This window comes from Anolis sagrei, chromosome 4 (genome assembly GCF_037176765.1).
Source record: "Anolis sagrei isolate rAnoSag1 chromosome 4, rAnoSag1.mat, whole genome shotgun sequence".
Taxonomy (NCBI): Eukaryota; Metazoa; Chordata; class Lepidosauria; order Squamata; family Dactyloidae; genus Anolis; species Anolis sagrei.
Genome location: NC_090024.1, coordinates 16631051 through 16919408, shown reverse-complemented (window position 1 = coordinate 16919408; position 288358 = coordinate 16631051). Strand labels below are relative to the sequence as shown.

General features: G+C 41.2%; 1 protein-coding gene across 2 annotated transcripts; it reads right to left on the bottom strand.

Moving 5' to 3' along the window:
• Nucleotides 1-91054: 91054 nt before the first annotated feature.
• ADCY8 (adenylate cyclase 8) lies at nucleotides 91055-241225 on the bottom strand. Of its 2 annotated transcripts, XM_060775879.2 has the most exons (18): nucleotides 238166-241225; nucleotides 184849-184998; nucleotides 169069-169199; nucleotides 164660-164771; nucleotides 147033-147160; nucleotides 143319-143477; nucleotides 139610-139880; nucleotides 126992-127189; nucleotides 120080-120180; nucleotides 117439-117640; nucleotides 116449-116538; nucleotides 113593-113765; nucleotides 111112-111193; nucleotides 109382-109540; nucleotides 105943-106089; nucleotides 95832-95924; nucleotides 92587-92701; nucleotides 91055-91640 (listed from the first exon to the last, which is right to left on the bottom strand). In XM_060775879.2, the coding sequence occupies exons 1-18, from the start codon at nucleotides 239048-239050 to the stop codon at nucleotides 91153-91155; spliced, it is 3684 nt and encodes a 1227-aa protein (XP_060631862.1). In that variant the 5' UTR covers nucleotides 239051-241225; the 3' UTR covers nucleotides 91055-91152. The 2 variants fall into 2 exon arrangements, with proteins under 2 accessions (XP_060631862.1, XP_060631863.1); XM_060775880.2 differs by lacking the exon at nucleotides 126992-127189 and having other exon boundaries at nucleotides 238166-241224.
• Between the last annotated feature and the right edge of the window lie 47133 nt (nucleotides 241226-288358).

The window sequence follows — 288358 nt, the reverse complement described above, 5'->3', positions numbered from 1 at the left end:
ATACAGCGAGGCTCTTGTGTTTGTCCTTGGAAATTCACTATGTGTCACATGTAGGAATGTGTGTGTTTGTCAGAAAGAGAAAGAAATAGAGTCAACCAAAGACCCTGTGTTGGAATGTCTTGAGAAAATTACAGGGCAAATGCTTTGTCAAGGCTGAAGGCTGGACATTAAATAAATTACTGTTTCTTAGAAAGGCCCTCTCCCTCCATATTATTGTATGTTGTGGCTTCCCACTTCCTCCTCAAGTGGTAGGAAGTTCCTGCAGCAGTCTTTGGTGGGGTCATTTCCTTAAGCACTGGAGTCTTATGGGGCTTTTGTAATATCTGTTTATTTACAAATGTATAAATTGAGCCAGACAGAAGAATAGAGTTGCTTTTAAAGCTTTCTTGAAAATGAAGCCCTATGAAGGACCACTTACGGAGCTGGGAATGTTTAGCTTTGAGTTGAGAAGACTGAGCATAAAATACAATTTAAAAGCTTAAATCAGGAGTCCCCAAACTTTTTGAACTGAGGGCCAGGTCACAGTCCCTCAATCGGTTGGAGGGCCTGTGTTCTGTCGCGCACTGGGTCTGAACAAATTGCCTTTATTCTATAGGACGTATACTTTAAACCCAGTGGGAATCCGGGGTGCCTCAAAGAGAGATTCTTAGGGATTTCCTGAAGTGATGGTCTTTGCAGTCTTTAATGGTACAACAAAGTCTTTATTAAGGAACAAATAACAAATCTTCAAACAACACTTCAAGGCTTTCTTATTCTAGTCTTTAAGAGACTGGCACTAACTTGGATCAACTGTACTTTCTCAGCATGAGGAAGAACCCTTTATAATCTCTCCCAGGCTGTCTATCATCTGGGCCTCGCTGGTCTGGGTCTTACTACCGATCCCAAATGCATCTGGACATTGACTAAACCTACCAGCCAAGGCTTGAAGATATTTCATCTGGAATTCCATGGTTCTGTAATGCTGTCCTGTGGGAACTTCAGGGCTGTTTTCCCCTCTGGTGCTATGAAGCTGTGAGCTCTCAGCCAGAGCCTTTGGGATCTTTTCCTTCTGTTACTATTTCCCTAAATGATCCCCAGATGATCACCAGATGGCCCCTGGATGATCTTGAGGAATGAAGCTTTTTCTACGGGACGAGCTGGTCTACGCCCTATAGACTAACTTCCTTGTGTGTGACTGACTGAAAATGGCTCCTTTCCCTTCTCAAAACCCAAAAGGAGGCAGAACTAAGGAACCTAATGATGATGGACAGGTGGATAGGACTGCCCTATAACTGCAAAGTTTAACAGGAAGCCACCCTGCTGCAAAATCCCAAGCCTTGGACTGCAAGCAAACATTTAATACAAGGCAAATAAAGTGGGAGCTTCTGGTACAGCTGTACCAGCACAGCCTGATTATAATTTGAAAAAAAACAAAACAAAACCATGAATGAATTCCTATGCACACTGCACATATCTTATTTGTAGTGCAAAAAACACTTAAAAACAATAGAATAATTAAATGAAGAACAATTTTAACAAATATAAACTTATTAGTATTTCAGTGGAAAGTGTGGGTCTGCTTTTGACTGATGAGATGGGATTGTTGTTGTGTGCTTTCAAGTCATTTCAGACTTAGTTGAGCCTGAACGTGGGCCGGGTAAATGACCTTGGAGGGCCGTATCCAACCCTTGGGCCTTAGTTTGAGGACCCCTGGCTTAAATAGTAACCTTTAGAGCACATTTTATTATTTTAACTAGAGATTTGAAGTGTTTTAATATAGGTAGTCCTCAAGTTACTAACAGGATAGTAAGCTTGAGCCCAGGTAAATTTTAGCTGTTCCCTTTGGTCGATCCAGCTTCTTTGGTTTGTTCGGGACCTCGTAACGGCAAGGGCCCTGCCATCAGGGCTTCCCATCCAAAATGGGACCACGTGGCAGCTGATCACAGCTCCTTCTCCCCTATTTGGCATCACAGTTTTTTTTATTTTCCTTTATTTTCTTGATTTTTTAAAATTTAGTTGGACTAACTGGGCACTGGGGACATGTGCACACATTTGGAGCCTTAATGGAGAGTCACGCTTTTAGCATTTTTTCTCCTTCCCTTCCTGTCCTTCAGAAAATTCTTCTAAAAGGTAATAATGATTATTATTAATAATAATCCTGGCAAGCAAAAAGAGAAGCCCACCTCTCCTCTAGAGTACAAAATAGATACAGCTTTAAGAAAGCAAAACCCAAGCAGAAAGGAGATTGCAGGCAGTAGAGAAAAGAGAGGGGCTTTTAAAGGTAGTCCAGGGAGGATAGCTCCACGGAACTCCAGAATATCATGCTTCCTTCCCTGGGCCTCCTTAAAATGCCTTGGAAAGCTACGTGGCGCATGTACCTGTCTGCAAAAGAAAAGGGATTGCAGAAAGAGTGGTATCTTAAGTTATCCTTGATGCTTTTAAAGAGTCTATCCTGGTCAGTGATGTTAGACTCTTTTAATGGATGAAGCTGACAATGACTATTGTAATTTATTGAACAGCTATATTTTTACATCTCATACAGTTTTAACTGTCTGACTATATGTTCTTTGATGCTTAACTGTTTGACTCATTTTATTAGCCAATGTCTTTTATTTTGCTTTAATTATATGTATAATTGCATTAATGTTTTTGATGGCATTGAATGTTTGCCAATTTTATGTTTTATGTCTGCAAGCCACTCTGAGCCCATTCGGAGAGAGAGGGCAAGTGAAATATAAACTGTTATTTTTGCTGTTTATTCATTCAGTCATTTCTGACTCTTTGTGACCTCATGGACCAGCCCATGCCAGAGCTCCCTGTCAGCCATCACCACCCCCAGCTCCTTTAGAGTCAAGCCAGTCACTTCAAGGATGCCATCTATCCATCTTGCCCTTGGTCAGCCCCTCTTCCTTTTCCCTTCCATTTATTATTATTATTATTATTATTATTATTATTATTCTGACACAAAAACACAGTATGTCACAGCAAATGAGATCTATATGCTGGATTTCATATCACAAAATCACAAGTTGAACACTTCCCAAGCATCTAGGACTGTGTGATATATTTTCGAATGATGTGCGCAGATGCAAGCAAGGTGGCCTTTTGTAGTTGACAGACCGTGATTTTGTCAATGTTTATTGTTTCCAAATGCTGACTGAGATCTTTTGGCATGGCACCCAGTGTGCCGATGACCACTGGGACCATCTGTACTAGTTTATGCCAGAGCCTTTGCAGTTCGATTTTGAAGTTCTGATAACGGCTGAGTTATTATTATTATTATTATGAGTATTATTATTAACTCTGTTGCTGAAACCCAGTCTCCCTTGAAGGGAAAAGCAGAAACAGAAAGAGTAGCCTTGTAAGTTCCTCATTGCTGCCAATAGGCTGGATCAAGCTGCATTTATCTGCTATGGACCGACTGGCTACTCACCCTTTTTTGGGGTCTACCAGTATACGGGGGTCTACCAGTATCTGTAGAGCAGAAATGCATTAAGGTTCAGCCAAAATGCACAAGCTAACAGGATAGGTTCTGTAGCTGGAGATAAAGCTTCAGCGGAGACACCCTTTCCCCATGATAATAACTCTTTCAGGGTGGATTTCTCTCACCCCTGTTCCTAACTATGAGTCACTTGTAAGTCGGATATTTGTAACTCGGGGACTGTCTGTATTGCAATTCATATTATTAACTCTATTTTTAATGTAAACTTTTTAATGAGAAAGAACAAATAAGCTGCAGGGGTTTGCTTTTGCCTGAGTCTACTGGGAAGGGTAAAATTCTGCCTTCTCCTTTCTCTTCTGTGAAATTCATTGTGTGTGAACTGTTTGTGCACTTGAGTTCAGTTTGCAGACATGAAAAGGAAATCAGGAGGAAGGGAAAAAGGAAGAGGGAGAAACAGAGACATTTTAAAATTAGCTATTTATTTATCGTGTCATCAGCAACCATTGTATTACAATTCTAACAGAGCAAAACAAACACAGAGATTAAAAAGAAAAAAAAAACCACACAGATTTTGTAAATTTGGTATTTGGTTAAATGTCCTTTGACCAGTATCTGGCCACTTGGAGTGCCTCTGGGGTTGCCGCAAGAAGGTCCTCCATCGTGCATGTGGCAGGGCTCAGGGTGCATTGCAGCAGGTGGTCAGTGGTTTGTTCTTCTCCGCACTCGCATGCCGAGGATTCCACCCTGTAGCCCCATTTCTTAAGATTGGCTCTGCATCTCGTGGTGCCAGAGCGCAATCTGTTCAGCGCCTTCCAAGTCGCCCAGTCTTCTGAGTGCCCAGGGGGGAGTCTCTCATCTGGTATCACCCATGAATTGAGGTGCTGGGTTTGGGCCTGCCACTTTTGGACTCTCGCTTGCTGGGGTGTTCCAGCGAGTGTCTCTGTAGATCTAAGAAAACTATGTCTTGATTTAAGTCGTTGACGTGCTGGCTGATACCCAAACAGGGGATGAGCTGGAGATGTCTCTGCCTTGGTCCTTTCACTATTGGCTGCTACTTCCCGGCGGATGTCAGGTGGTGCAATACTGGCTAAGCAGTGTAATTTCTCCAGTGGTGTGGGGCGCAGACACCCCGTGATAATGCGGCATGTCTCATTAAGAGCCACATCCACTGTTTTAGTGTGATGAGATGTGTTCCACACTGGGCATGCATACTCAGCAGCAGAGTAGCATAGCGCAAGGGCAGATGTCTTCACTGTGTCTGGTTGTGATCCCCAGGTTGTGCCTGTCAGCTTTCGTATGATGTTGTTTCTAGCGCCCACTTTTTGTTTGATGTTCAGGCAGTGCTTCTTGTAGGTCAGAGCACGGTCCAAAGTGACTCCCAGGTATTTGGGTGTGCTGCAATGCTCCAGTGGGATTCCTTCCCAGGTAATCCTCAGAGCTCGGGATGCTTGTCTGTTCTTAAGGTGAAAGGCGCATGTCTGTGTTTTAGATGGATTAGGGATCAGCTGGTTTTCCCTGTAATAGGCAGTAAGAGCACATAGAGCTTCGGAGAGCTTCTGTTCTACCATCTCAAAGCTCCCTGCTTGAGCAGTAATGGCACGATCATCAGCATAGATGAAACTCTCTGTCCCTTCTGGCAGTGGCTGGTCATTTGTGTAGATGAAATTAGCTTACCAATTAAAAATTAGCTGAAAAAATGGGATGACAGAGGATTACAATCGTTCCTCTACATTGGCAATTTTGATTTTTGTGGATTTGTTTAAATATGCCATCCCTAGTAGTTTCTAGGTCCTCCACTGTGTCCCTATGGCCAGTCATTCTAGTGGATTTAGAGATTTCTAGAGAGGACACCTTCCTAGGAATCTCTAGGTTCTCTAATGCAATTCTATGGCCGGTTTTGGGGGAAGTTGACTATAGAGTCTTTCTGCAAGACTTAAGAAATTCCCAGAGAGGTGTTCTCTCAGATAAAAATATATCAAGTTCTTTATCTGTGGTTTTTCACTTTCACAAAAGTCTCAGCAACCCCAGTGAATGTGGAGGAATGACTGTAATGACTGGGACTGCCTGTGCCAAATTGTGACAGTTAAAGGCTACGAAGAATGAAATCTGGATCCACTACCACCTTCTGTACCTTTTCTGTGTTCTGGTGGAACTGGAAGCCCTTCTCTTAGTTCTTAGCCTTGTTTTAATGAGAGAGCTCAGTTGTACAGTCCAGGATGGAAGAATCTGTGGTTGAGAAGCTGCAGAAATGAGCTTCTGCGCTGCTAAACGTGAAATCAATTAGTCGCTGTTCCATCTGGCAAGCAGTGACCAGGACTGCTAGTTGACCAGCAGGCTTAACTATGTTGGCAGCTTGGCCACTGAAATTCTTCCCCAAGAGGAAGAAATAAATCCTTGGGCCAGTCTGGCTTGCTTTCAAACCACAAGTGGAGGGAAAGGGATTCTTGAATTTGCTGCTCTCTCCAAAAGCATCTTGTTAAAAATCTGGACCTCAGCGGGTTGGGGGGATATTTTGAGCTTAAGTTCAAAATGAGAAAAAGCCTGCACACTGGAACCATTGCAAAGCACAAGCTGGGACACATCAATGTTATCTCCATTCCTGTTTTCGGAAGCTGATCAAATCCAAAAGGATGAAAGAATACACCACGAGTTAAGGTGGAGTGAAATTTAGCTTTCTGACCTAGTTCTAGAATTGTATAATGTGCTTTTTGTCTCATTCTGCGCAATGAGCCTGCAAGTAGGACACACTTTTTCAGCTTAAGACAACAAACAGATAAAACTGGTGACTGGAGGCTGTCAAGGATTGAACCGGAGGCAGATGACAATGTGGAGTTTTGTAGCTTTTTGTGGGTTAGCAGCAAAAGTTAAGGTACAGTAGGTAATAGCGCAGGGGAAGGGAGACCAGTTTTCAACAGCAAGCCCTCCAACCCATGGGCTGTGCCAACAGATCCTGGTGCATGGCAAAAAAGTCATGTTATGTTTGGGTCACCATTTTCAGATAGTTTTCGGCTGGAAAAATAGGTTTGGAGTGAGGTTCTTGTGGAGAAAGCAAACCAACATATAGATGATAGGAAATCGTGACTTTTTTCAAAAGGTAGAGCTGAGAGATTTGGGGGGGGGGGGGGGTTGACAGAAGTTTTGGTGGTGTAAAAGTGTCGATTGTGACTCATTATTGACTATGTTGCCTAGGACTGCTGGACTTTACTGTCTAATAATACCTGGAAGGTCATGTGATTCCAACCACTCTTGTCTCAGTCAACCAGCAGAGCCCTTCCTTCTGTTTCTGTTAGATATCTAACTTCCTTAAGAAATGCTCCTCCTCTATTTGGGATGGGTTTTGACAGTTACTGGTCTGATTCTGACATTTAGAGGGATGGATTGAGGAGCACTCCAAAACTGGGGGATGTACTCTCCATGACACATCTCCAACCTTAACAGTAAATGCCTCCTTGAGAACCATAGAATTATAGAAGGAGGAGGAGATCCCAAGGGGCATCTACCCCAACCCTCTGCAATGCAGGAACACCCAATCAAAGCACTCCTGACAGATAGCCAACCCTACTCAGAGAAAGAGCTGGTTCCTTTTTGAGAAGTGTTAAAGCACAGTACTTAGAGTGATCCCATGGATACATCAACCCAGCTTTTGGAGTCAATGTATTGTTGAAGGCTTTCATGATGGCCGGAATCACTGGGTTGTTGTAGGTTTTTTCGGGCTATATGGCCATGTTCTAGAGGCGTTCTTTCCTGATGTTTTGCCTGCATCTATGGCAAGCATCCTCAGAGGTAGTGAGGATGCTTGCCAAAAATTGGAGTCAATTTTTTTCTAAAGGTACTAGACTTATACATAAGTATATAGGGTAGTTAAATATTCCTTATTATGTATTTTGACATAAGTGAGATGACATAATCTCCCATTTCACTTTGATCTTTAGCTAAGATTTCTGTCTTAATTTTCAAATAGGAAAATATGTGTGTGTTGGAATCCAACCACTGAGCAAAGGTAGTTGATACTTAATGCATACTGCTGCATGATATCATTAGAGAGCATATTGAAGTCTCGGATTTTGTCTTGGAAACCTCAGGGGCCTGGGACCAACCTGAACTGGCAACTCTATGAGTGCCAGAACTACGGCAAAGAGAGTAAGCATGGAACATGATAGAGGGTTAACAGCAGGGACCACCTACATGCTCTTGGCTCTCTCAGGGCTGTCTGGCTGCCACATGTCAGGTCGAGTGTTGCCTTCTACAGAACAACCTGGATAATCCAACAGCTCATATTTCATCGGAGGCTGCTGTTGTGTTTATAAGAAACACGTTTAAAAGCAACGACCTGATAGCAGCCTGTGATTTATAGATTTTCGCTGAAGGAGTATGGATGGAAATACTGCTTCCTGGCAGGCAGGCGCCCCCCACCCCATCCTTTCAGCATTTTCCACTGAGGTAGCAAACCATGAGAGCGCTGTCTGAGCTTTCCATTCAGGAAGGACTGGGTGCTGGCCAGACATTTAAAATACCTTCTGCGTGGATAACCTACAATGCAAGGAAAGCATTTCCTTAAAGCTTTTAAATGGCATATTGCTTTGTACAAAAGGTTCCTTGCAGTTAGATCCTAAGGTGAGCTTTAAGAAGAACGATCTTGAGTTTTTGGAAACAGCTTTGAGGAAAATGATGGAAAACCTTCTGTTGAAAAGCATTCAGTGAATGACGAAATGGAGAAAGGGTAGGTTCCAGTTTGTCTATGAAGACAGCTGTTCAAAGAATGAGGTTTCCAAACGGAAATGTATATATGCTCCTGAAGGTTAGGGTTTCAGATATCTGACTTTTTCTGGGTCATCTACAAAAGAGAGAGACAAGGAGGCATGCTCTTTGGCTTTGATGGTCTTTGCTCCAAGCGAGAAGAAAGAGTTGTTTGTAAATCAAGAGTTCCTCTAATAGAACAACAGCATGCTACAGTTTGCAAAGTTTAACTGATCAGTTGTTGGGATCTCCAAGGGTCAATGTATTTACCTAGTTAGCTTCATCCATACCTTTGAATAGTTGTCATATCAGATGCCATCCTCCACATTGCCCTGAAAGCATCTTCTGGCCAGAATCAGGTAGGCTAAGTTAAGTTAATCTACCTAATTATACAATAACCTCCTTATTTCAGCTTGGTCTGGGAGCAGCTCCTTGATTATGATTTATCTCTTAATTTAAAAATTGAAAAGTATGTTTTTTTTGTGTGCATTTGAATGTCAAGCTATGACTAACTGTGATTGGTCATTAGTGCATAGCTAATGAAGCTGAAATTCGGCTACCTGTTAAGGAATGGCCTGAGAGTCTTGTGCCCAGTGTGCCCCATTTCTTTGTCAGTCAGATAAAAACATGCAAACCAAGTTGAAGGCAACAGGAATGGAGGTTTATTACTTTCAGGCCTGAAAGGATGTCTAATCCAGAGTCTCTGCTCAAAAAGATCAGCAATAACCATATAATTCAGCACAAGACATTTTATCTCCTCTGACAGCCATTCAAACCCTCTCCTGATTGATCAGAAATTGGCTTGGTTTCAATCTGGATCCCTGTTGGCTGGGGAATCCTCATGATGTCAGGAGCTGATGGAGTCTCCTCAGTGGTGGGAAAAATACACAGCTGTCATTGGAGGACATGGAATGTGAGTCATCTAGAAAAGGGATATCCAGGCAAATTTGTATTGATTCAATATGTTAAACAATTCATGATGGGATTATTTACCAGGTACAGTTTGCACAAAGGTGAGCCTCACAAACACTATGGGATTATTTTGTAGATATAATTTGTTCAATGGAAAATATACAGATGTTATCTGTATGCTATTAGTTTCTGGCAGCATCCCATCTCTGGATTTCCTCAGGAGATTGAAGCTTTGGTTGACAGGATTTGATTTTTCTGGCTGGCATTGTCTTCCCTTGATGGACTCACCTCATGGTAGGTGGAAAACCTCTCAGGCACACACATAGACAAGCAGAATATTTTGTTTAAGACTCTCCCAAACGGGCTGGAGAGTATCTGTACAAATATGCTTCCCCGCTCCAGTGCAGCTTCGTTATTTTTAATACAGAACATATATGTGGGGTCTCAAAACCGTTATAACCATGTAAATATTATAAATGATGTATAGTTTTGAAGCACCGAGTGAAACTCTTTTTGTTGGGGGATTTTGAGATAGGCTGGTTTTGTGGGCACCATTTCCTCTTCACTTTCCTTTGGGGATGATTCTGGAATATGTAGTTTACCAACCAGACTGCTGGTAATGAAATATACTGAGAAACAGTGATGTTTCAATATTGCAAAGCTTCATATAATGATTCATTAAGTTTCAACTGTTGCTCAGAGCACAATATTCAAATCATCATAATCATCAATGCTCTGTTGCCGCTGAACCTGAAATGAAGTGCCTTTAAGAAAGGATGTATGGCTTGGATCCAGCGGGAAGCTAGGGGGCCTGAAAAGAAGCCTTTAGATAATTTTCCCTTATTAAACAGTCTTTATTAGGCTTGAGCTTAAATATAACAGTCTTTTATTGATAAACAAAACAGGAATTGTAAAGCTTTCTTAACAGTCTCTTGGCTCTTGCGATCTTGTTCACAGGGAACAGGCACTATCTTCAAAAACCTTGTTCAAAGGAAAATTCCCCTTTCTAGCTCCTCCCAGGCTGCTGTGAACCTAAACCTGACTGATTTGAATCCACTACCAGCTGAACTGCATCTCAGAACCGAGTAGACATACTAGCAGGCCTGTAGTCACTTAGCTGCTTTGATGGTTAGAGCTGTTATTCCCTCCAGAATTCCTCAAAGGTGTAAGGCTGTTTTCCCCGGAAACTTTGGGAATCTTTAGAGGCTCTCAAGACTGTTCTCCCCCGGAAAGTCTTAAGGGACGAAGCCTTTGCACAGGAGGACGTCTGTATACATCCTCTGCATTGACTTCCTTTGCTGAGACTAACTGAAAAATGGCCCCTTCCCTCCAAAAAGCCCAGAGAGGGGCGGGACCAGGGATCCTAACTATAATTGACAGGTGGCTTGCCCTATGAATGAAGTCAAAGGAAGCCACCTATCTGCAAAGTCCCTGCAACTTAGGACTATGAACAAACACTCAGTTCAAAACACAAAATTGGAGCTACTGGAACAGCCATTCCAGGACAATCAAACAAAACTGATATGTTGTTGATGCCTTATTATGAAAATGGTTGTGATTTTTAGGAGACAAAATAAATGCAGCATCCTAATCAGGGCTGTGCAAGTCCTCTAATACTGTTGTATTACATGGATTTAACAGTTGTGCAGGAGTTTGTACTGTCTAGATACTCTGCCCACATTTACAGAGAACCGCAGGCACTTGCTTCATTTTTGGACAGTCATATGATACACTGTAATTCCAGCTATATGGGAATGATTTGATATTCTACAATAATTATAAATAATAAACTTTATTTATACTGAAAGGGTCTTTGAGTGAAATTTCTAAATGCTAAGCAAGGGGCTTTGAATGAAATTAACAGCAAAAGAGAAATATTCCCTTTCTCTGTAGAAAAGGAGCAACACGGAAGAAAATGTTTTTAAGAAACAAGATGTGACATGTACAGGTTGGAAGTTGTGTTGTGGTTAAGTTCAAAGGTTGTGGTTAAGCACAGAGTCTGCAGGTACAAGAAGGTACTTTCCATCAAAAGGTCAAGGGAGAGGGGCTGGAAAGAGTACTTTCCATGACCTATTACTTGAGTATAAAAGTCAGCAGAAAAAGAGGAGGGGCGTGGCAGTCACTTGAAGGGTAACAGTTGTGTATGCTGCCAGGCTGTCTGTCTTCTTCATGAAGAAACTAAAATAAACCTTGTTTTTTTATCTTTTTGGGGGGACTGTCTCCTTCCTTACATGTTCCCGTGATGTGGACCTAAGAAGACGCAATTTAGGGTCTCTAACAATAACCCGCCACCATCTCTCCGATGGACTCGGAGCGGCTTACATGAGGCCAGGCCCAAACAACAATTACAATAAAGAAAACTAAGACACAACTGAAAACGCGAACAATAAACAGGGAGTTTGGAGGGAGCTTTTGGTGCAGTACTAACTATAAAAATGGGGGTTTTGATTTTAGGGACCTCATGTGGCCTGTAACCTGGAATCTCATAATTCGTGCTTAAAAAACAGATCAGATATGAAAATTAAGTTTTGTCCTCCTCCATTTATGCTTATTTGTTCACCAGGCTGGAGACCTGGAAGGACAGTGCAATTCACTATGTCTTTAATTCGTGTCCTGAGAGCCAGCAGCCCTAAGCAAAAACCATTCCATAACCACCTCCTGGTATTTCTGACTGTATTTTCAGACTTTGGCTTCATCTGAACACATTTCTCCAGACACTGTAAAAAAGAAAAAGAAAAAGCAGGGGGTTGGGGAGGAAAGAAAGCTTCTGGCTGAATGGTGGAGAACAAAACAAACTGCTCCAAGCTAGGAAAGAATGTCACTCTTCCCTGCCTCCTAGTTATTTCAAGATTTTTCTTTCTTCAGACATACTTTTTGTGGGGTAAGATTTCAGCACAGAGGCTGGGTAATGTGTTGCCGCAGAACACGAGCGGTTTGGAATATTGACTCTCTCATACAGCACATTAATTTGCAAAACAGAAATGTTGCATAAAGCAGACCTTTTTTAAAAGAGAGAGAGAGAGAAAGAGATTTGGCTTTCTGAGCAAAACGGCTGAGTCATTTTTGCCTGGAAAAAAAAAACCCAATTTGGCTGAGTGAGACTATTCCTTTGTCGATGCTTTTGCTTATTTATTTTTAGTGCTGATGCTTGTTTAAACAGGGTTTTAAAAAATAAAATGAAAAGAGGAAACACAGTTTTCTTAAGAAGTGCTGTGGCTTGCTGTGATGATTATAGCAGCTTGCTGGGATCCATGTTGGGAGGAGAGACAAAGTCAATCATTTGGGAGACTAAAAAAAACAGCACAGCAGTAACACTAGGCATCTTCGCCAGACCTTGAAAAATGTTCCAATTTTTGGACTACAGCTCCCAGAATCCCACAGGTGGCACAGCCACATGCCATGCTGGGGGTGGGTGTGTGTGTTATTCTGGCAATTTTAGCTCAGAAATAACATCCCACAAAAACACTGGATTTTGCTTTCGTGGTTAATGATACACTAGACAAAGCTCTACATTCCCCTGTAGCTTCAGTATATTCTCCATAGTTCAAAATCTCTTTCTGTAGCTGCAGTGTGTAACATGGCAGGTGTTATCAAAGTATAGTGTGTTATAAGGATCTTTAACTGTCCTGGCCTTTGATTACACTTTGTATCAACATTTCAAAAATGTTGTGTTCTTGGTTTGAAAGTATTATTTTCTGTTTAATTGTGTGGTACTTTGAAATTAGTTGTTATACTCCAGAAACTTCATTTTTGTGGATGCCACAAACTATGTTGCATTGGGTGAGACTCGATGAGCTCTTCATTGAAAAAGTATAGCAAAATGTGCTGCAGGATGTTGCGCAAAAACCAAGTTTTTTCAGTGTAATTTTTTTTCTATGTTTTTACGATAGAAGTAATTAGAAAATGACATTTCTAACCCAGTAGAGTTGTGCGCAGAATTCATTTCTCCCATTTCCCTCATTTCTTTCATGTCTTCCATTTCTTTAGGAGCACGGAACAGGAAAACCCCTCCTGGTATGAAAATCTGGTCAACAAGCAGCAGGAGTAGGTTTTCTCTCCTGGCCTGCTTTTCGGCATCACAGAGGCGCTCATTTGCAGACACTAGCAGCATGGCTGCAGACACTGGTGGTGCTGGCGCTTTGGGCCTGCACGCCACACAACACACTCTCTATTGTTGCTACTAAGAGGTTGCAAATGACTTTATCTAAGTTGTTATAAGAATCAAGGCTGTTTGTGCTACAGCTGGTTCAGTTAATTGAAGAGCTAATTGAGATCATTACTTTCATGTGTATAAAGATAGCTACTGTGTGTTTAGTTTCTTTGCCATTGTGCGTTTATGCCATTGTGCATCTATGCCTCTGCGCCACTTTGCCTTGTGTAAGCTGGGGACTATGTTGCAGATGTCCTGCGAAGAAGCCATGTGAAGAAGACAAGGATTCCAGCTTATCACAGCTGAGTAAAGATAACTCTCAGAAGATATTATTTTGTGTTACTTTTGTGGAAACAGCAATCCTGCTATTTTGTTTTGTATGCTGCCGATACTACAATATTTTCTACTTTAAGCCGAAGTCTCAGGTGTTTTTCTTTTATGAGCCAATTCATCACACACAAAGTTAACTGGGCTAGAGTCAATCTGCATACTACTCATGCTGTTGCATGACATGCATGTGTGTGGTGTGTAGGAGCACCCGTGCCCACCAGTGCCTGCAGCCAAGAGCCTCTTACTCTAGAGAAAGAGGCATTCGGCTGCAGACATGACGGTGTGGTTGCCACACATGCACTCTCTTTCCCAGGAGAGTGCATGTGTGTGGCATGCAGGAACACCCACGCCTGACAGTGCCTGCAGCCGAGCACCTCTTACTCTACACTCCTCGGTGCTCCTGCATATCACAAACACACATACATACTCCTTGGAAATAGAGTGCATGTGTGGTGTGCAGGCCCTGAGCACCTACACCACCAGTGCCTACAGCTGAGTGCCTCTTACTCTAGAGGAAGAGGCACTTGGCTGTAGGCACTGGTGGGCACAGGTGCTTCTACATGCCACACACACACACACACACTGTGGAAAGAGAGTGCCTGTGTGGCATGCAGGCCCAGAAGTGCCTGCCAGTGCCTGCAGCTGAGTTCCTCCTCTAGAGTAGAAACAGCAGCAGGGAAGAAGAAGCCTCCTTATAGCATGCGCTGGAAAGAGGCGCCTGGCTGGGAAGCATACCCCTCATATAGGGCTGATAGAAAGTGATTTTTTTGGCACCAAAGAGCAAAAACAGATATCTGCCCTCCCAAATTCAGGAGGCTCCCAAAAATGGATCAGGACCCCCACCAAAAGCTGGGACTTGTAACCGGTCAAGATTTACCCCAAATGCACAATCCTATAACCCAGGAACAAAAATCATGTTGCATAGTGTTATTTTTCTGTTAGTTCGGCTAATCCTTCAAAGGACTTTTTCCAGTGGAGAAGTGTCCTTAGAAAGCCCTTCAAGTAAAGATTGCCTTGTGTAAAGCATGGTAATTCGGCCTCTACTTTTCCACACTGGTGACTTCAATGCCTGCTGCTCATGTCCTCTGGCAACCGGGATTGAGACGCCTACTTTTCTTTTCTTACAATCATATGATCCTAAAGGTAGCATATAATTGCCTTGATGGGTAGCCTTTGTTATGATTTATCCTCTATGATTTATCTAATAGGAGCCAGCGTGCTGTAATGGGTTTGAGCACTGAGAAACTGTAGAGACCAGGGTTAGAATCCCTGTTCAGACATGAAAACCCACTGGGTGACTTTGGGCAAGCCCTACATGCTTAGCCTCAGAAAACCCTATGATAAGGTCACCATAAATCAGAAATGACTTTAAGGCACACAACAACAACAATTCGTCTAATCCCCCATTAAAGCTACTTAAGTTCTGCAGCCTTACCTCAGGCTGGGGCGAGGCATCCTGGTCTTTAACTGGGCACTGCATAGAAAGTGCATTTCTTCTTGTTTGTCCTGGTCATAAATCTTCCTATTCTCCTCCATTATATGTCCTGGCTGGAGACCTGCTTGCTCAGAGAGGGAGGAAAAGAGACCAAGCAAAGAGCTAGTAGGATGAACTGGATTTGCCTTTTTCTCCTCCAGCTCCAAGATATTTAAATGTATACCAATATTCTCTGACTTCGAGTCTAGCATCCATGGCAAAGAAAAAGAAAAAAAATGAGAGAGATATGACGTTCTCTGACATACACATCAGATGCTCCCCTTTCTCCTGCTGTTGTGCTTAAGCAAATGGATTGTTTGGGAAACAATATATTATTGCACAACTTAACAAAAGAAAATGTAAGAAGAGTATAGAAGACAACTCACACATTTTCTCTCATTCTGTGATGGCACGCCTGAGCCTTTGGGAAAACTATATTTTCTGGCCTTACTTGGGGGGTATCTGTTTACCTTCTGTTAAGATTAAGACCCTTAGCAGACAGAGACACTTTAGGCAAGGTGAAAACATAACCAAATGAGTTTACTGAAACAAGATGAATAAAGAGTTAACTCTACTGGGGACTATCATGATGTAACAATACATTACAAAAGGAGATTTTGCTGGTTGCAGTCATATTTATGGAATCTTTGAAAGTCTCTTGCCTCTGGTACAAAGCGATGGTTATAAACTGTCTCAATCTTTTTCCTTGTGAAGCTTAGGCTAGCCAAAAGCTTCTGTTGTCCTTTGGACTGCTGGTATAAAAATACTGCTAAATGCTTGTGCTAAGAATGCCTGTTTTTGGATTGCTTGGCCTAGGATACCAGAAAATGCCCCAAGCCTCTAGTGACTGTAGAAAAGGGAGGGGTTCAGCAAGAGAGCTCTATACAGGGAAATTGAAGAGATGAACTAAGCCTGACCTCTGAGAGGTGTTATGCTCCACCAGAAAATTAATACAAAGGAAGGTATTTCCATTATTGGGAATATCTATGAACAGGGGGAAATAACGCAGAGGAGAGGAGAAAGCAGAGCCAAGGCTTCACACATCCTGTAGTCCCTGAGTGCATCTACACTGCAGAATTAATGCAGTTTTGCACAATTGCTCAGTGCAATAGAGTTCTAGTCTTATGCAGTCTTTAACCTTCTCTGCCTCACCACACTACAACTTCCTCTATACATTTTAGTGCAACTATAAAACTCTGCACAACCTGTTCAGTGATGGCAAATTTTCAAATACTATACAAACTATCCAATCTCGATAAAATAGTAAAGAGTAGAGACATCACACTGGCAACAAAGATCCGCATAGTCAAAGCCAATGTATTCCCTGTAGTAACCTACGGATGTGAGAGCTGGGCCTTAGGGAAGACTGAGCAAAGGAAGATCGATGCTTTTGAACTGTGGTGTTGGAGGAAAGTTCTGAGAGTGCCTTGGACTGCGAGAAGATCCAACCAGTCCATCCTCCAGGAAATAAAGCCCGACTGCTCATTGGAGGGAAGGATACTAGAGACAAAGTTGAAGTCCTTTGGCCACATCATGAGGAGACAGGAAAGCCTAGAGAAGACAATTATGCTGAGGAAAGTGGAAGGTAAAAGGAAGAGGGGCCGACCAAGGGCAAGATGGATGGATGTCATCCTTGAAGTGACTGGACTGACCTTGAAGGAGCTGGGGGTGGTGACGGCCGACAGGGAGCTCTGGCGTGGGCTGGTCCATGAGGTCACAAAGAGTCGGAGACGACTGAACGAATGAACAACAAATACAAACTACTATATAAATGTTCCCCTTCCCACTGTAGTTATAAGAGGAATATCACCAGCAGCAGTCTTTCAGATTTAGAGAGCTAGTGCTGAGGTTTTCTTTCTTGCTCTCTTTCTTGTAATCACTCATTTTCTCTTAAACCACTTTCAATGCTCTGAAAAATAACTCAATTTTTAATGTATTCCTGCAACTGGCTTCCACTGAACTTCCTTCTTCCTTTGCTCCTATATTTCCCATCATCCCCATTCTGTTTAGCAGAGCTTGGAAAAGGTATCTTTTGGATTGCATCTCCCAGAATCTACATGCTGGTAGAGGGACTATCGTACAATCATAGAATCATATAGTTGGAAGAGACCTCGTGGGCCATCCAGTCCAATCCCCTGCTAAGGAGCAGGAAAATCACGTTCAAAGCACCCCCAACAGATGACCATCCAGCAAGAAGGAGCCTCCACCACACTCCAGGGCAGAGAATTCCACTGCTAAACAGCTCTCACAGTTAGGAAGTTCTTCCTAATGTTCAGGTGGAATTGTAATCCAATATTACCTTTTTAAAGCAATGTCACTAAGGTCCCTTCCACACAGCCATGTAACCCAGAATATCAAGGCAGAAAATCCCACAATATCTGCTTTGAACTGGTTTATCTGAATCCACACTGCCATATATTCCAGTTCAAAGCAGAAAATGTGGGATTTTATTCAGCTGTGTGGAAGGGGCCTTAGACTGCCCATTCTGGCAACAGTATCTGGTTGAAAATAATCAGAAATGAGCTCATGGTATACATGTATAAGTGTATTATAGAGTCAAAGAGCCAGATGCAACCACATGGGCCATCCAGTCCAACTCACTTTTCCCACGAAGAAAAACACAATCATAGCACTCCCGACAGATGACCACCCACCTGTTTCAAAACATCCAGAAGAGGAAACTTTGTGGCTGCGTATTCCACTGTTGAGTAGCTCTTACTGTCAGAAAGTTCTTGCTAATGTTTAGGTCAAAGTTCTTATCCTGTAGTTTCTATCCATTGCTCAATCTCTAGAGAAGCAAAGACAAGCTGACTCCACTTTCAATGTGGTATACTTTCAAATATTTTAACATGTCCAGAACTTGGAGTGCTTTTCTCTTGACATGTTTCAGCTTGTCAATATTCTTCCTGAATTGTGGAGTCCAGTACTGGACATCATATATACTTTATTCCTTGAACTATAGCAGAGCCCCCAGTGGCGCAGTGGGTTAAACCCCTGTGCTGGCAGGACTGAAGACCGTCAGGTTGCAGGTTTGAATCAGGGGAGAAGCGGATGAGCTCCCTCTGTCAGCTCCACCTCCTCATGTGGGGCCATGAGAGAAGCCTCCCACAAGGATGATAAAACATCAAATCATCCAGGCATCCCCTGGGCAACATCCTTGCAGACGGCCAATTCTCTCACACCAGAAGTGACTTGCAGTTTCTCAGGTCGCTCCTGACATGACAAAAAAAAAAAAAGAAGTAGTCATACCTGGAAGTTAGATGGATGCTGAGTTTGTAATGTCCTTGAACGTAATGATATAGATCCCTTTGTTGTTGGGACTCCACCTTCAGTCACAGCAGGAGCAATGCCATCTTGACAAATGCCAAGGTTAATTCTCAGAGGGAGAACTCCCTCAGTTGAGTTCATATTCTGGGCGCATGACATTATTATTGCGTTGGCTTCTAGCCATGCCTGTGTCATGGCATCCAGCCATACTTCTTTTCTTTCTTTCCCTTCTTTATCGGCCTATTTGAGAAGCAATAAAGTTTTTGTATCCGCTGTAAAGGTCAGGAGAAAAATCAATCAGCAATATGAGGGTTTCAGAAAAGCTGAACCCTAAAAAGTATCTATTGATGGACTGAGCCATCCTTGAAAGTCAGCTGCTATATCATCTTTATGCCGCTGTTAATACTGGATGTAGTGCAAGCAACAGAATTGGAACCTTCCCTCTTTCCAGCTTTGCATGAATAATATTGGGGAGATGGCTGATGTTAAATGTATTGTCGAATGCTTTCATGGCCGGAATCACTGGGTTGTTGTAGGTTTTTTTGGGCTGTATGGCCATGGTCTAGAGGCATTCTCTCCTGATGTTTCGCCTGTATCTATGGCAAGCATCCTCAGAGGTAGTGAGGTCTGTTGGAACTAGGAAAGTGTTGATGTTAATATTTTGTAATGACGTCTCAGGGAAGACATCAATGACAACACTTAAGGTCAATATAATGGCGGAGACACACGTGTTCTCAAACATAAACAACATGCCAAATGAGTATAAGAACAAAGTTAGAGGGGAGGGAAACAAAAGAGGAAGGATTGTTTTGTTCCTTTCAGTTCCAATTCCAGATGGAAAATAGGTTGGCCTAGATTAGAATTTGATTTTTTCCCCACTCCTCCAGTCACCATAGATCAGGCATGGACAAATTTGGCCCTCTAGGTGTTTTGGACTTCAACTCCCACAATCCCTAATGCCAAATTTTGTCCATGCCTATCCTGGACAGTGTGGCCCAACAATGGAACAATGGTCCAGACAACTTTCTAAAGCTCTGGCCTTGACTTAAAAGAGGCCATAAAGAATAACCACGTTCAGGCTGCTAATCATTAAACACTTCAACTAAACTAGCCTTGGAGCGAATCTTAGGAAGGGAAGTCCCTCCTGGAATGCTATGTACTCAAAGGGTCTCTAGACACCATATTCCTACTGATACTAAAGACAGAAACCCAATGGCTGAGATCCTGTATTAGGGTTGGAGGGCATAAACCTTTGAATGCATTAATTTTGCTACACAGCCCTTATGTTGTGCAACTGAACCAAATGTACAAGTGAATGCTCAACCAAATACTCATTGACAATTATGTGTGCTTGCACACTCATGTAATGGGAATACCCATTAATTTACAATGTGATCTATTAGCAATGATAGCATGTGCATAATCCCATTTCTACTACCTTGGACCAGCTGTGGCTATTCTACATTAAACAGAAATGTCCAACTGATCCCATAAGGCAGGGGTCAGGAACCTTCGGCTCTCCAGGTGTGGTGGACTTCAACTCCCACAATTCCTTGAGGCTCGGCATTCACCCCAAAGGCTTACTTTGGCCTCAAGGAATTGTGGGAGTTGAAGTCCACCACACCTGGAGAGCCGAAGGTTCCCCATGCCTGCCATAAGGAAACATACAGTAAATTTTAGTCAAAGAGGTGACCAGTTATTGTAAATTAACAGCAAGCAGCAACACTACATAGGAATGTATTTTCAAAGGCTTGCTCGACCGGAATCACTGGGTTGTTGTGGGTCTTCCAGGCTGTATGCCTACGTTCCAGAAGCATTCTCTCCTGACATTTTGCCTGCATCTATGGCAGGCATCCTCAGAGGTTGTGAGGTCCATTGGAAACTAGAAAAATTGGGTTTATATATCTGTGGAATGTCCAGGGTGGGAGAAAGAACTCTTATCTGTTCAAGGCAGATGTGAATGTTTCAATTGGCCACTTTGATTAGCATTTGATGGTCCAGCAGTTTCAACTAGGCTTGTTTGATTAAAAAAAATGGTTCAAAACTCGTTTCTGATGTAGGGAGCGCTGGTGATTCGGACCTAAAGTCAATTCCGATTTTCACAGAAAAAAAGTTCAAAACTTTTCAAAACTTCTGAGACTTCTGAATCCTTTGTTAATGGTTTCAAAGTGTTATTTCCTGTTCCATTGGATGGTCTTTACTTTGAAAGTAGTTGTTTTACTCCAGAAAGGGGGCGGGGGAAGCAAAGGAAAGAAATCCATCCACTCTGGTTAACCAACTCTAGTTTCAAGGTCTGTCTTCTTACTAACTGGGGGAAAACTTTGTTGGGAGGTGATTAGCTGGTCCTGATTGTTTCTTGTCTGGAATTCCCCTGTGTTTGAGTGTTGTTCTTTATTGTTATGATTTTAGAGGTTTTTTAATACTGGTAGCCAGATTTTGTTCATTTTCATGGTTTCTTCCTTTCTGTTAATATTGTCCACATACTTGTGGATTTCAATGGCTTCACAGAGAAAGAACAACACTCAAATAATGAAAAACAACACTAAAAAGGGGGGAAATCAGACAAGAAACAATCAGGGCTAGCTAATCACCTCCCAACGAAGGATTCTCCCAGGAAGTAAGAAGGTAGACCTTGAAATGCTGGCCCATTAAATGCTAATCAAGGTGGTGAATTGCAACATTCACACTTACCTAGACAGACAAGAGTTCTTTCTTCCACCATGGACATTCCATAGATATATAAACCTAATTTTCCTAGTTTCCAACAGACCTCACAAGCTCTGAGAGATGCCTGGCATAGATGCTGGTAAAACGTCAGAAGAGAATGCTTCTGGAACATGGCCATACAGCCTGGAAGACTCACAACAACTCACTACATAGGATTTTTTTCATTTTTTTCAATTAGTCCACACAAATATTCAGACAGATGGGCTGTCACTGACCCAGCCCATCTGTCAAATTTTACAATACAATGTGGCCCCTGTGTCCAAAAGTTTCTTGGGACTCCACAAGAAGCTTTTCCTTCAAAAATGGTTCCACAGCTTCAAAAGTTTGAGAACCCCTGCCTTAGAGTGTACCTAAGGGCTCCAAAGTTTGATTTCACAAGCTATCTGCCACATAATTATATAAAAGCTAGCCAGCAGTGAAATCACTGAGATAATTAACATGGGTATAATTAAGTTAATGCCTAAGATTTTCATGGGAATACTCCAAAATTATTTTTGGAGCTAAACTTTCTCTAACAGCTGTTGTTACTGTCTCAGAGATACAGAAACCTGGCATGGTTGTTTTTGGGTTGTAGCAGCTAACGCAATTGATAGAGACAAGTGATTACGAAGAAGCAAACCGAGTGATTACATCCTTATGCTGACATAGGTAGTTTTCAGTATTCCCCTTCCCCCCAATAGCAACAATTGGATCTCGATCCAGCCAAGAGCATATTCATTTGCAGGAAACTCTTCATATTTTAATGTTTCGAGAAGTTGTGTTTGAAGTTTACATTGCCTTCACAGCAAGGCTTGGCTGACTTTCAACGCTTAATTGACTTCACTGCTTGCAACATTCTTTCTGTATATTGTAATTCTTATGACAAGCAAATGGGAATTAGTTAAATTGAAGCATCCGGATTAACTTGCTCAATAAAGTTATGGGGTGGGAGTTTTAGTGAGGGAAAAAACACATTGTGATGTCCACTCCCTAGGTAGCAGGAGTACATGTGAAACGGACTTTGGAATCATTTTGATAAATTGAAGATGACCCAACAGTGTGATGCTGTAGCAAAGATAATATTTTAGCCTGCATTAATAGGATAACTTCTAGTCAAGGGATGTTCCATTATCTTCTGTGCTAGTCAGGCTCCTTTAGAGTTCAAAGTGATACCAGAATGTGTTTTACTAACAGGGGAGGACTCCAGTTTCCACTGGCTATATGAGCCATTAGTCTTGTTTCTGGCCTGGTCCCATCCCTTCTCCAAAAGTCTCTCATTTTTAGTCAACCATAGCCATTCAAACTATGACTCTATGACTCATTGATTATTTCATCATATGTTTTCTCACCTTATTCTTTCCAATGTCTTATCTTAACAAGGGCCCTTTCACACTATACCAGTGGTTCTCAACCTGTGGATCCCCAGATGTTTTGGTCTTCAACTCCCAAAAATCCTAAGAGCTGGTAAACTGGCTGGGATTTTTGGGAATTGTGGGCCAAAACCTGGGGACCCATATGTTGAGAACCACTGCACTACACTATCATAGTACTATACTTTAGGCATGTAATTACCAGGTCATTTTGTTGTTAATTCGTTCAGTCGCTTTTGACTCTTCGTAACCTCATGGACCAGACTACACTAGAGCTCCCTGTCGGCCGTCACCACCCCCAGCTCCTTCAAGGTCAAGCCAGTCACTTCAAGGATACCATACATCCATCTTGCCCTTAGTCAGCCCCTCTTTTTTTTCCTTCCATTTTCCCCAGCATCACTCTCTTCTCTAAGCTTTCCTATCTTCTCGTGATGTTGCCAAAATATTTCATCTTTGCCTCTAACATCCTTCCCTACAATGAGCAGTCTGGATTTATTTCCTGAAGTATGGACTTCTTGGATCTTCTCGCAGTCCAAGGCACTCTCAGAACTTTCCTCCAACATCACAGCTCAAAAGCATCTATCTTCATTCGCTCAGCCTTCCTTATGGTCCAGCTCTCACATCTGTAGGTGAGTATGGGGAATACCATTGCTTTAACTATGTGGATCTTCGTTGCCAATGTGATGTGTCTACTCTTCACTGTTTTATCAAGATTGGTCATTGCTCTCCTCCCAAGAAGGAAGCGTCTTCTGATTTCCTGGCTGCAGTCGACATCTGTAGTAATCTGCAGTAATTTCTCTCCAAATAAAATTTTCCACATAGTTCCAAAATTACTAGCATCATTCACATCTAAAACTTTTGTATTTGCTGTGTTCACATTCTCTTGCCTGCCTCTTTTGTTTGCGTGGCTCATCTGTCACCGAGATTCTACAACAGCTACATATTACTGCGGAGAAAGCATGAAACCCTTAGAAGTCAATAACAGCATACCTGAAATCCTTAGAGAAAGTGCTTTCACCTAAAGTAATGGTTCTCCACCTTTGATCCTCCAACTGTTTGGGATTTCAACTTTCAGAAGCCCCAGCCAACTTGGTGAACTGTAACCAAGATTAAGTCCAAAACACCTGGGAGATCAAAGGTTGGGAAGCTCTGACCTAGAAGACTCTGTCTTTACAAGAGGGCTCTAATCTTTATTAGAGAACAATATATCTGGTACTTAAGTGGACAGTCATATATGAGAGATTGAGAACTTTTAGAACTTTTAGATCAGTGCTTTGCAAGCTCACTAATGTGCTGGACTAACAACTTGTGTCCCCAAAGTGCCAAGGACTGGTACCATATTTGTAACCCTTTGGCTACAATTGTTCTTTTCATTTCTAAAAGTTCTCAAAGGACTAGGAGGAGATGGCTCTGAGACCAGCATCAGTCCATGGACCTCCACTTTGAGCAGCATTGCTTTAGATAACTTAGTTCTAGGTCCTTCAAACATCTGCAAGCCCTTTTCTTTCTATGCATTGACCCCATACAGATTTCTCTGGTTTTTCCTGGTTACAATCAACTATCTAGTAGAACAATGGTTTTCAACCGTCCTAATGCCACAACCCCTTAATACAGTTCTATTGTGGTGACCCCCAATCATAAAATTATTTTCGTTGCTACTTCAAAACTGTAATTTTGCTACTGTTTTGGATCGTTATGTAAATATCTTATATGCAGGATTATTTTCATTCATAGGTCCAAATTTGGCACAAATACACGATATGCCCAAATTTGAATACTGGTGGGGTTGGGGGGGGGGGATTGATTTTGTCATTTGGGAGTTGTAGTTGCTGGGATTTATAGTTCACCTGCAATCAAAGAGCATTCTGAACTCCACCAATGATGGATTAGAACTAAACTTCGCATACAGAACTCCTATGACCAACAGAAAATACTGGAAGGGTTTGGTAGACATTGACGTTGAATTTTGGAGTTCACCTACCTCCAGAGAGCACTGTGGCCTCAAACAATGATTGATCTAGACCAAACTTGGCAAGAATACTCAATGTGCCCAAATGTGAACACTGGTGGAGTTTGGGGAAAATAGACTTTGACATTTGGGAGTTGTAGTTGCTGGGATTTACAGTTCACCTACAATCAAAGAAAATTCTGAACCCAGCCCACAATGGATCTACACCAAACTTGGCACACTACCTACATGGCCAACATTGAATACTGGTGTGGTTGGGGGAAAATGTTTTTGAATTCTGGAAGCTATAGTTCACTAATACCAAAAAGTAAGAGAAGGACAGGCAGAGAGATCTTCAGCCTTCTCGGCCAAAAGCATTCCTAAGAACATTAGAAATATGCGTTTTCTAGTAGTCTTTGGTGACTCCTCTTAACTTCCCACTTGTGACCCCCCCAGGTGTCCCAATCCTCAGAAACACTGTAGTAGTAGAGTCTATCAAGATATTTTTTTGTTTTGCTCATCACATTTCCAGTTGTATTTCTGTGGTTACTGGTTTTATTTCAGTCTCCTTCTTCTGGTCCCAATTGTGAATTATTTTACACTCCTTGACCTGGAAGCATCAACTGATTTTCAGTGCCCATTTAGCAACTGCTTTTTAGCTATACTAAACCTTAGAGAGTAAAAAACTGACACAGGCAAGTTTTTCTTAAGCAATTTTCCACTGGTTACTGTGCCTCTTGTGACTATATACATTCCTTAAGTGAAAGCTTAAGGCTGTACAATATCCCAAACAATCCCCATCATTCAAATAGTAATCTGATATCTTGGTTTAGGATCCAGGTTCTGAACATTAAAAAAACCCCACTTGTATTCAGCTCCAAATTTGGAATTGGAAATGCTAGGCAGTTGATTCTGATTCTTTTGAAGGAGAAGAGAATAAGATATCCTTCCTAAACGGCATAAATGTTTAAAATACCCAACTCATCCCTTGCATCTGAAATAACACTTTCTATTTTTAATTCAGTATGAACTGCCCACATTCTGCAGGCTTGTCTAGAGGAGATATTCATCTTCCAGTCCAGAGATTGCCTCAAGAAAAATTCCCTTAACCTGAGACAACATCGGATAAATCTTCTTTATCTCCAGGTTCACTGGGAGGCAGTGCCAATTTACAGCTTTCAGGCTTGGTCTGTCTCCTTTCTAATAAATTTGCCTACTTGGAGGATATCTTGGGCACATATTGCTGTAGTATATGGGTTGAAGAGCCAGATAGAATATTCTAGTAGGTTCCCTGGCTTGTGATACTCTTCAGGAGCATCCAATGAACAATCTTTACTGCACCCTTGACTCATTCACATTGATACCTGCTTAGCTATTTATTTAAACAGGTTTTAACATCTAGCTCTGCAATCTTTCATAGCCTTTTCTGTACATAGAAACGGGGAAAGGAAAGGGAGGAAATTCAGCCTTCCTTGGTTTAAAACTGGCTTCTCTGGCTTGAGCCAAGGGCAGGGACCAGAATAATTTCCAGGTCGGAAGGGCAAAGGGACTTCCAATTTCCTAAAAAAGTTCAAACTTGCTTCAAAAAGGCAATTTTTCCAAATTTATTCCAAATTACGAAGATTCCGACTGGACCTAATCATGCCTATTATGGAATAATAATAACAACAACAATAACAGCAACACTTTATTTATATTCCGCTCTTCTCCCCAAGGGGACTCAGAGCATACAAACAGACACAGGCAAACATTTTGTTCTGGCACGGCTGTGCCAGGGGTTTGAATTCCCTTTTTTTTCTTTCTTTGCTTATTTGCATGAATTCCTGAAGGCTATGCACTTTGCAATTTGGTAGCTTCTTCCAGATTGCAGTTATAGGGCCAGCAACCTGTTCAAGGAGCTTCATTGGCTGCCGTTCATTTTCCGGCCCCAATTCAAGGTGCAGGTACTCACCTATAAAGCCCTAAACGGTTTGGGACCTGCCTACCTGCATGACCACATCTCCGTTTACGAACCCGCACGCTCCCTCCGATCATCTGGAGAGGCCCTGCTCATGATCCCACCTACGTTGCAGGCGTGTTTGGTGAGGACGAGGAAGAGGGCCTTCTCTGTAGTGGCCCCCAACTCTGGAACTCTCTCCCTAAGGACATCAGACAGGCCCCAGCATTGGCTGTCTTTAGGAAGAGCCTGAAGACCTGGCTGTTCCAGTGTGCCTTCCCAGAATAGGAAACTCCTGGCTTCAAGTCCCAAACACACTTTGTTAGAGATTCAGGATTATCTGCACATTGCACCTACCGCCAAATACCTCTATATATTACCTGTCAGGTTCAGCACTTTTAATTTTTGTCCATTACATTTGGCCCAGCCCCTAGGTTTTTAATTGCGTCATGGTGTCATTGTTTTACTGTTCTATTGTTTTGCTTGATGTTTTATTATTTGCTTATGAGTTTTACTCTGTATTGTATGTTGTTGTTGTTGGCGGCCTCGGCCTTTGTAAGCCGCATTGAGTCATTTGGGAGATTTTGCAGGGTATAAATAAAGTTAATAATAATAATAATAATAATAATAATAATAATAATAATAAATAAACATTGTTGCAGCCTTTAGATCCGCCCTTTCCCCGGGGTTTTGGAGGGAAAAGGGACCTTTAGCTCGGTTATCACAGAGAAGCCTTTCCAACAGGACGTGCCAGATTCTCCCACCTGTAGAAAGCTTTGTTTCTCACAAACTTCGGGGGAAAGCAGTTGCACAGCTTTACTAAGAAATATAGCCAGCTTTGCTGGAAGGTAAAGGACACCAGCTGGAAAATCTACAAAATCTTGGCCGGTAAGGCCTACTCGGCTTACCCATAAAGCAAATTGGAACCGGGAGTAGGGCCCCACGCCAGCCTAAGAACAGATTGTCCAGGGAAGGGTCAAGGATTTCCTTTATAGACAAAAGAAACAGTTCTTGAAGCAAGTTGCCTGTCCCTTGTGGGCAGATTAAGAAAGCTACCAGTTTTCCAGAGTTTTAAAGTATTTGATTGATTTGTTGAAGATTTAAGCATTAATAAAACACCTTATTAAACTTTCTAAGCTTCTAAAGACTTTGTATAGGGAAATCCATAGGGCCTCTCAGCTGAGGCACCCCAGGCTTCCCGCTGGGCATATAGAGACCATGTCCTGTTAATAGACAATTGCTACAGGCCCAGCGTGTGACAGCATACATTTAATGCCTTGTTACAATGAAATACAATGAAACACAAATACACAGACAAAGGCAAAGGCTTCTCCTTTCATTTCTGGCTCTGGAGGCGGTGCTCAACTCCGGCTTTGGGGGAGGTGAGCTTCTCCATTTCCAAGCTGAGGAGCCTGTGTTGTCTGTAGACACTTAGTGGTCACGTGGCTGGCATGACTGCATGGGGCAGTTTTTTTTGCCTTTTCCCACTGAAGTGGTACCAATGATCTGCTCACATTTGCATGTTTTCAAACTGCTAGGATGGTAGGACCTAGGGTTAGCAGCAGGAGCACATCCCATCTTGTGAATTCGAACTGTCAGTCTTTAGGTCAGCAGTTTAACAGCACATGGGTTTAAGCCATTGCACCACCTGTGGTCCCAATAGGGGTCTATGTGAGAGAGACAGAAAGAATTGGTAAGTGTTTGCTGGATTGTTTCCTTTTTGTCTCATCCAATCTATTCTCTTACTGGCAAAGTGATACTCCTAGGTATGTGAGCAGAATCCTTTTGATGTCTTGTGCAAGTGTAAGTTCTCTTACTGAAGTGGTTTAACTTGATATCCAATGCCAAGCATCTGCTTTCAGCTGAAGATCATAAAAGAAGAGTTTCATGTGTAGAAATGAATTTTTTCAAGGCACATTGCTGGAATTGATGGTAATGCATTCACTTGTGCACTGATTTGCATCTTTGGCTATACATTTTGTTGTACAACGCTATGATTCAATAACACAAAGATGACTTGGCACAATGAATGCATCGTTCTGTTTAAGCTGTGCAACCCCAAAATAGGATCTCAGCTTTTATCTCCATCATGTAACCTTTCCATACCTAGCAGGAATGCAATTTCCTTAAAGAACGTGTGTGTATTCATTCATTCATTCATTCATTCATTCATTCATTCAGTCTTTCATTCCTTCCTTCCTTCATTTCACTGAAGCATTTTAATACCGATTCAGAACAGTCAGCTTTCACACAAAACACACAGGAGTAAGCAGCGCTCTGTATTCATCGTGAATTAACAGTTTGATAGAAATACTAACATCAGAAAAGAACATAATGAGTTGAACTCTGAAGTGAATGAACAGCATCAGGATCTCTTCATGTCAGTCTTTCTTTCTAAAAAAAGTAAGCCAGAAAAGGAGTTGTGTGGGTATGTCACCTTTCTTATTCACCACCTTGAAACTCATGATGGGAAAAATTATTTATTTATTTACAATGGTTATATTCCACCCTTTTCACCTTGAGTGGGACTCAGGGTGAATCACAGAACACCTATACAGCAAACATTCAATGCTAATTATACAATGACAAGGCAGACAACAAATAGAGGTATATTTAGGCTTTTTCTCATCATTTGGCATCTTTTGGAGGCTGTGCTCAGTTCCGGCCACAGGGGGGTGGTATTGCTCCATCTCCTTACCAAAGAGCTTTCTTTGTTTATAAACTTTCCTCCGAAACACCCGCTTAATGTGGTTCCTATTCATCTACTCACTTCATTGTTTCTGCTCCACTAGGTGGGCAGGGGAGCTGGTCTGAAGGTCAGGAGCTCACCCTGACCTGGCTTCGAACTGTCAACCTTTCGGTTGGCAAGATTTATTGCAGCTGCAGCTGGTGATTAACCTGCTGTGCTAAAGTTGGCAGGATATACATTAAATAGATACATAAATATTTTCAGTTTTCAGCTGTTCAATGGTTAGTGGAGCGAGGGCAGATGAGAGACAGGTAGCTGGCTCTGTTCATGTAGCTGGCCATAGGAAGATAGAGACCCATTCTAGGATATCTGAGGGGTCCTCCAGAGGTCCAGGAGAATGAAGTTTTCTTCCAACAGATGACTACAGGAATGGGGTCAGCAGGTTGCTTCTTGGCTTCCTCCATGTCCTCCCCTGAGGACTGAAAGGGAAAGTGACCCTACCTATTCTCTAACACCTTGCCAATAGGTTGAACACACTGGGAGAAGGACAAGATGCACCTATGCCTGGTAGATCTTTGGATTCCTCAATCTGACATAGGGTCTTGGCTTAGGGTGTGGGTATTTTGTATATCCAGGGTCCATGCAATTTTGGGATCTTTTGCTCTAGCTTCTTTGGAACAACTACCAACATTTTACAGAAAACTGGGATACGTGTGGCCAAGTGACACCAACATGGCAAAAAAACTATAAAAGAGGAAGAACAGACAAGACTCTGCAACAATTTGCTTTTGATTTATTTGGCCTTCCTTTCCTGTTGCTTTTGAGTTAATTTAATGCGAACTATAATACAACAATCCTAGTCAAAGCCATGGTATTCCCTGTAGTAACCTATGGATGTGAGAGCTGGACCTTAGGGAAGGCTGAGCGAAGGAAGATTGATGCTTTTGAACTGTGGTGTTGGAGGAAAGTTCTGAGAGTGCCTTGGACTGCGAGAAGATCCAACCAGTCCATCCTCCAGGAAATAAAGCCTGACTGCTCATTGGAGGGAAGGATACTAGAGACAAAGCTGAAGTACTTTGGCCACATCATGAGGAGACAGCAAAGCCTAGAGAAGACAATGATGCTGGGGAAAGAGGAAGGCAAAAGGAAGAGGGGCCGACAAAGGGCAAGATGGATCGATGGCATCCTTGAAGTGACCGGACTGACCTTGAAGGAGCTGGGGGTGGTGACGGCCGACAGGGAGCTCTGGTGTGGGCTGGTCCATGAGGTCACGAGTAGTCGGAGACAACTGGACGAATGAACAACAACATATTACAACAATAATAAAGCCTTATTTATAACCTGCCACCATCACAAAAGCACTCAAAAGTGCAATACAGAAAAAATACAACAAATACATAAGCATATAAAACAATGACAACATAAGTTAAAAATTCAGCAAAATACAGCAATGGCTGTGGATATGGAATTGGTTGTGTTCAAGTATCAATCCCATGATGTGCCAAAGTGAAACGAATCACTAGGTCCTCGAGATGGACAATAAAATTTGAATCATGGTCAATGGCCTGTTTAAAGAGCCAAGTTTATGGGATAGATCGAAAGACTTGGAGAATGGAGGCAAACCTAATCTCTTTGGGGAGGGCATTCCAAAGTCAAACTACTTCCATACTATGAACCTCATTTGCAGCCATTGAGGAAAGCTGAGGACAAAGGGGGAAAGTGGGAAGATGAGAAAGAATCTGGGACATTTTAAAAGTAGATGGAAAATGGGATGAGAGAGGATTAATCAGGATGATTTCCACCAAAACAAAACATTTGGAGGGCATTCCTTGGAGGAGCCATCATAGTACTGGCCTGGCGAGAATACATGAATGTGGCCCTACCATATTGAAAACTGGGCAACGTCCTTGCAAATGGCCAATTCTCTCACATCAGAAGCGACTTGCAGTTTCTCAGGTCGCTCTTGACATGACAAAAAAATATATTGAAAACACACATGAAGACCTCCAATAAAGTAGATCCCAAAAAAGCCATTTTCTCCAGTGTAGCAGTTCAGTCAGCTTCTGATTTAATGCAAATAAGGCTAGATATGAATCTTTTTGACAACAGCCATACTCAGAAGGTCGAAAAGGTGGCTGGTTCAGTGAGAAAGACTTTTAAATGGAAGGAATAATTTCCGATCTTCTGGGGGAGAGCAGTTTCGCTCCTGCTAAAAGCATAAATATTAGATTTTGCTACTCTGATATGCTCCATATAACCGAGGTGTTAAAAGAACAAGAATTAATCTTTATGGTGTCACCAGCTGAATAAATGAAAGTCACCAATCAAATCTTATTAACTCCTGTCACTTAACAACAGCTGTATCAAAGAGAGAAATTACTGCTATCTGACATCAGTCCCACATGCAGCAAAAACCCACAAAGACAAAAGAAGTGTAAGCAATAATGATGAATATTAAAGACATCAGTCACAAAAAAAGGTTACATGTTTTCAGTGAATTATAAGATGCAGAGGAGAATTTTCTTTGTTTAACCAGAAAATGTGACTGGGAAGCACAAGGGAGATGATTCAAAGCATAGGAAAGTGTAGACAGCAATCTAAAATATTCTTTTCGATCGATGCTAGTAGGAGGGATTCAAGTAGTCGAGAAAAAAACCCTGTATGCAATAGAGTCAAGAACAAAGATCTTGTGTCTTTCTGTCAGATGAATGGGTGAAATCATGATTTGGACATGTGCACATCATACCCTTCAACATCTCATAGATGAAAACATGAGACACACAACATGAGAGCATGGTCAAGATGGCAGAAGTTATTAAGAAGAAGAACACACAAATAGAATCATAGAGTTGGAAGAGACCTCATTGGCCATTCGGTCCAACCCCCCTGCCAAGAAGCAGGAAAATCACATTCAAAGCACCCCCTACAGATGGCCATCCAGCCTCTGTTTGAAAGCCTCTGAAGAAGGAGCCTCCACCACACTCCAGGGCAGAGAGTTCCACTGCTGAACAGCTCTCAGAGTCAGGAAGTTCTTTCTAATGTTCAGATGGAATCTTCTTTTTTGTAGTTTGAAGTCATTGTTCCACGTCCTAGTCTCCAGGGCAGCGACTGCAGCAGTTTGCTTCTGCTGAGTCTACTGAAAAAAAGCTTTGTTCTTACATTCCATTCTTACTGGGGAAAGCTACATTCTTATTCTCTCCACACAGCCTTATATTTGTTACCAAGCACAATTCAAAGTGCTGGCTTTAGCCTATAAAGCCCTAAACGATTCCGGCCCTGTTTACCTGTCCAAACCTATCTCCTCCTATGAACCATCTAGTGAAATGGCAGGGAGAAGGTTTTAGGAAAGGAGACAAAGAGAGGTCTGGAGGTCTCAAAAGCACGGATTTTATTTCCAGCTGGGGCCCTGGAGTGGACTATGTCCAAAAGCATCCAGAGCAATGATATAGGTGCGGACTATGCATTTTATAGCCTCCAAACGCAAGCAAACAAAGAACATGCATTTACATACATTGACCTCATTCACTACGTCACCTTAGCATTATATGAATATCAAGTTCTACCTTCCAACATGCAAAAGGCATGTCTCCGTGTATTTCTTTCTAGCAGCATACATTCATCAGGGGCCTGCTTTTGTCCTGTCAGGAGGGGGAGGGGGGCTCCTTTAGAGCCTAGTTTACCAGTCTGTTGCCTCTAGGACAGGCTTATCTCTCTCCTGGAATGTATAGATAACTTGCCCCCCTCTTCAGCCCCTCTCTTGCTGTGCCTGGACAGCAGCTTGCTTGTCTGTTAGCATTCTTTCTATACATTTCAATGCTTGTAAAGTACATACAATTTATACATAAATAAATATCTATTTTTCCAATATCTATTTTTCCAATATCTCCTCATCACTAGGAGCTTAAGATTGTCTGAGGAGGCCCTGCTCTCGATCCTGCTTGCCTCGCAAGTGCGATTAGCAGTATGAAGGACAGGGTCTTCCCAGTGGTGGCCCCCTGGCTATGAAACTCCCTCCCCAGGGATATTAGATTGGCTCCCTCCCGCCTGACTTTCCAAAAAAAAAGTAAAGACCTGGCTCTTTGAACAAGCTTTTGAGAATGCAGCAGAATAGGTAACACGGAACTATGAATGATGAACATGGAATGGCCAGATGATGTTACTGGATAACATTTTTAACAGGATGACACCAATGATTATATGCTTTAACAGCTTTTATATATGTTTTATATTGCAATGTTGATTGTTTTTAATGGCACTTTTATGAATGCCTGACACTGAACTGTGCCAATCTGTAATCTGCCTTGAGTCACCGTATGGCTGAAAAGTCGGGCTGTAAATATTGCATATATATATATATATATATATATATATATATATATATATATATTCTAGAATATCAAGGCAGAAAATCTCACATGGTCTGCTTTGAACAGGATTATCTGAGTCCACACTCAGATTACGTGGGATTTTCTGCCTTGATATTATGGGATAGAGGGCTGTGTGGAAGAGCCCTCAATTTGCAGAATCTGAAATAAGCTGAAGACAAAGGGGGAAAATGAGAAGAGAAGAACGAAACTGGGACATTTTAACAGCAGATGAAGAAGTGAGGTAGCATAGGATTAATTGGGACTGTCCCTGCCAAATCAAGACTCTTGAAAGAGATGTTACCTCAGATACCCACAGCAGACTTCTCTTTTCCATCAATCTTGTTTTAGACCTTTCAAATGCTTCAGAGAGGGCCTGTTCAATGGGGTTGAGCTGGGAGTTATATTTGGGGGCACCTCCATTGGCAGGAGGCCTTCATTTGAATCGAGTTCTTCGTTAAAATCAGAGCAACCTCAGAATAGCAAGTCAAAATGTATGTAATTTCCTTACTTACTTAGGCAACCACTTGTTGTCCAAGTATGATGGCCTTCCAAGTGCAGTATCGGCAGTGGATACGTAAGTGACTGTGGAGCCCGATTCTTTTCCTGCATGGATATCGGTTTCCAGGTAGAAGGCAGTCCTGGTCAGGGTTGGCTTGACACGCCTTTCTCTTGGCACATCTCATGCCTCCATTTGTGCCTCTTCGAATTCTTCAGCACTGTTGGTCACAGCTGACCTCCAGTTAGAGCACTCAAGAGCTAGGGCTTCCCAGTTCTCAGTGTCTGTGCCACACATTCAATGGACCAACTCTTTGAGGACTATCAACAAATTGTGAGTGTCTCTGTCTACTTTAGGTTGTCCTGGATCCATCCTATGTCATTTTTCTACAATCAGTTATTTCAGTGTAAGGATATGTGAGCTTATAACTTTCTCCTTTCAGCTATACAGTACAGATGCAGGAAATGGGTCCGGTGTCTCCCATATCAGCAGAGCAATGAAACCACTCTATGTTTTAGTGTGAACTTTAAAGGGGCTAAGGCACTGTTGAAGGTAGATTTCAGACATTTTATTCATTCATTCATTCATTCATTCATTCATAGTATTTATATATTGCTTTTCTCACCCCTGGGGGGACCCAAAGCAATTTACAAAATAATAATAATAAAATTCAATGCCTAACATACATAAAGCAAATCATAAATCAAACAACATATAACTAAAGCATAAATTCAATAAGACAAATCACTCTAAGATAAGAGGACATTTAAAACATGAAACATAAACATTAAAGACACTTAACAAAAATTCTTAAATTGACATGATCCAAACTCATAGACCAGCCATTCCAAATGTCAATTGCACATATTCCATATTTATTTTTTTGCACTGCGTTATTTTACTAGTCAAAAGCTTGGTTCCATAACCATGTCTTTGTTCTCTTTCTAAAGGCCAGGAGAGAGGGTGCTGATCTAATCTCATTGGAGAGAGAGTTCCATAGCCAAGGAGCCACCACTGAGAAGGAGGCCCTGTCTCTCGTCCCCACCAACCGCACTTGTTAAACAGGTTGGACCTGATGCTCATTGGGGAGAGAGTTCCATAGCCAAGGAGCCACCACTGAGAAGGAGGCCCTGTCTCTCGTCCCCACCAACCGCACTTGTTAAACAGGTTGGACCTGATGCTCATTGGGGAGAGAGTTCCATAGCCAAGGAGCCACCACTGAGAAGGAGGCCCTGTCTCTCGTCCCCACCAACCGCACTTGTTAAACAGGTTGGACCTGATGCTCATTGGGGAGAGAGTTCCATAGCCAAGGAGCCACCACTGAGAAGGAGGCCCTGTCTCTCGTCCCCACCAACTGCACTTGTTAAACAGGTTGGACCTGATGCTCATTGGAGAGAGAGTTCCATAGCCAAGGAGCCACCACTGAGAAGGAGGCCCTGTCTCTCGTCCCCACCAACCGCACTTGTTAAACAGGTTGGACCTGATGCTCATTGGCGAGAGAGTTCCATAGCCAAGGAGCCACCACTGAGAAGGAGGCCCTGTCTCTCGTCCCCACCAACCGCACTTGTTAAACAGGTTGGACCTGATGCTCATTGGGGAGAGAGTTCCATAGCCAAGGAGCCACCACTGAGAAGGAGGCCCTGTCTCTCGTCCCCACCAACCGCACTTGTTAAACAGGTTGGACCTGATGCTCATTGGCGAGAGAGTTCCATAGCCAAGGAGCCACCACTGAGAAGGAGGTCCTGTCTCTCGTCCCCACCAACCGCACTTGTTAAACAGGTTGGACCTGATGCTCATTGGAGAGAGAGTTCCATAGCCAAGGAGCCACCACTGAGAAGGAGGCCCTGTCTCTCGTCCCCACCAACCGCACTTGTTAAACAGGTTGGACCTGATGCTCATTGGGGAGAGAGTTCCATAGCCAAGGAGCCACCACTGAGAAGGAGGCCCTGTCTCTCGTCCCCACCAACCGCACTTGTTAAACAGGTTGGACCTGATGCTCATTGGGGAGAGAGTTCCATAGCCAAGGAGCCACCACTGAGAAGGAGGCCCTGTCTCTTGTCCCCACCAACCGCACTTGTTAAACAGGTTGGACCTGATGCTCATTGGGGAGAGAGTTCCATAGCCAAGGAGCCACCACTGAGAAGGAGGCCCTGTCTCTCGTCCCCACCAACCGCACTTGTTAAACAGGTTGGACCTGATGCTCATTGGGGAGAGAGTTCCATAGCCAAGGAGCCACCACTGAGAAGGAGGCCCTGTCTCTCGTCCCCACCAACCGCACTTGTTAAACAGGTTGGACCTGATGCTCATTGGGGAGAGAGTTCCATAGCCAAGGAGCCACCACTGAGAAGGAGGCCCTGTCTCTCGTCCCCACCAACCGCACTTGTTAAACAGGTTGGACCTGATGCTCATTGGGGAGAGAGTTCCATAGCCAAGGAGCCACCACTGAGAAGGAGGCCCTGTCTCTCGTCCCCACCAACCGCACTTGTTAAACAGGTTGGACCTGATGCTCATTGGGGAGAGAGTTCCATAGCCAAGGAGCCACCATTGAGAAGGAGGCCCTGTCTCTCGTCCCCACCAACCGCACTTGTTAAACAGGTTGGACCTGATGCTCATTGGGGAGAGAGTTCCATAGCCAAGGAGCCACCACTGAGAAGGAGGCCCTGTCTCTCGTCCCCACCAACCGCACTTGTTAAACAGGTTGGACCTGATGCTCATTGGGGAGAGAGTTCCATAGCCAAGGAGCCACCACTGAGAAGGAGGCCCTGTCTCTCGTCCCCACCAACCGCACTTGTTAAACAGGTTGGACCTGATGCTCATTGGGGAGAGAGTTCCATAGCCAAGGAGCCACCACTGAGAAGGAGGCCCTGTCTCTCGTCCCCACCAACTGCATTTGTGAAGCAGGTTGGACCGAGACCAGGGCCTCCCCAGATGATCTTAACCACCGTGATGGTTCATAGAGGCAGATACATTCTTAAGATACATTCAAATCTGATCTTAAAGCAGACTTACTCATAATGTTGCTCCACAAGCCACTGACCGATGCTCCCTGATGAGCTTCTAGGAAAGAAGGAAACAATTGCACTCAATAAGCATAAATTATGGCACTGTTGTCTGGCATAATGGGAAAAATAACTGCTATTTCCATACATCAGATAACTTGGGAAGCATTAAAAGTTCTGACTCCTATCCCCAAAATATATTCACCATTTGGGATAGTGTTTTGAAAGTTCTGACTAAAATCCAAAGCAGTATCCCAACGTCTGTAGGAGCCAGCATGGTATAATAGTATGAGTGTTGGCCACGAGACCCATTGGGTAACTTTGGACAAGTTTCTCTCTCTCAGCCTTAGAGGAAGGGAATGGCAAATCTCTTCTGGACAAAGTTTTGCCAAGAAACCACTGCGAGAGGTTCACGTTAGGTCTCTGTGAGTTAGAAATGACTTGAAGGCATACAACAGCCAGACAGTATTGCAATAAGGAAGGCTTCACCATCTGTCTGGAGCGATTGTATTAGTTTCTCTGTGTTTGTTTCTGGACACTCATCTTCTTCCTTCCTTCACCAGCCAGCAGTTCATTTCTGTATATTTTCCAAAATAGCAGCCATAAGACGAATGGCAAGAAAATTGCAGCAATTGCGCACAGGTATATTTATCTCAGGAATGCCTGCTAGCCTTACAAGATAAATAGTGGACTCGGTGTATACAGAGAGGAAAATGTTGCCTCTTTATCACTGAAAGTCTGCAATTATGAATGAAAAAGCTCCTGCAGAGACTGAACTCGCTGCAGCCATAGCTGATAATGGCTGCAAAGGGCAGTTATGTAAACAGAGCTGGCATTTTGTGTGGTCATTAATACTATCAAGAAAAATGACCCCATAATATGACAAATATGGATGATATAATTTCTCGTTGGGGCCATTTTTTTCAAAGAAGGAAAACAGCAACAGTATATTTTAAAATGTCACCAGATTTTTCAATGGGAATTCCTTATTTATGGCTTCAATAGGCCACAAGGAGACATGGGCTACAGAATGTTCTACCTTACAACGTTGGTTTTGGGGAAAAATATCCAGAGATTCTATTATGACAGGTGCTATATGCCAGACACAGTTGGTACCGGGTGCAGGGGCTCCATGCCAACAGAGGCAAGTATGGACTGCCCAGATTAGAAGTTAAGGATTTCCCCATTAGTTAGTATACAGTTATGAAGATAGTGCCTGTTCCCAGTGAACAAGATTGCAAGAGCCAATAGACTGTTAAGAAAGCTTTAAAGTACCTGTTTGTTTTCATCAATAAAGAACTTTGTTGGACTTACTTTAAGCCTCTACAGAACTTTGTTTGTGGGGAGGTCCAAGGGCTTTTAATCTGAGGCAGCCCCGGCGTCCCGTTGGGCACACAGAATTTATGTCCTGTCTACAGTCATATGCACAGGCCCAGCTTGCGACAGCACAGTACTCCCAACTCAAGAATGGGAAACAGTATTGATGGATTTTATCTGTCAGTAGCTAAGGATAGGCGAATCATGGAGAGGAGGCAGTCTGGCAGAGGGGTGTGCATAGCATCAAGTTAACAGCCCAGTTTTTAGCTGCATAGCTAATGTCATGTAAAAACTATTCTGACTGGACATCAGGACACAATGTAGATACAGTGAGCCGCTGGGATGGATAAAGAAGGCACAGTGGCAGATCAATTGGGGCATATAAAATTATGCTGGAGAAAACAAACATAGTGCATCCCTAATAACTGTTAGTGCAGTGAGTAAAAAAGAGCGATTTCAGGGTGAGCTGGAAAGATTAGTTCTAGGAGGGTAGCCAAAAGCAACCACTGTGTAATTTTCAAGCCTTGGGGATCATTTTAATAATAGGACTAAACTCAAAGTTAGTAGATTATTTTAAATCTAAAAAAAAAAAGATAAGTAGCCTGAAGATATCTTGATTATCCTCTGGCTGGTTTGTTTCCCACAGTTCAGTGCTCATGTAAAACCTTGCTCTGACTGCAACTATGCAACAAAATTTGAAAAAGTATTCTATTCCTAGTTTGAAAGTATTATTTCCAGTTTAATTGTATGGTACTTATTCTGAAAGTAGTTGTTACACTCCAGAAACTTTGTTTTTGTGGCTCAAACTATGTTGAATTGGTTGAGATTCTCTGAGATACTCATTGAAAAACTGTAGCAAAATGTGCTGCTGAATGTCTCACAAAAACAAAGATTTTGCAGGGTCGCTGTGACTTTTGCAGGCTGTATGGCCATGTTCCAGAAGCATTCTCTCCTGACGTTTCACCCACATCTATGGCAGGCTTCCTCAGAGGTTGAGGGGTCTGTTGGGGTTTATATATTTGTGGACTGTCCAGGGTGGGAGAAAGAACTCTTATCTGCTTGAGGCAAGTGTGAATATTGCAATGGGCCACCTGGATTAGCACTGAATGGCCTTTCAGCTTCAAAGATTGGCTGATTGTTGCCTAGGGGAATCCTTTGTTGGGAGGTGTTAGCTGGCCCTGATGGATTCTTGTCTGCAATTCCCCTGCTTTTGGAGTGTTGCTCTTTATTTATTGTCTTGATTTTAGAGTTTTGAATACTGGTAGCCAGATTTTGTTCATTTTCATGGTTTCCTCCTTTCTTTTGAAATTGTCCACATGCAAGGAACATGAAAGACCCGGCAGACTAATTCAACCTGAGATATCAGCCATAGCAGACCATCTGATGAACCAACCTGGATATAGAATATTATTTGAGAACACAAAAATGCTGGGCCACTCTAACAACTACCATGTCAGACTACAAAGAGAAGTAACTGAAAGCCACAAACATGTGGAAACAGCCAAGCTTTGAAGCTGCAAGTCCATTAAATGCTAATCAAGTGTGGTCATTTACAACATTCACACTTGCCTCAAGCAGACAAGAGTTCTTTCTCCCACTCTGGACATTTCACAGATATATAAACCTCACTTGCCTAGTTTCCAACAGACCTCACAACCTCTGAGGATTCCTGCAACAGAAGTGGGTGAAATTTCAGGAGAGAATGCTTCTGGAACATGGCCATAAAGCCTGGAAAACTCACAGCAACCTAGTGATCCAGTCATGAAAGCCTTCGACCTTTAGGCTATATAAACCATAGGTGTATAGCCTGAAGGTAATTGCTAAGAATATTTTAATAATGGTGTGCATGTAACAAAGTTTTTGCACACACAATTTATGCCATTATCTTTACAAGGTAGCTTTCTCTGCCAAATAGGGATGGCATCTCACAAAACTACAAGTCCCAGGACTCCATAGTGCCAAACTGCTTCCTTACATACTTCATAAAACTACAAATTCCAGGACTCCATTGGGGGTTGCTGTGAGTTTTCTGGGCTGTATGGCTGTGTTCCAGAAGCATGTTTTGCCTCCATCTATGGCAGGCATCCTCAGAGATTGTGAGGTCTGTTGGAAACTAGGCAAGTGGGATTTATGTATCTGTGGAATGTCCAGGGTGGGAGAAAGGACGCTTGTCTGTTTGAGGCAAGTGTGGATGTTGCAGTTGGCCACCTTGATTAGCATTGAATGGCCTTGCAGCTTCAAGATCTGAGTGATTACTGCTTGGGGGAATCCTTTGTTGGGAGGTGATAGCTGGCCCTGGCTGTTTCTTATCTGGAATTCCCCTGTTTTTGAGTGTTGTTCTTTATTTACTGTTTTGATTTTAGAGTTTTTTTTAATACTGTTAGCCAGATTTTGCATACTGGTGCTATACTTGTATAATGTGAAATCCATTATAATTTCTACTCCTATATAAGGCAGGTGAAGGAACGGAGTAACACTGCTGGGTGAGCGCAAAACCTCCTCAGTGTAACCTCTGAGATCCCTCCTGCCAGCACTTTGTCAACCACTAATTGTCACAAAGCAGGGTTGCAAAAACAAAACCTTCAAGGCCACAGCTGAGAAAGGAATTTCCCCCGAGGCAGAAAGACTTCTGCTGGAGATTAAATGTGTTTTTGTGGAAGTACACTAAGGCCATCACAGGCAGGCTATATTTGAAAGAATGTTCTGTTGTTCCTGGAAAGAAAGTAGGTGGTGGTGGTTGGGAGTCTAGCTTTTCTATTGGAACTGGGAAATAATGGAACCGTTCAGTCGAGAGAGCCAATTTTGGATTCTCAGTTACATATTTGCAGCTTGCAAAAAAGGTTAATTGCGAGAAAAGTGCTAACTTGTTTAAGCAACAAACTGAGATGACCCTGAAATTTATTTTGAACTACTCCTCCCCCTCCAAATTTTGGAATTCATGTGGCATCTTAAAATCAACATGTCATTTGGCAAAAGCCTTTGCGGATTGCAGCCTCTTTTACTGCATCCATGAAAGCTTACGCCAGATAAAACTTGAGTTGTGGGTAATTAAAGTGTCACGGAATTCTTTCGTGTTTTCATTGCATGAGTTGAACTCAGTTGCCCTCCATCAATCTTATTATTTAAGGCGAACCAATGTATGCATACTTCCTTTTTTTTTTGAAAAAAAATATTATTCATGAAATGTATGTTAGGCATTGTACCATACACACAAACCCACCAGTAATTGCTGCAAAAAATCAAACATAGTGGAACTTGTACCTTATGTCATGATTAATTTTTGTTAAAAGGTGTGCATTGGGAAAAACACTACAAAATACAGATCCAAAGTGTTGTGACATAAGGCTGTATCAATTGAGCTTTTTCTGCACTGTTTTGTCAGTGCCAGAACTTGCAGTTTTGCTCTGAGGATGAACAAGCATAATAATATGCTGAAGCCAAACTTGATGGAGGACTGTGCACTGGGCTCTAGAGCAGCATTTCTCAACCTGGGGGGTTTGTTTTGCTCTGTTAGAATTGTAATACAATGGTTGCTGATGACACGATAAATAAATAACCTGGGGGGTCAGGACCCCGGGGGGAGGTCACGAGGGGGTGTCAAAGGGGTCACCAAAGACCATCAGAAAACACAGTCGTTTCTGTTGTTCATGGGGGTTCTGCGTGGGAAGTTGGGTTCAAAATGCCCTTTGATTGCAGGTGAACTATAAATCCCAGCAACTACAACTCCCAAATGTCAAGGCCTGTTTCCCCCCAAATCCACCAGTGTTCATATTTGGGCATATTTAGTATTCATGCCAAGTTTGGTCCAGATCCATCATTGGATGTAGGTGAACTATAACTCCAAAACTTAAGGTCAATGCCCACCAAACCCTTCCAGTATTTTTTTGCTGACCAGGGGAGTGTTTCTCAACCTGGTGGTCAGGAAGTTGGGTTCAAAATGCCCTTTGATTGCAAGTGAACTATAAATCCCAGCAACTACAACTCCCAAATGTCAAGGCCTGTTTTTCCCCAAATCCACCAGTGTTCATATTTGGGCATATTTAGTATTCATGCCAAGTTTGGTCCAGATCCATCATTGGATGTAGGTGAACTATAACTCCAAAACCTAAGGTTAAGGTGTTTCTCAACCTGGGGGTCGGGACCCCTGGGGGGCGGATTGTGAGGGGGTGTCAGAGGAGTCACCAAAGACCATCAGAAAAGACAGCATTTTCTGTTGTTCATGGGGGTTTTGTGTGGGAAGTTTGGCCCAATTCTATCATTGGTGGAGTTCAGAATTGTAGGTGAACTATAAATCCCAGCAACTATAAATCCCAAATGTCAAGGTCTATTGTTCCCAAAATCCACCACTGTTCACATTTGGTCATATTGAGTACTTGTGCCAAGTTTGATCCAGATCCATCATTGTTTGAGTCCATAATGCTCTCTGGATGTAGGTGAACTATAACTCCAAAACGAAGGTCAATGCCTACCAAACCCTTCTAGTATTTCCTATTGGTCATAGGAGTTCTGTGTGCCAAGTTTGGTTTACTTCCATCATTGGTGGAGTTCAGAATGGTGTTTGATTTTATTTTAACCATAAATGACAAAATCTCACCAGAATTCAAATTTGGGCATATTGGGTATTTGTGCCAAATTTGGCCCAGTGAATGAAAATATATCCTGCATATCAGATATTTACATTATGATTAATAACAGTAGCAAAATTATAGTTATGAAGTAGCAACGGAAATAATGTTATGGTTGGGGGTCACCACAACCTGAGGAACTGTATTAAGGGGTTGCGGCAAGAGGAAGGTTGAGAACCACTGATCTAGAGCATCATCCTGCCAATCTACATTTTAACATAAAATTATATATTTTAAGTAATATTCCAAAAATGCACAGATGGAGAAAAATATTAGGGAAAAACATAACAGGGAAGCATAAAATAAATCTTATAGACCTCATGATATGTTCCAGATGAACGTAAGATCACATGGCTGCTCTGTTCAACAAAAAAAGAGAAGTTCCATGAAACTATAAAGACTGGTCAATTTGTTTCAGCAGAACTATGTGTGGACTAGAGCCAGGTGCAAATACTCCAGATATTCAAAGTATGATTCTCAAAATAGACCTGAGAGAACAAAACCTTCATGCATACTTTGCAAACACTTTGCTGATTTAGAGGTGTCTCTAGTATGGATGCAGGGATCTCTATTATGGTTCAGTCCTGCTGAATTATAGTGGTTTGATCTTATAGCAATTTGATCCCCCTTTTGCTTTCTTGTCACCATCCTATGGAAGTTTGGGATTTATGGTTTCAAGAATTACCTGTCATTCTCTCTGCTAGAGAGTTTTGGGTCCATTTATCTGCAGTGTTTCCTCTGTGCTGGAATTCTTTGCAAACACAATTCTGAGATGTATCCATCCAACCTTAGTTAGAAAATAGAAATGCCTCCCATGAAGAAGAACTGTTGCATGAGATACCTATGTCTTACCAACATCTGTGAGTATAAATCTCTGTGGTGATGCAAAAAACATTTAGGATCTCAGCTGGCATTTATACCAGTTGGTATCCTGCATCAATAGGATGAGTAAACTTCTATTTGTGGAGTTGCACAATAATAGTATTTATTTATTTATTTATTTCAGGTACTTTTACCCTGCCCTTCTCAACCCCCGAGGGGGAACTCATGGCAGCTTACAAAAAGGCACAATTCGATGCCTATACAAATTACACATAATGTACAAAACCATTATCATAGTTAAAACAATCAAAACAATCAGTATATAACACAACATATAAAACTATTCTCATACTCAGTGTTTCGTCTTTCAGAGTTCCATAATTCCATTCCATTAGTCATTTCCTGACCATTGTCAAAGTCCTTTCTTTATCTGCCCGATTGTCCGAATGCCTGGTCCCAAATCCATGTTTTCAGCTTTTTTCCTAAAGGAATGGAGTGATGTTGCTGATCTAATTTCCCCAGGGAGTGAATTCCATAGGTGGGGGGCCACCACTGAGAAGGACTTGCTCCTTGTCCCCGCCAACCTCACTTGTGATAGAGGCGGGGTCGAGAGCAGGGCCTCCCCAGAAGATGTTTGACTCCGAGGTGGGACGTAGAGGGAGATCCGTTAGTATAGAGCAAGCATGGGCAAACTTTGGCCCTCCAGGTGTTTTGGACTTCAACTCCCACAATTCCTAATGGCCTCAGGCCCCTTCCTTTCCCCCCTCAGCCACTTAAGCAGCTGAGGCAGAAAAGGAAAGGGCCTGAGGCTGTTAGGAATTGTGGGAGTTGAAGTCCAAAACACCGGGAGGGTCGAAGTTTGCCCATACCTGCTATATAGTCTTCCAGTGTATAGCATGTAGCCATCCAAAGACATAGAATGGAAACTTTGCTTTAGTTTGGTATTTCAAGACTAGGAATGATTCAGAAGAGTGAACTTTCCTCTGTTACTAAGCTGCATCCATAGTTCTTCTCGCTTTGGGATGGATGGGAGATAGTTTTTGCAGTACATAAGCTTTGGGATTCCATTTTTTCACAGATTTCATGGATCGGCCAAGGTACCCTGTTTATCCATGCATGAGGGGTTGGATTAATGGCCGAGGGACAATCTGGTTAGACTTCACTGTTTAGGAGACCATTTCTACCATGCACCCTATCAGAGAAAGTCGTGGTGTGTTTCTCTGCTGTATACCATGTGCTGCATTATATGCTCCCAATAAAACGTACCTCATACAAATGGGCTGATATCCTTCTCAACAGTTGCAGTACTGTAAATTGGATTTATGACATCATAACCGCTAGTGATTCATGTTTATGGTTGGAATGTCACTTCAGAAACTTTCCTACTTTATCAGTCTGGCAGCACTTTGAACAAAGGATTTATGAAGCACTGGAGATTATGGTGGTAGGCAATGACTACTGTAGTGATCTTTTGGTCATGGGGTGCATTCAGATAATCTGCTATGATAAGGAACCCCAAGGGGTCTTTCCAGATGCCCGTATCCAACACAGAGTACAGGCAGTCCCCAAGTTACAAATTGTTCTTAAGTTGAAATTCCATGTAGGATGGAACAGGCATAATATATTCACACACACACACACACACACAAATACATACATACATACATACATACTAAGCTTGGGCGGTTTCGTTCGTTAATTTCGTAATTTGTTATTAATTCGTATTTAAATTAGCTTACGATCCAATATTGAGCCATACAGGACTACTGTGAAGAGTAATTAAAAATCGAAACATTTTTTTTCCAATTTATTTCGTATTGTTTCGTAATTGTTTCGTAATTGGTTCAAAATTGTTTCGAAATTGTTTTGTAATTGTTTCGTAATTATTTCTTTATGTCTGGTGCAAGTTTTATAGTTGTTGTTTGCTTTATCAGTGATAAAAAATAAATTATCACACCAACAGTCAACAACAGAAGGAGAGGGAAGCTTCAGAAGTTCCCCCTGTCCCATTTGGAGGGTTTTTTTAGCATATTGCGCAATCGCGTCCGCCATTAACGAATCGATTCGTAATTTTACGAAATTTCGTATATTTCGAACTTTTTTAAAGGAAAATTTCGGAATTCTTTAAAAAAACAAAACGCAAGGGCCCCCCTAAAAACGAAATGAGTTTAGAACCAAATTTTTCCGTGGGTACCCAAGCCTAATACATACATAGTTTTGGACAGAATAGGTAAGGGTCAACACCCTTGTGGTGCTCATTTTGCTGCCTATGCCTCTGTTCAGAAGATTTCACCTCATTTTCTGTTCCCTGTGAGAATAGGATTTTGAAAAAAAATGACTTGCTGAGGAGACAAGGACTGGTGAGAAATCTTCAGTGGAGACATCTTTTCCACATGATAACTCCTTCAGGAGTGAATTTCTCTCAATTCCTGTTGTCTCGCCCTCATTCATAACAATGAGTCATTTGTAAGTCAGATGTTTGTAACTCAAATACTGCCTGTACAGTAGTCATCCTGATCTCCAGCACCATAGGAACCCTTTGGTCAGGGTGTTGACAGGCTGGAAAGGTAGCTTTGGTGCGTGTCATACTTTACATGTAACTAATGATGGATGTTGGAGCATGCAAAAATCAGTTGGTGAGTGTATTAACTGAAAAATGCAAAGCATGAAGCTGATTGGTTGGGCCACGCCCGAGAGGCTAGCTGAGCCTGGGAGCTTTGGCAACAGTTACATGTTTAAGGTTTTCTGTGCAGGGAGCTTACCAAGACAGCTTGTATTTTCTGCTTCTGGGATGCTAAAAGGAGATCCTTCACATGGACACCTAAGGGCCATTTGAATCTCTCTCAAAGGACATTGTGTGAGTCAACTGTTCACATGACTGTACATATGTTGCTCTGCATAACAGAGGAAACACCTTATTCTTTACTGATCATCTGTGTGGCATATTTTTTCTATGGCAAGACAGTGTGTGGAACGGTAAAGATATGAACTATGTGTGGTTTTCATTCCACCACAATGGAGATCCATAATTTTTGATATGTTGATAGGCTGTTATTCAGCCATAACATATAGCTATGTTTGAACAAAATCTTAGGATGTCTTGACCTGCAGCCAGCCACACACGATCTATTGTGTGGATTTTTTGCTTGGGCAGACTTTGGCCTTCCAGGTGTTTTGAACTTCAACTCATAATTCCTAACAACTGGTAGTCTGGCAGGAATTGTGGAAGTTAGTCCAAAACACCTGGAGGGCTGAAGTTTGCCCAAGCCTGTTCTACATTATCTTTTTATAGAAGCATTGGTACAAAATACTCATTATATGATTTCCTGTTTGGCCAGGTTTCTGTGCTTGTCCTTTCAACCCAACTGCGGTATTTGAGAGACTTGACTGAGATAAGGAGGGAACTTATTGAGGGTGCATCTACATTGTAAAATTAACGCAGTTTGATAGAATTCTGGGATTTTTAGTTGGTGGGGCACCAGCACTCTCTTGCAAGAAAGGCAAAAGACTTGCATGATTCCATAGCATTGGCCATGACAATTAAAGTATAGTCAAATTGCATTAATTCTATGGTGTAGATGTGCACTGAGAGCAAAATACATTGATTGTTAAAGAGAGTAATACCATTAACTGTGATTCTGATGCAAACATGAAAGTGAGATGGAAGGCATTAGACAGTCAGAGCAATTGCATTAATTTGTTATATTAGTTACTCAGAAGTTAAACCACATTATCTAGGGAATACATTAATGGATAATTCAAAATCTAAAATAATTAAATCATAGAATCCATAAAATACAATAAGAACATACACTGAAATGAAGCAATAATGCAGAATAGATGGGGGGAAAGCATAGTCACAAAGAACTAGTATAATCTTAATGAGCAAATGCATCCCTGTTGTCATCAAAGCCTTTCATAATTCACATTATGAAGATTGCATGAAAAGCAATCTTTTAAAACTATTTTAAACCATACTGAATGTATTGCAATTGCATTAGAAAGCCTTGGAGTAAAACTCTTAATTGCAAAGGCATTTTAACCTTAGTTGCAAGCAAAGGTTCAGCTCATTTGGGGAGGCAACCCTGAAAATGAAGGGGCATGCACTCTGCATGTTCTCAGGAGTCCTCTTCTGACCCAGGAGGATGGTGGGGAAGATACACATCCACGAGTTGAATCTCTCTGAAGATTAGCTTTTATTTCCCGGGTGACAAATGGCAGCAGGTACCCTCAAGGCATGAAGAGACTGCTGCACCCCAAAATGGGGTTGTGGGATTTTATTGTTTTACAGAAATCCAAAAAGGCACATTTTGATTTGTATTTATATATTGTCTTCTTCATTGGTCTATGCTTTCCTAATATATTTTGATTGGGTCTCTATGACTAGGCAAACAAACAGTTACAAAACAAAGGAACTGGAATAAACTGGTCTGTTCATATATCTGGTGATCCTGACTTTAGCCGGCACTGGCTTATCTATTTGTTGCAAATGAAAGCGCAAGACTTCTGTCCTTTGTTGTCATCATCCAATCTTCATAAAGAAGAGTTCTATTGATGACCTGAGGATTCAGGCAGCCATATACAGTCCTGTCCCCCCCACAATGTGGTTTTGGTCAAAGCCTGGCCAAGCTGCTGGCTGTGGGATTCTGTGACTTGTAGTCTAAAAGGCAGCTTTGTCATGCTCTCATTTTCATGGGTTTCTTCTATGTGGTGCTCAACAAACTAGAGAGAAGCACAGAAGTAACCTGATAATTGTCTTCACAAATATGGTCATCTTATGCAATGGCAGAGTAAGCTCAGGAAATTGATCATTGTATTGCACTGCCAAACAGCTTTTGCTGTCACAGTGTGGTTTAGATGGAATCTCTTTTCCTGTAATTTCAAACCAATGGCACATCTTACCCATCTCTTCTCCTGACCAAACTTGCCCAGCTCCCTAAACTTCTCTTTACAGAGCATGTGTTCACTCCAAACTTTTGTCTGAACTGTAAAGGAGCTGTGCAAGAGCGGAACCCTCTCAACAAAATAGAATCAGAACCTTGGATAGCTCACTCTGAAACCTAGAACAGGGTTGCCATCCCAATGATATGAAGTTCACCAGCCATCAATCTATATAAATAAAAATGTAATGTTAGTTTGTGGGATTAACATAACTCAAAAACAACTGGATGAATTGACACCAAATTTGGACACAATACACCTATCAGGCCAAAAAGTGACCATCACTCATAAAAACACTGAAAAACACAGCAGAAGAGACTTAAAAAGCAAAAAAAAAAAAACACATTACAAAGCATGCACAAAACCACATATATACACTAGGGCTGGGCGGTTTCGTTTCGTTAATTCGTAATTCATTAAAAATTCGTTCTTTTTTTATTACGAAGCGATAACGAACCATTCTGGAGCAACTTAAAAACGAAACGAATTTTTAAATTCGTTTCGTAAATGCTTCGGATTCGTTATGTATTCGTTTTGTTATCGGTTTGAGGTCGTTTTGTTATTATTTCCGCATGTCTGGGGCAAGTTTTATAGTTGTTTTTTGTTTAATTAGTGAAAGAAAATTATAATATCACACCAACAGTCAACAACAGAGGGAGAGGGAAGCTTCAGAAGTTCCCCCTGTCCCATTTGGAGGTTTTTTAGCGTATTGCGCGGTCGCGTCCGCCATTAACGAATCGATTCGTTATTGTTTCGTATTTGTTTCGTTAATGTTTCGTAATTTTTTTAACATTTACGAAATTTCGTAAATATCGAACTTTTTAAAAGAAAAATTTCGGAATTCTTTTAAATATCGAAACGCAACCCCCCCCCAAAAAACGAATCGATTTTAGAAACAAATTTTTCCATTGTTACCCAGGCCTAATATACACATATACACAAATATATATGCACATATATACACACAAAACACATATACACAGACTGGCCACAGCAATGTGTGGTAGGGCATGGCTAGTGCCACATAAGTTGTTGGTTGAATCTAGGAAGATATATCTTCTCTTTCCCTGTTTTGACTGCAAATCTAATTTTTTTTGCTGAGGTGCTAAAGCTGAGTTGCATAGCATAGACCTCAATGTGCAGAAATATGCATTCACTGCTCTCCACAACTCTTGTGTTGAATGGCAATGTGACACAACTGAAGAGTGGTATGGCATGTGCAAGGAAATGCACACTGAAATACACATCTCCATGCATGTGCAATTCATGATGTACATTTCCTTGCAAAATTGAGACTGGTGCACATCTTTGTTTTCACTACCTTGAACTCAATGCAGCTGCTCTGGATTTCCTGAGATTTCGTCACCTGTGTAGATAAGTATGTTTTCCTCCCCTGAAATCTAATTGAAGGTGAAAAGGTGTCAGAATCGGAGAGCATCGGCTTCCTGTCTTTGTCAGTTCTGATGGATTAATTGCTCAAGCAATTCCATTCATATGTTTATGGGGAACGCAAAAGTAGACCTTTGAAAAAAGAAATTACCGTTAAGTCATTCCAGCAATGATGAACTCATTTCTATTCCAAACAACCCTGAGTAACCCTCACTAGCTGAAGTTAATTGGCTCGTCTCTATTCGTGCCTCACAGCAGTGAGCCAGAAGGCTTGTGTTTTTCCTTCTACCTTGTAATTCATGAGGTCTTAGGAAATGCAGCTGAGTTCAGTGACAGACGGAAAGACAAGGCTGAAGGAATTAAGGAAAAGTCTAGCTTTCAAGGATGTGGTGGACCTACCACATTGAAAAGAATTGCTGTGATCTTGCATCAGGAGGTCTAGTTATGAGATGTTGATATGATAGTCTCACATCAACCCCTCAAACCAGCTTTTCTCAGCTGTAGCCTACCACCTCTGCTATTCTCCAATTGTGTAGCAGTCAAACATCCAGATGTGTGTGTATAGTCAGTGTAATGTCAATATATATTGTACAAGGTTAAAATGTCCATGCTGCTAGCTGTGAAAGAGTTAATCTTTGGAACATGATTAAGCATGCGTACAACAGACATGGAAGATGTTGCAATAGACTAGGAGGCTGGACACTGAATTAATGACCTGATAACAGTGGGGTATAAATATAGCAGACACCAATTATTCTGTCTCTTTCTCTTCTCTCTTATATCATGGCCGTGCTAACAAGTAAGTGTTATGGCAATGAATGAAATGTAAATAAAGATAAGAACGCAGAAAGAATTGACGGAAGTCAGTTAATTGTATGATAAGGAGCAAGTTGGCCAGAAAATTGCATATATATATATATATATATATATATATATATATATATATGCTTTTGAACTGTCGTGTTGGAGCAAAGTTCTGAAAGTGCCTTGGACTGCGAGAAGATCTGACCAGTCCATACTTCAGGAAATAAAGCCTGACTGCTCATTGGAGGGAAGGATAGTAAAGGCAAAGATGAAGTACTTTGGCCACTTCATGAGAAGACATGAAAGCTTAGAGAAGACAATGATGCTGGAGAAAATGGAAGGACAAGGCAAGAGGGGTCAACCAAGGGCAAGATGGATGAATGGCATCCTTGAAGTAACTGGATTGACCTTGAAGGAGCTGGGGGTAGTGACGGCCGACAGGGAGCTCTGGCGTGGGCTGGTCCATGAGGTCACGAAGAGTCGGAAATGACTGAACAAAAACCACACACACACACAAACATATGGAAGCATAATGGCACACCTTCTTAGAGATCACTGAGGACACCCTTCCAGAACATGGAATCACAGCAGCACAGAATCTCAGATTCCAAAAGGCCATCTCTTCTAACTCCCTCTCACATTTCTCTTCTTCAAGGTAAACATATCCTCCTCCCTCAGTGGCGCTTCATAGGGTTTGACTTCCAGACTTTTGATCATTTGGGTTGCCTTTCTCTGGACACATTCCAGCTTGCCAATGTCCCTCTTGAATTGTGGTGCTTGGAACTCGACACAATATGCAAGGTGAGGTCTGACCAAAGCAATCCTGAAAGATGTTCATGTAACCTTTATTTAAAGTTCACCAAAGAGGGAAAGTCCACCACCCTTCAAGGCTGTTTCTACTATCTAAATGTAGCTAAAGGATATGTTTACCACCTAATGTTTAGGTGGACTTTTTCCTTATAATTTAAGTCAATTGTTCTAAAGTCTAAAGTTGAGGAAAACAAACTTGTCCCATCCTCTACATGACTTTTGTTTGGTATATTTTAAAATGGGTATAATTTCACCGCTTCTGTTTTCCATTGCTCATCATTTCACTGTAGGGAGCCCCCGGTGTCACAGTGGGCTAAACTAGGCTTGGGCGGTTTCGTTCGTTAATTTCGCAATTCGTTATTAATTTGTATTTAAATTAGCTTATGATCCAATATTGAGCCATGCAGGAATAGTGTGAGGAGTAATTAAGAATCGAAACAATTTTTCCAATTTATTTCGTAATTATTTCGTAATTATTTCGTAATTATTTTTGCATGTCTGGTGCAAGTTTTATAGTTGTTGTTTGTTTTATCACACCAACAGTCAACAACAGAGGGAGAGGGAAGCTTCAGAAGTTCCCCCTGTCCCATTTGGAGTTTTTTTTTTTAGCATATTGCGCAATCGCATCCGCCATTAACGAATCGATTCGTAATTTTACGAAATTTCGTATATTTCGAAATTTTTAAAAGGAGAATTTCGGAATTCTTTAAAAAAACGAAACACAAGGACCCCCTAAAAACAAAACAAGTTTAGAACCAAATTTTTCCGTGGTTACCCAAGCCTAGGCTAAACCCCTGTGCTGGCTGGACTAAAGACTGACAGGTCGCAGGTTCGAATCCGGGGAGAGCGTGGATGAGCTCCCTCTATTAGCTCCAGCTCCTCATGCGGGGACATGACAGAAGCCTCCCACAAGGATGGTAAAAATATCAAAACATCCAGGTGTCCCCTGGGCGGCCTTGCAGACGGCCAATTCTCTCACACCAGAAGCGACTTGCACTTTCTCAAATAACTCCTGACATGACAAATAAAAATCACTGTTGGAAAATGCTTGTCTACTGTTTGCCCTGTTTGGGTTTCAGCTGAGAAAAGACTACTTCAGAGAAAGATTTTGGTCATTCTATGATCAGTACTGAATTCCAGTATCTGCAACAATCTCAAGATTAAGTTGGTAGGTGTCTTATAATTCATTCACAGGATGCACATTATCAGTCAAAGGAATTAAAAGAAAATTTCCCCTCACTTACACTGGTCACTTTGAGATAGGGCAACAGGTTGTATCTACCTGCAGTTTATGGTCAGAGTCTTTCAGGAAACAAGAGACGGTAGCATTAATGCAGTGTAATCATGGTTGAGAAGTCAGGGATTTAAGACCAGATGATTTAAGAGTTAAGTAGTCAAAACCTCAAGGTTGGAATCTGACAGTTGTGATTCCTCCCACATTCAAACTATTTTAATCTCAGGTTCTTTTCTTCCTGAGGATGGATATATTTATGGATCTTGATAAACCCATATCTAAAATGAACTCATTTCTCACCTCTCTCTCTTAGGAAGTGTGGCTGCGCAGGTGGATGTTCACAAGCATTAATATTAACCTTTCTAAATTCTTATGGAGTGTATGATTTATTTTGCTTTTATTGCACAGCTTTTCTTTTTGCAAGCCATTTATGATAAAAGACTAAAAATGGTTTAGTAAACAACAAATAAATCTGAATGCAACTTGCCAACCCAAACCTGATACCCAGTTAGCAAAACTCTGTTAAATTGGTGTGACCTCAGTTGTAAATGGTAAACCATAATCATGCTCTGTGGATTTGATCCATATTTTGAGGACTTTGAGAGAACAATCAGGGAATAAATAAATATAGTACTACTATTACAACTACAACTAATAATAATAATACATCTATATTATGAAATTAGTCAATTTGACACCACTTTAATTGTCATGGCCTTAGTGCTATGGAACTCTAGGATCTGTAGTTTGGTTTGGCACCAGCGTTCTTTAGAAAAGAAGTCTAAAAACCTTGGAAAATGACAACTCCCATGAGCCTGTAGCATTAAGCCATGACAGTTTAAAGTAGTGTCAAACTACATTTGTTCTATAGTGTAAATGCACCCCTAGAATGGAATTCCGTTCATCCTTTAGTCATGTGCCATTCTCCTACAGAAGTGGGAGTCCAATACATTCAAGAACTGCTTTCAGTTCAAGGATATGAGAGTGAATTCATGCATGCAGGGCCATATTCATGGATGTGCATTACACTTTACACACTAACACACATGCACATTTGGTTCACAGTTGGTGCTATTCTGACATGCAATACAAGAGCTGTGTTGCACAACTGATGTATAATTCTGCCTTGCAGTAATCCGTGCTAGAAATCCTGATGCAGTTGTTGAAATGTGTGAGACTTAAGTTATTTCACACAGTTAATTCCCTACCATTGAAGTTATGACAGGTTACATAGTACAAGATCCTGGTAGATGCCAATCATGGGAATCTCTTCTCCATCCTCACTCACCAGATTATGAGCCCTTCATGTGAAAAATAAAAGACATTTATGTGAGCCATGGAAGCAGATAATATAGGAACTTTATTCGTGTCAAGAGTGAGAGAATAGGCTGTCTGCAAGGATGTTGCTCAGGGGATGCCCGGATGTTTGATATTTTACCATTCTTGTGGGAGGCTTCTCTCAAGTCCCTGTATGGAGAGCTGGAGCTGACAGAGGGAGCTCAACCTGCTCTCTTCGTATTTGAACCTATCACTCAGCAGTCCTGCCAGAACAAAGATTTAACAAATTGCACCATGGGGACTCCAGATATAGGAACTATAGGAGCAGAGTTAGGAAATGAAGCACAAAAGGGTTATAGAGGTATCAATAGGGTGAAGGTTTGGTTGGCTCACCTTTGAACCTGTGCCGTCGCGCCTGGGGGCTATAACTCTTAATGAAGGAGGCATGGACGTGGCAACTTTCCCCAGGGGATTGCTTCTTGCCCTCCTATAGGAAACTGGAACTCTCAAAAACCCAAAACACTGTAAATAACTCAAAATAAGTTTTATTGATCACAAAGAGTTATTTCTTTAAAACAATGAGCTGGAAACTTCAGAGGGGTGAAGAAAAATATATGTTATAGTCTCAGTTAGTCCTGGGTCCAAGGAGTTTGAAGCTGAGAAGCCTTTCCAAGTTTCCTCTTTCCTCAATGGCTGTGAATGCCGGAGCAAACCACAACCCCAGTTCAAATGGCCTATGTTTGAAGACTCAGGATCTTCCTCTGGTGCCAAAAGAACTGGTTTGAAGGCACTTGAGACTTCCAACGTGAACATGAAGCATAAGTCTCAAGGGTAAAAAAAACCTCAGAACTGGTGCTGAGAGGTAATTAAATCAGGGTCTTTTCGAGTCAAGTCTCTTATTCACGTCCATCTGGTAGAAACTCTGATGGCAGAATGAAAGAAAGGAAGCACTCCCCCCCCTGCAGGAAGAGGTGGAGCCAAACAGTACTGATTGACAGCTATAAATAACCAATCCAACTATACATAAACAGGGTAAAAATGCAGGCTTAAGCATGATACAACAGTTTAAATCTTGCAACTAACAGTTCTACACATAGGTGGCGCCACTCGCGCCATCACAGAACCATTGCTTTTTTTGGCAACAGTCAGTAGAAGATAGTGCCTTCCAAGTCAATAGGACAGTAAATCCATTCCATGTTTTAGTTTGGGGTGTAAAAGAGCCATCCAAGGTGCTAAACTACATCTCTCAAATATTTACAGTAACATAGACTGCTCCTTTAAAAGACAGATTGAAACTGAAAATGGCTCCAATCCCCCCCACTGACACGTAAGCCACCCCTCCCCTAAATACTTTTCATGTGGGGAGTTTATTATAAATGCAAGCGTAGTTAACACCACCTACGAGCCTCCCATGGATTCACTCTAGGAATATATTCTGCCAACAGCTTTGCTTCTGCTCTGCTTTGATGGTATATCTATCAACACCTCTGCAGTTCCTTCTGAAAGAAAATCCTGAAGGAGTGACACCTTGTGGTTGCAGGCAGGCCTGGCATTCCAGCCCAAGTACTACCTTGGAATTGAGCATTAGTAATTCCTGAGCAGTTGCTCTGCAGCTATTCTGGAAAAAAAAGTGGTGGAAACTGGTTCATTGCACTGATTTATTTAGACCTTTGAAAGGAGAAGCATCAGGCAGCCATGCAAAAAATTACTGAAAAGATAAAAAAGGGGCTGTTCCAGAGAAGGAGTGGAGAACGAATGGCTCTCCAACAGTTACTGAATTTAAATTCCAGGAGCCACACACCAGAAGATTACTGGGCAGGGATGATGGGAGCTGGCATCTAGAAACATCAGGGGATGTAACCATAAAGAGAAAGGCAGAGAGATGGTCTTTTATCTGGCACTGTCTGCAAAATAGGAAGAGCATCTACATTGTAGAATCAGTGCATTTGCCAACACGTTATCTGCCATGGTGCAATGGACTCATAGGAGTATTATCCTTCTCTTCTCCAAAGATGCTGTTGCCAAACTACAACTCCCATAATTCCACACCACTTAGACATGGCAGTTAAAGTGATGTCAAAATGAATTAATTCTAGCATAGCTGTACCCTAGGATATGCAGTAAACACAATGGGGAAGATGTAATAGTACCCATTTCCTTGGCACACAATAAACAACACACATAAACATACATGAACACAAGCCAAACATAGACACATGAACATGTCTGCATACATGGAAGGGACTTAATTTCACCCTTCATTCAAAGAACTCAGATTGGCATGCAATAATCCCCGGTGGCGCAGTGGGTTAAACTGCTGAGCTGCTAAACTTGTTGACCGAAAGGTCACAGGTTCGAATCTAGGGAGCGGCGTGAGCTTCCGCTGTCAGCCCCAGCTTCTGCCAACCTAGCAGTTCGGAAACATGCAAATGTGAGTAGATCAATAGGTACTGCTCCATGCAGTCATGCTGGCCACATGACCTTGGAGGTGTCTATGGATAAAACCGGCTCTTCAGCTTAGAAATGGAGATGAGCACCACCCCCCAGAGTCGGACACGACTGGACTTAATGTCAGGGGAAAATTTTTACCTTTATCTACCTAGCTATCTCTTCTTTCAGCATCTCTTGTTCTCATGCAAACTGTGTAAGATGGGGGGGGGGGGCAGGAGAGAAGGAGAGAAGGGGATCTGTCTGTCTGTCTGTCTATCTATCTATCTATCTATCTATCTATCTATCTATCTATCCAGCCATGGACATCTAGAGACCTCTGTGGTGGTTGCTGGTGATTTGAACCTTGATGTCAAGCCACAACTCTTAACCTCAGCTTAATACCAACACTCAGATCACTACTTCATGAAGCAGAGGAAGGAAAACACACTTATACCAGAAAGCACCCACATACATCCTTCACATACACCCCCTGCACATTTGTTCACTTGCACACATGTCTAACTTTCCCTTTTTGTCAGGGAGTGAATTAAGGCATGCTTCAAACTAAGTATAAGAAAGTGCCTGGTTCAAAATAAGCTGAAGTTGGATTCTGTCACGTTGAAATATGACATTGAAGATCAAGGCAACTTGTTTTCTGCTGCTCCAGAAATGTCCTGATGGCAATTGTTATTTGACACTGAAATACACTGTTTTGGTTTGTGGTGGACTCTTCTTCTCTAGAGGTATGTAAACAAAGGCTGGATGACCACCTGTCAGGAGTGCTTTGATTGTGTATTCCTGCATGGCAGGATAGGGTTGGATGTCCCTTGTGATCTCTTTCAACTTTATGATTCTACAATCTACATGCACCAGTTAGGGAATGGGATGTTCTGCCCATCTAGCTCTGTGTATATTCCAACACCGAACATCAGTTTTCCATGGTCTCTAATTAGGTCTTTGCATCACTCCCAACATGATTGTTCTACCTAGAGCAGAGGATGCTTTGCGTACATTCTGTACGCAAAGCATGTGCTCCACCATTGACCTCTAACTGGTCTCTCTCCCATTAGAAGTGGGCTTAAGAATTTCATTGAGCTACCTGGCCATGACAGCTCTGTGAAACATGCCATTATTATGAGATGGTGCATTTGTTTTTCCTCTCTCAGATACACTTGGATGGGTCACAGTCCTAATTCCAGCCACAGGCAGCGCGACTAGACTCTGCATTAATTGAGTCTAGTAAGGGAGACTTATATAACCCCAGCAGCTTTGATGTGCGTACAGTTTATTTATAACCGTTGGTTCTTAGTGAATAATAATTGCTGCTCTGAAGCATTTTGCAGCTACCGGAACTTGCTTTTTCCTGCTCCGGCGTGCCCTTTGGAAGAAAAAAGAATGCTATTGTTTGTTTGGACTGAACTTTTTTCAGTGTCTCGGGGACAAAGATCCTGACCTATTTTTCCCCATAGTCATTACGATTGTTGACTTGTTGTACATTGGCCAGCTTGCCGAACAATATAGCCGATCACAAGAGAAAAGCATAGCAAGCCGGTCTCTTCCAAATATGAATGAATGACGTCCAGAGTGACCTCTTCTGTTCTCTCTTGTATATTTTTAGTGGTTTTTGCCAATGGCACTTGAGATGTGTTTACAGATGATTTGATGACTTACTGCTAGGCAAAATAATTGAAGGTGACAATAGAAATGAAGGGAGAAAACAGGATGGAAGAGCTGAAAAGTGATTTCGCATGCCATTGCGGAATGATAAATTTACATTTAAGGGGCTTTCATATAATTATGGAGACCATTGCCATTTCCACTGCCTGCATGTTAAGTGTAACAAATTGACATACTTACTAGGAATAGAAAGATGTTGCAGTGAGGAGATAGACCGTACTTTTATGCTCACAGAGTTACATGGCAATAACACCTCATTAGGGTTATTTTAACCCACTTTTTCCTGGGTTTTGGGGCAGTGTAGAAGGGCCCTTAGTCATTGATCTAAATCCCATCCAGAGCAGACGTATAGAATCAGTGGGATTTACATATTTGTTTATTTGTTTACAGTATTTATATTCCGCCCTTCTCACCCTGCAGGGGACCCAGGGTGGATTACAATGCATATATACATGGCAAACATTCAATGGCATTAGACATACAACATATATAGAGAGACTCAGTGGCAATTTAACATTCCAGCTTTCTGGCTTCATGAGGGTATGCTTGATTCCAGCCACTGGGGGAGCTGCTGATTCACTGTCCACTTGTGACATCAAGTCCTTGATGGAGCACTTCCTCATTCTTACACTCGCTGCTGGAAGGTTTTATGATGTTGCAAATTAGTTAAATTAACCTCCCTGCATAATACGGTACTTAAATTTCCTACTTGGCAGATGCAACTGTCTTTCGGGCTGCATAGGTCAACAGCAAGCTAGACTATTAATGGCTGGGAGCTCACTCTGACCTGGACTGGCTTCAAGCACATGACCTCTCGGTCAGTAGTGATTTGATGCAGCCTGCTACTAACTAGTTGCGCCACAGCCTAGTCCACATTGTATCAGGATTCAACCACTGATTCTATGAGTCTACTATGAATGAGCCTATTTAGTAAGCTTGGACTACTGTAACAAAAAAAGGAGCAAATTGTTGAAAAGGATAACTTTACAAGAGCCAAGATCCCTCCTTGTGCAATGCTTTCTCCCCAAGAGACTGAAAAAAGTTCAGTCCAAACAAGTGTTTTTGACGAATGTCCCCCAAAGTATTATGCGGGCATGAACTCAAGCCTATATCACAAAGAGGAACGTGACTAGAGAGAACATGGAGATGTTCTTATTGAAGCAGGCACCACATAAATGACTGTCAAAAATAACAGTGCAGAAGTCAGAGCCAATTATAAACTGCTGGTTTGATGCATCCCTTGAATGACTCTTTCATTTTGTGCTAATATAAAAACACTGATAGACAAAAACATAACATGGATCATTGGTGGACCTTCCATCACTTGATGGTTGAGTTTTAAATCTTCTCTTTTCTTGAGAGCTTTGACCATATGAATATTATCTATGGTATTGGCAGTGAAATCTTGTTGATTTTTTTACTTAAGGGTTTTGATTTATTTTCAATTATTTTTTCACAACACTCCTTGCTTTTGGTTCCATCTGTAGTTTGCTGAACGTTACCATCATTTGGTAATAACAAAGTCACTTTCCACCCTTGCTTCTTATTTAGATGTGAAAGATAGGCTAGAATTAGTTAGAAATGGAAACACCTCCCACACTCCTTCAAACGTCAAGCAAACGTGAGTTTTTCATGTTGCTGAGAAAACTGCTAATAAATGAAAGCTAGCATTGGTAGCTCTCACCAAAGGCATATCTCCTTGTGAAAGACCATTCGGTGCCAGCATGACAGATTGGTACCAAAGTTGAGTAATAGCCCCACTTTATTCTGCTTTGGTCAGATTTACCTGGAATACTGGGCATCACAATTCAATGAGGATATTGACAATTTGGAAGGTAACCAAAGTCATCAAAAGTCTCAAAGCCAAACCTATGAGGAGTGGCTTAGTGAGCTGGGTAGGTTTATGCCATGGATGTAGCATATCTGGATTTCAGTAAGGCCTTTGACAAGGTCCCCCATGACCTTCTGGCAAGCAAACTCGTCAAATGTGGGCTAGGCAAAACTATGGTTAGGAGGATCTGTATTTGGTTAAGCAAACAAAGCCAGAGGGTGCTCACCAATGCTTCCTTCTCATCCTGGAAAGAAGTTATGAGTGGAATGTCATAAGCAGGGTTCCGTCCTGGGCCCGGTCCTGTTCAACATCTTTATTAATGACTTAGATGAAGGATTAGAAGGCATGATCATCAAATTTGCAGACAACTCCAAATTGGGAGGGATAGCCAATACTCCAGAAGACAGGAGCAGAATTCAAAACAATCTTAACAGATTAGAGAGATGGGCCAAAACTAACAAAATGAAGTTCAACAGTGAAAAATGCAAGATACTCCACTTAGGCAGAAAAAAAGAAATGCAAAGATACAGAATGGGAGACACATAGCTCAAGAGCAGTACGTGTGAAAAAGATCTTGGAGTCCTTGTGGACAACAAGTTATACATGAGTCAACAATGTGATGTGACAGCAAAAAAAGGCCAATGGGATTTTGACTTGTATCAATAGGAGTATAGTGTCTAGATCCAGGCAAATCATGTTACCCCTCTATTCTGCCTTGGTTAGACCACACCTGGAATATTGTGTCCAATTCTGGGCACCACAATTGAAGGGAGATGTTGACAAGCTGGAATGCGTCCAGAGGAGGGTGACTAAAATAATCAGGGGTCTGGAGAAGAAAGCCCTATGAGGAGTGGCTTAAAGAGCTGGGGATGTTTAGCCCGAAGAAGAGAAGCCTGAGAGGAGACATGATAGCCATATGTAAATATGTGAGAGGAAGCCACAGGGAGGAGGGAGCAAGCTTGCTTTCTGCTTCCCTGGAGACTAGGACGCAGAACAATGGCTTCAAACTAGAAGAAAGGAAATTCCATCTGAACATGAGGAAGAACTTCCTGACTGTGAGAGCCGTTCAGCAGTGGAACTCGCTGCCCCGGAGTGTGGTGGATGTTCCTTCTTTAGAGGCTTTTAAACAGAGGCTGGATGGCCATCTGTCGGGGCCAATTCTATGATTCTATCCTGGGGAAGCAAAGGCTAAGAGGAGACATGAGAGCCATGTTTCCGTGTTTGAAAATGGATCAGGACATGAATCGATGGATAGTAAGAGTGGTTTGACAGTGGAATATGTTCCCCCTCCTTCTCTGGAGGTTTTTAAACAGAGCCTGGATGACTTACGTTGAGTGTGTTTTGATTGTGTATTCCTGCATGGCGGAATGGACTGGGTGGCCTTTGGAGTCTCTTCCTTCTCTGTGATTTTTATGAAAGTGTCCTAAAGAGAAAACAGTGATAGGAATATCAAGGTTGTAGAGTATATATCTCCTCACACAAAATTATAAATGAATTATGTTTATATCTCCTCACACAAAATTATAAATGAGTTCTGAGGTACAAACCTTTTTCTTGAATGGCAATAGTGTGTGCAGTTAAAATGAGACACTAGTTATGCAATTGAATGGGCATATGCATGCCCATGAACAATGCTTTAGCATACAAAATGGTACCACATGTGTACCTCTTGAACTGGATACAACCATTCCCCAAACTGTCCAACTATTTCCACACAGTAGTTAGGTGGCTTACATATGGCACAATGTGCTGAGACAAAGCATAAAATAAACACACAGTACACTACAATAATGTAAAAATAATAGCATGCAAAAACAACAGTTTAAAACTCAGAACAATGCCCAATAGCCTATTGTGACAACTACCTCAAGACATGGCCAAACTGTAAAAAAGACAAGGGAATGGGATAGTAGCTAATTGTAGCTAAGGAACAAGGCATGGGATGACAGTACAATGCTGTGTCATTGATTGTGGACCACTGCTGAAACATCAAGTCTTCAGATCCCTATGGAAGGAGGACAGTGTGAGGGCCTGCCTAATCTCCCTGGGGAAAACATTCCAAAGTCAGGGGGCCACCACTGAGAAGGCCCCCTCCCTCATCCCCACCAACCATGTTTGCGATGATGTTGGGACCAAGAGGAGGACATCCTTGGCAAATCTTAACGCTTGAGCAGGTACATGGGGGGATGTGGTCATGAAGGTAGAAAGGGCACAAAACATTTAGGGTTTTATAGGTAATAACCTGCACTTTGAATTGAGACCGGAAACTTATTGGCAGCCAATGAAGCTGCGTTAATGTGGGCATTATGTGCTCCCTATAGCCAGCTCCAGTTAGTAGTTGTGTAACCTCTACGTGTGAATATAGGATTGAAGCCATCAAAAAAAGCCTGCCAAAAAAAGAGTTCTAATTTTTACACCAGCTTAAATATGTCAAATAGAGGAATGAATCAAAGAAAGAGCAGTCCCCTTTCTAGAAGTGGGATGTCCTCAGCAAAGTAGGACACTGTAGAAAGCTAGAATACAAATGTGAGAAGCAATGTCATTTTCCTGTTGTTTAAAAATCAGAGGAAAAGTGGATTTAGTCCTGACAAAGGTGAGACACGAATGAACCTCTCTTGGGCTATATGGCCTTGATACATAACATTATTAACAAAAACAATGCCTCCATAAATGTGCTTTTATACAACACAGTTACATAAATATGTACTTATGATTCATCACATTTTAGCCTAACAATAGTGACAAAAGGGACCTTCCTGCACCACAGTCTGGTTGTAAAATGTTATGAATTGCTGCAGTCTTTTCTTACTTTTTTTTTTACCTAACTCAGCAGCACTGCTTGCATAATCCTACAAATTAACCTTTTCTGTCCGCTAGAGATAGAAAACATAAAGCAATGACCAGAAGTAGAATTTTTTGACAGGGAAAACTACTAGAAGCTGTAAGTCAGCCATCTTGCATTGCAACTCCAAGAATCCCCAGGCCAATCTACAGTTATACTAAATAAGTTTCATTTCAAGCAGGATCACATTACAGTTCAAGAAGGATGTCTGGGGCAGTGTACCTATTTTTGTTTCTGATTTCTTTCAAAACTGTTTGTGAAAAGAGTTATGTGATGCTACAGCAAAGAGGGTAAATGCGATTTAACCTGCATTAGTAGAAGCCTAGTTCCCACGTCAAGGGAAGTAACAGTCCACTATATTATATTCTGGTCGAATCTCATCTAGAGGACTGTGTTCAGTTCTTGGTGCGTTATTTTAACAATGATGTAAGCATGTTGAAGAGGTTTAGAGCAGGGCTTCTTAAACTTTTCAATTAGGAAATGTTTATATGACCCCGGGTATATAAGTATGTAAGATAGATATAAAATCAAACATTTACTAAATAAAGTCAGCATTTGCAAGGTTTGCTAAACAGATGGATCTTCCTTTTAATCAGGCCCGTAGCCAGGATTTTGTTTTGGGGGAGCTGAGTTTGATTCGGGGGGGGGGGGGGGGCTGAGTCTGAGTGAAAGAGGGTCTACCCTAACAAACCTTTTGTATCATTACCCCAATACCCCATGCATACGGGATATATTAAGCATGGTGATCAGATCATGATATGAATAAACATTACAGTTTAAATAATGTACCAGTAAGGCCTTCTCGTGGACCACCATAATAATTTGGGGGGGGGGGGGCTGAAGCTCCCCAAGCGCCCCCCCCCCCGGCTACATGCCTGCTTTTAATGAAGCACAGCTGAAGCATTTTCTGCAGAGTCCACTGTAAACTCTGCACAACAGATTCTTGTAAATGTCTAAAACAGCCATTAGTTGATGTTCAGAAAACTTTTAGTGTTGTCAAATTTTGGGATCCCAACATTGAGCTCAGGGAACCCCATTTGGGGTTGGGACCTACACTTTAAGATGCACTGGTTTAGAAAAAGGCAACAAGGACAATCAGAGACATGGAGAACAAAACATATGAGGAGAGGTAGACTGAACAGGATATGCTCAACTTGGTGAAGAGAAGATTTGAGGGGTGCCATGACTGCACTCTTTAAACATCTCAAGGGCAAAAAGTACTAGTCAAGACTGTTCTCTGCTACCTCAAAGTAAAGGTTCAAGTCTAATGGTTATATATTACAGGAAGGTTGATTACAACTAAACATTAGAAGGAATTTCTTGACAGTAAGAGTGGGTCAGTAATGGAACCAACTACCTAAAGAGGTGATGGGATTTCTTCTCTATACAGCTTCAAAAAAAGTCTAGGAAGCTCCCTATTGGATATGCTTAAATTAGTGATGCTACATTGAAGATGGGGTTGGACTGTAAGCCTTATGAGACCCCTTCCAGCTCTATGATTCTATAATCCATAGGGGTCCAGCAATGGAATTAGCAATGGTTTGTTGTTGAGTTATGACAGCCTCTCCCCATAATTTTATGAACAATAAAGAGACCACAAGGAAGATATATGATTTTTCTTTTCTTTTTATTTAAAAAAAACATTTTAAGTGGCTCCAGAGTTGTGCTATGTCAAGGCTACTAGAGGCTCTGGGAAAATCTAGCAGCAGCTGTACCCTAAAAAACTCAAATCTAACTCTTTAGTAAATGTATCTATTTGATGTTATATGTGTAACTTGTATAGTTTATGTACTGTATAAATTTGTAAAACGTATAAAGTGTATCAAATATATCTTGAAGGCAGCTGCCTCCCTGTGCCCTCAGTTTACATAATCCCTTGGGAACAGAGACCATGGTCATGATCCCTCCAGCTATTTTTCAAGTCAGATAATATCAAGACCTTTGTGTATGTATGCAGGATAGATGATCCCCATTATCACCATGATGAGCTTAGGATGTTTGTCCATTCAGTTGAGGAAGAAGAGGCTCAGCAAATATGAATTCACTAAGTTCCTGAATGGACAGCCAAGGCCATGATTGCTTGGAACAGTCACCCTTTGTCTTTTGAGGCTTGCAACTTTGCCTTGCACAAAAATGGACACTTGAGTTAAACAAGGATTCATCCACATGCTGGCTGTGACTTCAGGGGAACCCGGCCAATCCTTGCATGGATCCTAGCTGGCTTTGCTTTTCAGCCAATCTGGGAAAGAAGTAGCAAGTCTGAATAGTTGTTGGAACTGCATAAAATGTCTTGTATTTTTCTGTGAATTTGTGCTTGTACCTTTTGAACCATATTGCTTATACTTGCATCCAATTTGGTCAAATCATAATAAATGTCTGTAGATTTTATTTCAACTGGGAGTGCTTGTCCTCAATCTGGGCCGATCTGCTTTAGCAGAAGCTTGCCAGACACAGACCACCTTATCCACAATCCTAGCTGAAATCTCTGTAGGTTGAGTCACCTATTTGGGAAGGAGGGTGTTGAGCATTATCTCCCATGGCAGAGCTCCCTCTTCTGCATACTCTCCAATATTTCACAGATTAAAACTGGGGCACTTCTGACCATACAACATCAGAATGTGCTCAAGATGGCTAATGTTGTTAATGAGGAAAAAACAGATAAGCTAGGACAAGCTGCAGCAATTTGCTTTTGCCTGAACCCAATGGAAAGGGTAAGATTCTGCCCCCTCCTCTCTTTACTACTGAGTTAATTGAACATAGACTACTTTTGCACACTGAACTTGGTTTTCAGCAGTTGATGTAAGCTGAGGGTAAAAGAGAAAGTGAGAGGATGAGAGACAAACCAAGATATACTAAAAGCTACTGAAACAGTGAGATGACAACTTGGTTAACATGGAAGTCCCTGAACAGACTCAGAAGTGGAGTGGGCAGATCAAAAAACAAACCTGGCAAAATGGAACTACATAAAAGAACTCTCCATCTTGTGCGACTGTGGAGCAGAACAAACAACTCCGCACCTGTATGCTTGTCCACAATACCCTGCCTCATGTATAGATGAAGAATTGTTTTAAAGCTACAGACAATGTGGTCGATGTTGCCTGGTTTTGGTCAAAACTTATTTCGCTGCTTGTACTCCTTCTATTTTTATCAGTTTTTATATTTATGTTTGCAATGCTTTTGACACGAAATAAATAAAGTGAGATGACAGAGGATTAATTGGGATATTCCCTGCCAAACTGAACAGTGAGAGGATATGTTGGTGCTTCTTAAGTACACAAAGAATGAAGGACTCTGACTGTTATAGTTCCTACCCCTTTTCCTTTTGGGTTCTCAGCTTCCTTTAGTTGCAACAAGGCACAAAGTGCAAAAATAATCTCAATACAATCAATTCAGCATGAGAGAGAGAGAAATGTTGGAATGTATTCTTACTCTCTCTTGTAGGTTTAGGCCAAGGGTTCTCAACCTGTGGGTCACCAGATATTTTGGTCTTCAACTCTCAGAAATCCTAATAGCTGGTCAATTGGCTGGAATTTCTGGGAGTTTTAGGCCAAAACACCTGGGACCCATAGGTTGAGAACCACTGGCTTAGGCAAATGCAAACTGCTGTGACCTGTAGTTTGCTTTTGCCTTATTAATGACCTTTGCCATCTTGACCACACACTGATCTTGCTTGACCACACCTGCCCCATCTTTCAATTTGTGAAATATTGGAGGGTATGAAATACATAATTTAATACCAAGCTAGACATTTATTTGACATATTTGGAGAAGACAAAAAGAAGCAAAGGTCTTGTCCACTATCTGACCTTGTTGTTGGATTAGCTGCCAGGCACAACAGTATTTTGTACTGTGTCTCCAAATACGTGCCTCTGAATGTCCTTGGAAAAATAACATTACATAAACTAAGCGGAGACCTGAGAAGGGAACAGCCCCGTGGTTCTCTGTGTCCTTGATTCCAAAAAATAGTGAGGTAATAGTCTTTCAGCGCAGTGACTCAGGTAGCCTAAACCAGCTGGGGATTTGCTTAATGATGACAACAGGAGTATGTTTGTCTCTTTGAAGTCTTCGGTAGAGTGGTTGGGATGTCAGAAGCAATATTCTAAAAATACCAGAACAGTATTGTTGTTCCCCCCTCCCCCTTCAGATAGGAAAAGGTTTCTGTTGTTGGAGTAAAACAAACCACATTCGATATTGTCAGAAGAAGTTGGCCAAATGGGGCTGTGTGCTCCAGCTCCCCACATTGTCTTTGGCTGAACATTGCCTGATTTTCGACATGGATATAAATCAAAAGGCGGAATGAACTAATTCGTCCTTCCTGAAGGTGGGTGTAGATGAAAGGAACTAAAAAGCGTACAGACTCTGCTGCCTCCTCATTTATGCTAACTTTGATCTCACATCTGCTTTCCTTCAGATGCCCAAAGGCACAGTCAACCGAACACTATTACTCCTACTGCTTGACTTGTGTTTTCTTCAACACCGTTTGCAAGTTCTTTAGCCTAAGACTGATTCCCAGAGTTTTCATCTCCAATCAGAAAGACTGACAAGTAAATTGAAGCCAGTTTCATGCATGCATGTGTACAGACACAATAAGGGGAAGTATTGATGTTTGTTTACCAGCTGGAACATGACAGAGTAGAGGTGGCTCTCCTAATGCCCTCCAGAAGTTTGGGAATGGCCATTGACCTAATGAAAGCTCAGCAAATTGGTTTTTGCTGCCAGATTCGATCTCTATAAACTGCCTAGGCTCTTGAGCAGGTGATGTCCACAGAGAGTTGGATCATCAATGGCTACTAGACAGGATGCTATGCTTTATTCCCAGTGTCAGAGGCAATATGCACACACACACACACACACACACACACACACACACACACATATATATATATATTGTTGAGGGGGCTGTATAATGGAAGATACAGTTGTATTCATATCCCTGAGGGTTGGATTCACATTAGATAGCTGTTCACTCTGTGATCAAAATACTGGATTTTGCTGTACACTGGGAAAGAGGGACCAGAGCCTGATATCTGGCAAACCTCATATCCTAGTCATGGCCATGTAACATTTGGCACTTGGAGAGGGTTTCCAGCTATATCACAATTACAAATATACCAGCTGGAATTACACACTTGTGGCTGTTACATATTCATGGCCCATCTATTGTGGCAGTATAGTGGTGAGGAATACTTTATTCATATACTTCGGCTTCTTACGAATGTGTTAATTATATGGGATACCTTCACGGTTAGGTTGGGGAAGGGAGACATTAGACCTAATCCAGACTTGGTGGACTTGATGCGGCTTACAAAGGCTGAGGCCGCCGACAACAACAACATACAATACACAGTAAAACTCATAAGCAAATAATAAAACATCAAGCAAAACAATAAAACAGTAAAACAATGACACCATGACACAATTAAAAACCTAGGGCCGGGCCAAATGTAATGGACAAAAATTTAAAAGTGCTGATAAGGTAATATATAGAGGTATTTGGTGGTAGGTGCAATGTGCAGATAATCCTGAATCTCTAACAAAGTGTGTTAGGGACTTGAAGCCAGGAGTTTCCTATTCTGGGAAGGCACACTGGAACAGCCAAGTCTTCAGGCTCTTCCTAAAGACAGCCAACGTTGGGGCCTGCCTGATGTCCTTAGGGAGAGAGTTCCAGAGTCAGTGGGCCACTACAGAGAAGGCCCTGTCCCTTGTCCCCACCAAATGCGCCTGAGACGCAGGTGGGATCGTGAGCAGGGCCTCTCCAGATGATCGGAGGGAGCGTGCGGGTTCGTAAACGGAGATGTGGTCACACAGGTAGGCAGGTCCCAAACCTTTTAGGGCTTTGTAGGTGAGTACCTGCACCTTGAATTGGGACCGGAAAATGAACGATAGCCAATGAAGCTCCTTGAACAGGAGGGTTGACCTCTCTCTGTAAGGAGCACCAGTTAACATCCTGGCCGCCGCCCTCTGGACTAGCTGAAATTTCCGAGCCGTTTTCAAGGGCAGCCCCATTACAGTAGTCCTAGAGAGAGAGGTGTTCTCCTAGGTCAGTGGTTCTCAATGTGTGGGTCCCCATGTGTTTTGGCCTGCAACTCCTAGAAAGCCCAACCAGTTTACCAACTGTAGGATTTCTGGGAGTTGAAGGCCAAAACATCTGGGGACCCAAAGGTTGAGAACCACTGTACATAGCAATTTCTTTATTTGAGGTTTTTCACTTTGACAGGGGCCTTTTGTCCCTAACCCCAACAAATGTAAAGGGCTGACTGAAAGGCATTTGTTGCTCATTAGTCATTAATTTTAAACTTATCGCCCAATTCACAATTAAGAGACCAGCTGTAAATACATACTTTCATGCCTCAAAATTTCAGCATGAGGTTTTGAACCTTTAATAACTCCTTTAAATTTCAGACTGAAATCCAGAAAGAATGTATCTTACTGACATGCAACCCACTGATCCCTTTCTGGTATTTTAGCAGTGATTTAGCAGGAGCCCCCAGTGGCACAGTGGGTTAAATCCTTGTGCCAGCAGGACTGCTGACTGATAGGTGAGCAGTTTGAATCTGGAAAGAACGGGGCAAGCTCCCTATGTCAGCTCCAGCTCCCCATGCGGGGACATGAGAGAAGCCTCCCACAAGGATGGTAAAAACATCAAACATCTGCATGTCCTCTGAGCAATGTCCTTGCAGAGGGACAATTCTCTCACACCAAAAGCGATTTGCAGTTTCTTGAATTGCTCCTGATATGAAAAAGCAGTGATTTTTTCAATGTTGCAGCTGCTTTCAATGTGTTTTTGAGTGTTAAATTTGAGGGGGAACGACAATAAAAAGGTTTTACAACACATTTCTTGCACAAATTCCATTTCTAATTTTAACACTAATTTCATTCAGACACATAATACAACACGGAGTTCATCTTTGGATCTAGAATGCCAAATTCATATAAAACAAGCATACATTTAAAAAAGGGGTTTTTTTTATGAACCTCACCTTTGCAAGCTTAATATAACCATACTACTTTAGTAACCAGCAGCAGTACCATAGGAGAGTAGTCATATAGGATTGTATTCATTTGTAGAAGCCAGCATAGCATAGTGGTTTGAGTATTGGAGTAGCACTATGGAGACCAGAGTTCAAATGCGCATTTGCCCATGAAAACTCACTGGGTGACAATGGGCAAGGCACATGCTCCTAGCTTCATAAAACTCCATGATAGGTTTGTCTTACGGTCATCATAAATTGGAAAGGACTTGAAGGCACACAACAACAGCAACCTCCAATTGGGAACTAAATGTTGTATCTACAAATGGAATGCCCCTGATCCCCAGAGGCTTCCTTGTGTGAAATGGCAAAGAATGACTGTTTGCATAATGTATTCCCTCTTCCCATTGCAGTCTTCACACCTCCTAAATCTGTTCTAGCTTGTTGAAGTCCCATTGGAATGATGTGGGAGGTGGTATGAATGCTGAAGGGAAAGAAAGCCACAAGTGACAAACACCACTCTCCCTATTCTCTTGATGAAAACATCTACTGAATCACAGAATATTTTGCTAGCAAGGTGGTCTCAGTGGGATAGAAACCATCAGTAAGTGTTATATCACTAGTCCCCCAAAACTCCATGTAAAAGGACAAATTTGACCAGTGTTTCAAAGATAATGGAGACAGAATAACAGAATCTTGAAGCTGGAAGTAACCCTGGCTCTATCTAATGCAGACCCCAGCCATGCTAGATCCCATAGTTTTTTTTTTAAAAAAAAACCCAAGAGAAGACCATTTAACATTTGTTTAAAAACTTGCAAAGAGGAATGGTCCACCAGTCTTTATTATTATTATTTTATTAACTTTATTTGTAACCCGCTAACATCTCCCAAAGGACTCGATGCGGCTTACAAAGGCCAAGACCTCAATAAAACAATAGCATAACAAATACACAACTTAAAGCAAATCAAAACATTAAAGCAATAACAGAAACAACAAAAACAATACACCATAACACAATAAAACTAGGGCCGGGCCAAATGTAATGGGTACAGATTAAAAAGTGCTGGGTGTGACAGGTGGTATGTCAAATTTTAGGGTAGTGCAGTGTGCAGGCAATCTTAAAACTCTGATAAAGTGCCTCTGGGACATGTTGCTGGAGTTTTCTATTCTGGAAAGGCACATCGGAACAGCCAGCTCTTCCTAAAGACTGCCAACATAGGGGCTTGTCTGATGTCTTTGGGGAGGGTGTTCCAAAGTTGGGGGGCTACCACAGAAAAGGCCCTGTCCCGTGTCCCCACCAAATACGCCTGCGACGCAGGTGGAATTGTGAGCAGGGCCTCTCCGGATGTGCGAAGAGAACGCGTGGGTTCATAAATGGAGATGCGGTCATGCAGGTAGGCTGGTCCCAAACCATTTAGGTTTGAAGCAGTCTATTCAGACAGGTCTTCACAGTCTAATGTTCAGAATTATTGTAATCAGTATCCATCAGATCATGTCATGGAGCAGCACAATGCAATTGTGCTTCTACATGATGTTCTTTCAGTAATTAAACAGGGTCTTCCTGTCATCTCCCAGTTGTTTCCTCCTTGTTGGTCCATGGGCACTCTTCTGAAATCCTAAGCTGTGATCACAATGGCCAGGCACCTTGACAGATCGCCACGACTGGTCAGAAGCGACAGTGGCAACACAGCTCAGTGGGGCTGACACAGTCTTGGGCTATCTGGGCAATGGCACCAGATTCAGCAATGACAGGTCAGATTTAAACCACGCCAAATTGCCCAGAGTAGATGAGCCCTCTGTCAACATCTATACACATAAGCCATACATACACATGTACAGCTTTCAGACAAAAGTCACTGCCTCCCTTTTCTTGCTATGTACATAGCCAGTAATTTAGCTAGGCATAAAAAGATGCAGAAAACCAAACGTTGATGTTTTCATTTGATAGCACAACATATCATTTGCTTAGGTCTTTCCAGACTTAAGAGTGGGTCTTGGGTGGACCTTCAAGATGTTGTTCTGCAGCTCTCAGCATTCTTTGTCATTGTTTGTGCTGCCTTGTGCAACTGGGTCCTGATCCAACAGAACTTGAACAGTGGAATGATTTCCACCACTAGAATAATAGAATCATAGAGTTGTTTTGAATCTGGGAAGAACAGGGTGATGGAGTTGTTTCCATCACTGGTCTTGGCACGATGGGTCCCTTCCAGTTCTGTGCCAGTGTTCTGGCAATAGTGATGTTAGGGGATGGGATTTTCCTCATAGAATCATGGAATCATAGAGTCGGAAGAGTCCTCATGGGCCATCCAGTCCAACCCCCTGCAAGGAAGCAGGAAAATCGCATTCAAAGCACCCCAACAGATGGCCAACCAGCCTCTGCTTAAAAGCCTCCAAAGAAGGAGCCTCCACCACACTGAACAGCTCTCACAGTCAGGAAGTTCTTCCTCATGTTCATTTCCATTCCTGTAGTTTGATGCCATTGTTCCACATCCTAGTCTCCAGGGCAGCAGAAAACAAGCCTCCTCCCTCCTCCCTATGACTTCCCCTCACATATGTATGCATGGCTATCATGTCTCCTCTCAGCCTTCTCTTCTGCAGGTAAACTTGCCCAGTTCTTTAAGCCACTCCTCATAGGGCTTGTTCTCTAGACCCTTGATCATTTTAATTGCCCTCCTCTGGACACATTCCAGCATGTCAACATCTCCCTGAAATTGTGGTGCCCAGAATTGGAAAGAGTGTGATTCTAGGTGTGGTCTGACCAAGTCAGAATAGAGGGGTAGTGTGACTTCCCTGCATCTAGGCACTATACTCTTATTTATGCAGGCCAAAATCCCATTGGCTTTTTAGCTTCTGCATGACATTGTTGATTCATGTTTAACTTGTAACCCTGTTTTAGTTGAATGGGTTTTCAAAGATCCAGTTACCTTTAGATAAATGTAACATGATGATTCCATTTTCACTGCCATGGTTTCACCCCAAGGAATCATGGGATCTTTACCTTTGTGGTGTGCTACTGTTCTCCACCTGAGAATTAAAAATATCTCAATCTAAATTTATTGTCGAAAGCTTTCATGGCCGGAATCACTGGGTTGTTGTAGGTTTTTCCGGGCTATATGGCCATGTTCTAGAGGCATTTTCTCCTGACGTTTCGCCTGCATCTATGGAAAGCATCCTCAGAGGTAGTGAGGAAGCTTGCCATAGATGCAGGCAAAACGTCTGGAGAAAATGCCTCTAGAACATGGCCATATAGCCCGGAAAAACCTACAACAACTCAATCTAAATTGCAAATTCCAAGATTTCATAGGCTGGAACCTTGTTATTTCAATTGATATTATAATACTGCAAATTTGTAGATGAATGGCCCTCTAGAAAGACTCCTGTGAGTAAATAAAAATGGTGCATTCTGTAAAATGACAGATTGAGTTGACAACACCACAACGAATCCATGGGACACAACCCAGGAACAGAGCTTGTGCACTGTGATGGTGTAGTCCAACCTTTCCCAATCTGATTATCTCTTCTATCTGTGCTCTTTGGCCACTATACCTATTAGCAAACACTTATGAAATGGTCTATCTTGAGAAAGGGAGATGTTCCTCAAAAACAGCACACCTGGTTGTCTGGAATAAGCACTGAACAGCTATCTTAAGCATTTTTTTCAGACACCACAAGATGGCAGTCAAGGAAAACCAAAAACACACAGGTTAAGGGCATTCAAGGATATGTTGCTCTCCAACTGTGATTAAGATGCTGCAAATAGTGATGTGTTAGAACCAGGCACACTTCTGAAAAGCCACCTGGTGAGAAAGGAATCTATTTTAAAAAGGTATTCTCGGACTATCATCAGTTTATTGAAAGTTTAAAATTAGTGAGTGCATAAAGATTTTGATTTCAGATTTAAATGTCTGAGGCTGAACTATTACTCCTCACTCATTACTTTAATAATTATGGTCGGAGGTGCTGGCTATACTTGAGGCATTTAAAATCTGAAACTGGACAACAGATTAAGACACATCCAAGTCCTTTTTGACCCTCATGCACAAGGATCATACATTTCATTGCCCAGAGAAATGATTTCTTATAGAGATCTACACAGCAGACAGCAAGTGTGGTGTAATGGTTTGATTGCTGGACTAGGATTACGGGAGATCAGTATTCAAGGCCATGGAAAGTCACTGCGTGACCTTGGGCAAGCCACAGTCTCTTGACCTGAGCGGAAGGCAATGGCAAATCTCTCTGAAAAAATCTGATCAAGAAAGCAATGTGAAAGGGTTGCCATATTTATTTATCATGTCATCAACAACCAGACATTTGTATTACATTTTTAACAAGAACAGATAAACAAACAGACAGAACACAGAATTTGCAAGCTTGGTAGTTGATTAAATGTCCTTTGACCAGTATCTGGCCACTTGGAGTGCCTCTGGTGTTGCCGCAAGAAGGTCCTCCATTGTGCAAGTAGCAGGGCTCAGGTTGCATTGCAGCAGGTGGTCTGTGGTTTGCTCTTCTCCACACTCGCATGTCGTGGATTCCACTTTGTAGCACCATTTCTTAAGGTTGGCTCTGCATCTCGTGGTGCCAGAGCACAGTCTGTTCAGTGCCTTCCAAGTCGCCCAGTTTTCTGTGTGCCCAGGAAGGAGTCTCTCATTTGGTATCAGCTATTGATTGAGGTTCTGGGTTGAGCCTGCCACTTTTGGACCCTCACTTGCTGGGGTGTTTCAGCGAGTGTCTCTATAGATCTTAGAAAACTATTTCTTGATTTAAGTCGTTGACGTGCTGGCTGATACCCAAACAAGGGATGGGCTGGAGATGTCACTGCCTGGGTCCTTTCACTATTGGCTGCTACTTCCCGGTGGATGTCAGGTGGTGCGATACCGGCTAGACAGTGTAATTTCTCCAGTGGTGTAGGGCGCAGACACCCCGTGATAATGCGACATGTCTCATTAAGAGCCACATCCACTGTTTTAGCGTAGTGAGATGTATTCCACACTGGGCATGCATACTCAGCAGCAGAGTAGCATAGCGCAAGGGCAGATGTCTTCACTGTGTTTGGTTGTGATCCCCAGATTGTGCCAGTCAGCTTTCGTATTATATTGTTTCTAGCACCCACTTTTTGCTTGATGTTCAGGCAGTGCTTCTTGTAGGGTTGCCATGTGTCAGCATCAACTTAAAGACACCAAACTACACATAGAACTAGAACTACATAACAACAACAACAACAACAACATTATTTTTATACCCTACCACCATCTCCCCGGAGAGACTCGGGGTGGCTTACAAGGGGACAAGCCTGAAAATGCAAAGTAAAAACATACACAATAAAAAGAGAATAACAACAAATTTAAAATCAACAACAGCATCAGAAAAAAACAATCACAAGTGCACATTTTAAATAGAATATAATGGCTGAAGGGTTAGGTGCTGAGTGTAGTGGGATCAGGAAATGTGCAATTGTTCACAGATAAGGCCCAGGGAAAGTACGAAATACGATTCAGTTCTGTTTGGGTCAAAGCTGGGAGGGTAACATCCTTAGACATTTACAGTAACAGGATTACAGGTGGGAGGGCCAATGAGAGGACAAAGGGCTATGGTAGGTCGATCTAATTCTCCGGTGAACTGCCTAATCAATTGCACAATGGAACAACCAGCTTTTTAGATCCTTAAGGGAAATGGGAAGGGTAGGCACCAATCTGATCTCTTTGGAAATCGAGTTCCAGAGCTAGAGGGCCACCACCAAGAAGGTCCTCTCTCTTGTTCCCAACAGCCGCGCTTGAGACAGCGGTAGAAGTGAGAGCAGAGCCTCCCCAGACGATTTTAAAGTGCATGCTGGTTCATAGGGGAAGATGCGATCTTGAAGATAGGCAGGTCCTGAACCATTTAGCACTTTGTAGGTGATCACCTGCACCTTGAATTGGGACCAGAATTGTAGTCATTATAAAAAGATGGCTGGAGTCCTGATGAGGTTTCACACATGTGTAAGTTCTGTTGTGGAAATGGCTGGATATTATTATCCATTGCAGGATCGCCACATTTGGTTTAGGTTCATAGAAGTGGAATTGCAGATCTGGAGCTGTTATGCATTTGGATGTATATTCCAATGTACATTGGGATTCGTATTGCATTACCCATTTAGCTGTGTGGCATTGCTATTTCAGCATAAGTTTTGCTTAGCACAAGTAGTGCATAAGTCCAAAGGCAGACATCAATGCTATCTAATGCTAATGTGCCAGCAAAGTGTAATGGTTTGAGTATTGGGCTATGACTCTGGAGATCAGCATTTGATTTCCTGCTCAACCATGAAAACCTATTGATTGCCCTTGGGCAAAGCACACACTCTCATCCTTAGAGAACCCTGCGATAAGATTGCCTTAGAGTCACCATAAGTTAAAAATGTCGTGAAGGCACACAATTAGAACAACAACTCTTATTTACCAGGTTTTAGATACTCTCTTGTATCATTTTACCTAACAACAAGAGATTGATGTGGCCTGGGATGTGGCAGAACCAAGCACCATAATGAACCTCTCAATTTTACAAGCTAAATAAGACTCAGGTCCTTCTGAAGACATTTTGCTGCCTGTGATGGATGACAACATAATAGCATCACCATTCTACCTACAGAAGCTGACCATAGCAGTGGTTGAATCTTCTTCAACAATAGTGAAGGATCAACATCCTTCATCATATCTGAGGCCTGCAATCAAGCTTTGGAGGTGTAGAAAAGACAGAAAGGAAAACTGCTGTGTTCCCAATCAATAAGAATAACTCAGGGAGGTCTTATCTCTTATCTCTGATCCTCACACCTGTTATCTACTGGCTTTGGCAATTGCGTCACTCTATTTAAATACTAGGGTTGGCCCTGCAGTTCACCCACATAATCAATCATGTGGTACTCTGTAGAATACTTTTAAGCCTTGGACTAGTTCTTTCCATCTTGGCTAACAATTGCATATTCCTGGACAGTATGGAATATATGAGGTTCCCCTTCCACCTCATATTTCCCTTTTCCCTTTGTGTCATGTTTTGAGCAGTCATTCCTTTTATGACTACTCTTGCTGGCAGTGTCTCCCAAGATTTCAAATAAAGTTCTTCCATCTAGGACCAGCCCTTCTAGTAATGTTGGCCCTCCCTCAATCACCAGGACTGGTAAATTCCACAAATGGGAGCCTCCTAAATGCCTCTCTAGAGCTAGGTATTGTTGGATGGACAAATTAGAGCAATCCGTTGTAGACACTCAACAAGTTATTGGCTCTGTGAAGAGATGTATTGGCTGTGTTTTGTGATCAGTACAGGTCCAAACAATTATCTAGACCAGTGGTTCCCAACCTTTGGTTCTCCAGGTTTGGACTTCAGCTCCTACAATTCCTAACAGCTGACAAGACGGCTGAGATTTCTGGGAGTTGAAGTCCAAAACACCTGGAGGACCAAAGGTTGGGAACCACTGCCTAGGCTGTTAGAGCTATCTGTATGTAAGTCATGGGCTCTACCACTAGGATCTGGGATCCCTTACATGTCACCAACCAACTTCTTGGATAAGAACAGTGGGTTGAGTACACTATAACAGACAGCTAACATAGTCATTTATGCCTTTTTGTTCTTAATATTTGCCTTGCCTTCTGTCAACTGTTTTTCTTCCTCTTTGCTATCTGTGTGTATATGCTTGAAGTCACCTCTCTGTTATTGTATTCCATTAATTTCATTGGATTTTTTAGCAAGAAATATTCAGGGGCCATGGTGGCACAGCAGGTTAAACTGCCAAGCTGTTGCCAGGATGTCCATACCAGCTTGGAACTAGCTGCTCAATCCATCTCGTGACATGGATGTTTAGAGGGGGAGGCTATGAGAGTGGATGAGAACACATCTTAGATAAGGTCATCTGGACTGGGGAGAAAACAAAACTGTAGAATAGCAATTGTGGGAATGGAATTTAGCCAATAGAGGGGGATGGGATAGTTGAATTATACACACAGGGTTTGGCAGGAAACTTTCAGAACTGTCTTTCCGTCTATGGTAAGACGGAAATAAAGCTGTATCCAAAGGTTTGCCTTTGTGAGTATGCTTTTTTTTCCAAGAGCTTCCAGGTTCTGACAGCTGCCAAACTTGCTCACCTGAAGGTTGGTAGTTCAAATCTGTGGTATGGGGTGAGTTCCCATTGTTAGCCCCAGCTTCTGCCAATCTAGCAGTTTGAAAAAATGCAAGTGTGAGTAGATCAATAGGTACCATTTTGGCAGGAAAGTAATGGCGCTCCATGCGGTCCAATATTCTAGATGGCTCCATGATATACATGATAAAAATTGTATAAATTGTATTTTGGGAATGTTGATTGGTTTGAGATTTTGTATCTCTTTGAGTAGATCCTTATATAATTGGGGAGGCAAGGTAAAATGGAAAGATCAGGTGCCCATTTCACCAGGCTCAGACAATTCACATGAGCAGCACATACAACTTGAAGCCTAATTTGCTGGATTAGATAGATTACAGCAGTGGTAAGAAATGCTTGGCTTTTCAGGTGGTGCTGAATTCCAGCTCTCATAATCCCCATTCAGGAAAACAACAAATGAGATCCGTAGTTGAGTCACAACCTTGCATGTAACTAGAATGAAAATACTAAGATCAATATAATGACATTGGGGTTAACACCTCATGCAAAAGTATGGAAGAGGATTGGTAGGAAACACTCCACCCAGTTTCTTTATGAAGCTGGCAGCCTAGTTGAAAGAAAACGAAGATTTTTTCCCCCCATAAAATGAATCTTTTGTGCATTCAGACTGGTGTAATGCATTTGACTGAAGTCAAGTTGCTTTTCTGTATGGCAAAGCCTTTGATGAGTAGACTGTGAGTGGTAGAGTAGGAGTGTTGTTGTGTAGGCAAACAGCCACTAAATGATATTCTCCATTATTCTGGGCTTGTGGGATAATGAAAGAATCAATCAGATATATGTAACAGTGACACAACAGAGATAAATAGCATTGTGACAACGTTTCTCTTCTTTTGAGAACCTGGGGTAATATATATATGGGAATGTCTTCTAACAGAGTTTCTAACGTGAGACTGACAGGCCAAACATATCTGTTCAGCCCTCCCTTGACAACGCAAGACAAATGCATGCATAATATATCTTCCATCAGAACTATGCTCATCCCATTCCGGAAACCTACATACACATCCTGCAGTCTCAAATGGTACCGAGCATCAAGAGACACATCGGGTGACATGGCTGATCATGTGAAACGTCTTTGACTGGTGAGCTGTGAAGCATACAATTGCTGCAGCTGGGGAATGAGGCCTGCTTCATGAAAACAAGCAAGCAATAAAGCAGGGAAGCTATTTTTGGATGCTGTGGAGGCAAGAGCTGCACCATGCCTGAACGTTCCTAGGCTTTTGTAGACATAGCCTTGTTAGTCTGGAATATCAGTATGCAAAGAGATCTTGTAGCACCTTAAGGACTAAATGAGAGAACAAAGTTACTGGCATAGGCTTTCATAAACTAAAGATGCATCTACAATATTGAATTATTGCAGTTTGACACCACTTTAACTGCCATAGCTCAATGCTATAGAATTATAGGAGTTGTAGTTTTACATCAGTTTCTCTGCCAAGGAGTGCTGGGACCTCACCAAACTGCAACTCCCATGATCCTATATTATTGAGACGTGGCAATTAAGTTTGTGTCAAACACATTAATTCTACAACTTAGAAGCATTCAAAATCTGCATCAGAAAAAAGTCTCTAAGGTGCTATAAGATCCCTTTGCATGTTGACTGTCCTAGGCTGTGCAAATTATATTATTTTGTCCATTGACCCTTGTGCTGGCTGAATTGCTGCCCTGAAAGTTGGTGGTTGGCATCTGCGAGACAGGGTGAGCTCCCATCTGTCAGCTCCAGCTTCCCATGCAGGGACATGAGAGAAGTTTCCCACAGGATGATAACACATCCAGGCATGCCCTGGACAACGTCTCTGCAGACAGACAATTCTCTCACACCAAAAGCGACTTTCAGTTTTTCAAGTCACTTTTGACACAATAAAAAAGCTCCTAGCTTCTATTTATTGATGGATGGTTTGTGGCAAATTAATTGTGGGTTGCGTAGAACATCATTTGGATAGCCACCTTTTTATTGCAGAAGGTTCTGCAATAAAGGAGCTGTCTGGATGTGTCCTGGGGTGCCAGAAGAGAAAGAAGGATGGTTTTGAAACATGCCAGATTTCCAAAGCAATATACAGGAAAAAAAGGCCAAAAACTTGAATGGAGATTGAGTAGTGTAAATCTCAACATGGAGGTGAGCACTAGGAAAGGGTGATGGCACCAGTGTTTCATCTGGACAGCAGATCAGTCCTAATCAGACTTAACACCATTGTCCTGATGACCCTGAATTCATGGGATACTTTGGAGTTTCCAGGAAACTCCAGAGTATCTCATGATTTTGTCCAAAGTGAGACGAAATATGCTCAACCTTGTAAAACCTGTGATATTCACCAAAAGTCAGCAAACATCATGGGAGCAGTCAAAGGTGAATTCAAGGTGAGTTTGGATGTTCATGGCCATGTTGATATGTCCTTGGTGTCATCATAAGTCAAAGTTGACTTGACAACAGTCAACAACAACAGTAAAACTAGCACTTTGAATTTTGCTCCAAATTAGACTAGAAGTCATCTTTTTATCATGTCAGAGGTGAATTGTGAATATACTTCTGGTGTGAGAGCATTGGCCATCTGCAAGGACATTGCCCAGGGGATGCCCAGATGTGTTACCATCCTGTGGGAGGCTTCCCTCATGTCTTCACATGGGAAGTTGGGGCTGACAGATGGGAGCTCACCCGTCTCTCAGATTCAAATTCAATGAGGTCGAAATGAGGCCAGTGCTTCTGAAGTGGGTACCTAACAACAATCTGGACAGCAAATGTGGACTTTACTGTAACTTTCAAACACTTTTCTGGTGCAGCCCCATACAAAGCACATTACAAGCCACCCCCAAGTTAAGAACAGGATTAATTTGTTTGTAAGTTAGAACAGGTACATTTTCACTTTCTATCCCTATGATAATTGGATGTTGATAAAATTGCCTTATTGTGGAAACAAGGATTGGTGATAAAACTTCAGTGGAGACACCTTTTCCCTATGAGAATAACTCTTTCAGGAGTGAACTTCCCTTCCAAGAAGTTCAATTCCTGTTGTCTCATCTCTGTAACTATGAGTCATTTGTAAGTTAGATGTTTTTAAATTGGGGACTGCCTGTATAGTAGTCTAATCAGGAAATAATTAAGGTGTAAATTATTGTAGTCATATCTACTCCTTCTATAATAGTGAGAGTTGGGAAAATTTTATTTGGCCAAGAGCGTCTTCAAGCTGCAAATCTAATATTTCAGAAGTTCAGACTTATCCAGAGCAGGTTGTACTTCCAATACTGCATTCAGGATCTTGGAGAGGTAGGATTCATTCAAATGAAACACGGACCTTGTATTCATGACTGTAGTAGCAGTTTCCTCCTTACAAACACAAACAACAATGAATGTTTCAACTACTACATTGTATAAAAGAATATGCCTTGAATATTCCAAGGGCCGCATTTGACAGTCAAACACAATTGATGTTTTAACGTTAAGTATAAATCCAAAGAAAAGTCCTTGAGTTGAATTTCACAGATCTTCCCACAGTATTGGCATTTTCTATGTTCCTCTTAAATTGCTGTAATATTTTAAAACAGATCAGTTCTCTTTCCTTCTTTAGGTTCCTGCTGACAAGCCTTCCAAGTTTATTGAATTTCCTGAGAATGCTTTGAATGTGGTTACTAAGGAGAGAAAGGGAAGTGGTCATTGAGACACCCTCAATTGAAAGTACACAGATAATGGTCTCATAATGTACTCCAGTTACATCTAGGGACTAAATACCCTAAAGGCAACAGATCATGTAACCAAGACTGAGTCCCTCCAGGGTTATGGTTCTGATAATGAGTTGGATGTGTTTAGTAGGGTCTTTGTCCACAGGGGATAATTTGTTATAGCAAATTGTTCAATAGTATATGTGTATTCATAATATGTGTTGTTTGTAGACCCAACCACCTGACGAAGGCTCTTGTGAGTCTAAACCAGTTGCAGGTTGGAGTCAATTCATGTGACTACTGGAGTCTACTCATATGTAATAAAGAACAGGACATTTTCTCAAACGAAGACTTTGTTTTATACTTCAAGAGAAGAACCAGTTGTTTCTACTTAATGTGAATGTGGCAGTTTTTTTGATATGTGTATTTGTAATATATACATTGAGTTAATTTAGTTATTTTCATATTACCACAATCAGTGGATTTTGGTCTCCACAGTTTCAGGGGAACCCATGTTAATTTTTGCTATAAGCTATATTACATGGAAAGGAACTGGCAAACCCACTTCGGATTATTCTTTGGCTATGAAAATCCACGAAATCCATGGGATGAATCGACAGATGATGTGAAGGCTCATGCACACATACACCAGTTACATCCAACTATTTATAATTACTTAAATAACAGTTTGATTTACATTATGACTCACTGGAAAATAGGATAACTATTGGTGCTGGATTATGAAAAAGGAGGAAGACCATATTATAGGTTGACTCATTCAGTCATGAAAGCCACAGGTTGAGTTTACAAAACTTTGAGTAGGGCTGATTACACAACAAGTCCATAAAGGTCTCTTGTTGGGCCAGTTATGACAACAAACAACAACAATTTGCATATATAGGCACTGCAATTTTTCTGTTGTCACCTGCCTTGATTGTACTTGGCATAGACCAAGATGTAAATTGATGTATTAAATAAATTTTAATCTCTCTTCCCAATTATCCAGTAGAAAAGTTGTTTCTCATGACAGGGATCTATTTTACTCAGTACTCAATATTGCACCTAATTGCCTAAAATAATGAGGCAGTGTCTAGAAAGAGCAGTGTAGAATAGATAGTTTCCAGAATCTTGGTTTTCAAAAACTTATCCAAGGAAAGAAAGAAAGAGACAATTACATTTTTGTGAACACAGATGATTAATTGCTATTGCTAAAAGGGACAAAGTTCAATAAAATGAGACTTTGAAACTAATCACTCCAGCAGCAATAAAGTCCTAACACAAAGATTAACAAAACAGTCAGAATTTTCAGCAGAAATAGCAGTGACTATAATTAACAACAACAACAGCAACGCCAACAGTATTATGATGCCCTGAAGCCAAACCCACTGAGTGTAAAAATATTTTCACCTGCTGCTCAAATGAGTAAGGCAGAGGTTCTCTCTTTCTCTCAAATGCTAGATCTCTCCTCCCTCTCATCATGCTAGATCCTTTTATCATTCTCCAAAACAGATTGGTGGAAGATTCAGAAAAGGTATTATTTAATGGTAGAATGCCTTGCCACAAGATACAGTCCTGACCCTTTGGATATGATTAAAAGGGAATTAGATAAGTGCATAATGTTGCTTGTAATGGCCCTTGTTCTGTATGGTCCGTTGTATCATAATGGAACTATCCTACAGCTGGATGCATCTGCTGTCCTTCCATGGACTGGAGAGAGCAATAGGGGTGGATCATAAAAGCATCTGGCTATGTTCCTGTACCCAGATGCACAATGGTTGCATTCATCTCTATGGTCCCTTCATGTTCTGGAAAGAGCAATAAAAGCAGATCAAAAAAGCATCTGGCTATCTTCCTGTCCTCAGATGCACCATGATTACATTCTTCTCTGCAGTCCCTCCATGTTCTGGAGAGAGCAATAAGGGTGGATCAGAAAAGCATTTGGCTATGTTCTTATACCCAGATGCACAATGATTACATTCTTCTCTATGGTCTACTGGTAAGGAAAAGATAAAAGATTTCCCCTGACATTAAGTGCAGTTGTGTCCAACTCTGGGGTGTGGTGCTCATCTCCATTTCTAAGCCGAAGAGCTGGCATTGTCTGTAGAAACCTCCAAGGTCATGTGGCCGGCATGACTGCATGGAGCGAAGTTACCTTCCTGCCGGAGCGGTACCTATTGATCTACTCACATTTGCATGTTCTCAAACTGCTAGTTTGGCAGAAGCTGGGGCTGAGAGCGGAAGCTCACGCCGCTCCCTGGATTCGAAGCTGTGACCTTTCAGTCAACAAGCTCAGGAGCTCAGTGGTTTAACCCACTGCGCAACTGTGGTTCCCTAGGGTCTATTGTAATCTGCTCAAAATTTCAGTGTAACATGTAATCATTTCACTCCAGGATATGGGGCCATAATCAGGTCCTTCTTCAACCCTTTTCCCATTTTTTCTGGGCAAAAAATATCATAGTGGTGGCAGTGGGTGGGTGGGTAGTGTGGCCATCCTATGCTAGGTCCCTTTAATAACCACCTATGAGGTAGTTCTGAAGAAATATAAAATAATGGCAACTGATATTTAGAATATCAGGCAAAGTTGTGTAAGAAGGAAAAACACCAGAAGCAATGCCATTTCTATTCAGCTCACTGAGCACAAGAAAGTTTGACATCTACCTCTGGTCAGCCTGCTGTATATCATAGCACATTAGTACTGTATATATGCACAGTATGGCCATTGAACACTGCTGTGGTACCGAAATTGAAGTTTGAATGTTGTTGGTTCCACTTGTTGGAATTTTCTTATCTACATCAGAACTGAAGGTCTAAGAGCCCTCTACCTTATTTTATTTGATAACATTAGCAACTGTATATTGGAGGAATTGGAGGAATGGTAAAAGAACATCCCACATATATTTACTTTGTGTTCCAAAAATGTACTGTCCCTTTGTGAAAGAGTTTATGTCAAGAGGTCCAGGGATCTAATGTCCTCTAGACAGGCTATCAAACCAGTCAATTGTCAATGACATGAAATATCAAGAGAGAGCTGCCTCACCTAGTGGCAATAAAAGGAGTCCATTGTTTTCACTGATTGTGAAATATGAGATGCCAGAATGCACCTCTGGAGTGCATTGGGTGAGGCAGAAATTATTAAACCTGTCATTCATGAGCTCTAGGTCAGAAATCAAAACAGAGCTTGATGTCAAGATATCTGTTTCCTTCTTGGAAACAGTCATTTACTTAGTTACTAAGAGAGAGAAAATACATTCAATGAGAGTTGTGCAATGAAAGTTTATCAGCCCTGAGCTGTTGACATGGCTACTAATAATAGCCATACTCCAAGGGCTAAATTCAAAGTTAATCCCAATTGCTCCACTGAAATGGACAGGACTCATCAGTCATCCCTTACATCATTCCCATCGACTCAAATGGGAACATACCCTTAGAAGGGTGATCTGGAAACCAAGCTCTGTGAGGGACAACATATTGAGTTGGGTATACTTATCCTGGAGAGTTGAAGACTGATAGGTGACATGAAAGACAGGTTTAAAAGTCAAAGGGATGTCATAAAATGGAAGTAGCTTGTTTCCTGCTTCTCCAGGGACTAGAATATGAATCAGGGGATTGAAATTAGGCATGTTCTGGAGACCTGGAAATAAGAATCTGGACTCATATGAAGCTTCAAAATTGCAGAGATTCTTCTATAGTTTTTCCTTAGTATATATTTTATTTCTTTATTAAGCATTTATATTCCTTCCTTCTCACCCTGAAGAGGACTAAGGGCAGAGCACAACATATAAATGGCAAACATTAAATGCTGAAACATACTAGACCGGGACTCTGGCTCAGTTGGCTGGGAGTCAGCTGCATTAAGATCACTGCTGACCAAGAGGTCATGAGTTCAAAGCCAGCCCGGGTCGGAGTGAGCTTCAGGCCAATTTGTGTAGCTTTTTGTAGACCTTTGCAGCCCGAAAGACAGTTGCATCTGTCAAGTAGGAAAATTAGGTACCACTTGTGTGGGTAGGCTAATTTAACTAATTTACGAGGCCATAAAAAATCTCCAGCAAACATGTGGGAAATGAGGAAGTACTTCATCAGTGTCACAGATGGACAGTGAAGTGACAGCTCCCCTGGTAGCCAGAAAAAGTTGGAATGTTAAATAGCCTCTGATTGTCCGTCTATATGTGTTGTGTGTCTATGACATTGAATGTTTGCCTGTATATGTACATTGTAATCCACCCTGAGTCCCCTTTGGGGTGAGAAGGGTGGAATATAAATACTGTAAATAAATAAATAATAAAAACATCAAAATCACTTATCTTGACTTCAATCCTCTGTTTAAAAGTGTCTCAAACATCCATATAGAATCTGGTTGGCATAATAAGAGTTCCTATTGCTGCCTCATTGCATAGTCACAAAGGCTCGATCCCACAGCCAAGTTTTTATCATCCTTTTAAAGGACAGGAGCGATTAGGCTTGCGCATTCTGGGTAAACCATGATCTGTTTCGGTGTCCCGGATTTCGGTGGGGCCCCTATTCTTTTTTTCGGAAGCCCCTCAAATTTGGGAGGGCAGATATCTGTTTTTACTCTGAGGTTTCCGTCTGGCCCGTTATGGAGCGGTGTATTCCCAGGTTCCCCTTCTCATCATTTTAGGCATTAGTGTTTCTTTCTACTCTAGAGGAAAGGTGCTGCAGGAAAGAGTGCATGCTTTCTCTACCAGGCCTGCACCATACCATGAACTCTTTCCAGAGTATTTTAAGGAGATTTCCCCACTTCCAGGTAAGGAAGAGCCTCTTGTAGCTATCTTCTTTGGGCTTCCTTAAAAATCCCCTATTTTTTTTTTTCTGGCACACTTCAATCTCCTTTCTGCTTTGGGTTTAATGCTTCCTTATAGCTGTTTCTACTAGTTTCTACTCTAGAGGAGAGGTAACTGGTAGTAGGTTTCCGGCAATGAAGGTTTTCTTTTTGTTTGCTGGCATTAATAAAAAAAGATTAAACTGTGATGTCGAATAGGGGAGAAGAAACGGAGATTGGCTGAAGAGGGGAATCCGTAATGGCTGGGCCCTTGCCGTTTTGTGCACCTGAACAAAATGAAGGAGCTGGATTGGCTGAAGGAAATGGCTAAAAATGGATCTGTGCACGACTGTAATAGGCAGTTTGCCTGTTGACTTGGGGCCCTTCCACACAGCCATATAACCTAGAATATCAAGGCAGAATAACCCACAATATCTGCTTTGAACTGGGTTAATTGAGATCACACTGCCATATATCCCAGTTCAAAGCAGAAAATGTGGGATTTTATTCAGCTGTATGGAAGGGACCTTGAGGTACATTGCAAATCCTGTAGAAGCCTACCTATACTTAGGCATTCAAATTAAGGAAATGGTAGGCAGGGCTCCAAACTTTATCAGTCTCGTAAAGCTTGACACTTCTAGATCCAGTGTTAGATTCTTTAAACCGAGGCTGTCTGAATTTATCCTAAACCAAGCTGTTAACAAATTTCCAGGAAGGCAAATTAAATATGTTTGAACCACAGCTGCAAAATGTTAGTCTTTTTATTTTTTGTGGAAGACAATGTGAACCCGGGCAAACCAAAGCACAAAAATGTGATTTATCTTGGGTGCTGAGCTGATAAAGCATTAATAATTCAGTGTGCCAGAGGCTTTTAGACTGCGTCACCCTGTTACATTCATCAATAAAATATTCTGCCTGTATTGTTTTGGAGACCATTGCTAATCTGAATGAAATACTAGGAGTTTAATACAGCTTCTGTCTCAAGAAAGAACCAGGCACCTGTGTAAATGAGAAATTTGGTGGGGATGAGATCCGTCACGGAAGTCTTTCCCTTCTCCTCCTAATTAGACTTCACCCAAGTAAAGAAAATGAATCTTGACTTATGCATTGCTCTTGTTACTTCAAAAGAGCCCTCTCCACATCTAAAAATAATTGTTCTCTTGAATCCTTAAATTAAATTTTTGATCTGTATTAAAGCCATGTTAGGTTGGGTTATGGGTGCACCTTCAATTATATATCCACCTTGAATGCATGTGTAGCAGGGGAAGATAAAGGCAACGATCAAAAAGAAATCCCATCACAATACTGTTTTTACACTGAATCAATGGTATAACTATCAAAAGGATGAGAACTGAGGGGTTCCCCCTCCCTCATAATAATGTCACCTTCTAAGATGAAACTTTAAATTGGTCCCCAAATTACCACCACCCCTGTGATGGAAACTTCAACCAAACATTGAGAAATGTGTTTCAGGCATCCCAAGAAAAGATGTGATGTTACCAAGGGAATGCAATCACAGCACACATGAGATTAGTATATATGAATTATTTTCAATGTTTTACTTTCTACAATGCTAGAAATTTGGAGATGAAAGGAGTTCTGGTCAACACAATTCAAGAGAGATATTGACAAGTGAGGCTGGTGGGGACGAGGAGCAGGGCCTTCTCAGTGGTGGCCCCTCACCTGTGGAACTCACTCCCGGGGGAAATTAGGGCATCAACATCCCTCCTCTCTTTCAGGAGGAAGGTAAAGATGTGGCTATGGGACCAGGCCTTTGGACAATCTGACTCCTAGATAAGGGTAACCAGGCGAATGGGACTAACAGGACTGACAACTGTGGAATTGGAAATTGAACTATGAGCTAGCGAACATTGACTGTCAATGAGGAGAAACTGGTTTGTATTGATTTTATTGGTTTTATTGGTTTTATGGTAGTAATGTAAGAAATGTTGTTTAATTGTTAATTAATGTTATTTTGTTGTTTGTGATATGGGCATCGAATTGTGCCTTGTTCTTGTAAGCCGCCTTGAGTCCCCTTCGGGGTGAGAAGGGCAGGGTAGAAGCAACCGGAATAAATAAATAAATAATAAATGTGCCCAGAGGAGGGCGACTAAAATGATCAAGGGTCTGGAGAACAAGCCCTATCAGGAGCGGCTTAAGGAGCTGGGCATGTTTAGCCTGAAGAAGAGAAAGATGAGAGGAGATATGATAGCCATGTATAAATATGTGAGAGGAAGCCACAGGGAGGAAGGAGCAAGCTTGTTTTCTGCTTCCCTGGAAACTAGGACGCGGAACAATGGCTTCAAACTACAAGAGAGGAGATTCCATCTGAACATTAGGAAGAACTTCCTGACTGTGAGAGCCGTTTAGCAGTGGAACTCTCTGCCCCAGAGTGTGGTGGAGGCTCCTTCTTTGGAAGCTTTTAAACAGAGGCTGGATGGCCATCTGTCAGGGGTGATTTGAATGCAATATTCCTGCTTCTTGGCAGGGGGTTGAACTGGATGGTCCATGAGGTCTCTTCCAACTCTTTGATTCTATGATTCTATGAAAGGACAATTTCATGTGGTAGGAGAACTCTTATTTGGGTAGGTATAGTCTCCTCAATTTTTGTTGTTTTTATTGGTATCAAGCCAACTTGAAATGAGAGGTCTCCAAGTCACTAGAAGTCATCTGCAAACTCAGGGCAGCTGTGGCTTCCTTGATTGACTATCCATTCTGAAACAGATTTTATTTATTCAGTCTATTAGAATCCTAGAATCATAGAGTTGGAAGAGACCTCTTGGGCCATCCAGAAGTCCAACCCCCTGCTTTAGGTGTAATTTCTCCAGTGGTGTAGGGCACAGACACCTCATGATAATGCGGCATGCCTCATTAAGAGCCACATCCACTGTTTTAGCGTGGTGAGATGCGTTCCACACTGGGCAAGCATACTCAGCAGCAGAGTAGCATAGCGCAAGGGCAGATGTCTTCACTGTATCTGGTTATGATTCCCAGAATTCTTTACCAGATGGTCCTTGTGTCCAACTCAGCAAATATATTCTTACATTCTGAGTACAGCACACATTTATAAATGCCAAGTAATATTCTTCTTCAGAAGTCACCCCATGCAGCTGCTTGTGTTTGCTTATCTCTCTTTTTCCAAGGAGAGTTGTGTTTCTTTTTTTTTAATTTTGAATTTATTTTCCTCCCCCAGCTCCCTTTCAAGGTGAAACTGTGCTGAATCTCCTCCTTCCCTTAAGCTGAAGGGAGATTTACTCAGAAGTTCTTCAAAGGCGTGATATGCTGCAAATCTGCACTGCCTGTCAACCCATCCACATTAGCATTTTTATTAGGCAGTGCCGGCTACCTTCAGTGAGAAAACAGTGCTTGGGTTAGTGGTAGAAAGCGTGAAAAGCATTTTTGAGGAGAGATACCACTTCTCAGATTTTTAGCAGGTTATTGCACACATTAGAGTGGGACAAAATCAACTTTCCTTCCTCATGCCTTCTGTTGCTCATTTGTTTCTTTGAGCAATTCTATATTTTATACATCGCACAGTCCTAGACACTTGGGAAGTGTCCGACATGTGATCCAATACAACAGCAGCAGAGTGATCTTGTCTGCTGTGGACTCATCTTGTTGTGTTTCAAATAACAACAACAATAACAAAGCGGAGGCATAACACTGTTGCTCAGATGATCCATTGGAACTTGTGCCACAAATACCATCTGCCTGCGACAAAGAACTAGTGGGATCACAAGCCTGAAAAAGTTATGGAAAATGACCATGTCAAACTACTCTGGGGCTTCTGAATTCAGACAGACAGAGTTTTGGAGCACAGTACTCCTGATCTCAAGATTGTGGGAAAAAACCAAGTATGATTCTGCAGTCCCAGACAACAGCAGGATTGATGAAAAGCAACTGGAAAAGCTGACACAATATGAAGATTTTAAGATCAAACAGCAAAGACTCTGGCACAAGCCAGTAAAGGTGCACCCAGTGGCAAACGGCACACTGGGTGAAGTGCCTAAAGACCTTGGCCTGTACTTAAAAACAATTGGCACTGACAAAATTACCAACTGTCAGATGCAAAAGGCCACCCTACTGGGATATGCATGTATTATTCGCCAATACATCACACAGTCCTAGACACTTGGCAAGTGTCTGAAGTGTGAGTGAATACAAAAGCCAGCATGGTGATCTTGTTTGCTGTGTACCAATCTTGTTATGTATCATAACCCCTGTGCCAGCAGGACTGAAGACCAACAGATTGCAGGTTTGAATCTGGGGAGAGTACGGATGAGCTCCCTCTATCAGCTCCAGCTTCTCATGCGGGGATATGAGAGAAGCCTCCCACAAGGATGATAAAAACATCAAAACATCTGGGTGTTCCCTGGGCAACGTCCTTGCAGACAGCCAATTCTCTCACACCAGAAGCAACTTGCAGTTTCTCAAGTTGCTCCTGACACAACAACAACAAAAAATCAACTACTACTACTACTACTAATAATGTATGGCCCTCCTTATCTCCCTAATGGGTTGGCATTAGTTCTGAGTCACTCGCCATCTCCATTTGCAAACTCAAGCTTTTCATCATATCATCTCAGCAATTCATTCATTTGGAAATTTCTCATTTGTACCTGCCTTATTCAAAGCACATAAGGAAACAAGAGTCGAGATGGTTTGGAATGAATCAGTGAAAGAAAACCGTTCTATAAAAATTGAACGATATTTTTATTTATATATTTATTTTATATATAAAAAGAAAGTTTAAAAAAGGAGAAAAAAACACAAAGGAAGATGCAGGCTTATGGCAATTCAGTTTTGTCAGCACCCTCTGCTTGGGTTGTCGATTCCGATCCCCCGGAGGTTAGCAAAGTCCGCCGGTTATAGTGACCTTTTATGATACCAGAATTATTGTTCTCATTGAGGATTTGCTTCTGTTTTTGCCTGTTGAGAGATTGCACAAGCCCTAAGACGACAGCCGCTAAGGAGTACTGCCCCGTCAGTTTCCTCGGCTGCAAGATTAAAGGGTTTGGCTGGACTCTTCCCAGAAGAAGATATGTTTTGATTTTTCCTTCTTGCTCACTGATGCCCTTGACGTAGATCTCACCCCTGTAATCAAAGGCAAATCCCTTGTCCTTCAGGATGAGATAGGTTTCCTCAGGCACTTGCATTCTCCCGCTGATGCCAGTGCTGTCCATCCGGCTAGCTAAGTTCACCGTTTTGCCCCAGATGTCATACTGGGGTTTCTTAGCACCAATAACGCCTGCGACAACAGAGCCATGGCTAATGCCTAGAAAAACAAAGAAAGAGATGAGAGTTATAGAAGAATAGTCCTGTTAATCTTTTGTAGCATTAACACAATATTCCTTTTTCAACATTAGATCTAACAAAATGCTGTAACATTCCTTCCTAAGCCATGAAATCTCCCAGGTAATAGAAGTTTATGCCACGTTTATTTACACATAGAAACAGACTGAGTATAATGTGTTATCGAAGGCTTTCATGGCCGGAATCACTGGGTAGCTGTGAGTTTTCCAGGCTGTATGGCCATGTTCCAGAAGCATTCTCTCCTGACATTTCACCCACATTTATGGCAGGCATCCTCAGAGTTTGTGAAGTCTATTGGTAACTAGGCAAGTGCGTTTTACATATCTGTGGAAAGTCCAGGGTAGGAAAAAAACCCTCTTGTCTATTGAGACAAGTGTGAATGTTGGCCACCTTGATTAGCATGGAATGGCCTTGCAGCTTCAAAGCCTGGCTGCTTCCTGACTGGAAGAATCCTTTGTTGGGAGGTGTTAGTTGGCCCTGACTGATTTCTGTCAGGAATTCCTGTTTTTCTTAATGTTCTTCTTTACTTACGGTTCTGATTTCAGAGTTTGTTTTAATATTGGTAGCCAGATTTTGTTCATTTTCATGATTTCCTCCTTTCTGATGAAATTGTCCACACAATTGTGGATTTCAAGGGCTTCTCTGAGTAGTCTGACATACTGTGTAGACTGAGTATAGATGGAAATAGAATTTATATATCCAGTAGATTGCTAAAAGGACTTATTAGGAGGATAGGAGGAGAGATGACAAAGGGCCCTTCCACGCAGCCCTATATCCCAGAATATCAAGACAGAAAATCCCACAATATCTGCTTTGAACAGGGTTATCTGGGTCCACACTCAGATAATGTGGGATTTCCCACCCATAATTCTATTTTGTTTATGTAGACATATTCAACACATACATACCAATGCGGAGCTCAAAGTTGTTAAAGGAATGCTTATTGATCTCTTGAATGCTTTCATTCAGTGCAATGGAGAAATCGGCCAGTGCACATAAATGGCCCCATTTATCTTCACATTGCTGGAAAAAGAGAGAGAGAGAGAATGAAACAGAAATTCCACTGCATAAGCCAGGTCTTCCACATCTGTCCCTAACACACAAATCTTAAAAGCTGGATCTAGCTCCATGACTCATTAGCATTGACTTAAAACCATAGAGTTGGAAGAAGTCCTCCATCAAGGACTTGGTGTCACAAGTGAATGGTGAAGCGACAGCTCCGCCTGTGGCCGGAATTGAGCATACCCTCATGAAGCCAGAAAAGCTGGAATGTTGAATTGCCTCTGTATCTGTTTATATATGTTGTATGTCTATGGCATTGAGTGTTTGCCATGTATATATGCATTATAATGTATATATGCATTATAATCCGCCCTAAGTCCCCTGCAGTGTGAGAAAGGCAGAATAGAAATACTGTAAATAAATAAATAAATAAATTGCCATGCAGGAACACACAAGCAAAAAGCTTCAGCCTCTGCTTTAAAATTTCCACAGAAGTCTTTCCAGAGAAAATTTTAAACAGAAGTTTTACTCAGTGTATTGACTAGCATGTTGAATTTGTTCTTTTATTTGTACAAATATGTTATTGATGTTATTTGATACTCATTATTTAAATAACAACAACAACAACAACAACAACCTTTATTTATATTCCGCCCTTCTCATCCCAAAGGGGACTCAGGGTGGATCACAAGTACACATACATGGCAAACGTTCAATGCTGTTTGTATAAACAGTGCATAGACAGATAGCACAGAAGGAGGTGTTGTTTGGATGCCATGGACGGTTGGGCTCAAGTCCACAGGGGATTCTGTCGCTCCATCCTCTATGACAAAGAGCCATCAGGACTTCCTCATTCCAGCATTTTCTGATCTTCTTTTTCTTTATAGCATTATAAAACACCTCCCCTGCTTTTAGTGGTACCTAATTTCTCTAATTACAGCTAAAGCTGTTTTCGAACTGCTTAGGTAAACAGTGAGCATGGCTGATGGTCGGCCGCTCACACCAACCTGGAGCTTTGAACTTGCAACCTTTTGGTTGAAAGATCTTATAGTTGCTGATGATTTACCAGTTGAGCGAAACCTCTGGTTTAGCACATTAACATATTACTAAAACTCTGTTCTTTTTGTTACCTTTATTTGTATATGTGTATGTATGTATTTGTACACACACACACACACAGAGACACATAGAATACAAAAAAGAAATTGACTCAAAAGTGACTTTCCACTTTTTCTTTTAAAAAGTTTCTCCATGGCTTAAAATGACTCAGAGGAACCTGAAAAAAGGTTGGCATGCTCCTTAGAGTGCATTTGGGCGCATTTGGAGGCTAACTTTATTTGTACTTTTAGGTTCTTGTGGTAGAGCAGGCATGGGCAAACATTGGCCCTCCAGGTGTTTTGGACTTCAACTCCAACAATTCTTAACAGTTCGCCCATGGGCAAACTGGGGTAGAGGAATGGAGCCTTCCAGCCTTTCACAGTGGCCTACCCTTTTCCTAAAAACTTCTGAAGGTTTGTTGTTTTTGTTTATTCATTCAGTTGCTTCTGACTCTTGGTGACATCCTGGACCAGCCCACGCCAGAGCTTCCTTTCGGCTGTGGCCACCCGCAACTCCCTCACAGTCAAGCTAGTCACTTGAATTATAACATCCATCCATCTTGCCCTTAGTCACCCCCTCTTCCTTTTTCCTTCAATTCCCTCAACATCATTGTCTTCTCCAAGCTTTCCTGTCTTCTCATATTTGGCCAAAATACTTCATCTTTGCCTCTAATATCCTTCTCTCCAGTGAGCAGTTGGGCTTTATTTCCTGGAGTATGGACTGGTTGGATCTTCATGCTGTCCAAGGCACTCTCAGAATTTTCCTCCAAAACCACAGTTCACATCATCTATCTTCCTTTGCTCAACCTTCTTTATGGTCCAGCTCTGACATCCATAGATTACCATGAGGAATATCATTGCTTTAACTATTCAGATCTTCATTGCTATGTGATGTCTCTACTCTTCACTATTTTATCAAGATTGGTCATTGCTCTCCTCCCAAGAAGTAAAAATCTTATGATTTCCTGGCTTCCATTTGTCTGCAGTAATCTTCACGCCTATACTTACTTACTTACTTACTTAGACGATCCCTCGTTGTCCAAGTAGGACTGTCTTCCAAGATTGGTGTTCTGTCGGTGGGTCTGTAGGTGACTGTGGAGCCCTATTCTAGATCTGCATGTTCTCCCACAGTGAGGGCATTGGTTTCCATGTGGAAGGCAGTCCCGGTCGGGGTTGGCTTGACGCGCCTCTCTCTTGGCACATTTCTCTCTTTTGCCTCTATTTGTGCCTTTTCAAATTCTATAGCATTGCTGGTCACAGTTGACCTTCAGCTGGAGCGCTCAAGGGCCAGGGCTGCCCAGTTCTCAGTGTCTATGCCATAGTTTTTAAGGTTGGCTTTGAGCCCATCTTTAAATCTCTTTTCCTGTCCATCATCATTGTTTTCCGTTCTTGAGTTCAGAGTAGAGCAACTGCTTTGGGAGATGGTGATCAGGCATTTGGACAATGTGGCCGATCCAGGGGAGTTGATGGCGGAGGAAATTCGCTTCAGTGCTGTGGTCTTTGCTTCTTCCAGCATGTTGACGTTTGTCCGCTTGTCTTCCCAAGAGATTTGCAGGATTTTTCTGCAAATACTATGTTATAAAAACTAATACATTTTTCTGCCTTTACTTATACTTCTGTATTATATAATTACAATTATATAAGTACAATTATATAATTATAATTACTTCTGAAGGTATAACTGGCAGATTTTCTCATCTTTTTTGGTGGGTTTGGAGTACAGGTGAGTAAGGGCATGGACCTCCAATTTGAGGTTGGAAGAGAACTGGTGTGGCCTCCTGACACCTGGAAGTCCAAGTAACTTGAATGAATACACTATACAGACAGGCATCTTTGTTAGCTGTTAAGAACCAGAATAGCGGAGGGATCTGAATATTGGAAGCCTTGGGCACATCTCATTCTTTCAGCCTCAGAGGCAAGCAGAGGCAAACCCCCTGTTAACAAAGTCTGCCAAGATAATCTTCTTACGGGTCAGGATAAGTCACACATGACTTGAAGGCACACAACAAGAATAACAACAATGTATTTTTTAGCTACCAGATATAACCTCCTACCTGTTTTTCAGGAGATAATCCCGATACAGCCATGTATGTGCTCCCAATGGTTTTAATTTTTTCTATGTCTTGAAATCTTTCTTCATCTAATAACTGAAAAGAGAGAAAAAAAGATCCCGTTAATTCCAGTTTTGTAACGAAGCTGATCAGATGCATAGCTCCCAAATGGTTATTTATTTTCACAGCTTGCAATCTGGAAGCTATTAATTCAGTAGTGTTTTGCATAATGGATAATAGTTTGCTTTTAACAACTCTGGTGCTGTTAATAAGCTGACTTTGACTGTAGACTGTTTGCATGTTTCCTTCCACAGCTGATCTCTTTGAACTTGCAAGTGATCAGCTGCAGTTTGAAAACACTCAGCAATATTTTATTAAATGGATCAGGTAGCTATTCACCAGGATGATAGAATGAAAACAAAATGCAGATCTTTGTGGATTTACACACATCTGTCTCTCATCTCTCTCTCTCTCTCTCCCCCTCCCCCAAAGTTGGCATAATATTTGCATTTATTTTTTCAGAGATACATTTCTTTCCCATTTCCATCTCCATTTTCAATTTATTTATACTATATTTATATAGTAAGGAGATACTCATGTTTTAGGCATGTAGCTGGGGGGGGGGGGGGCTTGAGGGGCTTCAGCACCCCCCCCCCCCAAATTCTCAGGGTGGTCCACGAGAAGGCCTTACTGGTACATTATTTAAACTGTTATGTTTATTCATATCATGCTCTGATCACCATGCTCAATATATCCCATATACATGGGGGTACTGGGGTAACGATTCAAAAAGTTTGCTAGGGTAGATCCTCAGCCCCCCCAATCAAACTCAGCCCCCCCTGAATCAAACTCAGCACCCCCCGAATCAAAATCCTGGCTGCAGGTCTGCTCATGTTAATGTTTTTATGGCTTTGTACGGTGTTTATGTTATATGCTAAATGTTTTAACTGTATTTTATAACTGTTTTAATTGCATTTTATAATTGTTGAGGCATCAAATTATTGCCAACTGTGAATCACCTTGAGTCATCTCTGAGCTGAAAAAGGCAGTATACAAATGTGTCAAATAATAAATAAATAAATAAATAAATAAATAAATAAATAAATAAATAGTGTCATCACATTTACATTGTACTTTATACTAAAAAGGGCCAGGCTTTAGCACAGAAGGTTAACCACCAGCTGCATCATTCTTGCCATTTGAAAGGCTGACAGTTCAAAGCCTGGGTCAGGTTGAGCTCCTGGTCTTTAGCTCAGATTCTGCTTACCTAGCAGTTTGAAAGCAAATGTGAGTAGATAAATTGGTACTGCTTTAAAACGGAGAGGTATTTAAGGAAATGCCAGCAATTTGATCAAGGAAGAAGTTCACGAACAAAGCACTTTGGCAGGGAAGATGGAGAGAAGCAGCACCCCCCCCCCATCCCCGGTGGCTGGAACTGAGTGCAAGCCTCCAAGATGTCAAAGATGGGAAAGCCTATACATACCTCTATCTATGTACAATTGTCTGTCTTGTCAGTGTATAACAGCACTGAATGTTTGCCATATATGTGTGTTCTGTGATCCGCCCTGAGTCCCCTTTGGGGTGAGAAGGGTGGAATATAAATTCTGTAAATAATCAATCAATCAATCCAAAACTGCAGTCTTTTCTACACTTAAGGTTACTGGAATGCAAAACCTGGAATCTTTGAAGCACATTTTGCAAAACTGTTCAGATGTAATGGTTGTTGGGGACATTTGATATTATATTGTGAAAATGAGGCTTAATCATCTGAAATATTTTTAAAGAACCAAGAAACAAAACATCATGGGCCATTACCTGCATTTTTGACAGGATAATAAAAGCCATGAAAAGGAGATTGTTTTCATGCTTCCTGCACACAAATCTTTGCAGGATCAAAAAAAGAAAGAGAAATGATCCCTGAAATGGGGAAAAGAATTACAGGGCCCTGTAAAAATATCAATATCAAGATTATCTCTTGGAGGAGAAAGAAAGAGAATGAAGCAATTAAGATTAAATTGAATCAAATCAACAGGTAATAAGAGCTTTTATCTTTGTGGTGGGGAGAAGAATTACACCATTTGGCTCTTAAATTTTAGTGCCTTTGAAGATTGGAAGATTATTACTTGGATATAGGCAATACTAAGTTTGGGAAGTTATTTTTTTAGACTCAAAAAAGAATTGCAGCCCCCCTCTCTGGCATTTTCAAGTTCTGGCTATAGTACAGATGATGGAGGAAGTAAACTGTGTAGTATATTCCAGTATGTCCCAGAATGTCAGAGCAAGAATGGTCTACGTTTGAACCTCCACTTGATCATGGAAACATATTGAGTAACCTTACACAAGTCCTACTGGCAACCTTAGAGGAAAACAATCAGATATCCTCTCTGAACAATTTTGTCAAGAAATCCCATAATAGGTTTGCCTTAGGGTCACCATGAGCTGGAATTGACTTCAAGGCATGCAACAATAAAAGCAACATTCCTATATGACATTTTCTGATCCATAGGTTGTAGTCTCATTTGAGGAATGACTTTACAATGCAACGCTATGCACACTGACTTAAAAGTGAACTCAGTGTAACTGTCTTTGGAATAGGAGTGTTAGCTATTCTCAATTTTCACATGTCTCACATTCTTCAACATAATTCTCAGCTCAAAAACTATATATATATATATATATATATATATATATATATATATATCAGATAAAGTATTACAAAAATACGTTCTTTTCAGTATGCTGTTAAATATAATGTAAAGGCAAACTGCTTAAAGACTAAAGATGGAAGAGTTCCTCAAAATCTTGAGCGCAAAGCTCACAAAAAGCTTGAGATATGTTGGGATGGGAATTTCAGGAACTGCAAAACCAGTTGTGAAAATTGTACTTGAAATCTTATTTATTTATTTACAGTATTTATATTTCACCCTTCTCACCCTGAAAGGGATTCAGGGAAGATCACAGAACACATATACAAGAAATATTCACTGCCAATTATACAATGACAAGACAGACAACAGATAGAGATATATATAGGCTTTCCCATCTTTCAGCATCTTTGGAGGTTGTGCTTGGTTCCAGCCACAGGAAGTGCTGTTGCTTCATCTCCTTGCTGAAGAGCTTTCTTTGTTCATAGACTTCCTCCTTTTTCTGATTGAATGCCATGCCTAAAATACCACTTTAATGCAGTTCCTACTTATCTACTCACATTATTTTGTTTTTGAACTGCTAGGTTGGCAGAAGCTGGGCTAAAGGTCAGGTGCTCACCCTGGCCTAGGCTTTGAACTATCAAACTTCCTGTTAGCAAGATTTATTACAGCTTGGTGTTTAACCTCCTGTGCTAAAGCCTGGCCCATCTGGCTGCTTGAAAACATGTAAGGTTTCTGTGGATAGCCAATGCCATTTAGTGACGAGCACTGGGCTACGACTCTGAAGACTAGGGTTTGATTCATTGCTCAATCAAGTAAACACATTGCTTGATCTTAGGTGAGACACACATTCAGCCTCAGCAAACCCCGTGATAGGTTGATGTTAGGGTCATCGTATGTTAGAAATGACATGCAGGCAACAAACAACAGCAGCAGCACAAGCAGTGGTTCTGTGGCTACAACTTTCTATTCTATGTTGCTCTAATATGCACCTGTTGTTTGAAAGGCAACAATAATGCTGATGAATGCACCCCAGATCCAATATGCTGTATCTGAAACGTTTTTATATGGACTGACTGACATAAATGACTGTGGTAGAGTGTTGCAATATATGACCACAGCAGCTAGATTGATTTACACACAGAAATAGAAGAACTCAGCGGCACCAACAATAGAAGTTTGGATGATAAAAATGATGGTCTTGACTGAGATGGATAAGGGAACCTGCTTATTAAAGAACACTGTGGGGAAAAAACAAATGATTGGAAATCCTTCAATGATTTTTTTCTATGGCAAAGAAAATAACTTCCCAATTTTAAGTTTAGAAGACTAATTAGAAAAGGATTTTTGCTTGAGAAAAGAGCCAACACTAAGCCTATGTTATTTTTTGGTAGCTGAATGAAGATAAACTGGAAGTCAACTACTTTTCTATTCTCTTTATCTCTTTCTTCCTTTCTATTTTTCTTTCTCTTTTTCTTTTGCTTCTCACTTTTTGTATTTCTATTGTATACTTCTTAATCTTCTTTTTAAACTGCTAATATAACTTTTAAAATGTATCTATCTATAAAAGATAACCTATCCAGCATGCTGATTCTCAGCCCTGAGATAAGTTCAGCACAATGGATAGCTCTCAGACTACAGACACCTTGGACATATCTAAACAGGGCACAGACCATTCTCACCTCCAATACAGGACAAGGCTGCTTAATGTGTAGTTTTGCCACAGATTAACTGAAGTTGAAGAATGCTCCAGAGCTTCCCTACACTTCAGGGTCAAGTAAACAGTTAAGCTGGTTCTTAATAGGAACAACCCATGCTCTATGAGGAGCATCTTAAAGAACTGCTATGTTTATCCTCCAGAAAGGAAAGTTGAGAGGAGACATGATCGCCATGTTTACATATTTGAACGGATATATATCCTAAGGAAGGGAGAGCAGGTTTGTATTCTGCTGCCCTGGAAACTAGGATTTGGTTAAAAGAGGAAGGAAGTGAAGGATGTTGTTAAAACAATACATAGAATAGAGAGAGAAACAGAACAGGATAGCCATGTATGAATATGTGAAAGGATGTCACAGGGAAGAGGGAGCAGACATGTCTTCTGCTGCCCTTGAAACTAGGACTCAGAACAATGTGTTCAAATTACAGGAAAGGAGATTCCACCTGATCATTAGGAAGAACTTCCTGACTGTAAGAGCAATTCAACAGTGGAACTTTCTACCTCAGGGTGTGGTGAAAGCGCCTTCCTTGGAGGCTTTTAAACAGAGGCTAGATGGCCATCTGTTAGGGGTATTTTGATTGTGCTTTTCCTGCATGGAAGAAGGGGCCTGGACTGGATGACTTATGCAGCCTCTTCCAATTCTACGATTCTTACTCCACTGTTACCAGCCACTCTGGGCCACAGAGCTCTATAAAGCTCCTGGACATCCCAGGGTACCATGGCTGATGACATGGGGAACCCCCTCCCCTCTTTCCCCCTCTCCAAAAATCAGTTTGACTCTACACTGACTGCCATGTCTCAGTATTCTGGAGTCACAGGAAGTTTGGTTTTACAAAGTAGTCAGCCTTCTCTGCTGCCAAAGAGTGTTGATACCTGACTAAACTAAAACTGCCAGGATTCTGTGGCATTGAGCAAGGGGGTTGAAGTAGTGTCCAACTGCATTAACTCAAGAGTGCAGATAGTAAAGGTAAAGGTTACCACTAACATTAAGTCTAGTCGTGTCCAACCCTGGGGTGTGGTAATCATCTCCATTTCGAAGCTGAAGAGCTGGTGTTATCCATAGATGCCTCTAAGGTCATGTGGCTGGCATGACTGCATGGAGTTCCATTACCTTCCCACAGAAGCAGTACCTATTAATCTACTCACATTTGCATGTTTTCGAACTGCTAGGTTGGCAGAAGCTAGGCCTAACAGCAGAAGCTCACCCCGCTTCCAGATTCGAACCACCAACCTTTCAGTCAGCAAGTTCAGCAGCTCAGCGGTTTAACCCACTGCACCACCAGGAGTGCAGGTACACCCTTGGAAAACCAGAAACTCACAATTTCTATGATATTTTAAGGTCTTAACTAGTCTTATTTCTCCAAAACACATGGTGACAGAAATCCTTGTAAATGTATACCTTTCCAAGATGAAGTATGTTTTGTGCTGCTAAACGGTTCGGGCCCCGCCTATCTCGCGATTGCATCTCTGTCTATGAACTGGTGCGAACTTTAAGATCTTCCAGGGAGGCCCTCCTTTCGCTTTCACCACTGTCACAAGCATGGTTGGTGGGGACGAGAGAGAGGGCCTTCTCGGTGGTGGCCCCCCACCTCTGGAAAGCCCTTCCAAGGGAAATAAGACAGGCCCCATCCCTCCCCTCCTTTCGTAAGAACTTGAAGACCTGGTGGTTTCAACCAATCTTTGAGGGTGACCAATGCTAGCCCAGCTCAGATATTGTTGGATACAGCCTTGCACTTCCTATTTATTACCCTGGTCATTCTTCTAACAGGCCTCTGAAAATGAGCAACCACAGGCCCGTTCTCGCTATTGTTGTTAGTCTATTACAGTATTGTACCTAAATTCTAGGCCCATCTTATTTCGATTTTGTACCAGTCTTGGCCCGGCCTTTTTAATTGTTCTGACCCATTCCTTCCCATGCCCTAACAAATAAAAAAGGCACAGAGAACAGGCAGGATTTCTTTTAATATATATGTGTTATTGGGATAATTTTATGCTTATATTGTTAGTATTGTTATTTTGCCTATGTGTTGATTCCATATGTGCTGGTGTTGATACTTAGAAACCACCCTGAGTCCCTTTGGGTAGATAGAGCAGTATATAAATAAAGTTTGTATTATTATTATTATTATTATTATTATTATTATTATTATTAGGAAGTATGGAATCAATACTATGGGTTATAATACTGACACTATCTAAATTCCACTCATCCTCACTATGATTCGCTACTTCAGCTTACAAGAAATCAAATAGGGGTTCTCAAGCTGAACATATTTGCTTCAAACCCTTAAAGCTCTTCTACTCATATTATTAATTGTGCCAAAGCTGTGTCACTCTACTTAAGTGAATGGTCCCAGCTGCTTTCTTTCATTTACTTGAGCTCAGAGCAGTCTCTTTTTGAAGTCAATCAACTGTGTCCCAAAATTAAAAACAGATTAGCAACTAGGAAAAGACAGTGTTGCTTCATCTCATGTCATGTCTTGATTCCAAAATGATCCATTATATACTTAAGTATTGCAGAGTCACTAACTGGATTCTTTATTAATTAAATGAGTAGATGTTAGATGGGCATTTTAAGTATCTCAGTGAAATTGGCATTCTTCCTGCCAGGTACCATGGGGATATTCTGACAATTGTATTTACACTGATGGCATATGTTTCACTTTATCTCTGAATTACAGCGTTTTGGTACAGCCATTAGTAAAAATGCAAATCACAGGATAGAAATTTAGTTGCACTTTGGAGATTTTATACCCAGAGACATAGTGGGAGGGACGTGTCAGCGAGAAAACTTTGAAAAGATGAGAATCTTGCAATGTTTTTGACCTGCATTACAGCACTGTATCTGTACCAGCAGCTATTGAATTTCCATGTCTTAAACTCCATCTCTCTTATGCCCCAGACTTGTTGATCTATAAAGATTTGTACAAATCTCTGTCACCTTGAGATAAAAATCCAAACGTTGCAGGCAACATTATCCTCTTAAGAAGGCTGGTGAAATATCCAGGAGGAAAGCAATTTTCAAGACAAGGCTCCCAACTGCCAAGAGACAGCTAGAGCTGCTATTTATCCCTGCCGCTGGCATCGATAATTTGGACTGCTATCCCTGAATAAAGCTATTTACAGAAAGGCCAAGCATGGCCTTTGGAATTACATACATTTGTAGCATGATTTGTCCCTGATCTGCACCATCCCTTTGCTGAGAGTTGTAGAAGCAAATTCCATGAAAAGTGGAAAACCAAGGAGGGAAAAATCAAAATGCAGCAATTATGGATGAAATGTAACAACAAAGGAAACAAACCTCAGAATTCTATGATGCACATATACACACACTATGTCTGTTTGAGGCAAGTGTGAATGTTGCAGTTGTTGTGGTTCAGTCTGAGTCTGAGCTTTCTGAGCCTGAATTTCCTCGGGATGAGGAGGATAATGGGTTTCAGATTTCTGAACATGTTCTGGTTAGTGAGACAAATGAACCAGACAGTGTTGATTCTGAAGAAGAGATGGCATTTCTGTTCCCCAGAGAAAGGAATTTGGTTTTAGATAAAGATAGTGAAACTTTGGAGCTCCAGGTGGAGGCTCCTTCTGGGAGCTCAGGGTCTTTTGGTTCCCAGGGTGACCAGGCCCAACAGGGCACAGATAATGAGCTATCTGGCCTTGAAGATAGTGGAGACTTGATTAGATAGGACCATTTACAATTAAGAGTTCGCAGAAGCCTTGCCAACAAACATGAGGCTAGAGGTCAACATAATGCTTTCATGTTGGGAGAGCATTTAATGAGCTGATCGAAGGGCATTCTTTGTCAGTCCAATGTTGTTTTTAACCTGTTAACTTCTGTGGAATTACCTTGGCTTTTGTGGAAAGCTTCTGAGAGGGCCTTCTCAGTGGTGGCCCCCCGGCTTTGGAACGCTCTCCCCAGGGAGATTAGGCAGCCCACCTAATACTGTCCTCCTTCCATAGGGATCTGAAGACTTGGATGTTTAAACAAGCCTTTGAAAATGTTTAGCCCCAATGGCCAGCAATCAATGATATAGCACTGTACTTCATCCCATATCCTTCTTCCTTAGCTACAATTTGCTCTATCCCATTTGCACTATCTCATTCCCTTGTCTTGTTTACAGTCTGGCCATATCTTATGGTAGTTGTCACCATAGGCTAATGGGCGTTGTTCTGAGTTTTAAATTGTTGTTTTTATACACTATATGTTTTACTTTATTGTATTGTATTTTTTTTCTTTGTTTTAGGCACTTTGTGCCACATGTAAGCCACTCGAGTCCCTTTGTGGAGATGGAGGTGGGGTACAAGAATAAAGTTATTATTTATCATTAAAGCCTCACTGTTTCTTGCTTTTCTCAAACAGACAAGAGTTCTTTCTCCTACCCTGGACATTCCATATATATATATATATATATATATATATATATATATATATATCAACCTCACATGTCTAGTTTCCAACAAACCTCACAACCTCTGAGGATGCCTGCCATAGATATGGGCGAAACATCAGGAGAGAATGCTTTCGGAACATGGCCATACAACCCAGAAAACTCACAACAACCCAGTGATTCCAGCCATGAAACACTTTGACAACACAATAGCATTACTATTTGAGCAAAATATTATTAAAATGCATTTTCCCCAGCTTATCCCAGATATTAGGAACAACACTTGCCATTCACACCTAAAAGATATCAAATTCCAAAATAACCTGAAATTTTGCATTCTCGCTAACCTGAATCCCCAAATGCACTTTCTTCTTTTCAATTCTTTGAATTCTATTTTTCCTAGAGTTTTTCTTGCCTGCCTAGCAATAGAGCTATATAACAACAACAACAACAACAACAACACTTTATTTATATTCCACCCTATCTCCCTAAGGGGACTCAGAGTGGATCACAGTACACATACATGGCAAACATTCAGTGTTGTTTTGGATAGATAGGACAGAGACAGACAGAACAGAAAGGAGGTATGTTGGGTTGACTTCCAGCTTTCTGGTGCCTTGGAGGTTGTGCTTGAATCCAGCCACAGGGGGGTGCTGTCGCTCCATCCTCTATCTCAAAGAGCCATTAGAACTTTCTTCTTCCTTTTGGTCACTGGACATTTTCTGATCTTTTTCTTGATGGTGTCGTAAAATACCTCCCCAACTTGTTTTAGAAGTACCTAATGTGCTTACAGCTCAAGTTGTTTTCAAACTGCTTAGGTAAACAGTAAGCTGGGCAGTCAGGAGCTCAAATCAACCTGGGGCTTTGAACTGGCAACTTTTCGGTTGGTACATCTTATCATTGCTGGTGATTTACCAGCTGTGCTAAAGCCCAGCCCATATATGTGGCATTACCTCCAGTCTTAATTGTTTCTTCTGTTAACATAGCAGGTCGCTTATTTTATTAAAACCAAGGAAGAGGAAACTAACTAATTCCGACAAGTTTTAATATTGGAAAATCTAGCAAAGTAAGCAAAATCGATGCATTAATTAAGATATTCATTGCAAGCTCTTAGCCAATGGCAGTGAGGGATTCTTCTTGTTCTTTGTGTCATTAGGGCACTTCAGCCAATCATCACAACCCACCTCATTATCTCCACAACCTCATCCCATTTGCACATTACCATATAAATTGAAATAAAACAGTAGAAATGACCATGTGGAGGTTAAACTAATATCAGGATTGAGTGCGTGCAAAATGCCAGGCTTGTCAACTTGACTGTTTCTTAAATCCCCATTCAACCTCTCCCAGGGCTGTGAAATTACCTCGTCGAAGTCGGCAATGATCTCATTCAGGAGACGCAGGCACTCAACACCTTGATTGTTCATTTCGGTTTGGGAGTAAAAGTCAGCAAAGCCAGGGATGGAAGCAAACATGACACCGACGGCATCGTAGGATTGAGAATACAGATCCTAGGGATTCAGAGAAGAGGATGAGAAAATAAGGGGGAAAATGCAACCCCGAGTGACATAGTTTATATGTGATGAACTGCAATGACAATTGCAATTTTAAGAGCGTGGAAAACTTAGATTTTTGGATGACAGTTTCTACTGACCATGGTGTTTTGCGGGGATTCTGGAATTTTGCATCATAGACACAATCTTTGAATCTCTGCATTTTCTGCAGTTAACATTCCACATAATGTTATAGCTCCATTTTACAAGAAGAACAAAGCATATCTTTTGAACAGTGAATTAACCCTGTGAACCAGTAGTTCCTAACGTATAGTTCTCCATGTTTTTGGGACTTCAACTTCCAGAAGCTCCAGCCAGTTGGTCAGCTATCAGAAATGATGGGTGCTGAATTTTAAAAATACCTGGATGGCCAAAGACTGGGAACCACTGCTCTAAAATATAAACTACCTGTTATATCTGTAACTGAATGTATGTATTTATTTATTTACAGTATTTATATTCCTCCCTTCTCACCCCGCAGGGGACTCAGGGCAGATTACAATGTACATATACATGGCAAACATTCAATGCCATAGACACACAACATATATAGACAGACACACAGAAGCTACTTAACATTCCAGCTTTTTGATTAGGGTATTCTGGCCACAAGGGGAGCTGTCGCTTCACTGTCCATTTGTGGCACTGATGAAGTACTTCCTCATTCTTGAAACACTCCAAAACAACAAATCTTTACTAATCTATCCGAAATGTTTTGGAGGCTTCTCTTTCGTAATGCTTTGATGGGGTCCAGTTCTGAATAGTAATTCAGAGATTTGCATTAATAAATCATACAAATCTCTGATTTACAAAATTGACCTTCGAAGCTTTGCACACCCCTATAACCTATCATTCTATCTATTGCTCTATCTCTCTATCTATATCAGGCATGAGTAAACTTCAGCCCTCCAGGCATTTTGGACTTCAACTCTCACAATTGTGGAAGTTAAACTCCAAAACACCTGGAGGGCCAAGATTTGCCCATGCCTGGTCTATATCATCTTCCCATCACCATCTTTGTACTCAGTTCTATGGGTGGACCCATACAATAGGTATATATTGGTATAAGTCAAATAAATACATATGCTATACATTCCTCCCCTTGGACAATCTCTTCTGCCAGTTTCTGGTTTTGACCAGGAAACACTGCTAAAGAAACATCATCAACTTTTTCTCTCAATTCCCTGGAGAATAGTAAGATTAACATTTACTGCATTAAGATTTGAATGAGTTAGACAGCTGATTCACAGATACTTTTCTACAGATACTATGATAACTCATGAGAGCATGAAAGAAGGATTACTGGGTGAGATCACAGAGCACGCATGGGCATACTTTGGCCCTCCAAATGTTTTGGATTTTGCTGTTGTTTATTCATTCAGTCGCTTCTGACTTTTGGTGACCTTGTGGACCAGCGCACGCCAGAGCTCCCTGTCAGCCATCACCATCCCCAGCTCCTTCAGAGTGAATCCAGTCACTTCAAGGATACTATCCATCCATCTTGCCCTTGGTCGTTCCCTCTTCCTTTTTCCTTCCATTTTCCCCAGCATCATTGTCTTCTCTAAGCTCTCCTGTCTTCTCATGATGTGGCCAAAGTACTTCATCTTTGCCTCTAATATCCTTCCGTCTAATGAGCAGTCGGGCTTTATTTCCTGGAGTATGGGCTGGTTGGATCTTCTTGCAGTCCAAGGCACTCTCAGAATTTCCCTCCAACACCACAGTTCAAAAGCATCTATCTTCCTTCGCTCAGTCTTCCTTATGGTCCAGCTCTCCCATCCATAGGTTAATACAGAGAATACCACTGCTTTAACTATGCAGATCTTGGTTGCCAGTGTGATGTCTCTACTCTTCACTATTTTATCGAGATTGGTCATTGATCTCCTCCCAAGAAGTAAATGTCTTCTGATTTCTTGGCTGCAGTTTGATTTCTTCTGATTTCTTCTTCTGCTTTTGATTTCCTGGCTGCAGTTTTGGACTTTAATAATAATAATAATAATAATAATAATAATAATAATACTTTATTTATACCCCGCTACCATCTCCCCAAGCGACTCGGTGCAGCTTACATGAGGCCAAGCCCACAGTACATCAATAACAAAAACAATCAATACAATACAACTAATATAAATCACATAAACAATAAACAATAAACCATAACACACAAGCATTTAAAAACCTATGGCCGGGCCAAATGTAATAGTTTAAAATTTTAAAAATAACACTGGGCATGAATGAGGTAGGATATAACTGGTATAGGTTTTTAAAAGAGAAATGAGGGAATGCAGTCAAATCAGTGGTATAGTGCATTTTGAGGGCATATTGCAGAGAGTTTTCCTTATTCTGGAAAGACACACTGGAACAACCACATTTTCAGGCTCCTCCTAAAGACTGCCAGAGTTGCGGCATGTCTGATGTCCTTGGGAAGTGAGTTCCAGAGTCGAGGGGCCACCACTAAGAAGGCCCTCTCCCTCGTCACCACCAATCGCGCCTGCGAAGGAGGTGGGAGCGCGAGCAGGGTCTCTCCAGATGATCGAAGAGATTGTGTGGGTTCGTACACAGAAATGCGGTCACACAGGTAGGCCCATCCCAAACCGTTCAGGGCTTTGTAGGTAAGAGCCTGCACCTTGAATTGGGACCATAAAATGAATGGCAGCCAGTGGAGCTCCTTAAACAGGAGGGTTGACCGCTCTCTGTAAGTTGTACCAGTTAGTAACCTGGCTGCCGCCCGTTACACCAATTGAAATTTTCAGGCCGTTTTCAAGGGCAGCCCCACGTAGAGTGCATTACAGTAATCCAATCTGGAGGTGACTAAGTCATGGACCACCCTGGCCAGATCCGACTTTAACTCTCATAATTCCTAACAGCCGGAATTATTAACTCTCATAATTCCTAACAGCTGCTAGGCTGTTAGGAATTGTGGAAGTTGAAGTCCAAAACACCTGGAGGGCCAGTTTGCCCATGCTTGTCATAGAGAGTATCTGAGAATTGCAATTGTAAATGGCAAACTAGGCACAAGATGTTACCTGCAACTAGAACAGAATCATAAAGCATTGGCTCAAAGTGACCAAAAAATTATCAACACCTTGGTACTCTTGTGCCCAAGGAGGATTTCCCAACTGCTATCCTTTCATGAGTCAAAAGCATTGCAAGCAAGTGAGGAAAGCCATAAGAGAAGCTGTGGCCATTCAAGAGGATTCCTTTCTTAGGAAATAGCCATTCATAGATCAAATCAGAAGCAAGCATTACATACTTCATTGTCTCGGTCTTTCTCCAAGAAGTGGCGGGCAACATGACTTGGGAGGATATTGCGTAGCATGTTCTCATTGTGTTCTCTTAATTCCTTCATTTCATTGATCTCTTCTTTGGCCTGGCCGCGCCATAGGAAGTCTAGCCTTGCTGTGTATTCAAGCTGCAGGGAAGATGAGAGAAGAGCAGGGCAGAGGGGAAAAATAATTGATATCAATTCGGTTACAAGTTAGATTTCGTATTTCTTTGTGTGAATTAAAATAAAAACAAACAAACCACAAACCCATCTATCGAATGAATTATACGGCATTTTCTTAGAAGAGTGAGAAATCCAATATACTGATGGTTAACCTGAGTCTGGGTTCATGTATACATTTTGTATTTTGTGACCTAAATAAGAACTGCATTGTACTCCCAGTGGGAACAACCACTGGGATTGCTTTTAAAAAAAATCAAACTACATCTTGCATGCCATCAAATGATTATATCACAACATCCCATGCCAGTCTTGAAATGCATAGCTCTTTAAACAAGATTATTTGTTATTTTTTCTGCATGGAACAAATCATCATTGGAGGCTTAAGAGTTGGGTTTTGTTTTAATGCAGCTTTCACGTGCCTCTGAAAACCACAATACAATCATATTATTCAAAGAGATTATTCTATCAGGTTCAGAGGCTGCTTTTTTCACATTACATAAAAAGTCTTTATCCTAAAAAGTACTTGATATTTAACAATAAAAAGAGAGTTAATTGAGCTTATTGTTTTTAATGATTTGAGGCTTAACAGACCTCATTCTGCAAACAGACTGGCAACACAAGAGGTGCATCTAGAGACCTTTTATTATGCATTAATAATCTTATTTATTTTAGACTTTCCCAAGACAAATTCAGTTCAAAGGCTTCCTTTTAAGTATTACAGTTGTGCAATTACCCCAAACAAAATTTATTTGGTGCCATAATAAATTGATAGCAGATTGCATCTTTTATATTTCCTTGCTCCTATAAAGTTCAGACTAGAATCCAGAGCAGATTCATAAGACTCACAAACTGCTCTCAATGTATTCCGCTAAGAGTAATTTTTTCTCCTGTGAGAACAATCGGAATTCATTCATATCAGAAGGGCTAATTACCCTGAAGGCTGCCAAAGAATATATATCAGAGGAATGCAATGACAAAACTCCTCTGAATATTCCTTGCCTCAGGAACCAGGGTCCCCTGGGAGCCCAGTGGGTTAAACAGCTGTGCTGCTGAACTTGCTGACTGAAAGGTTGGTGGTTCAAATCTGGGAAGTGGGGTGAGCTCCTCCTGTTAGCCCCAGCTTCTGCCAACCTAGCCGTTCGAAAACATGCAATAGGTACCGCTTCTGGTGGAAGGTAATGGTGCTCCATGCAGTCATGCTGGCTACATCACCTTGGAGGTGCCTACAGACAATGCCGGCTCTTCGGCTTAGAAATGGAGATGAGCACCACCCTCAGAGTTGGACATGACTAGACTTAATGTCAGGGGAAACCTTTACCTTTACATAAGAAACCCTGTGAAATTACTAGTGTTGCCATCAATCAATAGGCACATACACACACAAAGGAAGAGCAAAATGCAGACAGCCATAATGTTAGCTTGGCAAATAACAGACAAACTTTTCAGTTAACAGTTGAAGATGTAATTGTAGGTATTTCCAGCTTTTAGTGAGAACATGGAATAAAATATGAATGCAACTTAAAGGTTTGCTTTACCTGCTGGCCATGATAAAAGACAGCTAGCAAAAACATGCCCATAAGGAGCAGAGAGGCCTCCTTAGTCCCCAGGAAGTCTGTGCTGGAAAGAGAAAAGGTAGAGGGAAAAATTGGAAGAAAACACTGGTATGAATAACCATTGATTTTTGATCTGTTTATGGAAATTGATGAATTGGCAGAGTATTTTTTTTTTGTATTCATAATAAATAAATAATGCCAAATGTTTATTGGCCAGAATTCAGATTGGGAAATCCACACACATAAATGTCCTTATATGTGCTGCCATGCAAGGCTGGTATTCCCATCTTCTCAATGGAGCACCCAAAGTCCTCATCTTGACATACTTTAAAGCCTCAAAGCTACCTCATAAAGGCATGCCATGCTTTAAAATGAACAGGCATGATTAGAGAAACATCTGGCGATCCTCCTCTCCAAAAGCCGGAACAAGGATCACAGAAGCGCTGGGACATCTACAGGATCCTAGAGGATCTCTTCAATGTTGTCACTATTGTCCAGCAATTGGTGTGGGAATGTGAGTGTGTGTAGTCAAACCTTCTCTGATCCTATCTGCTTACACTGAAGCATGACTTTATATGCCTGCCTTGTGGCACAGGATTTAAGGGAGATTATATCTTTCTTGACTATTGATTGTGCAGGTTGCTGCTATTGGGGAGTGACAGTCCAAAAGCGTATGAATGGCAATGTTTGCAGTAATAACGTGTATCAATTATAATATTAATTTCTTTGCTACTGGGTAAGTTTGCAGGAGCAAACAGGGCAAAATTTAGCATTTCAAAGGAGCAAGGGGATTGTTTAGGGAGTGTTGGAAGGGGCTCTGTTAATATACCATCCAGTATTGTCACACTACTAAACTGCTGCAGAGAGTTCAACTGTGCAGAGAAAGGGAAACTATTTCTCATAGTGAAACTATGTACTTTGGATAAAGACAGTCGTTCTTCTGCATTATTTGGATGATATTTCCCCTTCTTGGGAAGAGAGGAGATCTTGGGAAGAGAGGAGAGGAGATTTTCGCACTTTTGCACCTGATGCCTGAAGCATACCCATATGTCTTTGCTTAAGCCAAGACAACAATGGACAGAAAACCACATTTAGAGAAAGATTGACACATCAAACCAGCCATGGTATTGCTTTCCTCTCTGGGGCACCACAGTGATGCTGCCCTCTTTCATTTCTGTTGCATCCATTTCCAGATGAAAAGACATTTGCAGCTCCACTAGGGAATTATCTTGTCTCTGTATGTGATGATTCAGGGAGAATTCTCTCTTTCAAGGGTATTCCTATTTTTGTTATTTGAAGCTGTTGTATAAGGGTCTGTTTAGAAACCCTTGCTGGAATGACAATGTATATCATGGATTGCACTACCACCAAGTAGCACTGCGTTTATGTATGTGAGACAATGTACTCCAAGATTGACATTTTACCTATCAATATTTGTTTGGGCTGCGGTGATGCAATGGGTCAAACTGCTAAGCTGTAGAACTTGCTGACCGGAAGCTCAGTGGTTCAAACCCATGGACAGGATGAGCTTCTTTTGAAAGCCCCAGCTTCTGCCAACCTAGCAGTTTGAAAACATGCAAATGTGAATAGGCCAATAGGTATTGCTTTGGTGGGAAGGCAATGGCACTGCATGCAGTCATGCTGGTCACATGTCCTGGGAGGTGTCTATGGACAATGCCGGCTCCTCGGCTTAGAAATGGAGATGAGCACCACTCCCTAGAATTGGACTCAACTTGAAGTCAAGGGGAAACTTCACCTATTTGTTTGTTTGGTTGGTTGTATGCTGCAAGTCGCTTCTGGTGTGAGAGAATCAGCTGTCTACAAAGACCTTGCTCAGTGGACTCTCTCCTGGGCACACAGAAGACTGGGTGACTTGGAAGGCAATGAACAGGCTGTGTTCTGGCACCACAAGATGCAGAGCTAACCTTAAGAAATGGGGCTACAAAGTGGCGTCCACGTCATGCAAGTGAAGAGAAGAGCAAACAACTGACCACCTGTTACAACGCAGTCTGAGCCCTGCCACATGCACAATGGAGATCCTTCTCACAGTGACACCAGAGGCACTCCAAATGGCCAGCCTCTGGTCAAAGGACATTTAGTATAATGCCAAGTTTTTAACTTTGTTTGTGTTTTTAAATACATTATAACTGTACCCTCAATTTTCTTCTGACATAATAAATAAAAATCAATTTGTTTCCTTCTTATATTTCTATGCTGCCCAAAATCAACAATTGTCTGGATAGTTTAGAAAATAAAGTCAAAATCATGACATATTGAACAAAACTGGGCAGCTTCCTGGGGTCAGAAGGTTCCTTCTACTTCTTCAAATGCTGCATCTCTATCACACCAGCCATTTTCGATCCTCTGCTCTCTCCCACCACAGAAAATAAAAATAGATTGTAGGGCCTAAAATGGATTTCTAAAAACAACTCTCTAATATTTGGTTGGAATTAAGACACTTACTCTCCATTATGATTGATGTCATCATAACGTAGAAAGAGGGAAGCATAAATGGTCTCAGTTAGGAAGCTGTAGATTGCAATCATGATGAGCAGCACCGCCAGCTTGAGGACAGAATTCAGGCGGAGGAACACAGCACAGGTCACCATTGCCAGAATTCCAGTGAAGACAAAATACTTAATTGAAGAAGATTGAGACAAGAAATCAATTCAGTAATCAGGACTGGCTCAGATCTAATGACTCAGTGTTTTCTCTTTGTCTGTTTTCATCTCACTAGGCATTGAAAAGGGGTTTTTTTTAGACCATAAACTCTCAGAATCTGGGGATTCTGGTGACCCCGAAAATAACTGTTAAGAACTTTGCACTTTTGTGGTTCTACAGTTTACTGTTCATCTCGTCAATGCTCTCCCATATTTTTTCTAAGTATTTCATGGCAGAATATATATCTCATGCCCAACCTTTATTGTCACAAAAGCCCCATGAGGCAGGTTAGACTGAAAGACACTGATGGTCCCAAAACTGTGATTGAGTCACTGTATGTTTTATACAAACCTATCTTGCACCAGCTGTCAGTATTAACATCAAAAAGAATGTGTTATTCCTTCTAGCTCCACCTTTTTGACCCAGGATGACAATGACAAGTATATTTGCATGTGTCATTTATGGATGACAGGAAAGCAGGCTTTGAAGATTTAGACCCCATCGTACTAAATATTATGTTCTAAATCAGAGTTTTCCAAACATTTCATGTCGTTGACACACCATTTTTATACATGCATCATTTTGCAACACAGGAATTCAGCTTTACTAGTAAATTGGAAGTTAAACCAATCCCTTATAAGAGATATGGGTACATACATAAATTCTAATAACAAAATGTATGGGGACAAAACATATCACGTGAAAATCTTTCATTTATATATGTTTTAAATATATGATTTGTTTATCTTGCAAAAACTCAGCAGTTTCTCATTATATTTGTGCAATGTACCTGCAGCCAACACACTTTTTTGTCATGTCAGGAGTGACTTGAGAAACTGCAAGTTGCTTCTGGTGTGAGAAGCAATTGGTCATCTGCAAGAATGCTGCCCAGGGGATGCCTAGGTGTTGTGATGTTTTATCATCCTTGTGGGAGGCTTCTCTCATGTCCCCACATGAGGAGCTGGAGCTGATAGAGGGAGCTCATCCGTGCTCTCCCCAGATTCGAACCTGCAACCTGTCGGTCTTCAGTCCTGCCAGCATAGGGGTTTAACCCACTGTGCCTCCGGGTTCTCCTTGCCAACAGACTAATGTCTTGGAACACAGTTTGGAAAACTCTGGTCTAAAGCAAACTGTTCATTCCAACTAGAATAGAATAACTAAATAAATGGGAACTTGTTAAGTCAACATTCATGTAAGTTTCAGTGATTAAGTGGGTTTATTCTAGTTTGGGCTAACAGGCTAAGACACTCAATGGTCTAATGAGATATGTTTTTCCTTATAGGACAACATGACTGTAGTTGAAGTTGCCAAACAAAGTCATCTCAAGAAATGCTTCCATAATAGGAAAATAATTGTTCAACAATAAATAATCTTATCTTCATCAACCCTTCATCAGTATCACTTCATTGTATCCATAGAATATCTTTGGTGTGAACAAGATGGTGCTGATGTCATGATAAAATATGCTGTATAGTTTGAGATTGTATGAAAGTCATACGAATGTGGCCTAACTGGGCCAAAGATACCATTCTAAGGAATGAGGCCTGGAAAACTACAAGAGAGAGATGAAGAACTCATGGACTGTAATTAAAAAATGCTAATTAGACCTGTGACAAATGATTAACTCTTGTCATTGCTGACTTGATGAACTCTTGGTGGAAAATCAACTTGTTTACATTGCCAAAGTAAGTAAGGAAGTCAACACTATGGCTCATCATAAAAATGTTTACAAGGTTCCTTGATAAGGAAAACCAATTAAACAAAATCAACACCTGTCCAGGAATTGACAGAATCTGTCAGTAATTTACAACTTTCAGAACCACATCAACAGTAAATACTACATAAAAGGACCCTCCTCTCTCAGAAAGAGTGTGTTAGACCAACAGAACACCATTTCTGAACAAGCCGGTCTGAGTCCCTCTATGGAGGTGAGAAGATCGGGATATAAAAGTTTTAAATAAATTTAAATAAATAATGAATAGCCACCTCCTCTCAATAAGCTGATCAACTTCACCAAGAAGAATGGTAAGAATGCTTGATGACTGCTTGATGAATGAATGATTGAATGTTAGAGTATATGTGTAAATGTTGATGCAATATTCCCCTTTGTCTATGTAACCAATATAATTATAAAACCCAGTACTGGAGTCTGTGTCTACTTCTTTCTCTGAAAGTGCCTAATGCAGCCTGTCTCACTGAAAGCGGAATAAAAGAAGCTATTTAATGTTTTTAAAAGTGCATATGACACTGATTACAACATACCATAAAATGCTCCCTCCTCCATACATTTCTGTAACCACATCCCTATGGAACTATTATACAACTGGCAAGAATATAACTCAGTGGTGTCTGGACATAAACAATACCAAATAAGTAGAATGGAAGTGAAGTTTTAGTGCAATGAGCAAACTAAATAAATTGGAAAGTTTGAAATGGAAACAAACCAACTCAATTCATAATCAGATGCTATTTTTTCTACAGGAGCTACGTGGGGCTCTATTTGTATGGGAGAATACCAAACTGTCACCCCTGATTTCAATATTGGAGGTCAGCTTTGGCAAAGGCAATCCCTATTACACAGATAGACCATTATGGTGATTTCAATCACCATATCAAACACAAGAAGTTGTATTTCTAACATGACATACTCATAATTACCTCGGGGTAGGAGCAAATGTCTGAAAGATATACAGAAGAGTTGAAAGTCTGATTCTTAAGGGGTGCTTGATTGTGAAAATCACACCATAGCTGAAGAAAAAGAAGGGGGAGAAGATATTAGGAGTAAAACTTAGATTGTGTTGTCAAAGGTTTTCATGGCTGGAATTGCTAGGTTGCTGTGAGTTTTCTGGACTATATGGACATGTTCCAAAGCATTTCCTCCTTCTGGAACATGACTATACAGTTCAGAAAACTCACAGCAACACAAAACTTCATTAGGTAAAGGGTGAGGAATAGGAAGTATTTGTTTATTATATTTATATCTTTCCCCTTTTTTCAAAGGTGGCATATAAGGTTTCATCCTCACAAAAGTTCTGTGAAGACATTGGGCAGAAGGACTGTGATTGACTTAAGATCACACATTGAACTTCATGGATGTGTTGGTACTTAAACCAAACCACCTCAGTCCAAATTCAACAAGCTTGAGTAATTTGTCTGCTGGTCTCAAAGCTCTGAATGAATGACCCATGAGGACAACAGATATATTATCACAGGAGTAATGTTTGATATAGCCCTCTCAATAAACAGTGATGTAAACAATATCAAAATATATTTCTCAAAGAGGATGTTAAAACATTTGTATCATTCTTTCTGAGAACGTATTTTGATATATTGTGGCATGCCATGGCCAAATACTGAAAGATTTTTCATAATTTGGAATTTAGTTTGAAGGAGAGATGTCATTTTGTGCAAAACACTAATTTTCTGGGGGGAAAATTGTGCAGAAAAAGATGCATTTCTTACAAACTATGCTATTCTTTCAAACTATGCCACTTCTTATAAACTATGCTATGTGGGGGAAACCTCTGTGACTTAATACAATTCTTTATGATTCACAAACACTTTTCTTTCTCTCTCCTCCCACCCTTTTGCCTATACCAGTTTTACTCATATCGCTTAAGCCTTTCCCTAGTCTCCTTGAGTACTTACAATATTGATGACAGCTCCCAGAAAATTAATCATAATTGAGGCAAAGATGATAACATTTCGGGCCAAGTAGGTCTCATTAATCCAGCAGCAAGTTTTCCGGAGGACAAGAGGCAAACATTTGTAATCCTCTGCTGTGGTTATCAATAGAAGAGCTGAATGCAGCATAATCAGGATTGAAAACTGTACAACCATTGGTATCATCCTGAAGAAGAAAGAAAGAGATGCCCTTCAGAAGTATGTGGAAAACAGATTATTATACATGTATAGAGATAACATACAATTACTTCAAACATACTTACAATGATGTCACGGTGCATCATTCAATTAATGATTTCCTCTTTCTCTCTCTCACACACATGCACAAGTGTATAAAATACTAGAGTTAGAAGTGACTGCAAGGACTATCCAGTCTAATCCTATTCTACCATTCCATGGTATTTTTGTTTTAATTCATTGTTCTGTGTCTTTGTCTCTGGAGCAACAGACCACAAGCTCCCCCTCTCCTCAATATAACATCCTATCAAATATTTAAAGATGACCATCATCCTCTTCTTAACTTTCTCTTCTCCAGACTAAATATACCCAGCACCCGAAGCCACTCCTCATAGGGCTTGGCCTCCAGATATTTTACCCTGTTGATTTCCCCTCCATGGTTTGTCAATATCCTTCTTGAATGGTAACACACAGAACTGGACACGGTATTCTAAATGAAATATGACCAACACAGAATAGAATAGTATTATTACTTCCCTTGATCTAGACACTGTATTTTTATTGATACAGCTAGAATTGCATTGGTTTTTTCAGCTGCCATGTCACACTCCTGACTAATGTTCTGCTTGTGGTCTACTAAGACTCATAGACCCCCTTTCCAATGTACTGCTTTCAAGCTAGGCAACACCTGCCATATATCTGTGCATTTCATTTTATTTCTGCCTTACATTTCTCCCCGTTGAAATTCATTTGATTAGTTTTGTTCAATATCTCCAATATGTTATGGTCATTTTGAATTCTGATTCTATCCTCTCAGGTATTAATTATCCCTAATAATTTGGTGTCCTCTACAAATCTGATACGTGTGCTTTAAATTCTGTCATTCATGTTACTGATAAAGATGTTGAATAGCACTGGGCTTAGGACAAACCCCTTTGGCACCCCACTGGTCACTTCTTTCCAGCACCCTTTGGGTTTGGCTAGTCAACCAGTTACTAATCCACTTAATAGTAACATTATCTAGCACACATTTTGATAGCTTCTTTGCAAGAATATCACAGGAGACCTTGTCAAGGACCTTATAGAAATCAAGCTATACTACATCACCTACCAAGCTTGAAACTTGGTAGGTGACGGTGAATGTGTTAATGTAGGTGAATGTGTTAATGTAGAATTCCCAAAGCCATTATAATTGTTGTAGTTTGTGAAGAATCCGATGCTTCAGAGGATGAGGAAGGGGATTTTGTGGGGTCTCAGGAGGGGGTTTTGGGGAATAAAAGTGGCATGGAGAGATGTATTAGTGAATGTTCTGGTAGTTCTCAGGATGTAAGAGAAAGGAAAATCTGTTCCCATGGGAATCTGCAAGAGTTTCCTCCTGAGATGAATGTGGGGAATGTGAGTCTTTTCTTAGATCAGAGTAGCTGCAGCTGTACCATGAGAGTGTGAAAGAGAGACAGACTCACTTTTCCCAGAAGATAAGCAGCGAAGAATCAGGTGTATGAGGAGTGATGTCATGGGAGGGAACTGAGGTTTTTAAGTTGGCTGACAGTTCTTTGTGAGAACAACATTGCATTTCAAGTGGAAACAACTCTTACATTCTATGACCTTGCTTCAAGTGTTCAACTTTTTAGATTTTGTGTCTTGTTCAGGGTTTCTGGGCTAAATTTCAGGTTTCTGGATTTTAATTGCTGTTCATGTCTTCATGGTTTTGGTCTGGTGTATTGTTTGATTTGTTCTCAAGTTCTGGATAGAATTTTGTTTAAGTGTATGGATTTTATCTTGTTTCACGCACCTCAAAGTGCAGTTCCAAGTTTTTGAATTCCTGTGGTTTGATTCATGGAACTGATTGACACCTATACTCAGCCACTTTGGAGTTTTTGGATTTCTTTTTTGGATTTTTGATTGTTCTTTTATTGTGCTTTTTCTTATATTCTATATTTTTTCTTAATAAACTTTATTTAGTGGATTCTATCTTCCCTGCGTGGTGTCTGGGTGGAAAGGTGTCCCGTGGCTGGAGCGCAACAATAGTAATATGCTACCAGTACCCAGACTTCTGTTTTTTGTCTAGAACACATTTGCCAAGCCACTTCTTCACCATTCATTACACACCTGGCTCCATAGTTCAAAAATAATTACTGTAACAATTACTTTAAAGAAAAATTATGTTTACTTTTACATCTCAGATTTATCTAAATGAGTTAACTTTAGATACTTAAAACCACTCACATCTAAAGGTGACATGAAACAACTTATTCATGCAATAACCTCATTGTTGCTTCAGCCCACACAACATCATATGTGGGCAGCAGCACAAGGCACAGTATGAGCCAAAACCTGAACCATTATTAACACCTTCTCCACTATTAACTAAGGTGACTACTATTTCAATGATTTTTTGAAACTCTTCTACCAAATTCTTTGCATTTACCTTGAAGAAGGAAGCAAACTTTGGATGGCGGTGATAAACACAAGGACCATGAATGCACACACCAAGTTCGACTTGAATACTTCATCCCGCATTTGGGAATACTGAAATAGAAAACAGTAGGCAAAGGAGAAAAGAAAACCTTCAGTCTTGTTTGACAGTATTATAAAGAGAGTGAGACAATGCTATAAGGCTTCAGGGAAATTAGCAAGAAGAATCGGCAAATTAATTAGCTTACTGCAGTGAGACTCTTCCCCTGCCCCCCAAATTATATTTAGAAAAATCTCTTCAGAAGAAGCATGCTGCGAAGGAGCCTGTAAAGACACCTCAGCAGGGAAGCAAATGTCAGGCATTCAATTGTGTGAAAGAGGTTTTTTTTTGCATTAGTTTGTGCTCTCATATAATCAGCTACATTAAAATTCAATAATAGGCAGGTTATACCACACAAGTTCAAGCAACATGTTGTGTGTGTGTGTGTAAGGGAGTAATTTGAAAGATGTATACATGACAAGGAAGGGAAGCAGACAGTCATAAGCCTATGAGATGACAATGATGGTTTGGCTTTCTGGCAAAGCAAGGGGCAGAGATAATACTAACATTTAACTTGTGTTGGAGCTTTAAAGAAACTGAATCTTGGCTCCGAAGCTCTAGAAATGGCTGCACAGAGTATCCCAAGAGCATGAATGGTGGATTGGACCAGAGGTGCAGAATTATGTTTCCAATTCTGGATTCAACCTGATGGGGGATCATTTGATAAGGCTGAGTAGGGTATTATGAGAGCTGTAGTTTAAAAAAGATGGAAGATGTCTGGGAAAACATGGGAAGGTTATGGGCAGAAGAGGATGATATCTCCACCCCTTGTATAATGCTGTGCATGAGACAAGATGATTGTATAATGAAAGTAAAACTATGCAAAACTGCTTTTTACCATACAATTCCCTTGTCTTCATTCACAATAATTTACATGGAGAGGGAGTCCATATTTATTATGCTATAACCCCATTTTAAATGAATATAGTCTTCCACTTGCAATTCCTGTGTTTTCCCATGCTTCTTCCATCATCTCCCCTGCCTTCTCCAATACTGAAAGAATTAGCTGTGTAAGCCTGACTGGTAGTATAAGGGACATCTGTCTGGAAGAACTCTTAACTTAAGAAAACATTTCACCATGACTACAATAAGTTTGACTTATCTATTATGCTAGATGTCTCTGAGAGGCTTAAAGGTAGAACACAGGAGAGCAGATATGTTGGACAACAACTCCTTAACATTGACACTGCTGTCTAAGGCTCATGGGAGCTGTAGTTCAACCAGATCTAGAGAAGCAGAACTTGTCCAGTCTTGCAACACCTCTAGAATCATAGAATCATAGATTTGGAAGAGACCTTGTGGGCCATCCAATCCAACGCCCTGACAAAAAGGAGGAAAATCACATTGAAAGCATCCCCGACAGATGGCCATCCAGTCTATGTTTAAAGGCTTCCAAAGAAGGCACTTCTACCACACTCCAGGGCAGAGAGTTCCACTGCTGAACAGCTCTCACCATTAGGAAGTTTTTCCTAATGTTCAGGTGGAATCTCCTTTCCTGTAGTTTGAAACCATTGTTCCATATCCTAGTCTCCGAGGCAGCAGAAAACAAGCTTGTTCCCTCCTCCCTATGACTTCCCCTCACATATTTATAATTGTTTTAAAACACTGTCAGATCCTATTTCCCCCTTTTTATGCTGTTCTCATGTATGACTTGGCACAATCCCAGTGATGGGATTGAGCCAATGAAGGGCAGCATCTAAAACAAAGGCTACTGTGCTCTTTCAAGTCATCACTGTAGACTGGCGTCTTTGAAGAGTGGAGAAACAAGATTTTTGCTCTGTTATGGAATAATTGACCAAGAGATTTCATTCTTACCTACCTATCCCCCCCCTCTCTCTATATATACTAGCCGTCCCCTGCCACATGTTGCTGAGGCCCAGTCTGTGTATATGTGTTTTGTGTGTCTATATGTGTGTCTATATATTTGTGTCTATATGTGTGTTTGCATATATGTGTGTGGTTTTGCGCATGCATTGTTCAGTCCCCATGAACACCTCCCTCACAAATGTACCTTTTTCATTGCTATCTTATCCAAAGTTTTACCATTTTATGTTGTGCATTTGGCCTGCCCACTGTGTTTGATTTTCCTTTATGTTATTTTGTACTGTTTATTTACTTGATTGGTTTATTTATTGTAACTGTGATGTTATTTTGTTGTTTATATTTTATGTTGCTGTAATGTAATGTATCATTGGGCTTGGTGAGTTCCCTTTGGGGAGATAGTGGCAGGGTATAAATAAAGTTTTTTATTATTATTATTAATGTAATTTTTGTTTTTTGTCTTTTTAAGTCCCTTCCACTGTGTTTTTCAGTGTTTTTATGAGTGATGGTCACTCGTTGGCCTGATAAGTGTCTTGTGTCCAAATTTGGTGTCAATTCGTCCAGTGGTTTTTGAGTTATGCTAATCCTACAAATGAACATTACATATATAGTAATGAACATTACATATAAAGTTTGGTGACATGGTAGTTATGGGAAAGGTATATAAAAATGACACAGGATGCAAAGTGACAAAAAGCACAACATTAAACAATGCAAGATAAAACATCCGCTTTCATTGTCGGCTACCAGGCAATGAAAACAGATACATATGGGAAGTGTTAAGTAGACCTTGGAAAAAGCTATATTTCGTGGACTACAGCTGCCAGAAACCCCACTGACCATGCTTGGCAAAGGAATTTGAGGAGTTGTAGTTCGGAAAAGCAATTTTCCAAAGATTGAATGTCAATATGAGAAGTCCCAATTTGCCTCTGATAACAAATCCTACCCTGCTGCAAACATAAGCATCTATGAAAGCTATTCTGCTAGGAACATTTCACATAGCCCTTCTACCAGCTGGTATTTACAATTCATCATTTTTATAGAAAACATAGTCATTCTAATCTGGCTCCTAGAAATTGAACTGGGGAATGAAACCCATTCCATCACAGACATTTAACGTAGCCAAGCTATCAATTGAAATTTGATATCCATAATTTTAAAGCAAAAGAGATCAAAACAAAACAAGCCAAATACACACATCACTCATTATGGTATGATATGGTCTGATCTCTGGAGATTGAACTTGAGTTATACGAGAAAGCACAGAAATGGGATTTCTTTTAAGAAATATATGACATGTTTATAAGCTTGAGGACATTATCTATTCTCCAAAATGAATTTACTTTCATCAGGCTTCATTTTGTTTCCAACATTTCACTAAATAATTGGATTAAGGGACTAGGATGCATTTGCAAGAATGCAAGACTGGCTGTGAGGGATGTCTTCAGAAAAAATAAAAATAGAAAATCCAGGCAGAAATCTAAGGAGTGGGGACAATAGAGGATAAGGGATACCTTTTCTCCATTCCTCCATGCAAAGCCGGCCAAATTATTTTGGCATAACAAGGAAAAATAAATCCATACAATCAGCTTTCCCCAGTCAAATAACAAATTATATTACAAACAATTTGCTGCTGCTTCTTGACATTCAAAAACTGCTGCCTGAGATGGTTTCCTAAATTTGTTTAATGAAGTGATCAATTTTGGATGGCAGTCCACTAGGTAGCACCTAATCAGGTCGGATTTACGTGTGATCTTCTCCAAGTTTTGGTTTGACCTTAAAATGAGCTATCCAGAGTGCTGAACCAGAGCGACAAAATAGCTTCAGTATTTTGGATAGTTCCTTTTAAGTCTTAGGCCCCTTCTACACTACCATACAATCCAGAATTACCAAATAGATAATCCACATTATCTGCTTTGAACTGGATTACAGCAGAGTCTTGCTTATCAAACCTGCACTCATCCAACATTTTGTATTATCCAAAGCAGTATGCCTCCCACCCAGATCCACAGCTGTTTCAATGCATTGTGATGTTTTGGTGCTAAATTTGTAGATACAGTAATTACTACATAATGTTACTGCATATTGAACTGCTTTTTCTGTCGATTTGTTGTAAAACATGATGTTTTGGTGCTTTAATTTGTAAAATCATAATGCAATTTGAGGTTTAATAGGCCTTTCCTTCGCCCCTCCTTATTATCCAACATTTTCGCTTATCCAACGTTCTGTCAGCCTGTTTATGTCGGATACATGAGACTCTACTGTATATGAGCCTACACTACCATATAATCCAGTTAATCTGGATTTTATATGGCAGTATAGAAGGGGCCTTAGTGTGCATTTACACTGTCAAATGAATGCAGTTTGACAACACTTTAACTGTCATGGCTCAATGGTATGGAATCATGGGAGTTATAATTTGGTGAGGCATCATCACTCTTTGGCAAAAAAAAAAAAAGAAAGGCTAAAGTTCTTGTAAAATTACAGCTCTCATTAATCCATAGCATTGAACCATGGCAGTTAAAGTGGTGTCAAAGTGCATTAATTCAACAGTGTCAATGCACCCTTAGTCTTTAAAACCCAACGTGGATTTCTTATCCCACTAGTATGGAAGCCATTGGTTCCATGGGTGTATGGTCAGTATCTCCTTTCTTTCTCATTATGTCTGTCTCACCCAGTGTGTCCTTTTTCTTGCTGCAGCCTATGCAGGTATTTTTCATTTTTTACTGGGACAACACATCTTTTTTCTCCCTAAAACAGCTTGTCAGCAACACAGCTTCTCCTATTTTTATGCTGGGAGTTATCTTTTCTCCACACCTACAAACCAATTGCTCTTTACTTCTGTCATTAGCCTGCCTTAGAATCATAGAATCATAGAGTTGGAAGAGACCTCATGGGCCATCCAGTCCAACCCCCTGCCAAGAAGCCTTCCCCATCCTATATTTTCTATTGTAGATCTGTAAGTTTGACTTGGCTACTCTTAATCTGGTCTCCTTGCCCTAAATTTTACTAATTCTTTTCATTCACTATCATGGCTACTTAACAGGTCCTGTTCTTGGAACTATTACAAACAATGAAAACAATGACGTAATAACCAACTAAGGTGCCACATCTTTCATTCCTGTGTAGAAGAGGAAATTTCAGCAAACATTACTTGCATAAGCATCTGCACTTGTGAAAATTCCTTATATTGGAGGGGGGGGGGGCGTTTCAGTTAGTATTTGATGGACTGACAGTTTTTAGGTGTGGCTTATTAGTGCCTGGGGGACTCCTTTGTTGTGATGTGATTAGCTGTCCCTGATTGTTTCTTCTCTGGAGTTTCCCTGTGTTTGAATGTTGTTCTTTATTTGCTGTTATAATTTTAGAGTTTTTTTTTAAATACTGTAGCTGTTGTGACTCAGCTGGAACCAGAGACACAGACTGATAGTGTTGTGACTCAGATGGGGTCTCAGAGTGACTCTGATGGGGATTATGGAATTCAGGTTCACAATCAGGTTCAAAATGTTCCTGTTATAGACAATGAGGAACAGGGTGTGCAAGTTCAGTTTCCCACAGCAGGGAATGATTTTTTTGATACTGAAACTAGCTAGGTGCAAAATGACTCAGAAAAGGAGGACAGTTCTCAGCCTGATAGTAGGCAGGAAGGCAACCAGGCTGACACTAACGAGCAGCCTGACCTTGATGAAATGGGAATCTTAGATTGGGCTGACCGTTTGGAATTCAGCGTTCGAAGGAGTGTGAGAATAGCCAACAAGAAGGAGGTCAGAGGCCAAAGAAATGCTTTCATGTATTGCAAAGGGTATTAAGCAGTGTGTTTGAAAACAAACCTTTGTCAGAGCAACTTCTCGCTCAACCAAGCAGTTTGTGCTCATTTTTCTGTGTCCATGGTCTTGGGATTTTGTCATGTTCCCATGGGACTTTGTTTCGTTGGTGCCATTTGGAATTCTGCTTTAAAGTGCTATATTTTATTGATCTTTGAAACATTATTTGCTTTTTAAACTTTTCATCTTTACTTTTAATAAACTACAAAAACTTCAGTCTGTGTGCAGTTCTGGTGATTTTAGCAAGGTGAATCTAGCCAGATTTTGTTCATTTTCATTATTTCTTCCTTTGTGTTGTACTTGTCCACATGCTTGTGGATTTCAATGGCTTCCCTGTGTAGTCTGACCTAGTGGTTGTTAGAATGGTCCAAAATTTCTGTATTCTCAAATAATATGGCCATAGCAGAGCACCTGATGAACCAACCTGAACATAGCATATTATTTGAGAACACAGAAATGCTGGCCAAGGTGGCCAATTGAAACATTCACACCTTCCTCCAACAGACAAGAGTTCTTTCCTGATCACTGGCTAGAAATGATGAAAACTGGAACATCTTGAAGGCATCATGTTGGAGAAGACTACTCCTGATAGACATTCCACAGATAAATAAACTCAATTTTCCTAGTTTGCAATAGATCTCACAACCTCTGAGGAAGCCAGCTACAGATGCAGGTGAAACGTCAGGAGAGAATGATTCTAGAACATGACCATATATCCCAAATAACCTACAAGAACCCAAAATCAGATGTGTTCCTGTCTAAAATTGAGTCCTTCTCATGTAATGTTCATGAATGTTCACTGCAAGACAGCAGTTACAGCAATTTTAACACAGTATAATATAGCCAAATTATAATGAAACGAAGTGGAAAAGCATATTGTTTGGCTGGTCCCTGTGGGTCCTCCCCTCCCTGTATCATTCTGTTTCTTCTGGCTGGAAAGCTTAGTCACTTTTAGAAGGGATTTCCTGACTGTGGAAATAAGTCACCACACTTAACATAACTATTATATCCACAGCATATGCAAACAGCTTTTTAAGATTAGTATTGAGGATCACGGGGTGGGTAGGTAGGGGGGAGAAGGTAAATTAGAAAGGAAAACCACAACAATGATGTCTTTGCTAAATCACCGGTTAATTCAAGACAGTTTTGAGTTGGCAAAAAGCATCTATCAAGACCCAGCTACCTTATGCTCCAGGCTAGAGTCTTTAAACATCAGGGAGAAAGGCTTGATATGCTCTCTTCGCAATTTATCGCCACTCCGCAAGTCGATGGTGTGCTCTATTCGCTTGTTAATTTCCTCAGGCCCAGACTGGACATGCAAAGCTTGCGCAAGATGGTTTGGAAGCAGATTTATTGAATTTCTTGTTAGGGCAGCCAGAGTCTAGGGGAAAGCACATGCAAAAAGAATAAACCTGCTAGTCCCCTTTGGGTTAAAAATGCAATCCTTTCCCCCTCCTATTCCTTTTTTTTTAAAGAGATCCTGTTGCATTTGCAAACCGTAAGAGCATTCCATGCAGTTCATTCATCCCAGATGACCAAATGTTCTTAGAAGGAGACATTTGAATCACAAAATGCACACAAGTGGAATGGTGCTACTGTTTGAATTGCATGTTTGGAATAGGCTTTGAGGCTCAAACCAATTCCATCAATACAGCCATTCATTTTCGAGATTTTTTAAAATACTGAATCAATGGTAGCTGATGTCAATGGGACATCCAGGTTTTTAGTTTTGCATTTGAGCTCGAAAATTTAGACCAGGGGTCCTCAAACCTTTTAAACAGAGGGCCAGGTTACAGTCCCTCAAACTTTTGGAGGGCAGGATTATAATTTGGAAAAAAAACATGAATGAATTGCTATGCACACTGCACATATCTTATTTGTAGTGCAAAAACCACTTTAAAACAATACAATAATTTAAATGAACAACAATTTTAACAAATATAAACGTATTAGTATTTCAATGGGAAGTGTGGGCCTGCTTTTGGCTGATTAAATAGGATAGTTGTTGTTGTTGTTGTGTGCTTTCAAGTCATTTCAGACTTAGGTTGACCCTGAGCAAGGTCTGGGCAAATGACCTTGGAGCGCCATATCTGCCCCCCCTCCCCCGGGCCTTAGTTTGAGGACCCCTGCTTTAGAAAGCTTCTTCAAAGTTCAGGCTAAAATGCAAAATGCATTCACCATTGTATTGACTTGGAGACCACCAACTGCCACTGCACTGAACTGGTGTTTACATTTTGCAAAGTATACAGCTGTGTTATGCAGCAACCCAAGAAGCTGATGAAAACATTTTCCCAAGCAGTGGCCACAAGATGGTATCCTAGAACAAAAGCAAATGGATTGCAATAGAATGTAAACTATTTCCCAAAAGTAAAGACAGGGAGAAAGGTCAGAATGTCACCTCAGCCCAGAGATCAATATATGGATCTATGCTAACATGCTAAGGTGCAGTGTTGCAATGCAAAGAAATGTGTGCTTGTTAGCAGCATCTTATTCTGTTTGGCTGAAGAAGAAAGTGTCCCAAATAAAGGGAAACCTCCTGTGCATCAAAACTCATGGGAATTTAAGAAGAACCTTACTGGATAGACCAAAGGCCTCTTTAATTCTTCACTCTGCTAACAGTGACCAATGAGATCCCCCAATAGGAAGCCCACAAACAGAACATAAAGCAATAAATCTTGCTTACTTTCTCAACAATATCTATGGAGTGGTATACAGTCTCTGAGATATGTGTATTACATATATGCCTTTAAGTTAGTTGTCTTTTGTTTTGTGGTGACCCCATGAATTTCATTAGAGTTTTCCTAGGCAAACAATGCTCAGAGGTAGTTTTACTAGTTTTCCTAGGACCGAGCTGTGGCTGCAATAAATCACTACTGACCAAGAGGTCACAAATTCAAAGCCAGCCCAGGTCTGAGTGAGTTTCCAGCCATTAGTTTACCTTGCTGTTGACCTTTGCAGCCCGAAAGACAGTTGCATCTGTCAAGTAGGAAATTTAGGTACTGCTTTATGTGGGGAGGCTAATTTAACTAATTTATGACACCATAAAACCTTCCAGCAGCGTGCAGAAGAATGAGGAAGTACTCCATCAAAGGACTCGCTATCACAAATGGACAGTGAAGCAGCAGCTCCCCCTGTGGCCGGAATCGAGCATACCCTCATGAAGCCGGACAGCTGGAATGTTAAAAATTGCCTCTGTGTCTGTCTATATATGTTGTATGTCTAATTGGAATTGAATGTTTGCCGTGTATATGTATTGTAATCTGCCCTGAATTCCCTGCTGGGTGAGAAGAGTGGAATATAAATACTGTAAATAAATAATTCATAAATAATAGTTTTTACACTGGTGATAAAATACAGTTATTGTGAGTGATAGTCATTCTCTTCTCCATAAATATGCCTATTTCCCTGTCAGAACAACCTGAAGTTGGTAACAATCTCTTTGTGGCAGCCAATTCGATAATCCCTGTGTTCTGGGAAGAAGTACTTTGTTTTGTCAATTTTGAAACACTAGGGTGCTGTATGGTTTCTGGGTTGTCAGAGTATCCCGACCAAGGTCTAAAACCACTTTTTCCACACTGATAAAAAGGCATGTGACCTTAGTGTAGAGTTAGGTAGCTGCTTTGGGGAAACTGGATATAAATCAAATGATGAACGGATGTATGAATGAATATTCTATGTTTGTTGATCTATTGGAAAGACTGGTGAAAGCAGCCACATTATCAGATGTCTTCCAGACATATTTTGACAACACACTCATTGCGCATTTGTTTCTGTCTATATCATGGTGTGTGTGTCTATATATATATATATATATATATATATATATATATATGCGTATATATATGGTAAATCATCTTAGAGTATTTCAAACTCTGGTCTAAATCCAGATTAAAGATGGTGGAGTGAAAAACAATTGTCCCTCAGCTGTGACTTCCCTCGTTGGTTATAACAGTGTTTCTCAGCCTGTGGGTCCCCAGATGTTTTGGTCTTCAACTTCCAGAAATCCTAACAGCTGGTAAACTGGCTGGGATTTCTGGGCGTTGAAAGCCAAAACACCAAGGGATCTACAGGCTGAGAACCATTGGACTATGACAATGTAATATAAGGATGTGCATTATATAACTGGGTGAGTGGGAAATGCTAATTCCTAATTTTCTACAAATTGACCAAAAAGAAACGTGGTGCTAGTGGAGAGATAAATGGATACATAGACTGCCCAAAAAGAGCAAATCAATTCTCCCTAGATGACTAAATGAAGACTGTCATACTTGGAATGTATCATGAGTAAACATGACATATTAGAAAAGAGAATAATTCTCCCCCCCTCTCCTTCTCTCTTTTTCTCTCTCCACCCAACCCTTTCTTTTATTTTATCTTATTTAATTAGCAATACTAATTTTTATTGATTAGCCCTTAGGCCATATCACAATAAGAAACAGAACAACAAGGCCTGACAAGATCCGATCACACTCCACGTAGTAAGTTAAAATAAGACACTTATAACAATACAGTAAATAAATATGATAAGACATGATAAAACTGTACTGTCGAAGGCTTTCATGGCTGGAATCACTAGGTTCTTGTGGGTTTTTTCGGGCTGTAGGGCCATGTTCTAGAGGCATTTCTCCTGACGTTTCGCCTGCATCTATGGCAAGCATCCTCAGAGGTAGTGAGGTCTGTTGGAAATAGGACAATGGGTTTATATATCTGTGGAATGGCTGGGGTGGGGCAAAGAGCTCTTCCTTGCTAGAGCTAGGTGTGAATGTTTCAAGCTTAACACCTCTCAGCAGGAGATTTTCCCAGGCTCAGGCAGGCCTTCAAATGCTAATGAAGGTTGAAACATTCACACCTAGCTCTAGCAAGGAAGAGCTCTTTGCCCCACCACAGCCATTCCACAGATATATAAACCCATTGTCCTATTTCCAACAGACCTCACCTCTGAGGATGCTTGCCATAGATGCAGGCAAAACGTCAGGAGAAATGCCTCTAGAACATGGCCCTACAGCCTGAAAAAAACCCACAAGAACCCATGATAAAACTGATAAACTGATCAAGCTGAGTATATACATCATATTTCATTATCACCCTTACAATTTACTCCAATCAGCCCTACATATGTGGTTCTCAGACATATTGTTTTGCTTAAGTTCAGAGCTGTTTTATATGTTATTTTTGGATCTTGGCCACACATAAAATATGTTGTTCTGATGTGAAATTCCCAATACATTGTCCGTTTGATATATTGACCAAGGTGGAAGTCTCTCACCTTTTGATACAATTTGCAATCAAATAATATGTGTGCTAAATCCTCAGTTTCAGGTGCCCTGCAGATACAACTCTGTTTAATTGATTTTCTTTATTTGTGTGTCGAGGTTGTCTATGTCATTCTGAACTTTTTAAAAAAGATAATAATTCTTGGTAAGGTAGAAAGCAGTAGGAAAAGAGGAAGACTACATGACAGGTGAATAAACTCAATCAAGGAAGTCATGCCTCTGAATTTGTAAGTCCTGATAACTTAGAGGTCTCTCATTTATAGCGTGATCATGGCAAGTAATAACAATATTTTCCTATAAAAGCTAAAGATTCTATAAACCAATTATAGTTATTCCTATTTTATATTTTATTTTTTAAAAATGGAGGATGTTGGACCACTGATTGCCCAATTGGACAGGAGTTAGATCGGGGGTGTCCAATTTATTTGGCTTCCCTGCGCCACATTGGGTCACACATAAAATACACTAACACTAAAAACAGCTGATAAGCAAAGAAGAAGAAGAAGAGAAAGAAAGAAAAGTGTATCTACATATTTTTATGATATCTGCCACAACAGAGAAGCAGAAAAAAATCCTCACATAATAATCTTAATTATGTGCCACCCCAATCACAGGGTCTTTTAAAATCATCTAGCAGATCACATGTTTGCGATCAAAATAAAACTTCATTAATTTCAAATTTATTTTTATTATAAAAGTAAAAAGAAAGAGGGCAACATGAAACTAGTGGGATATTTGACATTATGTTTGAGGAACTAATGCATCAGTATCCGATTTGAGGGAAATAGGTGCAATTCTCAGTCGATTTTGGACCCCATTAATGGCCATCCTGAGCCATATGCGGCCCAATGACTAGACAAGTTTGATCTAGATCAAACCTTGAAAGGTATGCAAAAGGAAATTGAAAATAATTTATGTTTTGACTGACTGTGACTGTCCTGCTGCATGGGGAACACCAGAGCACTTTATAAAAACATTTCACTATGTTAGAGTGTCACATCGAATAAATCACAACTGTTGCCATTCCTGCTGCAATATGTTTAATGGGCTGCCTTCTTACTAGTAAGGAGTCTGTCTAAGTAAAATGGTCCCAGAGTCCCTGCCAAAACCTACACAGTGAATCTACCAAAGCAAAAATTAACCTCCCTTCCTTTGATAGCCACATGGGACATGTGCTGTTTCTCCTGTTGCTTTCAAGGTGCTTAACAGTACACTAGGAACTTCCTCAGATGAACTAACAGGAAAACATAGAATACTTCCATTCCTCTTACCATCTTCAAGAGGCTGTGAAGCCCCTTGTTAGTAGATGGGGAAACTGCATGGCCCTGCTTGTGGTTATAACATTAGAAGTTGATTACTCTTCAAGCATAGTAGGGTGATGGAGGTTGGATATAAATGATAGTGGGTATGTTAGGATACGATTTCACAGATATCCACATTCTAGTCCAGGGTGGGAGAAAGAACTTTTGTCTGTTTGAGGTAGGTGGGAATGTTTCAGTTTTCACAGATATATAAAACCCATTTTCCTAGTTTCCAACAGACCTCACAACCTCTGAGGACGCCTGCCATAGATGCAGGTGAAACATCAGGAGGGAATGCTTCTGGAACATGACCATACAGCCCAGAAACTTGCAAAAACCCAGAAAAGTACATTGTGTGACTTCAGGCTAGGTGTGGCTTCAGGCTAGTACATTGGGTGACTTCAGGCTAGGAGCCCCCGGTGGCGCAGTGGGTTAAACCTCTGTGCTGGCAGAACTGAAGACTGACAGGTCGCAAGCTCAAATCCGGGGAGAAGCAGATGAGCTCCCTCTATCAGCTCCAGCTCCTCATGCGGGAACATGGGAGAAGCCTCCCACAAGGAGGATAAAAACATCAAATCATCTGGATGTCCCCTGGGCAACGTCCTTGCAGACGGCCAATTCTCTCACACCAGAAGCGACTTGCAGTTTTTCAAGTCACTCCTGACATGACAAAAAAAAAAAAAGGCTTGGGGTGTCAGACTTTCAACAAGAGTCACAACAGCCTTCTGGTTGGCTTCAAGGGGCCATTTGTAATTGTAAGACTGTATATATGTAGCTATGTTGCCCTGACACTGAAAGCCTCGTGGGCCTTAAATGACATGGTGGGCCAGATTTGGCCTGCGGTCTTTGTGTTTGGCACATGTGCTTTAGGCTAATGGAAATCCTTAACCTATTTAAAGATAATAAACCCTGTCAGTCAACACTGCAGAGGGAAAGGAGCCAGGAATACAGCAGCATTCATAACTCCTATTTATGCATTAAAAGGACCCCATCAAGTTAGAGGTGGGGAATAGGTGGTTTTCCAGCTACAGAGCCTGAAAAAGTGTTTTCAGATTGTCTTTGGTGGCATTCTGGAGAGGAAGTCTAGATTTGAAGTCCAAAAGGAAGCTTCTCCAAATCTTTTCAAAGATTGTTTGAGGGTACGCAGGAAGGGTTGATTGCGAATGGAGTTCAAAGTCCTCTGCATTTTCCTACCTGCTGTATGCCTAATAAGCACATATAAAATAAAGACTCCAAATAAAAAGGTGCTAAAGACAGTGAACAATAACAAAAGTCATATTAGAGCACCACATCTGAATTAAAGCACAATGGGAAAGCATAATCTGGAAGCACAATTAAAAATACACACCAAATAAAGGACGCAGACAGACAGTATTCACCTGTCTAGACTCCCTTCGGCTACAAATCAGCTTTCATGTCTGAATAAAAATGTCTTTGTCTGCCAGTAGAAGGGCATCATGGTCTAAATTTAGATTATTCAGGAAGGATTTTCAGAAAATAGGAATAATTATCAAGAGTGCCACTTAGGAATGGGTGGAAGTGTGTGCCCAGGAATCAGAGCTACAACACACACACACTCCAGGTTTCTCCTCCTTCATTACTATCTGATCTGAGATAGGTCTCCTTATCTCAAAACCTAAAAAAACACAGCACACATTGGTGATTTGGCAAGTCTAATTAGTAATGCTTCAAACAAAAGGACTGTAAAAGACACATAAAATAAATATTTTCTCTCTCTCTCACACACACATATAATATTCACCTATAAAATATTATGGGCACACAGAAGGCTAGATGACTTGGAAGGCACTGAGCAGGCTGCGCTCTGGCATCACGAGATACAGAACTAAACTTAAGAAATGGGGCTACAAAGTGGAGTCCGTGACATGTGAGTGTGGAGAAAAGCAAGCCACAGACCACTTACTACACTGCAGTCTGAGCCTGGCCATGTGCACAATGGAGGAACCTCTTGCAGCCACACCAGAGGCACTCCAAGTGGCCAGCTTCTGCGCAAAAGAAATTTAGTACAATGCCAAACTTTTAGAATCATAGAATCAAAGAGTTGGAAGAGACCTCCTGGGCCATCCAGTCCAACCCCCTGCCAAGAATCAGGAATATTGCATTCAAATCACCCCTGACAGATGGCCATCCAGCCTCTGTTTAAAAGCTTCCAAAGAAGGAGCCTCCACCACACTCCAGGGCAGAGAGTTTTAACTTTGTTTGTGGTTTTTGTGTGCAGGCTTTAGCACAGTGGGTTAAACCGGCAGCTGTAGAAAATCTTGCTGATAGAAAGGTTGCCAGTTCAAGGGTTGGGGTGAGCTCCCACCATCAGCCCAGCTTCTGCCTACCAAGCAGATCAAAAACAATAATGTGAGTATATAAACAGGTATCACTTTTAGCGGGGAGGTAATAAAAAGGCGCCCAAAAGAACATGCTGGCAATTTGATTGGAAGGATGTCTATGGACAACAAAGCTTTCTCCACATGAAAGATGGAGCGACAACACCACCTTGTGGCCGGAGTCAAGCACAGCCTCCAGATGCCGGAGGTGGAAAAGATGGGAAAGTGTGCCTCTGTTTATGTATTCTCTGTCCTTGTTTATTGTATAACAGCATTGAATGTTTGCCATATATGTGTTCTGTAATCTGCTCTGGATCCCCTTGGGGAGATGGAGCAGAATATAAATAAAGTATATTGTTATTGTTGTTGTTGTATTCACAATTTGCTTCTGACATGATAAATAAATACCTACAAAAATACATTTGCTATCACAACATCCAGGTAGTGCATGTTAAAATGCAGAAAGACTTACAGAATAACACAACTTGCTTGGGAAATACACACATATACACAAGGCCACTGACATGTGGGGGATGTATACTCCACCGCAAAATGCCTAAGATGCAAAGGGGCAGCTGGCAAAGCAACATCTCTGTGAGATAAAGGTCTAAGCAACATCTCTGTGAGATAAAGGTCTAAGCATAAGTGGACATTTTGGACAAGAAGGACTAAGTCTGTCTAGAAATGAGATATTATGTCATTAGGGATCTCACCAATGCAAAAGGAAGGTAACTCCGGCCTATCTTCCTTCACTGTGACTCATCAGTCTTTCGAATGCAAAGGAAAAGCTGGTATCTTAGGGCACTTTAACCTTTTCTTATATAATTTTTGTAACCAGACAGCCTTCACAAGGGATTTTGTACTGCAGCTGAAGCAAACAAAACACCTCCTAGATCCTTACAGTCCCTGAAGCAAAAGGAGGAGTCTTATTTGAACTGCCTATTGATGTTATTTAAACTGTGTGTTTAAAAATCTATTGTATACAAATAGCACCAGCAACATAAGATGACACTGAAGAATGCTCCTGAGTCTGGAAAATCTTTTTCTTTCTTATCTTTTTAACCCCAACTCCCATAGATGGATTAAACCCCTTTAGCTGGTTGGGAGAGTCTGAAAGTTGAGGTCTCAAGATCAACTTCTGTAGCTGTTTTAAGGATTCGGGTCAGTCATCTTCATTGTTTCACCTCCACTGTCTCCCTAGTTTTCTATTTTTGCATGCTGTGGCACTGACGTTGGTCCTTCCCTGTAGAAAATGAATTCTTTTGCACTTCTTCAACGTAGAAATCCTTCCAATTCTGCGGATCCCTAAAGGTATCCATATAGTATGTGCTAAAGGTAACATCACCATCTGGGGAGCACCAGCGAGCTGGATGAGGACCCCACTGAAGGCAGATTCATCTTCAGAACCTCTCCAGTCCTGTTCTAAGGAAATGAACAAACTATTGAACTTTCAGCCAATGAAGGCTTGGCCATTAGGACAAGTAGAGCATTGTCCTCCACTCCTGCACCATCCACAACCAGGCAGACTTCAGAAAACCAGTCTACTCTGTTTCCTTACTTAGAAACAGTCCATGGGGTGAGTAGCCCTTACAGTTAATTGGCTTGCAGCTTCTACTTTCATCAGTTTTTCAGTCTTGTCTTTATGGAACTCAACAGGTCATTTCCTACAACAATGACAGAAAATAAAGAGCTGGATGAGGACCCAGCCCAATTATTGACAAGCCCACTTATAGACTCTTTTGGAAAACTGGCCCACTAGAGTCGTGGAGAACATCCACACTGCAGTGATAGCAGTTTCACACCACTTTAAGTGCCATAGATCCATTCTATGTACATCTGGATTTGGAGTTTGGTGACTATTGAAAAGACACCAAGACACCCTTAAAAAAGATGGACTGAGAATTTAATCAGATTGTATAGATAGGTAAGCAGGGTGCTTTAGAAGCTTTAAATGGGGTAGTGGGCTAAGGATCTCTGAATCCTTTACTAAATTGCACACTCCAAAATTCCATAGGATGGAGCCATAATACTTAAAATGGTATCAAACCTCTGTAATTGTTCAGAGTGGATAAACCCTTTCAAAGAGTTGGAAGAGACCTCATGGGCCATCCAGTACAACCCCCTGCCAAGAAGCAGGAATATTACATTCAAATCACCCCTGACAGATGGCCATCCAGCCCCTGTTTAAAAGCTTTCAAAGGAGTCTCCACCACACTCCGGGGCAGGGAGTTCCACTGCTGAACGGCTCTCACAGTCAGGAAGTTCTTCCTCATGTTCAGATGGAATCTCCTCTCTTGTAGTTTGAAGCCATTGTTCTGCGTCCTAGTCTCCAAGGAAGCAGAAAACAAGCTTGCTCCCTCCTCCCCGTGGCTTCCTCTCACATATTTATACATGGCTATCATACCTCCTCTCAGCCTTCTCTTCTTCAGGGTAAACATGCCCAGCTCCTTAAGCCGCTCCTCATAGGGCTTGTTCTCCAGACCCTTGATCATTTTAGTCGCCCTCCTCTGGACACATTCCAGCTTGTCAATATCTCTCTTTAATTGTGGTGCCCAGAATTGGACACAATTGACAGGGTGTGATTGCACAGTGTGGTTTAAGGACGGACAGAATATTCACCATTACTGGTATTAATTTTCTAGCAAAAAAAGGGGGGGATATCTTAATGCCCAGACTACCCAGCTATGAAAACTAATACAAAAGCGAGAATTTTTGATCATTTTCTCCCAGTATTTGTATGTAGATGCTTTATGAAACTTTAAATTAAACAGCGATGACAGAAACAATCAAAGATTTCCTCTACTTTGTCTAAGTCATAAATCAGAATTGGAGAGTCTAGCCAAGAAATCATAAGGAGATTAACTTTTAAGGACAGCTATAAAGGAACTAGATAAAATTCTCAAGTACAAAAATATGTAATTGAATGCTAAGTTAGTATAACCAATGCCATGGCATTTCCTATTTCTGTGCATCATTGTGAAAGCTGGTTAGCGAAGAAAGCCCATAGGAAGAGAATCAACATCCTGGTGTTGGAGGATAGGTCTGAGTCTCATAGATTTCCAAAAGGAAAAAAAAAGAATCCTAGAGTAAACAAGGCCTGGATTCTAACTGGAAGGAAGCCTACTGAATCCTCATAAAGACTACAGTTGGATGTGAAATTTTAGGAGATGTATTACAGTGCCATTGAAAGGGAGAAGAAAAGGGGTGAAATCAGAATGAATTATTCCACTTGATGTTGACATTGTTCTCATCTTCAGTTACTTAATCTGCCCTGCAAGTGTGATGATTATCATTCACAACACACATGAGCAAACATCATTCCTCCGGGTGTTTTGGACTTCCCAACTCCCACAATTCCTAAGAGCCGGTCTGAAACACTTGGAGGGCCGAAGATTGCCCATGCCTGGAATACAACTATAAGGAGCTGATAGTCAATTACCAACTACCACTACAAAATCTAGATAACCTGCAACCCACAATCCCTTAAACAAGAGAAAGAAATGATAAAATTGTAGCCATTTGCAAAGTCTCATGGTCTGCCTTCAATTTATTATTCCTTCCTGAAAACTATGGACTTTCATGCTATAAATTACAGATCTTAATTGCAAACTTTTCCTTCCTCTCCACAAAAGGGAGGGGTGCAATTGGAATCCACACCACTACAAACCACCGGAAAACTGTGTGATTCAAGTACAACTTGAGGAGCAAAAAGGGTTTTAAAATGGAAAATATGGTGCTATATTTATTTTCTGAATGATGCCACCTGAGAGAAATGAAAAGGTCTCCCTCCTTTCCATTGTTCCCTGCCCTCCAACTAGCATCCATTTACCTAACTGGTTTCCTAGAGGAAAGGCTTATCTTTTGATTACTTTCAAAGTCTGTGAAATTTACCTTTTTGTGAAAGTCTGTGAAATTTACCCTCCAAAATTCTGGAGGGGGCAAAGTTGGGGAAGCAATTGGATGTCATCATCTCAATAAGACCAAGGCCTCATCTACACCGTTTGAACTGAATTATATGGTCAATCATATACAGTAATGCAGATTGAACTCCACTGAATTGGATTACATGAATTTACATTGCCATATAATCCAGTTCAATCTGCATTACAATGGCAGTGTAGATGGGGCCTAAATCGAAGTTATGTATACATTATGCACTGAGATGTGCCATGTGTGGAAGGATCACTACTGACCAAATACAAAATTAAAAAAAATCATGGTTGCAATTTGAAATACTCTTGGTTGGAATGCAAATTGTGCACTCAACAAGTTCCTATTAGGTAAAGTCTAGTTCTTATATAAAGCAAGTGCCATAATGAACCTGTGTCTTTGCTGTATAGCTTCACATTATATATCTGCATACAGAACAGTATTAGGAAATCAGAATTCTAGCCTAGTATTATTTTTATGTGAAGAGAAATCTATATCTACTTTTATCTCTGCATATGGCCATATATCTGCAACTTAAAAGAGTTACGACCCAATCACAAATCATTCCCCTCATCTGCTACTTGTGAGAATAGAAGCTGGCCTGAATTCATTTGTACTGAAAATAAACCGCATTTCAAGATGCTTCATGATGGCCTGCAGCAATTTATGCTGCTCTTGGGTCTTTTAATGCTGGATGAACTTGACTGAAGTTCTGATTCAATTAACACTCTGCTGTGTGTAGCATTTAATTTTAGAAGGGAGATGGAAGGAGAACTTGACACATTCTGGATTCTTTTACATAAGTTAAATCTGGCCTGCAGTGGTTTGTTTAATGATCTGAAGTTCATGTCAGAGGAAAGGTTAAAGTGGAAGTGGTTTCCTCCATAGCGTATGTGATGAAGATGCGGTAAAGCATGCACATGTAGCAGGAGATGCTAGGAAAGCGATCTGGGCTTACGTGCTGTATCCCCACTATGTTATCGAAGGGAAGTTCAGGGCTCCAAGATCCTTCAGTGAACGTTGCCCCGCTGTTTCTTCTGTCCGAAGCTGTGACTGCCTCTTTGACAATGTCTTCTGGTAGCATCAACAAACTCTCCTCTGGCTGTTTGATCAAGTAGGTCTCGATGTTGTGCTTCCTCAAGAACTCATTGCGTTCCTTGCCATGCCCTTCTTCAACTTTATAATCTCCATTCAAGCAATCTAAAGTGGCCTTTGATATGTGGATTCTCCTGCAGAGAAGAAGTAGTTGAATTAGTACAGATAATAACTAGTAATTAAATTAGAACAGAAGATAACTAGTCCTCAAAGAGGTCACCAAAGACCATCAGAAAATACAGTATTTTCTGTTGGTTATGGGGGTTCTGTGTGGGAAGTTTGGCCCAATTCTATCATTGGTCCGGATCAGAGTGTTCATTGATTTAGGTGAACTATAAATCCCAGCAACTACAACTCCCAAATGTCAAGGTCTATTTTCCCCAAACTCCACCAGTGTTCAAATTTGGGCATATTGAGTATTCGTGCCAAGTTTGGTCCAGATCCGTTACTGTTCCATTACTCAAGTCCACAGTGCTCTCTGCATGTAGGTGAACTACAACTCCAAACTCAAGGTCAATGCCCACCAAACACTTTCAGTATTTTCTGAAACAAACATAATTTTATGGCTGGAGGTCACCATAACGTGAGGAACTGTATTAAGGAGTTGTGGCATTGGGAAGGATGAGAACCACTGTTCACCAAACTACAACTTCCCATTGTATTGGAGTATTATCTTCACTGTTTCCTAAAAGCATTGGGTTCCAAACACCTGTGTGGTTGCAGGTTGGAAAAAGCTGGTATAGGAGTGATGGGGTTAATTTAGGAAGAGAAAGTGAAGTCAAACCTTGCTCCATCATCATCATCTTTATTTTTATCCCATCTTTGTCCCTAAGGGGCTCAAGGCAGGTAACAACATGACACAGTTCAATTAATCAAAGGTTTATCTTGCTGTTGCAAACCTCATTTGGTGTGGTTTCTGCTAATGAAACTCAAGTTACAAATTGTTCCAATTTGTTTGATTAAATAGAGAGAAGGAAACAGGGACACTGATTTTCATTAATATGCAGATGTAGGGAGCAATACAGAGCTTGGGTTTACCCAAACTGTAGAAGAGGTATTTTCAATCGACATTCAACTTGTTTTGGCTACTGAGGATGCCAATTTCTGAGCAGCACAATTTGGGGAGAAATGGGGGTTTAAGCTGTTGAAGTTTCAATTACTACAAACTACGGGGTTAATGTGAATATGCACATATCTAGCTTTGGAAACCAACAATCCTGGTTGAAGAAAGTTTAAAGAATTACTTTCTCTCTCTGCATTGCTACTTGGAAAAGACAACCCCCTTATTATGCCAAAGAAAATTCTGCTTTGTAAAACTGGATGGGATATACAAGCTATGTCAGGTAGAAGGGACATTTGCACTCATCAGCTAGTGCATCTGGACAGATGGTTGGAGAGATCACATATCTCTCTTACACAGGCGACCAATGCAAAGGTTACCAAAAGTTCGCATTAGCGATACAAATGTCATCTTTATGTGAACATTGCCTTCAGGGTATGTATCCTAAAGTGCCATGTCATTAGCTAAACTGATGGTAAAGCACCCTGTACGCCTGAAGAGAACAGAAAAGCACATTTCCTAAATTTTTGGCTCAGCCAGCCCACTATCAATGTAGTGACTTCACAAAACTTTATCAAAGGCTTAGTCTCCCTGTATGTTTTGAGACTGTAACACATGGTATTATGGTTTGGATTCCAACTCTGCAGATCAAGGGTTGACTCTCTACTCGGCTATGGAAACTTGCTAGGACCTTGGGCAAATCACAGTAAGGTTTCCCCCCTGACATTAAGTCGAGTGGTGTCCGACTCTGTGGGTTGGTGCTCATCTCCATTTCTAAGCCGAAGAGCCAGCGTTGTCCTTAGACACCTCCAAGGACATGTGGCTGGCATGACTGCATGGAGCACTGTTACCTTCCCACTGGAGTGGTACCTATTGATCTACTCATATTTGCATGTTTTTGAACTGCTAGTTTGGCAGAAGCTGGGGCTAAAAGTGGGAGCTCACCCCGCTCCCCAGATTCAAACCAGTGACCTTTTGGTCAGTAAGTTCAGCAGCTCAGCAGTTTAATCCACTATGCCACCGGGGGCTCGCTCAGTATCTCAGGCCTATTCCACACAGCTGAATAACATCCCTCACAGATATTGTGAGATTTTCTGCCTTGATAGTATGGGTTATATGGCTGTCTGGAAGGGCCTCCATTCTCAGAGGAAGGCCATGGCAAACTCCCATTGAACAAAACTTGCCAAGAAAGGTTTACAAGTTTACCTTAGGGTTCCTTAGGGTTAGGAAATGACTTGAAGGCATACAAAAACTAACAGTAGTAAATTTAGTTTGTATCGATGATTTATTCTTCTTCTGGTGCCTCATAGTCTGGATCATGATGCTCATCTTTTAGACAGACAATCCTGATTAAAAAGATCTCCCTGATAGAATAATAATTTCAAAGCAAAAATCTAATCATTCTTATACCATGATCCTCAACACAACTTATTATTGAAAGCAAATACATTTCCTAGATTGTCTGTTGCTTGGCTCATTGCCATAATGGCACCAAACCAATGGGAAAGACCAAGGTACCCATTCTACCTTTGCATGATAAGTGAGCTTTATGAGTCACTGAGGCTCATATTCCAAGTAAATGAATTTCAACTCAAGCAATCAATAACACCTCTATTTAAATAGTCATGGTTTCTATACTGTTTTATAATATGTTCCCATGGCTAAGGTAATGGAAAGTTTTTGCAAAAGTTTACAGCTATGTTGTGTGAGAACAGCTCAGTGGTAATGGTTCAGAAGAAGTTCGCCATTGCCTTATTGGATGTGATTATTAAGATAAATACTGTTAGAGCTTCTTGTGAAAATAGGTTACTATTCCATCAACAGAAAGAGTTCTGACATGCAGAGAATCAATGACAGACAGCAGGAGTTTGCAGACTGATAAAGTAATCTGCTCAGGGATATGAAATGTCAGAAAGAAAAATGGACATAGACCTTAAAAGACAATAAAATACTCCCGTATTTTAGCCATTTTCAACTCTGGGTTATAAGTAGAACACTATAGGTATGAACCTATACAATTCATATATGCCCTACAGGCACAACCTAAGAGACGTGCAGTAGAATTAATGCAGCTCCGCATCATTTAGCTGGCATGTTTCAATGCTGTGGAATCCTGAGATGTGTAGTGAGTCATGACCATTTTTTGGCAAAGAAGGCTAAAAGCATTGTAAGATTAAAGCTGCATTAAGATCACTACTGACCAATAGGTCATGAGTTCGAAGCCAAGACCAAGACCACTTTTGAGCTGGAAACTGATGCCCTCACTGTGGAAGAACATGTGGGTCAAGATTAGGGCTCCACAGCAACTTATGGACCCACTGCCAAGATGCAACACTTGAAGGGTCATCATACTCAGACAACGAGGGATAGCCTAAGTAAGTAAGTACAGATATGCCCACCATTGTTAAAATTTAGAGAAACCAAATCAGAAGGATGACTTCAAGGATTATTCTAAGCAAAGCTGTGGGATGGGAAATATAATGTATCTGTACTTACAGATACTTACACTTACCCAGGGATTCCGCCCGATTCAAGTTTGTTTGCAATGTCTACATCCCAGGACCAGACATCAAACTGCCACTTCCGGAGACCCAACACACCACAGAGCACTGATCCAGAGTGTATTCCAATTCTCATATCAACATCGTGCTTTGTCCTTGACCTTACAAACCTAAGAAACAAAACAGGTATTAAAATAGATGTCAATAGGTTCACAATTGCAAAGATTCATTGCAAGTAGACATTTCTTATTCCTGGGAGTTTGGCTCAGCATGTATCTATGGCTCAGGGTGCATCTACACTAGATCTTTCAGGATTAACACCATATTAACTGCCATGCTATGGAATCCTGGGATTAATATTTTGGTGAGTTAACAGCACTTTCCAGCAGAGAATGCTAATAGCCTTGTAAAACTACAACTCTCATAAAACTGCAGCTGTGACTCCAATTAAAATGTTCATATTTTAATTTAATAGCAGAATTGAGACATTGTATGGAATTTGGAAGGCTTTTGAGGTTTGTGTGCCATTTTGCACTGAACGGAAAGCTGAAAAGTATAGATAAGATTGGAATGATACAGATTATAAAGCACAGCTGTATTCTATTTTATTTCGAATAGAAGGTATCTGGTAACATTGCATAATGAAGTGATAACATTCCTAGTGAGAGAAAAAATTAAGGCAGCAATAAAGTGGTTATGAAAGGTGGGAACACTTAATTGCATTGCATGGGCCAGTTGCATACATATTACTGTTATTAAAGAAAATAATATAAAACAGCAAAGAAAAGAGACAGACAGGCAGCTTTGAATATAAAAGTTTACATGGTCCATTGGATCTACTGAGCTTTCCCTCATAAAATTAATTGTATTGTCATTTGTTAAAGTGCTGGCAAGTGATTTAACTCAGGTGTTTTCTCATATTGCCTGTGATTTGAAGCAATTAATGGCTTTTTAGAAGAAGCTTTTCAAAATGCCACTTGCTGGATATTAAAATATGTTTTGCCAACATTTGAATATAAATAATGAAGAACAGCTGACTTGGCTGAGAATAAGGTATATGGCATGATGATCCATCCCAAAATACCTTTACTAGGGCTCCGTCTATACTGCTATACAATACAGATTATTCTACCGCAAGAATAAATGACAACAAATCTGCTTTGAACTGGATTATCTGAGTCTACACTGCCATATAGTCCAGTTTAAAGCAGTGTAGAAGGGACCTGAGTTAATCTTAAGATAGAAGGAGACTTGCTGAATTTGATAAAATACTTATAGTTCAACATTTGGTTCTTGCAACTGCTAATGTTGTAGTACAGCCTGAGTCTAATGGGTTCACTGATGGTTTAGAGAGAATTGTGGGATTTCCTGTGAGATTTCCTGGGGCACAAAGAGATGAAAATTCAAGTAAAAGAAATGATGGCTTTTTCTGGGAAAGACCTCATTCAGAAAGTGCAAGGCTCCAATGTCAAAGAGAGGAGCCAGAAACTGCAACATTAGATGAGGAGTCAGGTGAAGAGTTAAATGATATAGAAGGATCCCAGGGAAAATCACTTGGAGCTATGGAGATCAACAAAAGTCTTCGTTTACAGATTAGAGCAGAAAATAGAGTGCCGCTTACGTGGGACAGCTGAGGAGAGAATTCGCGGGAAAAGAAATGGCTAGTTGTTTACCTAAGAGCAGAGGTGGCCCTAGGTAATTTTCAATGGTAAGCAAACAGTATTTTGCCCCCCCCCCCAACCAATCACTGATATATATTTTCTGTTCATCATGGGAGTTCTGTGTGCCGTATTTGGTTCAATTCCATCATTGGTGGAGTTCAGAATGCTCTTTGATTTTAGGTGAACTATACATCCCAGTAACTACAGCTCATATATGTCAAGGTCTATTTTCCCCCAAAGAGCACCTCAAGAGCGCCCCTGGGCAAAATCAACCATACTGCAAATGCTTACTTTGCATAATGGGTTGAGCAGCCCCTGCCTAAGAGTTGGTTCAAGCAATGTAGCATTCAAGCGAAGAAGCTAGGGCTGTGTTCTCTGGTTGCTGTTTCAAGTCATGCCTTGTTATTTGTTGGATTTAAGTATCCTGCACAGTTTTCTATGTTCTCCGTTTTGTATTCTTGCTCAAATTTTTACTAAATATACCTTTGCTTGTGGACTTATGCTATACTTACAACTTTCTGGCTATTCCTGGACTATATTATTTGGGATTTGCATGATACATTTGGATTACTGTCTAGTTATCACCCAGTGCTAACACATTTTTGGATTATACATCTTTTTTCTGAATTCCTGCTTTTTCATATCTTTTAAGTGTTTTCACAATAAACTATTTGCTTATACTCTGGACTCTTGTGTGGTGCTGTAGTCATAGGGGTTTCCAGTCTTGGGGTGCAACAGCTAGGAAGAAATCAATTGAGAACCCACAAATGGGACGTAGGTACATTTGAACCTCCCACTAGGTTCTCCAGAAACTAGCACTGAGAGACATATGGAGGTGACATTGCCCAACTCCATTGTGGATCATCTGCATTGGATTAAGTTGTGTTGTCTATACTACGCTGATTTAACTTACAGCACCCTGCAATAAGGACTGGAAGTAACTAGACATCCATGTAGACATCCAGGAGAGACTTCTCAGCCATTGCAAGTTATTGAGTCTGAAGATGAGCCTTTAATTGGAAGTGCTGTGATTGTGCTTTTCCTGCTTGGCAGGGGGTTGGACTGGATGGCCCTTGTGGTCTCTTCCAACTCTATGATTCTGGTTCTAGAACATGTGTAGTTGGAAAAAAGTAGAAAGTGGAAAGTTACTTTCTCTCATTTTGGATATATTCCAATTACTTTCAATTCAAGCTCCTTCTTTTTAAATTCAAAATGTATGATCCAAAGCAATGTTGGCTCAAATAAATTAAGACGTCATTAACATCCAAAATGTCTACTACACAATGAGAAAACTATGGAGCAGGAAATACTCTTTGCATCCTACTTTCATTTGACTTAATACCCAAAGGGAATCAGTCAAGAATTCAATGTGTTTCATGACTTTCTTTAGCAAAATAATGCTATGTATCTCTCATTTACATCAAGGAATGGGATTTCACTGAACTCTATGCTTGCCTACAATCAGTCTTGCCAAAGAGTAAGGAAATCTATATAATATGGACTATCTCTGCTCATATGGGATATATCTATATTTATATATATATATCTACACACACACACACACACACACACATAATTATAGCTGGGGTTTCAATCCAGGACTCCATGAATACCAAAATCTGGAGTTTCAATCTAATTAAAAACAATGTTATGGTAAAATAGTGTTTATTGTGTAAAATGACAAAATCAAAGTTTACTTATTTGATTTTTTAAAAACATGAATGTAATGCATGATTAAATCTGTAGATATGGAGAGCCACTGAACAGTCATCCCTCCACACTTGCATTTTGACTTCCACATTTCATGACTACATTAAATCAATTCCAAAAGTTATGAGTTCTTGAGTGTGTAACTTGGTAGAAGGCATATTCTATGTTCCAAACCAGCTTTGCTCTCCAACAGGCCTATCTACCTTTAATAAACCATAAACTAAGCATACAATAAAATAGAATGGAAGAAGCTAAGGAGGTCCCACAGTCTAGCTATAAGGAACTGGGGGATCGCAGATAGAGGCACAGTGTGATGGCAGCAATAAAAGCAAGAGGAGAGAAAATACAAATTACCTGATTGTTTTGATCATGCTGAGTCCCATTTCAACGCAACAATGAGCGTGGTCCTGCCGAGGCTCGGGAAGCCCAGATACACAGTAGTAGCAGTCTCCAAGGATCTTAATTCTAAGGCAGTGATGTTCCTGAATCCACAGAGAAAGGAGAGCAGGGAGAAAGAAAAAAGGAGACAGAAAGAGCCAGGGAGAGAAATAGAAAAGGGAAAAAATAAATTTAGAAACGGTGAGCTGCAGCAATGAGATTGTAAGAACAATAAGTGATGGAAAACACCGGCATTTTTGAAATCTGAAGTTTTGAAAAAAGTAATTCCCTCAAAAACTTTTTAATAAAGCTAATGAGAAGTAATGAGTGAAGACTATTTCTTAGGAGAAAAAAAATAAGCTACAAGTAACTCCCATTTTCCTCTCAAAATTAATGTTTGGCAGCACTTTTCAGCTACAGATGTAGGATCCCCTGGTGACGCAATGGGCTAAACCTTCGTGCCTGAAATGTTGGCGGTTTGAATCCAGAGAGCGGGGTGAGCTCCCATCTGTCTGCTCCAGCTTCCCATGCGGGAACATGAGAGAAGCTTCCCATAGGATGCTAAAACATTTGGGTGTCCCCTGGGCAACATTCTTGCAGACAGTCAATTCTTTCAGACCAGAACTGAATTGCAGTTTCTCAAGTTGCTCCTGACACTGACACACACACACACACACACACACACACACAAACAAACAAACAAACACACAGCTACATATGTGAAAAGTTAGTATTATTTCTTCCAAACGAGTTAGGGTCAATGGGTACCATATTTGTACCCATTAACTACTACTGTTTGATGCTTGTAAACTCTCCAGAGACCAGGAGACAATGGATTATCAGCTCTCAGAAACTGTTTTAAGGTGACATTTGCTACTGGTAGATATATAGATATCACAAAGCTTTATGTTTTCTTCTTGCTCTGAAATCAGCAGAACTTCTTGACACTTCTGCACTATTTACCTCACTGACTAAAGCATTATGAATTTCACTCCATTATGCATACCTTAGCCATCTACACTCTAAAATAAGAGCATTGCTTTCCATGCACTTTGTCACAAATCTGTGCATGTGCCAAATGAGGTGCTTGCTTTCTTGCAGCAAGTCCTGGCAGGTGTGAAAAGACTACTTTTGTGGATCTTGTTAAGTCAACTGAAATTTCTCTCTATCTCAACCTTTCAACAAGTCACAGAGGTGGAAATAAATGTTAAGAATGGGAGGCGACTTTCAGTCAGATTGCTGGCAGGAAGGACCATCCAAATGGGACTGCAAGACAGTAGCCTGTATGTAAAAAGGATGCTAAGAATGAGGAAGATATATTGGATATATAAAAAAGAGACAAGCATTTCATTGCCAAGCCTTTCTCCACTAGCAGCTCTTGGGAATAACCCAGACACTGAAAGAAAGCCATGACGGCTTGGATCTTGATGGCTCATTAAATACGGCATCTCAAACCATCTGTTTAAGGAAACTGCCAAAAAGAAGAGGGGCAATGGAGAAAGTTGCCAAGAGAGAAACATTTTCCTCCTAATCAGAACATCACAAAAAGCACTGCAAAGGGTTTGGATTATACGAAAGACTGTTTTTTTTTTTTTGGACAGGATGCTGATTTTGAAAATGCTATCAACTTATGGTGATCCTATAAATGAGAGACCTTCAAGTTAGGTCTTGTAAAATCAGGACGTTGATTTCTTTAATAGAGATTATCCATTGTAATGTGGCCTTCATCCTTTCCAACTTATTCTTTATCTAGCATTATTGTCTTTTATAATCAACTATGTCTTATAACATGTCCAAAGTAGAATAGTCCCTGTTAAGTCATCTTGGCTTCTAAGGCCAGTTGAGACTTGACTGGTCCTTGAACCCATTTATTTATCTTTGTCGCAGTCCACTGTATCCATAGAACTCTTCTCCAGCACCATATTTCAAATCAGTTAATTCTCCTTCTACCAGCTTCTTTTGTTATACAGTTTTCACAATCATACAGAGACCAGAAGTACAATGGCATGTGTTCTGTCGCCGCTGGGCCTGTAGCTAGTTGACTTTAGATATAGGATGTGTAACATTTACCCAGCGGGAAGCCAGGGACCCTAGGAAAAGTTCTCAGAGGCTTCTTTTACAGAAGGAATCTTCAAAAGGCTTAAAGGTACAACAAAGTCTTTTATTAATGAATCAAACAGGAATTGTAAAGCTTTCTTGGTAAAGTATCAGTTCTCTCAAACTTGTCTGCAGGGAACAGGCACTATCTTCAATAACTTTCTTCAAAGGAAAATTCCCCTTTTTAACTTCTCCCAAGACTTATTAAAATCCATCCCTCACTGGTATGGGCTCCTCTGCCAAGCCGAACTGCTTCTCGAGCGCTGAAAGGACCTACCAGACAGGTGATAGATGTTCTTTAGAGTTGGCTGACTTCCTGGAAACTCCCAAGGCTATAGGAAGGAATCCCTGGAGTTCTTAGGAGACCCTTAAAGCTGTGGGAATGCTTCCCTGGCGTTCTTTCCCTGGAGCTCTTAAAGGTTGAAGCCTTTGTACAGGGGAAGTAAACACATCCTATACATTGGCTAACCTTTCCGTGACTGACTGGAAAAGGCTCCCTTCCCTCCAAAGCCTAGAAAGGGGGTGGAACCAGGGAACCCAATGATAATTGACAGGTGGCTTACCCTATAAATGCAAACCATAACAGGAAACCCCCTGCTGCAAAATCCCAAGCATAGGATTGCACACAAACATTTAAACACAGCGAATAAATCTGGAGCTCCTGGAACAGCTGTTCCAGAACAGCATGGGTAATCCTGACTCTCCTTGGAAAGAGAGTGCATGGGTGGCGTGCAGGCCCAGAAAGTGCCCAAGTCTTCCAGGGACTGTCTGGGTCTGCACAGTCATGGTGGCAAGATCAGCCCCAGCAAGCAAGGCAGCTTAGAGCCCCAACAAAGCCACTGGCAAATGTGATGGAGGGCAAGCCCCAGCAAGCCCCCAGCAAATGCGGCACATCCCAGCCTCGTGCCAAGGATCCCACCACTGGTCTGACCCTAGTTTCTGGCTCAAGGGAGCCAGATGTAACAGGGCAGTCGATGATGAAGAGACCTCAGGAGTGGCACAAGATAGGTTTCCTGATTGAAGGGTGAAATGGTAGCAAGAAATGGCAGTGGAGCTGGCTAGTTTTCACCCTGAGCGCAATCCCTCTTCTCTCCTCTATCTCTGTCTCGGGAGTGTAGCTGTGATACCAAAAAGCAGGCTTGGAGCTGGTACCTACTCCCCCTTGCTTTCATGTCAAGCTTATTTTCATAACGGGAGGGGCCTTCCCATTCTGTGCTTGCGAAGGAACAAAAGAAATGAATGAAACGGGAGAAACAAATTCAGCGCACATGTCTAGTACTTGTGAAATGCCACCAGCAACGATTCCCTTTTGCTTTTGGCTGTGTAGCAGAAAGGGGACAAGAACATCTACTTCAGATTTTCTGAAAAAAACTGCCATTATTGACCAGAATTGGAGACCTTCCAGTTCACAAGACTTCCTCATCTCATGCCAAGAATGAAAAATGTCTTGGCAACTGATTGGCCACTGAAACTATGATAGAACATACAGCTCCCTGATCTAACAGGATTCTTCTTCTGTTTTAATATTATAAGCACACTTAAAAATAAAACAAAAATTGGTGGCAGCAACTGAAAGGAACCATGAAAAGCAAACTGGCAAGAAGGAGAACCAAAGAAATGAGTTACTCACATATCTTTCCTCTGAAAGGCAGCAAACACTGACTTCTTAAAAGATTTTTTTTTCTTTTCCTGGGGCAGGAAAATGATGGATTGCATTTCCTGAGACCTGTGTCATGTTATCAATTCCACCCACTCTTCAAGCAAGACTGATATGCCAAGTGCCTAGCAGAAGCCTGAAGCATGCTATTCATCTCAGTTTGGAAACTAGACTTCATAAACAGATGGTAAAAGTGATGCAGAATCCCAACAGGAATTATGGATGGCTGAGGAGTAGCTTATTGATGCTCTCTAGGTTTGTAAGACCTTGCACTGTATAGCTGAGATTGCAATCTATAGTTATTTGTCTCGTATGCAAGAATCCTGGAGTCAGGAACTTGGGCATCCCAGTTATACAGTTGTGAATGAGTAGTTACTTCTCATTGATCCCTTCCCCCAAAGAGATTACTTTCCTTATCACAGTGGCAATGTCATATGGAATAACTTTATTCCTTTTGCAAAATAACAGTAACTTTTACAATACAGTGATTTGGAGTCACTACGGGCCCTTCCACACAGCCATGTAATGATCAGTCAACTTTTATGAAATGTCATATATGCATTCATTTACAAATCAGTTCAATTATTTATTAAATGGAAAAGTAATTGAGGATATGGATGGAACTGGGAAAAGCATAGAGACTGCAAAATGTCTGTCAATGGAGGAAATGGTTAGCTGGTAGGGGAGATATATGAATTCCTTCTAAGGGCCCTTCCACACAGCTATATAACCCAGAATATCAAGGCAGATAATCCACAATATCTGCTTTGAATTGGATTATCTGAGTCCATATTGCCATATAATCCAGTTCAATGTGGATTTTATACAGCTGTGCGGAAGGGGCCTAAGGTAAATGAAGGATGCTTATACCCCTTGCCTCTCACAATACTTCTGTGTGACCATATAAAAGAAACATTAGAGGAACTGCAAGTTGCAATTGCCACATTTCTCAAACTGGTGCAGTAGGAATCCAGACTAAAGAATGGAAATGGAAAAACACAAGGGATTTGGAGGGGAAGGGCTTGTTGGTAGGAGAGTACTTTTGGAATTGCTTCACTGTCACAAAATATTAATCCATGTATTCAGAGAACCAAACAGGATTAATCATTCCCTCCCTCACTTCAGGATTTATAATAGGGCAGAATGAAAACAATCACAAAGCTTCCGTCTTTTCATGGACTGACATTTGAGGAGCTCATTTCTTTGGCTCCAAATTGTGCCAGTTTGTTTGGTTCCTTTTCCGGCTGTCATGAATGTTGCTAGTGGCTGTGTGAGTGTTTTAAGTCCAGATATAGAGAGTGATTTGAGGAGTATTCTCAAAAAAGGGCATACATTAAACCATAAATTGTGTGATGGGATGCAAGCAGCAGACATTCTGATCTGTAGTTCCATTTTTGCAATAGGCAACGTGATGCATTGATGCAGAAAATAATATTCATATGGCATTCAGCATCAGTTCATATTTGCCTTCTAGGGGAAAACATGTGTTGAGACACTTTCTAAGTAAACCAACTTGTGTTGTGAACAAGCGGGAGAGTGGAATTATATAAAGGGGTGGGGCAACAATCTCTCACTCACTCCAGTAATTCCCATTCATTCATATAAGTATTTGATCTTGCATCTTTCCTATGTTAGAAGTAGGCATGGGCAATCCATGGTTCTAAATAGTTCTAACCTCTAGACCTCACAACCTCTGAGGATGCTTGCCATAGATGCAGGCGAAACGTCAGGAGAAAATGCCTCTAGAACAGGGGTCCACAAACTTTTTAAACAGAGGGCCAGGTGTCAGTCCCTCAAACTGTTGGAGGGCCGGATTATGATTTGAAAAATCATGAATGAATCTCTATGCACAATGCACATATCTTATTTGTAGTGCAAAACACTTTAGAGCAATACAATAATTAAAATGAAGAATAATTTTAACAAATATAAACTTATTAGTATTTCAATGGGAAGTGTGGGCCTGCTTTTGGTGGATGAGATAGAATTGTTGTTGCTGTGTGCTTTTAAGTCATTTCAGACTTAGGTTGACCCTGAGCGAGGGCCGGGTAAATGACCTCGGAGGGCCGTAACTGGCCCTCGGGCCTTAGTTTGAGGACCCCTGCTCTAGAACATGGCCATATAGCCCGAAAAACCTACAACAACCCAGTTCTAACGTACTTACAAAACTAGGGGGCGCTGGTGCTTTGCTTCAAAAGTGCTGCTAAAGTTCTGCTGGTGAAAATTTCAGAACTCTAACAAAACTTTCAAAATTTCATTATAATCCCTTTTCTCCCCATAGTGCAGCGAAGGAAGGAGAAAAGGCTTTGCCTCCTCACACCAAGAAGAAGATCCCTGCCCAAAGTAGTTCCGGCTGGAACTACTTTGGGGGCGGAGCCTGGAGGGAGATAGCCTCCCTCCAGCTCAGTCTTTTGCCTGACGGCAAGGGCAGCGGACGCGAAGAGCAGGCCTCTGAAGAAGGCCTGCACAAGGGGCGGGCCTCGGGGCCCTTGCCCTTGCAGCTCAAGGATGGATGTCATGGCGACCTTCATCACCAATTGGGTAGGGGGCCTGGCAGGGGTGAATAGGCCTTTTGGGCCTCTCGCCCCTGGGGCCCGCGTTTTTGTTGCGCGGGGGGTGGTGCCCTCCGCTATTGAAGCCTGCGGGCTAGTTTCAGGCCTTACAGGCCTCAGATCGTCCCCCGCAGTGCCTCTTTGGAGGCCTGGAACGCCGAGCGACATAGAGAGCACACGCGATGTCTGGGGCCTTCGCCAAACAGCTCTTTGCCAGAGCCATCGCTCCTTGCCACCCGTGGGTGGCGCGGCTTGAGGGGGATGCTGGGCTGGCGCCTGTACAGGACCTCTTGCCCTTGGGGCTTTTACTATTAGTCCCAGCGACGGCCCCTTCGCGTTGCTAAAGGCGTTCGAGTTATCCTTACACGAATTATATTGCTGTTCGGTTTGGTGTCTCCCCCCCCCCCCGAGATAAAAGGTGGGGGGTGGAGAGAAGAGCCATTTCATACAGCTACACTCACTTAACGTTGGGGTTTTTCTCTGGGGCTTAAGCTTACCTTCATAGTCATATAATCATACTATCAAAGAGTTGGAGGAGACCTCATGGGCCATCCAATCCAGCCCCCTGCCAATAAGCAGGAATATTGCATTCAAATCACCCCTGACAGATGGCCATCCGGCCTCTGCTTGGTAGCTCCCAAGAAAAGAGCCTCCACCATACTCAGGGACGGAGAGTTCCACTGCTGAACAGCTCTCACAGTTAGGAATTTTCCTCATGTTCAGATGGAATCTCCTCTCTTATAGTTTGATATACATTGTTCAACATACATTATAGGCTATATTTACATATATGTTTGGTGTTTGTGTCCATGTTATTATGTATGTGTGTATACATATATATATCTATGTATATATATGGTTATGTATATACCAATGCGTGCGTTTGCAGGGAGTCATAGAGATCTCCATACCTAGGATTTCCATACCTAGATTTCCATACCTAAGAAACAAGGCCTCCATCATGGCCGGCGGCCATTTTACCTAGCACCACATGGCCGGCGGCCATTTTCTAGGTAGCTGGTGCCCATGTGGCCCAACCGATGGGCGGCCATCTTGGACCCTCACACACACACTAGGAGCCACGTTGCCACTGATAATTATGGATTCAATGAGTTCTAGATAGACCACATGGGCCATCTAGTCCAACCACTGCCATAACGCAATAATGCTGCATTCATGCACCATGGACAGATGGTCATCCAGCCTCTGATTATAGGCTTCCAAGGAAAGAGGTCAACCATGCGATGAGACGGAGAGTTCCACTGTTGAACGGCTATCACAGTCAGAGAATTTTTCCCAGGTTCTGATGTAATCTCTTTGATATAATTCAAGCCATTGTTTCAGTGCGTCCTGGTCTCCAGGGCAGCAGAGGGCAGACTTGCTCCCTCCTCCTAGTGACTTCACCTCACTTATTGGACACGGTTAGCATGTCCCCTCCAGCCTTCTCTTATGCTGAATTCAAGTGGTTTTGCCATCAAAGGCCGTCAACAACCCACTACTAAATTTACAGGATAGTACTGTTTCATAGTCATCCTGTTTTACCTCTATATGGGTGAAACCATAACTACAACAATAATAATAATAACAATAATAATAACAATAATAATATTATTATGTATCGGGCACTTCACAATAAGATTGTTAATCGGCACAAGTTATATGTCGATATACATATAGATAATTATATATACACATATCTAGCGCTTAGTCACATGAGAATGCACGTCTATTGATCAGCTACCATAATTTAAATTACAGTACTATAGAGTTGATGAGCCCCCAGGGGGCCATCCAGTTCAGCCAAAAGACGGCTACCCAGCCTGGGTTGATGAGTGCCATACACGGCCAGCCAATACTCACAATACTGAGAGTTACTCAGTTAACCGGCCTTCATAATAAAAAAAAAAAAAAAAAAGGGGGGGGGGGAAGTACTTCAATGCCTAATTGTCTTTTCCCCAAATTAACACATAATCGGCTATAATGATGATGTCAATGAAGAGAGGGCTATTTACAAGACAAGGTTATATAAATAGACCATAACTATAGTTACTTAACAACTACATATTGGCCTGACCACAATATCTAATAGATTATATAACAACCGAACATGATTGTAATCATAAGACACAACGGGCCCATGGCTACACAGATACTTATACAACAACGTTAACTTTATATGATCTGTTTTACAGGATGTTACCCAGAAAATATGAGACGATTGAAGGCCAAGGGCATGGCTGATAAAAGGCCGACCTAAGACAGTCAGCATTCACGGAGCTCAGTGTCAGATGCCAACGTCAATACAAGGATTCGACATTTGTAGCACACATGGGGGCGGTCTAAAGTGATGTGAACAATTAACTGCCTGAGCTCTTCTTACAACTCAATGGGATCCTTTATCTAAACCACCTTCTCTCTTCTAATTTTGCATTAGTGCATGTTGCTGAGGGGAAACCTGACCGAAACTTTGACCGCCACATCCCTTGGATGGCCAGCGACTAAAATCAGAGCCTTCAGCGCCACTGGTCTTACCTACATTGGTTTCGCATCTTTAACAGCTGCCATCTCAGTGCCGGATGTTGAGTGGGAGCCTAATCAAGACCGTGATCTATCACATCCCCCTGATGACCAGCGGCGGAGTTTCATAGCCTTCAGCGTTGCTGCCCGTACCCACAATGAAAGTGTCAGGCTGCCATCACAGGTCAGAAATAACCGATATCTCTAGACGAGAGACTGAATTGCCATATTATATCGGCTTGCCTCCGCAACCCGGAGTCGATATAACTACGATATAGCTACGCCCAAAGCACACAGAGGGTGCTTCATTGCGTATACACTGCACACTTTAAAAGTCACCCATGGGTGTATGGTTACATCGCCCAGATACCGGCGTAAGGGCCAGCTCAGCTTCATATAAACAATATCGATCAACCAGCTGACAGAGCCACATAAACAAGGCCACAATGGCGTGGCCCCCGCATTCTTCGGGTCTCGCTTACCACTTGAGTCAGTGGTTGTCTTATAAACAGCAAATATTAGCTTATTCACCCATACAAAAGGACATGGATAGATGACACTTACCATAGCCACAACCAATAATTCATATAACCATGATGGATCAGAGCTGAGCCAATTGGTCAACCGATTCGTGAGTGACGCGGGAGGGATAATACACCATTATCTAACACAAAATCATTCCCTCTACATATTTCGGGATCAGTCGTTAGACAAACTTCAGTTCTCCGGAGATGCTTAGCTGGAAAGACACAGGCGGTTTTCGCCGAAAAGGTTTTTCAGATCCCCCACTTTGTTGTGATTGGTTGAATAGACGTTTATGAAAAATTACGATGGCCCTTTCAGACATTACATAAGGTGATGTTTATCCAAGGACACATAGTCAGGCCACCGACTGTGGTCATGCCTGCCGAAGGATATTCGCTGAGTGATGGCGTGACATTCGTCACTAGCCAGGTTATCACTCAGAAAGCGAGGATATTTCACAAAAGGGCTACATAGGCCAACAACGATAAAGAATGTTGGCGGAATGAGTTTTTGGGGCGATTCATCTTCCCCATTCCATTTTCTAGGCTCAGGTTTCTGATGTCCACAACAGATACAGTTATATTTCCTTCAAAAGCGAACCTAGGTTAGGTTATCCTAATCTAACTTAGATGCCATGTGGTTAATAAAGAGTGACTCAAGATAACCAGGCATTCCGTGATTTTACCGTTAGACCATGATTTCACATTAATCAAACTATAGACACTTTTGTTTAACTATAAATGAACATAAATTAACCAAATTGGGGCTTCGAGTTCGGAGTCCTTCTTCTGATAAATTTGACTAACAACTGCTATTAGTAGACCCAAGTAATATATTCCATTTTCTGTTATTCAGTCTACGGTCCACTGGGGGGGCCCAGTGTATAACGATTCCCCCTCTTTTCCTATAGCCGGGCTTTTTTCGGCCATAATACAAAACAAACAAACAATGAAATGACTCTACAGTTATTGTCAAGGATCATCCTATGCTTTCAAAAGCGCGGACGGGGTGCTTGGGTTCCTCTGCCACGTGTCCCGCCAACCGGCAATAGATAATTACATCCACATTGGGGGCGATTAGACAATCCTTAAAGACAATATTTACGATTAGGCTGTTAGGCCGGTGAGCGACACAGCCAACAAGGGTCATAAATTTATACCAAGAGTCCATAGGACAGCTGCCGGACAAAGGGCAACACGCGTGACAGATGACGGTTGGAGAATTATATTAATGGGAGAGGTCGACTAGTTATTCAAACATTGGCATGCTTGAGCGGGTGCTGCTCAACCTATTGAGAGGTTTTACATATTTATTGATTTGATCTGGCTCTTCAAGTTATCAAAGGCCTTACCTCTAACCCGTTTGGTCGAGATTAATATGGCTGAAAGTTAGCAGTAGCTCCTCCAGACCATCTGGTGATCGGGATAAAAGTTCAAGGGGCCACTCAGTGGAGGACAAGGCTACTATATTTACGTGATTTATGTTGACGAGGCCTGACGGTTCTTTTGAGCACCATTACTGTCATTTATCACCACATTAAGACCATTTGTTACTAAACCCAATGCTGGATTCTCCAATTCCTTACCCAAACATGTTAAACACAAGGATGATGATGTGGCTCAACTTAAGGGGGGGAGCTTGCTGTATACAGTCGCTAATTCTACAGCCTTTTCGGCATGGTGACAGACATTGGACGGCCTGAGTTAGGCCGGGATGAGTCTCACATACAACGTTTTTCCCATTGGGTCAAGTTATTTCCGTTCCTTGACGACAATATATCAGGATGTCAGCCTGGAGGATACATGACTGGTTCGGGGGATAGAGGGGTACAATGCCCCCTCCCCCCCTTTTGTTCTCATCTGTTATTTGGTTTTGCAGCTCCTGTTCTAGATGCATTGTGGACTGACCCGACGGAACACAGGGTCATGGGAGACACACCAGGTCTCGGAAAACTTATCTTGTGCCAAGCACAGGAGATCGGCCTCACCGGTACCGACATCAGAGTACTGATAGGGCCGTTGGGGACATTGGATCCCACAGTTGTCCTGTGCCGAGCACAGGAGTTTGGCCTCACCAGTACCAACGAAAGAGTACTGATAGGGTTGTTTGAGACATCGGATCCCACAGTTGTCTTGTGCCAAGCACAGGAGTTCGGCCTCACCAGTACCAACGGTGGAGTACTGATAAGGTGTTTGAGACATTGGATCCCTCAGTTGATTGGAGAAAAGGTTTCTCCTGGTGCAATTTTACTGTTTGAAGAAAAGGTTCTCCTCGTAAATTGGTGACAACATGGTATTGCACAGACCTGGAGGTACCCCCAGCCTGTGCCACACTTCCAATATCATACATGATGACACGCCACGTTACATAATACAATATTGAGTTATTGTCCAGTCAATGACAATGTCGATACAGTCATTCTTTCAAATTGAAGTCACTACATTCAACAACTCAACGTAAACAACGAGGTGTTGATATTAGCGCATACATACGTACCTGGGCAGCTTTGTTACAGATTAGGCTAGCAGTGGTCAAGAGCTGTTTTAAGGGGTGGGGGGATGGAGCTAAGTGGACACTTGCCCTCATCCTGTGGCGGAAAAACAGCTAGAATGAAATACATTTGGTGTTCACCCGAAGCATCCCCTTTTGGGAGAAGCCATTAACTTAATACATCACCGGTTGTTACTCTAACCGAGGTGACTACTGGATAAATGGCTTTCTAATGGGGAGGGTCTTACCTCAACTCCTTGAGGAAGATTCCTCCAACATTGGCTAAAAGGTTACCCTGGGTTAATGTCACCCGGGAACCGGGTGCTTCGCCCTATTTAGCCGAGGGGTAGGCCGGGAAGGGACACTACCTCGGCTTTAGACAATACACGTTCATGCTAGTCTGATCATGATATTTCAGTTATTGAGTTAATTAGGTAACAATTAATAAAGTTGCCCAGTTTTTAAACCCATAACTGTTGTGTTGTGTCTTCATTTGGTGGGTTGGCAGGCAATCCCTTTTCTCCCCATAGTGCAGCGAAGGAAGGAGAAAAGGCTTTGCCTCCTCACACCAAGAAGAAGATCCCTGCCCAAAGTAGTTCCGGCTGGAACTACTTTGGGGGCGGAGCCTGGAGGGAGATAGCCTCCCTCCAGCTCAGTCTTTTGCCTGACGGCAACCCACCTCACCCGCCCATTAACAGTATAATAGTTGGTTGCCTTAGAGGGGCCGGATAGGAATTTTTTCCCCTTCTATGTTCTAGGAGAGTTTTTTCGCCTACCCTATACTGTTACTAGGGGGCAGATTGGGCTTTGGTGGTCATAAATAGGTTTAGCGGAAAAACAGCTAGAATGAAATACATTTGGTGTTCACCCGAAGCATCCCCTTTTGGGAGAAGCCATTAACTTAATACATCACCGGTTGTTACTCTAACCGAGGTGACTACTGGATAAATGGCTTTCTAATGGGGAGGGTCTTACCTCAACTCCTTGAGGAAGATTCCTCCAACATTGGCTAAAAGGTTACCCTGGGTTAATGTCACACGGGAACCGGGTGCTTCGCCCTATTTAGCCGAGGGGTAGGCCGGGAAGGGACACTACCTCGGCTTTAGACAATACACGTTCATGCTAGTCTGATCATGATATTTCAGTTATTGAGTTAATTAGGTAACAATTAATAAAGTTGCCCAGTTTTTAAACCCATAACTGTTGTGTTGTGTCTTCATTTGGTGGGTTGGCAGGCAAATGGCAGTTCCTAATTGGTTCTGTCATAAAAATTGCCAATAACGAAATAATAATGAAATTTTGAAAGTTTTTGTTACTGTTCTGAAATTTTCACCACCAAAACTTTAGCAACACTTTAGAAGCAAAGCACCAGCTTTAGCAACACTTTAGAAGGAAAGTGCCAGCACCCTCTAGTTTTGTAAGTACTTTAGAACCATTTAGGACCATGGATTGCCCATTCCTAGTGAGAAGATATCAGGGGAGTGTACAACAAAATTAATATAGTTGTCCACCCACAATATTAAAAATGAATAAATCTAAAACACAAACCTAGATTTTGCCACCTTATATAAGGAACATCATTTTACTATGCCATTGTATAATATGGAATTTGAGCACCCATGGATTTTGTTATCTCTAGGGGGTCTTGGAATAATAATAACAGCAACAACAACAACAACAACAACACTTTATTTATATTCAGACCTATCTCCCCACAGGGACTCAGGACAGATCACAGTACACATACACGGCAAACATTCAATGCCATTTTGGACAGAGAGGACAGACAGAACAGAAAGGAGGTATGTTATGTTGACATCCAACTTTTTGGTGCCTTGGAGGTTTTCATCGAATCCAGCCACAGGGGGTGCTGTTGCTCCATTTGGTTTTAAAGGATTAGAGTGCTGGACTATGATTCTGGAGGCCAGAGTTCAAATCCTCATTCAGTCAAAAAAAAACCATGGGCAAATCACATGCTTTCAGCTCCAGAAAGCATGGAGCCCCCGGTAGCGCAGTGGGTTAAACCCCTGTGCCGGCAGGACTGAAGACCGACAGGTTTCAGGTTCGAATCCGGGGAGAGGCGGATGAGCTCCCTCTATCAGTTCTAGCTCCTCATACGGGGACATGAGAGAAGCCTCCCACAAGGATGATAAAAACATTAAATCATCCGGGCATCCCCTGGGCAACATCCTTGCAGACGGCCAATTCTCTCACACCAGAAGAAACTTGCAGTTTCTCAAGTCGCTCCTGACATGACAAAAAAAAAAAACCCAGAAAACTCTTAGAACTGCCATAAGTTGGAAATGACTTGAAGGCACACAACAACAACAACAACAACAACAACTTGTTACTGTTAAGACCAGAGAAACAGAACTGTCTCATACTCATAGGTTTTAACAGTATTTTTCAAAAAAGTTAAACTTCTACATCAGAAGCATGTTTAGAAGACATATTTGATCAAGTGGATACTGTAAAATGGTTGTCATCTAATAATATGTGTTTACTGAACAAACAAGGAAAAATGGATGACTGAATTAAAATAGTTATCTATTGCCCTGCTATCACGGGGACTCGAGGTATAAACAATATAGTCCTTGTCTTGTCAAAGGCTTTCATAGCCAGAATCACTGGGTTGTTGTGAGTTTTCCAGGCAACATGGCCATATTCCAGAAGCATTCTCTCCTGACATTTCACCCACACTCATGGCAGGCATCATCACAGCAACCCAATATAGTCCTTCTTGCCATGCAAAGATTAGTATGGATATTTTCAGTAGCTAGTAGCCCCACAATTATTTGGAAAGGAAGGTCAAGAATTGAGAAGCATGACTTCACACCTGAAGTTCCAACATTAAGAGTTGTGTCATAATGATGCAAGAGAGGACAGCCATACCATGAGATTGCATCTGAGAAATATGAAAATATGGGATTGAAAGGAAATTTATTTCCCCACTAACTGCTCCAAACATGAGATGTTTGAACATATCAGCAATGTTTAACAGTAATTACCAATCAGTGGATATATGCATGATGGAAAGAGAGCCAACACTCTGCTTCTGAAGATAATGTTTCCCCAGTCAAAAAAGAGCATGAACAATTAATCACAAGAGACTAAGAGATTTCAGCATCTCATAGTAGCTTGCAAAATACGTAAGGCATCAAATCAAATATAGCCTACAAGCTTTGTATGATGGCCCACCAAGGGCATACTAATCTTGAGACTGAAGGATTAGGAATGTTATATAGCTGCTAGGGCTGGGATTTGGCACGATGGCTCTCATACACCATGCCAGTGTGAAATTACCATTTACTCACAAAATCCCACATTCCTTTTGCATTGGAAATTAAAATATCAATCCTGTAGCAAGAATCCTGAACCAGTTGGATAGTAGGTAGGTTTTGTTTTTTGGTTTTTTTGGTCGTGTCAGGAGCAACTTGAGAAACTGCAAGTCGCTTCTGGTGTGAGAGAATTGGCCGTCAGGAAGGACGTTGCCCAGGGGACGCCCGGATGTTGTGATGTTTTAAAATCCTTGTGGGAGGCTTCTCTCATGTCCCCCCATGAGGAGCTGGAGCTGATAGAGGGAGCTCATCTGCGCTCTCCCCAGATTTGAACCTGCGACCTGTCGGTCTTCAGTCCTGCCGGCACAGGGGTTTAACTTGTAGGTAAAACCTGTAGTAGGTAGGTAACAGGCAGATAAACAGACTCTATAGGTTTCGTCTTCTTTTTTTTTTTAGAACTATGCTATAGCCTAAATATTCTGAATCCCATCTGATTTTGGAAGCTACATAAGGTCAGTCTTGATTAGGACTTGGCTGAGAAATTGCCATTGAATCCCAGATGCTAAAGGTTCTGTTTCAGAAGAAGGAACTGGCGAGACACACCAAAGGCCCCTTCTACACTACCACACAAAATCTAGATTATCTGCTTTGAACTGGGTTATATGGCAGTGCAGACTCATATAATCTGGTTCAAAGCAGATAATGTAGATTCTCTGATTTGATAACCTGGATTATAGGGCAATTTAGTAAAAGTAAAGGTTTTCCCCTGACATTAAGTCCAGTCGTGTCCAAATCTGGGGGTTGGTGCTCATCTCCATTTCTAAGCTGAAGAGTCGGCATTATCCGTAGACACCAAGGTCAGGCATGTAGCTGGGGGGGGGGGGGGGGGGAGGGGGTCTGCGAGAAGGCCTTACTGGTACATTATTTAAACTGTTATGTTTATTCATATCATGATCTGATCACCATGCTCAATATATCCCATATGCATGGGGGTATTGGGGTAACGATACAAAAGGTTTGCTAAGGTAGACCCTCTTTCACTCAGACTCAGCCCCCCCCCCCCCTCGAATCAAACTCGGTTCCCCCTGAATCAAAGTCATGGCTATGGGCCTGTTCAAGGTCATGTGGCTGGCATGACTGCATGGTGTGCCACTAACAGTGGGAGCTCACGCCACTCCCTGGTACTCCTTTGACCAAGAAAATCCAGTTGATATTCATGGGTTGCCATAAGTCAACAGACAACATCATTGCTATGTTTCAAAGACACAGCCAAACCATGTTAGTCTGGATCAATATGCAAAGGTATCTTGTAGCATCTTGCAGCAACGGAGAGAAAGAAATTGCTATTAGATCTCTTTGTATATAGATTGCTATGCTAATGCCCTACATCATTTTTTATTTGTCTGAAATCACTTCCTCCTTCTCCTAGAATCATGGACTCATAGAGTTGGAAGAGACCTCATGGGCCATCCAGTCCAACCCCTGCCAAGAAGCAAGAAAATCACATTCAAAGCACCCCCAATTGATGGCCATTCAGCCTCTGCTTAAAAGCCTCCAAAGACGGAGCCTCCACACACTCCAGGGCAGAGAGTTCCACTGCTGAACAATTCTCACAGTTAGGATGTTTTTCTTCATGTTCCGGTGGAGTCTCCTTTCCTGTAGTTGAAGCCTTGTTCTGCATCCTAGTCTCCAGAGCAGCAGAAAATAAGCTTGTTCCCTGCTCCCCATGACTTCCCCTTACATATCATGGCCATCATGTCTCCTCTCAGCCTTATCTTTGGGCTAAACATGCCCAGCTCTTTCAGCCACTCCTCATAGACCTTGTTCTCCAGACCCTTGATGATTTTAGTCTCCCTCCTCTAAAGACATTCCAAATTGTCAACATCTCCCTTCAATTGCAGTGCCCAGAATTGGACACAGTGTGATTCCAGTTGTGGTCTGACCAAGGCAGAATAGAGGGAGAGAATCACTTCCCTGGATATAGACACTATACTATTTATACAGGCTAACATTCCATTGGCTTTTTAGCTGTCACGTCACATTGTTGGCTAATGTATAACTTGTCCCTGAGGACTCCAAGATCTTTTTCACGTGTACTGCTGTTGAGCAAGTGTCCTCCATTCTGTATCCCTGCATTTCATTTTTTTCTGCATAAGTGGAGTATCTTGCATTTCTCCCTGTTGAAATTCATTTTGTTAGTTAAAGGGAGCCAATAATCACATGGAGCCTCTCTAAAGGGCGTCTCCGCAGACACAAAAGCTATCTTCAGGGAATTCTGTAAACAAGAATGAGGTTTTTATCTCTTGTTCTATGTATGATGGATTTCCTCAGGCAATACATTCAAACCTTTTGAAAGAAAATCTCATTATGACTATCAAAAGTAGTCCTGCTTTATAGCCATAATCCAGCCCATTGTGCTCTGCTGCTATAAACAGCAAACATTATTACATATTGATTTAATGAAAATGAGTTAACAACTTGACTCACATGTGCTAAGCGATCAAATCTGGCAAAGAGTTCATTTAGCATTCGGACCAACTCCTGGGCTGATAGTGTTGTAGAGAGGTTTGTGAATCCTTTTACATCTGCAAAAAGAATGCTGAAGAGAGAATGAAAAAAGGAAAATGAACATTGATATAGGTGATCATCATCCGAAAGTAATTTAAACAGTAACATTAGACATCAAGGCAAGAGCATTTTGGGTAGAGCAGACATAAATAAAACCTGAATTTTCCTCATAACCAAAATAATGTTTCATAACCAAACTAACTGCCTGCCACTCATCTAATCTGTCTGTTCATTTTAGTGTGTATGAGATTGTTAACAGAGGAAGAATATATTAAATAAGTAGACACAGAGAACTGGAAAGCCCTGGCCCTTGAGCAGTCTAACTGGAGGTCAGCTGTGACCAGCAGTGCTGCAGAATTCAAAGAGGCACAAATGAAGGACGAAAGGAAGAAACTTGCCAAGAGGGTGCATCAAGCCAATCCTGACAAGGACCACCTTCCACCTGGAAACCAATGTCCTCACTGTGGGAGAACATGCGGATCAAGAATAGGGCTCCACAGTCACCTACGGACCCATCACCAAGACACTACACTTGGAGGACCATCATCCTTGGGCTACAAGTAAAGGACTGCCTTCCACCTGGGAGAACATGCGCATCAAGAATAGGGCTCCATAGTCACCTACAGACCCATCGCTAAGACACCACACTTGGAGGACTATCATCCTTGGGCTACAAGGGATCGCCTAAGTAAGTAATATTAAATAAGGATAGCTATTTTTAAGTTCAGAAGCTATTGTCTTCTTGTTGTCACAAGCTCTCTTAAGACAGGCATTCATAAAATATGACAGATTTATGAATGTGTTTTTGCAGTGAAAATAAAAGCTTGGAGTATACAGATATGTTTGGACATCACTATAGTCCTTGAGTGAACCTGAAAAAAAGTAAAGGATAATTTTGAGGTCACTGGGGAAGATGGTGGAAGATTAACATTGACCTTGTCATCCTTGTATTCTTTAGCTTCTGCTTTAATCCACTATCAGCTGATCTCCAGGAACTGGAACACAAGAACATTTACTTCCAATTGGGATTTTAAAGGCAGGTCACTTCATGACATTTTACTGCCTGAAACAAAGGACATGGTGGCACTTTCCTCATATTATCTGGAGAAACAAACTGGATCAACAACTAATTTTATTTGTATGGCAGATTGCCTGGGACCAACCATTCCGTCCTCCTTGAGAGAGGACCAGTCAAGCAGTTATTGTGTGTTGTCATCTCCACACACCATCGGCATCTGTTGATGAAGGATACATTTACACTGTAGAATGAATGCAGTTTGACATCACTTTAACACCCATGGCCCAATGCTATGGAATCTTGGGATTTGTAGTTTAGTGATGCACCTGTGCTCTTTGGCAGAGAAAGCTAAACACCTCATAAAACGACAACTCCTGTGATCTCATAGCATTGAACCATGGCAACTATATTTATCGTGTCAGTATCAACCAGACAATTGTATCACATTTTTAACAGTTTTTTAACAAACAGACAAAACAGAATTTGCAAGCTTGGTAGTTGATTAAATGTCTTTTGACCAGTATCTGGCCACTTGGAGTGCCTCTGGTGTTGCCGCAAGAAGGTCCTCCATTGTGCATGTGACGGGGCTCAGGTTGCATTGCAGCAGGTGGTCTGTGGTTTGCTCTTCTCCACACTCGCATGTTGTGGATTCCATTTTGTAGCCCCATTTCTTGAGGTTGGCTCTGCATCTCATGGTGCCAGAGCACAGTCTGTTCACTGAAGTGATGTCAAACTACAGTAGTTCTACAGCAGACATGGGCAAACTTAGGCCCTCCAAGTGTTTTGGACTTGAGCTCTCAGATATTCCAGCCGGATTACTAGCTGTTAGGAATGGTGGGAGTTGAAATCCAAAACACCTGAAGGGACTAGGTTTGCCCATGCCTGTTCTACAGTATAAATGCACCTTTTCTTTGCATATTTGTAGGTACAACCCTAAGTAAAAGGCATTCTCACTCCATTTTACACCCCTCCGATACCTCCCCTCAATGCCACTAGACAGAGGGCAACCTGCCTAAGCAAAGACCACAAGTCCAGGTGGATGCTTTTTCATCATTAACCATTCCAATTTCATTAAAAGTACACGTTTCTCTTCTCCCCGTCTTTCAAGTAAATTTAGACCTCAGTGGGTGTTGGAAATCTCAAGCCTCCACTAGTTGTTTGTTATGTATATAATTCAGATTACTTACTGTATTGTATATGTGCGTATTGATATGCAATTCTACCTTAACTCTTTGTTGTGGGAGGGGCTGTGGACCATGTGATCAGAGCTGGGCTTTCTCGGGACTCAGACTCAATTTTTGAAACAGTTTGCTTTGGACTTCAGTAGAAATAGTTTGTTTTCAAACTTCAACAGAAACTGTATGCTTTTAAGAAGACTGTAGGAACAGTATGCTTAGAGACTTCTGTAGAAACGGGTGTATGCTTTTGGAGGTCTGTAGGATTTTCTAAGAATGATGCCCTGTGTTACCTACACAGAGAAACTACTTCAAATCCTATTTGTAACTGGATTGATAAGCAAAGTACCTTATGCTAAATACATGAAGTTTGTGAATAAACCAACTATGTTACTTTTAAAGAAGTCTACTTATTTTTGTCTCTTTAGAGCACAATTTAAACCATGTTGTTTTAAAGGAGAGTACCGTATATTCTGGCATATAAGATGACTCGGCGTATAAGACGACCCCCAACTTTTCCAATTAAAATATAGAGTTAAGACAACTCCCATGCATAAGACTACACCCGCATATAAGATGACCCCTGACTTTTGAGAAGATTTTCTTGGGTTAAAAAGTAGTCTTATATGCCAGAATATACTGTAGATGTTTTTGGGCAATTAAAAGAACCCTTCTGGAATTCTGCTGTGTGTGTGTGTTTGTATGAATGCTCGTGAATGCCATTTTCCCAAAAGGTTATGACTCTAACAGATCATGCTTTAACCAAGAGGTTATGGCACCATTTTCAAAAGGTTATGACTTCTATCTAACAAGGTCATGCCTTTCCAAAGATCACAAAATATCCAAAAGGTTCTGGAGATTTCCATTTTCCAAAAGTGGGGATGTAACCAAGCACCCTTCATTTGGACTTTTTAAAGTCTGTAATGGTGTGCACCTCCTTTGTGTCAACTTTTGTGAAGTCTACAGCCAAGCTCTCCTACTTTGGATCAAACTTCTCACCTTTTTTAGATTTTTAAATATTGCATTTGCCATTGTAGGGCAACACATATTCAGTTTGTAAGTCAACACAATTTGACAGGCTTTCTGGTTTCACAGACAGCAAAGAGAAAGAGAAAATTGCCCTGGATACAGAGGTATTACACCCCCAGTAAGATGCTTTAGATCAGTGGTTCCCAAATTTATTTGGCCTACCCCTGGAAATCATTTTTTCTAAATCTTCTCTTCTTTCTTTTATGCTTTTACCACCCCTTTACAGTTATTCATTGCCCCCAAATGCACCTGTGGCCATTACTGCCCCCGGATCTCTGCAGTGCCCACCAGGGGGTGGTAACGCCCTCTTTGCTTTAGAAGTTTGGTAGGGTGTATTTATCTTTGTGCCTCAAAAATTGTGAAGGCTTTGTGAAAGGATACTTCACAGTCATTGCTAACAACAAGACTTGAGCTGGCACAGTATCACAGAGCTTCCAACCCTGGTTGCCAACCCTGGGAACTACCTAGATTCTAAGAGGCACCATCATATTTAAAAGGATTGTTTCTTCCCTGCATGCTGTTTTTAATTTTTTGTTTCACTTTGTTTCCCAGACAGCCTTTGTTGGATGGCCATTAGCCAGGAAAGATCAGTTGCCGACTTCTTGAATAGCGCTATCCAGGGGGCTTGGAGCTGCCTACATAATTTGGCAGAGAGGACCTGCGCCTGAAAGATTACAGGCTCAGGCTAATCATGTTTACATGGAAGCAAGTGCCATTAATTCCAGTGGGGTTTACATCAAAGTAAGCATGCCTTGGATGACACAGGGTGGATTGTGGTAAGACACTGGAGCATCATTTTTGGGTCCCACCTCGCTATCATGGACAAACCTCATTCATTCGCAAGGAAGCAATAATCAAAGTCAAAATGTCTGTGGAGATCAAGCTAGTGAACAGGGGTAGGCACAGAATTACATGGAATTAAATTAAAGGAAAGAAGGTGAAAGAAAAAGAAAAAAAGAATCCAAAAGTGCTCCAACATTCAAAAACAGTGATTAATGAACTGATCCAAAGATGGCACACACAGCAGCCCCCATTTGACATTCAACCAGGAAGAAAAGATCATTAACGGGGGAAATCAAGGCAAGCAGACACATCTTCCCTCTCACCTGACATTTTCATAGCGGTGAATATAGATCTTGTGAAACTGATGCTGCAAATGTTCATCCTCCACATTGGTCATGTCGTTAATCATTTCGAGCACTACAAATCGGGGTAATACAGATAAAACCAGCCTCTCCTGAAACAAGAATGTAGAGATAGGGGAGGTGGTGGTCCCCATAACAGAGGTTATTGTTGCATTCATTTACTATTTGAATATTTATAGTCCAACCTATATTTTGCTATCTCATCAATATAAGGTTAATTTAACAGTTGAAAACCATTCACAATGTTGAACTATTTACAATGTCAATGTCTATATACTACCAGCATTAGCAAGGCATTGAAGAGATTAAAACAGTGGGTTGTTGTGTACATTTTCCAGGCTGTGTGGCCATATTCCAGAAGCATTCTCTCCTGACGTTTCGCCTGCATCTATGGCAGGCATCCTCAGAGTTTGTGAGGTCCCCACAACCTCTGAGGATGCCTGCCATAGATGCAAGGTGAAATGTCAGGAGAGAATGCTTCTGGAACATAGCCATACAGCTTGGAAAGCTTACAACAACCCAGTGATTCCAGCAATGAAAGCCTTCAACAATACAAGGTTAAAGCAGGTTTAAATAATTAAAACAATTTAAAACCATGAGCATTTTGGAAATAAACCAATCAGGCCTCAAAATTTTTAATTAAAACCACTGTTGACCATATTTCTATTTCATGCTGGAATGATTTAAGTTCTCCAAAGGTCATAATCCCACAGTCAAAATGCATGAAAAGGAAGTGGGGAGGGAGTAAAATGCCAGCACCTTTTATTTTCACATAGGTTTTTCTTCCAACTCTACTGCATCTGGTGAAATTTGTCTATATCAATGAAAGCTAAAGCAAAAACATAACAAGTTAGTCTCAGATATTTCCTCCTTCCTCCTCCCTTTTTATGTTTATGGAGGCTAGCATGGTGACTTTTTTGAAAACAATCAAGAAGGTCCTCTCACATTCTCCTCATAACATTTTTCCTCATCGGTGGGTCAAAGAGGAAGCCAAATGCCAGCAGATGATGAATTGCAGAGCATTGTTGTTGTTGATAAATGACATCAAATCAACTCCAATTTATGGTAACACAATGAATGAGAGGCCTCCAAGTCACCCTGTGCTCAGATCCTGTAGATCAAGGACCCTGGCTTCTTTGATCTGGAACAAGATTTTCTTCTTTTCCTACCACCTTCCACCTCACCAAGCATGATTGTCTTTTCTAGTGGGCCATCTTTTCTTTACGATATGCCGAAAGTGTGACAGTCTCAGTTTAAACATCATGGCTTCCAGGGAGAGTTCAGGGTTTTTTTAAATATTAATTTTAATAAGATATATTATAAAATATATAATAAAGCAAGGTGGGGGGGGGGGATACATCACAGCAAAAGAAAAAAATGGGGAATAAAGGGGGGGAAAGGAATATAGGGATAGGTATGATAAAGTTGACTTCCAGTCTTCCCCACATGTGCTGGTACGGCTGTACCAAAAGCTCCAACTTCTTTTCCTTTCTATTGAGTGTTTGCATGTATTCCAAAGTTCCATGCATTTCGCAATAAGGTGGCTTCCCTTGGTTTGCAATTATAGGGCCAATGACCCATCAATCATTGTTATGTTTTGGTTCCGCCCCTTTCTCCAGGGCTCTGGGAGGAGAGGGAGCCATTTTTGGCCAGTCTTGCATTGGAAAGCTTAGCTACAGGACATGTATTAGCTCCACCCGTAGAGAAGATTCATTTCTCACAGCATCTGAGGGAAATACCGGGGGGAAACAGCCACACCTTTTATCATAGTCCTTTTCTTCTACTACCTGTATTTCTTTCTATTCCCTCTCCGGCTTTTCCTCCTTTGGAGAACAAGTTTAGTTTCAGACATAAGTCCCTTTCATCCAATTTATATTTTCTTATTTCATATATAGTAGTAGTGGTGACAAATCTGTCCCCTCCCCCCCCCCCCCATCCTCAGGAGGTCCTGGCTTAGTAATTGAGTTAATTTATCCACTTTCATTATATCTATTGTTTTTAGAATCAGTTGATCTGCTGTTGGTAATTCTTTCATTCTCCATTTTTGGCATATATTATTCTGGCTGCTATTGTGAAATATGTGAATAATTTATCTTTTTCGTTATTTATTTCAAAATCTATAACTCCTAGTAGGTAGTAATCAGGTCTAGGCAGGAATCCAATGTCCAGTATTTTTTTTGAATTTTCCATTGTATTTCTCTCTAATATCTTTTTGCAGACTTACAGATCTACCACATATGGAAAAAGTTTGTTCTTTGCATTTCCAACATTTATCATTTAAGTTTGAATAAAATCTTGATAGTTTTTGCAGTGTCAAATACCACTGATACATCATCTTATACCAATTTTCTTAAAGATTTATTTATTTATTTTGTATCAAAAGCATTGCATAAATTAGTATAAAATGGATAAAAATAGAAGGCGTGCAGGCGGCTAAATATCTTTTGACCATAAATGTGCAACAGCAACCGCGTTGTCTGTAGCTTCCAATAATTCTTCTTCTGTACATGAGGCAGGGCATCGTGGACAAGCATACAAATGCGGAGTTGTCCATTCTGCTCCACAGTCACACAAGGTGTGGGATTCTTTTAGGTAGTGCCATTTTGCCAGGTTGCCTTTTGATCTCCCAACACAACATCTGAGTCTGTTTAGGGACTTCCAAGTTGCCCATTCTTGGTTTGCCCCTGAAGGAAGACCCTCGTGGTGTGTGTGTGTGTGGGGGGGGGGCATCCAGTTGGGATTTCCTGGTTTAGCTGCCCAGAGGGAAAACCTTGCTGTTGCTGGGGGGATGCCAAGAGGAGTGGTAGTTGTCATAAAGTTTTTTCTTGATTTGAATCTACTGGGGGAAGGCTGGTACCCATGTATTGGGTGGCTCTCATAGTATTCAACCTTATTTCTCTCACATTTAGCAGCAACTTCCTGTCGCACATCGGGGGGGGGGGGGGAGGATGCCAGCTAGCTTGTAGAGTTTATCAACAGGTGTAGGTTTAAGACATCCTGTGATTATTCTGCATGTTTCGTTCAATGCTACGTTCACCTGTTTTGCGTGGGCATACTTATGCCAAACATGACTGGCATACTCGGCACTTGAGTGAGACAAGGCCAGGGCTGATGTTCTTATTAATTTTGGGTCTGCACCCCATGTGCTCCCAGTAAGTTTTTGCAGGATATTATTGTGTGCAGCTACTTTGTGCTTGGTGTTCAAGCAGTGTTTCCTATATGCTAGTGTTCAATCTAAGGTGACACTGAGATATTTAGGATAGAAACATTGTTCAAGCTCTTGACCTTCCCAGGTGACTTTCAATTTCCTGTTAGCTTCACGGTTGCATGGGTGGAAAGCACACACTTGTGTCTTGGCAGGCTTAGGCTTCAGGTGGTTATCTTTGCGGTAGCTGGAGAGATCTTTCAAGGCATTAGTATTCCTTAAGATCATATAAATATGTATATTTTATTTTATTTTTGTTACAGATTTTCTTCTAGTCTTATTTTTCAGGGTTGATTTAATTTGGACTCATTTATCTGTCTTTTTAGCAATCCATGGTATCCACAGAACTCTCTTCCAGTACTACATTTCAAATGATTTTCTTCCTGTCAGCTTTCTTCATTGTCATAGATAGAATGGGACATGCATTTTAGAGCAGAGATGAGCATACATAAGGACTGAATCTCATTTCTCTCCCTGGTGCTCTACGCTTCTGATCTCCGACAAACTGGTACTGGGACTATACTTGTTTTAGGAATTGGAGACTACAACAAGATATCAGAGGTTTGGTTACATTATATATTGCACCTCCTGGAGGATTCCATAGTCCAGCAGTTTTCAACTTGTGGGTCCCCAGGTGTTTTGACCTACAACTCCCAGAAATCCCAGCCAGTTTACCAGCTGTTAAAATTTCTGGGAGTTGAAGGCCAAAACAACTGAGGACGCACAGCTTGAGAACCTCTGCCATAGGCAAAATTCTCAATTTTCCTCTCCCCTCACCTTTTGGGTAGGCTTCTCCCTCCACCTTTTGGGTAGGCCATGAATGGCCTGCAGACCAACTATGTCTTTTGTTGCTTTACAAAAAAACGACAGCAACAAAAAAGAGAAAATGATTTTTAAAGATACCAAACTGAGCCTACTCCTCTCATGCAAAGAACTGACTTCAAAGGACTAAAAGGACAAAAGCATGTCTATTGAACATTCCTAAAATAACTGCTTAAATGCACTATAAAGAAATATATGAAGCTTGACATTCATAACCTCTGAAATTCATAATCCCCATCAAATATTTAGAGTGAAAGTTGTTTTCCCCTCATGTCAATAGGTGACTCCCGAGATCAAGCATTATAAATATGAAACACTTGTAATCCAATATAGCATTTTTGCACTAATTATGAATATTTATAGCATTCGCCAAATAACAAGCAAATGTTTTTTACGTCACTTACAAAAACTGTTCTGATCCCAAGTGATTAACGCTTTCTTACTTGTATTATACAAGAATATATTTGTGTAGTACATTTATATATTATCAATAGTATAATGCATAACAATACAATATAATTATATGTATTCCCACCCTTCCAAGTTTCTAAGTTATCAGAACTTTCCATAAATAAATAGCACAAAATACTTGGCAGAACATTGTTAATCTGTGACGTAGAAAGAACATGTGTTTCTATTTGGTTACAATAAACAACAATCAAACATTATTACAGAGCATTGTCAGAGCAAAGTTGAAAGAGATCACAAGGGCCATGCAGTCCAACCTCCTGCTATGCAATTTGAATGTATTGCTCTGTGTCTTAAGAGCAGCAGAAAACAAGCTAGCTCCCGTCTGGATATTTCATTATTTCTAGGAAATATCTAAAATCATCACTTTAGATTAGATCTAACATAACAAAGTCATCCACAGTTAGGTAAGAACATCACTAGAGAAAGGTATTTGTGGTTGTATGGTGGGGATTTTGGGATGCTTCTTTTTTAGAGAAAGACAATTAAAACCATGGATTAGATAAGTGGTCCTGATTTAACAGTTCCCCTTGAAAGCCTGTTCCAATCTGCTAGCTATTTAAAGTAAGACTCTGGACCTATCTACATGAACAAAAATCCCTGGGTTCATTTTGAATCCAGTGCTCGTTGTCTTCATGATGTGTAGTGACTTCCAATGAGTATTTGAGTTTTCTGCCCTGAACCCAACTTCATTCTGCTTTTGGCAAAGTTGTGGGATACTCCAGAATCTGCAGGAAATCTGGAGTTCCCCAAGGTTTCATAGCTATCTGGACATCTGGATGGGGTGTGTTTCAGCTTGATCCACTGCCTAGATCAGTGGTTCTCAACCTGTGGGTCCTCAGGTGTTTTGGCCTTCAACTCCCAGAATGCCAAACAGCTGGTAAACTGGCTGAGATTTCTGGGAGTTGTAGGCCAAAACACCTGGGGACCCACAAGTCCAGAACCACTGGTCTAGATGGACACCACCACCATCACCCTTTCCTTCCACTGATCAGCACAAGGAAAAAGGATAGCTTATTTCTGTGATGCCATTGTTACTCCCCAAAAGCCATGGAGCTCCCTTTGAGCTTCTGGGCATTGTGGTCACACAATGCCCACACATTTACTGGTTACACAACCAGCAAGAAGAAGGGGTTGCTTAATCTCCTCCTTGCTTGCTTCATGGGTACCCCATTATGAGATGACAGAAGCAACAGGGAATGGCTAGGTGTTTGCACAGAGAGTGATGGCTGGAGAGGAGCAATTGGAGTGACATGGAAGACAAGATGATGGACAGATAGGACTGAAATAGTTTCAGGTGGCTGGGTTTATCCTAGTGTGTCTGGACACCGTCACAGTCACACTGGAACCAGGAGTGAGTTTAAGGCTCCAGACTGGTCCTAGATTAATCAGTCTTGAGTATCAGAACCCAACACAGTTCAATTGCAACTCTAATATACAGTTATTTGGGAGAAAGTGCCACCAGATTAACTTCAACTCAAGCAGTGGTTCTCAACCTGTGGGTTCCCAGATGTTTTGGCCTTCAACTCCCAGAAATCCAAAAGCTGGTAAACTGGCTGGGATTTCTGGGAGTTGTGGGCCAAAACACCTGGGACCCACAGGTTGAGAACCACTGGCCTAAAATCCACACTATACCTGCAGTAGCACTAGAAGTTTCTCCTTTCCATCCCACCAGCAACACTCTTCAATGGTGAAAACCCACTCAGCCCTATGGCTAACCTCTTATTTCCACTCATGGAAGTTCTTGACTGGATTCTGACCCTTCTCAGGAGGCTCAATTAAGATTGCCACGTAAAGAAACTCCACAGTAGGAGGGCAATGTTCTTTCAGTGGATATATATAGCCAGGGGAAAGAAGAAGTAATTTAAATATCTGAAGAGCTGTCACAGACAAGTTGGAATTAGTTTTCCTTTCCCTGTTGCTTCAGGCGGTAGAGTCTGAAGAAATAAATTCAAATAACAAGAAAAGAGATCCTGGTTTAATGCAAGGAACAACATCTTGATATTAAAGAGTTTTTTCCACAAGGGAATGAGTTGCCTTGTGAACTGCCTTTGCAGGTGGTATAAGATGTCCAAATGAATATAAACCAAAGTGTCTAAATCTATATAATTAAACAATTTTGTTAAAATTGTGACTTTAATTAGTTGTTTCAAATTGCATTCATTTAAATCCATCCATTGTGTGAGAAAACAAGCACAGGATTGGGTTGCTAATCTATATCCTTTGTAACAGTCTTGAAAGCAAAATTAGATACTACACTTGTGATACATGGTGATGGTGTTTCACCATATCTCTTTCACAGCTTATTCCAGATTATTCATAGGGTGCATGGTTTAACATTCACAAAGAAACACATATTGCATTGAAATAAATGAAAAAGAGAGTGCATGTTGGCTCTTTCAAATTTGTTTATCACCGATTTTCTATGGATGCTTTGAGGAAAAAGAGCTTGGGGAATACTATATGAAACTAAATCAGTCAGCCCCCGTCAAATGGTTACAGCCCAGCTTACTTGTCTGAACGTATCTCCCTCTATGAACCATCTTGGAGATTAAGATAATCTGGGGAGGACCTTCACTTGGTCCCACCTCCATCACAGGTACCATTGGTGGGAATGAGAGACAGTGCCTTCTCAGTGGTGGCCTCCTGGCTATGGAACTCCCTCTCCAGTGAGATCAGATCAGCCCCTTCTCTCCTGATCTTCAGCAAAAAAAACTTAAGACATGGGCCGGAGGTTTAGCACAGCTGGTAAATACCAGCAACTATAAGATCTATCAACCAAAAGGCTGCAAGTTTGAAGCCCCGGGTCAGCATGAGCGGTCGACTGTCAGCCCTGCCCACTGTTTACCTAAGCAGTTCAAAAACAATTTTAGCTGTAATCAGAGAAATTAGGTACCGCTAAAAAGCAGGGGAGATGTTTTACAATGTCATAAAGAAAGAGGTTCAGAAAATGCTGGGCAACCACAAGGAAGGAGGAAGTCCTGATGGCTCTTTGTCATAGAGGATGGAGCAACAGCACCCCCTGTGGATTGACTTGAGCCCAACATTCCATGGCATCAAAGGAACACACCTCCTTTCTGTTCTGTCTGCTTGTGTACTTTCTATACAAAGTGGCATTTAATGTTTGCGTGCATGTGTATTGTGATCTGCCCTGAGTTCCCTTCAGGGTGAGTAGGGCAAAATATAAATAAAGTGTTATTATTATGTCATTATTATTATTTGGGACCAAGCTTTTGACAAGTATTGGAGCAGTGCAATAAGTGACTATGAAACTACGTGATTGACAAATGGAACGGCCCTAGATTATGTTTTGGTTGGCATGATTTTAATTGCTGATTTTAATAATTCTGCTTTTAATTGTTTGGTTTTAATTGTATTTTTTTATATGCGTGTGTGTGGTATCAAATTGCTGCCTGTTGTAAGGCCACCTTGAGTTCCCTTCGGGGTGAGAAAGGGGGGAGGGCAATATAAATATGGTAAATAAATAAATAAACAACATGGAAGACATTAAATCAGTGGATCCTCTTCCTCCATGCAATAAGACCAAGATGGAGAATATTTGGTCTTCCACATTTTTTTAGACTTCAGTTCCCAGAAGCCCTAGCCAGCATGGTGCAATGCTAAAGAATTATGAGGGCTGCCATTTTAGACCAACATCCAAGTTCCAACTAGAACAGGTTGAATGAAACAACTGTAATTTCTCTATGTTCTGTTAATTCAATAGGTCTCCTCCAGTTTAAAATTAACTTAATTCTGGCCCCTTCTACACTACCCTACATCTCAGGATCCGATACCAGATTATTTGATTTAAACTGGATTACATGCACCGGGATTGTGGCACAGCTGGCTGCGTGTCAGCTGCATTAAGATCACTCTGACCAAAAGGTCATGAGTTTGAAGCCAGTTCGGGTTGGAGTGGGTTTCCAACCAATTGTGTAGCCTGTAGTTGACTTTTGCAACCCGAAAGACAGTTGCATCTGTCAAGTAGTAAAAATTAGGTACCACCTTAAAGTGTGGGAAGGCTAAATTAACTAATTTTTGAGGCCATAAAAAAGACTCCAGCAAAGCACTCCAGCAGAAAAGCATGTGGGGAATGCGGAAGTACTTCATCAGTGTCGCAGATGGATGATGAAAGCGACAGCTCCCCTGGCGGCCAGAAAAAGTTAAATAGCCTCTGTGTCTGTATATATTGTATGTTAAAATTGGCATTGAATGTTTGCCATATAAGTGTACACTGTAATCCGACCTGAGTCCCCTGCGGGGTGAAAAGGGCGGAATATAAAAGCTGTAAATAAATAAATAAACAAACAAATCTCCACTACCAGATAATCTGGGATAAGATGATAATCTGGGATCAGATTCTGGGATATAAGGTGGTGTGGAAGTGGTTTTTCCATGCTCAGAGGGAAAACCAAAGAAAAGCCTTGAGTATCAGAACCCAACACAGTCCTCCTGCAACTCACAGTTATTTGGGAAAAAGTTCTACCAGACTAACTTCAACTCATTGGGCTAAAGTCAACACTATACCTGCAGTAGCATTGGAAGTTTCTCCTTTCCATCCCACCAACACTCTGCAATGGTGAAAACCCACTCAGCCCTATGGATAACCTCTTATTTCCACTCATGGAAGTTCTTGACTGGGTTCTGGCTCTTCTTAAGAGGCATGATTAAGATTGCAATGTAAATAAAACATCAAAACATCCAGGGGTCCTCTGGGCACCTTGCAGACAGCTAATTCTCTCACACCAGGAGTGACTTGCAGTTTCTCAAGTCACTCCTGATACAAAGAAAAAATGCCTTCCTCTGAAACTGGGAAAGTGTGACTTGCCCAGGGTCACCCAGTAGGTCATGGCTGAGTGCAAATTTGAACCCTGGTCTCCAGAGTCATAGGCCCTACCTCCACTGCCAGTTCATCCAGGTTCAAAATGCAAATTAACTGCATTGAACTGGATGATATGGCAGTATAACTGCTAGACCAATGGGTTCCCAATCCCACAATAAGCAGAAAGGATGTCTGTTACCCTTTCCACACAGCTCTATGAAATCCACATTGAACTGGATTATATGGCAGTGTGGATTAAGATTAAAAAAAAGTTCAAAGCAGATATTGTTCAAAGTGGATTATCTACTTGGATTTTCTGTGTTATATGGCTCTGTGGAAGGGCCTTTAATTGTATTATAATATTAGAGTCCTTTATTTGGATGGATGGCTGAAAACAGTTATCTATTTGGAGGCATCCTCAGTTTAATGAGCTACTCCATTGGAGCTTCCATAAAAGATAAAGGACCATAGGAACAGAATGCAGGGTCTCTGAGCTAACCCTTTTGTGCCAAGAGATCTGAAAGTTTTCTATGTTGAATCAGAGCTGCAGTGACCCACTATTTAAGGTCTACTATGTTCACAAATTTCAAACTGCATTCAGAAAGGCCGAGATACCTTCAGTTGGGACCCAATGTAGCCACGGAGATGTGACAATCATGGGTATGGAACTACATCCAATTAAAAAGTGGGGAAAGCAAACAACCCACAAGCTATTTGAGCTATGTGATATGAGCATTCTGCATGTGAGTTTGTAGTGATGACAGACCTTTCACATATGCATGCCAGCGCTTAAATTAGGAGGTAGAAATGCACAAACATAGCCTTGAGACAGCAAAGATATCTTAAGAACAGAAGTCAGCGCTGTTTAATTGAGAAGCAGCTTTCTCAACAGATGGAGTTGTATTTTGGGTTTTGTTCTTCACAGGCACGCGCTGTAGCATCACTGATGTTGGCGGTTCTCAAAACAATAGAGAGGCACAGCTAAACTGAAGGCAACTATATGGGGGACAGCCCTCTTTAAGAATCCTATCATAGAGAGAAAAGATCTATTTATTCCTCTTCATTCATTCTTAGCCACATCCTGAAACAGCTGGGGATCAGCAGGCAATCTTTATGGCTGTGAGCAAATCTCAAAAGCTAAAAACAAAGTGGCTTCTTTTGTTTCTCAATTACAACAACAACAAAGCAATGTCTCGCCTCCCTCCCCATGTAAGAATGCAATGCTGTTATCATGATGCAATGCCTTTCCTGTGGTCATTTCATCCTTGGAATATGACTGGAGCAGCCAGTAGATCAGTAGTTCTCAACCTGTGGGTCCACGGATGTTTTGGCCTTCAACTCTCAGAAATCCTAACAGTTGGTAAACTAGCTGGGATTTCTGGGAATTGTAGACCAAAACACCTGGGGAACGACAGATTGAGAACCACTGCAGTAGACCATCTGAAGCAAAGGAGCAACTTTTGTTGATGATAAAAGGGGGAAACTATCTCATGTTCTTGCTGTGTACTCTCAAGTCATTTCCAACTCATAGTGATCCTATGGATGTTTCTCACCAAGATTTGTTCAAAGGAGGTTACCATTCCCTCCTCGAATCTGGAGAGAACAGGTTGAGCTCCCTCTGTCAGTTTCAGCTCCCCATTCAGGGATATGAGAGAAGCCTCTCACAAGGATGGTAAAACATCAAAACATCCAGGTGGCCCCTAGGCAATGTCCTTGCAGTGACATGGAGGCAGGGACAGCTCAACCCATTACGCAAAGTAAGCATTTGCAGTACAGTTGATTTTGCCCAGGGGTGCTCTTGAGGTGGTCTTGGGGAAAAATAGACCTTGACATATGCGAGTTGTAGTTACAGGGATGTATAGATCACCTACAATCAAAGAGAATTCTGAACTCCACCAGTGATGGAATTGAACCAAATATGGCACACAGAACTCCCACAGCGAACAGAAAATATATCAGTGATTGGTTGGGGGGGGGATACTGTTTGCTTACCGTTGAAAATTACCTAGGGCCGCCTCTGCATGGAGGATCTATACTGGGATGTATAGATCACCTACAATCAAAGAGAATTCCGAACTCCACCAGTGATGGAATTGAACCAAATATGGCACACAGAACTCCCACAGCGAACAGAAAATATATCAGTGATTGGTTGGGGGGGGGGGGGAATACTGTTTGCTTACCGTTGAAAATTACCTAGGGCCGCCTCTGCATGGAGGACAAGGTGTTGGACTGAAAGAGCCAATGTAACACCAAGAATGAGTTTATCCCAGAATGTCTGGACACTGTCACAATCACACTGGGACCAGGACTGAGTTTAAGGCTTCAGACTGGACCTACATTAAGCAGCCAGTGTTGCCATGGTCTAATTGTGTTTTTCCATACTCAGAGGGAAAACCAAAGAAAAGCTTTGAGTATCAGAACCCAACACAGTCCTACTGCTACTCACAGTTATTTGGGAAAAAGTTCTGCCAGACTAACTTCAACTCATTGGGCTAAAGCCAACACTATACCTGCAGTAGCATTGGAAGTTTCTCCTTTCCATCCCACCAACACTCTGCAATGGTGAAAACCCACTCAGCCCTATGGATAACCTCTTATTTCCACTCATGGAAGTTCCTGACTGGGTTCTGGCTCTTCTTAGGAGGCATGATTAAGATTGCAATGTAAATAAAACATCAAAACATCCAGGTGTCCTCTGGGCACCTTCCAGACAGCCAATTCTCTCACACCAGGAGTGACTTGCAGTTTCTCAAGTCACTCCTGACATAAAGAAAGAATGCCTTCCTCTGAAATTGGGAGTGTGACTTGCCCAGGGTCACCCAGTAGGTCATGGCTGAGTGTAAATTTGAACCTTAGTCTCCAGAGTCATAGGCCCTACCTCCACTGCCAGTTCATCCAGGTTCAAAATGCAAATTAACTGCATTGAACTGGTTGATAATGGCAGTATAACTCATATAATCTAGTTCAATGCATTTCAATCTGCACAAAAGACTCTAGAACTTGTAAAAGACTAACCTTTTTTATTTCATTCTTGTGTGCCACTCCAAAAGTTCTATGCCCGTTGATTATAAATGTTTCCCCACATGTTTTTGCATGTTATTTGCTAGAATGTTTTTGCACTTAAAAAGCCAGATGTGGACATTGTGTTCTTTAATTTAAGTTGTTGTTTTTTTCAGTATTTGGAGGGCATCTGTCCCTGGGAGGGTCTCAGAGGTTGAAAATTAGCCCCCAGGCTGTTGCAATGGTCCACCTCTGGTTTAAAGGAAATGTCTAACTCAGGCATGGACAAACTTTGGTCTTCCAGGTTTTTTGGACTTTGACTCCCACAATTCCTAACAGTCAGTAAGCTGGCTGGGACATCTAGGAATTGAAGTCCAAAACACCTGGAGGGCCAAAGTTTGCCCATGTTGGGTCTATCTGCAACCTTCTCCTACATCTCATTGTTGTTTTCCAGAAGCGGCTGCCTCAAGGAGCATATTTTAGTTATTATAAAAGGGCAGAAATTTGTTATTTAATTTGTTGTCAGTGTATTTTTAGTTCCAGGGGGTGGAAAGGCATTTGAGAGATTTCCTGGCCAAGAGCATGGCTCACTTTAACTTGGGTGTTTGGGAGGCCCTAGTCGTCGCTCCACCTCAGGCAGCAATGTGTCTCGGGCTTGTTATTGACGTCATTCCATCATGGTGCCAAACTGAACATGATGGCTAATGGGTTTCTGCATTTAATGTGCAATCTTTCTTTCTTACTGAAATGCAAACACCAGCTGCTCTGGTAATTATTGAGATCACAGAAGGGAAGGAGGAGGGCATTAATCCTTTCCTTCCTTGCCACTAAGGCTGTCTCTGCTGTAACAGAGAGGAAGGCAGCTGCCTCAAGTCAAGTGACTTTGGGTGTCATGAAAATAGCATATTATTTGCTACGAAATTCATGTTTAAGGCTTTCTCGATTCTCCCTGGAAGAAATGCTTGTGGGATTTTCTGTCAAAATAGTAGGGTGAATCTCGGATATCACAGGTTGCATGTGCCTAATCCAGAGTTTCATAATCGAAAATGCTCCAAAATCCAAAACTGCCCACATGGATGGCTAAGATAGTGAGACCTTTGCTTTGTGATGGTTCTGTGTATGCAAACTTTATTACATGCACCAAATTATTTTAAAAATTGTATATAAAATTCCCTTTGGGCTATGTGTATAATGTGCATGTGACACATAAATTAATTTTGTGTTCCATCTCCAAGATATTTCCAAGATATCTCATTATGTGTCCCACAAGCATTGGGCTTGTTTGCTGGGTTTAAGGACATGAGACCCATGTAAAAGTGGAGAAAATCCAACCTGAGAGAGCATCTCTATAGCAGATTCCAGCACAACTCCATGGCCAATTATTGCCAGAAGTTTATTATGGAATTACACTGGAAGGACAAACGAATGTCTCAAAAGGCCTTCTCTCTAAGAATGTTTAGGTCCTCCAGTGCAACCTTATGGAAAAATCATGTCGGAATAACAAGACATTTTTAGAGAAAGCATATTAATCAAATCCATGAATAATGAAATCTGCAAATCCAAAACATCTCAGATCCCAAGCATTTCAGATAAGGAGCACTCAACCTGTATTTACCTTGACTTCAGCTGGAATAACTTACTGTTCTGTCTCAGGCTTGCCCTATCTGCAACAGCCATGAGGAAAATTGCTCCTCCAAATCTGAGCTCCTTGAGAGGAAACAGTGCTGTACTAACCATAATAAATGTGTAAGTGTGATTGGTTCCTTTTAGCAGCTTTTCCCTCCTACACTTCTCACTGCTAAGTCCACTTCATACTCCTCTCTTGCCACGTTTGCCTCCGGACTTAAGAACATAAGTACACATCCGTTTTGAAGCGAGACTCTGGAGAGAGGAAACACTTCACCCACAAAAGACTTTATGTCAAGATCTATTTTCCTCATCCTGGCAAACTTTGCTTAGAGAAGTATAGACTCAATTATCCCCTTTTCCCCCCAGGTCAATGCTTATCACACACCTCTGTCCAAGGAGAAGGAGAAAGCTTCCTGCTCGGCATCTGAGCCACAACGGAAAAATAAGTAAAAGCTTTTTATAGTTTCACATTTTAGCCTGAAGTGCTGTGACTCATCCTCTTATATCTGGAGGTCTTTAGCTCAATGAAGAGTTGAGGCAGTTGTCAAGCATACCAAAAGGATGTTCAGAAGGGAATACCTAACTCTTCTTCTGTTTGTCTGTAAATCTACTACAGTCCTTGGCAAGCTTCCCATATTTGCACAACACTTTTGGATTTATGTCTGAGGAATCCTTGTACTAATATATATATATATATATATATATATATATATATATATATGGTAGTAAAGGTTTTCCCCTGACATTAAGTCCAGTTGTGTCCAACTCTGGGGGGTGGTGCTCATCTCCATTTCTAAGCCACAGATGCCTCCAACATGACTGCATGGAGCACCCTTACCTTCCCGCTGGAGTGGTACCTATTGATCTACTCACATTTGTATGTTTTTGAACTGCTAGGTTGGAAGAAGCTGGAGCTAACAGTGGGAGCTCATGCCACTCCCTGGATTTGAACCTGTGACCTCTCAATCAGTAAGTTCAGCAGCTTAGCAGTTTAACCCATTGAACCACCAGGGGAGATATATATATATACACACACACACATATATATACATACACACACACACAATAGAGCTGGAAGAGACCAATTTTCTAACTAGTCTCTAACATTCCTTGCCATTATTGGACTACCAATAACTGGAGGACTGTGTGGTCCCCACATTGTTTTTAAGTGGGGTAGGCAAAGCATGTCCCATCAGCCACGTGAGACTTTCCAGGGCTATTCAGTGTTGCAACATGGAGGATGAGAGGAAATTGTAAGGTTGTCCAATAAAGCCAAGCTATGTTCAGCACCACTGGGTGGTCGGGACTCTCTTCCATGTCTACAGCAGCTTGTCTCACCCATCCCAGTGGAAGCCATATATAGGTTTATAGTTTGGCTGTAGGCCCATTCTACACTTCCATATAATCCACATTATCTGCTTTGAACTGGATTATCAGAGTCTACATTGCCATATAATCCAGTTCAAAGCAGATAATCTGGATTTTATATGGCAAGTACAATGGGCCTAGAGCCAAACTATAAACCTGTGTCTCGAGTGGGAGTGTTACTCCACCTAATACAGGCTGATTTTCTTGATCTGCCTTTCACCTGCACAGAAGCACCTCTGTCTTATATTAAGGATTAAGGTTCAATTTGTATGGGCTCATTCAATTCTCAGTTGTATCAGTGGGATGCTAGTAACAACAGCACCATGACAGAAGGAATATTGTTGGAGCCACTCCACTGGGGAACAACAACTTCACAAAACAGCTTAAAAGCAGAGCAAAATCATAGACATTGTTGTTACCTTACCTGCCTCTGGTTTTCTGTTTCTAGCCTCAGTCTAGCTTCTACGCATCTTCTGGTCTCTAGGAAGGCTTGGCGTTGTGCTCGGTCCGATAGGTAGCTAATGAAGATCCCAGCAGTATTCATGCACATAAATAAAACTGCTTGAGCTGCTGTCTGGAAGAAACAAGGAGAAGGAACATAAGTGTCATCGCTGCATCATATATACACATATGTGCCCATACCCTATATAAATGAGGGCTGTGAAGTGATACAATAACTTTTCATTGGTCCATCATCCACCTTTGAACTACTTTATTAAAATGTTTCTGCAGATTTCGAGAAATGTAGTCTAGGAACTTTTCTACGTTGTTTTTTTTTTAAAAAAAGAAGGTTAACACAATAAAAAAGCCTCCACTCACTGATTTGCCTTTTTTTCTATTTGTTTATTTTTCAACTATTTGGATAAAAGAGTTTTCTAATAGTAGAATTAAAATAACCATCTGTGCTCTTAACAAAAATTTCTGTAGAGTAAAATGGGCAGGAAGCTGATGAATTAATTGAAGTTCCAGTTGATGAATCTTACAAGTAAATATACACACTCTATCATGCTGTGATTGTGTTTATTTTATATTTCAGGGAACAACAGAAAATTGAAATATATCAATGGGTTAGACACATAGCATCAATTAAAACACATAAGTTAAAATGTGTAACACCAATTAAAAGAATATATAAAACCAATAAATATTGAAATAACGTCTTCCTATGTGTTGTCGAAAGCTTTCATGGCCAGAATCACTGGGTTGTTGTGAGTTTTCTGGGTTGTATAGCCATGATCTAGGAGCATTCTCTCCTGATGTTTCACTGACATCTTTGTCAGGCATCCTCATAAGTTGCAAAGTCTGTTGGAAACTAGGCAAACGAGGTTTTATATCTGTCGAATTTCATACTTGCTGCCATCACACTTGCCTCCTGGCCATTCCACAGATATATAAACCTCACTTGCCTATTTTCCAACAGACCTCACAACCTCTGAGGATGCCTGCCATTGATGTGGGCGAAACATCAGGAGAGAATGCTTCTGGAACATGGCCACACAGCCCAGAAAACTCACAGCAACCCAATGTCTTCCTATTTTGATACTTAAATTTAAAAAGTATGGGGAGGTTTTGTCTTCAAAGATGGAATAGAAATATTATGAACCAATAAATAAATGTGATCTAGGCTAGAGATCCTTGGAGTATCTAACAGAGGAGGCCAACACATTCCTACCATTGAGCCAGAGCAGCAACCTGAAACATCCTAAGGTTCATAAACATCTGAAGTGCCAAATCAGCCCAAGCCTGGTTCGAAAGGAGGTCATTAAACAAATCAATAGAAGACTGATTTTATCAGCCATAACCAGGAGCATCTGGTGCCATATATCTGGTGATGAATCAATTTTTACTCTAATCTTTAAAAGTGCTAAAATTGGTTCAGGACTTTGGACAGCTCCTTTGAAGTCCAGGATAAAAATCTGAATTAGCGTAATTCATTGGCTCACTGACTTGGGAACTGGCACCCTGAGCTGGCCAAAAGGATTATATTGAATCTCTATTTACAGAGGTAGAATACAACACCAAGAAAGCAGGAAGGCCTTTCTTTTCTGCTGGTGGCCTTTGCAGAGGCATTTGATTTGCTATTAGTGGCTTGAAAATGGATGCAAGATTAAATGGAAATCCTGATCCCCATTTTTTTGTTTTTATGCAGCTAGCTCTTTCTTTGACTATCTAGGCTGTCAGGAGCTAGAACTGACTGCAAGAACAGTAATTTAAAGAAATAACATAATCTGTAAGATCTCTATTAAACACGCTGGAACTTATGATGTCTTTTATGCCTGGAGGAAGAAATAGGCAGCATTTCGGGCCATTAAACTCTCACTGAACCACAGATGATGTTTGCAAAGAGATGAGTCACAGCACTGGAGTCAGGAATGATTACAGCCATAATTAGACATTATTTTATTCTTACTTTTTTGCACACAATGTTTGCTGAAACAATTGATGTTACTGTTGTGACTTCTTTCACAATTTAATGTTAAATAGAAGGAAATATCAGGGGAGAGTATACATCACAATAAGCATTTGTCATTGTTATTATTGCTGTTGGATTATTTTGGGTAATAATGAACACTTGGAATGAAATCACTGAGCAAGTTTGCACTTCTGTCTACTTTCCCAAAGTAATTGCTTCTCATTCAGTTACTCTGAATATCCTACTTTCTTTCTGTCTAATTCTTAAGGCATAGTCCTAGATGTAATCCCTTCAGTTCCACAAATGTATAGAAATGCCATACAGGTTATAAAACACAAAACTATGTATTTGAAATATTTTTCCTTTATTTTTTTAAAAAATAAAATACTGCAAGATCCAAACTCTCATTGCTTTTAAAAGCCTGATAAAATCTCTAGAATCAGATGGGGATCTGTAGGAATTCATATACTCTAGCTGACCATTATGACAATTATGCTGGGGAAAGTAGAAGGAAAAAGGAAGAAGGGCCGGCCAAGGGCAAGATGGATGGATAGCATCCTTGAAGTGACTGGACTGACCTTGAAGGAGCTGGGGATGGTGACGGCCGACAGGGAGCTCTGGCGTGGGCTGGTCCATGAGGTCATGAAGAGTCGGAGACGACTGAACGAATGAACAACAACAACAGCTGACCATATTGCATAGGGAAATTCAGAGATGATGATAAAAGACTATGAGCAAAAGTCTTTAAAAATCCTATCATACAGAAGAAACAGCAGTTTACATTATCATGACTAAAAACCAATGATTCTTGGAGGTGAAATGCAAAATGCCTGGAAAGTCAAAGTTTGAGTACTGTACTCTACAGAATTATAGAAAATGGAAGAACAAAGGACTTCTAACACAAGATCTGAGAAATCAATGTGAAATTTGAACCAAGAAGGTGGATGCTCTACAATCAGCAAGGGAGCACATTATATGGCCAAGTTCTCCTCAACCCCCCCCCCCCCAAAAAAAAAACTTTTCTAGTGAGTCATGTCTTGGTCATGAGAAGTCTCAGTTTAGTCATCTTGGCTTCTAGAGAGATTTCAGATAATGATTCCCTCCCCCCTCCCCCACCAAAAAAAGTTCTAATGAATTACAAAGTATTATTGACTTTTCTAGTGGGTTATGTCTTCTTATGATATGGTCATGAGAAGTCTCAGTTTAGTCATCTTGGCTTCTAGGGAGATTAATCAATCCTTATACAGGATGGAGAATGATCTCCCACATTTTGAGGCAGTATAAACAATGAATGAAACTTGTATATATTTCTAGAAGGTATATAAAAACAGGTTTTTAAATGTGTTTTAAAAAAACATATCAAAAAATGGTGGCTGTCATTCTTGGAAAGATGTTCCCAGAATTTCTCCATCACTCTCTGAGTCATCTCAGGTGGAATGGTCTCTGCATTGTTATCACAGAATAATTGTTCTTATAATACACTTGAACAACAAAGTCCTGATGTTCACCAGTTCAACTCATGATGGGTAATAGAAATGGCAGGACCTAACCTACCAAACTAGACTTACCCAGCCTCTCTACCTTCACTACAGCTCATACAATGCCTCCTCGAAATATGGGAGATCTTTATGCCCCACACTGTACTTATGAGCTGCCTTGGTAGTGCAGAGGATAAGGTATATGGTCCTATTTCTGGACTGCCTCCCTGAAGCATTCTGCTGCTTTAATTCAACAATGCAAATCCAATTAATTATAGTATAATACAGTGGTTCTCAACCTGTGGGTCCCCAGATGTTTTGGCCTTCAACTCCCAGAAATCCTAACAGCTGGTAAACTGGCTGGGATTTCTGGGAATTGTAGGCCAAAACACCTGGGGACCCACAGGTTGAGAACCACTGGTATAATAGTATAGAATAACAGTTCACCAAGGAAGGAAGTACAGGCAGTCCCTGAGTCACAAACAATTCCTAATTAAGAACAAGACTGAAACAACAGGAGAGGAACTGAGAGGAATCTATCCCTCAGAAGGGAAATTCACTTCTGAAAGTGTTATCATGCCGAAGAGGTGCCTCCATTGAAGCTTTCTCACCAGTTCTTGTTTCCATAACAAGCTACTTTTTTCAAAATCAAATGATCACAGAGACAGAAAGGGAAGTGAAATCAGAACAGGGGCACAGACAGCAAAACGAACTCCACAGGAATGTTAACCCTCCCCTATACTATCCAAAGCTATCCATTTATCTATTTATCTCTCCATCTATGGCTGGAATTACACTTAAAATGTGCCTGTTCCTTCTTATACACAAATTCAGCTTAGGAACAAACTTACATAAACTATCTTGTTTGTAACTTGGGGACTCTCTGTACATGGAAAGGGCTGTCGACTAGAGCACATAAAACTGGCATGGTATACAGGCAAAGAGTAATGCATTGGAGTTTTCAAGAATGCATCCTAATCTTCACCGAGCCATGAAATTTGTTGCATAACCTAGTACAAGTCCTTGTCTCTTAACCTTTTTTAGCAGAATGAGTTGCTGTGAAAACAACATTGCCACGAACATACCTGATCTTATATAATTTTGGGAGCTAAAACCTAGCAGGTCTAACTGGTATTTAGACAGGATTTAACCTCTTAGGGATCTTCAGGTAAGGACAGAGAAGATTTCTGTCTGACCTGCCACACTGCAGAATTGTAGCAGTTTGGCACTACTTTAACTGCCATTGCTCTATCTTGTGGAATTCCGGCATTTGTAGTTTATTCTGGCACTAGAACTCTCTGACAGAAGGGTAAAAATCTGACAAAACTACAAATCTCAGAATTCCACAATGTTGTGTCATGGCAGTGGTACCAAATCGTTATAATTCTGCAGTACAGATGCACTTTGAGAGTTGGAAAGTTTTCCCTTCTAAACAGCATGTCCATTAGCCATGTTAGCTTTAGCAGCTATAGTTCAAACAAGTACTGTATATAATTGAGTATAAGCCTAGATTTTCAGCCCCTTTTTTAGTCTGAAAAAGCTCCCCTTAGCTTATACTCAAGGTTATTTATTACTTTTCTTTGTTATTAGTATTACTTTATTACATGTATTATTTTACTCTATTGATTATTATTGTTGTTATTACATTTACATTATTTTACTCTATTATTATTATTATTATTATTATTATTATTAACTTTATTTGTACCCCGCTAGCATCTCCCGAAGGACTCGATGCAGCTTACAAAGGCCAAGGCCTCAAAACACAACATAACAATACAAAACCTAAAGCAAATTAAAAACAATTAAAGCAATATTAAACAATAAAACAACAAACAATAAACAATACACCAAAACACAATAAAACTGGGCCGGACCAGAGTAATGGGTACAGAATTAAAAGTGCTGATGTGACAGGTAGTATATAAGGATTATAGGGTAAGTGCAGTGTGCAGTGTGTGGCAATCTTAGTTCTAATAAAGTGCTTCTGGGACTTGTTATTGGAGATTTGCTATTCTGGGAAGGCACATTGGAACAGCCAGGTCTTCAAGTTCTTTCTAAAGACTGCCAATGTAGGGGCCTGTCTAAGATCTTTGGGGAGGGTGTTCCAGAGTCGGGGGGCCACCACAGAAAAGGCCCTATCTTGCATCCCCACCAAACGCGCTTGTGACGCGGGCGGGATCACAAGCAGGGCCTTGTGATTATAATTCGTGATTATAATTATAATAAAATTATAATATAATTTGTGATTATTGTTATTACTATTGTTATTATTACATTTCCATTATTTTACTCTATTATTACTGTTATTATTACATTTCCATTATTTTATTCTATTATTATTGGAAGGATGTGTAAGAAGCACATTTACATTGAAGAAGGTTAGAATAATGGCTTAATCAGAGTTGGACAGTCTTATCTTAAATTACAGTTTTATGTAAATATTCAAAAACATTTAACCTACTGATGCCTTAATTAATGTAACTTTATTGGTATCTTATTTTTATTTTGAATTTTGCTGCATTTCCCACACTTGGCTTATACTCGAGTCCATACGTTTTCCTAGTTTTTCTGTGGTAAAACAAGGTGCCTCAGTTTATATATCCGGGTCGGCTTATACTCGAGGATATGTGGTAACTTTCCACGTATTCCCAACTCTGGCCAAGACGAAACAGTTTGACTCAGTATAAGACCCCTTTCTATTTCCCTTTAGAATCATATTAGCAAGTCATTTTCCATGTATTTCTATTTTATTGCTTCTTCCCAATCCAAACCTTGCCCCATTTCCACATTTTTACAGTGTCTTCGGTATCTTCTTCATTCCACCAAATTTTGACAACACTGCCAATCCCAAGAGCTCACACAGTTTTCTACATGGGGTTTGCTCCCATGGGTACAAGCTATTAGGATATAAATAATACAAGCTGAAGTCATTAAATAATTTGGTGAAGCACTTTACAAACCCATGGGATGTTTTTTTTAAAAAAATAAAGTGTGGTATGAAGTGTATTTTTAATAAATTGGATAGAACAGAGTGAGACCACAGCACCAGCTCTTCCATTGCTGAGGTTATTCTGTTTTATCATGTTCCAGGTTAATGCAATCCTCATTAAATTTAAAAATCGGTTCATCAAACTTCGCCTCTCAGACATCTTAGCTGTATGCTTCTCTCCTGCCTCCCCACCTCTAAATTGGTAAAATAAATATTAACTTGTTCCATTCCCCCTAATTTAGTGCTCCCTGACACATGCATGGAAATACATGGGATATAAATAGCTCTTTATTACAGCATGTCTGAGTTTCGGCACTGCTCTTGCAACTGGAACATTTGCTGCGGATTCATCAGGGCAGAAAGAAGATAAAGCTGATTTAAAGCCAGAGAAGATTAGATTTTACTCAAGGTAGATTCTGGATATTGTCCTGTCCCCTCAATGGAAGGTGCTTAGTCTTTTCTGAAGGCCAGCAAAGGGTGCATCTGTGCCGTAGAATTAAAACAATTTGACACCACTTTAACTGCCATGACTCAATGTTATAAAATAATGTAAATATCTGATATGCAAGATGCATTTTCATTCACTGGACCAAATCTGGCACAAATACCCGATACGCTCACATTTGAATACTGGTGAGCCTCACCCTCTGAGGATGCCTGCCATAGATGCAGGCGAAACGTCAGGAGAAATGCCTCTAGAACATGGCCATATAGCCCGAAAAAACCCACAAGAACTGAGTGATTCCGGCCATGAAAGCCTTCGACAATACATTGTCTTTTTTTTATTTGGAGGGGGGTATTGATTTTGTCATTTCGGAGTTGTGGTTGCTGGGATGTATAGTTCACCTACAATCAAAGAGCTTTCTGAACTCCACCAATGATGGAATTGAACCAAACTTGGCACACAGGTGGGAGCCCTCAGTGGCACAGTGGGTTAAAGCACTGAGCTGCTGAGCTTGTTGATCAAAAGGTCGCAGGTTCGATTCCAGGGAGCGGCGTGAGCTTCCACTGTCAGCCCTAGCTTCTGCCAACCTAGCAGTTCGAAAACATGCAAATGTGAGTAGATCAATAGGTTCCACTCCGGCAGGAAGGTAACGACGCTCCATGCAGTCATGTCGGCCACATGACCTTGGAGGTGTCTACGGACAACGCTGGTTCTTCAGCTTAGAAATGGAGATGAGCACCACACCCCAGAGTCAGACATGACTGGACTTAATGTCAGGGGACTACCTACCTTGGCACACAGGACTCCTATCACCAACAGTAAATACAGGAAGGGTTTGGTGGACATTGACCTTGAGTTTGGGAGTTGAAGTTCACCTACATTCAGAAAGCACTGTGGACTCAAACAATGATGGATCTGGACCAAACTTGGCATGAATACTCAATATGCTCAATGGGTGGAGTTTGGGGAAAACAGACCTTGACATTTGGGAGTTGTAGTTGCTGGGATTTATAGTTCACCTGCAATCAAAGAGCATTCTGAACCCCACCACTGATAGAATTGGGCCAAACCTCCCACACAGAACCCCCATGACCAACAGAAAATACTATGTTTTCTGATGGTCTTTGGTGACCTCTCTGACACCTCCCTTGCAACCCTTCCAGGGGTCCAGACCCCCAGGTTGAGAAATGCTGGGTTATAATCCTGTTCTGGGCCCTGTTGTATACTGAAACTTTGACTCTGAATTTTGGACTAAGTTGCTGGTTTTGATTTATGGACTTGGACTTTAGTTTGACTGCTAACTATGTGGCTTGACTTTGGAACTCTGTCTTCGGTTTGCACTTTTGAACTCTTCAACATTATTCTAAGAACTCTGCTAAGTGAACTCTTGGCACCTGACTATGAGTCTATAACTTTGGCTATTGTTTATCCTTACTCTTGAACTGGCTAAGAAACATTCAGCTTATTTACATTGACTTTGGACCATGGCTTGTGTTCCCTGTTACTCCAGCTACAGCTTTGTTGACCAGATCTTTGAAAGACACAAGGCTTTAGTTTTTCTTTTAAGTAGAAGTAATATGGTATTGGCTCACCTCAGCCTTTGATATTGGGTGAGTACTACACATGACAACCCAACTATTCTGGTTAGTATGGAGTGGGTTTCCAACCAATTGTGTGTAGCCTGTTGTCAACCTTTGCAACCCGAAAGACAGTTGCATCTGTCAATTAGGAAAATAAGGTACCACTTTAAAGTGTGGGGAGGCTAAATTAACTGATTTATGAGGCCATAAATAAGACTCCAACAAAGCATTCCAGAGGGGAAGCATGCGGGGAATGCGGAAGTGCTTCATCAGCATCGCAGATGGACGATGAAAGTGACAGCTCCCTTGGTGGCCAGAAAAAGTTAAATAGCCTCTGTGTATGTCTGTATATGTCTGTATGTCAAAAATTGGCATTGAATGTTTGCCATATATGTGTACACTGTAATCCGCCCTGAGTCTCCTGCGGGGTGAGAAGGGCGGAATATAAAAGCTGTAAATAAATAAATAAATTTTTGAAGTTCTACTCTGAAAAAATGGGAATTTTCCTAAGCTTTATTGATCATAATGACTTGACAAGGAGACACTCATGGCAATGTTTTTATGGCTTTGTATGGTTTCTATATTCTTATATTTTATCCTAAATGTTTTTCACTGTGTTTTATTATTGTTTTGTTGTTTATAATTATTAGAGGCATCAAATTGTTGCCAAGTGTGAACCACCCTGAGTCATCTCTGGACTGAGAAAGGTGGTATATAAATGTGGTGAATAAATAAATAAAATAGATCATCTAATAATGTTCCCATCAACAGCCATTCTACTTGGCTTTCACAAAGAAGTGAGTGACTCAAGAAGAACCCCTTCATTTACATTGCTTTTAAATCTGAATTAGCTCCTCCCTTCCAACAGCTGCCACTTTCTCCAGGTCTGCTGGATTTATTTGAAGAGTACGGTAAACAAACACGAACATTAAATCTCGAGACTCCAGCAGTGACCATTCTGTTACATAACTCCCTTATGTAATAGATTGCTTATTTTCCTCTGCCCTCCTCATTCTCTCTCTCTTTTTTAATCATGACCCTTGGAATATAAACTATTATATTGAACCTTAAATTACAATAAAGACTTCAACAGAACAGATCATATAAATAGAACGAATAAATAATGTATTGAAATAGCCTAAGGAGGAAGCCAGAAATTGTATTTGGTTACATTCTGTATAGACAAAATACCAGGAAAGAGTGGGCAAAATACAACCAATCCAACACCAAATTAAATATGAAAATAAATAGTATTACAGGACACAATACAAATCAACTAAAGCCTGTAGGCACTGGAAAATAAACACATTCAGTGTGAGAAAAGCAGCTGCATACGATATTGCAAAGGCAGCTGAACAATTAATAATACACTACGATGCTACATTCGCTGGGTCTAGGGGCACAGGGACCCCGCATTAGCAAAGAAAAGGGTGTTTTTATTGTTGTTTATATTAAACATGTTGTGTTGCATTTTAATGGTACTGAATCTATATGCCAATTATTGTATGTAGTACTTTTATATTGTTTATATTGTTGCACTCATTATATCATATTTATTAATTTTGGATGACAATGGCCTATGGTTTAGTTACTAATAAACTACTACCACTTATTTAAAAACTGAGAAAATGCCTCTCTAGGATTTCTAGGTCTTCCAGCTTGACTTTATTATCAATTTACAGCAGAAGTCAAACATAGAGTCAAGCTGGGGGGTCCTGACGAAACCTAGAGAGAACATATCTCCGGGATTGTGGCGCAGCTGGCTGAGTGTCAGCTGCATTAAGATCACTCTGACCAAAAAGGTCATGAGTTCGAAGCTAGCCTAGGTTGGAGTGGGTTTCCAACCAATTGTGTGTAGCCTGTTGTCGACCTTTGCAACCCGAAAGACAGTTGCATCTGTCAAGTAGGAAAATAAGGTACCACCTTAAAGTGTGGGGAGGCTAAATTAACTGATTTATGAGGCCATAAAGAAGACTCCAGCAAAAGCATTCCAGCGGGGAAGCATGTGGGGAATGCGGAAGTGATTCATCAGCGTCGCAGATGGACGATGAAAGCGACAGCTCCCCTGGTGGCCAGAAAAAGTTAAATAGCCTCTGTCTATGTCTGTATATGTTTGTAAGTCAAAAATTGGCATTGAATGTTTGCCATATATGTGTACACTGTAATCCGCCCTGAGTCCCTTGCGGGGTGAGAAGGGCGGAATATAAAAGCTGTAAATAAATAAATAATAAAATATGAATCAATCTATAAATGATAAAACACACAAAAGTCAAACCTGCAGATATGGAGATCCAACTGTAATTTAAACATAATACCACTTATTTTCATATTTAATTTAATTTAGCATATTTAATATTGGATTGGTTGCATTTTTATCCCTATTTCTGCCACTTTTCCATGTTAATACATTCTAGATAGAACAATGAAGGCAATTCTACATACCATAAAATAGTAAGGTACCTATAAAATAGTGGAGGGGACACTCAAATTCGTTACCCATTTCAATTCTGAATTCTTTTAAACTCTGCTCAGATTTCTTACATATTTTTGGATAAAATTGTCAGGATCTCGGTTAAAAAGTCTCTTCCAACTCTGTGGTTCTATGATTCTACGATCCGATCTGCCATTACCAAAGGCCCTCTCAATCTTCTCCTCTTCTTTTGACTTATGTGGCCACCCCTGACTTAAAATGTATCAACAACAACCAAGTTGGTTTTGAATGCCTATAAACCAAATGCACATGTTGATATAAAAAATGTGCAAATTTTGCCAAAACACAAACTTTTGAAGTTTTGTTTTCCACAAAAATACTGATAGTACAGACACAGTTTATAAATCTGCTCTTATGATATGCTTTTGAGTACCCTTGGGTTCATTTTTCAAATAATTAAGACCAAGAGCTGTTCTATATTGGATAACAACACCAAGAATTTCCCAACCACGATGTCCAGTAATCATGCTGGTTGATGGATATTGGGTGTTGTAGTCCAAAAGTTGGTTCAAGTTCTTCTCGGAGGGGCCCTCTTCTCTTAAGTCTCACACAAGCATTAGGAACACAATTTATAAATAGTTTCATTGGTTTGCCATATATAGTCAGTCCTCCACATTTGCACGTTTAATTTTTATGGATTATTCACAGAATCTCTAGATCCTCCAACAAGACTCTGTGATCAACTTCCAGTAGAAGTTGACCATATAATCACACGGGAGGACCTACAGATTCCTTTTAAAAAGTTCTCAAAATACACACTTTTCTAGGCATTTGTAGGTCATCCACTGGATTTTATGATCAATTTCTGGTATTTCAGTTTTTCCTTCTTATGTGTGGGTCTGTAGTTTTGGGGGCATAAACTGTTTCAGAACACTTCTTTTCTCTAAAGAATTACCAGAAAATATCCAGGGTTGATCTCATTAAGGCACAACATCAATTTTCTATAAACTAAGACCTTTTATCTCATTTGAACACACAAATAAACCAAATCACAGATCAAATCAAATTTACATTTACAAGATACCCTTCATCCTGGAATATCGAAGCACTCAGCAGAGTCAACATTTTTTTTTAAAAAAATCATATACACACCAAAACCAATGCAAATTCAGTGAACCAAAGTCAAACAAGCAAGATAATTTCATGTTCAAAAATGGACTTTAATGCAATGCAATTAATTTTTATCCCTAGTCTGCTGTATGGCAAACAACAAGAACTTTGTTAAATGAGATTACTGTTTCCCCCTCACCTTGAAAAAAAGACACAGCCACTATTTTATAGTGTTTTGGGCAGTCCTCCATTTTTGAGCAGCATCGGAGGGCCTAAAAATCTTAAAGGTACTATTTTGTTGTCATAAAATAGACTTTACTTAAGGTTTGGAACAACAACAAAATTAGTATTTAGTTATACTCTCTTTACAATATTCTATCTAACAAAAAAAGATGGTGAAATCACTAATTTTATAACCATCACAATAACTCTCCTAAAGTTCACCAACTGAAATAAAATACGTCCTAGGTTTGCAAGGTGGATCTGTCACTCATTAAGCCACATTCCTCTCCTCTGAATATGTTCACAGAAACAAAACCTAGAATGTGCTTTTCTTTCTTTGAGGAAAAAACCCAGCTCATCTCAGGAAGCACAAGAATTGGTCCAAAGTACACCGACTTGGTTTGGAATCTGGGACTTGTTCAAATCAAATGCATAGCCCTTTTGAGATATCCATCAATCTATCTTCCACATCACAGAGAAAAGTAAGCTTTGGTATGTTTGGGTGTGCATAATTTCATTTTTTAATTCATATTACGGATCAAATTCATTAAATTAATGCATACGAAGCAATATTAGAAACATGCAGGAAGCAGGGGGGGCATTAATTTAATTTAATTTAATTTACAGTATTTATATTCTGCCCTTCTCACCCCAAAGGATCATCGTGTACCTATCCACTGCAAACATTCAATGTCATTTTTGACATACAAGACATACAGACAGATAGAGGCCATTCAGAAATTCTTCCATTTCGGATCCTGGAGGTTGCTCGATTTGGCTACAGGGGGAGCTGTCACTTCATCCACTATGACGCTGAGCCCTTTTTTCCATAGTATTTCCTCCTTGTTCTTTGGCATTTTTATGGTGTCATAAATTAGCCTCCCCGCTTTAAGCGGTCCCTAATTCCTCTACTCACAGCTCACAGCTGTTTTCAAACTGCTTAGGTTGACAGTGAGCTGGACATTGTTTTAACAGTTTTTTTAAAAAACAGCTATTAATAGTCAGGCACTCAACCTCGACTCGGGCTTCGAACTTGCCACCTTTCAGTCGGCAGTGATTTATTGCAGCTGATTAACCAGTTGTGCTACCAGCCCGGCCCAGTTTACAAATTGAAACACTCACCAATCATTTTCATTAAGATTCTGCAAAATTCGGATGTCTCCCAAGGTCAGTTTAATTTTCTGTATAAGTATTAAGCAACTTTAGTAAGGCCAAAAAAAATAAAATAAGCTACATTAAAAACCAATCCTTTTTCACTGGCCCAATTGCCATAAGGAAGGCACTTTCGGCAGGACTAAAGTAGAGACTTAGAACACAGCCATCTTAAATGTAGCTTGGAGAAGAGGAGAGGCTACCTGTGGCAGAGAATGCAAAAGACCCTGCCCTAAACTACATTTCCCAGAATGAAATGCTCAGCATCTTAAAGATCTAACAAGGGTTGGCTGCAGCAACCGCCAATTAGTCAGTCTAATCATAATTAATAAATTTATTGAATCTGCATAGAGGACTAAAGTAAGTAATAGTATAAATTGGTGCTATGTGGAAGTTATATGGTTGTGTGTCATAGACAGCCAGAATTCAAGAGTATTGCTCTTAAGTAAGTAAGTAATAGTATATATCTGTGCTAAGTTGAAGTTATGTGGTTGTGTGTCATAGACAGACAGAATTCAAGAGTATTGCTGTTGTTACATTTTTGGGGGGGGGGATAAATTGTTTTTGCCTAAACTTTTAAAAATCCCCAAAAATCTGTAGATACATGAATTTTTCTGAGACTTCTGGGGATTGATGCCTTCATCATCTTGTGCATCTATATATATAAAACTGCTCTGTGCATAATGAGTACCTTAAAAACAAAAGAACCAATGAACAAAATCACACCAAATTTGGCAACAAAATGTCTCACAACACAAGGAGTGACCATCACTCAAAAATTATGATTTTGTCATTTGGGAGTTGTAGTTGCTGGGATTTATAGTTCACCTACAATCAAAGAGAATTCTGAACTCCATCAACGATGGAATTCAACCAAACTTGGCACACAGAACTCCCATGACCAACAGAAAACACTGGGAGGGTTTAGTGGGCAGTGTCCTTTGGTTTTGGAGTTGTAGTTCACCTACATTCAGAGATCACTGTGGACTCAAGCAATGATGGATCTGGACCAAACTCTACACGAATACTCAATATGTCCAAATGTGAACACTGGTGGAGTTTGGGAAAAATAGAGTCTTGACATTTGCGAGTTGTAGTTGCTGGGATTTATAGTTCACCTACAATCACAGAGCATTCCAATGATAGAATTGGGCCAAATTTCCCACACAGAACCACCATGTGGGCCACAGCAGGGACGGCTAGTAGTATATAAAATTCAAGTAGATAGCTCTTGTAGTTTTTTTTAAAAAAGTTGTATATAAAAACTTTAAAAATTCCCCCCAAATCCATAGATAAGAGAAACTTTCTGAAATTTAATGGGCTAACAGTGGTAAATGTGTTCTACCACTGTAGCAACTTTCACTCTAATAGCTGTAAAGATGAGGAAGAAAGGAGCCCCTGAAGTTTTCCCAATTATAGTAAAGCACATGCTCAATTACTGTAATGAAATTGTAACGAAATTTCATTACTCTTGTTATAGGAACAGGTTTTCACAAAGTATACTTTAGAAACACTTTAGAAATGAAGCACCAACACACACACACCCAGTTCTGTAAGTACTTTTGAACCATTTTTAAAGGATTCCACATGACTAGTATATAGTCCAGGAAGCCCTAGAAAAATGTGAAAATGGAGCATGTTAATATCTTCTAGATGGAATTTAAAACATGAAGTTAACATATGCAAACGCAAGTGAGGTATAGCTTTGCATTTTTCATCAAGGGACAGTAATTGTCCCTATATTTATTGCACATACAATCCCAGAATGGTTGGGGACAGGGGGTTCATAAAGGTAAAAACTGCTACATCTAATGAAATGCCCTTTGCACAACTACTTAAACTGTAGGGAAGGTATTCTCCATCATGTTTAATCAACCCATGTGGTCTGTGACCACAAAGCAGCCAACACTGCAGCAAACAAAAAGTCAAACCAAATGAACCAAATGAATATCGTGAAGCAACAGAGGAAGTAGATACAAGGAAGTTGATACAAACCCTTTGCTAAACAAAACCCACAAATGCTTCAAACATAATTGCCAGCAGAACACAAAGAAAATAATTCAATCAAAACAGAGAAAATTTATCCCACAAAAAAGAGAACCAATAAATTTTCTCAAAGTTAAAGCAAGAAAAGCTTGAACTAATTATATATTCTTGCTGCTTAAAGTTTTACAAAGCTTTGTTCAACAGGATTAAGTTCACAGTGATGAACCATGTGGGATATAAAAACCCTGGTGTTTTTCTAGTCTAGACAACATATTCCATATGTGTAGCCCTAAACATTGGTTACCATGGAAATTATTGGTTAATTAGGATTAAAAAATAGTTTTGATTCATTAGTAGGTATCGAGCTAAAATTAGCAAGTTGTTTTCCATAATGAAAAGAAACAAATCTAATGCTTGTTCAGATCTAGAGGGGATTATTCAGGTAATAACATATTAATTTCACAGAGTGGTGATGAAGACATGCTTGATTAACTGTTAATGGAGCTGAAAGCTTTAAATGCAGCAAAGAAAAGAACCTACTTAGCTTCTCATCCAGCAAGGAGAGCTATAGCAAAGATCTCAAATGGATGAACCTGTTCATCTTTTGGAGGATTAAAATAACAACAATGCTAGAGCACTGTGCTGCCAGAGGCTTTCTAATACAGGGCCAGATTTTTCTCCAAGCATCTGTAAATATGGGGATGGTGTGTACTGTTATCAGAGGCATGATAAGGAAATGGAAGAAGCCTGGGTGCTGCTATCTTAGTCCTGTGCAACAGGTAAATGACTCATGACAGGTGCTTCCACCCACTTGGCAACTGTATGCCCAGTACCGTAACTCTCATCCACCACCAGATGATAACATTTTCTGATGTTTGTTGAGTGCTCCTCCTCCTCCTCCTCCTCCTCCTCCTCCTCCTCCTCCTCCTCTTCCTCCTCTATTCAGGAGCTGATAGTTCTCCAGATAATTGTCCTCAGACATATACTTAGGACCTCCAAAGCAATTTAGAAGGATTTTTTTTCTTTTCCCACCCCTCTTTTTTAATCTTGGAAAAATTAATAGCAGCAATTCTGAAAACATGTTTCCGTTTCTTTTCCCCATTTCAAATTGCAAGAAGCAACAAGTCAGGTTGCAAAAGCTGGGTTGCAGTTAAACATAAAAAACCCAAGATTATGGCAACCAGATTGATTGATAACTGGCAAACAGAGGGAGAAAACATGACGGTAGTGACAGACTTCTAGGCACAAAGATTATTGCAGGACAGGAAATTAGAAGACATTTACTTCTTGGGAGGAGAGCAATGACCAATCTTGATAAAATAGTGAAGAGCAGAGACATCACACTGGCAACGAGGGTCCACATAGTTAAAGCAATGGTATTCCCCATAGTAACCTATGGAGGTGATTGCTGGACCATAAGGAAAGCTGAGCGAAGGAAGATAAGACACTTTTGAACTGTGGTGCTGGAGGAAAATTCTGAGAGTGCCTTGGACTGCAAGAAGGCCCAACCAGTCCATACTCTAGGAAAGAAAGCCCGACTGATCACTGGAGAGAAGGTTATTAGGGGCAAACATGAAGTACTTTGGCCACACAATGAGAAGACAGGAAACCTTGGAGAAGACTATGATGCTGGGGAAAATGAAAGCAAAAAGGAAGAGGGACCAACCAAGGGTAAGATGGATGGATGGTATCCTTTAGGCCTGGGTAACAATGGAAAAAATTGTTTCTAAAATCGATTCGTTTTTTGGGGTTTTTTGCGTTTCGATATTTAAAAGAATTCCGATTTTTTTAAAAAAAAAGTTCGATATTTATGAAATTTCGTAAATGGTAAAAAAATTACGAAACAATAACGAAACAATAACGAATCGATTCGTTAATGGCGGACGCGACCACGCAATACGCTAACAAACCTCCAAATGGGACAGGGGGGACTTCTGAAGCTTCCCTCTCCCTCTGTTGTTGACTGTTGGTGTGATATTATAATTTTTTTTCACTAATTAAACAAAAAACAACTATAAAACTTGCCCCAGACATGCGGAAATAATAAAGAAACGACCTCAAACCAATAACGAAACGAATACATAACGAAATACGAAGCATTTACGAAACGAATTGAAAAATTCGTTTCGTTTTTAAGTTGCTCCAGAATGGTTCGTTATCGCTTCGTTAACAAAAAAAATAACGAATTTTTAACGAATTACGAATTAACGAAACGAAACTGCCCAGCCCTAGTATCCTTGAAGTGACTGGGTTGACCTTGAAGGAGATGGGAGTAGCGACTGGCGTGGGCTGGTCCATGAGGTCACAAAGGGTCAGAAGCGACTGAATGAATAAACAACACAACATCACACCAAGGTCTTATCTCTCTCACCTTTACTTGTTTCTGGGTTTTTAGAGGCAGATCCACAAAGAGCAGCTCTTGTTTACTGGATGAATTATATCTAATACTGAATGTCTATGAACCTAAAACCTGCAAAATACCCCTAAGTGCTATGCTTTCATTGTTCTGTAAACCTCAGGAATCTTAGCAACAGAGTCTTTGTCTTCTCTTTTTATGTTTTTTTTTTTACTTGCCTCTGGAATCTTACTAAAGGTGTCCCTCTCCTGTTATTATTCCATTCTTGGGAAGGAAGGGATCACAATGACTCACAGTAGATCCTTTTCTCGCTTCTGAGGAAGGTGAAAATCAAAGCCACTCACATTTGGAGTTGTCTATCATGATGTCCCAATGATAATTGTCTTCTTTTTTCATTCCAGGGAGTTTCCTTCCATTGTTTTTGCCTATTTGATTTGCAATAACATGGTGGGAAACTTGCAAACACACTGCCCAAATTTGAGGCACGAGTCTCAATTTACTAAGAAGTGCCCATCTGCCCTTTTTGGTGAATCCCCTGCTTGCCGTTTTGACTTGAAACACCTACAAACTTGAACTAAAACCAAAATCAGTCTGCATTTTTGAAGCATCTATCACAATGCCCTGATAAATCAAGACTACCACAAACATGCAATCTATTATCATATATGGCTTGGCTTGGCTTGGCTTGGCTTGCCAACCTTAAAAACTCTGGCATAGACACTGAGAACTGGGAAGCCCTGGCCCTTGAGCGCTCCAGCTGGAGGACAGCTGTGACCAGCAGTGCTGCAGAATTTGAGGAGGCACGAGTGGAGGGTGAAAGAGAGAAACGTGCCAGGAGGAAGGCGCGTCAAGCCAACCCCGACCGCGACCGCCTTCCACCTGGAAACCAATGCCCTCACTGCGGAAGAAGATGCAGAGCAAGAATAGGGCTCCACAGCCACATACGGACCCACAAGGAAATCCATAATGGAAGACCATCTTACTCGTCCAACGAGGGATCGCCTAAGTAAGTATCATATATTTATTTACTAGTTTCTTTTAAGGCATTATCACCTCCTGGTCATGTGGCCAGCAAGATTGCTTGGACCGTCTCTTTGTCTTTTCCCACTGAAGCAGTATCTATTTATCTACTCATATTTGTATGTTTTCAAACTGCTAGGTTGGCAGGTGCTAGGGTTAACAGACAGGAGCTCATCCCATCTTGTGGATTCAAATTGCCAACCTTCAGGTCATCAGTTCAGCATCACAAGGGTTTAATCCATTGTGTCACTGTGGCCCCAGTGAACATCCCAACCATTCGACCTCATTGGCATTCATGACATTCAAAGGTATGTTTTTGACCTTGAATATGTACAGCAGACACAGATTTAAGTTACTGCAATATAATAAAATCAAACTTTAAAAATCCTTCTCTCCCACTTGGCAATGTGTTATTTTAGAAAAATATAAAAATAGTGCAAGCAGCTGAAGTTCTTATGGCAGTGAAAAGAAAGTCCATCTCTTCTCTCTCTCCTTTTTGAAATAATAACAGAGATCAAGGTATTTTCATCTTGATGAGAAAACGTGCTAAGACTGTTCACAGCATGAGCAAAATCCACACTGCATTACGAAACAGATGACTATTTCCCTCCCTTGACTCCTACTCTCCAGCTTTCCCAATTTGACAAAGACATGCCAGATTAATAATATTGGGTTGCTCTACTTTTCTCTGCTGCTTTTAAAAAGTTCCAATTTTCCTTCTCCTCTCACTTATTTGAATTGTTGCCAACTGAGGTCAAAGTGCAAAAATAAAGTAGTTTGCATTCCTTGCAGCAGCGGAGAGGGAGAATCTTGCCCTTCTCAGTAGACCTGGGCAAAAGCAAACTACTGAAGCCTTTCCTAGGATACATCTCCACTGTAGAATTAATGCAGTTTGACATCACTTTAACTTCAATCAGTCAACAGTGTAGAATTATAGGGGTTGTAGTTCAGCAAGCTCTTTAGCCCTCTGCCAAAGAGTGCTGGTGCCTCACAAAGCAACAATGCCCATAATTCAATAGCATTGAGCACTAGCAGTCAAAGTGGTGTCAAATTGCATTAATTCTGCAGTATAGAGCACTCCTAGTTTGTGTTTTTCCCCATTAATAACATTTGTCATCTTGACCACTCTTTGCTGTTGCTTTGTTGCATTTGTTGCTTTGTTGCATGAGCCAACAATGTGATGTGGCGGCCAAAAATGCCAAAGGGATTTTGGCCTGCATCAATAGGAGCATAATGTCTAGATCTAGGGAAGTCATGCTACCCCTCTATTCTGCCTTGGTTAGACCACACCTGGAATATTGTGTCCAATTCTGGGCACCACAATTTAAGAGAGATATTGACAAGCTGGAATGTGTCCAGAGGAGGGCGACTAAAATGATCAAGGGTCTGGAGAACAAGCCCTATGAGGATCAGCTTAAAGAGCTGGGCATGTTTAGCCCGAAGAAGAGAAGGTTGAGAAGAGATATGCTAGCCATGTATAAATATGTGAGAGGAAGCCACAGGGAGGAGGGAGCAAGCTTGTTTTCTGCTTCCCTGGAGACTAGGACGCGAAACAAAGGCTTCAAACGACAAGAAAGGAGATTCCATCTGAACATGAGGAAGAACTTCCTGACTGTGAGAGCCATTCAGCAGTGGAACTCTCTGCCCCGGAGTGTGGTGGAGGCTCCTTCTTTGGAGGCTTTTAAACAGAGGCTGGATGGCCATCTGTCAGGGATGATTTGAATGCAATATTCCTGCTTCTTGGCAGGGGGTTGGACTGGATGGCCCATGAGGTCTCTTCCAATTCTTTGATTCTATGATTCTATGTATCCCAGTTTTCATCTTTAAAATGTTGGAGGGTACATTAGTTCAATTGTAAGAAATCAATAAAGCAAAATAACATGTCAAAGCAAAACAAAAACTTCATAGGTAGCTCTTCCAAGAACAGAATTAGATCAACAGCTCTCTATTTAAGTCTGGGTATTTGTGACTCACACAGAACTTCAGGCAAATTGTGGTATATCAGAGTCAAAGTGACAACCAGCAAAGCCCACGTAGAAATGCAGGAAGCCAAGCAAGCTTAAATGTTGCCGCATTAGTTCCACCGGACAACTCTTAAGTACCAAATAGCTTTCTCCTCACTGCTTACATATCCTGAGCTAGTCAAAGGCTTGCAATTTATCATAACTGAAGCAAAACATTATGTAAACTCAGAATTCTTATCCAACAGCAAGTTACAGTTGGGGTTTTCTTCCGTCTGCACAAAACCACAACTTTTGCATTTGACACCCACTTTTTAGTAAACAAAAGCAAACAAAAATTAAACGAACAAATTTACATATATTGATTTTTAAACCAACAGTTTAAAAATAATTTCTCTAAATATGTAGCAGTAGTCATAACAATGGCATGAATTCATATTTTTTTGCTAACCTTAATTCGGATACATTAAACTCAATGGAAAAGTTGGGTATTGCTAAAGTAAGCACCTTTGATTTCACTAGGTCTGCAATGCTAGAAATACAGCATAAGGGTGTAACATTTGGAAATGTTGATCATTTTCACTATCTTGGCAGCCACCTCTCCACAAAAATTTACATTGACATTGAAATACAACATCCCCTGGGCTCTGCAAGTGCAGCATTATTCCGAATGAAGCAGGCAGTGTTTGAGGATTGGGACATCCGTAGAGATACCAAGGTGCTTGTTTATAAAGCTGTTGACCTCACAACCCTGCTATATGCCTGTGAAATATGGACTGTCTACAGATGTCACACTCAACTCCTGGAACGATTCCATCAGCTTTGCCACCAAAAAATCTTGCAAATCTCTTTATGAAGACAGGTGGACAAATGTCAGCGTGCTGGAAGAAGCAAAGACCACCAGCATTGAAGCAATGTTCCTACACCATCAACTTTGCTGGACAGGCAATGTTGTCCAAATGCCCAATCACCATTTCCCAAAGCAGTTACTATACTCCCAACTCAAGAATGGAAAGGAATGTTGGTGGACAGGAAAAGAGTTTTAAAGATGGGTTTAAAGCCAACCTTAAAAATGATGGTATAGACACCGAGAACTCAGCCCTTGAGCATTCTAACTGGAGGTCAGCTATGACCAGCAATGCTGCAGAGTTCAATGAGGCACGAACTGAGGGCGAAAGGGAGAAATGTACCAAAAGGAAGGTGCGTCAGTCCAACCCTGACTGGGACCCCCTTCTACCTGGAAACCGATGTCCTCACTGCAGAAGAACATGCGGATCAAGAATTGGGCTCCACAGTCACTTACGTACCCACCGCTAGGACACCACACTTGAAGGACTATCTTACTCAGACAATGAGAGATCGCCTAAGTCAGTAAGTACCACCATTAGGAGTTTAAGTCCCTGAGAAAATAGGGCATCTGTTCTCACTCAACACTGCTATAGCACTATTACTGCTATAGCACATGGAGTACCATTATCATCGGACTACAAGGGAGTGCCTAAGTAAGTAAATAAGTAAGTACAGAGGAAAATTTGGATGTTTTCTCTCATGAGGCGGGGATTGTGTAGACCAGGGGTCCTCAAACTAAGGCCTGGGGGCTGGATGCGGCCCTCCAAGGTCATTTACCCGGCCCTCACTCAGGGTCAACCTAAGTCTGAAGTGACTTGAAAGCACACAACAACAACAACAACAATCCTATCAGCCAAAAGCAGGCCCACACTTCCCATTGAAATACTAATAAGTCTACATTTGTTAAAATTGTTCATTTTAATTATTGTATTGTTTTAAAGTGTTTTTTGCACTACAAATGAGATATGTGCAGTGTGCATGGGAATTCATTCATGTTTTTTTCAAATTATGATTCGGCCCTCCAACAGTTTGAGGGACTGTGACCTGGCTCTCTGTTGAAAAAGTTTGAGGACCCCTGGTGTAGGCTAAACCTTTGAATTATTGGGACTTAAATCATTTCACTGAGGCTGAGTGGGCAGATTATTTGGAGCTTTTGAACTCTGCTCTTAAGCCAAAAAAAGGCTCCCAGAGCAGCATACAAACTGCTATAGTACTCTGCCCTGAAGCATGTAATCTAATAACATAACACGATATTGTTAATTACTATGTATACTCATGTATAACTCATTCTTATGTATAAATTGAGGGCAGGTTTGGGGCCCAAAATTATGGATTTTGATATGACCTGATATGATCCCCTCTTTGGATCATTTTCCAAAGAGGAGAAAGAGCTTTCTCTAGCACCATTTTCCCATTTAGGCTTTTTAAAAGGCCAGAAGCGATTCTGCAGGAGAGGAGGTCGGTGCTCCTTTTAGTTTTTCCCAGGGCGGACTAAGATATCACTTTTCAGCACTCTGCTTTCCTTTTTTTTCATGAGTTAAGGTACAGTACTTACATTGACCTGTGGATAAGTTGACCAAGTTTTGTGGATTCAATTTCTGATTAAAATTTCTAGAATTATATGAATATATACCGTGTGTTGTGTTGGTGGTGCCTTGTTTCTAGCATAAACACTAATTGCATGAGAAGTAGAATTACAGTATTCAGAATGGTGTATGCTAGAGACAAATTATTTTTATTTATAATGTATCTCATTGTTTCATTTTGTGTAATGCCCTCTTCATATTATACGTTTTTAGTTTTTATTTGTACCCCTTTTCAATTTATTTGTATTGTGAGAGAAGGAAGAACCAATCGTTCCTTCCAGTAGTCTTGTCCGCTAGTGTCCATGTCTGCAAGAACACGTTGTATTCCAGAGAGATTGCACCATTTATCTTTGTTTAGGAAGTAACCTCAATGAACATCCATTTAGCATGCAAGATAAACAGAAAAGCACTAAAACAGAAGGTACTTGCCATTTAAAATTAGAACAAGAGGAAGAGAAAGCATTGCTTATAACAGAAACAAGCTTTCTGAAATATAAGAGATAGTAGTGGCAACTGCATCCAGGTTTTGTCATCAAGAGTCATAGCAGAAAGTGATTATGAAACACACCAGAAAAGTGATCCCATATAACTTGCCTCAATTTAATGGTCTTCTATGCAGAAGTTTTTTAAGACCAGGCATGGGCAAACTTCGGCCCTCCAGGTGTTTTGGACTTCAACTCCCACAATTCCTAACAGCCTACCAGAAGTTTGCCCATGCCTGTTTCAGACTAAATGACAGAATCAGCCAATCAATATTTCAGTATTTTTGATTGGATGTCTTTACTCAATTCAGAATGCAGGATATGGGGGTCATATTGCACCTATATTTGCATATACATGCATGATTATATACATTGGAGATGGGAAACATGTCTAAAGAAAGCAATTTTACACTATGTTTATGAAACCAGGTTTGGACAATCAAGCCAAGGCACTTATTAAACAACGTATCACAGACACAGAGCGCCAACTAGATCTGGCCTCGGCTCCAACCTTCCTTGTCAGTGAAGACAGCAGATACCTTGCCTCCCCTATGGCATATTTAACATACTTAGAGGTTCCTATTCATCGAAGGGCTTTCACCCTGGCCCGATGCCACGCTCTCCCATCAGCTGTACTCGAGGGCCGCTACCGGAAGATCCCTTTCCCAGAGAGACTCTGCCCCTGTGACTCGGGTCATGTGGAAACAATAGAACATGTGCTCCTTCAGTGCCCGTTCTACAGGGATACCCGTGCCAGGCTTATCTTACCTCTAATAGACAAGCACCCAGGCCATTCAGGACAATTTTATACCTCCCTGCTACTTGCAGATACTAATTCAGCTACAACCTACAATGTTGCAAAGTTTTGTGCAGCAGCATACACAATCCGCCAGGGGATGACTAGTTCCAAAAGTCAACTGTGTGTCCAGTAATCTTCTTCCCTGGATCTACAATTTGGTGATGGGTCTGGGCATTGTATGTTTTTACCCTGTTTCCCCTTCTGCTCCCTCACCCATATTGTGTTTTTAGTAGTTGTATTTATATATTTTTAATGTACCAAACATGCCAGGTTTTTATGGAAACGTGACACTATTTCCTGTGCTGGTCAATGACCGAAATAAATGTTTTTTTTTATTTGAAACCAGGTTTGGGTTACACAGAACCATCAGAAAGCAAAGATGTTGCTATCTCAGCCACCCATATGGACAATTTAGTATTTTGGAGTACTTCAAATTTTATAAATCTGGATAAGGAATACTTAACTTGTACATGTTTCTGTTTCCAAGCATTCTATACAGTACACTGGAAAGCTGAGCTCAGATACTATGTCTGTAGCAGCAGCAATTTATGAAGAAGGTTTCTTCCTGTTCCATACAAAATGAAAAGAACTTTTTTAAAAAACCAATAGAATCATAGTTGGAAGAGACCTTGTGGGCCATCCAGTCCAACCCCCTGCCAAGAATCAGGAAAATCACATTCAAAGCACCCCTGACAGATGGACATCCAGCCTCTGCTTAAAAGCCTCCAAAGAAGGTACCTCCACCACACTCCAGGGCAGAGAGTTCCACTCACAGTCAGGAAGTTCTTCCTAATGTTCAGGTGGAATCTCCTTTCCTGTAGTTTAAGGTGTTTTGAGATGGGCATTTTGTGCAGTCAGACAGAAAATTGAGCTTAGTAATGAATATTTCGAGGAAAAATGACAGTGCCACTCTACTCTGATTTGGTCAGATCTCACCTGGAATACTGTGTCAAGTTCTGGACATGACAGTTCGAGAAGGATAGCGACAAACTGGAACTCATCCAGAGAAAAACAGAGAAGATGATGAAAGGTCTGGAAAAAGAAACCTTGTAAGACAACAGGATATATTTAGCTTCGAAAAGAAAAAAACCTGAAAGGTAATATGATAGCTGTCTTTAAATACCTGAAAGGATGTCATTTAGATGATAGAGTGAGGTTATTCCTGCTGCTCAAGGGACTAGAAAACGAGCCACGGGGTTCAGATTACAAGACGAGAGATTCTAACTAAACATTAGGAAGAGGTTTTTGTAAGAAGTCCGACAGTGGAATAGATTGCCTCAGAGGATGATAGGCTCTCCTTCTTCAGAGATCCGTAAACAGAGTTTGGATAGACAACTTCCAGAATTTCTATACTAGTGTATTCCCTTCCAACTTGTAAGACTCTTTGATTCTATGACCTCTGGAACCTTCTTCTCTCCTAGTGTGTGCTATTGATATGAGCATCAACACGTTCTCAAATATTTTTGGAGAGAGAACAGCAAAAGCCAGAAGAGAATCAGAGAGTGTACCTTTGAAAAAAAGAAAAGAAAAAAAAAAGCTAACATTGCCTTGTACTCTCAGCAACAAACATTTTTCAAATCCTTTCAGGAAAATGTGCTTCATTTTTTCTGAAAGGATTTGCATAATGTTTCCAAAACATTTAGTCCACTTTGACTCAACCATTTGTGACTAGACCCAGGTTGGATGCAGCTCAAAGACTTCTTTCTTTAGCCATTTTTGACTACTACGTATGTAATAATTTGTGTGATGTATTCTTTATGTTTTTGTTGTTTATTTGTTCAGTCGCTTCCAACTCTTCATGACATGGAGGACAAGGTGATGAACCAGCAGGGCTGTAATAGTTTCAGGTGGCTGAATGCCAATGTAGCAGCAGAATGGATTTGTACCAGTGTGTCTGGACACCATCACAGTCACACTGGGGGAAAGGACTGGGTTTAAGGCTCCAGACTGGACTTAGATTAAGCAGCCAGTGTTGACATGGTCTATTTTTTCCATGCTCAGAGGGAGAACTAACGAAAAGTCTTGGGTTCTCCGACTCTTCGTGACCTCATGGACCAGCCCATACCAGAGCTCCCTGTTGGCCGTCATCACCCCCAGCTCCTTCAGAGTCAAGCTGGTCACTTCAAGGATACCATCCATCCATCTTGCCCTTGGTCAGCCCCTCTTGCTTTTTCCTTCCATTTTCCCCAGCATCATTGTCTTCTCCAAGCTTTCCTGTCTTCTCATGATGTGGCCAAAGTACTTCATCTTTGTCTCTAACATCCTTCCTTCCAATGAGCAGTCGGGCTTTATTTCCTAAAGTATGGACTGGTTGGATCTTCTTGCAGTCCAAGGCACTTGCAGTCCAAGGCATTTTCCTCCAACACCACAGTTGAAAAGCATCTATCTTCCTTCACTCAGTCTTCCTTATAGTTCAACTATCACATCAGTAGGTTACTACGGGGAATACCATTGCTTTAACTATGCGGATCTCCATTGCCAGTGTGATGTATCTACTCTTCACTGTTTTATCAAGATTGGTCATTGCTCTCCTCCCAAGAAGTAAACATCTTCTGATTTCCTGGCTGCAGTCTGCATCTGCTGTAAACTTTGCACTGAGAAATACAAAGTCTGTCACTGCCTCAATGTTTTCTCCCTCTATTTGCCAGTTGTCAATCAGTCTTGTTGTGGTATTTGTCTTATTTGATTTTCACTATTCCTTTTATGATATTTTATGGGTGTTTTCTTAGTTGTTTTGGATTTACCTTTCCTTGGAAAGCAAGTCAGTCTATGAACCTATCAGTGTTATGGATAATTCTTAACACACTTAGGGTGCATATGTGCACATGTATACACACACATACACCAAAATAATTTCCAAGTGTCTCTTACATAATCACATAGACATGAATGAACAGTCATTCACTCCTCATTTCCTCAGGAATTAATTGCCTCAATTGAACTGCATCAGCAATTAATTTGCCAGTTACATTTATCTCCTTAAAGCAGACATCTGTTGCAAAACATCCATCTTTGCACTTCACAACTTATTTAAGCAATTTAGAAATAGCAGCAGTAATCACAGAATCATAGAGTTTGAAGACACCAAAAGGCCTATCCAGTCCAACCCCCTGACATCCAGGTATACATTCAGAACACTCCCAACAGATGCCCATCCAGCCTTTCAGAGAAGGAGAAACCATCAAATTCCCAGGCAGCATATTCCACCATCGAACAGCTCTTACTGTTAGGAAGTCCTTCCTAATGTTCAGGTGGAATCTAATTTTTGCAATTTGAATCCATTGCCCCATGTCCTGGTCTCAAATCAGCAAAAAAAAAAAAAAAAAAAAAAGCTTGCCCCTTCCTCAATGTGACATCCTTTTAAATGTCAAACATTAGTATCATGCTATTTCTTAACTTCTCTTTTATGGATCAGTCTGTCTGAGCTAGCAGTTTGAGAGAGGAGACTGAACTTAAGAGGGAAGGCAGCTTGGATCCAAAAATAAATTACATCAGTGAGACAGTGTGGCTAAAGTCTAACGGAGTGCTGAAGTAGGACTTGTAAAATCTGGCTTTCAGTCCTCAAAGAAACTCAGTGACATTGGATTATCCACGTTCTCTCAGTCACAACTACCACATTGGATTGTTGTTATGATGATGATGAGAATAATAATAATAATAATAATCATCATCATCATCATCTTTATTTATACCCCGCCACCATCTCCTCAATGGGGACTCGGGGCGGCTCACATGATGCCAAGCCCAGAAATGCATTACAACAAAATAAAACCAAAAACACAAAGTGAACATCACAATAAAATAAATAAAACATAAGAATACAACAAAATAATGCAAAATACAGTAATAGATAAACCACAATCACAGTGAGCGGGCCACATGTACAAGGTAAAATGATAAAAACTCAGGATGAGATAGAAATAAAACACAAATAATTGTAAAGGAGAAACTCATTGGAAAGCAGAGTAATGGAGCAATGGAGACAGACAATGTATATGTTTGCTACCTTGATTTCAATGGAAGGAGAGCTGGTTGCAGCAGTAGCTAATGGATAAACAATAACAGAATTATAATTCTCGCATTAAGATTGCGTTGCTATGGTTTTAGGCTCTTACTTCTTAAACACTGGAGCAAAAATGACTGCCATAGAAAAGCATCCTTCACATGTTACAGGATGGAAAAACTTCCCATTGATGCTGAATTGCAAGGAACATACAACAACTTCAGTTCAACATGATCTAGGCAACAAGCAGTTCTCTGTAATGAACACTGTTTTCAAAGGAAGAAGGTCTTCATGTCAGAAAGAGAAATGTAATGTAATAGCAACTCCCCTGTTCAGCAAAGTAGAACACAGTACTTGTACTAACAAGCCAATTAAAAAAAATTCTGCCTGACCAATGTCCCCCTGCCAAGCAATAAACCCATTTACGTTTTAGTACTATTGGTTAGCCCAAAGCAGAGCAGACCTTTTGAATCAGGCATTGAATGGGGAGTTAACACATTGGTAAGTCCCATTGCTTTTGCAATAGAATTAAGGCTTTAAGTTCATGTGCTGTCACGTGCTGGGCCTATAGCAGTTGGCTTTGGCATGGACATGCTCTTTGTGCCCAGCGGGAAGCCGGGGTGCCTCGACTGAGAAGCCCTAAGGATTTTCCTATACAGAGTCTTTAGAGGCTTGAAAAGTTTAACAAAGTCCTTTATTATTGCTTAAGTCTTCAACAAACAATCAAATACTTCTTAGATCTTCAACAAATTAAACAAATGCTTCAAGGCTTTGGATCAACTGGTGGGCACCTTGCTTGGAGAACTATTTCTTTAACAAGGAAAACCCTTTTTGACCCCTCCCAGGCAATCTAGGCTCTGCTGATGTGGGCCCCACTCCCAGCTCCAAATGCTTCTGGTTACCCGAGTAGACCTACCAGCTAAGACCTTGTAGATTTTCCAGCTGGAGTCCTTTTGGATTTTCTCCATGAATGATGTGAATCTGTATCTTTAACCCCAACAAAGGTTGTGCTGTAAAACTGTTTTCCTTAGAAGCTTTAGAGCTGTTTTCCCCGGATGTTGTGAGAAACGAAGCTTCTCTACAGGTGGGGAAAGCTCACGTCCTGTAACTGGGCTTCCAAAACTGAAAGACTGCCTGAATCTTTCTTATCCCTCCCAGAGCCCTGGAGAAAGGGACAGAACTAAAGAACATAATGATGATTGACGGGTCATTGGCTCTATAATTGCAGAGCAAGGGAAACCACCTTATTGCAAAATGCATGGAACCTTGGAATACATGCAAACACTCAATAGAAAGAAAATGAAGTAGGAGCTCCTGGTACAGCCGTACCAGCACAGTTCAAAACTCTATGCTCTACATTCTTTGGCCTCTTCACTGAGAATCCTATTTTCTTAAAAAGCCTGGTTTTTCTGAACCATACTTCTACATATGCAGATTTTCTATCTATATTTAAACAGTGGCCTTCCTTGTCAGTAGTATAGTGAATCTATTTCACTCTTTGGTATGGACTCCAGAGAGCAATTTGAAGTGCTGAACCCATTTGGAAGCAGAGTTCAGGGCCCTGGATATCTCCTGTTACATCCAGACTATAATATCAGTATAGCCCACAGACGTGGAAGCAAATGTTCAGTGTAATAGATACACTATAGGGATGGGAAGATCCACTTTGGGTCTCTACTGAGTTTCCACTGCATCATAAAATTCACAGGGTGAGCTTTGGTCAGTCATGAACTCTTTTACACACTCAGCCTGGCCTACTCCAAAAGACAGCAGATCACTGCAGCAAAAGCAGGATAAAAATACATCAAGGAAGTAAACAAACAAAACAACGAGAGGCTTCAGTCAAGAGCCTATAATCCAGTGTTTCTCAGCCTTCCTAATGCCGCAACCCCTTAATACAGTTCCTCATGTTGTGGTGACAACCAACCATAAAATCATTTTCATTGCTACTACATAACTGTAATTTTGCTACTGTTATGAATCGTAATGTAAATATCTGATATGCAGGTTGCATTGTCACTCACTTGGACAAATTTGGCAAAAATACCCAATATGCCCAAACTTGAATACCATTTGGGTTTGGGGAAGGGGATTGATTTTGTCATTTAGGTAGTTGCAGGGATTTATAGTTTACCTAAAATCAAAGAGCATTCTGAACTCCACCAATGATGGAATTGAACCAAACTTGGCACGCAGAACTCCCATGACCAACAGAAAATTCTGGAAGGGTTTGGTGGTCATTAACCTTGAGTTTTGGAGTTGTAGTTCACCTACTTTCAGAGAGCACTGTGGACAAAAACAATGATGGATCTGGACAAAACTTGGCACAAATACTCAATATGCACAAATGTGTACCTGCAATGTAAATAAGACAAACCCTACACAACAAATACAGATCAATCGCATCTGTTACAGAACTGAAACTCTAACTGTATTGCTATGAGTTTTCTGGGCTGTCTGGGCCATGTTCCAGAAGCACTCTCTCCTGATGTTTCTCCCACATCTATGGCAGGCATCCCCAGAGGTTGTGAGGTCTGTTGGAAACAAGGCAAGTGGGGTTTATATATCTGTGTAATGTCCAGAGTGAGAGAAAGAACTCTTGTCTGTTTGAGGCAAGTGTGGATGCTGAATTTGATCACCTTGATTAGCATTGAAAAGCCTTGCAGCTTCAAGGCTTGGCTGCTTCCTGCCTGGGAGAATCCTTTGTTGGGAGGTGATTTGCTGGACCTGATTGTTTCTTGTATGGAATTCCCCTGTTTTAGAGTGTTGTTTTTGCTTTATTTGCCTCAGAGAGACAAGAGCTCTTTCTCCCAACCTGGACATCCCACAAATATATCAACCCCACATGCCTTGTTTCTAATAAACCTCACAACCTCTGAGGATGCCTGACATAGATGTGGGTGAAATGTCAATAGAAAATGCTTCTGGAACATGGCCACACAGCCCAAAAAAACTCATAGTGATTCCAGCCATGAAAGTCTTTGACAACACATTGACACTCTGACTTTTGCTTCTCTCTTTCTCTCTGTTTCTCTCTCTCATACACAAACAAGTTTCTCATTCTAAAAGCACACTTATTATTATTATTCTCTTTGCATGCACAAATCCATAAGGCCTAATTCATTATCTCTAAAGCATCAATTTCTAACTACTTGTTGTTGTGGTGGTGTGTTTTCAAGTCATTTCCAACTTATGACAAATTTATTACAGAGTTTTCTTGGCAAGATTTGTTTAGAGAGGTTGGCCTTTGCCTTTCAATGGGCACGAGAGTGTGTGGTTTTCCCAAAGTCACACAATAGGTTTCCATATCCAAAAGGTGATTTAAAACCTGTGTAATTCAACTCTCAAACCATTATACCACCTAACTGATAGCAAATATAATACACTCAGCCTTTTGCTATATAGGAAATTAAAAAGAGAGAGAAAAAAGTTGTATTATTATGAACAACGGCAAATCACCTTTAAGAAGCATATTAAAAATACAACTTATTACTAAGATATATGCATTGCAACAGAGATAACTCACAATGATCATTTCTTCCATGAAAAATTCTCCACCTTGCCCTGCACTGTTATTGTGATAACTTGAAACTAAAGGAGAATGCCAAATGATGCAATTTTCCCTCCCAAGTAAAAAAGTATCAGCACTTTCATCCCATGAGATATGAGTCTATCTTGCTACTGGTCACTATCCCTTGCAATGTACAAAAATATGGAAACTGCATAATCAGGACATTTTAGCCCTCCCCCATCCACAGGGGCGGCTCAACCCATTACACAAAGTAAGCATTCGCAGTATGGTTGATTTTGCCCAGGGGTGCTCTTGACGCGCTCTTGGGGGAAAATAGATCTTGACATATGCGAGTTGTAGTTACTGGGATGTATAGTTCACCTACAACCAAAGAGCATTCTGAACTCCACCAATGATGGAACTGAACCAAATATGGCACACAGAACTCCCACGACAAACAGAAAATATATATCAATGATTGGTTGGGGGGGGGGGGGAATACTGTTTGCTTACCGTTGAAAATTATCTAGGGCCGCCTCTGCCCATCCACCACATAATATTTAGTAGCAGAACACATAGAGAAATAGACCAACAAAGTAGACATTTTATAGAATTGTAAGAGACCACAAGAGCCATCCAGTCCAACACCCTGCAGTCATCTTTTGTACTCTAGGATTTTTTACAGACTAAATAAGTTGCATTTTTAAAATACAGAATTCTGTTGGTAACTATTTTTGTTCCTCCAATAAGAAGGTAAACAGATACACAAAACAAACACTCAATTGCCTTTTGTTTCCTGATACTGGATTTTGGGGTATTACATAATAATCTTGATAATATCATAGAATCACAGAGTTAAAAGAGACCTCGTGGGCCATCCAGTCCAACCCCCTGCCAAGAAGCAGGAAAACTGCATTCAAAGCAGCCTATGCTATGCAATACACTGTTCCCTCGCTACTTCGCGGTTCGTTTTTTGCGGACCCGCTGTTTTGCGGGTTATTGCCTTCCAGTTTATGTATGGTTGACATTGCCCAGGACGGCATTCTAGTCCCACCTCCTGGTAATGATGGAGTGTGGAGAGGGGTTTCACCCTCCCCCTCAGGCTCTCCTGAGGGGGAGGGTGAAACCCTTCTCTACACTCCATCATTACCGCGAAGTAGCGAGGCAGCCAATCAAGAGAGATTGCAAAGCAAAGCAGAGATAGCTAGCAAAAGAAAGTGTGTGGTGCCTTTAAATCTCTCTTCATTTCTGTCTCCCCCTCGGAATGCTATATACATATATAGCATTCCTACTTCGCGAATTTTCACTTTTCGTGGGTAGTCCTGGAAGTAACATTTGCAATAAATGAGGGAACCCTGTATACTGAAATTCTCCTAAAAATGCTCTAGATCAGTGTTTCTCAACCTTCCTAATGCCACAACTCCTTAATACACTTCCTCATGTCGTGATGACACCCAACCATAACATTATTTTCCTTGCTGCTTCATAACTGTAATTTTGCTACTGTTATGAACTGTAATGTAAACATCTAATATGCAAGATGTATTTTCATTCATAGGACCAAATTTGGCACAAATATCCAAAACACCCAAATTTGAATACTACTGGGATTGGGCGAGGGATTGATTATGTCATTTGGGAGTTGCAGTTGCTTTCATTTATAGTTCACCTACAATCAAAGAGCATTCTGAACTCCACTAATGATACAATTGAACCAAACTTGGCACACAGAACTCCCATGATCAACAGAAAATACTGGAAGGGTTCGGTGGGCATTGACCTTGAGTTTTGGAGTTGAAGTTCACCTACATCCAGAGAGCACTAGGGACTCAAACAATGATGGAACTGGACCAAAGTTGACAAGAATACTCAATATGCCCAAATGTGAACACTGGTGGCATTTGGGGAAAATAGACATTGACAATTGTAGTTACTGGGATTTATAGTTCACTTACAATCAAAGAGCATTCTGAACCCCACCAATGATACAATTGGCCCAAACTTACCATGCTGAACCCCCATGACCAGCAGAAAATACTGTGTTTTCTGATGGTCTTTGGCGACCTCTCTGGCACCCCCCTCACGACCCCCCTGGGGGTCCTGACCCCCAGGTTGAGAACCACTGCTCTAGATCATTGCTACTCCATGTGGTGATCCCTAGGCCAGTGCTAGTTTTTGAACTGTTAAGTGCCAGTCCCTGAACAGTTTCCAAGAAAGAAACAATTTCTCTGAACATATAGAAATTGAGTGCTGGTTTCCTGCACAATGCAGGAAGAAATAGTTCATCTACGACATCAAACAGCCAAAAAAATCACAATTCTAGATTATGCCATTTAATGAAACATTTTTCATTGGACTGCATAAAGACTAAATGAAGTTTTTGAAACAAATGGAAAAGTGTGATGTTTATCTAAACACATCCGTAAACATTTACAAACAAATGGTTAACACAGAGAGAGCAACAAGAACATATTCTAAAAATGTAGAGCAATACTGCAAACCCATTGCTGAGACTTTAAAACATATGCCATGAGAAGTATGAGAGTGCTTCCTGATACATCGCAACAGCAAGCAAGAAATCAATACAGTATACAAGGGAGGTAATGTGATCTGAAGTACAAGTCATTGTTTCTCTGCAATGTGCCTAATTGAAAACAACAGAGAGGGAAACAGAAAACTCATCCTTGATCATGTTAAGCCCTAGCCAGTGTGGCCTTTCTGGAGCTGCCGCAGTGCATTTCTGGATAATGGCTCGAGGCAGAAATGTGCCTTAGTGAACTATTGGAATTGCCAGCTTTCAGGCTGCAGAGGGCTCTTCTGTGATTTCACAAATAGTATACAAGCTTTGAGATGGCAAGATTTTGCATAAAACATAAGCTGTCGAAACTAGTTCATTTATTTGGCTGGAATTCTGTTAAGAATCACGTAATACCCTCTTTAGTAAGCAGTTCATAATTTATAGTAGTTGGACACAGCTTTGTCCCACATAACAACCACTTGAGTATTGCTATTCCCTTTAAAAACCTTAAAATTTACATCACCTATATAATTTGAGTAGATTTGCCAACAGAGTTTTGCATTACTCAGGTACTGAACACTATGTTGACTTTTTTACTTTACTTCGGCGATCCCTCGCTTTCCGAGGATGATTGTCTTCCAATATTCTTGTGGGTCCGTATGTGGCTGTGGAGCCCTATTCTTGCTCTGCATCTTCTTACGCAGTGAGGGCATTGGTTTCCAGGTGGAAGGCGGTCTCGGCCGGGGTTGGCTTGATACGCCTTCCTCTTGGCACGTTTCTCTTTTTCACCCTCCACTCGTGCCTCCTCAAATTCTGCAGCACTGTTGGTCACAGCTGACCTCCAGCTGGAGCAGTCAAGGGCCAGGGCTTCCCAGTTCTCACTGTCTATGCCAGAGTTTTTAAGGTTGGATTTGAGCCCATCTTTAAATCTCTTTTCCTGTCCTCCAACATTCCGTTTTCCGTTCTTGAGTTCGGAGTAGAGCAGCTGCTTTGGGAGACGGTGGTCGGGCATCCGGACAACATGGCCGGTCCAGCGGAGTTGGTGGCGGAGGACCATTGCTTCAATGCTGGTGGTCTTTGCTTCTTCCAGCACGCTGACGGTTGTCCGCTTGTCTTCCCAAGAGATTTGCAGGATTTTCCGGAGGCAGCGCTGATGGAATTGTTCCAGGAGTTGCATGTGACGTCTGTAGACAGTCCACGTCTCACAGGCATAGAGCAGGGTTGGGAGGACAATAGCTTTATAAACAAGCACCTTGGTATCCCTACGGATGTCCCGGTCCTCAAACACTCTCTGCTTCATTCAGAAAAATGCTGCGCTTGCAGAGCTCAGGCGGTGTTGTATTTCAGTGTCGATGTTGACTTTGGTGGAGAGGTGGCTGCCAAGGTAGCGGAAATGATCAACATTTTCTAATGTTACACCATTAAGCTGTATCACTGGCATTGGAGAGGGGATGGCTGGTGACTGCTGGAAAAGCACCTTGGTTTTTTCAATGTTCAATGACAAGCCGAGCTTCTCGTATGCTTCTGCAAAGGTGTTTAGAGTGGCTTGTAGATCTTCTTCTGAATGCGCACAGACGACATTGTCATCAGCATACTGGAGTTCTATAACAGATATTATTGTGACCTTGGTTTTGGCTTTCAGTCTGCTGAGGTTGAATAGCTTGCCATCTGTCCGATAGATGATTTCCACTCCGGTGGGAAGCTTCCCATCAACAAGGTGAAGTCAACACTATGTTGACTAGCATTGTGTTTAATAATAAACGTTATTATTGGGTTGTAGATTTTTTCAGGTTATATGGCCATGGTCTAGAGGCATTCTCTCCTGACGTTTTGCCTGCATTTATGGCAAGCATCCTCAGTGGTAGTGAGGATGCTTGCCATAGATGCAGGCAAAATGTCAGGAGAGAATACTTCTAGACTATGGCCATATAGCCCGAAAAAACCTACAACAACCCAGTGATTCCAGCCATGAAAGCCTTCGACAATACAATGTTATTATTTCAGACAAGGAGAAGAGGGCTAAAGACCCGAAATGCAATAGATTCCATCTGATCTTGGAAATTAAGCAGGGTCAACCTTTGAATTGTCGAAGGCTTTCATGGCCGGAATCACTGGGTTGTTGTAGGTTTTTTCGGGCTATATGGCCATGTTCTGGAGGCATTCTCTCCTGATGTTTTGCCTGCATCTATGGCAAGCATCTTCAGAAGTAGTGAGGTGCATATAGCCCAAAAAAACCTACAACAACTTAGGGTCAACCTTGGTTAATACTTGGATAGAAAACCACCAATGAATGCCAGGTGCTGTAGGCCATATTTCAAAGGAAAGAAATAATAAATTATCTCCAAGTATTCCTTGCCTAAGGAAATGCTTTGGAATTCATGAGGTCACCATAAGGTGACAGACAACTCAAAGGCACATAAACACACTGATACTTTAGATTGAACCTGGTATTTGCCTTATAGAAAATATGTGTTCTATCTCTGCTCTAGCCTCCATATCTTCTCCAGGTCTAGATATTGATCCAAGTATCCGTAGCCTCGAACTAGCTGTGAAACTCATTTTGGTAAGATTGCAAAAGAGTTGGTGCTTTTTCTTTTCTGAGAGAAAAGTGCTGTCTTACACTCAATCAAGTCAGCTATGCATACAATAAGTTAGTATCAATCTTTTCCAGTATTTCTGTGTGAAAATGTGTGAAGGCTTTCATGGCTGGAATTACTAGGTTGCCATAGCAGAGCACCTGATGAACCAACTTGGACACAGCATATTATTTAAGAACACAGAAATGCTGGACCACACCAACAACCACCATGTCAGACTACACAGAGAAGCCATTGAAATCCACAAGCATGTGGACAATTTCAACAGAAAGGAGGAAAACATGAAAATGAACAAAATCTGGCTACCAGTATCAAAAAAACTCTAAAATTAGAACAGCACAACAACAGAGAGGAAACAAACAAGGACATCTAATCACCTCTCAACAAAAGATTGCTCCAGGCTCTGCCAGGTCATCAAATGCTAATCAAGGTGATCAGTTGAAACATTCACACCTAGCTCCAACAGACAAGAGTCCTTTGTCCCACCCTGGTCATTCCACAGATATATAAACCCTTTATCCTAGTTCCAACAGACCTCACTACCTCTGAGGATACTTGCCATAGATGCAGGTGAAACGTCAGGAAAAATGCCTCTAGAACATGGCCATATAGCCCAAAAAAACCTACAACAACCCATTTCTGTGTGAGATGCATTTTACAAATTTACCAAATATGTTGTTGAAGGCTTTCATGGCTGGAATCACTGGGTTGCTGTGAGTTTTCCAGCCTGTATGGCCATGTTCCAGAACACAGCCATACAACCTGGAAAACTCACAGCAACCAAATACTAAATATTGCACCTTCATGACCTTGTAGCCATTTCCCTTTCTACTCTCAGCCTCTTCCTTTTTATGAATCTACTGTTTTTATGTGCCATTAAGTCATTATCATCTTCTGAATTAGGTCTCCTTAATCATGTTAACATTTGGGCCATGTACAGTGAACGTATGACTTTCCAGATGTAGATGGACTTCAGATACCATGATCCCTCATCACTGGTTAAGCAAACAATGGTTGGTCAAAATTGCAGCTGAACAAATGAGTAGTTTCCCAGTCACATCCCTCTTTTATTTCCCTTGATACATAAATATTAATTCTTCTAAAAGTGGAAAGAAACAAGTATACAGGATTAGAATATGAAACATTTTGCCCCTGGGTTCCAATTTCTACATTTTTCATGTAATTGCTTATTTCTAAAAGAAGGTGTACTAGTTAATAGTCAGACACCAGTCTCTACAGACAATGATTTGAAACTCAATTATTTCTTTGGAGAAAAAGACATACAAGTAATACATTTTACATTTATATGTTAAATGCATTATATGCCATTCATTTTCACTTTTCTGGAGCAATAAAATGAGCAATAATATTCCGAGAGCATTCTATCCCAGATCTGCTTTTTGAACGTCATAGGAATATTCCTTAGGGGGTTTATTTTTCTTTCCAAAAGAATATACCATGCATAGCATATCTAATTCAAAACTAAATGAAAATCTGAAATGAAAAACCACTAGAGGGAGCCAAATGAAAAATTGTGTAATTCTTGCATACTTTGACTGACTAGAAAATATTTCAGCACCAAGAGACAGGGATAGCTCCTAGTGATCTCAACCATCCACTAACTGACAGGCTGCAAAAATAAATGTATGCAGAAAGAAGTCCTACTGACATCAATTGCAGTAGATGAGCATAGGATTGCACTGTAACTCCCATCTTTCTTTTAAAAGAACATCTAAATTATGAGGCGATAAAGTCTTTCTGAAACTGATGAAAAGAATGGTCAGATTAGACCAGACATGGGCAAACTTCGGCCCTCCAGGTGTTTTGGACTTCAACTCCCACAATTCCTAACAGCCTCAGGCAGAGGCAGCCCTGGATAATTTTCAACGGTAAGCAAACAGTATTTTGGCACCCCCCCCCCCCCCAACCAATCACTGATATATATTTTCTGTTCGTCGTGGGAGTTCTGTGTGCCATATTTGGTTCAATTTCATCATTGTTGGAGTTCAGAATGCTCTTTGATTGTAGGTGAACTATACATCCCAGTAACTACAGCTCGCATATGTCAAGGTCTATTTTCCCCCAAGAGTGCCTCAAGAACGCCCCTGGGCAAAATCAACCATACTGAAAATGCTTACTTTGTGTAATGGGTTGAGCCGCCCCTGGCCTTGGGTCCCTTCCTTTCCTCCCTCAGAAGCTTGGGGGGGGGGGGAGAAAAGGGCCAGAGGCTGTTAGGAATTGTGAGAGCTGGAGTCCAAAACACCTGGAGGGCCAAAGTTTGCCCATGCCTGCATTAGGTGGTCACCATTTAAACAGCTCTTGAAAGTCTATCGTTCTACTACAATAGTTGTGACCTGCTACTTTTATTTGAATGGTTAAAGCTGGTATTTGGCAACCCAAGAAACATATTTTCAAAAAATATATAATAATTCTGATAAATAATAAAACATCAAACTCACTACATTTTACCAACATATTTTAACAATGCCATCTAGATCTGAAGGAAGGCGTATTGGATTTGCAACATTTGAGCAGATCCAAATCTGATTGGTAAAGTGGATTCATCATCAGGGATTTTTTGCACCTTAAATTTCATCATAAAAGAGAAATTTCATCATTTTGACTATTAGGATTTATTCCCATATAGTTGTGAACACTGGCAAACATCGGGGGGGGGGGGGAGCTGGGAAAGAATATCTTGCAGCTTGTATTAAAGTCTGTGAGAAAGTAGACAACAGAAGCAGGAGGGGAAATGGAGTTTCAAGAACTAGAAAGTCTTTTTATGCCCAGCTTACTTTCACATAATAAAGGTAATAAATAACGATTCAAAAAGTGGTCCATTTTCATGTCTACCCATACATGCCGTAGTCATATTTTTTGTAAGTTCAACCTGAAAGGAATAAGTAATACTCTGACTAGAAACTACTGTTGAGTGCCTGACATCTGACATTACTGCTTTACTGTTTTTCATCTTAATTGGTAGCTCTACATTGAAATATCCTGGCTCCCAAACCTTTCCCAGAAAAGGATGGGAATTTATTTAGTTACTTACTTACAGTATTTATATACCACCTTTTTCACCCCTGGGGGGACTCAAAGCAATTTACACATAAATAATGGCAAGATTCAATGCCTTACGATGGGCACCGATACGATGCTAATACAAACAATAGTAAAACCTCAATTAAACATAAATCACAATGAAAACAATACATCAACAAGCATTAAAACAATAAAACAGTCTTGTCAGTCGAATCACCATTCCAGTCAATGTTCCTCTAAAATGCTACATACATCTACTGTCTGAAGGCCTGGTCCCAAAACCATGCTTTTAATTTTTTTCTTAAATGAATTCCTCAGTAGTTCCTTGTATTCCCTTAGAATAAACCTCTTATGCACAACTATTAAAACTACAGGAACCCCATCCTTAATTTCACCTGGCAATCCTAAGAAATATCCTCTTTTTAACATGGCTAACTTCCTTTAACTCTTACTGTGGCAGCCACCGTTTCCTTAACAGATGAAGATCCATCTGTTAAAATTTACCCAGCAAAGAAAAATCCTCAACTCCCAATGCACTCTGTCCTATTTGTGTATTTCTCTTTGTGTTTAGCCAAAATCTGATTCCATGCACATTTTCCCAGAGCTTCTCTGCTCTTGTCCTCTGGACAGCCTTCTTCTGTGGAAACATAGTACAATAGAGCACCTTTGGATGCCACTCATGGTATTTCCCACTATCTGAATTGTGGTGAATTCCAAAACATGATATGAGGTTACCCCTGATGTGCAACGGGAAGTTGCTGCTAAATGTGAGAGAAATAAGGTTGAACACTGTGAAAGGCATCCACTACATGGCTACCTCCCAGTAGACCCAAATCAAGGAAAAGCTTTATGAGAATTACCACTCCCCTTGGTGTTCCCCTAGCAATAGCAAGGGTATCCCTCTGGGCAGCTAAACCAGGAAATCCCAGCTGGATCCCCCCGCCCCCCCCGCCAGGGTCTTCCTCCAGGGGCAAACCAAGAATGGGCAACTTGGAAGTCCCTGAACAGACTCAGAAGTAGAGCGGGCAGATCAAAAGGCAATCTGGCAAAATGGCAGTATCTAAAAGAATCACACACCTTCTGTCATTGTGGAGCAGAACAGAAAACTCCGCATCTGTATGCTTGTCCACTATGCCCTGCCTTATGTACAGAGGAAGAATTGTTGGAGGCTACTGACAATGCCATTGCTGTTGCCCGTTTTTGGTTAAAAGGTATTCAGCCACCTGTGCTCCTTCTATTTTTATCGGTTTTATACTAATTTATGCAATGCTTTTGATATGAACTAAATAAATAATAGTGTTTTTTTTAGATAGTTGCCAGAGTTACTCTATTTTTCTGGCTTTTACTAGGAAACTGCTTTTCTGGTAAGTTATTAAATATGAATGCAGCTTTTATTTTGGGATTGTCTGTTACTCGTGTGTTTTGTTTATCTACTTTTCCCCCTTAGTATTTGGGTTTTACATAATTTTACTATAAATGAATATTTTCAACCTTGTTGTTGCCTATTCTGTGTATCCTTGCATGAACATATTTGGTTGCCTTAACTCTTATTTCCTTCCTTTGAATTCCTTTGTACTTCTGAAAACCTTCAAGTTGCTTTGTGGGTGTGAAAATGCTGTTGTGATTGCATCAGCAGCAGTTCTTCTTGTACATCAGAAACACGGGGAATAGTGACTTAAATTCAATTGTTCATCCTGATGACAGTTGACTCATTCAATCAAGGTGATTTAAATATGAGATCTTGCGTAGCTCTTGACTTTGCCACTCAATACATTGATTTGAATCAATTGTTGTTGGGATTAGGAACTGAATTTAGATGAGTGTGCGCATCTCTTTCATCCTGAACTGATTTCCCCCGTTATCTGTGTTCACTAAAGGAAAACAGGGCAGGTCATGGACACTAAGACAGAGAGCAATGGAGTCAAATTGCAGGGGAAAAAAGATTCTACCTAAACATGAAGAAGGACTTTCGGATGGTAAGAGCTGTTTTACATGGGAACATGCTGCCTCAGAGCATGGTGGACTCTCCTTCGTGGCAGGGATTGGACTGGATGGTCCTTGTGGTTTCTTCCAATTTTATAATTTTATCTCTTTATTATGATTTCTGTATTATGCCTATTGTTTTCATTAACATTTTAACTATTTTTGGGTGTTGGCATTCTGAGTGGTGCTAGTTTTTGAGATGCAAAGATTCTCAATGCAAGTAGAATGATTCCAGCCATGAAAGTCTTCGACAATACATAGAATGTAATAGCTGTGCTATTTCTGAATATTAAATGCATCTGCTCTACCCAAAATCAGAAATAAACATCCACATGAATGCCTGCTGACCATATTAACCAGGGGCAATACAGCATTTTATGCAAACAGAGGTAACATTAGGATTCTACATTAGTATTCTATTGACAGTAAAGTAAGTATAAAAATATTCTGCAAGATCAGTTCCAAAGCCTACATAGACCCTGTTCAGACATTGTTAAATGTACTTTAAGTAAATGACTCTGCTTGCCCAAGCCCTCCATTCTATCATCTTTGCAGGGTGATAATATAGAGAGAATCTCCAGTCTCCATAGTCCAGTGGTTGTCAATCTGTGGGTCCCCAAATGTTTTGGCCTTCAACTCCCAGAAATCCTAACAGCTGCTAAATTGGCTCGGACTTCTGTGAGTTGTAGCCCCAAACACCTCGGGACTACCAGTTGAGAACCACTACCATAGCCACTGGAACAACATAACCCATTGGAACAACATGAAAAGCCTCCATGGATACTCTAAAGTTTTTGTTTTAGAATATCCTCCTCCATAATAGAGGACAACAGATGTAAGTAGGTAGGTTATCTCAGTAGCTCTCAACCATTGGTCCACCTAATGTTTTGGATTTCATTTTTCAGAATCTCAAGCTATTGGTTCTACTCACTGGCTAAGGCAGTGGTTCTCAACCTGGGGTCCCCAGATGTTTTTGGCCTACAACTCCCAGAAGTCCCAGCCAGATTTCCCACTGTAAGGATTTCTGGGAGTTGAAGTCCAAAACATCTGGAAGATCATATGGAATCATAGAATCATAGTGTTGAAAGAGACCTTGTGGCCTTCCAGTCCAACCCCCTGATAAGGTGCTGGGAAATCACATTCAAAGCACCCCCAGCAGCCTCTGTTTAAAGTCTCCAAAGAAGGAGACTCCACCACACCCTGGGGCAGAGAGTTCCACTTGAGAAGAACCATGGATAAGGTACATCTCATAACGCACTACAGCGGGCTCTTGATCTTATTTTATAGGACAGATGTTCTGTTTTTGGTAGCTACCAATCATGTGGTTCACAAAGATCACACGCATAGTAAATGCTATCACTGACGCAGAGGACAGGTTTTGGGGATGTAGTGAAGTTGTTATTGTGTACAGAATCATAGAGTTGGAAGAGACCACACAGGCTATCCATTCCAACCCTATTTTGCCATGCAGGGAAAGCACAACCAAAGTACCTCCAACAGATGGCCATCCAACCTCTATTTAAAAGCCTCCAAGGAAGGAGCTTCCACTACACTCTGAGGCAGAGAGTTCCACTACTGAACAATTCTCATGGTCAGAAATTTCTTCCTAATGTTCATGTGATATCTCATTTGCTGTAATTTGAATCCATTGCTCAGAGTCCTGCAGAAAACAAGCCTGCTCCCTCTTCCTTATGACATGTTTTCATATATTTAAACATGGTGATAATGACTCATCTCAAACTTCTCTTCTGCAGGCTAAGCATACCAGCTCCTTAAACCATTCCTCATAGGGCATGGTTTCTTCAAATCATTCGCAATTTACGGCAAATAAAGCAAACTACTGTGAAGGCTTTTCAGCAAGATTTGCTAAAGGAGCAATCCAATAAAAAAAGAAAATATTTTCTGAGAAATTCAACCTTTCTTTGAAAGTTCGCCTCTAAAAACACTTTGCAAATACACTTATGAACACAAACAAAATTATATATATATATATATATATATATATATATATATATATATATATATATATATATATGTCAAAATTATATGGATTATTGCAGTCATGGGCAAACCTGGGCCCTCCAGGTGTTTTGGACTTCAACTCCCACAATTCCTAACAGCCTACTGGCTGTTAGGAATTGTAGGTGTTGAAGTCCAAAACACCTGGAGGGCCCAGGTTTGTCCATGCCTGGATTATACCATTCGAAGTGCACGTGATTGGATTTCACATCTGAATGCTTGATTGTGAAATGAAAGCAGAAGACCCATACATACTTATATACATAGAAAGCTGTCATTTGAAGATAATAACCCCCTACAAAACAATGTAGCTTTCTCTGTACACAAATGATAGGATTAAAAATGCGAGCCTATGGATTTATTCATTCTTCTGTAGTATATTAGGAATATTTCATTTGAAGGACTATAAAAGTCTCAACATAAAAAACACCTTCTGGTGTATAGGACTATAGCTAGCCTTCCACAGTTGCTTGGGTTTGGAGTACAGGACTCTGGGGAAATTATAAAAACTCTTTAGAAATCTCTAGATCCTCCAGCACAACTCTGTGTTCAAGCTCTGTTGGAAGCTGGTCATAAAATTGCACAAAAGGATATACGAATGCCTGGAACGTAGGTCTATCTAGGAATCTCTAGATTCTTCAATGTAATTCTATGGTCAAATTCTAGAAGGTCCTAGAGATTCCTAGATAAAACATATTAATCAATTCCGTGAATAATCAAATCCAGACACGTGAAACCCACAAATGTGGTGGACCAACCATAAAGGACTTTTCTTACAGTGGCCAAGCAGATGTGAAGCCTACAATTTGGAGGGAACATAATACAGTGTTCTCTCACTTATCACGCGTATTATGTTTCAGGACCACCCGCAATAAGTGAAAATCCTCAAAGTAGGGATGCTAGATATGTACTGCCTCAATGAAAGTGAGTGTAGGACCGCCTTCTCCTAGGAGTTGCTCCACCCTCTCCTCTCTCCCCCTTCCCCCCCCTCTCTCACTCAATCCCTACACCTTCTCTTTCTTCTCTTCTTTCCCCTTCCTCCTTCCCTCCACCTCCCCTTGCACACCACACCTCCTGCTGGCATTTGCGCCTGGCTCTCTCCCCCTGCTCTTTCCCTTTGCCTTCCAGTGGCTTCACTGGGAAATATGGCATTGGAGGGGATGATTTTAACCAATGGCCACCAAATCCATGTGGGGGTCCTCACAGGTAACAGGTATACAGTGTTCCCTCACTACTTGTATATTTTAAATTCATTTTTTTTTTAAAAAAACCGAGAAACAGCGAGTCCGTGAAAGGCGAACCATGAAGTAGTGAGGGAACACTGTATGGCATTTAATACAAGGGGACATATTGTCTTTGATAATGAAGGGAACATATAGTCTTCTTAACAAGTAGTCTTTGACAGCCTTTGTTGTTGTATGTCTTCTGACTTATGCCAACCCTATTGTGGAGTTTTATGGTGCTGAGAGCCTTATACTCTGAATTTATTCAATCCTTTATTAAAGCCACTCAATTGGAAGCTGTCACAATATTCTGTGAAAGTCCAATCCACATATTAACTCCACTGCATGGAGAAGGCCCCATCTACATTGCCGTATAATTCACTTTGAAACTGCATTATATGGTCAGCGTAGACTCATATAATGCAGTTTAATTGCACTGAACTGCATTATACAGGTCTACAATGTAGATGATCCTTTCACTGGTCCTGAATCCCTTACCATTTGGTTCCCCCAAATAAATTGACAACTTGTCACCTGGGGTGCATTTACACTATAGTATCAATGCAGTATGACACACTACTTTAACTGACATGTTTGAGTGCTATGGATACCTGGGTGTTGTAATTCTACTAGATATTTGGCATTCTCTGCCAAAGAGTGTTGGTGCCTCAATGAACTACACCTCCCAGGACTCTATAGCATTGAGCCATGGCAATTAAAGTGGTGTCCAACTGCATTAATTCTACAGTGAAGATGCACCCAAAGACTCTGTATTTGGATTTAGACAATGAGGATGTGGTGTTTCTTCCCAAACTATACAGAAAAGCTTTTGTGTGTGTGTGCCGGTTCCTGCTACCAGTAATTCATTGTTGGAATACATTTCCTAATATCCTCCACAACTAAGGTTGAAATCTCAAAGGTCCCATAAAATATAAAGCAGATAATGGCACTCCTATAAACCACAACAAAACATTAGTAATAATAGAAACTAAATTCAGCCTTTCTCATACAATCAGACTGACCGAAAACCATAAACCATATTAATAGCATGCTACTACTGTAAATGGGAAGATTGAATGTTAATATTTTATAACCAATTTGCAATGGATTTCAAAAACCCTCGGGGAATTTTCCTTTCCTGGTTTCAGAGAGATAATAATACAGAAACCAGTTGAGCCTGCATTGCAAACTCAGTCAGCCACTGCCAAAAAGGTTTTCTCTCTTGTGGGCATACCTTCTATAACTCAGGTATGAAGGAACCAGAAAAGGTCCTGAAGTGTAAACATTTATATATTAAAATTCAGATAGTCCATGGCATTGTGTTTCCTTTTTCTATGTATATGGTAGCTGCGAAAGCCGAACAGTACTGCAAGCTAAAAGGTAATTGAAAAGTGTTGTACACATACAATTGAATGCTAACTAAATCAATGAGCCCTAGCTCAGAACTCTCCCTAGAAGTCAAGATAACTATATTGAGACTGTTGTACTTTGGGCATATTATGAGAAGACACAACCCACTAGAAAATGACAATATTCTGTAAGGTAGAAGGCAGCAGGAAAAGCTCATTTTCGTGACAGGAGCAACTTGAGAAATTGCAAATCACTTCTGGTGTGAGAGAATTGGCCATCTGCAAGGACGTTGCCCAGAGGACGCCCAAATGTTTTGATGTTTTACCATCCTTGTGGGAGGCTTCTTTCATGTCCCTGCTGGAGCTGACAGAGGGAACTCATCCACGCTCTCCCTGGATTCGTACTTTAGACCTGTCGGTCTCCAGTTCTGCCGGCACAAGTGTTTAACCCATTGCACCAGCAGAAAAATATGAAGACTCCATTATAGATGGATACACTTAGTTAAGGAAATCATGGTCTGCAAGACCTGATCAGACCCTGTTGAGTACAGGGGGGCTTGGAGATCTCTCATTTATAAGATCACCATGAATCAAAGTTGACTTGACAGCAGTTAGCAGCAAATCCACACTGCACAATTACAGCAGTTTGAAGTCCCTTGAACTGTCATATTTCCACCTAAGGGAAACCAAATTTTTTCATGTTGGTGAGAGCTTAGAATTCTCTACTGTGTTATTCTGAACTACAGCAAATACCAGAATTCAGTAGGATATAGTCATTGCAATTCAAGTGGGAGCACACTGCAGGTATTATGGAGTTCAATTAAGCCCTCAGAATGGGTAATATCCTAACAATTTCTCTCGCTTCCCAGCAGAGCTGGGAAAAGAGTGATCTCTCACAATTTTCCATGCCCTTCCCAATATCTCCCCATATGGAATGGGTGAAGGAGCTGAATTAGAAACTGGGAACTCCCATTGTAGATAGAGGACACTTTGTAGGACACTTTGTAGAACACTTTGTAGAACACAAGGAGATTCCATCTGAACATGAGGAAGAACTTCCTGACTGTGAGAGCTGTTCAGCAGTGGAACTCTCTGCCCTGGAGTGTGGTGGAGGCTCCTTCTTTGGAGGCTTTTAAACAGGGGCTGGATGGCCATCTGTCAGGGGAGATTTGAATGCAATATACCTGCTTCTTGGCAGGGGGTTGGACTGGATGGAGGTCTCTTCCAACTATTTGATTCTTTGATTCTATGAGTTAGCTTTTCTACTCTAACAAGCCTAGGATCTACTTTAGATGAAATCTAATACCTACTGAATCCCATCCAAGTGTCTGCAGATCCTTCTAACTTATTACATCTCACAATGTGCACACTCCCCAGCTTTGAGATCGGGTCTCCATCAGCCTCTACATTTCCCTCCTTTGCTCTGCTTTTCATAATGTTTTGCTTGATGGAGAGAACACAAGGTCTGAATGTTTTCACAAAATTCTCTATGCCTCCTTTGTCTGCATTAATTAGAATAAAATTATGTATGGATTCCTTCTCCCTCTAGACAACATGGCCACGTGGCTCCCCACCCTTCGCTGTTCCAACTGAAGGAACATTCTTAGAAGACCTCATTGGAAAGCCTCAGGGCCTGGTTAGCCAGACATGGAAAACAAAGGTCTTCCAAGGAACAAGGAGCCACATTTCTGTGGGTGTCTCCAGGTCAGGTGAGAGGATGTGGCCATTGTTCCCTGCTCAAGAAGAATTCTTTTTTCCCCAGATTTCTAACATAGCAGAGAGTAAAACAGAAAATAATTCTCACCCAAAACATTGCGTTCCCCATTCCTTTGGGTGCTAAATCACTGCACATCTGAAGTTTTATATCACCACAATGCCAGAAATTTGGATACTGAAGGAAAATTTGGCTGGGAGATAAAATATTTTTATTTTGCTTACATTCCTACCCATTCAGTGGGTTTCATTTGGCTCTGACCTTCAATGTGGGCCTCTAAATCAGCTGAGGTTTTTTTAGACTTCCGTGTTGTCCTGGCTTCAGTAAGAAAAAGTGGGCAAATTGCATCTCCTGGAAGCCACCAGAAGGGATAATACACCTTTTAAACATAACTAAAATATAAAAAAAACTATAAGAGTCCCATGGACTGTTTAACACTTTTAGCATGTCTGTTTTTGCAATAGCAATTTAGACTTCAATGGTTGTTTAGTATGGAATATTTCTGACATCCACACAGCCTCTGAAGATCCCAGTGTGGGAAACCAGCTCTTGGATCTATCACGATTGCTCCCTGCATCTTAGAGGAGCCCCTGATGGCACAATGGGTTAAACCCTTGTTCTGGCAGGACTGAAGACTAGGCCTGGGTAACAACGGAAAAATTTGTTTCTAAAATCGATTTGTATTTGGGGGTTTTTTTGTTTCGATATTTAAAATAATTACAAAATTTTCCTTTTAAAAAGTTCGATATTTACAAAATTTCGTAAATGGTAAAAAATTAACGAATCGATTTCCGAAACAATAACGAATCGATTCATTAATGGCGGACGCGACCGCGAAATACGCTAAAAAAAACTCCAAAACCTTCTGAAGCTTCCCTCTCCCTCTGTTGTTGACTGTTGGTGTGATATTATAATTTTTTTTCACTAATTAAACCATAAAACTGGCCCAGACATGCGGAAATAATAACGAAACGACCTCAAAACAATAACGAAACGAATACAATATCGAAATACGAAGCATTTACAAAACGTTTTTGAAAATTCGTTTTTTTAAATAATTGCTCCAGAATGGTTCGTTATCGTTTTGTAATTGAAAAAATTAATGAATTATTAACGAATTACGAATTAACGAAACGAAACCGCCCAGCCCTACTGAAGACCAACAGATCACAGGTTCAAATCCAGGGAGAAAGTGGATGAGCTCCTTCTGTCAGCTCCAGCTCCCCATGTGGGGACATGAGAGAAGCCTCCCACAAGGATGGTAAAATATCAAAAGATCTGGGTATCCCCTGGGCAGCCTCCTTGCAGATGGCCAGTTCTCTCACACAAGAAGTAACTTGCAGTCTCTCAAGTTCTTCCTGACATGAAAAAATGCATCTTAGAAGTATCTAAATGAGAAGCAGCCAAAAAGAGACAGCCCAAACTAAGCTTTCAACCAAACTACAAATCCCCAGTTTCTTTTACAGCTTGCTTTCAGGTGATAATTCCCACTCAGTAAGAAAGGCATATATTCTATATATGATTTTCCCCAACCAAAAACCCTCTCAAAGTATGTTAGAGTACAACTCCCATGATTTCCAAGAATGATGGGAGTTGTAGCCCAAGGTACAAGGGGGTTCCAGCTGGGAGAAGAGTACATCTTCCATCATTAGAGTATAATTCCCATCATTCCCAATGCATCAGAGTGGTCCTCGCTTGGTACAACCAAGTTAGCATTTCAAAGATTCACCTCCTATCAGAGGGAAAAGAAAGGAAATCAGATTAATACCCTCCCCACCCCTTTCTGCTATGTCCTACAAAAATGATGTGTCATTGTGTTGCAACAAGATAATCTTGAAATCTGAAAGCCTTTAATCCAGCTGGCATTTTTTTTTACTTGAGTAAATCCTGATCTCTAAAGGGGAAAAACTTGTAAATAAACAGCACAACAACTTGAAAACTTGAAATCAAAGTGAATTGATCTGTTCTCAACTCATAATCATGGCCACCCTTTCAAAATCAAAACACAAAGGTGTCACTGATCTAGCCATACATAGCCCGTAGGCTAAATAAACAAAAGAGTAAATTATCACTTTGTGATACCTCCTCAAATCCACAGCCAGTAGTTAATTGCTGATAAATTAGAAATTGGGGCAACAGGAAACTGTTACAAGTAAATGCTTACTTCCTCCCACACTGCTTCCCCTTAAACTGGGGCAGACAAGGTGTTGTCCTACAATCACATGTGGCCCCCAAGTTTGCTTTTTTGGCTTTTAATCCTTCCAGACCTCTAAACCCCCATTTTCCTGTGATTTTTCCCCATCTGGAACAGTTATTCCTCTTTTAAACAGGCTGCCTTTCATCTCCTTTAATGTGTTTCCAAGAGAAAGAAAGAAAGAGTTTAGTTGTTGACATTTGTGGCAGTTTGTGTGGCTGCCAGAAGGATCCTAGTAGTAGAAACATGATCCATAGGTCCACTGAAGTTTCTCAGCCCTACCCTAAAACCTCACCAAGAAAGACAAAAGAAACAACCATTAAAATGTAATCCCCGCAATCTGGATTTGACCAGTAGCAAATCTTTATTCAAGTGGTGGGGGGAGTGGGAGGGGAACATGATTCGTAATAGCCCACTACTATTGAAAGCCAGCTCAAAAACCACTAGTCTGGTTTAATGGACGGATGATCCGATTTGCCCTCCAGACACAATGGGCTTGATACTAATTCAACAACAATCTCAGAGGTGGCTTTGGGCGCATTATTACATCTCAGTCTGCATTTGTCAGTTTATAACCACAGAATGAATGTGAAGAGATCAGGTGCGGATAATAAATCCCCTTGAAAGGTACCGTAGGCACAACTGGTAATCTTGTATGTGTTTGAACTCACATACTCAAAATAGCTCCAAAATCAACACGACATTCAAAACCAACTCAAAATAAAGAGTCGTACAACATACTCAGTTTAGGCTTTAGTAAGTCTACTAAATTCAACTGGATTTACTTCTGAGCAAGCATGTATAGGAATGTGCTGTAAAATACATAAGCAGTTCTTCTACTTGATTGATCTTGCTCATCAAACGATTGACCAAATAGCTTTAAGGATAAAAAGAAGCATGTTCTGGTTGTGATTGCTTTTAGGGGGAAAGGGGGATATTTTGGATTATTCGGACACATAAAATGTTAGGGAGGAGGGAGCAAGCTTGTTTTGAGCTTCCCTGGAGACTAGGACGCGGAACAATGGCTTCAAACTACAAGAGAGGAGATTCCATCTGAACATGAGGAAGAACTTCCTGACTGTGAGAGCCGTTCAGCAGTGGAACTCTCTGCCCTGGAGTGTGGTGGAGGCTCCTTCTTTGGAGGCTTTTAAGCAGAGGCTGGATGGCCATCTGTCAGGGGTGATTTGAATGCAATATACCTGCTTCTTGGCAGGGGGTTGGACTGGATGGCCCATGAGGTCTCTTCCAACTCTTTGATTCTATGATTCTATGATTCTATGATTCTATCTCTTCTCTTGCCTTCTCTATTCTGCCTCCAGATCTACTTGGGATCACATCTAAAATGTGCATCAGATAAACAAGAATGTTTAGAAAATTAAAACTATTGGGGGAAAGGTTGTTAAGGCATGCACCCACTTGGTTACTGGCTGGGTTACTGGCCTTGGGCAAGAAAAATATAGTTCTCATTAGCCACAAACCCAAAAGGACATCATGGTCCATCTGCTGTTATCTGTCAGAGAGGGACAGAATGGGACAGCTTCATATCTACTCTCCAGGACTCCTTGAAAGAACAGAAGGAATCATATTTTGAAGATCAATCTTTCCAATAGACTGGAGAAAGCCAGTTTGGGGAAAGCTGAGCTCGTAAAATCAAGGACGCAGGTCAACACAACTCCCTCATTACGTTTACATCTGGATGAGGTTTAGCACCCATGCATGTGTTCACATCACTTCATTACTTCTGGTGACCCCATGAATTTTATAACATCTTCTTAGGCAAGGGATAGTCAAAGGTTGTTATGTCATTCCCGCTTCTGCAATATCGCCTACAGCACCAGGTGATCATTAGCAGTCTCCCATCTAAGTAGTAACCATAGCTGATCCTACTTAGCTTCCAAGATCAGATATAACATGGTGCCTTAAGGATATCTAGGCCCTACAGTGCCCACAAGTGCTTACATAGAGGGTGCTGATTTCATGAAGAACCACCAATGTCAACAAACCTACCGTGTTTCTGTATTTTTCTCAAAGGATCCTGTCTCCTTTCCAACTCCAAACAGAAATAAGAAATTTACAACTCTGCATACCTGAGCTGTGGTTTCTCTTGTATTAAACCAGGATTATGAATGCAAGGGCATGTCATCAGAAAGGCTCATTTGAGCTTAGAAAAGTTCCTCTTTTTGGACAACTCCCAAAATCTCCCAGACAGATTGAATAGCATGCTGGCTGGCAGATTCTAGGAGTTGTAGCCCAATCCTACAACTCCTAGAATCTGCAAGCTCTATTTTCACCCGAATGGTGATGCACTGTGAAATAGCCCAGTGGTGGCTGATGACTTTCATGCCATTGAAGTACTGAACCCATTCTACGTTTCTGTCTGAACTTATTAAATGAGCTCTTCAGCCTATGTGGGGTATAGTATTGTGTTTCTTGGATATGTTCAAACTAACATCTAGAGTAGTGGCTCTCAACCTGTGGGTCCCCAGATGTTTTGGCCTTCAACTCCCAGAAATCCTTACAGCTGGTAAACTGATTGAGATTTCTGGCCAAAACACCTGGGGACCCACAGGCTGAGAACCACTGACCTTCCAGACTCAGAGAGAAGCTACCAGTCACCAATGCATTGACCTAACCCTACTGAGGGAGGAGGTGAAAAAGCTCCTTGAATATAACATCACAAAAGGCAATTCCCTACAGAAAGAAGAATCAACCCACACTGAAAATACCTGGTTGATGGAAGTCACCATCTGCCTGGGTATGATTATCTGCATGACAAGTTGCAAGAAGGATGTGACTAAGCCAGCCAGGATGGCCCAAGTGAGGGGCAGAGGCAGCATGCTGTAGGTGACAAAGAGGGTGAAGAGCACATAGCCAATGCCATCGCCGAGTAGCCCACAACCTAGGCCAGCAGCCAAAATTTGTGTCGCCATGGCCACCCAAGTGACCACCCCACTGTACTGCAGGTAGGTGTAAGAGGTTGTGTCCTTCCTGACCACCACTAAGGCACAGATGACCACTTCGATGCCCGTGAAGAAGCCCAGCAGAATGCCCTTGAGGGGGTCCATGGGGGCCGAGGCCAAGGTGAGGTGGAGCAGCAGGAGGGTCAGCTTGGTGAGTATGTCCAAGATGTTCACCACCACCTCTGACTTGCGCCTCTGGCCCAGGAAGTAGCGCTGGTAGAGGCGCTCCAAGTCCCGGGATTTGAAGGAGTTGCGCAAGGTTGGGAAGATCACTCCCCGGTAAGTGTAGCCCCAGTTGAGGAAGAAGTCCGAGTTGCTGGGAGCACAGTCCACGTGCAGGAAGCCCAAGTCGCCACTGCTGCTGGTGCGCTCCGGGAAGACCTTGGTGCCCCCATTGTTGTGGCCGCTGAGGGTCTTGCCTCCTGACTGATGCCGGGAAGGGTGGGAGTGGTTGGAACCACAGGATTCCTCTGAGGCCAACGCTTTGCTGCTGTCGCTGCTGTGCTCTTGGATGAAGCGCTGTTCGGTGATATGGCGCAGAGCGGTCTGCCACAGCAGGCGTTGGGAGCGTGCACCGCTGTCAGGAGGGGTCTGGTTGATGGTGTACAACTCATCGCTGTCACTCAAGCAGCGCACCTCTGACAGCTCCATGGCGAGGGGTCTCAGGGCAGCCAAGTGGGGAGGAGGAGGGCTCTCATCGGAGGCAGATGCTTCCTCCCACCCTCACCCACTTGGCAAGGGGATCAGGTGGTTAGTGCAGGAGCAAAGGGCCTCCCCATATCTAGTTCTTTGGCACTGGATATTCCTCCTATCTCCAATCAGCTTTGTCAAGTGCAATCCCATCCACCACCTGGGAACTCTACTGAGAAATCCAGGGGCTTCTTGGAAGTTTGGGGCAATCAAAGCCACATACCGGAGTTCCCTGTCTCTCAAAAAGGAGGGACGCAAACAAGAAACAATCTCTCACATGGAGCCATGGTGGTGCAATGGGTTAAACTGTTGTGCCGGCTGAACTGCTGACCTGAAGCTCGGGTAGCTGACCTGAAGGTTGCCGGTTTGAATCCGCGAGATAGGGTGAGCTCCCATCTGTCAACTCTAGCTTGCAAGGACATGAGAGAAGCCTCCCAGCTAACACATCCAGGTGTCCTCTAGGCAACGGTCAATTTTCTCACACTGAAAGCACCTTGCAGTATGTTCTCAAGTCACCTCTGACACAATTAAGTAAATCTCTCACAGCTAGAGGCCATCTCCATGGTCAGCCTGGCAGGAGGATCCATCTCTTTTCCAGAAAGTCAGGCCATGGGTTTCCATTAGTCCATTCTTATCTTCTCAGCTTTGATGCAGGAACCCCTGGTGGCGCAGTGGTTGGCAGGACTGAAGACCGACAGGTTGCAGGTTCGAATCTGGGGAGAGTGCGGATGAGCTCCCTCTATCAGCTCCAGCTCCTTATATGGGCAGAGGAGAGAATCCTCCCACAAGGATGATAAAACATCCAAAACATCCGGGCGTCTCCTGGGCAACGTCCTTGCAGACGGCCAATTCTCTCACACCAGAAGCCACTTGCAGTTTCTCAAGCTGCTCCTGACACAATCAAAACGCTTTGATGCAAAAGTGGTCCATTTGGGTCAGGGTTGCTCCCAGGAAGAGTCTGTCTCCATCACTCCTGAAATAAAACACAGCATGGCCTGGTAGCCCTGCTTCCAAAGCCAATGGTGAAGAGGGTTCCCTTTGGAGAGGAAGACGAGGGGTGCAAGCAGCCCTCTCCCAACTGCAATCCTATGTAGGTCAATTTCAAGAGTTCTGGAAGCAACAGAGAGAGACGGAGACAAGCTAAGGCAAGAAAGAAGAAGCAGGAAGTAACCTGGACAAGTGGAGAGGTACTTCGGCAGGTGTGCTATCCCTCTTCCGTACTCCAAAGGCTCTGTGCGGGTGCAGGTGGGAGAGCTAGAGGCAGGGAGAGCTGCTTGGCTGGGATCCCCGCGAAAGTGGCTGCTCAGGAGGAGGAGGAAGAGGAGGAGCAGGAGGAGCCATCCGCGCCAAGGAGAAGGAGGACGGAGGCGCGAGAGAGACGCGAGGAAGAGGGGAGAGGAGGAGGAGGAGGAGGAGGAGGACTCCGAAGGAGAGCGCCTGCTTCTTCTTCTGCTGCTTCTTCTCCTCCTTCGGAAGCGCTCATCCCAGCCTCAGGGGCCAAGGAGGGCAGCGGGAGGAGGGAGGCGTCGGAAGCCGCAAGGTCACCCAAGCAGGAGGCGGAGGGGTCTCTTCTTCTCGGCAGGAAAGGACCCTCCGGAGCGCGAAATTCACGGAGTCTGGCGGGAAGGAGGAAGGGGACGACGGCGAGGAAGAGGAGGAAGAAGAAGCAGCCGGAGTTCTCCTCTCCTTCCTCGTGAGGCGGCCCATGGCGGGCGAAGAAGGCTCAAGGGCTCCGGAGGGGAGAAGCCGGCCAGTCGGGGCTCATCGCCAAGAAGGGCTCCAAGGATGGTGATGCCCCTCCTCGGACTGGAAGGCGCGCCTCTCCTCCACCTCGAGGACGCGCAAGACCCTTCCCCAAAAGAGCCCCCTCGAGTCCCGAGGACTCTTCTTCAGCTCGCAAAGGAGCCCCTTCCCCCTCCTGCCCCCGGCCCCTGCCCCTGCTGGCCCATGGCTCGCCCCGCTCCCCGGCGGAAGGCTTCCCAGGGAAAGAAAGAAAGAAGGAAGGAGGGCGCGCGGGAAAAACACGGGGGGAAAGCCAGCCGCAGACGCCGCTTCTCCGGTCGGTCAGCTGATGACCCAGTGACGTCAAACCCGGCTGGGCCCGCTCCCCATTTGAAGACGGAGGCGAAGTCGGGCAGGCAGGCGGGCGGAGCCCCCTCCCCTCCCTCTCGCCCGGCCACGCCCCCGCCCTGGCCCCGCCCACTCCTCCAAGCAGCTCTCCAGGTCGGAGCACCTGGATCCTGGAGATGGATGGAGAGATAGTGAGAGAGGTAGAGATAGAGATGATGATGATGAGAGAGGATGATAATGATAGAGCTAGTGATATAGAGATGAGGATAGAGAGAGATGATGATGATAGAGACAGAGGTAGAGATGATGATAGAGATAGAGATATAGAGAAGATGATAAAGACAGAGAGAGCTTGAGATAGAGAAAGAGGTAGAGATGATGATAGAGGTAGAGATACAGAGATGATGCTAGAGAGAGAGAGAGATATTTGTGTGTGTGTGTGTGTGTGTGTAGGTAGCATGAGAGACAGAGAAGATAGTTGGCATCTGCTCCGTAATTTAGGACATGTGCTGCTTGCCATAATAAAAAACCTAAGTGGAAAGTAAGCTGATAGGAAGAAAATCAACTTCTTTGAGACATGGCACTGGAGAAGAGTTTTACAGATTCCATGAACTTTTACAAAACACACACATTGGTCCAAACCAAGTCAGGCACAAATTCCCTTTAGAGGCCAAAATGACTGAATTGAATCTGTTGTCAATTGGTCATATCACAAGAAGATAGGACTCACTAGAAAAATCAATCATTCTTGGTCAGGTAGAAGGCAATAGGAAAAAAGAAAGACTGCATTCCTCAAACAGGGTAACTATGGCTCTGAGTTTGCAAAACCTAAATAGGGCTGTTGTGGTCTTTCATTCATGCTTTCACCATAAGTTGGTGTGGACCTGAAGGCAGTTAACAAAAATAACAAGCTGATTTAGCGCACAAACTTCCAAACTGCTGTAACACTTGGACAAAAGCCAATATTCACAAGAAAAATCTCTTTTCAAAATATCAGATCTAATCAGTTATGAATAAATAGCAAAAAAATCAGCTAAAATGGAATAGAGAAGCAGAAACAATGCATCCTTAAGTTCTCGCCTAACTGTCAATGGGTTGGCGATGCAAAAAATATGTCCTTTAGTATCAGTACAAAGTGAGTCCAAGATACTCTGTGGGTTTAGGCAAAGGACACAGTGTTGCCCTTCAAATTCAAGTGCAAAACCAGACTGGATTGGAACTAGTCATTGGAGAAAACCATTGGTTACACTTGAAGAACACAAGTAAGCTTAAGAGGAACATTGCTGTGCATCGCTCTGTCCAACCTCTAATATTTTTTGACAATTCCTCATCCACAAGCTTCCGCAGCTTGAATCTGCTTCCTCGCTTTGTCTAAAGGTGCCTAAACTTGGAATGACATATCTGTGAATGCTACATATTAACTACTATGACTACCACCACCACTACCACTACATCTTCTACTTCTTCTTCATATCCAACATTCCTTCCAAACCCACTTTACCAAGCATTAGCCATATTGAGAATTGGAGATCAGTTCCACTGGCAATCAGGGTGCAAGGAGATGATCTTTCCACTTTCTCCCTCCAGCCAGCAAGGCTGTGGTAACCAGAAGGGTCCTTATTTCAGTTTCTCATCCAGCCATACTACTTGCTGGAGTGGTGGTGAAATCATCATTCTTTGTCTCCTTGATCACTGGCTTAACAAACCTCCATCTCTTAATTCCGCCGCCAACTTGTAAAGTAGGGATTTTTGTGTGTAATTTACATAGAGTTTTAGCCCGTTTTTAACCCCAACTGAGGCTGAGATAATTTTTCCACATGCCATCTAAAACATCTCTTTTTCTTGTCCATCTCAACATCATTATCCCTCCTTTCTTCCCCTCGCTTTCTCATCTCTCCTCTTCCTCCTCTTGCATTTGCCAATTAAGAACCAAAACCTCTTTGCTCTGATATGTCTCCCTTACTTCCAGTTTGGAAGTTACTCTAAGAATAATGAATATGGTGACATGCTGAAGCCAACCACAACTGAGCAATGGTAGGATGATGGACTAGGACCATCCAGCCATAGCTTAATTGTAAATGGGTTCAGCACACTGCTACAGACAATCTTTAAAAAAAAGAACTCAACAGTGTCCGTTTTCTACTTTCCATCCTACATTCTCCCTATTGACATATTTCTACATTAATGGGGGAAAGGCATCCTTATATCCCTGTCACTTTTGAAAATGTCAGGAGAGAAAGAGAAAGCAAGAGCTTAAGAGCTTAAAATTGTCCAACGGTTACAAAATGGCTTTATCATGACCCAGTGAGATATTGAAAAGAAATAAAAAGGACTGTAAAAACAAAAATGAGCACTTAGTATCCTGTGAATTAGTGCAGTGGCAGATATAATGGCAGGGTGTTAGATACATCCCTAAGGCATCTGTCCAAGGTGCTGAATCCTGTCTGCAAAATAATTTCAGGACCTAGGCTAGCTCCTTAATCATTTAGTTAAGTCTAGGGATAATTGACTAGTGACATAGGAAGCACCAGCTAGCATTGTTGATGGTAATCTATGAGACATCTTCAGGTAGTAGCGATATTATAGACTCTATAGCTGAAAACAATGAAAGTAAGATACTGTTATGCCAGAAAAGGAATAAAATTATCCTAGTTATACTGAGATCATAGTGGAATTTAATTATTCTCTAGGAATGGTTGGAAAAGATTGTGCTATTTGTAATGAATTATTTTCAGACCTTAGCTATGGATTCTCCCATTGACAAATATAACTGCCTATCCAGTCAAATTTGTGCATGTTCAGAGGATGTTGTGAGGGACAATCTAAAATGCATAATTTAAACAATGTTTTAGTAACATTATGTTTTAATTGCTTTTATCATTTATTGCTGTTGTTGGCATTGAATTGGCATTGAATTGGCCTGTTGTGAAGCTGCTCCAGGGGTGAGAGGGAGGGGATAAAAATAGGCAAAATAAATAAATAATAAATAGAATGAATGTTTTTCATATTGTGGGTCGGATAAGCCTTTGGTCTACCCTATCAAGTCTCTTCTTACAACTTAAATTAGAAAGAGACTATACGAGATGTCTGCAAAATACTGAGGTTTGGCAAAATATTAGACCACTTTACCTTGAATCACACTGTGTCCAATTCTGGGCATCACAATTGAAGGGAAATGTTGACTCTAAGGTGGAATGTGTCCAGAGGAGGGCGACTAAAATGATCAAGGGTCTGGAGAACAAGCCCTATGAGGAGCAGCTTAAAGAGGTGGGCATTTTTGGCCTGCAGAAGAGAAGGCTGAGAGGACACATGAACACCATGTATAAATATGTGAGGGGAAGTCATAGGGTGGAGGGAACAGGCTTGTTTTCTGTTGCCCTGGAAACTGTCCTGGTGGGGTATAAATAAAGTATAATAATAATAATAATAATAATAATAATAATAATAATAATAGGACACAGAACAACCGTTTCAAATAACAGGAAAGGAGATTCCACCTGAACATGAGGAAGAACTTCCTGACTTTGAGAGCTGTTCAGCAGTGGAACTCTCTGTTCTGGAGTGTGGTGGAGGCTTTTTCCTAGGAAGCTTTTAAACAGAGGTTGGATGGCCATCTGTCAGGCATGCTTTGAATGTGATTTTCCTGATTCTTGGCAGGGGGTTGGACTGGATGGCCCAAGAAGTCTCTTCAAATTCTACAATTCTATGATCTCACAATGTCCTGATTTCCTGTTTATGTTTTACTTTAGCCTAACTATGCTCGCATAGGTAGTAGGAGATAAAAGTCTTTTGATATATTAGTCATAGAAGAACTGCATTATTTGAGAATAAGGCAATGGAAAACATTTTGGCTTGTTTTAGCTTCCCTACACCTGGAATAAGTGGAATTGCTAGTGTGGAGCACAATCAGGATCTCAACTAATCATTCTAGTTTTGTAATTATCCTAGGTTTGAAATGAGAAATGTCATGCATGCACATGTCTGTATACAGAAGCGTACACAGATGCACACACTTTTCCTGGACTAGCAACATCTGCGAAGTTGACTTTGTTTGACTTTGGATGTTCACTCGGGCTTTGCTAATAGAATGACTAGTAAAGAGAGCACAACATGAAAACATAGAAGAAGACAGAATGTGCTCAGGTAGGAGAAGCACAGCTTGCGTTGGGCCAGCTCTCATTGAAGATCACATAGTCTGCAGATTTAGCAAGATACATTTTCATGCTTGTATTCAAAAGAATTGGAGGCAAAGAATGCGGTGCAATAGCAACTCAAAACACAGAACATCTCATGTTCCTTCCTTGTTACTTATGACAAATGAGATTCAGGTAAGTATCAGAGGCACTGGGTATATAAATGATAGTTAATGAATAATGTGAAACTTGGAGAATACTGTCACACTCACAACTTATTCTGGACCTTAACCAGATCAAAGATTCCAGTAGTAAAGAAATGTCACACAATTACAAAAAAAAAGGTAATTGAAGTCTGCAATTCTGTTCTCTGCCATTACAAGAAGTACATTGTTGTGCAGGGACAACAATTTGAACACCTTACATAAGATTACAATTTAAGACAGTATTTGTAACTCATTATTATAACATTATTCTTCCATCCAAGTGTATGTACTTAACCTTCAAATAATCACCATAGCTACTATTAGCTGTTGAAGCTTGTGTACATTATGTTATGACACCCTACACACACACACACACACACACATACATATGAGAACAATCGGCCTACTTGTGCTAAGCACATAATGAAGCACTTAGAGAAAAGAGACCTTGGAAGGTGTTTTTATTTTAAACAGCTTATAAGGTGATTCTTGGAGTTATAATCCTGAAAAGTAAATTTTCAAAGCTCTGATGCGATATTCATTGCAGCCGTTGTGTTGTGAAGTAGTAAGGTCCCAGTGGACTTAACAGACTTTAAACCTTTCTTAATATGATTGGTAAGGCTCAAGGGGAATCAGCAAGAATGACCACTTATCCTACTTCGGCAGTTACAAAAGCTCTCTAAAAACACAAGACCCCATCATCTTTAGAGACTAGGAGTGTATTAACTGAAAAAGAAGTAAATAACCAGGAGATGGCTCTGGCTCTCTGTTTCGTGACACTGGGGAAAAAAATCCAGAGCTTGGAACAATTGAATTTTGGAGGACAAATCCTAGAATATCCCATCACATCTACTGAAACTGTAATTGTAGTCCTAAATCTATTCGGAGTACAAATCCCAAAATATCCCATCATGTCAACTGAGACTGTAATCGTAGTCCTAAATCTATGTAGCCACAACAAAAGTAATTCCACTGGGTCAATGGTATTTGTGTCATATAAAAATGTGAGAGCAGCATTTTTCTGAATGAAGCAGAGAGTGTTTGAGGACCGGGACATCCGTAGGGATACCAAGGTGCTTGTTTATAAAGCGATTGTCCTCCCAACCCTGCTATATGCCTGCAAAACGTGGATTGTCTGCAGACGTCACATGCAACTCCTGGAATGATTCCATCAGCGCTGCCTCCGGAAAATCCTGCAAATCTCTTAGGAAGGCAGGTGGACAAATGTCAGCGTGCTGGAAGAAGCAAAGACCACCAGCACTGAAGCGATGGCCCTCTGCCATCAACTCTGCTGGAATGGCCACGTTGTCCAGATGCCTGACCACCATCTCCCAAAGCAGTTGCTCTACTCCAAACTCAAGAACAGAAAATGGAATGTTGGTGGACAGGAAAAGAGATTTAAAGATGGGCTCAAAGTTAATCTTAAAAACTCTGGCATAGACACTGAGAACTGGGACGCCCTGGCCCTTGAGCGCTCCAGCTGGAGGTCAGCTGTGACCAGCAGTGCTGCAGAATTTGAAGAGGCACGAATGGAGGGTGAAAGAGAGAAATGTGCCAAGAGGAAGGCACGTCAAGCCAACCCCGACCGGGACCGCCTTCCACCTGGAAACCAATGCCCTTACTGCGGGAGAAGATACAGATCAAGAATAGGGATCCACAGTCACCTACAGACTCACAAGAATTCTGATCCTGGAAGACTATCCTGGGTAGTCAGCAACGAGGGATCGCCTAAGTAAGTGACATATGTATTAACACCAATCAATCAATCAATTAGTAACTGATTCAGTGGTTCTAGTCTAGTTGGAACAAGCCATTGGATTTCACAGTGTTCTTTATGATATGATCACTAAGGTGCAGAGGCCAGAGATTTCAGTGTCCGTAGTAAAAGTCTGCATGGCGTGTAAAAGCAGTCAATATCAATAAAGATATGTTATAGAAGGGGGAAACGGTTACAGGTGAGTCAAGCTAACCCCGTTCCACATGGATAATCAGGGGAATTTAACAAGTATTAAGACAGATGCAGTAGCGAAGTCTCAGCTGTTGAAGAATCAGTTGTAAGAAGCCATGTTCATGATAACCAAAGCCAAAAAGACATAAAACTTAATCCAATAAATTAAATCTATGTACATGAAAAGCATCAAAAGCCAGGTAGAACAGTCTGTTATGATCAACAAGAATTCCTAGCAGCTGCTGTGAGATTTATTGCTACCTGACCTTGGAACTTGGTTAAGAGCTCAGACTTTTCTCATTTAAGCTCCTTTAAGAGCCAGCATGATGGTGTAGTGATTTCAGCATTAGATTCTGAATACTAGGGTTCAGTTCTTGCTTCTTGGCAGAAGGGTTGGACTGGATGGCCCACGAGGTCTCTTCCAAATCAAGGAGTCTATGATTCTATGAATTCCCCTCTTGGTCATGGAACCCTAGTCTCACCCAGTCCTAGTCCAATACTTTAAACTCTACACCACATATTTATCTGTCCTGAGTTCTGCTATTTCCAAAACTGACCCTCTTTCATAGCAAGCAGCCCTACCCATTATATTTTCTAAACCAATGGTTCCCAATCTGAGATGTGTGGACCACCATTGGTTTGCAAGATCTAAAATGTGGTCCATTACTACACAGTTGCAACAAGTGGTCTCATGAAACCCTCATATAGTGCTGAGGCAATGAGGATGTCAGAAGGGGAGATGCTGACTAGAATCATAGAATCATAGAATCAAAGAGTTGTAAGAGACCTCATGGGCCATCCAGTCCAACCCCATTCTGCCAAGAAGCAGGAATATTGCATTCAAATCACCCCTGACAGATGGCCATCCAGCCTCTGTTTAAAAGCTTCCATAGAAGGAGCCTCCACCACACTCAGGGGCAGAGAGTTCCACTGCTTAACGGCTCTCACAGTCAGGAAGTTCTTCCTCATGTTCAGATGGAATCTCCTCTCTTGTAGTTTGAAGCCATTGTTCCGCGTCCTAGTCTCCAAGGAAGCAGAAAACAAGCTTGCTCCCTCCTCCCTGTGGCTTCCTCTCACATATTTATACATGGCTATCATATCTCCTCTCAGCCTTCTCTTCTTCAGGCTACACATGCCCAGCTCCTTAAGCCGCTCCTCATAGGGCTTGTTCTCCAGACCCTTGATCATTTTAGTTGCCCTCCTCTGGACACATTCCAGCTTGTCAATATCTCTCTTCAATTGTGGTGCCCAGAATTGGACACAATATTCCAGGTGTGGTCTAACCAAAGCAGAATAGAGGGGTAGCATGACTTCCCTAGATCTAGACAATATGCTCCTCTTGATGCAGGCCAAAATCCCATTGGCTTTTTTTGCCGTCACATCACATTGTTGGCTCATGTTTAACTTGTTGTCCATGAGGACTCCAAGATCTTTTTCACACGTACTGCTCTCGAGCCAGGCGTCCCCCATTCTGTATCTTTGCATTTCATTTTTTCTGCCAAAGTGGAGTATCTTGCATTTGTCACTGTTGAACTTCATTTTGTTAGTTTTGGCCCATCTCTCTAATCTGTCAAGATGACAACAAGCCTCCTGACTGCTGCTTCTCCTCCTCCTCCATCCTCCTGAGTGGAGCCGGTCCATGAAGTGCCTGGAATTGAGGGTGCCTTGGTGTCTTTGTTCTTAGGCCTGTTCCTGGGGTTAATTGGGAGTGCTGGTTTATTGGATAGACCACATCCGCTCTAGATTATTAAATATGGTTTTCTGTGGTTGAGCAGATGGTGACTACTGGATGGCATATGTTCTGTATCAGAAACTAGAGCTGATGTGGTCTATCCAATGCATCTTCCTGAATCAGCACCCCAAATAACCAAACCAAATCTAAAGTTGACCAAAAACTGATTCAAAACCCTTTTGGTACTAATGTTGGAGAGTGAGTGGTTCCTGGTCAAGTGGTCCCTGGTCAAAGTGGTCACTGGTCAAAAAAAGGTTGGGAACCATGTTTACATTTGGTGACCTAATGGACATGAAGGACTAATGGACATGAAGCTTTCATTCAGATCTCCTGTAGAGGTTGTTAGCTATATCTTCTATAATCTGCTCTAGACCAAGAGTGGGAATCATGATACCTTTAAGATGTAATTTAGTTACAACTCCCATTACAAAGGGGCAAGGTATTTCAAGTGTTATTGGTTTCTCAGCCACTTCTTTGTAATTGCCCTGAGATGCAGAATCAACACAAAACACGACTCCTAAATGATCTCCATACTGAAAACCAGCCACATCTTCAACAGGTGACAACCAATTTAAACCAGACTACTATAATTCTGTCTGGAATGTGGAAGGCGGACAGAAATATAAATGTGGAAATTAGAATAATGATGCCTTCAATCAGATGAATAATAAGCGTAGCATAATCCTGGGAGGATGGCGCGTTGCTGATTTATAACAGCAGGATCTCATTGCTCCTAGGCTGAATTATGTAGGTTAAAAAACAGCAACCAGTCCTGTCATGACACCTCTATGAGACAAAAAAGTCCTCTTCCCAGTAATCTTAGACAGTAGAATGGGCAGGAGGAGGGCTGCAACCTATTTAAAAAGTGAATTGCTGCTTCTGGAAGTTTTTAAGAAAAGCAATTCATCCTTGCTGGGGCAGAAAAAAGGGACTATGAAGTCACAGAAAACGTTAGGACCAGAACAGATATGGGGATCACACACTGTCCTAGGTTGCCTTTTATCTGTGCCTGCATTATATCAACAGAACATAAACATTCTGTTCCTTAATTAGATATCACTACAAGAGAAGCAAGCAAATGATATCTAGAGAGTACTTATTTGTAGTTCCTTCGGAGAAGTTGTATGATTAACATCTGTCTGTGTATCTGTTTGTCTGCCTGTCGACCCATGTATCCATTTTTTTTATTTTATTTATTACAACATATAAAGACAATAAAAGACAGTACAAAATTCGTTTCGTTTCTTCGTCAATACTATAACATTCTAAAACATTTACTAAAGTATTCTAACTATCTATCTAATATAAATCTCCTACTGCATAACACATTCTACACACTAGACAAACTACACATATATTAAAAACAAGTGGTTTGTTGCCACAGTTAGACTTCCTTCTCTCTCTACTACAGCATTTCAGTGTAAAGTTTCTATCTTTTATATTCTTACATTATTCTTACATTATAGCACTCATCTTGCGTATAATCTTCTTATTGTTTTGCCCTATCTTTTCTTACTATTACTTCTCACTTAAGAAAATACAGATATTTTTTCACACAAATATAGATGGTTTTACACATTTCTAAGAATCAATTTCTTTTATTTACTTTACTATGTATATTAATATTCTTATGGTGTTTCTAATGCTCTTCACTTCCTATCTAGAGACTGTGTCTTGTTTTTAAAACGTTAGCAATTTTATTGTTTTTTTTCCCCTGAGCCATTCTCTGACCGGGAGCCAGTTCGTTGGAGATACGGGCATGTTGCGAGAAGCTGCCAGGATATATGTTAGGTGATCTACATTCATTATATCTAGCACTTTCTCTAGCCATTCTTCTTCCGTTGGCGTTTGTTTTTGTCTCCAGACCTTGGCTAGCAATAGACGGGCTGCTGTTATTAAATGGGTGAACAGTTTTTCTGTCTCCTTGTTTCCCATCCCTCCCGTTAGCCCTAATAAGAAACATTCCGGTCTAAAAGGGATAGTTTTCTTTAATATTTTCTGGCAATTCTCGTGTATTAGTTTCCAGAAGTTGTTTACTTTCCCACAGGACCACCACATATGTCGATAGGTCCCCTTCTGTTCCCCACATTTCCAGCACGTGTAGCACATCTGTTTGGAGAACTTCGCAATCTTGGCTGGGGTTAGATACCACTGGTGAGTCATCTTCACCCAGTGTTCTTTCAAGTAGTAGGAGTAGGAGTAGTTTGTTTTGCTGTTCCATACTAAGCTCCATTCGTCAAGGGTGATGGATCGTCCTATTAACCTAGCCCAGTTAATCATATACTCTTTGACACGCTCTTCTTCCGTGGACCATTCTAATAGTATTTTGTATGTTTTTGTAATGTATTTTTTGGGGGAGTCCAGAAGTCTATCCCAAACTGTTGGGTTTTCCATGAAACCTAGTTGACTGTCTTTCCTGAAATACTCTTTCAGTTGCCAATGTTGTAACCATGTGATGTTAGTATACTGTATTTTTAATTCGTCTAGGGTCTTAAATCTAATTTCCTTTCTTTCTCTATGTAGCAGTTCTTTATATGTAGGCCATGAGCTCCACCCAAGCTCCCTTCTTTGGTGGGCCTCAAGGGGGGAGACCCAGAGTGGTGTCTTGGGATACATCCTATCTCTATACTGGTCCCAAACTTTTAATAAGGCTGATCGAATGAAATGATTACGGAAATTCTTTTCCACTTTTGCCTTATTGAGCCATAGATAGGCGTGCCACCCGGTTCTCAAGTCGTGGCCTTCTAGTGTTAATAATTTTTTGTTTTTTAATAAGATCCAATCTGTAATCCACTCCATACAGCAAGCTTCGTAATATAGTTTTAGGTTTGGCAACCCCAATCCTCCTCTTCTTCTATCATCTGTCATGTTCGTCAGGTTTATTCTAGGTTTCTTATTGTTCCACACAAATTTTGAAATATCTTTATGCCAATCCGTAAATAGTTGTTTCTTTCTAATTATGGGGAGGTTCTGGAACAGATGTAACATCTTTGGGAGAATATTGGATTTTACTACTGAAATTCTACCCAGTAGTGATAGCTTCATGGGTTGCCAGTCTTTCAGGTTTTTCTGTATTTCCCTCCATTTCACTTCGTAATTGTTTTTTAATAATTGACAATTTTTTGCTGTTATAAGAATACCTAGGTACTTAATTTTAGATGTTATTTGTAGACCTGAAAGTTCCCCGAGCTTCTCCCTTCTTTCTTTGGAGATGTTTTTTGTGAGTATATTAGATTTTAGTTTGTTGATTCTAAATCCTGAGACTTCGCCAAATTTTTCTATCTTGTCTATCCACTTTGTGATGTTATTTAGAGGATCTTGTATGGTGCAGATCAGATCGTCGGCGAATGCTCTGGTTTTAAAGGACTCTTTCTGTATGTTTACTCCCTTCAGTGTGTCGTCTTCTCTAATCTCATTTAGGAGAATTTCAAGTGCCAAAATGAAGATCAGTGGCGACAAGGGGCAGCCCTGTCTCGTGCCTTTCCCAACGTCGAAGTTTTTTGAGTCCAGTCCATTCACTTTTATCTTGGCTTTCTGGTCTGCGTAGATGGCTTCTATAGCATTCATGAAATTATATCCGACATCCATTTCTCTTAGTATTGATTTAAAGAAGGACCAATTAAGGTTGTCGAAAGCCTTCTCTGCGTCCACGGATAGAATTGCCAGTTCCTTTTGAGGATGAGCTTCATGATATTCTATAATGTCTATGATGTTTCTGACATTATTTTTCATTTTCCTATTTGGTAGGAAACCCGTCTGGTCCTCTTTTATCCATGCATTAAGGAACCCTTTCAGTCTATCTGCTAAGATTGTCGTGAATATTTTATAATCACTATTTAGAAGTGAGATTGGTCTAAAGTTTTTTACGCTGAGAGGATCCGTACCTTCTTTGTGGATCATAGTTATATTAGCCTCTTTCCAGGAGTTAGGCATATTTCCTGTTTGTAGAATTCCATTCATGACTAATCTCAGGTTTGGTATGATGATGTCTTTTAGTTTTTTATAATATAGCATTGACATCCCATCTGGCCCTGGCGTTTTCCTGGTATCCAATCTCTTGATCGCTCTTTCCACCTCTTCTGTTGTGATGTTTTTATTTAGAATCTCTCTCTGGGATTCTGTCAATCTCTCTATGTTTTGTTTCCCCAGATATTCATTGATCTTCTCTCTATTTATCGGGTCTTTCTTATATAGGGTCTTATAGAATTCATAAAACTGGGCTATTATTTCTTCGTTTTTGACAAATGTCTTGTCTCCTACCCTAATTTGGGTGATATTTTGTGCACATTTTTTCTTTTTGATCCTTCTCGAGAGCCATCTCCCCACTTTATTTGCATTTTGGAAGAAATCTTGTCTTACAAATAACAGGTTTCTTGCCATTTGGTCTAGTTCTAAGTGTTCTTTTTGTTTATTCAATAGCTTTAATTCTAATTTAATTTTCTCGTTTTTTGGGTGTTTTTTGAACTGTTTCTCGGTCGCTTCTATTCTATCATTTATCTCTTTCTCCTTTTGTTTTTTTTGTTTAAATTTCCTACTGCTTTGCTGGATGAATATACCTCTCATGTAAGCCTTACTGGCATCCCAAATGGTATTAATTGGTATGTTACCTGTGTTGTTTAGTTTGAAAAATTCTGTCAGTATCTCTATGTTACTCTTGATATCTTCCTCGGTTCTCAATAGATTTTCATTTAGCCTCCAATTTTTCCTTTTGCTTTTTTGATTTATGACAATTTCTATGGGGCAGTGGTCTGAGTGTTGTCTCGGTAGGATTTGTGTTTTACTAATTTTCCCTATTAGTGTTCTTGTGGCCCAGGCCATATCTATTCTAGACCATCTTTTATGTCTATCGGAATAGAATGTATAATCCCTTGCGTTCTTATTATGAGTTCTCCAGATGTCCTGCAGCCCCAGATCAGTTTGTATTTTTATAAAAGAGTCCGGGAGTTTCCCTCCTCTATCTTTCTTCGTTCCTTTTTCTCTTGTGCTTTTATCTAGGTTAGGATCTAATACACCATTGAAGTCCCCCAATAAGACCAGATCATCATATTCCTGTTCCATTAAAAGGTTCTTCAGTTTATTAACAAATTTGCTTTTTGCCCCATTTGGGGCGTATATGTTACAAAACAATCCTTTCCACCCCGCTTTTTCCACCATCACCCCAATCATTCTACCCTCTGTGTCTTTAAAAACTTGTCTCGCTGATATTGAGTCTTTTACGTATAACACAACACCTCTTTTTTTCTCGGCTGCTGACGAGTAGAACGTCTGTAACCCTTTTTGGGTGAGGTGTGCCACATGTTTTTGGGAGATGTGTGTCTCCTGAAGTGATATTAGGTCGTAATTCCCCTTTTTAATGTAATTGAAGATCCTCCTCCTCTTGTTGGGGGAGTTTAGCCCATTGATGTTGTTAGTTATACATTTAAGGCTCCACTCCATCTCTATTTTCAGTTTTATTATCATTCTTAACTCTTGCCTCCTTAGCGTCTGGCTCCCACCCCATCGGCTCTTCTTCCTGTGGTGTACCTCCCGGCGATGTTAATCTTGCTCGCTTGACTCCTTGTTTTTGACCTGTTTCTCTTTTTAGTCTTTTATAGAAATCTTGTGCCTTTTCTTCTGACGTCAACCAAAACCGTTCTCCTTTGTATGTGACCATTATCCCCTCCGTTCTCTCCCAACGAAATCTTATATTTAGTTGTTTTAGTTCTTCAGTCAGGAATAGATATTTCTTCCTTTTTTGTAAGGTGGTTTGGGGGATCTCCTTCATTATGGCGATTCTTCTTCCTTTGTAAGATACATGGCTCTGGTTGTTACTTCTAAGGATTCCATCTCTAGTGATCTTTTTATTGAGGTGAACTATGACGTCACGTTCCACTTTGTTTTTCTTAGCGAAGTTGGTGGAAATCCGGTACACTCGATCAATCTGATTTTCAAGTTGTTCCTTTGGCCGGCCTATCAGATCTGCTGTTAGTTCAACCACAATATTTCTTATATCTTCTTTTGGTTCCTCTATTATATTCCTATATCTGAGTTGAAATTCTAGCTCATTAGCTTCCATTTTTTCTTGCTGTCTTTCCAGTCTCGAGCTTCTTTCTGTCAGTTCGTCTAATCTTTTCTCTTGATGTTCTTGTTTGTGTAACATTTCCTGTTTTTCTGTCTTCATTTCCTTCATTTCTTGTTTAAACGTTTGTATTTCTCTTTTCATTGTGTTTAGTTCTTCTGTCATTTCTTTTCGCATTTTCTTAAGTTCCCCTTGATGCGCGTCTTGTTTTTCCGACAGTGTTTTTAAGTTTTCCTGATGTGTATCTTGTTTTGCTGAGATTTCTTTTACCTCCTTCAGGATTTCTCTCAATATTGATTCCTCTATGATCACATTCTTTTTATTTGTACCGGTTATTGATGTAGTTTGTTTCTTTTCTGCTTCTTTTTCCTTGTCACCTTTATCCCCTTTTTCTCCTTTAACTTTTGGTGTGGACATTGTTGTTTTTGGTTTCACTTTTGTTCCTGTTCTTCCTCTGTGTTTTTCCTTGTTAGTAATCGGTTATTCAAAGTATGTTTGCGAGGCTGTAATAATTGTGTTGTTGTAGAGTTCCCCTGGGGTTATCTTTTTTCTTCTATGTTCTTTTTTGTTTCTTCCTGTCTTCCCTCCCCAATATATATTAGATATTACTATAACCCTTTTATACTTACTCTTTATCCTGTTCTCTTCCCTCAGTTTCTTATTTTTCTCTTCTATTTCCGTTTCTTATTTCTCTTCTTCCGGCTTCGCTATTCTTCTCGCATGCAAAATCTCGTGGCCAAATCTCGCGGTTTCCCGCGATAACGCCGTGCTGCGCGAACTCTCGCGTCCTCCCGCGGCGGTCTGCTTCCGCGCCTCCCAAACACAGCTCCACAGGTGTGCGCGCGCCGTGCAGGGCCCGATGCAGCTGGTCGTCGACTCAGGGTAGGGTTAATTTTCTTAAGAGTTTCAATTATCTTATCTTAATTGTTTAATAGCTTTAATTACTTTCGTTTGGGTCGGTGCGAAGCCGGGCCAGAGCTTGATGGGAGGCTTATAGTCTCCAGATGGTAATGATGATTTTCCGTCAGTATGAGTCTAATCTGCTCCTTTGTTTGTGTCTCAAAACTCGACGTTTTGCTTTTCTTCTTAATTCAGTGTTCCCAATATATTTATCTTTGCTTTTAAACTTTAAGATTAAGTATTTTTTAAATGGGCGTTTAAAACAAACCGGACGAGTAGGAAGGGGGAAAGAAGGAGGAGGAGGGGAAGGATTTAGACCTCTTCCAAGAGATCTTCGGGGGAGTTTCCCTTCTATCTTTAGCGCTCCAAACATCTCAGGGAGGGCGCCATCAACATCAACCTCTCACCCATAATGTATACAATATATACAATTTCATGTATTGCACAAATTGCACAAGACGTTTCTGATCCTTCCTAGCCTTTTCCTAGTGGCTGGGCTTCTCGCAAACACCAACATCAACATCCACGTATATATTATACAGAGAGTTCCCAAGCCTCTCCGAGGCGGTTAAGTTTCTTTTCCCACATCGACAGTGTCCGTAATGCCCTCAGATTATTTTCATAACTTGCATAGCTTGCACAACACTGCACTAGACAGGGTATCATGCATCTCGTCGTTCATCTTTCTTAATATTCCTTTTATATTTCTTTGAAATGCTGAGTAAAGAGAGTAGTTACTCACGGCTCTTTATTGTATAGTTCTTCTCCGTAGAGGCGTGGATGGCGGCAAAGTGCCGGAACCCGCTTTGTCAGCCGGCCGGCTAGCGTTTCGGCGATTGCTTCCCTGTGGGGGCCAATACCGGGTCTTTCTGCCCCCCTCCCTTGAGGGGAAAGGGGAATTCAGACCGTCGGCTGGTACCCCTATGGGTTCGCGTCCTTCCCAGTCTCCATCCGCTGGTCAGGGGGAGCCGAAAAAAACGCTGAGGCTTGAGGAGCTCTCAACACCACCGTCTTGCCGCCATGGCTCCACACCGGAAGTCCCCATGGCTCCACACCGGAAGTCCAGACCCATGTATCTATTTATAGATGTCCATTTCCAATAGAGAAGGGCATCTAGAAACAATGTACATTGAGACCATTTTAACTGGCATTTTGTGCCTCTATTTGTAATCATGGCAGTTGTAGTTTTACAACTCTTCCAAAGAGTGCTGGTACTTCACCAAATTATAAATTCCAGGATTACATAGCACTGAGCCATGGCAGCTAATGTGGTATCAAACCTCATTAATTCTGCAGTTTAGATGCATCCTAAAAGCCCCTGTAAAAGTATCTCAAACACATTAGGTAAAGGTAAAGGTTTTCTCCTGGCATTAAGTCTAGTCGTGTCCAACTCTGGGGGTTGGTGCTCATCTCCATTTCTAAGCCAAAAGTATCTCAAGCACAACTCTGGCAGTCTTTAGGAGGAGCCTGAAAACGTGGTTGTTCCAGTGTGCCTTCCCAGAATAATGAATGTTCAGTATTGTGCCCTCCAAATGCACTTTACATTGATTTAAGATTGTTGTACGCTCCCACTAACACCCCATTTCTCCTACCTTATTCATGCATAGCATTAACTTTAATTATATTTGGCCCAGCCATATATTTTAATTGTGTGTTGTATTATTGTCATTGTATATTGCTTTTTTGTTATGTAATCTGTTTTACTGTTGTTGTTATTGCTTGTATTGATGTATTGTGGGCTCAGCCTCATGTAAGCCGCACCGAGTCCCTTGGGGAGATGGTAGCAGGGTATAAATAAAGTTTAATAATAATAATAATAATAATAATAATAATAATAATAATAAAGGTTTTCTCCTAGCATTAAGTCTAGTCATGTCCAACTCTGGGGGTTGGTGCTCATCTCCATTTCTAAGCCAAAGAGCCAGCGTTGTCCATAGACACCTCCAAGTTCATGCATGGAGTGCCATTACCTTCCTGCTGAAGCAGTACCTATTGATCAATTAATGAACACATTAGTTCACCAGGAACACATAATTTTATTTTTATATAGAATTTTTTTCCATCTTTGTTACCATGAAAACTCACTAATTATTATTAGTTATGCATATGGCTTGATACTCCCAACACTGGTGAAAAGGTGGCACAGGGAATGGAGTGATGTTTTATATTAATCAATTTCCACCCCTACATGATCACAGCTCAGCCAATGTATGGTGTGATGGAGCTTTCATGACTCAGCTGAGCATGGGTAGGCAGCTGCCTCCTGCAAAACACACCTTGTAGGTTCAAGCTAGAGCAGAACCAACCTTCAAAGTTTCCAGGATCCCAGCATGTGCTTCTTTTTCCTGCTGATTATGTATACCTCCCCTTCCTTCTTTGCTTGACTCTCTCCTTCCTACACCCTCAGAAATGCAAGCATCTGTTTCACATATCTGCCCACCTGTCAATTTTGATTATGACAAGCATTGCATTTTTAATTCTCCTTCTCTTTGCTCTCCATCTCTTTTCCACTTGAATCTAAAGGCCCAGCTAACATGGTCAAATGAGTTGGTTCGGGGGGTAAATGGACTCCACCCATTTGTTTTACTGCAACCTTATTCCATGTTTTTTTAAAAGTTGTGGAATATTCCAAAGCTTCCCTGAAGTTTTGGAGCTTATTTGCATGTTGGATGAACTCCAAATAGGAGGAAGGGTTTGTAAAAATTGCATAGTACTGCTTTGAACAAGGTTATCTTCTTCAACCCACAGCTCCTTGCCATTTCAACAAGCAGGTACTGGGAGACTAAGCAAAACAACAGCTTGACTATGGGCAACCTTATTATTATTGATTCCCTTCTCTCCCTTTAAACAATTGTAGTGTTTTTACAAAAAAATCTCATGCAATCTCTTGGGACAAACATTCCCTTGAACAAAACTGAGAATAATTTCAAATGCCAAGCACATATGATTTATTCATTGTATATAAGTTATGGATGTAAATCCTCTTGACTATTAATCCTTACATGCCAGGAGGAATAATTACTGTAGTTTCCTCCCTACAGCAAAATGTGAGTGTTTCTCTGCTGTGTCCTGTGCTTTTGTTATCAAGTCAACTTATGGCAAGCCTTGTAGTCAGACAAAACTCCCAGTCGTCAACTGTCCTGGTCAGGTTTTACAAACTCAAGACCATGGCTTTTGCAATTGAGCCCACCCACTTTCCAATCTTTCTACTACTTTTCATTTTTCCAGCATTGATATTTCCAGTGAGTCATGATCTATCAAATGTATGACAGCCTTAGTTTATTAATCTTGTGGCTCATCTACACTGGCCAGGACCTCTAAATTGGACCAGAAGTCCAATTCTGGAGGTCCACAGAATGATTAGGGATTTCTGGCCCATAATAGTAGGTAAAACTGATTTTTTTTGCCGTGTCATGAGCGACCTAAGAAACTGCAAGTCGCTTCTGGTGTGAGAGAATTGGCTGTCTGCAAGGACGTTGCCCAGGGTACGTCCGGATGATTTGATGTTTTATCATCCTTATGGGAGGCTTCTCTCATGTTCCCGCATGAGGAGCTGGAGCTGATAGAGGGAGCTCATCCACCTCTCCCTGGATTTGAACCTGCAACCTGTCGGTCTTCAGTCCTGTTGGCACAGGGGTTTAACCCATTGTGGCACCGGGGGCTCTAGGTAAAACCAATGAACACTGGGGACTTCCACCAAAATAAGGAATGAACTGTCTCCACTGCCTCTATATTTGCAAAGATCTGAGTCTTCAAGGAAGATCTGGATTTTTGCAGGTATTTTTTTAACACAGGCATAAACTTCACCATGGATTATTCTGTAATTCTTGTGTAAACTTTACTATGGGTTATTCTTCATTAGCCTGGATGCATCATTTGGATGGCATAGGCTAATGCAATATCTACCTTGCAATTTCAATTAATGTAGATGGGACCTGAGTTTTTTCTGCATTAGAAAAAGTTGGACAATTCTTCAGAGTATCAATGAAAAACCAAAGTGTCATTGAAAAACTTCAAATTGGTGTGGACAGCTGATTTGGTTCTAATTCAAACCAGTCCACTGCCTGCATAGGCCAGTACTGCCACCCCCTTTCTCTTGCACTCTGGGCCCTTCCAGACAAGGCCCAAAATGCAGACCCTGTTATGCTTTTGCTGGAGGCACCCAAACAATGCCTCCATAAAAGCGAAGTAATTAGAGACAAACCAGGTCAACCCTACCTTGTCCTGAATTACTTTGATACTCCATTAAATCTGGGCCTTCCTGAAAGGCCCGGATCTAATGGAGTATAGAGCCCATGCGGACTGCTTCCAGAGTCCTGGGGTCAGTCCCCACAGCCCACCTTGGTTCTTCGCACTTCTAAAAACCTGGAAAACTGGGGAAGGCATCCACCCCTTCCTCAACCCTCCCAAAAAAATCCTTAAAAGAAAAAAAAATGTACCATGTTGCCATTAGGCTACTCTGGAAGCCTCTTGGATTATGCTAATGATGTTCCAGGAGGTAGGGGAGGGGGCAAATCACTCCTGCTCCCCCCCCCCCCCCGCCTCCTGACAAGTCATTGGTATGGTCTGGTCCAGGAGTCTCCAAAGATGCCTAATGGTGGTGCTGTAAGACTTTCTTTTCTTTAAGGGGTCTTGGGGAGAGTTGGTGTAGCTCCATTCCAGTGTGGTCATTACCGCGTTGGAATGGGGACACCCCCCCTCCCCCAAAAGAGCAGGCTTAAGCCTTGTCTGGAAGAGTCCTCCATAATACAGAGAAAGGCGGGTTGATTTCTTTTTTTTTCCCCTTTGGGCCCTTCCACACAACCATAAAACCCAGAATATCAAAGCTGATAATTCACAATATCTGCTTTGAACTGGATTATCTGAGTATACACTGCCATATAATCCAGATTAATGTGGATACTATACAGCTGTGTGGAAGGGGCCTCCTTTTCATTGCAGCTACTGGGCACTAAGCACCAAGGAGCATGTGATCATTGGTATCCAGCAATGGCTATGAACTCTGTAGAAGTCTGTGGTTGGTTGCTTCAGTGACAAAGAATAACTCAAGTGTGAATGACTATCTAGCAGAGATGGACTGGTTGGTGTGGTCTCTGTTCCACAACTAAGTGTAGGTCAAAGATAATCCAGTTCAAAGCAGATCATCTGAATTTTATATGACAATGTTGAAGGGGCCTTAGAGTGATGGCTAGGTGCTGTTGCTCAGGATTTCTTGGTACACTGCTACTTTTACTGTGTGCATTTACTCAAAACATGAACTAAATCATGACAGTGGAAGTGGACCATTTTTCTCCAGTGGACCTTTAAATGTGGAATTCGCCACTTTAACCACTCTGTCACACTGCCTCATATTACATCCAATTTATAGTAGGTTTTTCTGTGGATTTCCCCCACCACTTCCTTCTTGGAGACAGCAGTTTTGAGGCATTAGCATTAATTTATCCTCCTTTATTAAACAAGAGCGCCTTTGATCCCTTTGCAAATCACATATTTATATCATATTCAGCTGGAACCTAAACTTCTGCCATAGCGTTTACAAAGAACTCTTTCTTGATGGGGATTCTGCTTTTATAAGGCACTTCGTGCATAATGATTCCCTTCTGGAAAAAAAGGTGTTTTTTAAAAAAATTAAACAAACAAGCAGTTTTTAAATGTAATTTTTTAAATGTCAGGAGTGCTTAGGTTGTGTGTGTATGTGGTGGAAGTGAGCAACGTTCCTGCTGGAAAAGGCAGTAATTACCCTAGATCAGGCTAGAATTGCTACAGATTTCACACATACAAGATCTGGCCAGGATGATTTGTTAACTTGTCTATTTCTCCCCACTTTTTGTTGAGCCGGATCTAAAATGTTTGAACATTCAAAAACTCACTTTTTCAAATGATACATGAGTGGTCCAGTACAATCATTGCCAAACTCTGGTTCTGGATCTAGTTCATGGGCGATAACTGCTGTGTTTCTGCTTTGTTTTTCAGTGGGAAGAAATGACACACAAATAGCTCCTTGGGACAGGAATTATGTCAGAAGATGGAACTTTGCTACCTTTCAGTAGTACTATGTTATTGGCTTAATCTTCCACTAATATTATTTATTATTTATCTATTTACAGTACTTATATTCCGCCCTTCTCACCCCAAAGGGGACTCGGAGCAGATCACAGAACACATGTACGGCAAACATTCAATCCTGATTATACAATGACAAGACGGACAACAAATTGGCTTTTTCTCATCATTCAACGTGTTTTGGAGGTTGTGCTCAGTTCCAGCCACAGGGGGTGCTGTCACTCCATCTCCTTGCTGAAGAGCTTTCTTTGTTCGTAAACTTTCCTCTGAATCGCTGTGCCTAAAATACTTCACCACTTAATGCAGTTCCTATTATTCTACTCACTTTGCTATTTTTGATCCGCTATGTGGGTGGGGGAGCTGGGCTGAAGGTTAGTAGCTCTCCCTGACCCAGCTACAAATGGTCAGCCTTTCAGTTGGCAAGATTTACTGCAGCTGGTGATTTTTATTTTATTTATCGTGTCATCAGCAACCATACCATTGTATTACATTTTTAACAGAACAAAACAAACAAACAGAGGGAAAAAAGAACAAATTTTGCAAACTTGGTAGTTGATTAAATGTCCTTTGACCAGTGTCTGGCCACTTGGAGTGCCTCTGGTGTTGCCGCAAGAAGGTCCTCCATTGTGCATGTAGCTGGTGATTAACCTGCTGTACTAAAGCCGGACCTAAGAGTCTAAATCTGGTATTAGCAACTCAGAGGCAGGTAGGACTATATATGTCCCCTTCAATTCCCTCATGGGCCACTGTTGCACTCTCACAGAGACTAGGGGCCCTTCTACACTGCCATATAAAATCCAGATTATCTGGGTTGTTGTAGGTTTTTTCGGGCTATATGGCCATGGTCTAGAAGCATTCTCTCCTGATGTTTCGCCTGCATCTATGGCAAGCATCCTCAGAGGTAGTGAGGGTGAAGATTATCAGCTTTGAATGGTTATATGTCAGTGTCGACATATAATCCAGTTCAAAGCAAATAATGTGGATTATCTGATTTGACAATATGCATTATATTTATTTATGACATTTATATGCCATCCTTCTCACCCTGAAGTCAGAGCGACTTACAAGATATATAATTCAGTCTGGAATATTATGTTATTAGCATAGTACAATATCAGTATTAAATATTACTATATTGAACTATACCATTATATTGTAATATTATTAGTAATAGAGAAACTGTGTGTTCTCATACTAGAGAAACAGTGTGTTTTATATTGAATAGTCACAACAGTGTGTTTTATATTGAATAGTCACAACAGTCAATTCAAATGAGTTAGAAATATTAATTAGCTTCATCAGCTGTCCAGAATGGTTTTGGGATTTTTCTATTTACAGCCTGTATCACTGTCCCCAGCTGGCCGAAGAGTAGGAAGGATTCAAAAGCTCAGCTTCTAAATGATATTTTAGAACAGTGGTTCTCAACTGTGGGTCCCCAGATGTTTTGGCCTTCAACTCCCAGAAATCTTAACATCTGGTATACTGGCTGGGATTTCTGGGAGTTGTAGGCCAAAACACTTGGGGATTCACAGGTTGAGAATTACTGTTTTAGAACAACTATGGGCCCTTCCACACAGCCATATAACGCAGAATATTAAGGCAGATAATCCACAATATCTGCTTTGAACTGGATTATCTGAGTCCACACTGTCATATAATCCCATTCAACGTGGATTTCATACAGATGTTTGGAAGGGGCCTAAGATACGATCCAATACTACTTGAGGATTTATCTTAAGGACATCCTCAAGAGGTATTTTCTTCTCTCTTCCACTTCTTCCTGAATCAAATTCCCATAATGTTCAGCAAAGGCTCTTAGGGTCCATAGGGTCATTTTAAGGGTCACACAGGTGTTGACTGAAATGAGTAATGGAAAATGATCTTCCTTGAATGTTCTTAACATTTTTCACCATCCAAGCCATTTCAATTTAATTGATTATGTATTGAAAACATGGAAATTAAATTTTATTCTGAGTAGCATGATTATAAGCATTCTAACCAAGAAATAAACCAGACTGAGCTCAATGGTTCTTCCTTGCAGGTGGGCATTCGTAACACTGTAGCCTTGATCACTCTTTAGCCATACCGTAAAACGGATGGTGTGTTGAGGGCATTAAGGATTAATTAATCCGATTGCCCCCATCTCCGGTGCTACAGATACAACTTGTATTTACTGATGCTCTCCCTCCTTCTTATTTTTTTTAATTTGATAAGTCCTTAATATGATCCCTGGGGGCCAATTATGGCAGCTAAGCACAAACTGTTACGGCTGGTTTATTACAGATTAATTGGCTGTTTCTTGAAAACAGACATACATTTCTTGTTCTCAGCAGGTTGCCTGATTCAGCTTTCCCATTTCGTTCCAGCTCTGTCTGTTGCTGTCACATTTCTCCTGTCAATGAATTACAAGAATGGAGCCTTAGATTGGACCTTTACAGCACATATTTTCTATTGTTTGTTTCAGTCTTCTTCTCCCAGGGAGTAAGTCCAAACAAAACTCCCCCATGTTGCCATCAAACATTTGGCATTTAGCCTTACTTAGAACCACAGAGCTTTTCTGAATTCAATGGTCTTGGCTGATTTTGGAAGCCTTGCAAACTCATCCTTGGTAAATGCTTGCCTGGAAGACAACCAGAAATTTTCAAATAATGCTACTATTTTATTTTATTTTATTTATTTGCAGTATTTATATTCTGCCCTTCTCACCCCTCATGGGACTCAGGGCAGATTACAATGCACATATACATGGCAAACATTCAATGCCAATTAGACATATATATAGACACAGAGGCAATTGAACATCCCAGTTTTCCGGCTTCATGAGGGTATGCTTGTTTCCAGATCAATTCCAGCCACAGGGTGAGCTGCTGCTTCACCATCCATTTGTGCCACCAAGTCCTTTGATTGAGTACTTCCTCATTCTTCTGCATGCTGCTGGAAGGTTTTATGGCATTGTAAATTAGTTAAATTAGCCTCCCCGCATAAAGCAGTACCTAAATTTCCTACTTGACAGATACAACTGTCTTTTGGGCTGCAAAGGTTGACTAATGGCTGGAAGCTCATTCCAACTTGGGCTGGCTTCGAACTCATGACTTGAGTGATTGAATACAGCTGGCTATCAGTTAGCTGCACTAGAAGCCGGATGGTAACTCCAAAGAACTACTGCTAGTTGGAGATGATAACGTTAGTCTAATGGTATGGCCAACTCTAGGACATTACTTGATTATAGTATGTTGATTTGACTTTAACTGAGTCACAGAATCCTAGAATTTGTAGTTTTACTTAGAATTCTCTGCAAGAGAGATCTAATACTGCAGTTTAAGAAAGAGGAAGGCTGAAGGGGTAGGGAAGGAAAACCAGGATATTTCAATAGTTTGGATGCAAACTTGAGAATATACTGGTACAATCAAAACACATAAACAAAAAATTGAAACTCCCCAGACATTCAGAGATGTTTCTCCTTTCTGAAAGCACCTTTTCTTAAAGCAGCGTTTCTCAACCTGGGAATTGGGATCCCTAGGGGGGTCATGAGTGGGGTGTCAGCGGGGTCACCAAAGACCATCAGAAAACACAGTATTTTCTGTTGGCCATTGAGGTTCTGTGTGAGAAATTTGGCCCAATTCTATCATTGGTGGGGTTCAGTATGCTATTTGATTGTAGGTGAACTATAAATCCCAGCAACTATCCCCAAATGTCAAGGTATATTTTCCCCAAACTCCACTAGTGTTCACATTTGGGCATTTTGAGTATCCATGCCACGTTTGGTCCAGACCCATCATTGTTTGAGTCCACAGTGCTCTCCGGATGTTGGTGAACTACAACGCCAAAACTTAAGGTCAATGCCCAACAAACCTTTCCAGTATTTTCTGTTGGACATGGGAGTTCTGTGTGCCAAATTTGGTTCAATTCAATCAGTAGTGGAGTTCAGAATGCTGTTTGATTCCAGGTTAACTATAACTCCCAGCAACTACAACTCCCAAATGACAAAATCAATCCACACCCCAATCCCACCGGTATTCCAATTTGGGCGTATCAGGTATTTGTGACAAATTTGGTCGAGTGAATGAAAATACATCCTGCATATCAGTTATTTACACGACAATTCATAACAGTAGCTAAATGCAAGTTATGAAATAGCAACAAAATCATGTTATGGAGGGGTCACAACCACATGAGGAACTGTATTAAGGCGTCACCACATTAGATAGGTTGAGAACCATTGCCTTAAAGCAAAGTAATATCATCATATGGACTGCATAGATTAAGGGTTTGGGCACATCATTTTCCCCTTTGGGTGACTTCCTTCTTGCATTTTCCATAAGTGTATTTTCTTTTCTGCCCTCTTCTGCTTTCAGAAAGGCACACCCAGGTTATACCCTGGGGTTTTTGCTTTGTTTTGTGGTCTCTTGCCAACTTCATTCCAACATCTGACTTAAGCGCTGCTTCAGAATAAGCACTACATTGTATTTTGATTTAATTGCTTGGCCAAAGAATATTGGCTTTGGATGCAGGCAATCTAGAGGCAAGGGCTCATCAGCTGTGTGGGTCACAAGATTCCCTTGGGGGAAACGACTGTCTTGTGCTTTGACCCAGGTCTCGGCAACCGGTGACGCACCAAGGCAAAAGTAGCCCATCGGGAGCTCAGTAAATCTCTGCTTGGTGTCTTCCTGCTTGGAGTTGCCAAATATCTGGCAAAACCACAAAAATACATAAATAGGAGATTTGCTCTAATGCATTCTCAGCCCTTTGACGTAAGGAATGAAAAGTCACCGTAATAATTCAATAACACAAGGCACTACAAAACTTCTTACTTGGCATCCTCCATTCTATTCAACACTAAGCTATTTTTTTCTGTCCTCTGGCTATCATGATCCTTGCCTTGTAACTCTACTCATGGTTGATGTGGAAAGAGAAGAACAAGCAAGAGATTTTGTTGCCTTGCTTTTGCTCCCCTCCCAAGCAATCTGGTGACTTAGGGTGTGTCTAGATTGCATTATTAATGAAGTTTGATACCACTTTAATTGCCATGGCTCAATGCTATGGTTATAGTTTGATTAATGAGAGTTATAGTTTTACTAAAGGTTCCATAAAATGGAAACTCCCATGATTCCATAGCATTGAGCCATGGCACTTAAAGTGGTGTCAAACTGCATTGAGTCTACAGATGAAGCCTTAGTGGAACTGAGGCTGTATCTACACTGCCAAATAATGCAGTTTGAACTGAATCGAGATGCATTATATGGTAAGGGGGTGCAATTCAGCCAAAAAGCATGTCATTTCAGGATTCATTGTCAGTTGTCTCCTCATTCTGTTTACCAAGAAGTTACTCAAATGAGGAAGGATGTTGCCATTTTCATTTGGCAAAGATTTGGCCCATTGGCTACAGTGGGAAACTTTAAAGGCTCAATCCCTAACCATTTCAAGGCCTATCTGTAAGAAACCTACCTCAGTTTTAGACCCCATTTACAAGTGCAGGCCTACCAAGTTTCAAAACAATTCACCAATCTACTGATTTTTTAGAATTGTTTTATGTTTTTACCATAACATTTTTAAAAATAAGACAAACTGGAAGAGAGGGTTCTGGGAATTGTAATTGCCGGTTGTGTCTATTCTCAGCCAATTAGAGTATGGACACAACCAAGCTTTTGATTGGCTGAGAAACAGAGAGAGAGAGAGAGAGAGAGAGAGACTTCAACTCCCATCATATTCAGAGATTTTTAATGCCCTATGCAAGTGCTGCTGGGAAAGCGAGTTCCTAACAGGGCCCTCTCTGGGGGAGGAGCCTAGGAAACTTTCCAAAAAGAAATGGATGGATGCTGTTTCTGCCAAGTAGGGAGAAAAAATGCCTCAGACATATTGCAGGCTTAACTCCTTCCTCTCCAGGAAGAAATAAATGTTGGCTTCCTTAATCCATTTTGCCAGGCTTTGTGGCTCCCTCCTCCCCATTCTATTTTTGGATATTATACAAAACATACCATCTCACAACCACTATGTCAGACTACACAGAGAAGCCATTGAAATCCACAAGCATGTGGACAATTTCAACAGAAAGGAAGAAACCATGAACAAAATGAACAAAATCTGGCTACCAGTATTAAAAAACTCAAAAATTACAGCAGCAAAACAACAGAGGGGAAACAAACAGGCACATGAAATCACTCTCAACAAAAGATTCCCCCCAGGCGCTTCCAAGCCATTGAATGCTAATCAAGGTGATCAGCTGAAACATTCACAGCTAATCCCAGCAAACAAAAGTCCTTTGTCTCACCCTGGTCATTCCACAGATATATAAACCCATTTTCCCAGTTCCAACAGACCTCATTACCTCTGAGGATGCTTGCCATAGATGCAGGCGAAACGTCAGGAGAAAAATTGCCTCCAGAACATGGCCATATAGCCCGGAAAAACCTATAACAACCCATGGATTTCGGCCATGAAAGCCTTCGACAATACATACCATCGAATATTACAAATTATTTTCGTTCAAACTGATTTGGACTCAAGCCTATAATAATAATAATGATAATAATCATCATCATCATCTTTATTTATTTGCCACCACCATCTCCCCAAAGGGACTTGGGGTGGTTCACAGAAGCACTCCAAGTGCCACAGGCAGATAACAATACATGAGTATAAATACAATGACATAAGTATAATCAACAGAGCATAAAAATCTCATTAATAAAATTTATGAAAATTAGAAAATTAGAAAATTTCTAGAACGCAGTAGAACCTACTGATTGGCCATCTGTCATCACAATCAATCAAAGTGTGGGCCAGTACTATCAATGATTCATCACATTGCCCATGGATTACTCATGATCAAAGGCCTTTCTGAAGAGCCATGTTTTTAGACTCACCCAGAAGGCCTGAAGAGGATAAAGAGTCAAACTGATAGACATGAATTATTACAGTTTTAATTGGTTTTATATGGATTTTTTGTGACATTAAATGTTTTAAATTGATATATATGATATTTATGTTTATGGCATCTAATTGTTGCCAATCTGTACACCGCCCTGAGTTGCTTTCAGGCTGAAAAGAGTGGGATAAAAATGCTGTAAATAAATAAATAATAAATAAAAGAGGGGCTAATTTAACTTCCTTAAGAAGGGTATTCCAGATCCGGGGAGCCACCACTGAGAAGGCTCTCTCTCTCGTCGCCACCAACCATGCTTGAGATGGTGGTGGGACCAAAAGAAGGGCCTCTTCAGCAGATCTTAATGCCTGTGCCAGTTCATAGAAGGAGATGAGGTCTCAAAGATAGGGTTGTTGTAGGTTTTTTTGGGCTATATGGCCATGTTCTAGAGGCATTTTCTCCTGATGTTTAGCCTGCATCTATGGCAAGCATCCTCAGAGGTAGTGAGGCGAGCCTTTGACAATACTCTCAAAGATAGGTAGATAGGTTGGACACAAAGCCTATAGGGCTTTATAGGTAATCACCTGCACTTTGAATAGAGCCAGGAAACTTATCGGGAGCCAGTGAAGCTGCTTTAAAAGGGGTGGTGGTGGTGGTGGTGGTGTTATACTCCCTAAAGCTTACCCCAGTTAATAATCTGGCTTCCGCTCTTTCAACAAGCTGCAGTTTCCAAGTTGTCTTCAAAGGCAGGCTCATGTAGAGTGCATTACAATAGTCCATTCTGGATGTGACTAAGGTGTTGACCACTGTGGCCAACAACAGTGGTTCTCAACCTGTGGATCCCCAGGTGTTTTGGCCTACAACTCCCAGAAATCCTAGCCAGTTTACCAGCTGTTAGGATTTCTGGGAGTTGAAGGCCAAAAACATCTGGGGACCCCACAGGTTGAGAACCACTGGTCTACAATGACCATATACTGCAGTTCAAACTGCTTTATTTGGCAGCGGTGCTAGATTCAGGACAACCCAATGAAAGCACTTCTGGAAACTGCATGTTGAAGCTGTGAGATTCATTGCCACAAGATGCAGAGATAATGGTAAACACAGCAATTAACTCAAACATCTGTGAAATTGATCCAATCACTGGCAGCAAAATGGTTTAATGAAATGGCCCGCCTTACCCACAAACTTTATTTTGCTGATTCATTTAATGAATTCTTCAGTACATTTATTTGGGCAATGAGCTCCAGAACAGAAGTGAATGTGTTAGAATCTTTGATTCTGAAATACAGGAGGCACCATCTGAAAAAAAAGGTGGGGGAACACGTTTCATCCACCCCTATTTTAAGTCTTTACGGTGATCTGCTTTTGAACAGGGCACAAAGGAAATTTTGCAAGATTATAGCACTGATTTCCTGGGGAGCTAGACTGAATGAATCACAAAGAATCTGACTGAGTGCGATCAAAGGGGCTTTGAAATAGCCATTATCATTTTGCACCAGCCCTACAATTTATGTGATGAACACTAACATTGTATGTACACTAATGGTGCAATAAACCTTCTACCCACAATGTTCACGCTATTAGCCTGGTCAACTCTGCCAGGTATTCTTAGTAGCCATGCAGTCAAGGTTGTAGCAGCAAAGCAAACAGTCAGGGTGGTAGTATTATTCAGTCAACATTTCAATTCTTTCTTGTGTTTTAATTCACATGCAATTCTGGACAGAGCTTTAGAAAAGACACTTGAAGACTACAACTCCTGCAGGTATGGCTTAGGGATTCCAAAGTTGTTGTCCAGCAAAGTTGTTGTCCAGGTCCTACTGTTGCACATACATATTGTATGGCTCTATCTTACTTTACTTACTTACCTCATTGTATGAGTATGATGGCCCTTCAAGTGTAGAGTCTTGGCAGTGGATACATAGGTGACTGTGAAGCCCTATTCTTGACCCGCATGTTCTTCCACAGTAAAGACATCAGTTTCCAGGAGGAAGGCGGTCCTGGTTAGGGTTGGTTTGATGCACCTTCCTCTTGACACATTTATCTCTTTCACCCTCCATCCGTGCCTCTTTGAATTCCACAGCACTGCTGATCACAGCTGACCTCCAGTTAGAGCGCTCAAGGGCGAAGGCTTCCCAGCTCTCAGTGTCTATGCCATAGTCTTGAAAGTTAGCTTTATTTATTTATTATTTATTTATTTAAAACATTTATATTCCACCCTTGTCACCACAGAGGGGACTCAGGGCAAAGCACAACATACAAATGGCAAACATTCAATGCTGGGACAGAAATAATATGATATTATCCAGGCGAAACGTCAGGATGTGGGTGAAACGTCAGGAGAGAATGCCTCTAGAACATGGCCATATTGCCTGAAAAAACCTACAACAACCCAATATGATATTATAATTATATATTTATATTACATGTAATATTACTAATAATATTACAATATAATGGTATAGCACAATATAGTAGTATTTAATACTGATATTGTACTATGCTAATAATATAATATATTGTACGTGTATATATATGTGTGTGTGTGTGTATCTTGTAAGCCGCTTGGAATCTCCTTCGGGGTGAGAAGGGCGGCATATAAATGTCATAAATAAATAAATAAATAAATAGTTTATGCATATACATAAACATTAAAATCATTTATCTCAACATTAAAATCCACTGTTTAAAACTGTTTAAACCTATTATATGGCCTCATCTACACTGATTATTTAATGCAGTTTCAAACCAGTATTGAAGATACAGAGAACAACAAAGAAAATCTCAGAAACTGTTTATTTGTATTTATTTTTCAGTCCACATTACATGGAAAGTGCTATTTAATTGCAATTGCTAGTCCTGTGACAAGGAATGCAAAATTACCACTGGCAATTTAAGGGAGGAGAAAAATATGACTATGGCTCATGTCTTCTATTTCTGGGGAAAAAAGAGAGAGAAAATGTTTATGGTTTTCATGTTTATAATTTCATCCTGCAAAATCAGATCAGTCCACTTGATAATTTGGAAAAAAGACTTCAGTCAAGCGAGATGGGAGATGGTATTAAAATGTATGCATTCTGATAAACTGGATTGCCATGTCCATCAAATCAAGAGATTAAATCCTTTGCAGGTGTATTTTTGCATGTTTAATGTATGTTTTTCCTCACATTGGGTTTACATTCTTTTTTGGGGGGTTCTGAGGGATTGAGGAGGACTGATAGGAACCTCAAGAGCGGCCCGGCTGATCCAAAGAACCCAAAGTCAACACTATTTGTACAATTTCATCAGGCTTGTATATATTCCATGACCTCTCGGGCTTTACCAATCTACTAAATGAAACTTGCACACCAGCTTTATGCTCTCTCACTCTCTGTACGGAGAACAGGAACAATTTTCCCCCTGCCAGTACTGCAGCTGTAATCTGCAGACTCTTTAACAGATTACAGCCTCAACATCAAATGAAATACTTATCTCCATTAAGGGAAGGGGAAGGGGAATAAGCTGCACGCATGGCGAGCTGGTATCTTTTCCTAGGAATGATCAGAAGAAGCTCAGAAAAGGATCGCATGTCTCAAACCATGCTCCGGGCATCTTTAATGCCAGGTCACTCATTACGGTGGAATGCAACTTCCTTTAATGCCAACTGAGGAAAGTATGTTCCCCAAGCAAGTCTTGCAGTTTTTGTAGGTAACTGATCATTGGCATTATATATTCGCCTTGCTGCAGCTGCCTGGGCTAAAAATGGAAGGCTTTCAATGTATGTGTGTGTGATTCTGCGTGATTTATGCATGAGTGGGATTTTTCTGCTTGCTTCAAAAAATGAGATCTACATGCTCCAACTGTAGTGTCGGAATGAGAACATGGAATAGGCAAATGATCCCACTAGCATAGTGCTTCTCAACCTGGGGGCCGCAAGGGGGTGTCAGAGGGGTGTCAGGGGGGGTGTCAGAGGTCGCCAAAGTCCATCAGAAAACACAATATTTTCTGTTGGTCATGGGGGTTCTGTGTGGGAAGTTTGGCCCAATTCTATCATTGGTGGGGTTCAGAATGCTATTTGATTGTAGCGAACTATAAATCCCAACAACTACGCCCAAATGACAAGGTGTATTTCCCCCGAACTCCACCAGTGTTCACAATAGGCATATTGAGGATTCATACCAAGTTTGGCCCAACTCCATCATTGTTTGAGTCCACATTTTTCTCTGGAAATAGGTGAACTACAACTCCAAAACACAAGGTCAATGCCCACCAAACCCTTTCCATATTTTCTGTTGGTCATGGGAGTTCTGTGTGCCAAGTTTGATTCAATTCCATTGTTGATGGAGTTCAGAATGCTCTTTGATTGTAGGTGAACTATAAATCCCAGCAACTACAACTCCCAAATGACAAAACCAATCCTCCCCAACCCCACCAGTATTCAAATTTGGGTGCATCAGGTATTTCTGCCAAGTTATTGTTGAAGGCTTTCATGGCTGGAATCACAGGCTGTTGTAGTTTTTTCAGGTTGTATGGCCATATTTTAGAACATGGCTAACCCAAAAAACCTACAACAACCTATTTATGCCAAATTTGGTCCAGTGAATGAAAATAGATCCTGCACATCAGATATTTACATTACGATTCTTAACTGTAGCAAAATTACAGTTATGAAGTGGCAACAAAAATAATGTTATGGTTGGGGGTCATTGCCCCCAGTGGTGCAATGGGTTAAACCCTTGTGCTGGCAGCACTGAAGACCCACAGGTCAGAGGTTCGAATCCGGGGAGAGCGTGGATGAGCTCCCTCTGTCAGCTCTAGCTCCCCATGAGAGAAACCTCCCATACGGATGGTAAAACATCAAAAAACATACAGGCATAGCCTGGGCAATGTCCTTGCAGATGGCCAATTCTCTCACACCAGAAGTGACTTGCAGTTTCTCAAGTGGCTCCTGACATTAAAAAACCCCCACAACATGAGGAACTCTATTAAGGAGTCCTCCTGGCATTAGGAAGGTTGAGAACCACTGCACTGCTATAAAACAAAAACAAACATGATCCTTGCCATGACCAACACTGTGGAAGGCACTACTCTCATGAACTTTCAAATAATTTCATGCATTTCTGAAACACAGATGAAGTGCTCTGGGATGTGATTTATGTGAATGGGCATGTGAATTTAGGGACTAGATCTACCAATGGAAATAAAAATCTGAATTCTGTACGACAATAATTAAATTTTATGCTAGGGAAAGCTGTGTTCTACAGTCTCTATACAGTCTGCCTAGCAAAGTAAATTTAGCTGTTTCTTTGATATTTGCACAGTGCCTTCTGCAGCTTTCAATTTCTGATTGATGCGATTCTTGCTCGGCTAGAAATACCAGTGGGAAAGAAACTACAAAAAAGCATCGAATCCCCATCCCCATCAAGTGGAGAGTTTATTCAGCAAATCTCCTGGTACATGAGATTTCCTCAGGCTTGGAAACATACAAGTATGGTTTTGTAATCATGATGGCTGGAAAGTTTCTTCTTTTCCTGCTTCTGCTCTTCTGCCTCCTTCTTCTAAAAGCAAAAAAAACAGTGCAATCCTTTAGTTGAGCTCAAAAGTACACCCCCACTAAGCTCAATGGGGCCTTACCGATTGGGACTTTGGTAAATGCTTTAATGAAGTGAATGTTGCAGTAGTTATTTCTCATCTGGTACTGGTTCTTTTCCTTCTACACATTCATTTTCATAAGAATACCAGTCATTGAGTTGGAAGAGACTCCAACAGCTATCCAGTCCAACTTCATTTTGCTGTGTAGGAATACACAATCAAAGTAATCCTGAAAGATAGCCATCCATCCTCTGTTTAAAAACCTCCAAAGAAGAAAATTCAACCCTCTAAAGCAGCATATTTCATTGCCAAACTGTTCTTGCCATGAAGATATTCTTCCTAATGTTTAAGTGGAATCTCTTTCCCTGCAGTTTGAATTCATTTCCTTGTGTCCTAGTCTCCAGAACAGCCAAAAAACAAGCCTCTCTCTCTCTCCTGAATGTAAGATCTTTTCAAATATGTAAACACAGCTATCATGCCCTTTCTCAGCCTTCTCTTCTCCAAGCTGAACCTACCCAGCACTCTACTGCTCTGCTCCCCATAGGGCTTGGCTTCCAGAGCTTTTACAAATTTGATTGCCCTCCTTAGGACATGTTGCAACGTGTCAATATCCTTCTTGAATTATGTTGCCCAGAACTGAACATAGTTTTCCAGGTGATGTCTACTCAAAGAGGTCATCTTATGTGTTCCTCATCCAGAACAATGTACCACTGCATCCAAGAAAACCTCCTACTGTGCTGAACATCAGATACACACAAGTTGCTAAGTCTTTTTTTCTCAACAGAGCATTTGCATTTGCTGCAGGTAACTATCACATCTTTCAGTATGATCACAAACAATTTCCGCACCATCAATATTCAGTGGCTGTAATTATGCACTGAAAGCAAACTCTGGTTCTTCCCCAAAAAATGCCTCATTGAAGATCCATACAAAATACCTATTGGCCCTGCCGGTTAGTGGAGCTCCTCTCCATGCTTACTGATGTAACTGTGCTGTTGGCCCTCAGAGAATGACCTTGAAATCTAGAGGCAGTAGTTATGTAGAGCTAGTGACTGTAGCTCTACTCCCATGCAAGTCGGCATGGGAGTAGAGCTACAGAGAAATCACTCATACAATACTTACAAGATTCAATTGCATAAATTCGAATTTGGGCTCCACAAGAAAGACCAGATGCTCAAGTAGAGGACTTGGGCCTACACACAATAGTTTGTGTGAGCTAAGTGGGGAATAGTAGTTATTGGGCCTCTAAAGTGTTTAGAGTGCTTGGAAGGAAGGAAATGAGAATTCAATAGGTTTTTAAAGGATTTCCACTTGAATTTCTATGTGTGGAACTTTTTTTAAAAGGAACTCAAGAATGTAAGGATTGTCTGCATGCCCCATCTCTACCTGAAAACCCTATCCCAGTTATATCCTACCTTGTCCATGTCCAGCATTATTTTTTAAATTTTGAATTATTACATTTGGCTCAGCCATAGGTTTTAAATGCTTGTTGTTATTGTTACTGTTTATTGTTTACTTTTGTTTATGAGATTTATTTTAACGGTTGTATTGATTGTTTTCCTATTGCTTTTACTGTTGATGTTATTTGGGCTCAGCCTCATGTAAGCCACACCGAGTCGCTTGGGGAGATGGTAGCAGGGCATAAATAAAGTATTATTATTATTACTATTATTATTATTATTATTATTAAGTACCATTCCTCTGTACTGAAATAAAGCCTGACAAACTATTCTGCAACCATTAAGCTTATTGTCATTTCGGAACCATTGGCAATCATCTTTTAGAGTTCTTGGAGAACGGGAGAAGTTCCAGCAGATTGGAGGACGGGCAATGTGGTCCCAGTCTTCAAGAAGGGAAAAAAAAAGATGACCCAAACAATTACCGTCCGGTCAGCCTCACGTTGATACCAGGAGATATTCTGGAAAAGATTGTTAAGGAAGTGGATGGCCATCTGTCAGGGGTGCCTGAATGCAATTTTCCTGCTTCTTGGCAGGGGGTTGGACTGGATGGACCATGAGGTCTCTTCCAACTCTATGATTCTATGATTATTGTCTGTTCTAAATAAAGAAAATTTTCCTATTTTATACCAACTGAAGTCTCCATGTGGCTTTTAAACATTTCAGTAAAGGAGGTGACCTATGAAAAAATAAATAATGGCAGTGAAAGTAATCTTTAATAAATACTTGGAAGGAGCAAAGGCAAAATAAGTGGAGGGGGTCTTCCCCTGACAGGCTTTCTGTGAGTGAGTGTGTGCATGTGCTCTGATTCCCCTCACGGCCTCGCCTTGGGCCCAACCTTGGTTGCCTTTTGTCCTCCATCTTGTGTGGGAGTGTGCTTGAGGAAGATTCTCCCCTCAATCCTCCATTGTGTGTGATCACTGGTGGACTGATTCCTTTATATTTGGTGGCCAAGTGATGGGATATCCAGGTGACCACAGTCCTTTATATCTATACATGGGAGTTATACATAGCTCTCATGACCAATCCCAACGTTGGCTGATCACCTTCAATAACTCTTTTTGATGACTGTCTCATGCATTCCAAATGTAAAAGTCACATTAAAAAGTTATTCATGCCTCTTCTGTTATCCTTTATTTTGTACACACATTTCTGGTCTGACTGTGTGCCTTTTATATTTCCCTTTTTGGAGGGCCAAGAACAACACAGTTGTTCTGGTTGAAAGTATAAATCTGAGACAACAGATTAAGTAAACCTTTTTGTGACACCGATTGCAAAACTCACACACCCATCTTCATGAGAATGACAAACATAAGGAACAGGGAAGAACTTGGGCATGCCTGTCCATTCACTTGGCTTTCACTTCTTGCCAAGTTCTCTGTTTAGCTTCTGAAATGAAGAAATGTCCCAAATAGCTGACATATTCTACTGTCTCACTTCTAAGAACTATTTGGCTTTCTATACAAAGAAGATTAAAGAAACAAGTCTTGCTTAAAAAAGAGTTAAGCTGCCTTCTGGAAAAGTAGGTCCTATTATACCAACCTGTTACAAGTTTTGGTTCATTTAAATAAGCACATGTATAGAGCACATCTGGTAGATATATCGTCAGATTTTCCAAAGGCATTTATTTATTTACTATATTTATAGCCTGCCTTTCTCAGCCTTATGGCAACTCAATGTGGATTACAGGTTGGTACAATTCGATGCCATACATCCATAAAAGTACAATTAAAACCATCAACATAACAATGTAAAACATATATAAAAACCATCTAGTCATCGGTGTCATCTTGTTAAAAGCATTTCCAGTGACATTGTCTAGCCATATCATGTTCATCAATTCATAGTTCCATATTATCTATTCCCCGCTGAATTCTCAAAGGCTTGCTGAAAGAGCCAAGTTTTTATCTTTTTTTTTTTTGGAAAGTCAGGAGGGAGGGGGATGATCATATATCCTTAGGGAGGGCATTCCATAGCCAGGGGGCCACCACTGAGAAGGCTCTGTCCTCGTCCCTGCCAATCGAGTTTGCAAGGCAGGCAGGATCGAGAGCAGCGCCTCCCCAAATGATCTTAAGCTCCTAGATGGTTCATAGGAGGAGATGCGTTTGGACAGGTAAGCTGGGCCGGAACTGTTTAGGGCTTTATAGGCTAAAGCCAGCACTTTGAATTTCGCTCGGTAGCAAACTTGCAGCCAGTGGAGCTGATGCAACAGAGGAGTAGTGTGCTCCCTGAGCGCCGCTCCCATTAGTAACCTGGCTGCCACCCACTGGATCATTTGAAGCTTCCAAACAATCTTCAAAGGCAAGCCCATGTAGAGTGAGTTGAAGTAGTCTATACTGGGTGTAACCAGAGCATGGACCACCGTGGCCAAGTCAGACTTCCCAAGGTACAGGCGCAGCTGGCGCATGAGTTTTAACTGTGCAAATTCTCCCCTGGTCACCGCCAAAACCTGGGGTTCCCGGCTCAGCAATGAATCCAAGATCCCACCCAAGCTGCAAACCTGCATCTTCAAAGTCTTAAAGACACTTGAGGAAATGAGTCATGGGACAAAGGAGACATAGGCTTGTGGATCCATTACTGGTAATTGAATGGAAACAAGGTGTGAGAGGAAGGACATTGTTCCCATGATCAGGCATGTAGCCAGGGGGACTTGGGGGGCTCCAGCCCCCCCCTCCCCAAATTTCTCATGGTGGTCCACGAGAAAGCCTTACTGGTACATTATTTAGACTGTTATATTTATTCATATCATGATCTGATCACCATGCTCAATATATCCCATATGCATGGTGGTATTAGGGTAACGATACAAAAGGTTTGCTAGGGTAGACCCTCTTTCACTCAGACGTAGCCCCCCCCCGAACTAAACTCAGCCCCCCCCCCCCCTGAAACAAAATCCTGGCTACGGGCCTGCCCATGATGATATGTTGACTCTACTACAGACTCCACTCTTAACCTTAAAGGACAAATATAATTCCACCATTCTAAACAAACAGAAGGAAACAATGGGTATTCCCAAGAATTTGCATATTTAAACACTCCTCTGCTTTGTTTGGTTTCTTTGCCTATCTCACATCCTGCTTAAGAAAGGCAGGAGGGGATGAATTCTGTCTAATAACCTGAACCTAAGTCATAAAGATCTTTTGAGAGTACATTGTAGGATGAATGCAGTTTGACACCACATTAAATGCTATGGCTCAATGCTGTGGAATCATAGGAGTTGTAGTCTGGAGAAACACCATTATTGGAAGATTCCACAGCATTGAGTCATGGCAGTTAAAGTGGCATCAAACTGCTTTCATTCTACAATATAGATGCATCCTTAGCTCATGCATTGTGCTTAGAAACAGACTGGCAGACAGTGTCGTTGTTGCAGGCCAGCAAGGCAATGTCCATGGCTAGGGCTAGAAAAACCTATGCACACCAAAGCCTGAGAATCCCAAGATAACAGAGGCTATAGCTAAGCCATATAGCTAAATGCTTATACCGTGGCCTTGCCTCCTGATGTTTTCCTGCTTGTGTGGGGGCACAATGGGAGGGGATTATCCATCTTCCCAAAGCAAACCCTCTAATCCAATTCTGGATCACAGCAGGTAGGACCCGCTTGCTACAGCTTCAGGCCCCGATGGAGATGCAAATTCCCTCTGTCTGGATTCTGAATGTCAGTGATCATAGCTTTGCTGTATCAATCTCTCATCAGACGAGCATTAATCCTCTAAAAATCTAATTGTTGTCCTTGAGTAATGGACAGAGCCTTTGACCTCCATCTGCCATTCTTATGCTATGAACTGGGCTGATGTTGATTGGCAAACGTGCTGAAAGTAAAAAGTGTTATTTCCTGCTCAGCCCATTTGAAATGACATTATTAATTTCACATCAGTCAAACTAATTCCATTTTTGCTCCCTTTGAGCACCTAAGAGTGAATAATAGATTTATTTGTGGTGCTTATGCTTTGCTGAATTAAGCCTGCCTTCCAGCTGTTGGATCAGGAAAAAAATAATTATGCAACACCAAGATAAATAAATACAAGATTAATCTGGACTTAGCAAACCAGCTACTTAGGATGCAAGTATATCCCTTCACAGTCAAACATGAACACTGGAGGCTTCCTGGATGTGTGTTATGCAATCCATCTTGAAATCAGAAAGAAAATGACACTTTTAGCTCTGGTCTCATGTAGGCTTTTCAACAAAATGATCTTGCTGTCCTTGAATAAGGAGATGACAATCATAGATAACTCCACAGGGTTGGGAGAGATAATGTAAACTCACCTCAGATATTCTTTTCAACTGTATCAGAATAATTAATTTTCTGAAAGGGACCTTAAAGATTGATGGAGAACACTGTTGGCACCTCCACTTCATTGTTATTTTGTTTACTACAATTCCCAGTCGGGGATTCTGGGAACTTTAGAGCCTTCAGCAAACAATATATTTTCATTGTGATTGAAAGCTGGGAAAGATTAATGGGGTAATGGAAAGTATAAGAGTCAGTGCCCTTCCACACAGCCCTATATTCCAGAATATCAAGGCGGAAAATCCCACATTACCTGAGTATGGACTTGGATAAAGCCAGTTCAAAACAGATATTGTGGGATTTTCTGCCTTGGTATTCTGGTTTATATGGCTGTGTGGAAGGACCCGCAGTGTAGGGTAGTGATTTGCATGTTGGATGCAAATGTTGGGAGAAGCAGGGTTCAAATCTTTGGTTCACAGCCATGGAAACCCATTGAATGTTGTTGGGCAAGTCACACACTCTCAGCCTGAAAGGAAGTCTCACACTCTCAGCCTCTGAACAAATACTGCCAAGAACTCTATGATATATTGTCGAAGGCTTTCATGGCTGGAATCACTGGGTTGTTGTAGGTTTTTCCGGGCTATATGGCCCTGTTCTGGAGGCAATTTTTCTCCTGACGTTTCGCCTGCATCTATGGCAAGCATCCTCAGAGGTAGTGAGGTCACTACCTTTGAGGATGCTTGCCATAGATGCAGGCGAAACGTCAGGAGAAAAATTGCCTCCAGAACATGGCCATATAGCCCGAAAAAACCTACAACAACCCAACTCTATGATAAGTTAGGGTTGCCATTAGTCAGAAATGACTTGAAGGAACACAGCAACAAAACAACAACAACAACCATGTCCCTCTCCATGTGTTGTGTAAACACACAAGCAAGACTCTCAGTATTGGTGTACATTGCCCCGGGATTGTGGCGCAGCTGGCTGAGTGTCAGCTGCATTAAGATCACTCTGACCAAAAGGTCATGAGCTTGAAGCCAGCCTGGGTTGGAGTGGGTTTCCAACCAATTGTGTTTAGCCTGTTGTCGACCTTTGCAACCTGAAAGACAGTTGCATCTGTCAAGTAGGAAAATTAGGTACCACCTTAAAGTGTGGGGAGGCTAAATTAACTGATTTATGAGGCCATAAAGAAGACTCCAGCAAAGCATTCCAGCGGGAAAGCATGCGGGGAATGCGGAAGGACTTCATCAGCGTTGCAGATGGACGATGAAAGCGACAGCTCCCCTGGTGGCCAGAAAAAGTTAAATAGCCTCTGTGTATGTCTGTATATGTTGTATGTCAAAATTGGCATTGAATGTTTGCCATATATGTGTACACTGTAATCCGCCTTGAGTCCCCTGTGGGGTGAGAAGGGAGGAATATAAAAGCTGCAAATAAATAAATAAAATAAATACATTAAATTCCTAGAGCTATGAAAGAATACCATACATGGATGCGTCTACACTGTAGAATAAATGCAATTTGACACCACTTTAATTGTAATGGCTCAGTGCTCTGAAATTACAGGAGTTAGAATCTGGTGAGGCACCAACACTCTTGGTCAAAAAAGAATCAAGATCTTAAAACATTACAACTTCCATGATTCCATAGGGTTAAGCCATGGCAATTAAAGTGGAGGCAAACTGTGTTAATTATACAATATAGATCCACTCTTTGCCTTTGATTGAACTTATCACCACAAAACAACAACAAAATGAAAGTTATTGTGAGGAACATCTCGTATATTTCTCTAGCTCTTGGAATCCTTTATGGTTTGGTATCTACTCATTCAGGATCCAGCAACATGAATTTGGTCTGAAAGGTCAGAAGTGGCCAGAGGGCGGCATGTAATATTCTTTCTGACTTTCAAAGGTTATGTGTAATTTCAAGACAAATTAGGTCTGGACTTGGTAGCCCAAAAATGATTTCCTCTACATGACATGAGACTATACCATATTATTAATGTATCAATCTATATAATTGGGCATCAATTTTTGCAGATTTAATTATTCACAGTTGCATCTTTCAAGTAGGAAATTTAGATTACGCTTATGTGGGGAGGCTAACTTTACTAATTTACAACACCATAAGACCTTCCAAAAGCATGCAGAAGAATGAGGAAGCACTCCATCAAAGGACTTGGTGTCACAAATGGATGGTGCAGCTCTCACTGTGGCTGGAATAGAGCCAAAATCAAGCATACTCTCATGAAGCCGGAAAAGCTGGATTGTTATATTGCCTCTGTGTCTGTTTATATATGTTGTATGTCTAATTGGCATTGAATGTTTTCTGTGCATGTGTGCATTGTACTCCACCCTGAGTCCCCTGAGGGGTGAGAAGGGCAGAATATAAATACTGTAAACAAACAAACAAACAAATAAATATTTTCTATAGGAATCTCAAGCTTTTCCAGCACTCTATGGTCAATGCCAAGTACTATTTTCCCAATCCATCCATCTCAGGAGCTATGACAGTTAAAGTGTTAAGAAACTGCTATAATTGTGAGGCGTGGAGGCATCTTGCATTGGTTAAAAGATACCCAAGGATACAAGAACTCAGAAGCTGACATTATATTTTTATCTCAATATCTAGTCATCGTAGAGTGAATTACATTCGGCAAATACATTAATAGAGTACGAGCATCTAAGTTTCATAATTTATTTCTTTAGCCTAGCGCTTGTGTTTCTTGAATGCAGATTTTATTGATCATTGAAAGCGGGTAGATTGATTTACATCAAAGAACCTTAAACGACAGATTAACAGCATTGCAAAAGAAGAGAACCATCAATGTAAAACAAGTTCCCAACTTGAGTAGATCACACATTTCCTCATTAAACATGCACAGTAATTAATGTAACAATTAAAAGAGGTTGGTTTGCAATCCAACAAAGCCGTTATTCTCCCTAGGAGCATATTTGAACAACTTCAATGGTGTTTCCTATATACATTTTGCAATGCAGAGTTATATCTGATTTGAGACCAGGCGGATGTTGAGAAATTACTGGTTTTTAGAATTCAGTAATCTTCTGTATACATTAGTTCATATGAATACATCTTATGGTCAGTTATCAGCTCTGGAACTTCTCTCCTAAGGAATTTAGGATGGACTCTTTCCTACTATTATTGCCTATTTTAATTATCTAATTTATTTTTATCCTGTCTTTCTCCTGATTTAGAGACTCTAAACTAGGAAAAAGGGTTTATATATCTGTGGAATGACCAGGGTGAGACAAAGGACTCTTGACTGCTGGAGCTAGGTGTGAATGTTTCAACTGACCACCTTGATTAGCATATAATGGCCTGACAGTGCCTAGAGCAAACTTTTGTTGAGAGGTGATTAGATGTTCTTGTTTGTTTCCTCTCTGTTGTTGTGATGTTGTAATTGTGCTGTTGTTGTGCTCTGTTGTTGTGCTGTTGTAATGGGTAGCCAGTACTACTTCAGACAGAGAAATCAGCCATAGCAGAGCACCTGATGAACCAACCTGGACACAGCATTTTATTTGAGAACACAGAAATGCTGGACCACTCTCACAACCACCATGTCAGACTACACAGAGAAGCCATTGAAATCCACAAGCATGTGGACAATTTCAACAGAAAGGAGGAAACCATGAAAATGAACAAAATCTGGCTACCAGTATTTAAAAAACTCTAAAATTACAACAGCACAACAACAGAGAGGAAACAAACAAGGACATCTAATCACCTCTCAACAAAAGTTTGCTCTAGGCACTGTCAAGCCATTATATGCTAATCAAGGTGGTCAGTTGAAACATTCACACCTAGCTCCAGCAGAAAAGAGCCCTTTGTCTCACCCTGGTCATTCCACAGATATATAAACCCATTTTCCTAGTTCCAACAGACCTCACTACCTCTGACGATGCTTGCCATAGATGCAGGCAAAATGTCAGGAGAGAATGCCTCTAGACCATGGCCATATAGCCCGAAAAAACCTACAACAACCCAACATTTGTATTGATTAAAAATATTGTATGGATTTACATGATAAAAGTTTATAATAATGTTGGGAAAAAATTCTCAAAACATATTTTCTAGCTTTTCTTGATGCAAATTCTTCGGTAACTTAAATTAAATCAACTTACTTAACTAAATTATTTTGATACACAAAATTGCTAGCAGAAGGGGGGAAAAAACCAGTATTTCCTTACATCATAGGCAATCATGCTGCTTTGGAAGTGAGTCTGATAGCCACCATCTTCATGAAGAGGAATGGACAAATATATAAAAACAAACACAACCTGTGAGCGTGCCTGCCAGAAACATCAGGAGAGAATGCTTCTGGAACATGGCCATACAGCCCAGAAAACTCACAGCAATCTATATAAAAAAGAGCTTTTGTCCCAGTTTCGCCTGAGTATAATTTGGGATAAAAAGTAGTCTTTGTGCTGATCAGGAGATTTATTGTGTGAGAGAAAGTTTTAAAAACCTGAAAACATATTTTCATTTTTTTTATTTCCCAACCAGCGCTATTTCATTTCCAATCACACAGGTTCTTCTTTGTGCCAACAAAGTTCAAAGGCACCGTCTGCCCAGTAATTGCTTTCTGTTGTGTGATGCATTTTTAATTGTGTTTGCAAATTTGAGCTTTAAAATAAAAAGAAATTGATTTTCGTATAACTTGTGTCAAAACAGGCATGTTGTCCATTGGCATGAAATGAGTACGAATGGTGATAAATCACAAAGTCGAAACCAAAAAGTCTGTATGGCGAGAGAGTAATGTAATGTGTCTAACGAAAAGATAATTTTAGTTGGACACTTACACCAAAACTGCCTGAGTGTGTACACAACGAGTGCTGATGATCTCTGAGAATAGAAGTGGCCTTTCCAAACCCATGAAATAAGGTACTGCAGGTGGTTTCAGCTCAGCCCTAATTTAAACTGAAGCTGGGGGTAAAGTTCTGGTCTGTTAAACATAGCAATTTCGAAGCAGTTTCCCCCGTGAGCAATTTTGAGAGTTTTGGTGCACCTAGAATTCCTCTTCCTGTCACCTTGGGTCATTGTGAATTTTCTTCATTCAGGAAACAGTGAAGAGGTTTTTCCTTCCCCCCCCCCCTCCCCAATTTCACACAGCAACAGCAACTCATTGCTTTCATTTCACAGATTAAAAACACTGACTGCAATGCAGCAGAAAATTTGACTGATCTCATTCAAGCCATGCAAATGTTATTCAGGATGAAGTGCTAAAACTGAGATGTTATTAATATTGCAATATGCCTTCACTTTCGGAATGTCTTGGTGCACACAGGGATCTTTCTTTTTTAATTTTTTTTTCTAAATTAACACAAATATGAACAGCTTTAGGCAAATTGCAGTGATGGAACACAATGCCATCTCCAAACTGCTTGTCACCTTCGAGCTCCCCATCTAGATTCATAGAGTTGGAAGAGACCTCATAGGCCATCCAGTCCAACCCCCTGCCAAGAAGCATGAAAATCACATTCAAAGCACCCCCGACAAATGGCCACCAAGCCTTTGCTTAAAAACCTCAAAAGAAGGAGCCTCCGTCACACTTCGGAGCAGAGAGTTCCACCGCTGAACAACTCTCAGAGCCTGGAAGTTCTTCCTCATGTTCAAGTGGAATGCTATCTCTAAACTGCTTGTCACCTTTGAGCTCCCCATCTAGAATCATAGAATCATAGAGTTAGAAGAGACCTCATGGGACATCCAGTCCAACCCCCTGCCAAGAAGCATGAAAATCACATTCAAAGCACCCCCGACAGATGACCACCAAGCCTTTGCTTAAAAACCTCAAAAGAAGGAGCCTCCACCACACTTCAGAGCAGAGAGTTCCACCGCTGAACAACTCTCAGAGCCAGGAAGTTCTTCCTCATGTTCAAGTGGAATGCCATCTCTAAACTGCTTGTCACCTTTGAGCTCCCCATCTAGAATCATAGAATCATAGAGTTGGAAGAGACCTCATTGGCCATCCAGTCCAACCCCCTGCCAAGAAGCATGAAAATCACATTCAAAGCATCCCTGACAGATGGCCACTCAGCCTTTGCTTAAAAGCCTCAAAAGAAGGAGCCCCCACCACACTTCGAAGCAGAAAGTTCCACCGCTGAACAACTCTCAGAGCCAGGAAGTTCTTCCTCATGCTCAAGTGGAATCTCCTTTCCTATCGTTTGAAACCATTGTTCCATGTCCTAGTCTCCAGGGCAGCAGAAAACAATCTTGCTCCCTCCTCCCTATGACTTTCCCTCACATATTTCTACATGGCCCTCATCATGTCTCCTCTCAGCCTTCTCTTCTGCAGGCTAAACATGCCCAGCTCTTTCAGCCACTCCTCATAGGGCTTGTTCTCTATGACTAAAATGATCATTGATCATTTTAGTCGCCCTCCTCTGGACACATTCGAGCTTGTCAACATCTCCCTTCAATTGTGGTGCCCAGAATTGGACACAGTATTCCAGATGTGGTCTGACCAAGGCAGAATAGAGTGGTAGCAGGACTTCCCTAGATCTAGACATTATACCCCTATTGATGCAGGCCAAAATCGCTTTGTCTTTTTTTGCTGCTGCATGACATTGCTAGCTCATGTTTAACTTGTTGTCCATGAGGACTCAAAGACCTTTTTCTCACATACTGCTGTCAAGCTGGGCATCATCCCCCATTCTGGATCTTTGAATTCATTTTTTCTGCCTAAGTGGAGTATATTGCATTTGTCACTGTTGAACTTCATTTTGTTAGTTTTGGCCCATCTCTCTAATATGTTCAGATTGTTTTGAATTCTGCTCCTGTCTTCTGGGTTATTGGCTATCCCTCCCAATTTGGTGTCATCTGCAAACTTGATGATCATGCCTTCTAACCCTTCATATAAGTGTGTGTGTGTGTGTATTTCCTACCCACCCAATTGAAATGGTTGGCAGAGGTAGCCTCAATAAACCACCCAAGGTCAGATAAACAATAGAGTTTTACCAGTTTGTCAAGAAACAGGGAGCAAGTCAAAGAAGAAGTCATGCTAAAGGGCTAGAGGAGTCAAGGAAATCCAAGAGCACTGAGGAAAGCTGGGAACATGGTTCAAGGCAGAAGAATGAGTCTAGCAGACAGCAGTTCAAGAGGCTGTGATGATAAGTACTTATCAAGAGAGTTCGTGCTCAATACAGCAGATTTGGTCAAGTCAAGTTCTATTGGATTCCTGCTTTCCTGCACAACTGAACACTTTATATGGTCATTTCTGTGCCTATCTCCCTTCAAGGTATGGGAGCCTTTCTACCTTCACATTGATGGAAGAGAGGGTTCTTTGTTGGAATGCCTAGGCTTAGCCTCAAAGGACAACGGGAAGAGAGAGTCTTCATGGGATCCTAGAAACATAGATTGGGTAGAAACCACAAGGGCCAGAAATCAAGGTACTTCTGGAAGATGGCCTTCCAGCTTCTGTTTGAATGCCTCCAGAGAAAGAAACTCCAACACACTTGAAGACAGTACATTCTACTGCCATACAGCTGTTCCTGTCAGGACATCCAGCTTCTCCTATGAAACATCTCATCATCATAGGCATCACTGAAACCTGGTGGGATGACGCTTATCACTGGAATGTAGACAAACTGGAATGTGTCTAGAGGAGGGTGACTAAAATGATCAAGGGTCTGGAGAGCAAGCCCTATGAGAAGTGGCTGCAGAAGAGAAGGCTGAGAGGAAACAGGATAGCCATGTATAAATATGTGAGAGGAATTCTTAGGGAGGAGGAAGCAAGCTTGTTTTCTGCTGCCCTGGAGACTAGGATGCGGAACAATGGGCTTCCAACTACAGGAAAGGAGATTCCATCTGAACATTAGGAGGAACTTCCTGACTGTGAGAGCTGTTCAGCAGTGGAACTCTGCCCCGGAGTGTGGTGGAGGCTCCTTCTTTGGAGGCTTTTAAACAGAGGCTGGATGGTCATCTGTCGGGGGTGCTTTGAATGTGATTTTCCTGCTTCTTGGCAGGGGGTTGGACTGGATGGCCCACAAGGTCTCTTCCAACTCTATGATTCTATGTTCTC

Excerpts from the sequence above, each read along its gene's own strand:
- ADCY8 (XM_060775879.2), bottom strand. The coding sequence starts at position 239,050 with ATGGAGCTGTCAGAGGTGCGCTGCTTGAGTGACAGCGATGAGTTGTAC. Across the intron at positions 120,181-126,991 it reads ACTCTAGCCTGGAGCATAAG|TATTCCCAAATGCGGGATGA; the intron begins GTAGCTGGGTCT and ends TTTCTATTTCAG. Across the intron at positions 92,702-95,831 it reads GATTATCTCCTGAAAAACAG|CAATGTGAAGATAAATGGGG; the intron begins GTAGGAGGTTAT and ends CTCTTTTTCCAG.